Source organism: Schistocerca gregaria, chromosome 1 (genome assembly GCF_023897955.1).
Source record: "Schistocerca gregaria isolate iqSchGreg1 chromosome 1, iqSchGreg1.2, whole genome shotgun sequence".
In the NCBI taxonomy this organism is placed as follows: Eukaryota; Metazoa; Arthropoda; class Insecta; order Orthoptera; family Acrididae; genus Schistocerca; species Schistocerca gregaria.
Window position 1 is genome coordinate 743,861,915 of NC_064920.1, and position 288,358 is coordinate 744,150,272.

A 288,358-nucleotide genomic window follows, 5' to 3' on the forward strand; every position below is an offset into this window, starting at 1 on the left:
CTCCCATATTACAGTGGAACCTGAATGGTTTCAGGACGCATGTGGCCGAATTACAACTCCTTATACGAGAGTGCCCCTTGTGCTTATGTCTCCAAGAGACACATTTTCGGGCCACTGATTCTCCTTCTTTACGCGGCTATACCGTATATCGAAAAGATGATCTGACGGGGCAAAGTGCAAAGGGTGGTGTTGCGGTTTTTGTCCGTGACGTGCACCCCTCATCTGAGCTCCCTCTCGTCACCGACTTGCAAGCAGTTGCAGTTGACATTCTTGTGGGTCGGAGGCTCTTAGTCTGTTCTGTTTATTTACCACCTCCGGATGCGATAGACTCTGAGGCTCTCACGGACCTTATTAGCCAACTCCCTCGCCCATTTCTTCTTCTGGGGGACTTCAACGCTCATAATGTCTTATGGGGCTCTCCGACTACTTGCCCCAGGGGTCGCATTCTGGAAAGCGTCATGATGTCTGAAGAACTGTGCCTCCTCAACTCTGGTGCTCCCACTCATTTCTGTACTGCTTCCGGATCGTCATCGGCTATTGACCTTTCCTTTTGCTCTCCAGCACTCGCGGATTCTGCTCTGTGGGAGGCTGCAGCTGACCTCCATTCTAGTGACCACTTCCCCCTCTGGATTCGCCTCCTGGATGAGGCTGTGGCATTACCAGTGCCGCCCTGGTGGCACCTTTGCAGAGCTGACTGGACACTTTTCAGCCAACTGGCTGTTTTGGAACACTGTGCCAGCGTCCACGAATGGGTAGACCATGTTGCAGCCGTGATCTCACATGCTGCTGAATTGTCAATCCCACGGTCATCCGGTCATCCCAAGAGGCGTCCTGTCCCTTGGTGGACCACTGAGTGCCACTCAGCCATCCGCGCCCGCCGTGCAGCACTGCGCCGCTTCAAGTGCCGTCCCTCAGCTGACAATCTTGCGGCCTTTCGGGTGGCAAGGGCCAGAGCGCGGCGAGTGATTAAAGAGAGCAAACGACGGTCATGGCAATCGTTCTTGAATTCCATCTCTCGCTCCACTAGTTCTACGAAAGTATGGGAAGCCATCAGGAGGATTTCCGGGAAACTCAGACAGCTACCTGTCACGGCATTGCTGCATCAGGGATGTCTCCTCACGGCGCCGAGAGACGTTGCCCAGACACTGGCCATGCATTTTGCGGAATCTACCGCCACTATTAACTGTGATCCAGATTTCTGCCGCTACCGCACTGCCGTCGAAAGGGGTCACTTGGACTTCCGGTCTCTAAATTCTGAACCCTATAACTGCCCCTTCACAATGTGGGAACTGGATTCTGCGCTGTCTGTGGCTCATGATACTGCGCCTGGTCATGATCAAATCCGGTACAGCATGCTGCGGCACCTGTTGCTGCCATCCAAGGAAGTTCTCCTGAACTGTTTCAATATGATATGGTTATCTGGCACGTACCCTGACTCGTGGAGGGAGGCAATTTTGATTCCCCTCCTCAAACCAGGGAAGGACCGAACGCATCCCAGTAATTATCGGAGTATTGCCTTGACGAGCTGTGTTGGGAAGACGTTGGAACGCATGGTCAACCGCCGCCTGGTTTGGCTGCTCGAGACCAGGCAGCTCCTTAGCCCCTCTCAGTGTGGCTTTCGGAGATGTCGTTCCACTATAGACAACTTGACCCTGCTTGAGGCCGCCATCCAGCAGGCCTTTATACGTAACCAGCATTGTCTAGGGGTCTTCTTTGACATTAATAAGGCGTATGACACTACTTGGCGCCGCCTTATCCTCAATCAACTCCATGAGTGGGGCTTTCGTAGCCGTCTCCCCATCTTCATTCGGTCCTTTCTTTCTCACCGCCTCCTTCGGTATCGGGTTGGTAATGTGCTATCGGATTTGTACGTGCAGGAGAATGGTGTTCCTCAGGGCAGCGTTTTAAGTGTCACCCTCTTTGCCGTTGCTATTAACAGTATCACGTCCACTATCCGGAGTCCTGCCCAATGCTCCTTGTTTGTGGACGATTTTGCTGTTTTCTGTTCTTCCTCCAGTCTTGTCAGTGCTAGTCGGCAGTTACAGCTTACGATAAAGCGCTTAGAGGCATGGACTGCAAAGACGGGTTTTACCTTTTCTGCAGACAAATCTGTGTGTGTTCATTTTAATCGTTCTCGGCGTCTTTTTACCTCCCCTGAATTGCGTCTGAGGGACACCGTTCTTCCTTTTAGAGACACTGTGAGGTTCCTGGGCCTCACTTTTGATTCCAAGTTGTCGTGGTTGCCTCACCTTAAAGACCTCAAGGTGCGGGCCCTGAAGGCACTGAGTATTTTGAAGTGTCTGAGCCATCGGTCCTGGGGAGCAGATCGGGCGCGTCTGCTGCAGTTTTATAGGGCTTTCGTCCGATAGCGTCTTGACTATGCTTGCACCGTGTATGGGTCAGCAAGGCCTTCGTATCTAAAGATCCTTGACGCAGTACACCATGAGGGTATCATGCTGGCCACTGGTGCCTTCCGTACCAGTCCCATCCCCAGCCTGTGTGCTGAGGCAGGGGAACCGCCGCTCGCCATCCGGCGGAAACTCCTCATGGTGCGACGGGTGTGTCATTTCCTTGCCTGTCCTACCTCCCCTGCGTACCCTACCGTTGCCCGACCGCCTATGGAACGTCTCTTTTCCAGTCGTCCCAGGGCAACAAAACCATTTGGGATTCGTGCCAAGCTCCCTTGGTGTGGAGCGTGTGGCCCCCCAACGACAAGGTTTTACTCGCCTGCCTCCCTGGTTGCTCCAGAGGCCCAGCATCCTTCTAGACTTGTCGGAGAACCGGAGGAACTGCACTCCGGCGTTTGTTTTTACCTCCTTATTTTACGATATTTTAAACCAGCATCCGGACCATGTACCTGTATTCACAGATGGCTCTAAACAGGGGGACACTGTTGGTTGTGCTGTTGTTTTCCCTGATCGAGTCGTCAAGTTACGGCTTCCTGCGGCGTTTACCATCCTCGATGCCGAATTGTTTGCAATCTTGCGGGCATTGGAGCAGATGAGATGTGTTACCAGTCTTAAGTTCCTCGTCTTTTTTGACTCCCTGAGTGCCCTTCAGACCATGCAACACTTGTACCCAGTGGATACGGTCGTCCAGAACATCCATGATGCCCTACTCCACCTGCAACGGCAGGGGAAGGAGGTTTCTTTCTGCTGGGTGCCGGGGCACGTGGGTATTAGGGGAAACGAACTGGCGGATATGGCTGCCAAAGATGCATGTTCCCTCCCTCACGTTGTTGAATGTGCCGTCCCCCTCCATGCTGTAACCACCCTTTTGCGTTTTCGTGTTATGCATCAATGGGAAGAGGAGTGGTTGGCAGTTTCTGACAATAAGCTGCGTCTGGTAAAGGCCACTACGCGACCATGGCGTACGTCCTACCAGTCATACAGGCGGGATGAGGTTCTCCTCACTCGCCTCCGCATTGGACACAGTCCCTTCACGCATGGTTTTTTACTCCGGCGGGAGGACCCCCCAATCTGCAGTGCTTGTGACAGAATTTGGCACAATATTCCTTAGGAGGACGTCCGACAACTATATTAAGCACTGCCAAGGCGAATAATAGTTTGCATAAGGCCCAGAGGTGGACCAACGCACCATTGAGTTGCTCAATTTGTGAAGCTCTTTCTCTTCAAAACTCATCCATTTTTTTTTTAGAAATTCTTATCATTTTTTTGTCTCTCTGTGTGTATCACATCTACCGATCTCTGTTCCAATCGGATGATTTTACATCTACATCTACATTTATACTCCGCAAAACACACAACGGTGTGTGGCGGAGGGAACCTTACGTGCCACGTCTTTACCTCCCTAACCTGTTCCAGTCGCGTATGGTTCGCGGGAAGAACGACTGCCGGAAAGCCTCTGTGCGCGCTCGAATCTCTCTAATTTTACATTCGTGATCTCCTCTGGAGGTATAAGTAGGGGGAAGCAATATATTCCATACCTCATCCAGAAACGCACCCTCTCGAAACCTGGACAGCAAGCTACACCGCGATGCAGAGCGCCTCTCATGAAGAGTCTGCTATTTGAGTTTGCTAAACATCTCTGTAACGCTATCACGCTTACCAAATAACCCTGTGACGAAACGCGACGCTCTTCTTTGGATGTTCTCTATTTCCTCTGTCAACTCGACCTGGTACGGATCCCACACTGATGAGCAACACTCAAGTATACGTCGAACGAGTGTTTTGTAAGCCACCTCCTTTGTTGATGGACTACATTTTCTATGACTCTCCCAATGAATCTCAATCTGGTACCCGCCTTACCAACAATTAATTTTATATGATCATTCACTTCAAATCGTTCCGCACGCATACTCCCAGATATTTTACAGAAGTAACTGCTACCAGTGTTTGTTCCGCTATCATATAATCATTCAATAAAGGATCCTTCTTTCTATGTATTCGCAATAAATTACATTTGTCTATGTTAAGGGTCAGTTTTCACTCCCTGCACCAAGTGCCTATCCGCTGCAGATCTTCCTGCATTTCGCTACAATTTTCTAATGCTGCAACTTCTCTGTATACTACAGCATCATCTGCGAAAATCTGCATGGAACTTCCGACACCATCTACTAGGTCACTCCCCCGTGGCACGCCAGAGGTTACTTTAACGTCTGTAGACGTCTCTCCATTGAGAACAGCATGCTGTGTTCTGTTTGCAAAAAACTCTTCAATCCACAGCTGGTCCGATATTCCGTAGGCTCTTACTTTGTTTATCAGGCGACAGTGCGGAACTGTATCGAACGCCTTCCGGAAGTCAAGGAAAATAGCATCTACCTGGGAGCCTGTATCTAATATTTTCTGGGTCTCATGCACAAATAAAGCGAGTTGGGTCTCACACGACCACTGTTTCATACAGAGTAGGTTGGCTCTGAGCAGTATGGGACTCAACTGCTGTGGTCATCAGTCCCCTAGAACTTAGAACTACTTAAACCTACCTAACCTAAGGACATCACTCACATCCATGCCCGAGGCAGGATTCGAACCTGCGACCGTAGCAGTCGCACGGTTCCGGATTGCGCGCCTAGAACCGCGGCCGGCATACAGAGTAGATTCTTGGTTTCCAGAAATGACATGATACACGAGCAAAAAACATTTCTTCGTGATGTGTCTTTTTTTTCTTTGTTCTTTTTATCCCTTATTTTTTCTCACGCTGAGCGCAGTCTGTTCCGAAGGCAGGCAGTATATTCCAGACAGGAAGGAGAAGCGTGTAGTCAGCGTGAGGTGTTCCACATCGCCTTACATACGCGGCTAGCGCCTGTTGTGCTGAGGTGCTGGACCCGGCGGTGCAATGGCCGATGGCGGAAGACGGCGGTATCGCGGTGAGGACTAGGAGCGCTGAGGCCCGGAAAGGCGCCCCACCGCAATGCGCTGCCTAATCTCTGCGCTAGGGGGGCGTGCCGCGGGTTGCCGCCGCGCTCGCACAGGTCTTGACCGGAAGCTTCCTAGCGTCCAGAGATCTCGTAGATGACCTGTACAGCGGAAACAACATCTGTCTGCACTGGCCACGTACTTGGAAACATACTTATTTCTTCGGATTTCTCTGTCGTCCCTTAAGTGGACTCATTATTTCAGTACAATGATGAAGAATATCTTCTAAAGTTAAGAAGAAATTCACAACATACTTATTGTTTTGCTGTATACATTCAGCTCTTATTAACTTTTAAGTAAAAACTTCTTACGAAATAAAGAACAACAACACCAGATGATCGTTGACAGTTTCAACTGGAGTATTCCTTTGCGTATTTAAGATGAAAAAGGACAAAAATTATTTGTGCACAACCTCTCAGTAATCCATCTACGTAACTGAGTGACAAATGCGTTTCGTAACCACGCACGCGACCTATTTTCGATTTCTTGTATTTTTTTCCCTGAGTCTGAGATTTGAAACGGGTGGTAACGCTCACAAGGACACTATACATAAATGACCTTGTGGATGACATCGGAAGTTCACTGAGGCTTTTTGCGCGTGATGTTGCAGTATATCGAGAGGTTGCAACAATGGGAAATTGTACTGAAATGCAGGATGATCTGCAGCGAATTGACGCAAAGTGCAGGGAATGGCAACTGAATCTCAATGTAGACAAGTGTAATGTGCTGCGAATACATAGAAAGAAAGATCCCTTATCATTTACCTACAATATAGAGTTAATTCCATAAATTATTTGGGAGTACGCATTAGGAGTGATTTAAAATGGAATGATCATATAAAGTTGATCGTCGGTAAAGCAGATGCCAGACTGATATTCATTGGAAGAATCGTCAGGAAATGCAATCCGAAAACAAAGGAAGTAGGTTACAGTACGCTTGTTCGCCCACTGCTTGAATACTGCTCAGCAGTGTGGGATCCGTACCAGATAGGGTTGATAGAAGAGATTGAGAAGATCCAACGGAGGGCAGCGTACTTCGTTACAGGATCATTTACGAGTAATCGCGAAAGCGTTACGGAGATGGTATATAAACTCCAGTGGAAGACTCTTCAGGAGACACGCTCAGTAGCTCGTTACGGGCTTTTGTTAAAGTTTCGAGAACATACCTTCACCGAGGAGTCAAGCAGTATATTGCCCCCTCCTACGTATATCTCGCGAAGAGACCATGAGGATAAAATCAGAGAGATTAGAGCCCACACAGAGGTATAACGAGAATCCTTCTTTCCACGAACAATACGAGACTGGAATAGAAGGGAGAACCGATAGAGGTACTTAAAGTACCCTCCGCCACACATCGTCTGGTGGCTTGCTGAGTATGGATGTAGATGTAGATGTAGGTAAGAAACTACTTAAATGAGACATCGTTGTTGTGATTTGGAGAAACCGGCAGTAATGACCGGATCAGCGGGAGCTAATAACACGTCCTCCATACTGACATTAAAATGATGCTCTAGGCATAGAATGAAAGAACAGTCGGCCTGCATCGCATTTCTCCCTCAGTTTACTTTTAGTCTTTCAGTGGATGAATCACTAAGCGTTGCAGTAAAAACGGAATTCTCTCAACTTGCATAAAACTAAAAATGATTGTGTCGTTGAACACGAGCTCATGTGATTTTATCATAAACACTCAGAAAAAAATATAGTTTGATATAAACGCTACTTAAACGTTGTGTTAAAAAGCGATAATAACAACGACGAAGAGGATTTTTATTTTTCAACTTCTGTGGAGCTTGTCGGATAATACCTCTTGTGTTTCGCTAATGAGTTTATCATTTATGAAGTCAACGTTGCTGACAGGGGAACTGACACGTAGTTTCCGTTCAAAATTGCCATTGCAGGTTTAAAAGAGATTTTTAGCATTTCTTTCAAGTTCTCCTCATCAGCTGCAGAGCTTGTTGACATAGAAACTTTTACTACTGTGGTGAGTGTGGGCATCGTGTATATTTTAGCTACAACAATGCGTTCCCTATGCTGCTCGTTGCTGCTTATCCCCATTCATATGTTTTTATTCATTATTAAACTTGCTTCTTAATTACCCCTGTTTGATTTTGTATTTATAACCCTGTATTCATCCGACCAGAAGTCCTGTCTATCGAACTTCACTAATTCCCACTATATCAACTCTAACCTACCCATTTATATTTTTAAAATTTTCTAACCTACCTGCTCGATTAAGGGCTGTAGAATTCCACCCTCCAATCCGTAGTACCCCAGTTTCGTTTCTCCTGATAATGACGTCCTCCTGGGTAGTCGCGCCCAAGGATCCGAATGGGGATTATTTTACCTCAGGAAATTTTATCCAAGAGTATGCCATCATCATTTAACCACACAGTAAAGCTGCATGCCCTAGGGAAAAGTTACGGCTGTAGTTTCCCCTTGCTTTCAGCTGTTCGCAGTAGCAGCACAGCAAGGTCGTTTTGGTTATTGTTACAAGGCCAGATCAGTCAATCATCCTGACTGTTGCCCCTGCAACTACTGAAGAGGCTGCTGCCCCTCTTTAGGAACCACACGTTTGTCTGGCCTCTCCTTATACTCCCCTTGTGCTTGCACCTATGGTACGGGTATCTGTGTCGATGAGACACGCAAGCCTCCCCACCAACAGCAAGGTCCTTGATTCATTGGGGAGGCGTTTTTGCGCCAATAGTAAACTAAATATCGGAACTTTTTGGATCGACAGTGTAGTTGAGAAGTCTTGCTTCTATTATCCAACACGACGTCGGAAGTCATTCTACGGTGCAAGCCAAGAGATCTACAATTTTCTTTTCAATTTTTCTGTATATTCTTCTTGTCAGTTATTTTGATACATGAGCTGTTAAGTGGCTTGTGCAATCAATCATCCTCACAGTTATCTGGCCTTGCTGTCATCGGAATTGTGTGGATGATATTTTTCCGAAGCTCTGATGATGGCTCTCCAGTCTCAGTCACTGGACACACCAACCTGTATAGTCGTTTCATTGCCATTTCCTGAAGTGATTTTAGAAATTATGCTTTCAAAGCTCTGTCAATCTCTGTAATACTGAGTCCCCTTCGCCTTCCGCAATGACTCATTTCTTCTTCTGTCCGCCCCCCGGTAGCTGAGTGGTAGATCCTACCCCTACCACTCACGCTCGGACGTCGACTTCAATCAACACTAGGCTATTTTGTGATGATTGGATCGCCCCTCAAGGTGCGATACGAAACGCTCACACTCCCTACGGACAAGGGGGACTCGGACTTATGAATGTTCACTGCCGAGCGACGGCACTCCTTCTAGCAACGACGTACAAGCATTGGCGTAGCGGACGTGATTCCCTTACATCCCGCCTACTGGGTCTCCTGGTTCCAGCGTCCCTCTCACCTCCGATGGCGGTGGGCAACATTACGCCACATTTTGCGCATGTCTCAACATTTATCGTGGAACTTAGTTATGTCAGAGACGAGCTTCCGCGCACGAGACCGCCATGCGCGAAGGATTTTTATGTTTGGCTGCTACGACGGATAAGTCGTAATGTCATTGAACTCAAACACCCCAGATTGCATTGGCCGAAGATTTGGAGACATGTGCACCAAAAATTCCTTCCTCCCTTCGTTCGGGCACTGTGGTTCTCTGTCGCCTGTGGCAAGTTCAACACCAACCAATGGCTGCATGCAACTGGACTGGTGGACACTCCACTATGCCCGAAATGTCACCAAGTGGATGACGACCATCACCGTTTAACTTGTATCGCGGTGGAGGACGTCTGGCTCCTAGGAAGACAGATGGTGGCTTGCTGCCTCCGTGTAACCCGCAACATATTACCCCTGCTTCCTTCTTACATCCGGAGAGTGACTGCTTTCCGGCGACTAAATCACAGTCGATCATCTGGGTCAAAGGTTGGACGATCGCGTACCTCTAGGGGGATGCTGCCAAGTCGCGACTTGAGTTTTGGTATTTCTTGCAGCAAGCCCATAGTGAGGTTCATAGATGGTCACACTATCGGAAAACCTTTGCCAACTATCTTCAGGCAGTCTTCCTTGACCCTCCACGCAGTTGGGATGTGACGTGTGCAGTCGGTGTGCACATTTGACAGCTGATAATGAACCTCACGCTTCTCTCACCACTTAATATGTAATGCACATACTATACGTTGAAATGACCTACATGTTCCTTTTAACAGAGTGATCTTTATTGAAAATAAATAAATAAAAACAACATCCCTATTCCTTTAAATTTGTGATTTGTTTTAAAATGATTTTTTTTTGTGTGCAGAAAATGCATTTCATTTCGTATTTGTGAACTGCCTAATTTTGTATCCAAATAAAAAAAGGGGTCAGTGCATCAGAATGACAATCCTAATGGCCCGAGTTCGATTCCCGCCTCGGATGGAGATATCAAAAAAAAAGTGGTCAGCGCGACAGACTGTCAATCCAAAGGGCCCGGGTTCGATTCCCGGCTGGGTCGGAGATTTTCTCCACTCAGGGACTGGGTGTTGTGTTGTCCTAATCATCATCATTTCATCCCCATCGACGCGCAAGTCGCCGAAGTGGCGTCAAATCGAAAGACTTGCACCAGGCGAACGGTCTACCCGACGGGAGGCCCTCATCACACGACATTTCATTTTTTCATTTCTTCTTCTATCGAGTCATCAGACAGTTCCTTGCCCTCGTAGTGGCATTCAATGTATTCTTTCGACCTATCTCCTGTAGATTTAACAAGGGAATTCCTGTTTCACTCATAGTGTTGCACCCTTTCTTTAAAATTTCACCGAGAGTTGTTTTCAGTTTTCTGTTTGATGAATCTCTCCTTCCAACGACCATTTATTTTGTTTCTTCACATATTTCCTGTAAGCATTTGACCTTGACTATTTCATTCGTGTGTGACATATTTCTGTATTTGTGCCTGTTCCTGAGAGTTTTTGTGCTTCCTTCCTTTGTCAATAAGTTAAAGTATTTCAGTCACATTCCTTGTAACTATATTTGTCCCTCCAAGTTCCGTGCTTATTTTTTTGATACGAACATTCCTCTTCAACTGAAATGCGTACTGTGGAATTCATTATAGTAGTATGTACAGCCTCAGAGAACTTCAAACGCATATCAGCATTCCTCAGTACTTCAGTATCAGACATCTATCCACATCGATGATTCTCTTGAACTTCAGTCTACTCTTCATCACGATTAAACTGTGGTGTGAGTCTATTACTGCTCCTGGAGACCACCTACAATACAATATCTGATTTCGGAATCTCTGTCTCGCCGTAATACTATAATCCGGCTGGTATCTTCCCATGGCTCCAGGCCTTTCCGAAGTGTACTTCGTCCTGTTGCGATGTTTTAACCGTGTATTCATTATTACCAACTGAAATTAAGTGAAGAACTCTGTTAATCTTCCACTTTCTCATTCGTACTATCGACCCCTTACTCTTCCGTAACACAATCTAAACTTCTTTCCCCTACGAAAACGTTTCAATTGCCCATGATTCTTAAATGGTCATCTGCCTTTACATACAGAGTTATTCCTTCATTGTTCCCCCTGCTTGTGACGCCGACACGTGTAACTGAATCTGTTATCAAGATTCAAAACAGCCACCTTCGGACACAACACCACTGCGACGCTCAGTGACATCATCAGTCGTCAAGGAAGTGTATGAACGGCAAGAAACAAATAGAATCTGAAGCCGCGTGGAATGGCCTCAGACTGCACGGGAAAATTATCAAAAGTTAATACAGGAGTCGGCTATCGTAATAACAACTTTCTATACTTGAAACGTAAAAGTGAACACTGTACCCAAAGTGCTATAGATCGGTGCTCCGATCTTATGAGACATTTAGCTTGTAATAGAAGTAAAAAACGATCTACAAGACACATCATCTTTTACAAGGTTCAGTAATGTAGAATACGGATAACCATAAGCAGAGCCGCGATAGCTGTTTACACTAAAGCAAATGGCCATGTAGCACAAAAAACAGAAACATGACCTTGGCGAGGTATTGCAGCAATACGACACGTGTCTGACGGGAAATTAGTTGGAAGTAAACAGCCAAACCCTGGAGACGTACAGATGATGTAATAACAAACGGCATCGAAGTTCGACGGAACCCAGATATGCACAAATGCCCAGAGTAAGGAGACTGCTCAGTTATGTGCAAAAATAATGGAGTTTGAAATATCATGGCGGTAAAGCTACAGTTTCAGTATTAACGACGGGAAATAAAAGAAAGTGAGTTTCTAGAAAGTGGAATGTTTCGTAACACAAAGCATATGGAATCTTCTAACAGAACGTGGGTAACTAGATAGATAAATAATTCTTAACGCAAATTATTTGGAATCTTCATGTGTTTTTATTCTTTACATATACAGTGACGAGGCAAAAAATTATGATCATCTTTTTAATAGCGGCTTGGTACAACTTTGGAACGCAATAGATCAGTGAGTCTGCGTAGTATGGGTTCAACAAGTTGTTACGTTTCTGGAGATATACTACACCAGATGTCTATGCACAGCTCGCTGAAACTCCGGTGGAGCGGAGCTGTTACCCTACAGCGTAACAGATGTATTCTGATGGCTCCAGATCGGGCGAACTAGCTGGCCAAGACATCAACAACAGTTTACCATCAAGCTCCACATACCAGTAGTATGATCCGCTGGAATATGTAAATGCCATCGGCAAAGATATCAAGCATGAAGGGATCGAGGCGCTCCACAATAATACTCACATAGCCTACGACTGCCACTTACTACGATTACTGCCATACTTGCCAGAGGCCCTGGTGAATGACCCGCATAGCATAATGCTGGCCCCACTGGAGTGTGGCCGTGATGCGGTGCATGTTTCGAGCGATTGTTCGCTTGGATGATGGCTTATCTGGGCACGGCAGTTGGCTTTGTAAAACAGCAAACGTGATTCATCCGACCGGGCGACAAGTTTCGTTTGAACCACGGTTCACTTTCGATGATTCCACGTCCTCGATTCAACCGGCGAGCACATTGGGCCGTCTGCTGTGACGCCCCTTGTTCGACAATGGACGCTGAACGGAGTGCTCCGAAACATTTGTACCTGCGTCAGCATTGCACTCTGCCGTCAGATCTGCCACAGGTCGCCACCTATCCTGCTTTACAGAACACGCGAGCCTCTGATCTACGCGTTCTTTTATGAAGCGTAGCACTTGAGCAGCAGACCAGCTTTGCCGTTTCTCAGATGCTCATTCCAGGGTGCTGGGCCACAACAATCCGTCTTTTGTCGAATCGCTTTTGTCAGTGAATTTCCCGATTAATGGGAGGTACCGTCACTAGAATAAATCCCCATTCCTCTTTGCTCATCTTACATACTTTCCTTACACCGCGTAACGTGCGCGCAAAGCCACCAGAGGGCGTTCAGTCTTCCATTGCGCAATGGTCCTCATATTTTGTCTCATCACATTGTTTTTTTTCCATCCTAGTTACCTTTAAAATAGTTTTCTATCTGCAACGTACAGATATTTGTTCCCTGTAAGCGCAGGGCACATATGCTGGAAATCGCATCCTCAAGATGGCTGAACTTTTAAGTGCCAGTCTACTAATCTAAGGGTCTGGTGTTCAGTCCTCAGTTGGTCCCAGGAATCTTCCTGTCACATATTACCTCTTCCAATGATTTGTTAGTATGTAATATGCCAAGTTGCACCGAGGTTCAGAGTGCATATTCGAATGTAATTGGCTGAGTAAATCAGTTCAAATGTCAGTGGAGGGCAAGATCATATCCTTTCCAACAGCGTCATTCCTAGTAAAGAACTGCCATGTTGAACAGAACAGGACAGACGTAGTTTACGCAAAGTTGCAACAGTGATTTTTATATCGGCGATAGACATGTTACTAGTACTAATCTTGATTCAGGATAACAGACTTTTTAGCCGTCTAGCTCTTATTTTCCTTTACGAAACAGCAAAATCGAAATTCTTAAAAGTTCTTTAAGTAAGGTCGTAGGCAATAATACTATCTTTTAGTAAAATAATCCAACTTTGCATTGACCTATTGCTGTCATCAATACCTTATACACAAAAAAAAAAATCTTAACATCGTGTAAGTAGTGACGAATGAAAATCCTCGCGACTGAGTAATTCCAAGGAGATGAAGTTTTGAAAAGTAAGATTGCAAAATTGTCTGCAGCGATATTCACCTAACTGTCCGTGTTACTTCTAAGGACTCTACTGTCAGACAGTGTTAACTACTGAGACAAAACTGTGCGAATAAACAATCGCCACAATGAAGACACATTTTCGTCACAATAGCAAAATTTGGTGGCAAAGAGTAACGGTAATATTTATGTTAAGGCACCAATACCTACCTGTGAATAACGAACTATCTGCATTAAGACTGTCAGTAACTGAACTCAGATGATATCTTTCATTGTTGCCAATATTATAATATGTATGCGACATATCTAAATTGAAGGTTTCTGAATCGATTTCTCTGATTCAGCAGTATACTATTTTTCAATCTGGTCAAATGGAGCTGTGCGACCATCCCAGTGTCAGATAGTGACGTCTTCCTGTATGTGGTGATAGACATACACGACTTTTTATTTTTCTTAGAGTCTTTCAACGAGCAAGGTAGCGCAGTGGTTAGTACACTGGACTCGCATTCGGGAGAACGACATTTCAAACCCGTGTCCGGCCGTCCTGATTTAGGTTTTCCGTTATCTCCCTAAATCGCTTCAGGTAAATGCCGGGATGGTTCCTGTGAAAGGGCGCGGCCGACTTCCTTCCCCATCCTTCCATACCCCGACTGGACTGAGGACCTCGCTATTTGGTCCCCTCCCCCGAAATTAACAAACCAGTGTTAGAGTCTTGGTTTTATTACTTGTGTTGCTCAGCGTTTCCGGGTTTCGCCTACGCCATACAACAGCCAACTTATTCCTGTAAATCTTTGGCTTTTGCGATACGAAGGGGGAGGAGATGAGTCGAATCTGTTAGCCAATAGAACGAATGGTCGGTGGTGTGACAAAATTGTGATGCCTTGATACGCGAGTTTACATAATCCTTTAGACGAATTTCGAGATGGTTCCCCATTCCCGCTTCGGATACATAATGTGCAAACGGGAAATTTTTGAGAACATGCTGAACTGAGTTAACAAAATGGTTCAAATGGCTCTGAGCACTATGGAACTTAACTTCTGAGGTCATCAGTCCCCTAGAACGTAGAACTACTTAAACCTTACTAACCTAAGGACATCACACACATCCATGCCCGAGGCAGGATTCGAACCTGCGACCGTAGCGGTCACGAGGTTCCAGGCGGTAGCGCCTAGAACCGCACGGCTACCCCAGCCGGCCAACACAGACGGCGAACATAAATTTCTTACGAAGCTTCGAATAGGAGGCGTCGAGCTACGACGGATACTCGTTCACGAAAATAAGTGTCAAATGCAAGGAACATGGATCTGCTGGCCGCCGCGTTCATCTGAAACGGGAAATGAGATAAACGAATAAACAAAGCTGATGCAACAGTCTTGTACTTCAAGCAAAAATTAAGGCTACAACTACACATTGAAACCACCAACCATTTGCTACAAATTTTCCATCATTCATTTTGCCACACGATGCGCTGGGCTAAAAAAACAGAGGAATAGCTCTTTCGGCGCGAAAATGTGGTACATCAATAACCGATGTAATCAGCAGAATGTTGAATGCAAGCATACAAACGCGCATGCATTGTGTTGTACACAAGTGTCGGATGTCAGTTTGTGGGATGGAGTTCCACGTCTGTTGCACTCGGCCGGTCAATATAGGGACGGTTAATGCTGTTTGCGGATGACGGTGGAGTAGTCGTCCGATGATGTCCCATACGTACTCGCTAGGAGACAAATCTGGTGATCGAGCAGGCTGAGACTACATGTCGACACTCTGTAGAGCATGTTAGGTTACAATAGCGGTATGCGGCCGAGCGTAATCCTTTCGGAAAACACCCCCTGGAGTACTGTTCGTGAATGGCAGCACAACAGGTCGACCCAGCGGTTCTAGGCGCTTCAGTCCGGAACCGCGTTGCTGCTACGGTCGCAGGTTAGAATCCTGCCTCGGGCATGGATGTATGTGATGTCCTTAGGTCAGTTAGGTTTACATAGTTCTATGTTCTAGGGGACTGATGACCTCAGATGTTAAGTCCCATAGCGCTTAGAGCCATTTGAACCATTTGAACAACAGGTCGAACCAACAGACTGAGGTACAATTTTGCAGTCAGGGTATGTGGGATAACAACGAGAGTGTTCATGCTGTCACACGAAATCGTACCCCAGACCATAACTCCGGGTGTAGGTCGAGTGTGCCTGGCACGGAGACAGGTTTGTTGCAAGTCCTCAGCCGGTCTCCTTCTGACCAAGACACGGCCATCTCTGGCATCGGGGCAGAATCAGCTTTCATCAGAAAACACAGTATATCTCCACCCTGTCCTCCAGTGATGTCTCGCTTGACACCAGTGAAGTCTCATATGGCGGTTGTTTGAGGTCAGTGGAATTCACGCTACAGGGCGTCTGGCTGGGAACTTTCTTTGAAGTAACCGATTGATAATAGTTCCTTGTGCCGACTGCTGCTCGAATTACTGCTGCAGATGCAGTATGCTGAGCCAGAGCCATACGCCGAACACGATGGTCCGGCCTCTCGGTAGTGTCACGTGGTCGCCCGCAGCCCGGTCTTCTTGCGGCCGTACCTTGCCGTGACCACCGCTCCCAGGAATTGTCTACAGTGGCTACATTGCTACATTCCTATGGCGTCTTTCTGCAACATCGCAGTAGGAACATCCAGCTTCTCATATCCCTATTACACGATCTCGTTCGACTCAGTCAACTGTTGATAATGGCGTCTTTGTCACCTTAAAAGCATTTTTGGCTAACACCAACTCACTACGTCCAGTCTCAAAGGTAACTAACGCTCACCACAGTTAAAGCGTGTATTTGAAGCATACTAATAGTGGCTCTACTAACACCACTCTCACGCGACTGGCGCGAAATTTTAATAAACGTCATCTTTTATACGTAGAAACACGCCAGCAACTTTCGATTATATCGCACAACTTATTCTTAACCTGTTGCATTGTTTTTGTTTCCTCTTGTATATTTATCAACTGTGGTGTTTTCGTGGACGGTGTGATCCTGCTGCTATATATGGCAGGAGAGTATTTCATCCAGTTAAATATGGTCCTCCAGATCCTTAAGATATTTCACGTAAACTACGAGTAGAACCAATCATCGTCGGATTAGCTCTGTTGTGATCTGTTGTTTTCACCAGCTGCAGCAGCCTTTGCCAGATTAACTAGTTCGGTGTTGAATCAATGAAACGTTTTCCAACTTAGACTGTGTTATTTATTAAGACATCTTCTCGGAGCCGGCCACTGTAGCCGAGCGGTTATAGGTGCTTCAGTCCGGTTCAGATGGTGCAAATGGCTCTGAGCACTATGGGGTCATCAGTCCCCTAGAACTTAGAACTACGTAAACCTAAGTAACCTAAGAACATCACACACATCCATGCCCGAGGCAGGATTCGAACCTGTGACCGGAGTAGTCGCGCGGTTCCAGACTGAAGTGCCTAGAACCGCACGCCTACTGCGGCTGCCGTGGGGTCCATCAATAACTCCATGTGGAGCATATCAGAAATAATTTCTCCTATGTTGTTGTTGCTTCCATGTAGTACAGTCACAAACAATGACTGACTATGATTCATCTTGTGCGTACTGGGACACTTTTTTTTTAATAACACGATATACAATTAAACCAGTTTCTGGTTGCTTCCGCTGCTGTCACCCTTCAATTGAAATCAAACAAAAGAATATGTCGGATATGATGGCGTATAAGAAACGAAGACTTTATAAGTCTCCTCAAGTGGACTAACCTTATCAGAAGATAGGACACGGTAATGTGATGCCAGCTTGCACCCAAGAACATGCAGCGCGATGTTAGAAGGTATAGTAAAGGTGAAAAATTGTAGGGGTGCACAAATACTAGATTATCTACCCGAGTTTACTGAGGATCTTGTTTCTAGAAGATACCCTGTGAGATCAGAGAGTGCACAGAAAGCATCATGAGACTTCATCAAAAATAAAGTAAAGGCTTAATGCATTGGGATCAGAGATGTATCTACTGTCAGAATGTGAAAATAGATTTCGAACTCAGTAGAACTGTAGGGAATCAGGTATCTGTCAGGCACATTTCACAGTAAGTATCCATGCTCTGCGTTAATGAGGTTACTTTCAAATGGATACGTCAGGAAGCTATAAAATCCAGTACACTCATTCTGAAGTCTAAGAAGTCCATATGTGTGTATGTGTGTGAGAGTGCGTGTGTGTGTGTGTGTGTGAGACTGTGTGTGTGTGTGTGTGTGTGTGTGTGTGTGTGTTTGTCTGTGTGTTTTCCACACCTCCTTATAAACCACTGGACCGATTTCAGCCTTGGTACACATATTCAATACCTCATCATTAGTTACGTGGTCTACCATCTAATCTTCAGCTTCCTTCTGTAGCACCACATTTCGAAAGCTTCTACTCTCTTCTTGTCTAAAATATTTATCGCCCATGTTTCACTTCCACACAAATACTTTCAGAAACGACTTCCTCACATTTAAATCTATACTTGATGTTAAAAAATTTCTCTTCTTCTGAAATGCTTTCCTTGCCATCGCCAGTCTACATTTTATATCTTCTCTAGTTCGACCATCATCAGTTATTTTGCTCCCCGAACAGCAAAATTCATCTACTACTTTAAGTGTCTCATTTCCTAATCTAATTCCCTCAGCATCACTTGATTTAATTCGACTGCATTCAGTTATCCTTGTTTTGCTTTTGTTGATGTTCATCTTTTATCCTCCTTTCAAGACTATGTAAATTCCTTTCAACTGATCTTCTAAGTCCTGTGCTGTCTCTGACAGAATTACAATGTCAACGGCGAACCTCAAAGTTTTTATTTCTTCTCCATAGATTTTACTTCCTACTCCGAATTTTTCTTTTGTTTCCCTTAATGCTTGCTCAATATACAGATTGAATAACATAGGGGATAGGCTACAAGCCTGTCTCACTCCCTTCACAACCACTGCTTCCCTTTCATGCCCCTAGACTCTTATACCTGCCATCTGGTTTCTGTACAAATTGTAAATACCTTTTCGCTTCCTGTATTTTACCCATGCCACCTTCAGAATTTTAAAGAGAATATTCTAGTCAACGTTGTCAAAAGCTTTCTCTAAGTCTACAAATGCTAGAAGCGTAGGTTTGCCTTTCCTTAATCTATCTTCTAAGATAAGTCGTAGAGTCAGTATTGCCTCACGCTTTCCAACATTTCTACGGAATCCAAACTGATCTTTCCCGAGGTCGGCTTCTACCTTTTTTCTATTCATCTGTAAAGAATTCGTGTTAGTATTTTGCAGCCGTGATATATTAAACTTGTAGTTCGGTAATTTTTACATTTCTCAACACTTGCTTTCTTTGGGATTGGAATTATTACACTCCTGGAAATGGAAAAAAGAACACTTTGACACCGGTGTGTCAGACCCACCATACTTGCTCCGGACACTGCGAGAGGGCTGTACAAGCAATGATCACACGCACGGCACAGCGAACACACCAGGAACCGCGGTTTTGGCCGTCGAATGGCGCTAGCTGCGCAGCATTTGTGCACCGCCGCCGTCAGTGTCAGCCAGTTTGCCGTGGCATACGGAGCTCCATCGCAGTCTTTAACACTGGTAGCATGCCGCGACAGCGTGGACGTGAACCGTATGTGCAGTTGACGGACTTTGAGCGAGGGCGTATAGTGGGCATGCGGGAGGCCGGGTGAACGTACCGCCGAATTGCTCAACACGTGGGGCGTGAGGTCTCCACAGTACATCGAAGTTGTCGCCAGTGGTCGGCGGAAGGTGCACGTGCCCGTCGACCTGGGACCGGACCGCAGCGACGCACGGATGCACGCCAAGACCGTAGGATCCTACGCAGTGCCGTAGGGGACCGCACCGCCACTTCCCAGCAAATTAGGGACACTGTTGCTCCTGGGGTATCGGCGAGGACCATTCGCAACCGTCTCCATGAAGCTGGGCTACGGTCCCGCACACCGTTAGGCCGTCTTCCGCTCACGCCCCAACATCGTGCATCCCGCCTCCAGTGGTGTGGCGACAGGCGTGAATGGAGGGACGAATGGAGACGTGTCGTCTTCAGCGATGAGAGTCGCTTCTGCCTTGGTGCCAATGATGGTCGTATGCGTGTTTGGCGCCGTGCAGGTGAGCGCCACAATCAGGACTGCATACGACCGAGGCACACAGGGCCAACACCCGGCATCATGGTGTGGGGAGCGATCTCCTACACTGGCCGTACGTCTCTGGTGATCGTCGAGGGGACACTGAACAGTGCACGGTACACCCAAACCGTCATCGAACCCATCGTTCTACCGTTCCTAGACCGGCAAGGGAACTTGCTGTTCCAACAGGACAATGCACGTCCGCATGTATCCCGTGCCACCCAACGTGCTCTAGAAGGTGTAAGTCAACTACCCTGGCCAGCAAGATCTCCGGATCTGTCCCCCATTGAGCATGTTTGGGAATGGATGAAGCGTCGTCTCACGCGGTCTGTACGTCCAGTACGAACGCTGGTCCAACTGAGGCGCCAGGTGGAAATGGCATGGCAAGCCGTTCCACAGGACTACATCCAGCATCTCTACGATCGTCTCCATGGGAGAATAGCAGCCTGCATTGCTGCGAAAGGTGGATATACCCTGTACTAGTGCCGACATTGTGCATGCTCTGTTGCCTGTGTCTATGTGCCTGTGGTTCTGTCAGTGTGATCATGTGATGTATCTGACCCCAGGAATGTGTCAATAAAGTTTCCCCTTCCTGGGACCATGAATTCACGGTGTTCTTATTTCAATTTCCAGGAGCGTATATGCTTCCAGTAGGCATTTCGCCTGTCTCATATATCTTGCCCACCAGAATGTAGAGTTTTGTCAGGACTGGCTCTCCCAAGGCTATCAGTATTTCTAATGGAATGTTGTCTACTCCCGGGGCCTTGTTTCGACTTAGATCTTTCAGTGCTCTATCAAACTCTTCACACAGTATCATATCCCTCATATCATCTTCCTCTACTGCTCTTCCATTTCCATAATATTGTCCTTAAGTACATCGGCCATGTATAGACCCTCTATATTCTCCTTCCACCTTTCTGATTGCCCTTCTTTGCTTAGAACTGGGTTTCCATCTGAGCTCTTGATATTCATACAAGTGGTTCTGTTTTCTCCAAAGGTCTCTTTAATTTTTCTGTAAGCAGTATCTATCTTACGTCTAGTGATATATGCCTCTACATCCTTACATTTCTCCTGTAGCCATCCCTCCTTAACCATTTTGCACTTCCTGTCGATCTCATTTTTGAGACGTTTATATTCCCTTTCGCCTGCTTCTTTTACTGTATTTTTTAAATTTTCTCCTTTCATCAGTTAAATTAAGTATCTCCTGTGTTACCCAAGGATTGATACTAGCCCTCGTCTTTGAACCTAATTGATCCTCTGCTGATTTCACTATTTCGTCGCTCAAAGCTATCATTCTTCTTCTACTGTAATAAACTGTATGCTCTCCCTGAAACTCTCCATAACCTCTGGTTCTGTCAGTTTATCCAGGTCTCATCTCCTTAAATTCCTACCTTTTTGTCGTTTCTTCAGTTTTAATCTACAGTTCATAACCAATAGATTGTGGTCATAGTCCACATCTGCCCCTGGAAATGTGTTAAAATTTAAAACCTGGTTCCTAAATCTCTGTCTTAGCATTATATAATCTATCGGAAACCTTCCAGTATCTCCAGGCCTCTTCCATGTATACAGCCCTCTTTCATGATTCTTGAACCAAGTGTTAGCTATGATTAAGTTATTCTCGGTGCAAAATTCTACCATGTGGCTTCGTCTTTCATTCCTTACTCCCATTCCTTATTCACCTACTACGTTTCCTTCTCTTTCTTTTCCTACTATCGAGTTCCAGTCAGACTATTAAATTTACTTCCCCTTCACTATCTGAATAATTTCTTTTATCTCATCATACATTTCATCAATCTCTTCGTCATCTGCGGAGCTAGTTGGCATATAAACTTGTACAATTGTGGTAGGTGTGGGCTTCGTATCTATCTTAGCCAGAATAATGCGTTCACTGTGCTGTTTGTAGTAGCTTACCCGAATTCCTATTTTCCTATTCATTATTAACCCTACTCCTGCATTACCCCTATTTAATTTTGTATTTATAACTCCGTAGTCACCTGACTAGAAATTTTGTTCCTCCTGCCACCGAACTTCACTAATTCCCACTATATCTAACTTTAACCTATCCATTTCGCTTTTTAAATTTTCTAACCTGCCTGTCTGATTAAGGGATCTGACATATCCCATTCCGATCCGTAGAACGCCAGTTTTCTTTCTCCTGATAACGACGTCCTCCTGAACAGTCCCTACCCGGGATCCGATGGGGGACTGTTTTACCTCCGCAATATTTTACCCAAGAGGACGCCGTCATCATGGAACCATACAGTAAAGCTGCATGCCCTCGGGAAAAGTTACGGCCGTAGTTTCCCCTTGCTTTCAGCCGTTTGCAGTACTACAACAGCAACGCCGTTTTGGTTAGTGTTACAAGGCCAGATCAGTAAATCATCCAGATTGTTGCCCCTGCAACTACTGGGGTTACACCTACGGTACGGCCATCTGTATCGCTGAGCACGCAAGCCTCCCCACCAACGGCAAGGTCCAGTGGTCACGCGGAGGGGCGCAAACTGGGGGGGGGGGGGGGGGGGGGGCGCTCAGGAGATGCTTGAAAATCTGTCTCGTTGTGTGTAACGTTTAAATTTATTACTTATTTTCTGCTAAATCTACTCGGAATACGTTTCGCAGACATTCCCCACATACACCAGTGAATGTACATTCAAAATTATGAGTCATGAAACAATAGACATGACGTCATAAACACTGAAAAAATGTCTCATCATGCATGAGATTTTAATGCATTTATTCTTTACTAGACCTACAGTCGATTCATGATAAGGAAATCGCTGACATCCTTCAGCACTTTTGACAGCTTTCAACTGTTAACCGCAAATGCTGTAGGCGGAAACGGCAGCCGACTACAGAACTAAGGAGAGGCGTTGCCATGGAGTGTTTTACAAAATCGTGTTGTAGACACCCCAGCACACTGAAGCTGTCCGGATCATGTTTCTTAATTAGGTTGCCTCAATTATACATTTGTACATTTTGCATATTTCGTTGTACGAGTATTTTATAAGTTCAGAGTTGTTTTCAAGAATAAAAGGAAATGAAATTTTTTCATTACTTCACTGCAACCGCAGTTCATTTTTTGTTTTCGTTTTTAAGAAAATTGGCAGAATGAATACCTGGGCAATGCCGGTTTTGTCAGCTAGTTAACTGATAGAAATCATTAAAGTCTAAAGTGTAGATTTCGCACCAGTCATAAGACACCCTTGTCAATTATTGAAAACGACTCGGATGTGCAAGCGACAGAACGGTGCTTTGTAAGGCTATAGAGCCATCTTTACATGGCGCTGCAGTTTTCTCTTATAGCTCTGAAACAAGGACTTGATGCTTTTGAGATGTGGATATATAAGAGCTTGCTGAGAATATCATAGATGAACAATCGGACCAACAAACCTATTCTTCGAGAACTCAAGGTCGATAAGAGTTTGTCGAGTATTTGTTTCCAGCGAATCCTGCACTTCTTTGGCCACGTAATTCGAAGACAGGAGGACAAATTGGAAAAGATGACCATCTAAGGCAAAGTCGAAGGGAGAAGATTGAAGAGAAGATCACCGAGACGATGGATAGAGCACATAAAGTAGAAGACACGCCAGATATGGAGATGCAGGAGACCTGGAAAAATGGAGGCAGACTGTTAAAAGAATTGTTTGATGGGTCACCAACTTTCAACTATGTAAGAGAGAGTGTTGACGATGATAATAAAGTAAACTCTAAAACTAAGTACCGGACGACCGCCGGGTCATACTCTGCCAATGGCGCTACTGGAGGGTCGTGGAGTCGGGACACCGCTCTCTCGGCCATTGTCGGTGTTCCTGCCCTGAAGCCGCTTCTGCGTGGCTGTGTAGCTCCTCTACTGGCCTCACGAGGCTGAGTGCACCTCGTTCCAGTCCTGCCACCAGCCTGCTCAGCTCAATTCGTAAGAATTGAAGCCAATTTGCCTCACTGGCCTGCTTAAAGCTCCGGGATTAAACCTGTCCAGTTCGAGGGGTTTGTATCATGCCAGATTATTTGGGCGATAAACCTGGGAAGAAATATTGACCACGCTTCAGGAATGATGGAAACAATTGCCTTTTTCAGATTATCATAATACAGTAGAAACCTTAAACACAGAAATGGTAGCAAAGGTAGTTCCTAGACGGTGTTAGATAAATGGATGGCGTCTATGAGCGCACATCAGTGGGTTTACATAAAGCTTTGGACCACATACGCTATGCGGAGAAAAAACAATTAATTTCGAGGTCTTAGTCTTTCCAGTGGTATGATTCAACCCTCCACGATTTACGTTCTTGTACCAATCTCTTCATCTCAAAGTAGCTCCTTAATTAATTGTTCTATAGAGGATGATTCAGCTGCCCATACCGCCGTTGTTTCATGCAATGCGCAATGTTATCCTGGCCTTCATCAACAAACGAGGACCTTTTGTAGGAAATTTAATGAAGTTAAATTTTGATGCGTTTTCGATGAAGGCCACGGTTTTTGAGTTAGTCAAGAAAAACACACTAAAGTGACCTTCAAACGTACCTACTTTCCCCCTCCCCCCTCCCCTCTTTCTTCCCCACCCCCACCCCCCACCCCCACCCCCACGCACACTCATCGCTCACCAATCAGGTTTTCTAGTATATTGTTCGTGGCACTCCCTCTTCCAACTACACCAACTATTCCCGATATTTTACCTTTCGGTCTCTACTCATTGGGCTATTACACCACCAGCATAGTCGGTAACTTCGTTAACATTATTAATTTAAACATGCTCTTGAGAGCAATCGGCCTCGCGGGTTTAGCCGAGTGGTCTCGGGCGCTGCAGTCATGGGTTGTGCGGCTGGTCCCGGGGGAGGTTCGAGTCCTCCCTCGGGAATGAGTGTGTGTGTGTGTCTGTCCGTAGGGTAATTTAGGTTAAGTAGTGTCTAAGGTCAGCAGTTAAGTGCCATAAGATTTCACACACATTTGAACATTTTTGGAAGCAATCAACGGAAAATGATTTTGGTAAACGTTATGCTAAAACTAATGACGTTGACAATTCGGTCCAAACTTAAGCCTTACAAACGCAGTAAATTCGTAGTCAGAAGGCCTGACGAATGTAACTGTTTATTTTGTGCTGTTAAAATTAAAAAAAAATGTTACTCAAAATTTATACATCCGTCAGTTGTACAATTTGAAATGCTCGACTAAGCCGGTGGCGTACTAAAGCCGTTGAATGAAGACCAAAAATGGTCAAACGCAGGAAATAATTCGTGCAGTCGCAAATTTTTGTACGATATTACGATGGAGTACTATGAACAGCATACTAGAAATACTGACCGGTGAGGGCTGAGTGTGGGGATGGGGGTGCGTTTGAAGGTCACTTTTTCACATTTTTCTTGAATATCTAAAAAAATACCGCCTCCAGCGGAAACGTATCCCAGTACAAAATTTGACCACATTAAATTTCCTACAAAAAGACCCCGTCCATTTTTTATGTAGGACTAATGGCCCGCGAGTAGCCAGCGAGGGAGTATGGAAATCTCGCGTGTGTTTGCTAAAGGCCACTTATAACGTTACAGGTTGCATAAAACGACAACGGTAGGGGTAGCTAAATCACTTGTATATTCTAACCTGTGCTCACTTTTTTTTTTTTTTTATCCTTCCATTACTTGGAAGTTATTCACTGCTATCTTAACACGTATCATTCCACATCTTCTATTAGTTGAGTTTTTCCATACGTTTCCTTCCTCGTCGGTTGCAAGAGGACGTCCGTTTCCTAGACAGACTGGTGCGCGATATACGAGTACACGAAACTACCTGACGTCAAAATGCAACGGTTTCCACGTCATCCGAGAAGAGTAAGACGCGAATGTACTGAATTCCGTGGCTCGTTTCCTAATAGGGCGATTCGGAAAGTGATTGCACACCGGCGTGTCGGGAATGCCGACGGCAGCGTCTCCGTCGAAAAAAAAGTAGGGAGGAGTTCACTAGAAGCGACTGCAGCGAGACGATCAAGCCCGCCGGGGAGGGGGCAGTGGATGAAGCAAGCGCGGCGCGGAAGGAGAGGCACGCGGGACCTGCGGCGGAAGCGGCGCAGGTATTAAGGGGCGGCGGCGGCCGGCGGGGCTCTGTCTCCGCCATGTCGCCGTCCCGCGTGCCTCTGGCGCTGCTGCTGCTGGCGTCCCTGGCCGCCGGCGCCTACGAGAAGCCGGGCGCGTGCTCGCCCGCGCTGCCGCAACTGGTGTGCGAGCGCACCTGCGCCTACGATGGCCACTGCCCCGGCCAGCTCAAGTGCTGCGCCACCACGTGCGGCGGCGCCGTCTGCTCGCAGCCCGTCACGCGCTCCAGGGCGCCACTCATCAGTAAGTGTCCGCCTTCGCCCCTCACTCCTTCAGGAGTGGAATAACGCCAATCATAACTGTAACGCTTCCACCGGCTCGACGATAATTTATTGCGATCGCTTATAGAACAAAAATACACTACTGCCCACTGCTACACCAAGAAAAAATACAGATCATAAACGGGTATTCATTGGACAAATATATTATACTATAACTAACATGTGATTACATTTTCACGCAATTTGGGTGCTTAGATCCTGAGAAATCAGTACCCAGAACAACCACCTTTGCCCGTAATAACGGCGTTGATACGCCTCGGCATTGAGTGAAACAGAGCTTGGATTGCTTGTACAAAACTACCCATGCACCTCCAAATCGGTTGGAAACTTTGCTCATGTCAGCACGCTGTAGGTGCCGTCACCGGCGCCAACCTTGTGTGAATGCTCTGAAAAGCTAATCACGAGCCAGTTGCTCGGCCACCATTGACCAGGCGTTTTCAATTGGTGAGAGATCTGGAGAATGTGCTGGCCACGACAGCAGTCGAACATTTTCTGTATCTAGAAAGGCCCGCACATGATCTGCAACATGCAGTCGTGCATTATCCTGCTGAAATGTAGGGTTTCACAGGGATCGAATGAAGGGTAGAGCTACGGGTCGTAACATATCTGAAATGTAACTTCCACTGTTCAAAGTGCCGTCAAGCGAACAAGAGGTGACCGAGACGTGTAACCAATGGCACCCCGTACCATCAAGCTGGGTGATACGCCAATATGACGATGACGAATACACGCTTCCAATGTGCGTTCACCGAGATGTCGCCAAACACGGATGCGACCATCATGATGCTGTAAACAGAGCCTGGATTCATCCGAAAAATGACGTTTTGCCATTCGTGCACCCAGATTCGTCGCTGAGTACACCATCGCAGGCGCTCCTGTCTGTGATGCAGCGTCATGGGTAACCGCAGCCATGGTACTAGAGGGAGCAGTAGAGGGCAAAAACTGTAGAGGAAGACAGAGATTGGAATACGTCATGCAAATAATTGAGGACGTAGGTTGCAAGTGCTACTCTCAGATGAAGAGGTTAGCACAGGGGAGGAATTCGTGGCGGGCCGCATCAAACCAGTCAGTAGACTGATGACCCCCCCCCCACCCCCCCCCCAAAAAAAGAAACCTTGAAAGGGATCGTTCTGTGATATCCGGGTCGTCTTCAGTATCTGAGAAGATTGTCTTACAATTGATGCGTTCAGTATGCTTTTGACTTCAATGGTCTTTATCAAATATTTTCCTATACCTGAAAATGCGAAGATCGGATCTTTTGGTTTTCCAACATATCCAATTATCAATAACTTCAGTCCTGTGAAATCTCTCCTACAAATACAGAATTTTGAGGAAGTGCTGCCCCACAGCTCTTATAAATTTAAAAAATGGCATACTACCTCCTTGAGCTGCTGGTAACATACTTCATTTATACACCGGTTTCAGTCGCCTGACTGTCATCAGGTTCATAGAACTATTCATAGCATCAGTTAGCTGAAATATAAAATCGTTATCGTCAGGTGATAAAACCATGAATAATACACTTTCATCATATAGTAATATAAATTATGTCGTTAATTTAAAAAACTATGCTATGGAGTTTATGCATTGATTTTAAAACTGTACTCGGCTTTAAACGCTGCGAACAGATTCACACCAACCAGAGGCGACTGAGGAGCTGATCCCTGTTTGGTTCTACCATTACACAGTGGTCAGCTGTTCAGTTAGCTCTGTGTGGTAAGAATCTCTTCACAGCGTTAAAGCCGATTACAGTTTCAAAATGAACGAATACACTAACTAGCACAGTTTTTATAAATTAATGACATAATTTATATTACGATATGATAACAGTGTATTGCTCGTGGTTTTATCAACTAGCGAGAACGATTTTATACTTCCCCTAACATGATACTGTGAATATTGTTATGAACCTGACGATGGTCAGACGTTTGAAACTGGTTGTATAAATAATTTTACCAGCAACTCAAATCGGTAATACAATATTTTTCAAATACCCGATTCCTTACAATAACATGTAATTCAAAGTCTGTTGTTACATTGTGTCAGAAGAGTCGTCTGTGATCCTGATGCGCCCAGCCAGGCCTTCCTTTAATTTCCTCAGATGTAGAGACTCACGAAGCGTTCTGTGGATTCCTGATCATACGTACGACCAACTAGGAAAAAAAAATGCCCTCAGTAAGCTGATGTAAATATTCTACTATTTGAGTACCTTAACAATTTTTAGTTTTCCTGTACCTCTTATTTCGAGCTCACTATTACTGGGTGCCAGCGGATGTCGAAGTAACTTCTCCCACCTTCTGTTAAGGTCGGTGAGACTAGCATTAAGTTCTCTGTTTCTTACGTATTAATTTTCAAATACCTTCTTTAGCATCGTATTTCAGAATCTTACACTTATAATTTTATCGCAGTTCATGTTTTTCTTTGACACAGTCGCATGCTCCAAAAGTACTGAAAAAACCTAATTATTTCGGTGTGTTAGGAAAAGATTAAAATTTATCGTCCTATAAGTGAAAGAATTTGTTGAGACTGCGCAATTTTTTCGAAGCGGGCCCCTTTTTAATTCATTGCGCACTGTTAGCGAGTGTTTTACAGTTAGTGAGTTCGCGATTCTGAAACTTATATCTTCTTTAGCGATGTAACTCGAAACGTGAGCTGCTAAGCCTTTCACGCCGTAAAACGACTGCCGTTGTTGATAATTACCTGACACTGTCAATACCATTAAAGGCGACCTCGGAATCTAAACGCGGCCGTTGTACGTATTACAGAAGTTTATTTACCCAGTTTCTCACAAAAATACAGAGATTACTAGTTTCATTGAAATTAAACCGTTATGTTCAGGTCATTTGTATAGGAAAAATTTCGCAGGGCCAATCCATTTCGTCTACTGTTCACATTAACTGGACACCACTTATAGAGATGACATTCCATAGCACTATCTCTCATCATAGAATAAAAGAATAGCTGTGCGAACAGCGTATAATAATTACAAATAAAATACAGAAGACGTGTATAACATTCTTTCATGTTGTGTCCTTGTTGAGATCTGACAGAAAACTAGTAATCTTTGTGTATTTTTGTGCGACATGGGCTGATGAACTTCTATAACAAGAAGAACAACCGTGTTTTGAATTCTGTTTACTCCTGTTTTGTTTCTGTATCCAAACAGCTCTTTTTATTGTTTTCTATTTTAAGTGCACTCGATTTCGAATCCAAAAGGCTACCTCTTCAGGTACATAATATGTGATCACGTACAGTGAGTGCATTCGCAACTCTTCCAGGAGTGCTAGTTCTGCAATGTGTGCAGGAGAGTTTCTGAGAAGTTTGGAAGGTAGGAGACGAGGTACTGTGAATTAAAGCTGTGAGGACGGGCCGTGAGTCGTGCTTGCCCGCGAAAGGCAAAGGTCCCGAGTTCGAGTCTCGGTCCGGCACACAGTTTTAATCTGCCAGGAAGTTACATAATGTGAACACAAGGAAGCTCACAAATGAATAAATGAGCTGCCTAATGCTCAAGTGATACATTTGGGAGTGTACTCGACATCGATTCTCGCTTTATTTACCTGAAGAGGAACCTATGTGATTTATTTATTTAATTTTGTCTGCAGTATAACACATTCAATATACTGAAAGTTCTCTGATGTCGTTTATGCCGTCTTCAGTCCGAAGACTGGTCTTGCACAGCTATCCACGCTGGTCCATTCTGTGGAAGTCTTCATCTCTGCATCACTTTTGCAACGTACATGCATCTGAACCTTCTAGCTGCATTCAAACCTTGGTCTCTCTCTACGATTTTAACCAATTCTAACCCCCTCCCCCCCCCCCCCCCCCCGCCCACTTGCCTCCACTACCCAATTAACGATTTCTTGATGCTTCAAAATGTGTTATATCAAATGATCCCTTGTTTTAATCAAGTGGTGCCACAAATTTATTTTTCCCCCCGTTAGATTCAAAACCTCTTCATTAGTTAGTCGATCTACGCATCTAATCTTCAGCATTCTTCTGTAGCACCACATTTCGAAAGCTTACAGTCTCTTTCTGTATCACCTGTTTATCGTTCACGTTTCACCTTCAGACAAGGCCACACTCCAGACCAATAGCTTCACAAGAGGCCTGTTAACAATTAAATTTGTAATCGATGCTAAAAAATTCCTCTTTTTCATAAAACCTATCTTTGCTGTTGCCCTTCTTCATTATATATCTTCTCTACTTTGGTCATCGTCAGAAGTATTTTGCTGCTCAAACAGGAAAACTCCTTGACTGATTTTCGCGTGTCTTTTCTTAATCTAATTCCTTTAATATCGCCTGTCTTTGCAAGACACGATCCATTCAGCTAAACTGATCTTTCAAGTCATTCGCAAATCCCTAAGGCTTTTCTCTTCTCTTTTAATTTTAATCCAATTTCCAAATCTGTCCTTCGTTTACTTTTCAGTTGGCTCAATGTACGATCTAATAACCCAATAATTAAGACATTGATTTTTCCATATAAATTAACAACAGCTATATACAGAATCACAATTACAAAGAAAAACTCGAAAGTAACAATGAACAATTAAAAATGTATGTATTTAAGTTAGCATGTTAGTTTCTGTTGCTGCTCTTCAGGTTGCGGCTAACGCGGTATGTCTTCGGGCTTTGCCTGTACCGATTGCAATCCTTCTGATTTCGAAATCGATTGCAATTGTAGGGGGAAGCAATAAAAACAGCTTTTAGGAAATAGTAAGAAAAAGAAAATAAACCGTATTTATTTTACGTCGCGAAGAGCTTAAAATGTCTGTAGGATATCAATGCACAGTTGCTACCTCCTTTTCATTGGATTACAAATGTTTTACAAGCAAAACTTCCTTCAGATTTGTAAATAAGTGAAACTAAGAGGATTTAATATCTAGTAAATAGTTTGAATCATACTGCAAATCCCTTAGTTTTCACATCTTCAACACATCTTTGAGAGCAGTTCCATTGTCTTTTGTTTTCTTTTCTAATCTCTAATATTCGTTCATCATGTTGACCCTGAAGAAATGCGTAGCTGCTTTAATAATAGCTTCCTCCTTTCATCAGTAAGAAGAATTAATATTGCATTCTTGCAAACATCGGTCACTCCTTCTAAGTAGATAAAAATGGACCTCACATCTTTCAGTGTTACGTCACCGACTTCCACTTGTAGCTTTGGTTGCTATTGACCTAATGGTGTGTTGAGGTGGGCTCATATCTCACGTGCAGCAGCAAATCGACAGGAAAAATTAGCTTACCATACGTAATGTATGTTGCCTACATTTCATGATCCTCACTCAGACCTTATTGCTAATTTTTCTCGAATTATTTGTGACTGGCATTGTCAAAGCTTCACCCTCCACTGCTGATGGTGGATTGGAATCGAGCTCGCGGCCGCAGACTATATGTAGCTGGCACGCCAACGTCGAAGGGCTTTTCAGCAGCCATTTCCGGTGCGGTTCTCCCTTTGCTGCCTGCATCGGTCGTTCTCCACGGCACAGGAATCCAGGATTCGTTCACCTCGAGGCTTTCTTCTTTCTTGTTGAAGCTATTATTATGTCTGTGCGTTTCTAGAGCTTCTCTGAACAAGCGGCTGCGACAGCTCATCTCTACAGCGAGAACTTCAGTGCCGGCGAAATACCTATGCGCTCTGTCTCACACAGCGCGTGCTCTGCCACGGCCGATTTCTCCACCTGCCCCAACCTGCACTGCCGCTTATGTTTTGTGATCCTGGTGTTGACTGATCGTCCAGTCATTCCAACATACATTTTTCCGCAAGTACATGGTATGCGGTATATTCCCGACATTGCAAGTGGGTCCTTTATCTCCTTTGCCGATCAGAGACAGTCTTTGATCTTTTTATCGGTTTATAAATAGGCATTACGCCGTGTTTTATACAGGGTGTTACAAAAAGGTACGGCCAAACTTTCAGGAAACATTCTTCACACACAAAGAAAGAAAATATGTTATGTCGACATGTGTCCGGAAACGCTTACTTTCCATGTTAGAGCTCATTTTATTACTTCTCTTCAAATCACATTAATCATGGATTGGAAACACACAGCAACAGAACGTACCAGCGTTACTTCAAACAGTTTGATACAGGAAATGTTCAAAACGTCCACCGTTAGCGAGGATACATGCATCCACCCTCCGTCACATGGAATCCCTGATGCGCTGATGCAGCTCTGGAGAATGGCGTATTGTATCACAGCCGTCCACAATACGAGCACGAAGAGTCTCTACATTTGGTACCGGGTTTGCGTAGACAAGAGCTTTCAAAAGCCCCCATAAATGGAAGTCAAGAGAGCGTGGAGGCCATGGAATTGGTCCGCCTCTACCAATCCATCGGTCACCGAATCTGTTGTTGAGAAGCGTACGAACACTTCGACTGAAATGTGCAGGAGCTCCATCGTGCATGAACCACATGTTGTGTCGTACTTGTAAAAGCACATGTTCTAGCAGCACAGGTAGAGTATCCCGTATGAAATCATGATAACGTGCTCCATTGAGCGTAGGTGGAAGAACATGGGGCCCAATCAAGACATCACCAACAATTCCTGCCCAAACGTTCACAGAAAATCTGTGTTGATGACGTGACTGCACAATTGCGTGCGGTTTCTCGTCAGCCCTTCAATTGGGCCAACTGGCGATGTATCGAGGAAGTACAGTACATACTGACGAAACTAAAATGAGCAATATCATGGAAATTAAGCGTTTCCGGACACATGTCCACATATCATCTTTTCTTTATTTGTGTGTGAGGAATGTTTCCTGAAAGTTTGGCCGTACCTTTTTGTAACACCCTGTATACAGACATTTCTGCTTCGATTGGTCGTTCCTGTCATATCCCTGAATATTGACCATTCCTCCTGGGACAGCCTGTAGGTTCTCTGCGTGTACGCTACCAGAACCGGCGTTAAGTCATCCGACAACAGGTTTAGCAGCTATAAAGGGCCGCCAGCTGACGTCAGCGCCTCCTGGCCAGACAGCCAGTGTGTGGGACGCCCCCGCCGTCTGCTGTCTGCCGGCGTGTGTCACGGCTGCCTTCTAGGAAGGATGCGGCTGCCTACTCACTGTTTGCCGTCTTACTCTTGTGCCGGCCGACACACTCACGGATACACTGCGTGGATTATTTAGCTAGAAGGATACATCATAATTCGACTTTGGACAGCAGTGTAATTACACAGACGGGAAAAAATGCAACACCAAAAAATAATTAACACAGAGTAATGAAATTTCTGGAATACATTAGTGTAGGTAACATATTTAAGTGATTAACACAGCAAAGTCACAGGTTAACGTAAGAGCGAGATAATTCATTGCAAATGTGAAATGCTGGTAGATTAATAACCGGTGTAATGTTCTACATCTACATCTACATGACTACTCTGCAATTCACATTTAAGTGCTTGGCAGAGGGTTCATCGAACCACAATCATACTATCTCTCTACTATTCCACTCCCGAACAGCAAGCGGGAAAAACGAACACCTAAACCTTTCTGTTCGAGCTCTGATTTCTCTTATTTTATTTTGATGATCATTCCTACCTATGTAGGTTGGGCTCAACAAAATATTTTCGCATTCGGAAGAGAAAGTTGGTGACTGAAATTTCGTAAAAAGGTCTCGCCGCGACGAAAAACGTCTATGCTGTAATGACTTCCATCCCAACTCGTGTATCATATCTGCCACACTCTCTCCCCTATAACGTGATAATACAAAACGAGCTGCCCTTTTTTGCACCCTTTCGATGTCCTCCGTCAATCCCACCTGGTAAGGATCCCACACCGCGCAGCAATATTCTAACAGAGGACGAACGAGTGTAGTGTAAGCTGTCTCTTTAGTGGACTTGTTGCCTCTTCTAAGTGTCCTGCCAATGAAACGCAACCTTTGGCTCACCTTCCCGACAGTATTGTCTATGTGGTCCTTCCAACCTAAGTTGTTCGTAATTTTAACACCCAGGTACTTAGTTGAATTGACAGCCTTGAGGATTGTACTATTTATCGAGTAATCGAATTCCATGGATTTCTTTTGGAACTCATGTGGATCATCTCACACTTTTCGTTATTTAGCGTCAACTGCCACCTGTCACACCATACAGCAATCTTTTCTAAATCGCTTTGCAACTGATACTGGTCTTCGGATGACCTTACTAGACGGTAAATTAAAGCATCATCTGCGAACAGTCTAAGAGAACTGCTCAGATTGTCACCCAGGTCATTTATATAGATCAGGAACAGTAGAGGTCCCAGGACGCTTCTCTGGGGAACATCTGATATCACTTCGGTTTTACTCGATGATTTGCCGTCTATTACTACGAACTGCGACCTTCCTGACAGGAAATCACGAATCCAGTCGCACAACTGAGACGATACCCCATAGCTTCGCAGCTTGATTAGAAGTCGCTTGTGAGGAACGGTGTCAAAAGCTTTCCGGAAATCTAGAAATACGGAATCAACTTCAGATCCCCTGTCGATAGCGGCCATTACTTCGTGCGAATAAAGAGCTAGCTGCGTTGCACAAGAGCGATGTTTTCTGAAGCCATGCTGATTACGTGTCAATAGATCGTTCCCTTCGAGGTGATTCATAATGTTTGAATACAGTATATGCTCCAAAACCCTACTGCAAACCGACGTCAATGATATAGGTCTGTAGTTAAATGGATTACTCCTACTACCCTTCTTGAACATTGGTGCGACCTGCGCAATTTTCCAATCTGTAGGTACAGATCTATCGGTGAGCGAGCGGTTGTATATGAGTGCTAAGTAGGGAGCTATAGTATCAGCGTAATCTGAAAGGAACCTAATCGGTATACAATCTGGACCTGAAGACTTGCCCGTATCCAGCGATTTGAGTTGCTTCGCAACCCCTAAGGTATCTACTTCTAAGAAACTCATGCTAGCAGATGTTCGTGTTTCAAATTCTGGAATATTCCATTCGTCTTCCCTGGTGAAGGAATTTCGGAAAACTGCGTTCAATAACTCCGCTTTAGCGGCACAGTCGTCGATAACAGTACCATCGGCACTGCGCAGCGAAGGTATTGACTGCGTCTTGCCGCTTGTGTACTTTACATACGACCAGAATTTCTTCGGATTTTCTACCAAATTTCAAGACAATGTTTCGTTGTGGAACCTATTAAAGGCATCTCGCATCGAAGTACGTGCCAAATTTCGCGCGTCTGTAAATTTTAGCCCATCTTAGGGATTTCGCGTTCTTCTGAACTTCGCATGCTTTTTCCGTTGCCTCTGCAACAGCGTTCGGACCTTTTTTGTGTACCACGGGGGATCCGTTCCATCTCTTACCAATTTATGAGGTATGAATATCTCAATTGCTGTTGCTACTATATCTTTGAATTTGAGCCACATCTCGTCTACATTCGCATAGTCAGTTCGGAAGGAATGGAAATTGTCTTTTAGGAAGGCTTCTAGTGGCACTTTATCCGCTTTTTTAAATAAAATTATTTTGCGTTTGTTTCTGATGGATTTGGAAGAAATGGTATTGAGCCTAGCTACAATGACCTTGTGATCACTAATCCCTGTATCAGTCATGATGCTCTCTATCAGCACTGGATTGTTTGTGGCCAAGAGGTCAAGTGTGTTATCGCAACCATTTACAATTCGCGTGGGTTCGTGGACTAACTGCTCGAAATAATTTTCGGAGAATGCATTTAGGACAATCTCGGAATACGTTTTCTGCCTACCACCGGTTTTGAACAAGTATTTTTGCCAACATACCGAGGGTAGGTTGAAGTCCCCACCAACTATAACCGTATGAGTGGGGTATTTATTTGTTACGAGACTCAAACTTTCTCTGAACTGTTCCGCAACTGTATCATCGGAGTCTGGGGGTCGGTAGAAGGAGCCAATTATTAACTTAATTCGGCTGTTAAGTATAACCTCCACCCACACCAATTCGCACGGAGTATCTACTTCCTCCACCACCAATTCTGCCTAATCTATCTTTCCTGAACACCGTCTGAGACTTCGTAAAAATTTCTGCAGAACTTATTTCAGGCTTTAGTCAGCTTTCTGTACCTATAACGATATCAGCTTCTGTGCTTTCTATTAGCGCTTGAAGCTCAGGGACTTTTCCAGCGCAACTACAACAATTTACAACTATAATTCCGACTGTTCCTTGATCCAAGCACGTCCTGTAATGTTGAACACAAGCACACAGACGTGTATGCATTGCTATAGATAGGGATAGAATTCCATGCATCTTGCACTCGTTTGCTCAGTACAGGACGGTCAATGCTGTTTGTGGATGACGCTGGAGTTCTCAGCCGCTGAGGCAACATGTTGATACTCTGTAGAGCATGCTGGGGTTACAACATCGGTATTTCGGAAAGCACTCCCTGGAATGCAGTTCATGAGTGGTAGCACAACAGGTCGAGTCACCAGAGTGACGTGCAAATTAGCGGTCAGTGTGCTTGAGACAATCTCGTGAGTATTCCTGATGTCAGACGAAGTTGCACCCAGACCATAACTCCAGGTGTAGGTCGAGTGTGCCTAGAATGCAGACAGGTTGGTTGCAGGCCATCAACTACCCTCCTTCTGACCAGCACACAGCCATCACTGGCACACAGGAAGAACCAGCTTTCATCAGAAAACACAATAAAACTCCATCCTGTCCTGCAGTGATCTCTCGCTTGGCATTACTGAAGTCTCATATGGAAGCTGTTTGGGGTCCCTGGAATGCATGTTACAAAACGTCTGGTTCGGACTGTCCCTGAAGTAACCAATTTGTAGCAGTTAGATGTGTCAGTGTGCTGCCAGCTGCTGCTCAAACTGCTGCTGCGGATGCAGTGCGATGCGCCGGAGTCATACTCCAAACGCCATGGTCTCCCCTTTCGGTAGTGCCAAGTGGCCGTCCGGAGCCCAGTCTCCTTGTGACCGTACATTCTCCTGATTACCGCTGCCATGAGTCATGTACAGTGGCTACGTTCCTATCAAGTCTTTCTACAATATCGCAGAGGGAACACCCAGTTTCTCGTAGCCCTATTACTCGACCTCTTTCAAACTCGGGAATTTTTGCCTAACATCAACTCACCACATCCACTCTCAAAGGTAATTAACACTCACAACCGTTGCAACATGTATTTCAAGCAAATTTGATTTGCATCCTCATAGTGGTGATTTGTACATTTGTACGGAAACCAGATGGCAGTTATAAGAGTCGAGGGACATGAAAGGGAAGCAGTGGTTGTGAAGGGAGTGAGACAGGGTTGTAGTCTCTCCCGATGTTATTCAATCTGCATATTGAGCAAGCAGTGAAGGAAACAAAAGAAAAATTTGGAGTAAGTATTAAAATCCATGGAGAAGAAATAAAAACTTTGAGGTTCGCCGATGACATTTTAATTCTGTCAGAGACAGCAAAGGACTTGGAAGAGCAGTTGAATGGAATGGACAGTGTCTTGAAAGGAGGGTATAAGATGAACATCAACAAAAGCAAAACGAGGATAATGGAATGTAGTCGAATAAAGTCGGGTGCTGCTGAGGGAATTAAATTAGGAAATGAGACACTTAAAGTAGTAAAGGAGTTTTGCTATTTGGGGAGCAAAATAACTGATGATGGTCGAAGTAGTGAGGATATAAAATATAGACTGGCAATGGGAAGGAAAGCGTTTCTGAAGAAGAGAAATTTGTTAACATCGAGTATAGATTTAAGTGTCAGGAAGTCATTTCTGAAAGTATTTGTATGGAGTGTAGCCATTTATGGAAGTGAAACATGGACGATAAATAGTTTGGACAAGAAGAAAATAGAAGCTTTCGAAATGTGGTGCTACAGAAGAATGCTGAAGGTTAGATGGGTAGATCACATAACTAATGAGGAAGTATTGAATAGGATTGGGGAGAAGAGAAGTTTGTGGCACAACTTGAATAGAAGAAGGGATCAAGGGATCACCAATTTAGCATTGGAGGGCAGCGTGGAGGGTAAAAATCGGAGACCAAGAGATGAATACACTAAGCAGATTCAGAAGGATGTAGGTTGCAGTAGGTACTGGGAGATGAAGAAGCTTGCACAGGACAGAGTAGCATGGAGAGCTGCATCAAACCAGTCTCAGGGCTGAAGACCACAAAAACAACAGTGGTGATACTATCGCGACTCATATGCGACTGGAGGGAAATCTGAACAGATATCACCTTTCAGATATAGAAACACGACTACTAATTTTCGTTTAGGTCAAACAACACCTTCTCTAGAGCACACAAGATATTACGTCAGAGTCTGCAGATGCCTCTCCTTCGAGGATAACATGCTACGTCCTCGCCGTCAGGAAACTCGAGATTCAGTCAGGAAGCTGCTTAGATGGCCCGTAGGTAAATCTTTTCTTTTGATGGCGTTCGTTGACTCGATCTTAAGGCATAAAATGGTTTAAAAACACCGAATGAGTTTGGTTTCCTCTATCCTATCATTAGGTATATTTTGCGTGAAAGCGCGTGTTTCGTTTTGCATGATCGATCTCTTCGAATCTCCTTTCCAGCTGCCATGGAAAAAAGTATTTTGTAGCAGTTACTCATAGTATTCGATCTCAAAATGTGTACTACAATTCTGTTACAAACAGATGTGAGTAAAGTAAGTGACGCATCAGTTGTACTGCGTTTTCTGTTGATTAGAGTGACCTAAACCGTTGCCAATCTGTGTGAATATTTCTCTGTAGTAAAGCAGGATCAACAGTGGAGCTAATTCACTAGCAGTTCATTAGAACTGCAAAAGGGACCTCTTCGGGCCCTGAGGTCTTACCGAACTTTAGCGATGTTAGCTACTTTTAAACACCACTCGTACTAATCACTATCTCATTTTATCACCTCTGTAGCTATTTAGTGGCGGACTATTTGTAGATTTATGCTTTCTTACGACTCACAGTTTGTCGTTGGATGTTAGGTCCTGCACAGGCACTAGTGGGCAATGCAGGAGAATGTGCACTGACAGAAAAAATTGCAACACCAAGAAGAAGTTGTGCGACGTAGACGAAAGTTAGTAGTCGTGTTTCTACATCTGAAAGATGATGTATATTGAGATTTCACGCCTGTCGAATAAGAGTGGCGCTAGTTACGTCTATATGATGATGCAAATCAGGTTTGCTTTAAATACGCGGTGTACACGGTCGTGAGCGATGATCACCTTTGTGATTGGACCTGGTAAGTTGATGTTAGCCAAAGACGCCATTATCAACACCTCACTGATTGTGAACACAATCGGATGTTCGCATCTGCACGCATATCACGTCATGAAACGGTATGTACACTTCTTTAGAGCTTCGTGTCCCCACATTCTAGTTGCACCGATGCTACAGTACAACACAGTTTACCATGATATCTGTGACGATACTCAAATTAGCATTTTCCACTACAGATCTCAGTCATTCGGTTATCCAGCATACCCATATGGGAAGTAAATTGTGTATGGACACAGATATTTCTTTCTTAATGCTTATCAGTTTGAACATTTTTACCAACTGGTGCTTAGTGTTATTTAAGTTTTCCTCTACTGTACAGTATGTTACTTACTTGAATGTTTCATCTTACCTCTAAATCGAGCGAGGTGGCGCAGTGGTTAGCACACTGGACTCGCATTCGGGAGGACGACGGTTCAATCCCGCGTCGGGCCATCCTGATTTAAGTTTTCCGTGATTTCCCTAAATCGCTCCAGGTAAATGCCGGGATGGTTCCTCTGAAAGGGCACGGCCGGCTTCCTTCCTCATCCTTCCCTAATCCGATGAGGCCGATGACCTCGCTGTTTGGTCTCTTCCCCCAAACAACCCAACCCAACTTACCTCTAAATTTGTTGCTTCAGGTGTCTATTTTATTTGTTGCGGATAATTTTTTGTACAGTTTCATTACCTGGTAAATAATAATGTTTTGAGTTTTTTGTTTAATTAAGTTAAGCCTAGCTCTTGTTTCATGATATTGTCATAGTCTGTAAAATTATTCTACGACAACCATCATAAGGTTTACGTGACGACCAGAAAGGAAAGTTAAGTGGGTTCGGAAGCATACAGATGTTCACGTGTCCGGTGTTGCGCGGGAGGCAAAACCACGATAGCAGGATCCGATCGCCGCATACGTTGCTGTTCTAGAAATTAGTCAGGTGGCGTGCCGGTTTCAACCCAACTTTCACGAGATAGGAAGGTGTCCTAAAACCGTCACGCCATTTAGAACTTCAGTCTGGTGTCAGCTCACACAGCTGTGCACAAACTCAAACTGAAACAAAATAAAATAACGGGAGCGCATGTACTGACCAAGTAAAGCACTGTTGCTCAACGTCAGTACTGCAACGGTCTATTGCAGTCTTTGCGTGAACACACACACACACACACACACACACACACACACACACACACACACACACACGCGCGCGCGCGCGCGCGCGCCTGCGCACGTACACACACACATGCTGTGTCAATTAGTTAGAATAATTTTTAAGAGTTGTTTAGAAGAGTTGACACAGAACTACTTAATTTAATCTAATCTATGGTAAATTCATGTCATTACTTGAAAACAGTATTCTACATAAGTTAGTCATAAGGAACATTAAACAGTAATGTAAAAAAAAATACCATGGGACACAAGAGGGATTGAAGTGCCATGTTAAAGGGAAAGGGAAATGTATCTGTTGGCAAGAAGAAGTAAAGATCATCTGATAGTTGCTCATTACAAAAAATACACAGAATTACTAAGATAAGTTGTTATAACCAAGAAACATGTAAACTACGTCAGAAGTCAGTAATTCCGACAACAGACTGAGGCTTCATTGAGTGTAATGAAATTAAATATAGAACAACAGGCCAAAGAACAAGGTAACATCACCATTAAAGTAAGTGGAAGACCTACAAATGAAGCAAAGATAGCAGATATGTTTAATAATCATTTCTTAAATTTAGTAGAAAATATAGGGAGGAACAGTTCAAGAGAAAAATCACAGGACTGTCTTGAAAAATTAACACTCATAAAATTCAGTCTTGTGAATGATCAACTTATCCTACTAAAATTAAGGGAACTATATGTATATTCATCTGGATTTTATGGTGTTTCCAACAGAGTTATAAAGATTTGTTTTCCTATAATGAGTCCTGTATTATCTGAAATACGTAATGCATACTAACTGAAGCCATTTTTTCAGAAAAGAAAATTGATTGGAGACATGTCAGTAACTACCAACTTGTTTCACTACTGACATCATTTTTCAAAATTTTAGAGAAATTGATGTATTGTAGAAAAGTATTCCACCCGAGCAACAGTAAAATCCTGAGTAAATCACATTCTGGATTCCAAAAGAATCCCATTGGCACGTTCACTCACCCAATTTTATGAGCATTAAATAGCAAAATACCAGCGGTTGATATTTTCTGCGACTTATGTAAAGTATCTGACTGCGTGACTCACAAAATTCTACTAGATAAACCGAGGTTTATTGAATGGATGGTATGGCCAACGAAACGATAATATCAAATCTATCCAAATCGGTGCAGAAAGTTGCACTTAATAATTAACTCAATTTAATTAGGGGACAGTCTCCTAAGTGGCGATAAATCACTTGCAGTTCCTGTGAAATATTATGGGTGGAGGTTACACTCAACAACCGAGCTATGTTAATAATTGGCTCCTTTTACCAACCTCCCGACTCAGCAGCATTAGTGGCAGAACAACTGAGAGAAAATTTGGAATACATTTCACATAAATTTTCTCAGCATATTATAGTCTCAGGTGGAGATTTCAATTTACCAGATATAGACTGGGACAATCAGATGTTTAGGACAGGTGGTAGGGACAGAGCAACGAGTGACATAATACTGAGTGTACTATCCGAAAATTACCTCGAGCAATTAAACAGAGAATCGACTCGTGGAGATAACATCTTGGACCTACTGATAACAAACAGACCCGAACTTTTCGACTCTGTAAGTGCAGAACAGGGAATCAGTGATCATAAGGCCGTTGCAGCATCCCTGAATATGGAAGTTAATAGGAATATAAAAAAGGGAGGAAGGTTTATCTGTTTAGCAAGAGTAATAGAAGGCAGGTTTCAGACTACCTAACAGATCAAAACGAAAATTTCTGTTCCGACACTGACAATGTTGAGTGTTTATGGAAAAAGTTCAAGGCAATTGTAAAATGCGTTAACGCAGCCAAAACCTCTCAGACAAACAGAAGCTAAACGATGTCAAAGTTAGCATAAGGAGGGCTATGCGTGAAGCGTTCAGTTAATTCGAAAGTAAAATTCTATGTACCGACTTGACAGAAAATCATAGGAAGTTCTGGTCTTACGTTAAATCAGTAAGTGGCTCGAAACAGCATATCCAGACACTCCGGGATGATGATGACATTGAAACAGAGAATGACACGCGTAAAGCTGAAATACTAAACACCTTTTTCCAAAGCTGTTTCACAGAGGAAGACCGCACTGCAGTTCCTTCTCTAAATCCTCGCACAAACAAAAAAAAAAAAAAAATGGCTGACGTTGAAATAAGTGTCCAAGGAATAGAAAAGCAAATGGAATCACTCAACAGAGGAAAGTCCACTGGACCTGACGGAATACCAATTCGATTCTACACAGAGTACGCGAAAGAACTTGCCCCCCTTCTAACAGATGTTACCGCAAGTCTCTAGAGGAATGGAAGGTTCCAAATGATTGGAAAAGAGCACAGGTAGTCCCAGTCTTCAAGAAGGGTCGTAGAGCAGGTGCGCGAAACTATAGACCTATATCTCTGACTTCGATCTGTTGTAGAATTTTAGAACAAGTTTTTTACTCGAGTATCATGACGCTTTTGGAAACCCAGAATCTACTCTGTAGGAATCAACATGTGTTCCGGAAACAGCGATCGTGTGAGACCCAACTCGCTTTATTTGTTCATGAGACCCAGAAAATATTAGATACTGGCTCCCAGGTAGATGCTATTTTCCTTGACTTCCGGAAGGCGTTCGATACAGTTCCGCACTGTCGCCTGACAAACAAAGTAAGAGCCTACGGAATATCAGACCAGCTGTGTGACTGGATTGAAGAGTTTTTACACAGCATGTTGTTATCAATGGAGAGACGTCTACAGACGTTAAGGTAACCTCTGGCGCGCCACAGGGGAGTATTAGAGGACCATTGGTTTTCACAATACATATAAATGACCTAGTAGATAGCGTCGGAAGTTCTATGCGGCTTTTCGCGGATGATGCTGTAGTATACATAGAAGTTGCAGCATTAGAAAATTGTAGCGAAATGCAGGAAGATCTGCAGCGGATAGGCACTTGGTGCAGGGAGTGAAAACTGACCCTTAACATAGACAAATGTAATGTATTGCGAATACATAGAAAGAAAGATCCTTTATTGTATGATTATATGATAGCGGAACAAACAGTGGTTAGCAGTTACTTCTGTAAAATATCTGGGAGTATGCATGCAGAACGATTTGAAGTGGAATGATCATATAAACTTAATTGTTGGTAAGGCGGGTGCCAGGTTGAGATTCATTGGGAGAGTCCTTAGAAAATGTAGTCCATCAACAAAGGAGGTGGCTTACAAAACACTCGTTCGACCTATACTCGAGTATTGCTCTTCAGTGTGGGATCCGTATCAGATCGGATTGACGGAGGAGATAGAGAAGATCCAAAGAAGAGCGGCGCGTTTCGTCACAGGTTTATTTGGTAAGCGTGATAGCGTTACGGAGATGTCTAGCAAACTCAAGTGCAGACTCTGCAAGAGAGGCGCTCTGCATCGCGGTGTAGCTTGCTCGCCAGGTTTCAAGAGGGTGCGTTTCTGGATGAGGTATCGGATATATTGCTTCCCCCTACTTATACCTCCCGAGGAGATCACGAATGTAAAATTAGAGAGATTCGAGCGCGCACGGAGGCTTTCAGACAGTCGTTCTTCCCGCGAACCATACGCGACTGGAACAGAAAAGGGAGGTAATGACAGTGGCCTCCGCCACACACCGTTGGGTGGCTTGCGGAGTATAGAAGTAGATGTAGATGTGGTCCCCAGAGGCTCAATATTAGGTCGTTATTGTTCCTCACATATGTAAGCAATCTTCCGTTTAATATACGACAAGCGGAATTAGTTCTATTCGTGGTTGACACTAGTGTTGTAATCAATCCAATCATAAATATAGCGACAGAAGAAATATAAATAATATTCTTAAAAGGATCATTGAATAGTTTTCAGCGAATGCTATGACTCTCAATTTCAAAAACACTGAACATATTCAGTTTTGTCAATGAGGAGGTACTTTACCTATGAAAAGTGCAACACATGGTGAGGAAAAAATAAATAAATTAGAAACTTCAAAATTGTTAGACGTCCATATAGACGAGAATTTAAGCTGGGAAAGCCACATTTTAGAAATCCTATAACAGCTGGGTTCAGCCACATTTGCACTTACATTCACTGCAAACCTTGGGGTGGGTCAAATTTTTCATATGTTGACTGAATAATCTCGTACCGAATAATGTTCTACGAAACTCATCTTTAAGAAAGAAAGTTTTCATTGTTCAAAAACATGCTTAAGAATAGTACGTGATGCTCTCCCATGATCATCTCGTACAGATGTGTTTAAGGAGTCAGGCGTTTTCATGACTGCTTCACAAGATACTTACACACTTGTGAAGCTTGTTGTAAATAATCCACTACAATTCTACAGAACAATGATGTGCATAAATACAATACCAGAAGAAGAAAATGCCATTCATTACGCCACATTAAGGTTGTCTTTATCACAAAAAGTGGTGTACAATGCTGAAACCAAAAATTTTGATTTCTTATCCAGTGATGTAAAAAATCTGACAGAGAGCAACGTGTAATTTGAATACAAATTGAAGGAGTTTCTCCTTGAAACCTCCTTCTCTTCGGTAGAAGAATTTCTGTTATTGTAATGTATAATGGGGATGAGTATGAATTACGTACTCATATCTTTATATTGTTATTTGAATATAAAATAACTCATTTGACATTATTACGATTTGTCATAAAAATGATCCATGCATTCCGAGATTCACTAAAGAACTGCGCATCACTGTTGTAGCAGTGAATTCTGTACGGGCTGAAATGGTTCTCTATAGCAAACCCATTTCCTGGACACCCATCTCTCTGCGGCTTTCGAGTTCAGATGCCAGTTGATATTGTACCCTTTGACGTCCACGATGCGTGTTGGTAGTTCCAGAATGACTCTCTCACAACGAAATGTGCGTTGTTATGAAACTGCCTGGCAGGTTAAAACTGTAGAGCAGACAGGGACTCGTGGAAGAAACTTTGCGTTTCGCGCGAATTGCTGTACCGGCTGAGCTATTCGAGCACGAATGGCGATTCATTAGCATAGCTTTACTTCTGCCAGCCCCTCTCTCTACAGTTTGCACAGTCGGAGGGTGGCACTGATAGAAGTAAAGATAGCTCCGGAATCGTACTCAGATAGCTAGCTGAATTTTTAAGACCACGGCCCCCGAACGACAAGGTTTCGGGTTCGGCTCTCTGTCCAGCATACTGTTTTAATCTGCAAAGAAGTTTCAAACGGGCACCTTTCTATCACGTCTCAGCTTCATTTGATATCTCTGCACCGAATGAACTCGGTACAACACTAATATTTGCCCACACACTAGGTTCGAGTACACCATCTAACTATAATTCTAATACACAGACAGAAATGGGGTGTTGCACCATGAGGCGCCACGTAAATGGTATTAAATGATTAAGTTTTAATTCTAATCGAAGCTGATGTCCTTCATTAACATCAGTATGAGGTATGACCCTCACAGACAGTAATACAGTCTTCATTCATTGAGGCATGGAAGCAAAAGCCTGCGAAGATCACATTGAGGAACTTCTAGCTATGCCTGATACACAGCAGTTCATGAAGATGCTGGCCGGCGGCAGGTTCGAGTGCATACGTCTTTCCGATGCATCCTAGGCGTGTTCCATGGGTGACAAATCAGAGGTCGGAGCAGGTTCGTCGAGGATCCACACACTCCTCAAAACGTCTGTGGTGTGAAACGACAAATCAGTCTTGTTGTTATATCCAAACCGTGATTCCGGGCGTTGTATGGCTCTCGAGAATCACTCCTTCCTGTGGCCTTTCTCCATTTAGTCTACAGACACGTTAGCGACTATTTCCCACCACAGTAGAAGTGTCGGCGCGTACGTTAGGAGGAGAAGATCACAGCTGGTAGGAATATTACAATTTCCAAAATTACCGTCAGCTATTATTGGCAACCAGTTTCAACTGTACGAGCTAAAATGTCATCATCATCAGGCTCTCTAAACATAGTGGTCGAATTTTTCCGAAAGATATCAAGCAGAAAGACCCACGTGAAAGTAATCGTTATCCACATCAGGTCTTGAAGTAAGCAACCAGACGGTGAGATCGCAAACAGCAGCTATCTAGCGACGCCGAGAACTATGGATTCGATAGTAATATGGGTTTTTATCTAACATTTTTTTTTCATGACACAGCATCTCACTCCCACCCTTAGGAGTTGTAGATGTATATTACTATATTACTTGCACAGTTCCTTTTTTTGACAAATAACACAAGTAGTGAGCCACATTTATAACAAATTTGCCTGAGGTGGCTCCAAATGTTCCCGACTTATATTTCTATGGCGCCACAAATTCGCTCCTTTCCAAATAGTAAGTGATACGTGTAACTAGTTTGGCTGAAACCGATCGGGTGGTTGAGGAGGAGATGTGGGACATGCATACATCATTGTTATCATCATCATCTTGAACCGTTTCCAGTCTCAGGCTGGGCTGTTTGGAACATAAGCCTTGCCATCTAGTTCTGTTTTCCAGTTATCTTTCTGCTTTCTGTGTTTGCTCTGGTCCAGTCCTCGCCTCTTTTTTCAGCACACTCCTCCATATTTTTCAGCCATCAGTCCCGTGGTCTTCCTCTTGATGGTTTCCTTTGCATCTCCATTTCATGTATCTTCTTGGTAATCTTATTGTTTTTGATTCTCTTTAAGTTTCCATACCATCTTAGCCTTGATGTTTCTAACCTGCTCTGCGAGGGTTCCTCTTTCACTATTTTTCCTTACCCTTTCACTCCTTATTCTATCTCTCCTTGTTACTTCTACCCTATTTCTGAGGATCTTCATTAAGCATGCCTGCAATCTGCTTAGGGCGTCTACATCTCTTTTCTTCCTTACTCTTGTTCTAGATGCATTGATCGCTACTGGGATGTGGTAACTTCTATATATACTACTTCATTGCCTTTTTGTGGGATGCCTTATCTCAAACCAAGCTGCTAACACTTTGCAGGAATGCTTCTGCCTGTGTGCCTCAATTGTGACCTCTTTTTCAATTTCTCTGTTTTTCTCTAACATACTTCCCAAGTAGTTGACACTTTCCATCTTCTTCCTTTCAGAAGACCAGCCCCTCGCTCAAGTCATGGAAGGTGGGCAACTCAAAGTCGACTATAGCCTACAGAAACGATGTAGTGTGGGGACTTCGAGTGCCCTGGGACCAATATATAGGTGTGAAGACCCTGTTTAGGAACTCCGACAAAAGGTGGCTAATGGGGCTCTGGTGAAGTTGTGATAAGACTAGCTAGCCAACAGTTGATCAACAACCAGCATTCAACAAGGGAATAGCCCTCGTAAAGTATGGGGGAGATGCACGCATACATTTCTGTGACATGTGTAGATAGTTGCAGTGAGACAGGGCTCTAGCCTATCCTCGATGTTATGCAATCTGTGCACTGAGCAAGCAGTAAAGGAAACTAAAGAAAAAATTTGGAGTAGGAATTGAAGTTCAGGGAGAAATAATAAAAATTTTGAGATTTGCCGATGAGACTGTAATTCTGTCAGAGACAGAACTATGTGGAAAATCAGTTGAATGGAAAGAACAGTTTCTTGAAAGGAGGATGTAAGATAAACATAAACGAAAGCAAAACAAGGATAATGGAATATAGTCGAATTAAATCAGGCATTGCTCAGAAAATCAGATTTGGAAATGAGAAACTAAAAGCAGTAGATGACTTTTGTTATTTGGGCAGCAAATAACTGATTGTGTGTATTGTGTATTGAACTGGGGACCTATAAACGACAGAGAGGCTCCGTCCCGCCATGGCCCTCATTGGTTCACAACCCCCCTACATGCCACAGGAGTCCACCCACCCCACCACCACCCGCTCACCGAACCCAGGGTTATTGTGGGGTTCGGCCTCCAGTGCCCCCCCCCCCCCCCCCCCCCCTCAGCCTGAGAACGTCTCATACCAGACGAGTGTAGCCTCAGATGTTTGTGTGGTAGAGCAATTGTGGTGTATGCGTATGTAGAGACAGTGTTTGTGCAGCAATAGCTGACGTAGTGTAACTGAGGTGGAATAAGGGGAACCAGCCCGCATTCGCTGAAGTGGATGGAAAACCACTTTAAAAGCAATCCACTGGCTGGCTGATACACCAGACCTCGACACTAATCAGGCAGGCAGACTCGTGCCTTGGACCAGCACACGTGCCTGCTCGGGAAGCAGTGCGTTAGACAGCGCGGCTAGCTGGGCGGGCAAAAATGACTAATGGTGGCCAAAGTAGAGAAGAGATAAAAAGTAAATTGGCAATGGCAAGAAAAGCTTTCCTGACAAAGAGAAATTTGTTAACCCTGAAAATAGATTTAAGAGTTAGAAGTCTTTTCTGAAGGTATTTATCTGGAGTTTAGCCATGTTTGGAAGCGGAGCATGGACAATAAATAGTCTAGACAGGAAGATAACAGAGATTTTTGAAATTGTACAGAAGAATGTTTGAAACTAGATGAGCAGATCATGTAACTAAAGAAGAGGTACTGAACAGAACTGAGAGACAAGAAATATGTGCCACAACTTGACTAAAAGAAGTGATCGATTGGTAGGACACATTCCGAGATATGAAGGGATTACCAGTTTAGTACTGGAGGGAAATGTGTGTGTGGTGTGGGGAGGAGGGGAGTGGGAGTGACAGAGGGGTAAAAATCGTGGAGAGAGACCAAGAGATGCATACAGTAAGTAGATTCAGAAGGATGTAGGTTGCAGTAGTTATTGTGAGATGAAGAGGCTTGCAAAGGATACAGTGGGAAGGAAAGCTGCACCAAATCAGTGTTCGGAATGAAGACCGCAACAACAACAACAACAACAACAACAACAACATGTAGATAAACACTAAGAGAAAAAATTACACACCATGAAGGAATTATCTGAATGGGATGGAATGCGGTAGATGTGATGTACATGTACATACAAACAAATGATTACAATTTCAGAAAATATGGGCGATTTATTGGATCAGTCTCATTTGGATAATTGCTTCATGGTGTGTCATTTTAATTTTTTTATATTAAATGTACATAAGTTTGCATAAGTACAAAGGGTTGCCCAGAAAGTAATGCAATGAATTATTTTCTTCAACAATTCCTTATTGAACATAATGAGAATTACACACACAAAAGAATGGTGTTTCATCTACGCAGCCTATCTGTCCAAGTAATCTCCATCCTATTTTATGGCCATCTTCCAGTGCGAAACAAGGGTGTGTATTCCTTGTCGGTACCAATCCTTGTCCTGATGGTGAAGCCAGTGCTTCGCTGTGGGAATCCCCTCATCATTGTCCTCAAAATGTCTTCCACAAATGGCATCCTTTTAATGGTCCAAGCAAGTAGAAGTTGGGTTGTTTGGGGAAGGAGACCAGACAGCGAGGTCATCGGTCTCATCGGATTAGGGAAGGGCGGAGAAGGAAGTCGGCCGTGCCCTCTGAAAGGAACCATCTCAGCATTTGCCTGGAGCGATTTAGGGAAATCACAGAGAACCTAAATCAGGATGGCCAGACACGGGATTGAACCGTCATCCTCCCGAATGCAAATCCACTATCTAACTACTGCGCCACCTTGCTCGGTCTCAAGTAGAAGTGTGAGGGGGCGAGATCAAGGCTGTAGGGTGGACGGTATCCCCAACCACTGCAAATCGTGGAGCTCCGTCGAACAGAATTCTGATGACCTCACCCTCTGTGCCCAGCGACTAACTGTACTTCTGCGACAGAAGATGCTCCATAGACTTTGTGCAAGCGTTTGTGAATATTCCGCACAGTTTCTTTCTCTGCAGTGAGAAATTCAATGTCTGCACGTTGCTTATAACGTACATCACCTGCAGACGCCATTTTGAAACTGTCCTGGAGCTACGCTATCTGTCAGAAGTAATGTAAACTTGCCACGTTGACTCAGGAGACATCAAATAATACTACGTAATGTTTCGCGTTCGTAGCATTATTTTCTGTTGAGACAGAAAAATGCGATGCATTACTTTCTGGGCAACACTCATATGTAATTTTAATCGGTATATCGCACAGGTATAGAAATTACGCAGTTAGGTGGAGTTCCATCAAGATGTTCATGGTGTGACACTCTTCATTTCATTAAGCGTAATTTACACTGCTGTATACACGGCGCTTGTATTGATTCGAACAGTTGTTTGTTGGTGTTTCGACGAGCGCGCCCAGTTTGCGAGAGCAGCACGGTGACGCGTGCGCTTGTGTTGCAGTGAAGGCGGGCGTGTGCCCCGACCCGCCGCCGCGCAAGCCGTGGGTGTGCTCGAACCGCTGCTCGCTGGACGGCGACTGCCGCGGGCCGCTCAAGTGCTGCCGCTCTGCCTGCGGCGGCCTCGCCTGCCTGCCGCCCGCCTACCCAGAGGAGCCGCTGCTCTACTACTGACTGCCTCACCTCACCTCACCTCACGCTCAACAACTCAATTCGCGTCAATGTTTCCCTACATTTTTGGCTCTCTGAACTCATTCCCATTTTGCAAAGTGGGAAAGTTTAGGAAACATAGACAAAGTCCAACGTTCTTACCTCCGATGGTGCGTGAGCCTGCAGATGAAGTACTACAGATTCATTTTGTTTCGTCAATAGCACTCATTCAAACAGTTTTGTACAATTATTCCATTGTCTTTTGTTGAGAACAAGTAAATGTATCGATGTCTGTCTGATCTGAATATAGCTGCGTCTTTTCACGAGACATTTAAGACTGTGTCCTTAGGTAGCGAAACAATTGTAAATATTTTCCCTATCTCTGTCGGTTAGAATAGACACATCTCCCTTCATCTAGCTTATTTAATGTCCTCATTTTTATTTCGTGCAACTATGAGAGCACAAGTTTTATCGCTGTATTTCTTTACAAAGAGATTACACAAAAAATACCACTACAGTTTTGTAAATATGTTAGATGTAAGACAAATAATCTTTGTTACTTTCTTATTGCATCTTTACTTGTGAATATGTCATCGAGTATGTAAAATAAATTGCATCAATTTTTATTCTTTTTTTGTTACTGTAGCTGAAAAGACCCGCTTTGCTTGCACTTAATTTCCATTCCTCTTCCTGATAACATTCCATACTACTCGAGATGTCCCCAGTTCTTTCTGTGGACAAGTAATCGACGTATGTTTAAAGACAGACAAACTTTTCGTGACTTTGATCACAGACTGGTGGTGCAGTATCGTTGACGTGTCAGCGGGTAAGTGTCGAGGCTACAAACACAGATGTTCGAGGTTCGGCGCCCTTTCTGTCCTAAGATTACGTCTGGACTCTGGGAAAATCCCGTCTTGATATGTGATTACGTCTCCGCCCCAAAGATCCCTTATAAAGAAGAGGGTGAGAAAATTTAATGGTAAGTAGAGCACAACATAATATCCTCACGAACAGAGTCACACTTACTAAACCACTGATTCCCGAGTTGTTATTCATTTTCCTATTTTATTTATTCAGACAGTCTTTGGTAATTCTCAGAATGCAGCCACAGCAATTCCTCTGACATGACTTCCCTTTTCATCTCTGTTGTTTGCTATATTCAGGTAAATAATCAACCTTTGTATGACATGCGGCACACTTAAACGTGTGCCAGTGTGTATACGTTATAGAGTCGGTATAATTTTTCCCATTTGATTCCTAGGTCCTATCAGATAGTAGAATTAATGTCAGCATTGCAATTACCTTCTTTGAAAATCATAGACGAGCAGAGGCACAGACCTGAAAAAAAGCCAGAAAAAACTGTAGTCCTACCTTCGTATGACGACAAATAACGTACCACGTAGCACGATTGCGCATGCTGAACTCTGTTGGAATGAATTTCGTCACTCGTATGAATAGACCACCACAGTTACGGCATAGTTTTCGTTTCTAATATGTATTCGGAATATCCACGTTCCGAGAAATGTTGGTTTCAGAAGACTCAGTCTGATGTTCACTTCGATAGCCTTCTGGTAATGATATTTCACCTTACTTTACAAGTCACTGGATAGCACTCTACCTCCTGAAATTCTTTGTAGGTAGTTGTTGATGTATGGAATGTGAATATGCTATACTGCAGATGAAATAGTTTGAAGAAAAAAAATATCAACACGGAACTTCTTTTTCTTAAGAGGAATTTCCTTGTCAGTTATCTGAATTGTGTGTATGACTGTAAACACCATTTTAAAGAACCTCATGTATCATTAATTAATATATAAATCTTCACAAATAAATATTAAATTCTGGTGTATAACCATAGACGTACAAGAGCAAAATGGTCGATAACATCGTTCTACACTCGAAGACTCACGTGTTAGTCAACTGCCACAAAATGCTTTTTAATTTACAAAATGGTTCACCCGCACGACTAATTTTCTCTTTATAGATATTAAATATGGAAAAGAATGCATGCGTTTTTTGCCTTAAAAACAGTGGTATCTTTTCTGTCTTATTTCCACTTTTTCTTTTGCTTTCAGTGCTTGTAGTACCATTACCAAAATAGGGCTATACCACTAAAAAGAAGCTCAACTGAATCAGGATATTTAACCACAGAATTAACCATTTTGGAAAAGGTACTATGTAACTGAAAGTACTGACAAATACATATTGGGTCGTTAAGAGCAAGAAAAAGACACGGAAACATAAATTCAAGAGTGAGGATGTTGCTTACGTATAGTATTGGGTTGATGCGTAAGTTCGTAGCGTTTTTCCGTAAGATTAATAAACACAACAGATACACGTAACGGAGACTTTAGTCATCAATAATACATTCTCCTTCACTTCTTACACGACCGGGAGAGCGGTGTACTGACCCCACGCCCCTCCTACCCGCATCCTCCTCTGAGGATGACACAGCGGGTGGATGGTCCCGATGGGCCACTTGTGGCCTGTAGACGGAGTGGCTCTTTTTTTTCACTACTTACAACAGTCTATCACCGCTGGGGTAACTTTCTATTCTGCGACTGTAGAAGTCCTGTGGTCTTGAGGTAAAGATCTCCTCGAGCCATGTTCGGAGAGCATTTTCATCCGGAAATTAAGTTCCTTGAAGGTTTTTCGATATAGAGCAGAAAAGGTTAGGTGAGTAAGGTAGGTCGGAAAGACTTCTCAACCAAACTCTTTTGTAGTGTTTTTTGTCAGTCTAGTAGAAAGTGGGCGGGCGTTATCGCGGAGTAGCATCTCTTCAAGTTGTCATCCTGGTCGTTGTTCTTGGACTGCGTCTGCAAGACATCTCAGTTGTTGACAGTAAATGTCAGCAGTGATTGTTACACCTCGGGGAAGCAATACGTAGTACACCACATCGTCACTGTTCCCCAAGATGCATAACATTATCTTTTTTCGATGCGTGCAGGTTTTTGTACAACGAGTTGCTGCTTTGTATGGGGTCAACCATTCCTTTCTTTTCGGTATTTTAGCATTAAGACCCCATTTCTCGTCACCGGTAACAATACAGGACAGCAATGGTCGGTGTTGTTCAGAAGCCATTTCATGCACATACAGCCATCAGCTGATTTCTGTGATTTTGCCTTAAAGCATGCGATACTTATGCATCAGATTTTTGAACCTTCCTCATTCATCAAAATGTCGAACGATGGTGGAATGATGACAGTTAATCTCATCTGCCATTTCTCGAATACTCTGACGTGGATCATTGCGGATTATTACGTTTTAACGATCTTCTTCAAACCATAAGGCCTTCCCGCACATTCAGAATCGCTAATGTCAAAACAATCCTGCTTAAAACGAGAAATACGTTTTCTTGCTGTGCTCTGTCCAATGGCATTATCCCCATAGACGGTGAAAATGCTTCTAGTTGTCTCCGCTGCTGTCACCCCTCTGTTGAACTCAAATATCGGAAATGTTCCGATTTCTCCACCCAGCACTCCATTTTCTGGGGTGCACATCTCCATTCACTATCTCCAAATGAGAAAATGACAATATGTAAATCCAGATAGCAACAGTGAACTACAAGAAAAAATCGATAAATAAACTCAGTTCAACACGGGATACCAACATGAAAAACAAAAATGCTACGAACTTATGCACCAACCTAATGGTTCACTTACTGCAGGGTGTTTCTAAAATGAATTCAAAAAGTGAGAAGGTAGCACAATAGGCCATAACAAGCAACTTTCACACGGCAATCCATGTCCACATCCATTAGTGTTTGGTAATAGGCGTCATTTACCAGCGTCGCGCGCGCCAGGTAGGTAGGCAGACTGCTCGACGTCCGAGCCGACATGGTAGCAGGTATTCCGGGCGGGACAAAAACAGGGTGTTTCTGTCAGCATTTGTTGGGATACGAAAGCGTCGCGTTTGGCAATGTATATGCCAGTTTGATACGATGTCGCATAGAGGGCGGCACCTGTGCACGCTGCAGAGTCTATTTAGCCCTGCGTCAGTGTGTCTACAAACGAGGACACACTTGTGTTTGGTACTGTGTGGAGCGGACTGGAAATGGAGCGATTCTTGGGAGGAAAGGGTAGACATGCACTATGCTTACGGGGAGTGGATGGAAATGCTCTGGCTGCTCAACGCTTGTACGGTCAGTGATTTCCCAATGGTCGTGTGCCACATCCACGCACTTCCGTCACCATCCATCGTTCCCTATGAGATACAGGTGGGTTGTCCATTGAGAAGTTGTAGTAAGGGCGCAAGTGCATTTTAGGACTACATCGAAACCCAATGCGTTTATTTTACGATGCAGGTGCGAAAGCCAGACGGACGCGGTCGTCAACGCACAGTGCATACATCAGAGTTTGGAGAGGAGGCGTTAGCAATGCTGCACGCCCGTACAAGCTCGCGGAATGTAGCTCGAGAAGTGGGCGTATGCCATTCCACTTTCTGGAGTATGTGGAATGAAGATGATCTGCATCGTTATCCTTTTAAGAAAGTTCAAGCCTTTAACTCAGAACATTTTCCGCATCACATTGACATCTGCCAGTGGTTTTTGCAGAAGTGTGCCATTCAACCTTAATTCCCACACTGTACTTTTTACTGATGAGGCATTATTCACAAGGGAATGTGTGTTCAGCAGCCACAGTCAACATGGGTTGGCACCTGCAAATCCGCACGCCACTTAGGTTACTGGTCACCAAGAGAGCTTCGTCGTAAGTGTTTGGGCGGTTTGGTAGGCGATAATCTGACTGGTCCATACATGCTTCCCTAACGGCTGAACACAAACAGATACATAACCCTCTTAAAGGAAACACTACCAGAGTTATTGGAACACGTATCATCAACTTGTGGCAGCGTCTGTGGTGCCAACGTTCATATACGCACTTCACTCATGCGATGTGAAATCATTTGAATGAGACCTTCGGAGGGAACTGGATAGGATACGGTGGCCCAGCGGATGGCTTGCACGTTCCCCCGGCTTGATGCCCCTTGAGGTTTCGCCTGGAAACACATGAAACTTATCGATACGGATGAAAAGCTGATAGTGCGAATTACGGTAGCCTCTGATGCCATACCCTCTTTGCATGGGTTGTTTGAACGGGAGCGGCAATCACTCAGGCGTTGTTGCACAGTATGCATTCAAGCAATAGGGCGTAATTTCGAGCAGTGTTTCTAAGCGTTTGCAAATAAAGATCGCGAAACGTCAACACCACCTCTCTTTTACCTTGACGTCACACATCAATTGAAAACGTTGCCCCGAAGACCTGCTACTATGTCCACTTTGGTGGTGAGGTGTTTGCCTATTTTCCCGGTCGCACGCGACGCTATTAAATGGCGCCTAGCGCCGAATGCTATGGGAAGCGCACATGGGTTACTATGTAGAAGTTGCTTGTTATGACCCACTCTACAGGTCTCTCATTTTTTATATTCGTTTTAGAAACACCCTATACAGGATGAGTCACTAACTATTTCCAAAAGTATGATAAGAACTGAAAAGTTTGTGGGGCAGAAGTTGCGTGGGACAACGGGAGCCATAATATGACGTTGGTATGCGCGCTGTAGCCAACCTTTAAATCCTAAGAGAGTACTGCCAACTCTCAATATCTTTGAAGCGACTACACCTAGCAACAAAAAACCCACTTCATATTGTGGCCCTCTTTGTCCTATGCAACATTCGCGCCACAAACGTTTCAGTTACTATCGTACTTTCGGAGTTATTCTTGGTGGCAATAGTTAGTGACTCAACCTGTATATCACAGACAGGCGTTTGGCTTGTTTGTGAAAGGTGCTGAAATAGAAGATTTAAACTATTTCATTAGCAATGTGAGATCAAACTCTGATTAGTCTGTCTTTTTTTCTTTTATCGTAAGCATGACGTTTTATCAATACAATTGTTGTATAAAATGGTTACGGTGAACGTTTCACGTTATATCTTACCTATGTAAAAGACTTCCATAGTATACACAGCTCCCTGGAAAGGAGGTGACGAAATTCCACTGATTACCATTGCAGCGAGATATTAAAGTTATTGACACCCATTCTAACTTCCACTCATCATACAACTGTTCAGGAATTTATTTGTTAATTTGCAGCCCTTGGTTACAAATGTTGTCCTCAGACACTGGATTCAGTCAAGAACGACTATCGTCTGGGATGTTCGTAACTGGTTGACATAGATAGTGCTGAAAATAATGAAGAAATTTTTATAGGTTTTGTATCACTGCGTGAATTAGCGCCGCTATGTCGCAGATCCTCTCGTTTGTTAACTTTTGTCAAACAATTGATGATAGGTGTAGTCGATCTGTCTAAACGTGCTATCGTTACTATATTTACGCATGTCCCTGCAGAAGGTATTGTATCTATCGGGTGATCAATTCTCTCCAAAAATTATAACATTGTTTTGGAACGTGCTGTCCATTAATTACTTTTTATAAAATGGTAAATATTCATTCGCATAGGCTTCAACGGTTCAACCTTTTTTTTTATCGTTTTGAGTTTGGTACCCATTTAATCTGGCGTCATGACAGGTAGATGTTGCATAGTTTCATTGAACACATACCACCATAAAGTTTACAGTGGAAATGGAGAAAGGAAACGTGCTCTTCTCAAGACGTTTTGACTGACCGGAATCCATACGGTGCACTTGGCTACTGTGTGTATCGTAAACGAGCAACACAGACCGGTGTCAAAACGGGCACAGCATCCGTCATCCCATCCAAAATCCATTTACCTGAAAGCATATCAAATGAGAACCATATCGGTGACAAAAACCCATGTAATGTTTTTGTTCAGACAAAATTCATATCGACCACGGAACATCAAGTCAAAGCTGTCTGGAATGCGTAGCCACACGCCCGGTCGGTTAACACAATAACGTCAGGAAATTGTATTCCTTCCGTCTGTGAACTAAACCGTTTCTCAGCTTGCTAAGAAGATAAAAAAGATGTTGTTCCCTGTGAAGACTATTCAGAGCCACCGACTCCCAAATATTTGCTCTTGATAGTTTTTTATATCAAAGTGCAACGGCAGCGATCGCATTTAACACTATAATAGAGCAGTTGTCGACGGTGCTTCTTGGTCCGCACAGCAGCACCGAAAACCGGCCCCACAGTCATCAGGCAGATACTGCTCAGAAAATGGTTGAAAAGTCTGAAACCGGTTGCTAGAATAAATAAATAAATAATTATTGTGATCTGGATTGACTGTTTCTCGTACATTATGTATGCTTAACATTCCGTGTTAATGTCATAGCAGTTCCGTGCAACTGTCTATTCAAACTACTTTCCAGCGCTGGTCGCAGGGTAAACCATTACATCTTTCACTCCTGTGGAATGTATCACCGCTCTCGTGATGCAGATGGTAGTGGATATTACAGAAAACTTGAATTACATGTAGGTGAACGTGATTCTAAGGATACTTTATAAAACGTTTTTGTCCTTATTTACAAAAATTTTTCAGAAAACGAATGTTTGTACAGTAATGCCTAACTGCTACTCAATTTTTCGTGCTCGTATCTCTCTGTCAACAAAAGCCCTACAAAAATTATTTCATAATGCAACTTCGCGACCGACTAACTTCTACTTGAAGGTCTTTAAAAAAAAATAAAAAAAATCGCCTGGGCATGACCTACAACTGAGTGCATCTGAGCCTAAAAAGAACAAGTAATGAATTATGTACAAACAACATTAAATAAAGAGCTAACTTATTACAGGGAGGTGAGCGCCAATGAGAAATGTATGAGAATACGACTGGAGTATAGTCACGAAAGAATGTTAATGTCAGTAGCACACTATCTGTATGTGAGTATTTAGCCTTGGAAATTTAAGAAGGGGCTACATAGGTTGCATCTCCTGCAGCTTCATTAGATATCTCTGGAGAGAAGTTACTGCAACTGTATTGTGTCGATATATGGACTGATCTAAAGACCGGAAAAAAGTATCCCCCATGGTACACAAAACAGGTCCGAACGCTGTTGCAGAGGCAACGGAAAAAAGCATGCGAAGTTCAGAAGAACGCGAAATCCCGAAGATCGGCTAAAATTTACAAACGCGCGAAATTTGGCACGGACTTCAATGCGAGATTCCTTTATTAGGTTCCACAACGAAACATTGTCTCGAAATTTGGTAGAAAATCCAAAGAAATTCTGGTCGTATGTAAAGTACACAACCGGCAAGATGCAGTCAATACCTTCGCTGCGCAATGCCGATGGTACTGTTATCGACGACTGTGCCGCTAAAGCGGAGTTATTGAACTCAGTTTTCCGAAATTCCTTCACCAGGGATGACGAATGGAATATTCCAGAATTTGAAACACGAACAGCTGCTAGCATGAGTTTCTTAGAAGTAGACACCTTAGGGGTTGCGAAGCAACTCAAATCGCTTGATACAGGCAAGTCTTCAGGTCCAGATTGTATATCGATTAGGTTCCTTTCAGATTACGCTGATACAATAGCTCCCTACTTATCAATCATATACAACCGCTCGCTCACCGATAGATCTGTACCTACAGATTGGAAAATTGCGCAGGTCGCACCAGTGTTTAAGAAGGATAGTAGGAGTAATCCATCGAACTACAGACCTCTATGAAACTTCCTGACAGATTAAAACTGTGTGCCCGACCGAGGCTCGAACATGGGACCTTTGCCTTTCGCGGGCAAGTGCTCTACCATCTGAGCTACTGAAGCACGTCTCACGCCCGGTCCTCACAGCTTTACTTCTGCCAGTATCTCGTCTCCTACCTTTCAAACTTTACAGAAGCTCTCCTGCGAACTATGCAGAACTAGCACTCCTGAAAGAAAGGATACTGCGGAGACATTTCTTAGCCACAGCCTGAGGGATGTTTCCAGAATGAGATTTTCACTCTGCAGCGGAGTGTGCGCTGATATGAAACTTCCTGACAGATTAAAACTGTGTGCCCGACCGAGACTCGAACTCGGGACCTTTGCCTTTCGCGGGCAAGTGCTCTACCATCTTAGCTACCGAAGCACGACTCACGCCCGGTCCTCACAGTTTTACTTCTGCCAGTATCTCGTCTCCTACCTTCCAAACTTTACAGAAGCTCTCCCGCAGTATCCTTTCTTTCAGGAGTGCTAGTTCTGCTTGGTTCGCAGGAGAGCTGCTGTAAAGTTTGGAAGGTAGGAGACGAGATACTGGCAGAAGTAAAGCTGTGAGGACCGGGCGTGAGTCGTGCTACGGTAGCTAAGATGGTAGAGCACTTGCTCGCGAAAGGCAAAGGTCCCGAGTTCGACTCTCGGTCGGGCACACAGTTTTAATCTGTCAGGAAGTTTCATATCAGCGCACACTCCGCTGCAGAGTGAAAATCTCATTCTACAGACCTCTATCATTGACGTCGGTTTGCAGTAGGGTTTTGGAGCATATACTGTATTCAAACATGATGAATCACCTCGAAGGGAACGATCTACTGATACGTAATCAGCTTGGTTTCAGAAAACATCGTTCTTGTGCAACGCAGCTAGCTCTTTATTCGCACGAAGTAATGGCCGCCATTTACAGGGGATCTTAAGTTGATTCCGTATTTCTAGGTTTCCGGAAAGCTTTTGACACCGTTCCTCACAAGCGACTTCTAATCAATCTTAGGTTGTTAGCAGATGATGCTGTAATTTACCGTCTAGTAAGGTCATAAGAAGACCAGTATCAGTTGCAAAGCGATTTAGAAAAGATGGCTGTGTGGTGTGGCAGGTGGAAGTTGACGCTAAATAACGAAAAGTGTGAGGTGATCCACATGAGTTCCAAAGGAAATCCGTTGGATTTCGATTACTCGATAAATATTACAATTCTCAAGGCTGTCAGTTCAACTAAGTACCTGGATGTTAAAATTACGAACAGCTTCAGTTGGAAAGACCACATAGATAATATTGTGGGGAAGGCGAGTCAAAGGTTGCGTTTCTTTGGCAGGACACTTAGAAGAGGCAACAAGTCCACTAAAGAGACAGCTTACACTACACTCGTTCGTCCTCTGTAAGAATATTGCTGCGCGGTGTGGGATCCTTACCAGGTGGGATTGACGGAGGACATCGAAAGGGTGCAGGAAGGGCAGCTCGTTTTGTATCATCACGTAGTAGGGGAGAGAGTGTGGCAGATATGATACTCGAGTTTTGATGGAAGTCATTAAAGCAAAGACGTTTTTCGTCGCGGCGAGATCTATTTACGAAATTTCAGTCACCAACTTTCTCTTCCGAATGCGAAAATATTTTGTTGAGCCCAACCTACATAGGTAGGAATGATCATAAAAATAAAATAAGAGAAATCAGAGCTCGAAAAGAAAGGTTTAGGTGTTCGTTCTTCCCGCGCGCTGTTCGGGAGTGGAATGGTGGAGAGATAGTATGATTGTGGTTCGATGAACCCTCTGCCAAGCACTTAAATGTGAATTGCAGAGTAATCATGTAGATGTAGATGTATCTCTTTTTGTACAATAACAGCTCACTCAACTCCAGTGATATTTTATCTTTGGAACCAACCTCTGTTCGGCTGGCCTCTAGGCGTTCTCATTGTGTGTGCGACTTGTGCATAATACGGTCTAAATGGACACGGAGATTGAAGATTCTTCTAGAATTGTAAAACTAAAAATTACCTTGTAATCATTTTTCGTCAAATGGAACAGCAGGGCATACTAAAAAGCAACGAAAGTTGCCAGTAAATAGTTCGAGACGAAGACTTCGAGATGATGAATCAGTAGTAATAATACGCCCAGAGATAGAAGTTTGCTGAACGCGAAAGGGAAAGGAGACAGAAATCTAATGTGGAATACTTTGCTGCGAGACCTGATGGCAGACACATTAATGTCTGCTGAGAGGCAGGTCAACAGTCAGCATCACTGTTAGTAACGCCTGGAGCAGTCCAGAGACACAACAGTCATTTTTGACCATCTCTCGTGAAAGCCGCGAGTCAGTTATGGCAGTAATTGACCACTCTGTACCTGGCAATGACATACAGTAATGCATTCCTACGGACGTCAGCTAGTGCAAGTAATAATTCACACGCAGAAAAGTGGCCCAGAGGTCTTTATTTAATAGAATGGGCTTATTTCCGTACTGCTTCGGTCTGTGAAATAGATACATGTTGATTGTTTTCAGAATACGCCATTAAGTATGTGAAGGGCGACTATGATAAATTTAGCTGTGGCCAAGAATAGAAAACTATGTTGTAAATGAAAGCAATGATAATGTATTTTAATTACGTCACTTCAGTTGGTACACATAAGCCGTTTTATTGACTGTAGATGCCACACTTAAATGTGCTGTGTATATAAATTGTTTTCACAAACTGTATGCATAAAAATCGGTAAGAATGTAAGTCAACTTCCCAAAGAGGCTTAACAAAACTAGCACTACACACGTGGTTGATTGTGGTCTCTTTAGACAGCTCCGCGAGCCTGTACTATCTCAGATCAGTGTTGTCTTGCAGTGTAGTCATTGGGTGGCGAGCAATAGTAGGTATAACAATTATTTACTGTATATTTATAAAGAGAGTATTCCACTCTACAGCTGAGAGTGGTCTGTAATATAGCTTTCTGAGTGGAATGGGACTCAAATAGCAAAGCTGCTGCGATTGTCGTGGTTAAAGCAATGGACACTTTTTTGGCTAGAGAGAAATTCAAATCTCAGTTCGGCCAATCAGTTTTAAGTTTGCCGTGTTTCCTCCAATTCGATTGAAGGGAATCCTTGATAATTCCAGTGAAAAGAACTCGACCTGTTTCCATTCCCTTCATTGTTCATCCTAAGTCTCTTTTCCGGCAGTAATGACCTCGTCGTCGACGGTACGCCAAACTCCAATCTTTTTTACTTTTTTGTTACTGCCAGCCGTTCTAATTTAATTATGTTTTACATCCCAAAGCTTGAATACAGCAGCAGTATTTTCAAAACTCCGTAGTGAAAATTGTTTGCAAAATTATAGGTGCATCAATCCTTTCCGTCAGTCTGCACAAAATTAGTTTCTGGTTTCATACTCGGAAGGAAGGCATTCGAATTCAGTTTTTGGTCAGTTTGACTACATTGATTCAGGCGAATGTCGGAATCATTCCTAATATAAGACCACTTTTAGATATTATTCATTATGTATAAATTGATAAAGTGAAAATTTCACTCTGCAGAAGTGTATGCTCTGTGAGACTACTTTCTGAGAAGATAAAACTGTGATGTTCCGTTTTTAATGGTCTTGGCGTACACGAGATATTACCTCTGAGCTTCCTTAATTTCTTTTTTTGCAAGTATTAGGCTGTTAGTACCAAGCGAGGTTCTTTAACTCTACTACACATTCGAAATGGTCCCAAAGCAAATCATGTAGGTTTGCAGTAAAACATAAATTTGTTATTTTTAAATGACATCATATTCGCGGTTGATTGTAGAAATTATTTATTTCACAATTGCTGGCCTTTGGACCATTTTTAAGCAGACTTTAAAGTCATTCGACATGTATACATGTCACCGTCAGTAGTGAAAAGGCTTGTTTTTGACGATGTCATAAATACCTGTAGGAGGATTTTAAAGGCTGACGTGTGCTGAAGCAAAATCTTTTGCAGTACCATTTGAAAATGGACCAAAGGCCTCAATTGCCATTGTCAAATAAATAGTTTCTAGAGTTAACGGGGAATATGAGGTCCTTTAAAAAAAATCTACGTGACTGTTAATCCCGAACATGAGAAGTTAATCACAAATCCATTAAGAAGCTAATTCCGAAACAGTTAAGTGACAAAAGAAAATCGTAGACAAGGGTCATTTCTAAACAGTCTTCTTTATGTAGGACATGCTCAGAGTTTTTCGATAATTGGCTCTGAGCGCTATGGGACTCAACTGCTATGGTCATCAGTCCCCTAGAACTTAGAACTACTTAAACCTAACTAACCTAAGGACATCACACAACACCCAGTCATCACGAGGCAGAGAAAATCCCTGACCCAGTCGGGAACCGAACCCGGGAACCCGGGCGTGGGAAGCGAGAACGCTACCGCACGTCCACGAGCTGCGGACTTTTCGATAATTATTATAGAAATTAATGAAACGGCTTCTTTCGCATTTCTGATGAAGACAGCTGCAAAACAAGTGAACTTCAGCAGGAACAAGGTACAACCACTAGAAGAAAGTGCACTGTTGTTTTAGTCAAACATTCACTCTATTAATTTATTATGAATATGTGGAACCAACAGTACATTGCAACATACACAAATGAATATGTCGAGTGAAACATATTATCATGTATAAGCGAGAATGTGATGAAGAGTATGTGAGTGAGGAGGCCGTCAGGGGGAGCAGGAGGGGCGGCTGGTGGAGCGGTCTGCCTTGCACGTCTGCCCGGGGCGGCACTTGGTGTTGCCGCAGTAGACGCCGCTGCCGCTGCCGCCGGAACCTGCAACAACACCGCCACTCACATTATGTCACGACATTCACCACGCTCCCCAAACATCCAGTTGTGGAGAGCATTATTCATGTACACGAAGACACAACTAGCTGATCAAAAGTATCCGGACACCCTATGAAATGCGGCATTGGCCGCTAGATTTCACGAGAGGTGGATCTGACAGTATAAAAGGAGGTGGGGAGTGTTGTGTTGTCAGTAGACAAGTAGTGACAGCAGCCTGGGTGGTCAGGAGAGTGCAGTGACTTCGAACGTGGAGTAGTCATTGGATGGCACCAGATTAGCGGATCCATCAGGGAGGTTTCAACCCTTCTAAAGGTGCCCATATACACTCATGCTCATAAATGGAGGATAATTGCAGAATGTGGTGCCACACAACACGGCACTACACAAAAGTGGCGCTAATAGCATAGGCACACAGGGAACACACACGACGCAGATCTGTAAGTCCACGGTATTGGTGATAAGTTGAGAAAACCGTCCCGAAACACATGTGCTACAAAACACCACTGTTTCCTGCGCATGTACTCCGTCATTAATATGGGATATGATCGCCATGCACACGCACACAGGCCGCAAAACAGGTTGGCATAATCTGGATCAGGTGGTCGAGCAGCTGCTGGGGTACAGCTTCCCATTCTTGCACCAGTGCCCCTCGGAACTCCTGAAGTGTCGTAGGGGTTTGAAGACGTGCAGCGATACGTCGACCGAGAGCATCTCAGGCGTGCTCGATGGGGTTTAGGTCTGGAGAACAGGCAGCCCACTCCGTTCCCCTGATATCTTCTGTTTCAAGGTACTCATGGCAACTCGGTAGGGCTGTGCGTTATCATCCATGAAGAGGACGGTAGCACCCACTGCACCCCTGAAAAGGCGGACATACTGGTGCAAAATGACGTCCCGATACACCAGACTTGTTACAGTTCCTCTCTCAAAGACATGCAGGGGTGGACGTGCACCAATCATAATCCCACTCGACACCATCAATCCACCATCTCCATACAGGTTCCTTTCAAGGACATTAAGGGGTTGATTCCTGATTCACGCCAAATGAAAACCCGACGAGAATCACTGTTCAGACTATACCTGGACTCGTCCGTGAACATAACCTGGGACCACTGTTCCAATGAGTATGTACTGTGTTCTTGACACCAAACTTTACGAGCTCTCCTGTGACCAGGGGTCAGTGGAATGCACCTTGCAGGTCTCCGGGCGAATAACCTGGAGTAAGGTCCCGAGCAAGGCTAGCTGCAGTATTCCGTGGCCGTCTGCGGGCACTGATGGTGAGATATCGGTCTTCTTGTGTGTTGCACACTGTGGACGTCCCGTACGGTAGCGCCTGGACACGTTTCCTGTCTGCCGGAGTCGTTGCCATAATCTTGAGATCACACTTTGTCGCACACGGAGGGCCCGTGCTACGACCTGCTGTGTTTGACCAGCCTTCAGTCGCCCTAGCATTCTAAACCTCATATCGTCATCAATATGTGTTGTTTGAGCCATTTTCAACACGCAGTCACCATCAGCACGTCTTAAAATGTCTGCACATTTACTTGCTTCACCGTACTCTGACATGCACCAACATACCTGTGCGTATGTGGACTGCTGCCAGCGCCACCGTGCGACGACCGCTGGTCAAATGCACCGCATGGTCATACCCCGAGGTGATTTAAACCCGCAAACCACCCACCAGAGAGTTGTTTCACCATGTATCAGCATTATCCTTAATTTATGACCATGAGTGTAGACTTTGGTGATCTGATTGTGGAGTGGAATCGAGAAGGAACAACAGCAGCTAAAGCAAGATCACGCAAATCTCATGTGTTGACCTACACAGACCGTTGGCATTGCAGAGGGTGGTCGTAAAAAAAAAATCGCGTGAAATCGGCGGAAAGAATCATTCTTGAATTAAAAAGTGGCATCAGCAGTCCAGGTAGCATAATAACTGTGCATAGTAAATTAAAAAAATGAGGTACCACGGTCGAGCATATCCTCACAAGCCAAACATTTCTTTAGTCAATATTAAACGGTCTTGCGATGGTATAAAGAATGGAAAACTGGAAACTAGTCATTTGGTGTGATGGATTACGCTGTACCCTGTGGCAATCCAATGGAAGGGTTTGGATTTGGCGAATGCCTGTAGAACGTTACTTCCCATCAGGGTGTACTGCCTACAGTGAAGTAAGGAGGGGTGGTGGTGGTACTGTATGGGGGATTTTCGTGGTTCCAGAGTGGTTCCCTTACTGCTCCTAAGGAAACGCTAAATGTGCAAGGATATGAACACATTTTACAGAATTGTGTACTGGATACAGTAGAGGAACAGTTCGTAGATGATGATTCTGTCAGAATGACAATGCACGCCGTCATACAGCAGCGTAGTGAGGCAATGATTTGTGGACAGCAATACTCCAGAAATGAACTGGCCTCCCAGTCGCTACCTGAAACCAATTGGAGACATCTGGGCTCAGCTACAACGTCGACTTCGTTCCAGCCCGCTGTGTCCAACATAACTAACTTCTCTGGTTGCGAGTGTTGAGAAAGAATGGGCTGTCATTCCTTTACAGACATCCAGACACCTCAATGAAACGCCCCCATCAGGGTTCAAGCGTCGTAAAGGTGAAGTGTGGACAAGCCCCGTTTTAATGTCCACCATGAGTATCGGAATACGTTTGATCGAATGGCGTATTTAGCAACAATCCGGTCCAACATAAAGACTTTAATTAGAGGTACCAATTTTGGTTGATTTGTCGCAACGACTCAAAAGATGTTTCACTCTCTCTTCCTTGTGTTTTAGAAACAACTTCATAAAACAAATACACTGCCGGAAAAAAATGCGATACCCTCAAGGACAAGTTCATTTTATTGACAAGAGAGATGACATTGTATGTGTGTATGATAACAAATGAAACACGCATGTCACAGTAGAGAAGCATAATTACGCATTGTATCCCTCCGGCGGCAACGCAGGTATGTATTGTCTCATGCAACGATCATAACGGTACCAAATGGCGTCCTGCGACAGATTGTACCAAGCATCTTGCGCCTTTTGTTGCAATGGTTCTTTCAGACCCTGGAGTACCATACATGTCCAATTGGCGAGAGATCTGCTGATCTTGCTGGCCAGAGCAGTTGTTGTACACCACGAAGAGCACAATGCGTCGCAGCAGACGTATGTGGACGTGCATTATCCTGCTGAAAAAGCACATCACCTTCCTGTCGAAGAAATGGTAGTAGCACGGGGATAACAGCCTCTGAAATGTAATGGGCATTGGCCACTTTACCCTGCAGAAACATAAAATCTGACCTCGAGTTTTAACTGATAGTTAACTATGCACGCAACGTCTCATATTGACCTTCCAAGGCATGCTGGAAGACTGAAGAGCCTAGACAAACCATGTTGTCCTGGTCATGATTGGTGAAACGGTGCCCTCTAGTGAACTCTAATGAGAATACAGGTATTTTACCTCCATTACACAAGCGCTGTATGTAGGGATTTCCTGTGGACAAAGAAATACAAACTATCCAACGCATGAGGGGGATACAAAACTTTTTTGAGCAACATATGTACTTCTTATACATTTTGGCTCTGTCTACACCCCGATCACATAGTCAACAACAGTAGTGCATGCATTCTTGATTCAGATCATCAATTTCAATTCAGCTGCAGTTCCAAATTTATCTATACCTTTCACAATAGTAGTTGTCATACTTACATTGATCTACATCCAACTCTCATACCAGCAGCCTACATGTGTTCTCACAATATTTAGTTCTCTTCTTCTTCATCTCAGTGACATTATTATCAGTAGTGACCGTATTTGCTACTAACCGCACTAGCCGGTCAGCAAGTATCGGTGACTCCACCACCGCAACCTGATGCCTTCTAGACATCTATAAGTAGCACCATATTCACATTGTGTGAGCAATGAATCAGTAAACAATGTGTACATGAACATTGCCACTCCATAAAACCATAACTACACTAAAATCTCAAATTTAAAATTATTTTAATGTTCTTTTTTTTAATTTTCATTTCGCTTTAACCTTGATTGTGCAACGCTCATTCTGCAGCCCAGATTAGAAGCAAGGGCACAATGTTCCAGAGAGGCCATTCTCGACGTGTAGATAGAGTACCCATGCAGCACAATTGGTCAGCATGGCTCCAAATATAACAGTCGTATTTCTACTTCTGTTAATTTCTCTACCAAGCACAGTGCACCTACAAAGCTGATCTTTCAGTAGGAATGACTGATACAGCACAGAAATCCCTAAATACCTCAATGGCATCAAAAAGAAAACTGAAATGAGAAAAATATAAAATTACAAAGGGACAGCATTTGCAGCCACCACTTACACTTAGGAGACGGAATTGTAAGTAGTCAACAGACATGTACAAAAACTAAAAAAACTGTCCTATTTCCTGAACTCGTCATGCCTTTTAGTGGGAGGAAAAAGGAGATCAGGATCTTTCTCCCATTTATCCTCAGACAAGTTGGGTGCCTCAAATTTGGGATCTAAGTGAACCGTCCATCCTTTCTAACTTTCCTCAACCTATTCCTCTTCTTTCCCTGAAGAAGGAACTAACATCTCTTAAAGCTAGGATATTTTTTCCGCTGTTATGCGTGTTATTGGCAATAGTTAGATTTCACGTTCTGAAGGTAACTGATGGTCAACCATTCTCCTATGTAACTGAACGTTTAGCTGACCTGGTCAAACATGTCATGACACTCTATAGATTGACCTCTTCTACTGACAAAATGATGTTAGCTGCTGATTCCTTCAGATCACAGTCCATGCAACCACTTCCAATATAGCAGTTTTGTTGAGTTAACGATCAACAAGTTTAGCATGGACGCTGACAAAATTGTATGGAAATAGAAAATCACACTACAGAATTACTCATATAATTTTAATCAACAAGGTAATATAATGACAATGTCATTTGCAGATGATCAGTTTTTGGTTTCGAACTGTGGGGATGGAATGCAGGGAGCTGCCTAAGAGCTACACGACTTGTATCAGGTATATAACATGTCCGTATCAATACAAAAAAGTCATGGTGTTATGTGGGTAAAAAACAGTAAGGACAACAATGCTAACAGAAAACAATGTCATAGAGCAAGTACCAGGTGGTTATAATTAAGGTGCAGCTATGTGTGGTGGTCCAGTGTGGGCGGTAGTCGTCACATGGCAACAAAACTTGGCAGGAATGCTAATGCTTTAATGTGGAACCGAGTTCCAATTGTAGCCACCAGGTGCAAATTAGCACTCTACACTGTTTATATGATGATATGACATCTACACTGTTATTTGATAAGCCATAAGTGAGTAAAGAGTATGGCAATTGAGAAGAGAGACTGTGAGCTGTTAGTGAAACACTTTTATGTGAACAGCAACAATTACAGTGCTCCATTAAGGGAGTATTCCTGACTGTAAGGTCTGAGGAGAGGCCCAATGTCATTAATTGGTTTAAAGAAGATAATAAAGAAATTCAAAAACATGGGTGAACTTGGTGTGGCACCTGGAAGAGGAATGTATCCCTTCCCACTGCCAGTTGTTGACAAGATTGCTGTTGCTGTAACTGACCATGCAACATGGGCCCAGGTAGTGCTAGTCCTCTTCCAGTGTCACAAGAATTGTCCATCCCATGGTCAACAGTACATTAAGTTTTTCTGTCTGTTTTACACTGGTACCCGTTCAAGATCCAAATGGTGCAGCAACTGAAACCTTATGATCTGCATAATGTTCTGAATTTGCTCTTCAGTTTCTGGTATGGATGAAGGATGATGACAGGTGCTGGGTTATATTCTGTGGAGTGGCGAGGCACACATTACACTACAGGGTGCCGAATTTAAGGTAATGTGAAAATGCATGTTATGGTTGAGGAGCCATTGCATGTGACTGTGTGGTGTCTATTCCCCAAGCACCTTTATTCTTGGTCTGTACTTCTTTGAAGATAATACACCCACAGAGCTTGCCATGTGCACCATGATGTCTGCAAGTTATCCGCATCTCATTTTACAGCGTGCGATTCCTGCTTTGGAAGAGCACAACTGTGTGGAAACTACTTTTTCATTCAAGATAAGGGCAACACACCATGTCACTCACCCAGTGAAAGATCCGCTTAATGCAGCCTTCCACAAATGTGGCCTGCAAGATCATCTGATTTGAATCCATGTAACTTTTGGTCCTGGGGATATTTAAAAGGATGAGTAGCTGCGTTTTCATTTCATCACCCCATAGACTTTTAGTGATCATGGTGTCATATAGAGGAGACCAGTATAAAAAAGACAAAACAGGGAAGTTCTATTACATAAACATTACCATTAAAACATCTCTCCAAAATAAAGAACAGAAACTTATCTTAAATTTGTAAATTTATATCTGTACCGACATTGCTATATGGGAATGAATTTAGGGTAATGAAAAAAAGATAAAATAAGATTATAGCCCAATGAAAGAAAATTTCTCTGGAACATAGTAGGAAACACAAAGTTAGACTGTAAAAGTAGTATAGATATCAGGAAGAAATTGAAAATATTTGATGCAGATGAAATGTTTGAAGAAAATACGCAAAAATCCCGTAGGTTGTGAATTGAGGACTCAAGATAACCACTCAATTTTTGACAATATGTGCAGTAAATTTAAAGATGCTTGGAAGGCCAACAAAAAGATGGAGGGACCAAATGTTGCTGCAAGAAGTCTAACAAGACAAAAAAAAGAAATTTTGGACAGTATTATGCAATGTTGGGACAATTAATGCCACAATATCTGTGCAGATTAGAATTATAAATTTTCTCTAGTACATTGTACAATGAGTAGATACATACAGGATGATTCGGATAATTTATCCCAAACATTTGCAGAACTGTTTAAGATATCATAATTCTGATTACACCCTTACACATAATTAGAATGTCCTCACTAAGCGACATAGTCTCTATTCACAGCTGTATTCGTTGCAGAATTATTGTTATCGACGTTTCTTTAACAAAAATGGGACTGTAGTAATTTCTGCTGTTAATATCATAACTCAAAAAGAGACAAACTAAACGGGGTTTCGTTCTTCAAAATCCGTCTACTAGTTTCACAACAATTACAATGTTTATAACTTAGGATTTACATGTTTTGATCATGAAACGAATCGCTATCTTATACAGGAGTTCGCGGTTCCATACTCAAATCAGGGAATACAGCACGCTTGATGATCAGAAAACAGGTTGTTGCCTCACTGCGATACCAGTGTAAAAGTCGCACAGAGGAAATGTAGCTACATTTCCTGGAAAGACTTGCAGGATTTTCACCAACTAAAGGACTATCAGTCTTTTACCAGCACTCAGTAAAGTCTTCAAACAGCTTCACTTACGCCACCTTCCACAACATGTTGAGACAGACAGCTGCTGCCATGGGTACAGCTCAGCTTCCGACATCACCACAAGCTGACACATCAACTGTTTCGACTTGTGGAAGAGATAGTGGGTGCAACTGAATGCCGGGAGTGTTTTGGAATCATATTCCTTGATGTAACAAAAGCGTACGACTTCATTTGACATCAGGGCTTCCCTACAAGCTTTCGGATGTGGGAGCCCTCTTCCACAAGTACGCCTACTCTGATCCTTTCTAACTCGGTGGGTGGATTTCAAGTGTTCAGAATGATCCAGCGTTCCACAAGGGTTCGCCCTTGGACTGTTGCTGTACACAAAGTACACAGTGGACACACCTAGAAAGGTCCGAGTCCAGTATTCCCTATATGCCGAAATATGGCGCTCAGCAATTCTTGTATCAATCCATAGAGGACTTGGTTCAGTGGATCACTAAATGACATCTTAAGTTCAACAGTGAAAGACGTAAGCCATTTGGTTGCTCATCGACAAACACTTCAGCACTACCATTGTTCACTATCTGTAGAATATCTGTGTCGTGGGGCACCATAGACAAGTACTTGGGCATTACCAATGATTTCCATCTCGCTTGGAAGTAACGTATCAAGAACTTTTGCCAAACAGCCACGGGAAGACTGGTATAGTAGTTCCTCAACCCTCAGAACACGATTCCACATCAATTGGGTATTGCAGTCAACATGACGTTCATTCATTCACTCTTCGAATATGCGGTGGTTGCCTGGGACAATGCAGTGGAGATGCACATCAACATCTGCAGAGGCTACAGACTCATGCCTCTGCCTGACGCTACATCTGTCACAACGATTCCCGACTACTTTATGTGTATCAGTAATGTACTTCACCTTCATAAGAGGAGCTGCCAAACTGCACGCCTCTTTTACCAGAAGATTGCACAGTCAACTGACTAGCACATGTGTGCCCTAGGCACGCGAGATTAAATTCCATAATTTGGTCCATTCTGCTGAGGAACTACCAAGCTGGCAGAACGAGGTGACAAGAAGACAATATTGCAGAACATCACTAAAGACAACCCCCTTAAGTTTCTGAGTTTCTACTCATAACTCAAAGTTTGCACTCCACCACAGCCTGAAATGACAAGAAATCCTGCCATCTGCAGTGTGTGTGTGTGTGTGTTGTGTGTGTGTGTGTGTGTGTGTGTGTGTGTGTGTGTGTGTGTGTGTGTGTGAGTATAGCTTACATTCTGTTCTATAACAATGACATGTGTCTAGTGGTAGATAATTTGAAAAATAAATGTTTTTCACAAACCAGGAGTAACTAGATATGCAGCTTCTTTCCTTCTTTACAGAAGATGTATATAGAACGTGAAGAGAACAGTTTAGTTATAAGCAAAAGGTAACTCAGCAGATGCAAGAATGACAGTTCAGTGAATATGCAAACAGTTGTTATTGGAAGGGCCCTGGAATACTACGCAGAGGGTAACGAGTAATCCTGTAATCAGTGGAATGCACAAAATAGTTATCCTGGCAGCCTCCCGTTTAAGAAATAAAACACCACTGTTAGGACATTCCTGACACACTATTTAAAAAACCTTTGTGACAAGAAGAACTGTATGAAAGTGGGGAGGCGTCTATTGAAAACCCACTTGTAAAGCAACTACAAAATATTATCATGTACTGTAGGCTTTTTCCAAATCGAAGAATACACCGACAAGGTGTTGCTCACTTAGGGAAGCTTGTTGAACTGCTGGTCATAACTGGGTCATGATACATGAATTCCTCTGAACCTCCACTGGAAGCGACTTATTGGTAGTGACTTGATTTCGAGAACCCACATTAAGCGCCAATTGACCATACAATCCAGTGTCTTCCCTATGGAGCTAGCGATACTGACGCTAGATAACTACTGGTGCTGATACGAGCCTTCCATAGTTTTACAACTTACCACAAGGGACTACTTCTCCTGTCAGCCAATCTTCATTAAAAAGCAGTAGGACGACCCCTTTCGACAGCTCGTTCAACTAATTTAACATACTGTACCTTATCAAGTCGATAGCGGACACAACCACGAGCAAGTGACAATATAGAATTCAGCTTTTTAGAGAGGAATACTGTTCGTATTTCTCCATGCTGGTGTAGTGTAAATCCTAACCATCCCTCCCCCGTGTTGTGCGATAGCGGTAAAATGCTGGATACTGACTACAACTGGCGGTAATGTTCTAATAAAATTCATCCACTGTCCGGGCGACGCTATGTTGTAGGAGACATCTCTGCTCTCGTACAGCTGCTATTGGCGGTTGTGAAATTCTCATAACTGATTTCCTTACTTGTGCGGACGGATCTGCGATGGAGTTCAAGTACCGTTGTCAAAATCTCTTCTGCCTCACCTTTGCCTTCGCCACCCGACAGGTTAAAATATTCTCAGCCATTGGGCACTGGCTGAACCTTTGCATAGCCACCCTCATTGCAGAACTACTCTCATCACTACATCAAGGGACCGGCTGCCTCCTTGGTGTTCCTGATGCTTTAGGAAGGACGCATCAGCGTCTCAGTGGACCACGGCTGGAATGTGGTCCACCGAACACTGGGCGCATTCACTCTGCTCGAAAACAGCTGACTGTTTGTGATGTGCTCTTCGTCAGTCAGACGTGCCAGTATGACATCTAACGACACCCAGGGCGGTTCTGGACCCCAACGTCGGGTTCGTTTCCCTGCCCATTTTCCCATCGAGGTTGATGAAAAATAGTAATTTCAGAGGCATTTTCTTCTCTACATGGAGTGTTAAAGTTTTGCTTTTATCTTACGTCATGGCTCCTTCGAGTACTGTATCCTTCCCCTGTTTGCTTTTGTAGATACATACCCACGTATACGGCTTAGTTTCTCTGGACGTGGTTTTGCGTCGAAATATCTACCTTAGTGACATGTTTTTTCACCGAGAGAGCGTAGGAAGTGGCACACACTGGGGGTTTCGTCATCTTATATTCTTTCTTGGCTTCTGCATATTTCTCGGACTTTTCTTTCTTCGGTGAATATTGTGCAGTATCAGCTCCATAGTGGATGTCTCTCAGAGCAGTTGATGCATTTAGCTGAGGACTGGTCAGTGCCAAGTTTATCGGCTGCCTTTCCGCATTTCCCTCAAGTTTTTTCACCTTCGCAAATCAGTGTTATGTGGCCACATTGCTAGCATTCGTAGCACATCACAGAGGTGTGTAAAATCTAGCCCTAAGAAAAAAAAAGAAACCTGCCAGATGGTACTACGGTAGCGATGGAGAACTGACGTTCACAATAAAGGTGGTGGTGGTCTTCTGTATACCTCCACTATTTCTTCACATTATTTGCATAACATGCACCATTCCTTGTTTCAGTTCCGAGGTAGTTATGTCCATTATATCACGACATGGGACCACAGCATTGCTTGTGTTGACGAAGGTGTGCACCTCAACAAAATGTGATATTCACCTAATTTTTTAGATTTACTTAGTATTTTCACCTGTTTCTACCTGTCAGTTTCAATCAGGAAGGAATCTCTCAATAAGTATGTCAAACAGACTTACTTTTTTAGATTTCCCTAGTATTTTCTCCTGTTTCGGCCTTTCAGTTCCAACCAGAAAGGAATCTCTCAATAAGTATGTCAAATTCATCAAATTTTTTAGTTTCTTAGTATTTTCACCTGTTTTCACCTGTCAGATTCAACCGGCAAGGTATCATTTAACAATCTTTTAACAAATTTTAAGGTAGCAGCATGACCTTCTAAATCTCTTTTCTCGTGATCACTCGAAACACATCCTGATCCTGAGCTCATTTACCAATTTCGATCAGCTTATCAGCATGACTAGACTTCTTTAGTTCTTTTTGTGATTTTGTGAGTTTTAATGGCGCACCTAGAGGAAGTACTAACTGAAGTACGTAGATGTGTGTAGTACCAGCACAGTGGGTGGCCTGCTCATGACTCGCTTTTGACAAGGAAAGCGCTCACTCATCTTTCTCCTGATGGCTGGATAGGACATAAGCCGTTATCACTTGAACCGCCACTGTAGGATAGGACATAAGCCGTTATCACTTGAACCGCCACTGTAGCCACTGGACTTCTTTTCTCTGAAACAGACTCAAAGATGTGGTCCATGCACAAGTTCTAACGGCCCAAGAGGGTATAAAACTTCGCATTTTTCGGAATGTAAGATGATATCGAAGGAATGTCGTCTGTCCACAAGCCCTTGCACCAGCGACTGCTAACGTCTATAGTAGTATTCGGTAGGTAATTGGAACACTTGAACACTTGATGAGGTAAATGGACTTTTAAGGAAATGTTTGTGACCATATTTTTTAAGATTCCCATTTTGTGACTGTTACTTATGTAGTTTAGGAAATTACGTTTGTATGTTGACATTAAAATCCCGGCGTGAAGCTATTATTTAACAATTTTTTATACTTTACTTCCCTATTATACAAATCCTTTCAGTTTTCGAAGTGTGCCTTTTTTTGAAGACTCTGGCAGAAACAAGAGCAAAACTGTTACCGTAGTTAACTGGTGATGGAAACGCCGTGTGGCTAGGGACCCCCGTCGGGTAGGCCGTTCGCCTGGTGCAAGTCTTCAGAGCTGACGCCACTTCGGCGACTTGCGTGTCAATGAGGATGAAATGATGATGATAAGAACAACACAACACCCAGTCCCAGACCTGGGAAAATCTCCGACCCAGCCGGAATAGAACCCGGGCCGTTAGGTATGACATTCCGTCGCGCTGAACACTCAGCTACCAGGGGCGGGCAGTTAACTGGTGAATCATTCTTAGATGTCAAGTCCTTTGGCGTACAGTTGGTGTGCCGGTCCAACAAGATGTAACCAAATGTGAGTAATATCTGTTTGTAATTAAAATTTTCTCCGCTAACACGCTTTTTTAAGTAGACTGTAAGCTGCGTCAAGTTGGAGCGCCCCCCAGCCTGACACGACAGCTCTAAATATTATAATGTCTCCGAAATTACTGATCGAGTTTCGAAGGATGAAACACAGTCGAATTCTTCTCTTTTAGAAATACGATACTAGCAGCAAAAATTACTAAACTTCCACTTGAAAACGAGAAGTTAGTACTGATACGTCAAATTCGTTTTTCAAAAATATCTCTTTAATTAACGTTGTTATGAAAAGAGACTATATGTCAAGCTTCATTTGTGCGCTTTTCCTTATTCATTCTTGTAATAGAGAAAGAACATATCTTCGCCAATATCAAAGTCCGATTACATTAGTTTTTACTTTTTTTCCAGAGTAAGAATTTCATTAAACTTGAGAGTCACTGAACTATGACGGCCAGATAATCAAAATGAATTGGCCTGAGATATTATTTTTGTAATGGGGATAACTGTTACTGATGTTTTTTATCTTTTCAGACCACTAAACAATTCTTATCACAGGCATTAGGCCGTTGGGGCGCCCCTTCTTGACGCGACAAAATACGCACTCTGAACTTTTAAAGCACTTACATTTTGTAATGTCATTTAGCTGGACTATCATTTACCCTCCAGGGTAGCCGAGAGCGGTAACGCGCTGCTTTCTGGACTCGGGTAGGTGCGCCGGTCGCGGATCGAATCCGCCCGGCGGATTAACGACGAGGGCCAGTATGCCGGCCAGCCTGGATGTGGTTTTTAGGCGGTTTTCCACATCTCGCTAGGTTAATACAGGGCTGGTCCCCAAGTTCCGCCTCAATTACACGACTCACAGACATTGGAAATCGTTCGCACTCTTTCATGACTTACACTAGACGCAGACAGCTGAGGTACACTACTTTCGTCCCGGGGGGTTCGGGGTGGCTGCACGAAGGGCATCCGGCCACCCTCTGAAAGTAACACTGCCAAATCCGTCATAACAAAGCCGACCCCTCGTTGGAGTGGGACAAAGGCCCAAGAAAGAAAGAAAGAAATGTAGCTGGAACATCATTCCTTTGAGGAACTTTCTCTATGGAGAGGGTACGTTTGAGGACTGACCTGAGTACTTGTCCTGGACGCTGGTGGAGGAGGGCCTGGCGCAGGACTGCGAGCCGCAGAGGTTGGGGCAGCACTTGTCCGCCGAGGACAGGCACTGCCAGTCACTGGTGCAGCGCGGCGTGCACTGCTTCACCGTCGACGCCAGCGGGCAGTGGCCGGGCCGTGCTGTCAACCGCACAAAGCGACACTTTAGTGGCCAGCGCCAGAGTCGACGCACATGGTCTACGTCAAAGAAAAAAATCACTTCCTCGTATGTTAAAAAGGTAAAGCTGCAAGCAGTCGGAGGGTTAGATTGAACACCACGGGGCTTTTCTAGGCACTGTAAGCGGCATGTCTCTGTCTTCTTCCGACATTACAACTAACGCAGCGCGTATAGGGGACCTAAAGTTTTAAGTGGACCCAGAGCCACGTTTGCAGCTCGGTATTTTTCACATTAATAAATATTTCCACAGATGAAAGAAGTGATAAGTGAAATACAAGTATCCTAGAGTCACCGACTACTGTACCGCCGAGCTACTCTTGATACATTACTGAACAGTCATCTGACGGAATTTTGATGGACATGCATTCCGTCCAGAGGTTCCTCACTAGTCGATCCTTTATAGGCAAGCGGTCAGGCTCCGACACATGTGAAGCCTGTGCGAACTTTGTGCACTCACTCCAAAGAGTGCAAGGCTACTATGGGGACATCTCTTGTATCTGCTATAGTGCTATCACCTAGGCCTGTGGAAGTCTGCGTAGCTACACAGTACCTACTTCGTGAGTACACCACCAAACTTGCTTGCTGCATCACGTGCCCGCAGTGTGACCGCGAGGCATTCAGTATCGCTGCCGGTGATGGTCACAATATTTTGGTTCATCAGTATTTATGCCAACGGCCTTCCCGCAGTGGTAACACCAGTACGTCAGCTCATCGAAGTTTAGTGCTGTTGGGCTTGACTTGGATGGGTGACCGTCGGGGTTAGAGCGCTGTTGGCATTCAGGGTGCACCCAATCCTTGTGAGGTCAAATGAGGAGCTCCATGGTTGAGAAATAGCGGCTTCTATCACAAACGCTGACAACGGCCAGGAGAGCGGTGTGCTGACCACTTGCCGCTCCATATCCGCATCCAGGGACACCTTTCGGCTGAGGGTGACACGGCGTACGGTTGGTACCATTGGGCATTCCGAGGCCTTTTCGGTTGGAGCTTAGTTATAAGGCGATATCACTCTGTCCTCTCTGACATAAATCCTTTTAGCCACACCCATAACTTTTACGGTTGCATTTTCTTTGTGTAAAGTTCGTTCTTCTTCTCAATTCCATTTCCTTTATTCTTTTAGGATGATGTCTCCGTCGATACCACTACTGACACATGATATTTTCACAATTACTTGGTCATTATTATATTATTTACTACTATTACTTACTATAACCAGTACTATTATCAAACAAAACTTTGTTATCAGTTACATCATGTAATAATTTCTAAAAATCATGTAAACACGACATATTACAGATGCGTAAACAATAGATGATAAAGACAGAAATAAGTAAATATCCAGATATAACATCTTTAAATATTAAGCGTTCTCTCACAAACACATGAGTCAAATAAAATACGTGATTATGAGCGATTACCATTCTATTACCCGTTCTCTACCCTTACGCAACCCTTACTTTAATAAAAACAGCAGAATGGAGGTTTTCTTATAGTGACTTTCAAATACTTCAATCTACTAGGCATGATTATAGAAATAATCAACTCCAAAAGAGGCGAGGCTGGTAAAGAAACACATGTGGACAATTCCCTTCGCCATACTGGTGACATTAGACATATCACAACCAACTCGCAGGTTTCAGCTTGTCCTTTCGTAGAGCGTACTTGAATTATAAACAGTTTGCCTTAACAATGAAATCAATTAATCTTGAAATATCATGGCTGCTGTGTTTTTCCTCTAGTTATAATTTGTAGACCTGACACAAGTTGTTACCACCGACTTTATGAAATGGTTTGCCGTACGCACTTAGTGGACACAAAATTTAACATTGGCCAGTACGTTATACTCTATGAAATGACTGACATTTGAGCTGTTAGTTTTCTCACGTGATTACAAGAACTGGAGAAAACAGGAGCATCTCTATAAGCATAAGCAATGTTATTTCAAGTCATAGCAAACTACAGTATAATTCCATGGTATCGTGAACAATGAGATATCACAGATGTCTATCCAGCAGTGCTGAAATGATGCCTTACTATTAGAACAAACTAGTCGGGGATTCTAAATATTATTGGGTTGCATTAAAAGGAAGGTCAGCGTTGGTCGTTTTATTGATAGCAGAATCAATAAAACATCAATAGTACGACCAACTCTCACCTTCCTTTTAATATAACATATATGGCCGTGGTGCACACAGCACTCCATGGAGTCATCAATCAATTATTGGCTTGTATTACTCCCGCCTGCGAAACCGTTTGTGGGAGAGGGTATACAGTTGCCACTAATTGTTACGTTTTATCTGTCTAGTGTTCATTCTTCTTTTCATTTTCTTTACTTTTTATTAGACAGGACTTATAGACAAAGTCTCTCAGCCCTCTCGTTGTTACACCATCACCGGTTTCAGTGAAGCACCCCTTTCTCGCATGTGGCACTGAAGTTTTATTCTATAAAGCTGACAGAGGGGTTGCAAATGGTGCTTCAGGTACGACGCGTATGTTATTGCCTTTGTCAGTTTTCATGTTGTATCGTGACACACGATAATGGCGAGGCGAGTTTGGTTCAAGGTTTAAAATAATGGGACTTGATTGGACTCCACAATAAATTATTAGGTGGAGGTTTGAATAGTTTTAGAAATAACGATGGTTTCGATATGCGTGTGGATGGGTGTGTGACACTGTGGTCTTGGGGAATTGGTATGTTTTAAGTCATGGATTTTTTTTTAACGTGTCTGAAAGATCTTCGTAAGATGCTGACGATCCAAATGTCGTGTATCTAAAACATACACCGATGAGCCAAAACATTATGTCACCTGTTTAATAACCGTGTTGTTCCACTTTTCAAACACAGAACAACAGAGATTCTGCTTGGCATGGCTTCTACAAGTCTTTGACAGGATTCCAGGAGTGTGTCGCACCAGATGTCTGCGCACAGGTCAAGTAATTCCAGCAAATTACAGGATAGCGGGTTACAGACACGCAGCTGGCGTCCGATACGCTTGCTGGCCAAGACGCCAATGTGAGTTCACTATAATGCTTCTTGATTCTGACCTTGCAACACGGACAGTTAAGATGTCATCGCTGTAGGGGGAGGCTTCAACCATGAAGAGTTGCAGGTGGTCCACAATAACGTTCACGCAGTTCACTGCTATCACGATGCCTTCGATCGCCACCACAAGTCCCATAGAAGACCAACTAAAAGTAGGCCATGCTGAATTCTGTCCTCATGGCCTGCATCTGTGGCGCAGCGCATGTTTCTTGCAGCCATTAGCTTTCTGACGGCGTGTGAAGACCCAACCATCGTCCTGGTGTAACAAGAAATGCGATTTATTCGACAGGCGACACGTTTCTATCGATCCATGGTGAAAACTCGGTGATGTTGTGCCCACTTCAGTCATACCTGACCATGTCGTTTGGTGAACTCAGGAACATGTAGTCGGTTGAGCGATGTGGAGCTCGATGTTCAAGAATGGCCTTCGAACGGTGTGCTCAGAAACACTTCTGACTGCATAAGTGTTGTATCCTATCGTCAGATCTGCCACAGATAGCTCCCCATCCTCGGTTACCCAGTGGGGGAGCCTCCTACCTCTACGTTTTGTGATGAGCCGTGATAGTACAATACCATACGGTCTATTCGTTATTTTATCATCCTTCAACCACTTTCGAAAGGCACTCACGACAGCAGTATTCCAGCAGGCTACAAGCTTCGCCGTTTCAGAGATTCTCGTTTCCAACCGTTGTTTGTTGTTGTTATGGCCTTCAGTTCTGAGACTGGTTTGATGCAGCTATCCATGCAACTCTATCTTGTGCAAGCTTCTTCATCTCCCAGTACCTACTGCAACCTACATCCTTCTGAATCTGCCCTCTAATACTAAATTGGTGATCCCTTGATGCCTCAAAACATATCCTAACAACCGATCCCTTCTTCTGGTCAAGTTGTGCCACAAACTTCTCTTCTCCCCAATCCTATTCAATACCTCCTCATTAGTTATGTGATCTACCCATCTAATCTTCAGCATTCTTCTGTAGCACCACATTTCGAAAGCTTCTATTCTCTTCTTGTCCAAACTATTTATCGTCCATGTTTCACTTCCATACATGGCTACACCCCATACAAATACTTTCAGAAATGACTTCCTGACACTTAAATCTATACTCGATACTAACAAATTTCTCTTCTTCAGAAACGCTTTCCTTCTCATTGCCAGTCTACATTTTATATCCTCTCTACTTCGACCATCATCAGTTATTTTGCTCCCCAAATAGCAAAACTCCTTTACTACTTTAAGTGTCTCATTTCCTAATCTAATTCCCTCAGCATCACCCGATTTAATTCGACTACATTCCATTATCCTCGTTTTGCTTTTGTTGATGTTCATCTTATATCCTCCTTTCAAGACACTATCCATTCCATTCAACTGCTCTTCCAAGTCCTTTGCTGTCTCTGACAGAATTACAATGTCATCAGCGAACCTCAAAGTTTTATTTCCTCTCCATGGATTTTAACACCTACCCCGAATTTTTCTTTTGCTTCTTTTACTGCTTGCTCAATATACAGATTGAATAACATCGGGGAGAGGCTACAACACTGTCTTACTCCTTTCCCAACAACTGCTTCCCTTTCATGTCCCTCGACTCTTATAACTGCCATCTGGATTCTGTACAAATTGTAAGTAGCCTTTCGCTCCCTGTATTTTACCCCTGCCACCTTTAAAATTTGAAAGAGAGTATTCCAGTCAACATTGTCAAAAGCTTTCTCTAAGTCTACGAATGCTAGAAACGTAGGTTTGCCTTTCCTTAATCTTTCTTCTAAGATAAGTCGTAAGGTCAGTATTGCCTCACGTGTTCCAACATTTCTACGGAATCCAAACTGATCTTCCCCCAGGTCGGCTTCTACTAGTTTTTCCATTCGTCTGTAAAGAATTCGTGTTAGTGTTTTGCAGCTGTGGCCTATTAAACTGATTGTTCGGTAATTTTCACATCTGTCAACACCTGCTTTCTTTGGGATTGGAATTATTATATTCTTCTTGAAGTCTGCGGGTATTTCGCCTGTTTCATACATCTTGTTCACCAGATGGTAGAGTTTTGTCAGAACTGGCTCTCCCAAGGGCGTCAGTAGTTCCAATGGAATGTTGTCTACTCCGGGGGCCTTGTTTCGACTCAGGTCTTTCAGTGATCTGTCAAACTCTTCACGCAGTATCGTATCTCCCATTTCATCTTCATCCACATCCTCTTCCATTTCCATAATATTGTCCTCAAGTACATCGCCCTTGTATGGACCCTCTATATACTCCTTCCACCTTTCTGCTTTCCCTTCTTTCCTTAGAACTGGGTTTCCATCTGATCTCTTGATGTCCATACAAGTGGTTCTCTTATCTCCAAAGGCCTCTTTAATTTTCCTGTAGGCAGTATCTATCTTACCCCTAGTGATATAAGCCTCTACATGCTTACATTTGTCCTATAGCCATCCCTGTTTAGCCATTTTGCACTTCCTGTCGATCTCATTTTTGAGACGTTTGTATTCCTTTTTGCATGCTTCATATACTGCATTTTTATATTTTCTCCTTTCATCAATTAAATTCAATATTTCTTCTGTTACCCAAGGATTTCTACTAGCCCTCGTCTTTTTACCTACTTGATTATCTGCTGCCTTCACTACTTCATCCCTCAAAGCTACCCATTCTTCTTCTACTGTATTTGTTTCCCCCATTCCTGTCAATTGTTCCCTTACGCTCTCCCTGAAACTCTGTACAACCTCTGGTTCTTTCAGTTTATCCCGGTCATATCTCCTCAAGTTCCCTCCTTTTTGCAGTTTCTTCAGTTTTAATCTACAGGTCATAACCAATAGATTGTGGTCAGAGTCCACATCTGCCCCTGGAAATGTATTACAATTTAAAACCTGGTTCCTAAATCTCTGTCTTACCATTATATAATCTATCTGATACCTTTTAGTATCTCCAGGGTTCTTCCATGTATACAACCTTCTTTCATGATTCTTAAACCAAGTATTAGCTATGATTAAGTTATGCTCTGTGCAAAATTCTACCAGGCGGCTTTCTCTTTCATTTCTTAGCCCCAATCCATATTCACCTACTACGTTTCCTTCTCTCCCTTTTCCTACTGCTGAATTCCAGTCACCCATGACTATTAAATTTTCATCACCCTTTACTATCTGAATAATTTCTTTTATTTCATCATACATTTCTTCAATTTATTCATCATCTGCGGAGCTAGTTGGCATATAAACTTTTACTGCTGTAGTAGGTGTGGGCTTCGTATCTATCTTGGCCGCAATAATGCGTTCACTATGCTGTTTGTAGTAGCTTACCCTCATTCCTATTTTCCTATTCATGATTAAACCTACTCCTGCATTACCCCTATTTGATTTTGTGTTTATAACCCTGAAGTCACCTGACCAGAAGTCTTGTTCCTCCTGCCACCGAACTTTACTAATTCCCACTATCTCTAACTTTAACCTATCCATTTCCCTTTTTAAATTTTCTAACCTACCTGCCCGATTAAGGGATCTGACATTCCACGCTCCGATCCGTAGAACGCCAGTTTTCTTTCTCCTGATAACGACGTCCTCCTGAGTAGTCCCCGCCCGGAGATCCGAATGGGGGACTATTTTACCTCCGGAATATTTTACCCAAGAGGACGCCATCATCATTTAATCATACAGTAAAGCTGCATGTCCTCGGGAAAAATTACGGCCGTAGTTTCCCCTTGCTTTCAGCCGTTCGCAGTACCAGCACAGCAAGGCCATTTTGGTTATTGTTACAAGGCCAGATCAGTCAATCACCCAGACTGTTGCCCTTGAAACTACTGAAAAGGCTGCTGCCCCTCTTCAGGAACCACACGTTAGTCTGGCCTCTCCACAGATACCCCTCCGTTGTGGTTGCACCTACGGTACGGCTATCTGTATCGCTGAGGCACGCAAGCCTCCCCACCAACGGCAAGGTCCATGGTTCAGCCGTAGCTCCACAATAATGTGGCCTTTGTCAAATCTACTTATGTCAATGGATTTCCACATTTGAGACCTGTATCTTCGCTATAATGACTGTCCATTCGTTCCTCTTCCGCTTACATCCTTTCTCTTAGTGCGTCACGTACCCGCAATACCACCAGGAAGCATTTAACCTCGCGGTGGGCAGTAGTCAAAATGTTTTGCCACATCAGTTCTATCATGATTAGGGCGTTTGCTTCGTTGCACAGTTATGTTCGTCAATATATATGTACAACGTATATTGTGCAAAGCGTCATTTAATGCGATTAATGTTCTTTCTGCTTAAAAAAGATACAGTTCCGTTTCGGTCCATCGCCGTAATTACCTAACGCATTTACCGGTCCCCTTAATGTACGTATTTCAGGGTTGTCTTATCTTGCTATTACAATAAGACTAACGTCGAAAATGTTACTGCATGAGATTAACGTAACTACGGACTAATGTTTTTAGCAGGGATGTATTTAACTTTCGGTCAACTATTACTATTTGTTGTACAGTGAAGCGGTCTACTATTACTATTTGTTGTATAGTGAAAGGTTGACTCTGAGATGCTCGCTGCCCTATGCGAAAAGAGACACTTTTAGGTAAAATTGTTACGCTAAGAACGTTTCTAGAAGATAGTCCCGCCATATCAACTCAAAATACTTACATCCTTGAGCAGAAACTTCCGCCAGCGCTAGGAGCACACCAACTGTAATCACCGAGAGTAACATCTTGCGCGAAGATTCTGAAAATAAAATGTTGTACATAATAAAGAGGTTATCGTAATTAAAGCCAGAGAGAGTAATCCATAGGTAGTTTTAGAGAATTCACTGACACGAAATGAATGTCTGTGAGAAATAATTGTATATAAATGACAGAAGGTTCACACTCCAGTAGAACCATATTACTGCCATTAGAATCAATGTTTTGTAAAGTGACAGAGAAAATGCAAATGTCTACGATAGTGAGATCAGTCAAAGAAGAGTGAAGTTTTTGTGGATAAATCAGTCTGATAATGTATGAATATACGAAGATGGTATCTGATCTTTCGGACATGTCCCAAAGAACAGATACCATAGGTGATCTTTCAGCCCTCGAAAAATGAAATTACAATAAAATCCAGAGCATTAGCTGCTTACAGGCGTTGATAACAGATACCATCTTCATATAGATAAGGCTGACCGGTCAGTGATCTCCTTCAGTACGGATGCATTCATATTGCTCAAACTCTTACGGGAATCGGTAGATTGACTGCCGCGAGTAATGGATATTGTCGGCAGGGTACTTCAAATGTAGTGTGTGGACAGAAAGTGGTAAATGTGGGTCTCACGGGGAGCGTGCCAGACATAAGTCCCAGCAGTCGCCCTGTGCTAGACTAGAGCGATTCTAGAAACAGGACGAGGAATTGCTATGCATTTTCAAGATTTGCTTTTGATCAACGTCTATACCCCGACAGGATCTACTGGTAGATGGAGCAGAGGTGTTTTTATCGCGAGGAAATTGTGCCGTTATTCTCCGGTGGTTGTTAGAAAATTATAATCGAGGACGATTTTATTTGTGTTTTACGCAAGGAAGCCCAGTGTACGAATTTTAATTTTCGTCAGGAGTTACAAGATTTAGCTGATGGGCTGGACTGAAGAGATACCTGGTGTTATCTTCGCCCACGGGTGACCGGGTATACCTACGTTACCGCTTCATCTGCTTGTCGTCTGGATAGATTTTATGTATCTAAATACATTTTAGACGCTGTTGGGGACTGTGAAATATGGCCTGTTAATTTTAGTGACCACTGTGCGCCTCATATAACACTTAGAAATATCCCGCAGAAAACTTTTTTTTGGGTAGAGGCGTGTGGCAACGGAACATTGCACTTTTGGATGACGACGACGTCAGGAAGTATCTTGTTGTTATGTGGCAATGGTGCCTCCAGCGACAACCAAGATATAGGGAGCTCGTGAAACCGCAAATAAAGGAGTGTCTTTGTCAGTTTGCCACAGCCAAGGCGTACTGGCAGAAACAGACGTTAGTGTTTTAGTTTACTGGTCTCCGACAGTTACATAATAATTCAGTTGCATGACCCGACAAATGTCTGCGCATAAAGCGTATCAAAGCAAAAATCACCGCTTTGGTCCGTGAGTCACTGGCAGGAAAGCAAAGTACGCACACGCGCTTCCGATGACAGCGTCGTTGTACCACGTCATACAGGAATCTAAACGAGGCAGACAAAAAAATGACGACAGGCATGTCTATAATGAGCAAGGTGCGATCAAGATTTTTATTGAGAATTATTCCAGACAACTTTACTCGACGTCTGACATAGATGTAGAGGCGGAGGAGGGTTTTCTGTCTCACATTACGGGAGCGGTGGATGCGGAAGACCACGCACAACTCCTGGCAAGCATTACTAACTTGAAAGCGAAATCAATCATTACGTCTGCTGCGAAGAGGAAAGGTTCGGGGATAGACGGATTACCTGTTGAATTTTATATTCGGTACTGGGATGTCTTTGGCGACGAACTGACCATAATGTATAATGAATTGTTAACAAATGCTGAATTTCCACTGCAGTTCACCGAGGAACTGATTGTGTTATTATTCAAAAAGTCACAAGGAAAGGCACTTGGTAACTTGCGACTCACAACCCTACTCAATGCCGATTTCAAAATCTTTACTAGGATTATGAATTCTATACTTAAGCCAGTCCTTAGCAAAGTACTTGGCTCTTACCAAATGAGTGTGGTCAATGGCGGTTCAATGATAGACGCCCTGAGCGAATACGGAGATATTGCGTATTTGACCTGGATTTGCAAGACCATGTTGGCAATAGTATTTTTTTACTTCGACAAGGCATTTGATAGAACTAACCACAGATTTTTGTTCGGAAAACTGGAAAAAAATGGGTTCCAACAGCATTTCGTAAAGATAATAAGGAAATGTATTTGCAATACGTCTTCCCGACTGAAATTCAACGACCGTTTAGCAGCCTCCGTGCCAATTCGACAAGGTGTGCGACAAGCGTGCCTGCTTTCTACGACTCTTTTCGCCATTGCTATCGTGCCACTGCTGAACACGATTTGTGTCACTTTACCGGGACTTCAAACGCTGAACACGCAGACGGTCTGTCATGCCTATGCCGATGATACCAGCGTTAACTGTCAACCACAATGAAAAGTTAGACACAGTGCGTCGTCTTGTACACCAGTATGCCAGCTCCAGTGGAGCGCGACTCGATGAACGAAAGTCCAAAGTTCTGCACTTAGGTCCACAGCCTCACTTCGCGAACAGTGCTCGGTCAGAGGCAATCCACCAGGTCAAGCACCTTGGACTGATCATCAGTCCAAATCCACGGGACATGGTGAAAGTGAATTGGGAACAGAAGCTTAACGTCCTTCGAGCTTTGATTAGAGAGCACAACATGCGGTCTTTCGACAGGATTCAGAGGGCACTCTTCGTCAATTGTTATGTTCTCAGCAAGATTTACCATGTTGCCGCAGTTCTACCTATACCTAATGATTTTGAAAATAGAATTGTAGCACTTGTCGGCTGGTACATTTGGAGGGGTAATATTTTTAAAGTCGCTTTAAAGGCTACCGCTTCACCTCGGTATAGAGGTGGTCCCGCCATTACAGACGTTGAATTGCAGTGCTTGGCGATTTTTCTGACTCGAACATTAAGGATCCTACAAGACACGCAGACAGGTCTTACAGGTAGTCTATTCCAGCAGTTACGGCCACAAGATTTGGCGCCACCGATGAATGTTGGCCATATACATTCCGAGCTCGTTCACATACGCAGAAATTACGTTGAGTTGAGCTACGTTCACCAACACCTGCAATCATTCAATATGCAGCTATCTACAGTGCATTCGCAAAACGGCAGCAGAATAACCCTATTGAATTGAAGTATGCTGGCAAGAACTGGAGACAAATTTGGATGAATGTCAGCAGTCCTAATCTTCATTCTCGAGCTACTTCCGTACGGTATGATGTTGTGAATGAGGTGGTGCCTACAACGGAAAAATTTTGCAAAATCAACTTACGACCTACTCCGTATTGTGACACATGTGGCCGTGTGCAAACATTGCAACACCTACTTCACTGCAGAGATCAGACGCAATTGGACGAGAAAAAAAGTGGCACTTATCAACAGAACGACGCCCTCCGCAATGCGACTGCAACATCTATTCCACACGGACTGGCAATTATTTCCGAAATCTAAGAACAATAGCTATACCTGGTTAATCGAAGAGTACGTATATTATATGCTCGCAGCTCAAACGTCTACTCTTTCTGATTATCATTTGTAATTTCTTACCAAATATCGTGCGACTAGAAAGTATGAAAGTATCAGAATTTTCTAACCGTGGCTTTGTATCATGGAATGCTTTAAGAGTGCGACCCATTTGCAGTGTTCTTTTGTTTCATTTCTTCTTATCAGGGTATCAACTTTTATCAGTTTTTACGGACAGTATTGCTTCATAAAATGTATATTCTTTGCAACTAAGGAAAAAGAGAAGCAGGACGCATACAGTGTACAAGACTTGTTCAGGAAAATTCTATTTGTTATATCAGAAAATGAAAGTGGAAATTTTGTTATTGTTACGAAATTGAAGTAGATACTTCCTGTGAATTAGTATGGGCAGATGTCATTGTTGGCAACCGAAATAAAATAATAATTGAATCCTTTTACCGACCTCCCAATTCAGATGATACAGTTGCTGAAAGGTTCAAAGAAAACTTAAGTCTGATTCCAAACACGTGCTCGACTCATACGATAATAGTTGGTGGTGAGTTTAATTTACCCTCGATATGTTGGCGAAAATACATGTTTAATTCCGGAGGTAAGCATAAAATATCATCCGAAATTGTGCTAAACGCATTCTTTGAAAATTATTTCGAGCAGTTAGTTCATGAGCACACGCGAATAATAAACGGTTGTGAAAACACACTTGACCTCTTAGCAACAAATAATCCTGAGTTAATGACGAGCATCAGAACCGATTCAGGGATTAGTGAACACAGGGCTGTCGTAGCAACATTGAATACTGTAATCCCGAAATCCTCGAAAAATAAGCGAAAGATATTGCTATTCAAAAAAGCAGATAAAAATTCAATTGACGCCTTCCTGAGAGATAATCTCCACTCATTCCACATTAATAATATAAGTGTAGACCAGATGTGGCTTAAATTCAAAGAAATAGTATCAGCAGCAATTGAGAGATTTATACCAAATAAATTAACAAAACACGAGCTGATCATCCTTGGTACACAAAACGGGTTAGAACACGGTTGCAGAAACAACGAAACAAACATGCCAAATTTAAACAGAGGCAAAATCTCCAAAATTGGCGATCTTTTACAGAAGCTCGAAATTTAACGCGGATTTCAATGCGAGATGCCTACAACAGTTTCCACAACGAAACTTTGTCTCGAAACCTGGCAGAAAATCCAAAGAGATTCTATTCGTATGTGAAGTATGTTAGCGGCAAGAAACAATCAGTGCCTTCTCTGCACGACAGCAATGGAGATACCATCGAAGAGAGTGTTGTCAAAGCAGAGTTACTAAACACAGCCTTCCGAAATGCCTTCACAAAAGAAGACGAAGTAAACATTCCAGAATTCGAATCGAGAACAACTGCCACCATAGTAACGTAGAAGTAAATATCCTAGGAGTAGTGAAGCAACTTAAATCACTTAATAAAAGCAAGTCTTCTGGTCCAGACTGTATACCAGTTAGGTTCCTTTCGGAGTATGCTGATGCATTAGCTCCATACTTAACAATCATATACAACCGTTCGCTCGACGAAAGATCCGTACCCAAAAACTGGAAAGTTGCACAGGTCACACCAATATTCAAGAAAGGTTGTAGGAGTAATCCACTAAGTTACAGGCCCATATCGTTAACGTCGATATGCAGCAGGATTTTAGAACATATATTGTGTTCGAACATTATAAATTACCTTGAAGAAAACGTTCTATTGACACACAGTCAACAGAGGTTTAGAAAACATCGTTCTTGTGAAACACAACTAGGTCTTTATTCACCTGAAGTGCTGAATGCTATTGACCAGGGATTTCAGATCGATTCCGTATTTCTGGATTTCCGGAAGGCTTTTGACACTTTCCCACACAAGCGGCTCGTAGTGAAATTGCGTGCTTATGGAATATCGTCTCAGTTATGTGACTGGATCTGTGATTTCCTGTGAGAGCTGTCACAGTTCGTAGTAATTGACGGAAAGTCATCGAGTAAAAGAGAAGTGATTTCTGGCGTTCCCCAAGGTAGTGTTATAGGCCCTTTGCTCTTCCTTATCTATGAAAACGATTTGGGAGATAATCTGAGCTGCCGTCTTCTGTTGTTTGCAGATGACGCTGCCGTTTATCGACTAATAAAGTCATCAGAAGATCAAAACAAACTGCAAAACGATTCAGACGAAATATCGGAATGGTGCGAAAAGTGGAAGTTGACCTTAAATAACGAAAAGTGTGAAGTCATCCACATGAGTGCTAAAAGGAACTCGTTAAACTTCGGTTACACGATAAATCAGTCTAATCAAAAAGCCGTAAATTCAACCTAGGTATTGCAATTACGAACAACTTAAATTGGAAGGAACACAAAGAAAATGCTGTTGGGAAGGCTAACCAAAGACTGCGTTTTATTGGCAAGACACACAGAAAATGTAACAGATCTATTAACGAGACTGCCTACACTACGCTTGTCCGTCCTCTTTTAGAATACTGCTGCACGGTGTGGAATCCTTACCAGATAGGACTGACGGAGTACATCGAAAAAGAAAGGCAGCACGTTTTGTATTATCGCGAAATATGGGAGAAAGTGTCACAGAAATGATACAGGATTTGGGATGAACATCATTAAAAGAAAGACGTTTTTCGTTGTGACGGAATCTTCTCACGGAATTCTTATCACTAACTTTCTCCTCCGAATGCGAAAATATTTTGTTGACACCGACTTACATAGGGAGGAACGATCACCAAGATAAAATAAGGGAAATCAGAGCTCGTACGGAAAGATATAGGCGTTCATTCTTTCCGCGCGCTATACAAGATTGGAATAATGGAGAATTGTGAAGGTAGTTCGATGAACCCTCTGCAGGCACTTAAATGTGATTTTCAGAGTATCCATGTAGATATAGATGTTGTTTTTGACTCCACAACTTACAAGAAATACATAATATACCTTTCATTACATTATAGCGCAAGGAAACGGCTCAGCTGCAATCTTGGCGGACGTGCCCTCAAAGCTAAGAGTTGACAATTAAGGCTGATACCTTCGGAAAACTGAAATGCAGACCAATGTGGAACGACACGGAAGCACTTACGCCATTACTTCAGATGTCGTCGGGCTGAGATTTTTCGCTAACTGTGGGGGAAAAAGGCTCAGTCGGATAGCGCGTCTGCCATGTAAGCAGGAGGTCACGGGTACGAGTCCCGATCTGGGCACATATTTGCAACTGTTCCCGTTGATGCTTATCAACGCCTGTAAGCAGCCAATGGTCTGGATTTCATTGTAATTTCAGGCTGTGACGTGACAAATTTTCGTTGTATGATGGCATGTTACATGGCGAATGACACAAAGAAAAGGCATGTAGATTAAGTTTTTACGTCCCGTCAACGATGAGGTCGTTAGAGACGAAGGGCATGCTCTGCCTGCGGAAAGATAAGTGTCCTTTTCATAGGAACCATCCCGGCATCTGCTTTACGCATTTTAAGAAATCCCTGACAAACAGAAAGCTCGTTTGTCAAAGAGGGATACGACTAGTCATCATCTCGAATGCTACTCCATCTCTTATCACTACAACTCCTTGTTCGGTCGGGTGATCCGAAAGGAAAGAAGTTGCGGTTGTGGTCAGTCCCTCAAACGGCGCTGCTACTAATATGGCTGTGACATTGCCCACGCACCCAGGTTAATTGTACTTTGAACTGTACATATATTTACAGAAACGTTATTGCAGCTTAACTATTAAGTACTGCAAAGGATTTCTACACTTGAAAGCAACTCCTTTTCTTTGTACGTTCGTTTGGATTTCCTAACACAACATCCTGCAGTACCATACATCAAATATTTGCCTGTAAGTTTCTGTAATGTGGACTGACCACTCGTCGACAACCCGTCGGGAACGTAAACTACACCGAAAACACATCAGGGACTGCGAATATCGATGCAGCAGGCTTTTGTTTGTTAAGAAGCAGTAACTTTTTATGTTCTCTGGGCCCGCTGCCCCGTAGTTATCTTTTAAGGACATTGTATAGTTATAATTTATAGTTTTAAGTACACTGCTAAGTTTGGCTGGTCTTATTTTACAATACGCATATTTCGGCTGAATTGCCACCATCAGGTTATGGTTTTTGATATCCATATGATACTGTATCAGTGGTTCTGTCACTGTCTATTCTGTTACATTCCGTTAGTTATTATAGTAATAATGGTTGCTTACCATCTTACCTGACTTATTACTTTATGTAGTTGTCAGATTATATTCTTAATGTCGGCATTTTCGTGACAGTTTGTTTGACATCCATCCAGCGATATTGTTTGGTCACAGTATTGCCTGTAAATTATTACCTTGGAAATACTTTCTGACTTCGATAACGATATTGGCTAACGACATTGACTGTGTGAACCACGATATCCTAATGTTCAAATACCCCGTCAGATATCGATAACATTGGAAAATGATGCAAATATTGGCAACTTGCTTTAAAAGTTCATGAATATAACTGCACTTCAAAAATGCAAAACTTAGTATCCAGTGACTACGATTTCAGAGTACCACAATTGAAGTCAGTCGTCCCCAATAAATATCACAGTCTAAATATTTGTAGGTATATGAAATTGAATCATTACAAACGCTGAGTCATAGATGAAGCAGGTGGAAGACCGTTTCGTTGATAGTATACTGGAAAAATGTAGTCGATCTACTTATTCTAGAATAGAATACTGCTAGATTATGTGAGGCTCACACCAACTATGACTAACAAGGATGAACGTTTACAAAAGAAGGACAGCATTATTTGTCACATATTTGTTAGCCTCCCGGGATAGAGTCACAGAATACCTGACAAATCTGAAATGACACACGCTTCTGAAAGCCTGCATGCAAAAATTTCGAGAAGCAGTATTAAGTGAAGAATCTAGAAATATGCTGTACCATGTATGTATCGTAACTGTACAGACCGCGAAGAGATGCTGACGCTAATTATAGTGGGTGCAAGAACTTTAAGAAGGTATTGTTCCAACGCTCCACGTGCGAACAGAAACAGAAAAAAAACAGAATGTGTTGCAGTAAGAAATAGTGTCTGTCGTTGATTCCTCTGTGATTTGCAGAGTATGAATGTAAATTATATAAGAATAGCAATAAAAAATAGTAACAGAAGTGTCACAGAAATGCCGGTAATGAAATACACTGCAGGAAAAAAATGCGGCACCCTCATGGATTGCGTTCAGTAGCACCAGAGTATAACACACTCTAAGTCACTAGAAACGACACATCACGAAGGAATTATCCCAGTGGACAGAAATCGGTATATGTTATGTACAAGCACATACAAAAAAATATTTACAATTTCAGAAAAATTGAATGACTTATTCAAGAGAAAGAGCTTCACAAATTGGGCGAGTCAACACGTTGGTCCACCTCTGACCTTTATGCAAGCATTTATTCGGCTTAGCATTGACTGTGCAGTTGCTGATTACCCGCCTGAGGTACGTCGTGTCAAATTCTGTTTAATTGGAGCATTAGATCGTCAAAATCACGAGTTGGTTGGCGGGCGCAACCCATAATGCTCCAAACTTTCTAGATTAGGAAAAAATCCAGTGACAGTGCAGCCAAGGTAGGTTTGGCAAGCCGTGTGCGGACGAGCATTATCTTGCTAAAATGCAAGTTCCGGTTGGCTTGCCATGAAGGGCAACAGAACGGGGCGTGCTGTAAGTGTGCCGCATATGACAGCCAAAGAGGTCCTGTTAAGAAAAGAAATGGCACCACAGGTCGCCTTATGGCGGGTGGGTAGCAGTCACGTTGGTATCTCACCGTGCCTCCAGACATGTCGTCGGCCTGGAATCTCATTGAACTGAGTAGAACTGTCTTCAGTGATGAGTCCCGCTTCGAACTGAGCACCGATGACCTGTCTGTAGACGGCCCACACAGCGGTGACATTCCGACCTGACTGTCTCCTGCCGTAAAGCTCGACAGCCAGGAGTGGTGGTCTGCGATGACATTTCTTTTTGTGGCAGGTCCGCTTTAGTTGTCATACGCAGGCAGCATCCACACAGCTCAGCGGTACGTCGACGATATTCTGAGTCCCGTTTTGTTGCCCTTCATGGCAAGCCATCCTGGGCTTACCAGACGATGCCTTGGTCAGCAAGGCCGCCGGATCTCTCTACAACTGAGAAAACTTGCAGCACTGTGGGCAGGAACCTCCAACCAGCTCGAGTTTTTGAAGGCCTAACGCGTCAATTTGACAGAATTTGGCACAACAGCCCTCTGGCGGATATCAGACAATGGTATTAATCAATGCTAAGCAGAATAACTGCTTGCATGTAGGTCATAGGTGGCCCATCGTCTTACTGTCTTGCTCAGTCTGCGGAGCATTATCTCTTGATTAAATCGTCCGCTTTTTCTGAAATTGTAATCATCTGTTCGTCTGTATATGTACATCAAATCTATCGATCTTCGTCTAGTTTGCGTAATTACTTCGCAGTGGGTCTTTTATTTTTTTGTATTTTTCTTTTTTGTCTTACAGTGTATGTGCATACTGAGGGGTTGTAGTGTTAGTGATTCATTTGTCACAGTAATAGGCAGCCAGGTGACGCTCAGGAGGATGCCCCACCGACTAGCACATGCTCCTGTTGGACAGCTCCAGCCGTTTGAACGGGGTAGCATTGTGGGCGTAGGGGAAGCTGGAAGGGGTCGTAGATGGTCTGCTGAACTTGTTAGCGACAGTGTATCGGCGATGAATCGTTACTTTCAGTAGTGGTCTATAGTGGATTCCACATCAGTACGCCAGGTTCTGGGTGTCCACGTAGTCCAGACCCTTTAAGACTGAAGCACTGTGGGAGCGGCTGTGGCTTATCGAACATCAGCCAGGGACGAAATCTAGGCATATGTTGGACCTGCTGTCTCATCAGGAACCATCTGCCAGCAGCAAGTTCCGATCGCGCGTTACTCTGGCCACGCTACCACTGAGATGACGACACCGGCAAACATGGCTACTCTGGTCTAGTGAAACGGTTGACTAGAGAGTGAAACGGTGCTCTGTTGCCTTCATTCCCGAGAGTAGGTTTTATCTTTATGCGAGTAATGGACACACACGTGCACTAAAATTTCAGTAAAACAGTCTCGATCGCAATAGATATTTATTTTGGTTGGCAACTGGTTTAGGTCTAAAATTTAGACCATCTTTAGGCTGAAAGTATTGCAATACAATAGTAATACAAGTTCAGAGGGGTTTTCTATGCAAAGAGATGGTTACATCTAAAACCATTTAAAATAAAAGCTACAACAATAACAAAATAAGATGTATGTGGTGAAGACCTGGCGAGCTGCCTAGTCCAGAATACATTCACCTACGACACACAGCTCGCATCACAGGTTTTATTATGTGCGGGCCATCAGTCAAACTTGCGGTCTCGCTAAGTTTATCTGCAGGGTAACGGAATCACTGCCCTCTACGTTGCACAGGATCCCCATGTTACCCATTTTTTCAACAGGATGTGAAGCGGTTTTTCGTAGTGTACGGCATCTGCCATAGGGCGAGCAAGATCACTAGGTCTCCCGCCAACTGGAAACGTATGGGACATGATAAAGCAGGAGCTTGCTCTTTCCCTAAGATCTGCAAGAACCATTACAACAAAGAGAGCGAGTATGGGACAATCTGCCACAGGATGCCATTCGGCGCCTTTATGACCTTTATGATCGTCTGGATACGAGACTTCATGCCTGCGTTTGTGGCTGAAATGGCGGGGCCGGCCGGAGTGGCCGTGCGGTTCTAGGCGGTACAGTCTGGAACCGAGAGACCGCTACGGTCGCAGGTTCGAATCCTGCCTCGGGCATGGATGTATGTGATGTCCTTAGGTTAGTTAGGTTTAATTAGTTCTAAGTTCTAGGCGACTGATGACCTCAGAAGTTAAGTTGCATAGTGCTCAGAGCCATTTGAACCATTTTTGAAATGGCGGGGGAGGGGTGGGGATCGTAGTGCACACTGTGTATTAATGCGACTGTTCCTGGACCCTTTACTGTGACATGTGTGTTTCATTTGATCTGAATTTGTTATCATATACTCCTGCACTGAAGAGTCAAAGGAACTGGTGCACCTGCCTAATATCGTGAAGGGCCCCTGCGAGCAGACAAAAGTGCCGCAACACTCGTCCGACCAGACAACATGTTTCCAGTCATCAACGGCCCAATGTCGTTGCTGACGGGCCGAGGCGAGGCGTAAGGCTTTGTGTCTTGCTGTCATCAAGCGTACACGAGTGGGCTTTCGCCTCCGAACGACCATATCGATAATGTTTCGTTGAATGATTCGCACGTTGACACTTGTTAATGGACCAGCAGTGAAATCTGCAGCAATTTGCGGAAGGGTTGCATTTCTGTCACGTTGAACGATTTTCAGCCGTCGTTCGTCCCGTTCTTATAGGATCTTTTTCCGGCCGCAGCGATGTCGGAGATTTGATGTTTTACTGGATTCCTGATGTTCACGGTACATTCGTGAAATGGTCGAACGGAAAAATCCCCACTTGATAGCTACATCGGAGATGCTGTGGCCCATCGCTCGTGCGCCGACAGTAATACCACGTTCAAACTCATTTAAGTCGTGAAAACCTGCGATTGTAGCAGATAAACCGACGATGAACCGCCTGTCGTCTCACTTGTTAATATAATGCCCTGGTCCTTGAGGTTGTTGCATTTTTTCCAGAGGCGTATTTGAAAATATTAACAAATGGAACAAGGCACTTGGTGTACCATTACATTTTCGCAGGACTCAGGACTTCTCACAGTATTCCACAAGTTATAAAAATACTTTACTCAAATAATGAAAAGGAAGAAGTTGGAAGTGCTAAATTTCTGGACAGAAGTAACGAAACATGTAACTGCTGAAATAGCGAAAGTCAACGAAAATAACAAATTACCGCTACCGGATCTTGAATTAATATATACGAGAATTGTCAAATTTGTTCCACTTGATTTCGTCATTATTTATGATGAACTTCCGTCGAGTTAATTCTGTTTAGTCAGTATATTAAAGTTTTATCTGCCGTTATCGGCGCCTGATCTCACCGCGTGTACCGAGAATATTGAACGGACGGTCCCTCGGACCTGGATGCGCGTCACGCGCGATAGCTCCCCCAGCGGCAGGCTCCTCTGTTTGCCGACGATGCGTGTATCGCCACAGGGAGGTACGAGTAGCCCGACACGCCATATGCTCGGAGACATGAGCGGGGGCCGATGAGATTAATTTCAGCATCACGTCAGCAAACGCGCGCGAACACACACACACACACACACACACACACACACACACACACACACACTCACAGGTGGTTAATGTCGGTGACAGTACCCTGGGTCCGTAAGCCATCACCTCTAGCACTTTCAGTATTCCAGAGATATTTGAGTGCCCAGTCAGTATCGTGGGATTACCTGAGCAATTAACAAGAAGGCCGGTACAGCGACGCCCGAAGTTATGCGCTGGTTCGGGTGTGAAATGCCTCATCGCGACTGTCGACATCTCTTGTACACGTCAGAAAACCAGTCAGAACGAATCATAGACTGATGCCTGCAAATTTGGGAATGATCTTATGATGATGTTACTTTCATGTCGTCCTCAGAGCTTCCACGGAGTCATATTAGCGGCCGTGGTCAGAATCCACACACCTAGCGATGTGTGATGCATGAGACATAACACGTGACGTATTTTGCTCCACAGATTTTCTCGGAAACCTTTATAGCTGGACCTGTATCAATCCTCAGCGCTGCTACGCTACTAAATCAGTCTAAATAAAGATCGCCAGTATTGTATTTACCCGTTAGACAGAATTAAAACTCTCAGTACTTCCATACCACTAATAAATGCCCTGTAGGAATGCAACTACTTTCAGAATCCGGCCACTAGACAGAAAGTGTACAACACCTCTTCAGTAACCCCGCCAAAGGCGGATATCGATTGCAGCTCAGAGGCGCTGCATCTTGAGATCGACGTTCGCCGCGAGGAGTGTACGGGCATGTGACGCGGGCAGATTCGCTCTCGTGGGATCAAGGTCACGCAGTCAGCCGATAGTTAGGTCTTGTGCTTCTTTTTTAATCTTCTGACTGGTTTGAAGCGGACCGCCACGAATTCCTCGACTGCGTCAACCTTTTCATTTCAGAATAGCAATTGTAATCTACGTCTTCAACTGTTTGTTAGATCTATTTCAATCTCCGCCTTCCTCTACAGTTTTTACCCTCTACAGCACCCTCCAGTACCATGGGGTTATTCCCTGATGTCTTAAGAGATGTGCTATTAACTTGTCCCTTCTTATTGCCGGTGTTTTCCATGTATTTCTATCCGATTCTGCAGAGAACCTTCTCATATCTTATCAGCCTCTCTAGTTTTCAATATTTTTTTGGAGCACCACATCTCAGATGCTTCGATTGTCTTCTGTTCCGATTTTCCCACAGTCCTTGTTTCACTGACATACAGTGCTGTGCCCCAAACGTAGATTCTCAGAAAAGTCTTCCTCAAATTAAGACGTACGTTTGATACTAGTAGACTTCTCTTGGCCAGGATGCCCTTTGTGCCAGTGCTAGTCGGCTTTTAATGGCCGGCCGGGTTGGCCGAGCGGTTCTAGGCGCTACGGTCTGGAACTGCGCCACCGCTACGGTCGCAGGTCCGAATCCTGCCTCGGGCATGGATGTGTGTGTAGGTTTAAGTTGTTCTAAGTTCTAGGGGACTGATGACTTCAGATTTTAAGTCCCATAGTCCTCAGAGCCGTCTGAACCATTTTGCTTTTAATGTCTTCCTTGCTCCATCCATCATGGATTATTTTGCTTCCTATGTTTCAGAATTCCTTAACTTCATGTATTTCGTGATTCCCATTTCCGATATTAAGTTTTGCTTCTTCTCATTACTTTCATCTTTCTTCGATTTACTCTCATCCACATTCTGTAATCATTAGACTGTTCACTCCATTCAACGGATCCTGGAATTCTTCTTCACTTTCACTGAGGGTATTGAAGTCATCAGCGAATCTTATAGCTGATATCCTTTCATCCATCTCACTCTTTCACCTTTTTAATACAGTACACTGCATGAGTTACTACCGGTTACTCCTTGCTGCTATTCGGACAGCGACTCTGCTTTGGACACTGACTTTCTTCCTCCCACCATTGCTTTATTGCTTTCCATTCAGTGCCCAGTTCACGGCGACTTTGACTTTGGTTTCGGTTTACGCATTGGTATCGGGAGAGCACAGAACAATGGCAGCGATGATGGGATCACTTTTCTGCGTGCTCCTGATACGAACGCGTAATCCGTAACCAAAGCCAAAGTCGTCGTGAGTTGGACACTGAATGGGAAGTGACAGTGGGAACGAGAAAGTGAGTGTCCAAGGCAGGGTCGTCATCCAAACAGCAGCTACGTACTACTAGCAGTACCTCAGCCACCCCACTATAAGAGACTGGGCTAGCAGCTGCCTGCGTGGCTTCGTTCCCGCAAGAGCGGATCGGCCCACATGACTTGCCCTGAACGCCTCTGGTCAACTGCTGCTCGCGAAACTCCTGTGGAGATGCTGCCTCCTGCTAGGACTTTTCAGCTTTTGTTTGACTTTTCAGATTTTGTTGCCAAAAGAAGCTGGGAAACATGTGGTGTCATGGGGATGTGGCTAGCCTTTAAGTCATCGTGGCTTACCCATCGACCCCTTCACCCGGCTCTGGCGTACACTACAGCCAAACGGACGAGACCACGGGCTCGGCCGACAGTGATATACTACAGACTGCAGTGCGTCTATGGCAGCTTTTCCAAATTTTATTTTCCTGTTCGTTTTAAGGAGGCAGAGCTCTAAAATTACTGTCACAGACTGGTGTAGAAATACACTATCTGACAACAGTTTCTAGACACCCCTATGTAACGCACAATCGACCACTATTTGTCACAAGAGCTTAGGCAACCAGTATAAAAGGACTCGAACCTGGGGTCTCCTCCTGACTAGGCAATTTTGTTGACCACTGCGCCACCTGAACACAGTGTTTATCACAAATGCACGGAATGCCTTGGAACGTTCTCCAGCCGACGTCCACATCCACCTACGGCCACCTATCTGCAATCCCTGTTCTTGTCATCCTTGCTCGCTAATTATAGATACCTTCCGGAGGTCTAACATAAATATGCATCCCCACTGAAGGTCTAGCACTGGGGCGGGTTGTAACTTTAATATATTGCCATGTGGCAAGATTGCTACAGTTGACTGCCCTCGCATCTTATACAAAATTTATTTAATTGGTCATAACTCATAACTGTTCTTAAGTCATCTTCTCAGGATCAGAGGGATATAGACTAATCCTAGCTAAACAGGAACAGTTTCATGCTATCAAAATATTAACTACAAAAAATCAAGGAAATTGCAGAATAGTCGGTAAATCAGGTGCCAGACTGAGATTCATTGGAAGAATCTTAAGGAACTGCAGTCCGAAAACAAAGGAAGTAGGTTACAGTACACTTGTTCACTCACTGCTTGAATACTGCTCAGTGGTGTGGGATCCATACCAGGTAGGGTTGATAGAAGAGATGATCCAACGGAGAGCAGCGCACTTCGTTACAGGATCATTTAGTAATAGCGAAAACGTTATGGAGTTGATAGATAAACTCCAGTGGAGGACACTGCAAGAGAGACGCTCAGTAGCTCGATACGGGCTTTTGTTGAAGTTTCGAGAACATACCTTCACCGAGGAGTCAAACAGTATATTGCTCCCTCCTACGTATATCTCACGAAGAGACCACGAGGATAAAATCAGAGAGATTAGTCCATACAGAGGCATACCGACAATCTTTCCTTCCACCAACAATACGAGACAGGAATAGAAGGGAGAACCAGTAGTGCTACTCAAGATACCCTCCGCCACACACCGTCTGGTGGCTTGCGGATTATGGATGTAGATGTAGATGTATAAAAGGAGGCGGGGAGTATCGTGTTGTCAAAAGAGAAGCAATTACACAGAACGGGTCGATTAGGAGAGCTCAATGCGTTCAAACGTGGACTAGCCTTGGATGTCACCTGAGCAATAAATCCATTCTAGAGCTGCTAAAGTCGACTATTGGCGATGTGCCCGTGAAGTGGGAAAGCGAGAAACGACAGCTAAACCAAAAACAAGCAGACCTTATGCACTGACGGACAGGGACTGTCGAGCACTGGGAAGGGTTCTTGTAAAAAATGCTGTGAAATCAGCGGAAGGAATCACTCGTGAGTTCCAATCGACTACCACCAGTCCAGTCAGCACAATGACTATACTTAGGTCGTTAAAAAACTGGGGAATGATGGTCGTACAGCTCCTCGCAAATTACACATTTCTGTAGTCAATGCTAAAATGACTGGAAAAGAGTAGTTTGTAGTGATGAATCGAGCTGTACCCTTTGGCAATCTGATGGGTTTGGGTTTGACGGATGCGTGGAGAAAGTTACCTGCCGTCTTGTGTAAGACCAACAGTGAGGTATGGAGAAGTGATGTTACGGTAGAGAGTTGTTTTATCTTGGTTAGGGATTGGTCCCTATATACAGCTTAACAAAACGATAAATGCGGAAGGGTATTAACATATTTTACAGTTCGGAGAGGATGATGTTTGTATGAGCATGGCAGTGCACCCTGCGATAAAACAGCATCTGCCTGCCGCTTGTGGCCGAGCGGTTCTAGGCGCTTCAGTCCGGAACCGCGCGACTGCTACGGTCGCAGGTTCGAATGCTGCCTCGGGCATGGATGTGTGTGATGTCCTTAGGTTAGTTAGGTTTAAGTAGTTCTAGCGGACTGATGACCTCGGATGTTAAGTCCCATAGTGCTCAGAGCCATTTGAACCAAAACAGCATCTGTGAGGCGATGGTTTGTGGACAATAACATCTACATCTACATACATACTCCGTAATCCACCATACGGTGCGTGGCGGAAGGTACCTCGTACCACAACTAGCATCTTCTCTCCCTGTTCCACTCCCAAACAGAAATAACGTTCCTGAGTGGAATGGTTTGTCTATAGTCCTGACCTGATCTCGCTCCAGACCCCAGCATTCGATGTCACTATCTTCTCTGCTCTTGGCTCCAGAGGAAGAACTGCCTGTCACTCCTATACAAACGTTCAGACACCTCACTGAAAGTGTCCCCAGCGGCGTTCAAGTTCTCATAGAGGCGAAGGCTGCACACACGCAGCATTAATGTCCATCAATAATTGTTCCTATCTTTTGATCAGACTTTATGAATTCTGTCGTATTGTTTTTAGCGGCTCTCATTTCGTGGCTGTAAGATGGTATCAAATTTAACATACATGTGTGCGCATTTAAGGGAACAACCGTGGCAATAAATATATCCGCACAGAATTAAGGCACAGCAAAACTGGCCTTTAGGAGAGTGTAGCCCTCTTCAGCCAGTCGTTGTAATTTGTTCTGTTGTGACACAATTTATTTAGGGTAACTGGGTGCTTATTTAATTTAGTAAGATTTTTTTATTGCAGGTGAATGGATAGGTGGGAGGAAGATGTTATTTATGTTTTCTTTATTCGAAATCCCAGCATTCGCCTTACGGGTGAGGCGAAAACCTCCCATCGTAAAAACTTCAGCAAGGAATGGTTGCCCGTTGCTATGGCTTATTTATCTTATTACCTTAGTGGCCTTGATGCTTTAGCGTTCTGATTTTGAATTTTTTTTATTTATAAAGAGAAGTTTTTGTACCATTCTGTAGAAAGTTGAAATCCTGAAAATTTAGTAGATGTAGAGAATTTTCTTCTCTCCTTCTGTAGAAATTGATTGGAGTACTACTCCTTATTCAGCTGTTTTTGTATGTCGGGCTGCTATATCATCCCAAATCCTTGTAAGTGTTTTCGCTCTGTAGACGACCTTTTTGATTTCTTCGTTATCCAGGGCACTTTCTTGGAGTGAATTGCATACTTGTTCGAGATGACGTAGGGAGAGTATGCATATTTGATTTTCGGTAACTTAAACGTTACAGGATCGTGCTATAAGAGTGATTTTGCAAGTCCGTTGTGACATAGTCTGTTGAGTCCAAAATGGGTGATTCGAAGTACCGCCCGGTCAGCAGACAATTTTTTTTTTTTTTCGTTTGTTTAGGTGACATGATCCATACTTGAGATTCATATTCGAGACTGGGGCGGACAAAAATTTTGTACGTAAGAAGAATAACTGGTTGATCCATTCCACGTGTTCTGTTTTTCATTAGACTTATTAAGCTGGATCGTCTTTCAGCTTATTTAACTTTTCTGGATATGTTTTTCTGCCAATGTAGGTGTTCACATTGATAGTTCCAAGATATTTTGCGTTTATTTGTGGAATGATTTCTTGTGCCCTGAGTAGAATTTTGAATTTTCTGAGGGTCCTGTAGTCGGTGATTGGTAAAATTTCTGTGCCTGATTAGAATAAGTCAGCTTTTGATTGGATTTGGTCTGATCCTCCATTTACTGACTCAGGTTCCAAGTTTGCTGATGTAGCTGTTACCGCGTTCATTGATTTTACTGCAGGTCACTGCATGGCACCGAAAAAGGGGTGTCATCAGCGTATAGAGCTATTTCTTCATTCCGACATCTGGGTGGTATTAGGATATAAACTGTACATATCGTATGTAACGACGAGATAACAGCTCCTTGAGGGACCCCCGCTCTGGGTGTGAAGCAAGATGACACTTCATCACCAACTCGTCCCTGTACTTTTCTGTTTCCATTGAATTTTGCTGTCAATTGCACAATGTCGGGTGGAAAGTTGTACTTTAGCATTTTGTGAAGAAGTCCCGCGGCCCATATCTTACGAAAGGCGGGTCCTATACCCAATGAGGGCAGCAGTCGCACTTTTAAGTTGCAGGCTTTTGTTACTTTGCTAGTTAGTCTTAGTAATGGATCAACGGTGTTATGATTGTTTCTGAAACCACATTGCTCGAGTGGTATAATGTTGCTGTCTTCTGCATATTGTTGTAATCTGTTGTTGATTATTACTTGTAAGGGTTTGCCAATTATTGGAAGCAACGCTATAGGTCTACATCAGTTAGGATTGTTTTCCGCCGGCCGCGGTCGCTGAGCGGTTATAGGCGCTTCAGTCCGGAACCGCTCGACAGCTACGGTCGCAGGTTCGAATCCTGCTTCGGGCATGGATGTGTGTGATGTACTTAGGTTAGTTAGGTTTAAGTAGTTCTAAGTTCTAGGGGACTGATGACCTCCGATGTTAAGTCCTATAGTGCTCAGAGCTATTTGAACCATTTTTTAAATTGTTTTCCAGGTTTTCGAATAATTATAATGTTTGCATGTTTGCATTGAGATGACACAGTTTTTTTTTTATTAGGACTGCATTAAATAGGAGATTTAGCATATGAGCAAGTCCCTGCGTTAGGAGTAATATGATCTGAAATCGTCCATTGCAGTCATTTCCGCCGGCCGCTGGTGGCCGAGCAGTTCTAGGCGCTTCAGTCTGGAACCGCGCGACCGCTACAGTCGCAGGTTCGACTCCTGCCTCGGGCGAGGATGTGTGTGATGTCCTTAGGTTGGTTAGGTTTAAATAGTTCTAAGTTCTAGGCGACTGATGACCTGAGATGTTAAGTCTCATAGTGCTCAGAGCCATTTGAACCAGTCATTTCCAGGAGTTGTATTTTTCCCTCTTAGTATAGCAGAGGCTAACTCATATTCTGTTATTTCTTTCAACAGTGGATGATCGGTTGGTGTGGTGTTTCTATTTAGTAGAAAAGGAAGTTCTCGAGTAATTATTTCCTCGTGGTTATCGTCAAATTTGGAGTTTTGTGGATGATCGTGGACTTTTTCGAGTAAATCGCGGAATATTTCAGCCTCCTCTCCTTCGACTACCGTGATGTGGTCACCGATGTTTAGAAGCGTTTCTTCGGTGACAGTTTTGCCCTTGATTCGCTTGAACTTGTTCCAAAAGAGAGTGAGGTTACCTGGGTCAAGTCCTTGTGACTCACTTTCCCATGAGTTTGCTCTGAATTAGGAAATTCGGATCTGACTTGGTTATTAAGACGGTTTCATTCTGTTTTAGCGATTTCATTAGGTTCAAATGGCTCTGAGCACTATGGGACTTAACATCTAAGGTCATCAGTCCCCTAGAACTTAGAACTACTTAAACCTAACTAAACTAAGGACATCACACACATCCATGCCCGAGGCAGGATTAGAACCTGCGACCGTAGCGGTCGCGCGTTTCCAGACGATTTCATTAGGATTTCGTTTGATTTAGCTATATAATTTTCTTTTTTCCACGATAAGGTTGAGAATGTGTGTAGGAATTCTGTCTACAAAGATGTATTGTTAACTACAGCAGACACTACCGATTAGACAATTAGCTGGTTATAGTTGTTAAGGTCTTCCATAGTATCAACGGCTGCTGTTTTGGGTTTTTGTTTAAAAATTTTATTCTGAAGTTTTCTACCTTTAGCTTTTTGAAATCATTGAATTTTTTCCTTTTGTTATTGTCGTGTTTTACGTAAATGACGGGTGTTGTTCCTATAATGATAGGCAGATGATCGCTGGAAATGCTATCACCTATTCCCATCTCGCTGCAGTGACTAGCGATCTTGGGTGTGCAGATAATATGAACAGTTATGGCTGTTCCAGTGTGATTGATGAAATTAGGTGAATTATTGTCTGGATGGATCAGATTATCATTTAGAATTGCAACGACAAAATCGCAGTTTTTGTTGTTGGTTTTCTGGTCAAAAACAGTGGATCTAGCATTTACGTCTCCTCTTACATTTGCTGGGACATGTGAAGAGATGTATTCAAAAAGATCTGTTTGTAGATCCTCAGTGGGAGACACATATATAGCTGCGAAAAAGATTGGTTTCTTGTATTTTCCTATGATTTTTAGGACAATAGTTTGATGAGTGTTCAGTCTTTGTGGTAAATCGAATCCTATAGCGGCCAATTGTTTTGTGTGAAAGATTGCGACACCTCCTTCTGAACATCTTCCTCTTCCTTATTTGGGTTTGTCCAGTATGTGGCAGACATAATGTTTTGTTCCAGACTACTTTTTCTAAGAGCTCTTTTTTAACAACAGAAACCATTTGCGTTGGCAAAGCATTAAAGTTCAGTGTCACGTCTCGCGGTGAATGTGAAACAATTACCAAGTTTGTAGAATGTAGCAGTAGGTTGGACATGAGCTGACGAATCTGACGGCTAGCTGATATAGCTGCGCCTGTCGTTCCAGGCGTGCGTTGCTTCGGTGTCTCGCCGTAAGAACTACCTGGAAACAGTTTTTATAGTTTCAGTAATGAGTGATCTACGTTTCGGGAAAATGTTTAGAAGTGTAGTGGTGAACGCACGCAAAAAATTTTCGCTTTGTGAGCATTCCTGCGGCGGAGATGGGTTGCTTTGGCCTTTCTGAGCAATTCAAATCGGTAACGAGTTAAGTACCGTTGCAGTTGTTGCATTTAGGTGTTTCCTCTTTTGAGTGAGGTCCGCTACCTTTCCCAAATTTGGTTTCTTTGTGAAAGTTTTCGGAGAAGTGCTGAAAGCTGTTGCATTTTTTGTATTGCGTAGGTTGCGAAAGTAGGGCGTTGGATGGTTCAACTTTATATAGCACTGGTGTGCAAAAAACTTGTCTATAGTTTCCTTGTGATGAGAAATGACACGTATTTTCTTGATGGTTCGTTTTGTGGGACGCGACTAGATGCACACTGCTTTTTTAAATTGGTATCCCTGCATGTTTAGTTCTTCTTCGTTTTGCTCGTTGGTGACATCACGAGCGACATTAGTGTTGACGGCACTGAGGAAGGGTCCATGTGGTTTTCAATCGGACTGTTTTTTTCTGTGCAAGCTTATTGACTTGATAATTGCTTCCAGTCTGTAAGTAGTGCCAATTACCTTTTTGAGTCAGTTTTAAAATTAGTTTGCTAAGTGGTAATTTTGACTCTATGCCTCTTGAAATTCATGACAACCACAAATTGCACCAGGTTGATTTGCTTTCGTGTCACATGAAAAGATTTAGCAGTCTCCTAGTGGTCAAGATTTTTAATGATACATGCTGTTGGTTCGATACTAAAATCGACCTTTGCTGGTTTCTCATCGGATTCCGTGAACACATCGGAATTTCGTATGGAGTTACGCCTGGAGCGTACCGTTGGAAATTCATGATCATGTGTGTCAGGATATTGCGTTTCGTGAGGAAATTTGTTGGTTTGATAGTGAGTAGCTGGCAGTAGATCGGAGAGGGACTGTTGAAGTTGCTGAGACTGTTGGGGTTCGGTTAGCGATTGTTGATGTACAACCGGTGTGGTTGTGGCAGATTTGTGATTTCCCAGGGTTGTTTGGCGCGCAGGCCGTTAATACTGCACGGTGGAGATGGGCTGATGTAGTAGACTACAAATCCTATTCGCGTTTTCAAGTTCTGGCCCTAAGCTCTGTGATTTGACCTCAGAATATGCGGGCTAACTGTCCGCAAACAGCGCCCTGGCCTTCAATGATCCCTCGCTATCAGTTCCCAAGTCTGGCTGTCGCAGACTACTGAGACTGGTTCGAATTCACAACAAGTTTGTTTTTCTTAGAGAGGGATGACAGCGGAGAAGGGATGGCCTCCCTGCCAAGCTCAGCAAGCTACACTACTGGCTATTAAAATTGCTACACCACAAACATGACGTGCTACGAACGCGAAATTTAACCGTCAGGAAGAAGATGCTCTGATATGCAAATGATTAGCTTTTCATAGCATTCACACACGGTTGGCGACGGTGGCGACTCCTACAACGTGCTGACATGAGGAAAGTTTCCAACCGATTTCTCATACACAAACAGCAGTTGACCGGCGTTGCCTGGTGAAACGTTGTTGTGATGCCTCGTGTAAGGAGGAGAAATGCGTACCATCACGTTTCCAACTTTGATAAATGTCGGATTGTAGCCTATCGCGATTGCGGTTTATCGTATCGCGACATTGCTGCTCGCATTGGTCGAGATCCAATGACTGTTAGCAGAATATGGAATCGGTGGGTTCATGGGGGTGATAGAGAACGCCGTGCTGGATCCCAACGGCCTCGTATCACTAGCAGTCGAGATGACAGGCATCTTATCTGCATGGCTGTAACGGATCGTGCAGCCACGCCTCGATCCCTGAGTCAACAGATGTGGACGTTTGCAAGACAGCAACCATCTGCACGAACAGTTCGACGACGTATGCAGCAACATGGACTATCAGCTCGGTGACCATGGCTGCGGCTACCCTTGACGCTGCATCACAGACACGAGCGCCTGCGATGGTGTACTCAGCGACGAACCTGGGTGCGCGAATGACAAAACGTCATTTTTTCGGACGAATCCAGGTTCTGTTTACAGCATCTACATCTACATCTACATCCATACTCCGCAAGCCACCTGACGGTGTGTGGCGGAGGGTACCCTGAGTACCTCTATCGGTTCTCCCTTCTATTCCAGTCTCGTATTGTACGTGGAAAGAAGGATTGTCGGTATGCTTCTGTGTGGGCTCTAATCTCTCTGATTTTATCCTCATGGTCTCTTCGCGAGATATACGTAGGAGGGACCAATATACTGCTTGACTCTTCGGTGAAGGTATGTTCTCGAAACTTTAACAAAAGCCCGTGCCGAGCTACTGAGCGTCTCTCCTGTAGAGTCTTCCACTGGAATTTATCTATCATCTCCGTAACGCTTTCGCGATTACTAAATGATCCTGTAACGAAGCGTGCTGCTCTCCGTTGGATCTTCTCTATCTCTTCTATCAACCCTATCTGGTGCGAATCCCACACTGCTGAGCAGTATTCAAGCAGTGGTCGAACTAGCTTACTGTAACCTACTTCCTTTGTTGTCGGATTGCATTTCCTTAGGATTCTTCCAATGAATCTCAGTCTGGCATCTGCTTTACCGACGATCAACTTTATATGATCATTCCATTTTAAATCAGTCCTAATGCGTACTCCCAGATAATTTATGGAATTAACTGCTTCCAGTTGCTGACCTGCTATTTTGTAGCTAAATGATAAGGGACCTATCTTTCTATGTATTCGCATCACATTACACTTGTCTACATTGAGATTCAATTGCCATTCCGTGCACCATGCGTCAATTCGCTGCAGATCCTCCTGCATTTCAGTACAATTTTGCATTGAGCATCATGATGGTCGCATCCCTGTTTGGCGACATTGCGGTGAACGCTCATTGGAAGCGTGTATTCGTCAGCGCCATACTGGTGTATCACTCGACGTGATGGTATGGGGTGCCGTTGGTTACACGTCTCGGTCACCTCTTATTCGCATTGACGGCACTTTGGACAGTGGACGTTACATTTCAGACGTGTTACGACCCGTGGCTCTACCCTTCATTCGATCCCTGCGAAACCCTACATTTCAGCAGGATTATGCATACAGAAAATGTTCGACTGCTGCCCTGACCAGCACTTTCTCCAGAGCTCTCATCAATTGAAAACGTCTGGTCAATGGTCGCCGAGCAACTGTCTCGTCACTATACGCCAGTCACTACTCTTGATGAACTGTGGTATCGTGTTAAAGCTGCATGGGCATCTGTACCTGTAAACGCCATACAAGCTCTGTTTGACTCAATGCCAAGGCGTACCAAGGATTACGGCCAGAGGTGGTTGTTCTGGGTACTGATTTCTCAGGATCTATGCACCCAAATTGCGTGAAAATGTAATCACATGTCAGTTCTAGTATATATATTTGTCCAATGAATACCCGTTTATCATCTGCATTTCCTCTTGGTGTAGCAATTTTAATGGCCAGTGGTGTAGTTGCAAACAGGGAGGATCAAACATTTTATCAAGACTCAACGATCTAATGACGGGATTTCACAAGACACAGAAGAAAGTGTGATAAAAAGATGCAATCAATTAACGTCGGTAGGCAGTAGTATCCAATACCACCACTAAATTCGTATGAGACAGTTTCGTTATATAGAAAAGTTTAAAGCGACTACTTCTGCTGCTGCAGCAGTTCCTACGCCATCTTGTCATAAAGAGATGGACATTTAGTCAGTTCATCTTGTTAAATCAAGTGCTGGGTGGCATCATGCCCTTGCTAAATAAACACAAAACTCTGGTTAGTGCTCCTGTTTGAACTTAACGCGAAGAGTTACTATTCTTGTGCCTCAGACCAACATAAAATAAAAGGATTTCTATAAGTTTATTAAACTTCTGTATGTGTGAACATTAGAATGTGTTATACGCTACATTTCTGCTGTAAAAGCTACCATTATTTTTATTACAATGAAGCAGTGCTGAAATACTTTCGAAATGAAAGAAATAATTCATTAGTTATATTGAACAGTTTGAAATTAATTGATGTAATACGCATTATTAAAAGTTCATGCTGTATGTTTAACTCTAAGGGAAACAAATAAAAATATGATATTTACACAAAAAGCTATACACTGAAACTGAAACAAATTGGGAGAACTATAACGCTGCATACATCAAAGATGGTAAATCACTGCATGAAACACTTGCTCCCTGCGTACTGCGCATTAATTTGATTTCGAGCATCATTCAAACCGTGTCAAATGTTTCTCTCATCTATTTTATTTCTTACCTTTAGACAAATCATTTCAATAACATTTCATCTTTTTTTTATTTTCTAAACTTTTTTTTTTTACTTTTCAGAAGCACGTTACCTCTCAGGTCGTTTACACGCTAAACACAAATGAATTGTTAGGCGAAATTGAATAGGAACACTCATAAAAGCACAGAGTAATGAAAGCAATTTCTGACGGATTTTTGCGACTTCCAAGAATTCGCATTAATCTTCGAATAATTATTTCTCATGAATATAAGTTTCATATATCATTTCAGTTTATGTGTAACTCGTTTCAGATAGTTTAGTATAAAAACCAAGCAAAGGCTCAAATAATAATATAACATGTTTTTTGAGTTTGCATTCGCGTTTCGCAGATGCAAACATTGAGTAAACAGAAGCTCATGAGCAATAGCAGCATTAAAATCAAACGTAAACAAACAGTTGGTTACAGAAACTAAAAAGTCATAAACGCAAATCAGCCACTTACAAGAGGTAGCCCGTATTACATTGTTACAGACTTGAATGGAAGAAGTATGTTCACTGTTAATATTGAGTGTGCGTCTAACAGAAAAGGTTTGAAAGTTCAGAGATATAAAAGAGACAATTTTGGAAGTGGTGCATGGACTTCTTCTATGAAGGAGAAAAAACAACGAAACAAAATCACATATTTCAGTTTGTTCACTAGAAAGTGTATATACGTAATAAACGTAAAGCAAAGTATTGCGACATATTTCCAAAGCACCATACTTGCTTGCAAGTGACTCCAGAACACTGTATTGCAAATTTGTATAACCAGTATTATTAGAAATAAGTCTGCAGGTTGAGAGGTAATGACAAAATGCACCAAACCATAGAAAAAATTAGAAATAGTGGAAACAGGTCACCGATATTTCTTTGATAATTCCTGGGAATGGATGATGATAGGTTTAAAAATCTGAAAATAGCTATTGAAACAGAGGTTAACGGAATGCTGAATTCCTCAACTTGAAGAATATTTAGAAAAAAGAAAAACAACAGAAGAGAAGAAGAAATAATTGAGAGTAACGTTTTGAGAAACGAATTTTTAAAATAGAAATATTTTAAGCTAAAAAAGATTAGAACAGAGACGATCTTAATGTTAGAAAAAGGGCTCACTGTAAATAGATGAAACAGCAGGGTGTGTGGCACTTACAGGAAAATGACGAAAAGAAGAAGCAAAAAATTAACAAACATTAGGAAGATTAGATTTTAACATTGACTTTGAAATCCAAGGTTTTGGCAAAAATATTATCGGTGGGCCACGAAGTAGCGAGAGACGTTGAGTCCATTTGATGAAGTGGCCGCTACTCAACTGTTTCTCCCTGCGAGTGTGCCGCATATTAATTTAGCGGACAGTTCCCGCCATCTGTCCCTGTGCCTGATACGGCCGCAGTGCAAATAATCAGCGCATATTGGCCGCAAATACGCTAATCGTTGTGATGGAGCGGTCCCGGACCTCTCTGCGCCTATAAGAGCCGACCCCCAGCCAGCCGCATCCCTGTGGACCGACACACCGCCGCGCCGACAGGACGTGATAAACGTGAGTCGCCGCCAGTTGCCGCTTACTGCCTCGTCTGCGCTCATGCACTAGAACTACGCAGACCAGTAGAAGCCACTCTGTCGTTGGTTACTGTTAACATTGAAACTATCAACTTTTAGCATTTCGTTGTTTAATTTATATTAATGTAATTTACGTAGCACCAAAGGAAAGCGACGTCTCTTTTTCCGTTTTAAAGAGATTTTCTCCTCTGGAGGTCAAATTGTTATTTAAAGAACTGGGGCATGTGTCGATCAAGCACGAGTATCACACGAAGCCACCATTCGTCATTCTACCTTTAAATGTAGGCCTCCTGGGCCTCAGGGCATTTCCTTAGATGAGAGCAGAAGATGTATGTGAATATCAGGTTGATTACTTTGAAAAGACACATCCAATGCCTTCCTTCGTTGTCCAACTGGCCCTTCTGCCCCGAATCCCATAATATTAGGTCATTAAATATGTATTTAAAATACCATATAAAAATTCTGCAGATACATTGAGTATCTTTTCACTTCTTTTTCGCATTTCCACACGTCATCCTGGAAGCCACCTATCGAGGCACTTTTTCTCAACTTTCAAAATATATTACACTCAGCACTACACCCATGCTTGTTAACGAAAGCACGACCACGTAGGGCACCAAACGAAATATGTGACAAGATTGAGGATTAGTTGGTAGAGAAGATGCAGCTTGTCATTCTGCTTATTCCCTCTTTCACATATTACGCCTAACGACCTTCTGTGGTGGCCGCCTTTGGAACCATTGTCTCTTCCATTCGTGCCAGATATTCCTTCCATTTTTGTTTATGTTCTTCCTACTTGTCAATTACTGCAAAAATATTCAGTTCTTGTCTAATTTTTTCATTACGAATGCTGGTCAACTTACGCAACCTCTGACTACTAGTAAAAATTTCGTTTCAGCCGCCTGAAGATGGCTAGAATCTTTTCTCTTCATAGCCCAGAATACACTGTCATACAATAGAACGGGTACAGCTATCGCCTTTCAGAATTTCCTTTTTGTGTCCCTTCGTGGATATTTTCAATGTTCTGCTTCCACTGCCACATACGCTCTAATATCTCTTCTTTAAAAGTAATACAGCTCCCTAGGTAATTGAAGTACTGGACTTGTTCCAAAATCAGATCTTCAATTACTGTTTCGTTCCGTACGGAGTATTTCGCATGGAATGTCATTATCTTAGTTTCATTTACTGCTATCTTAACATTGCAATGCTTTCCATTTAAGTTTAAAAGAAGGATTGATTTTTCAAGACAGTCTTCAAAATTTTTAAGTAATACAATATCGTCAGCATGTAATAGTATGTTAATATATTTATTCTTGCTTATATGGGGTCCTTCTGGCGTTTTTTCTTGCCATTTTCGGGAGGCATGGTCTACATGAATATTCAAAAGATAGGAAAATCATTGACATGTGTAGAATAACCATAGGCGTGCAGCAGGAAAGTTTATTACGACTCTTGCTGTTCATGGTATATAAAAAAGCTGGCAGAAAATAGTACTGGTCACCTCACACTTTTGCGACCAACAGCCTTGCCGCAAGGGCTACATGGCTTCCAGGCAGAAAAATCAAATGGCTGTAAGCACTATGGGACTTAACATCTGAGGTCATCAGTCCCCTCGACGTAGAACTACTTAACTAACCTAAGGACATCATACACACCCATGCCCGAGGCAGGATTCGAACCTGCGACCGTAGCAGCGCCTAGAACCGCTCGGCCATAGCGGCCGGCTCTTCCCGGCAGATCACCGAAATTAAGGCTGTGTCTAGAACTTAACCGTCCAGGTCTGCCGTGGCAGTTGGCAAGCGAGGTGCACTCATCCCTTGTGAGGCCGGTTGAGGAGCTGCTCGACTGAGAAGGAGCGCTTCCCGGTCAGCAAAACTGACAACGGCCAGCAGAGCGAGTTTCTGACCCCACGGCTCTTCCCATCCGCATCCAATGACACCTTCGGGTTGAGGATGACACGGCGGTCGGCCGGTACCTTTAGGCCTTCTGAGGGCTTTTCGGGCGGATTTTAGTAGTTTCCACTCTTCCACAGAAGACAATGTTACTTACAACGAAGTGCTCTGATAGAAGGTGCGCAAATTTTCAGTTACATCTTGATAATATGATATTTGCTTTAACTGTTCAGAAATGTTAAATTGCGAATTTCAAAACGCAAAAACTTAGTCTCATGTGTCGACATAAAGACATGGATATAACAGTTTGGGGTGACATAGAATAATCCCATAGGCCCAGTCGCAGCTGAAGCAGGTGGCCGACTTAGGGTCATTGAATGGTTACTAGAAAAATGCTCTCAGTCTACGAATAAGACTCCTTACGAAGCAGTCGAATGTCCCACCCTCCAATATTTCTCAAGTGTGTGGGAGCCATGCTAAATGAGACTAACATCGAATACTGACCCGTATACAGAGTCAGCACGAATGTCACAGGTTTGTTGACTCTTTTTTTTAAAAAAACTTGAACTGGCAGACGCTTGAAACTAGACTTCAACCATCACGCGGCAGCCAATTACAAAGTTTCAAGAACAGTACTGAGGAGTCGGAGTAGATATGACACCCCATGGGGGTGCAAAGGCGGGGTCAGGGATTTTCTATGCCTCGTGATGACTGGGTGTTGTGTGATGTCCTTAGGTTAGTTAGGTTTAAGTACTTCTAAGTTCTAGGGGACTGATGACCATACATGTTAAGTCCCATAGTGCTCAGAGCCATTTTGTTGCAAAGGCAAGGTAACAGTAATTACAGCATGAAGGTAAAAATTTATCCCATTTTCTCGCCAAAAGAACGGGGAGAAACCCTCATACGTGATACACAGGGAAGTGTCCTCTTCGATGCTCTTCACGGTGCTTTGTATATTACGGACGTAGATGCGAAGATGTTCATTTTCGCCATTCCGACGTCGAGAGTAATCGCTATAGAACTCATGGATCAAATAGGTGGTATCGACAGGTGCAATATCTCAGCACTATCTGTTCCTGTCTTTCATTCTCTTCGCTGTGCTAACCGTACGTTCCTGAATTGCCAGGCTGTCAGCGGTTGTCGGCCTACTAGAATTGCCATGATTTACCTTTTTGCCTGTATCTTCGTAGTTCTACCATGGCCACACTAAAATACGGAATTCTGCGTTAAAACAGTCAAGTTCGTGGGACTGCGAAAGAGATTTTAAAAAGTCTTTCGTCATAAGCGAGGATTCCACGGGAACAACTTGTCGTTAGAAGTGCCTTTCTTTAATTTTCATACTTAACTTTAATTGTTGGGTATATCATTTTATGGGAGCGAAACTTGAAAGATAAACAGTACAGAGAAGAAAAAAACAGAAACTTTTGAAATATGACTCTAGATAAGAATACTGAAGATTAGATGGATAGATCAGATGGTTATCTGATCCATCTAATCTTCAATATTCTTCTGTAGCACCACATTTCAAGAGCTTCTATTCTCTCCTTGTCTAAACTGCTAATTTGTCCAAATTTCACTTTCGCATAAGCTACACTCTATACTAACGGATTCAGAAATCTTTTTCGCCTTTAAAATTCTCCAGGTTGAGTTCCTATTTTTCAGAGCTGCATTTCTTGCTATTGCCAGTCGTTATTTCATAGCATCTCTACTTCTGGCATCATCAGTTATTTTACTGTCCAAATAGCAAAACTCGCCTACTACTTTTAGTGCCTCATTTCCTAATCTAATTCCCTCACCATCGCCCAATTTAAATCAACTACATTCTGTTAGGCTTCTTTTACTTTTGTTGATATTTACCTGATAATCTCCTTTCAAGAAACTAACCATTCTGTTCAACGGCTCTTCTAAGTTTTTTGCCGTCTCTGACAGAATAACAATGTCATCGACAAATCCAAAAATTTCTATTTCGTTTGTTTGAACTTCAATACTCTTTTCAGATCTTTCATTTGTCTGTTTCACAGGTTGTTCAATGTAATGACTAAATAACATAGGGGATAGGATACCATAATGTCTCACTCCCTACTCAAGTACGGATTCCCTTTCGCGTCCTTAGACTGTTATAGTTGTATAAGTCTCGTTTTTGTACACGTTGTAAATAAACTTTCTCTCGCTGTTTTATATTTCAGCCACTTTCAGAATTTCAAAGAGCGCAGCTCAGTTAACATCGTGAAGTCTTCATTTAAATCTAGAAATGCTAAAAACGTAGGTCTTTCTTTCTCCAGCATGTCTTCTAAAATGAGACGTAGGGTCAGTATTGTTTCGCGTGTTCCTACATTTCTCCGGAACCTAACTAATTCTCCCCGAGATCGGCTTTTGCCAATTTTTCCATTCTTCTGTAAATAATTCGACTCAAGATTTTGCAACCATGACTTGTTAAACTGATAGTTCGGTAATATTCACCGCTGTCAGCACCTAATTTCTTTGCAATTGGAACTATCAAGTTCTTCCTAAAGTCTGAGGGTATTTAGCCTTTCTCACATATCCTGAACATCAGGTCGAATAGTTTTCTCATGGTTTGCTCTCTCACAGATCTCAGTAATTTCGAAGGAATGTTTTCTGATACAGAGGCTTTGTGCTCTGTCAAATTGTTTTGTAAATATCTTATCTTTTAGTTCACGTTTATTTACTACCTCTTCCCTTTCTATAATACTGTCTTCAAGTTAATTTACCTTGTATAGCCCTTTCATACATTCTTTCCAAGATTCAACTTTAACTTCTTTTCGTAAAGCTGGTTTTCCAGGTGGGCACAGGATATTTCGGTAGGACTCTATATTCTCTGAATGTCTCTTTGCTTTTCCTGCATGCTACGTTTATCGTCCTCCTCGTGATGCATGTTACTACGGCCTTGATGTTGTTCTCCAGCCATTCATACTTAGCAAATTTGCACATTCTGTCAATCTCATTTTTAGTCGCCTGTATTCCCTTTTGGATGCTTCATTTGCCGTGTTTCAATAGTTTGTTCTTTATTCGGTTACATTAATTACCTCGAGTATTATCCAAGGTTTTCTTCTGAAACTTGTTTCTGGTCCATTTCATCCTACGTGCCTTCACTGATACATGTCTCAAAGCTTCCCGTTCGTCTTCTGTTGTATTCCCTTCTCCTGTTTCAGTTAATAGTTATGTCCCCTTTGAAACTCTCAACAACCTCTGGTTCTTTCAGTTTACGCAGTACCCACCACCTAAATTTTCCACCTTTACGCAATTTCTTTCGTTTTAATCTGCAGTTCATAACTAATAAAGTATGTTCAGAGTCAACACTTTTGTCTGGAAATGTTTTACATCTTAATGTACGCTTTCTAAACCTTCCGATGTTTCACAGTCTTCTTTTATGATCGTTAAACTAAGAGTTAGCGGCGGTTAAATTATTTTCTACACAAAATTTTGCCACGCAGATTTCCCTTTTATATCTTTCCCCTAGTCCATTCTGTCCTATTATTTTTCTTTCCTTCCTTTTCCTACTGTCGAATTTCGGTCTCCCATAACAATTAAATTCCCGCCTCCCTTACATGGATAATTTTTTTTTTATATCATCTTACATGTCTTCGATCTCTTCATCATCTAAGTAGCTAGTAATAGTATAAGCTTGTAGTACTGAGGTGGTGGTCGTGGCTACGATAATGTATTTACAGTTTTGTCTGCAGTAGATTACTCGCGTTGCTATTTTCTTGTTACTTATTAGACCTAGTCCTGCTTCATTCTCACTTCATTTTGTGTTGACAACACAGTTAAACTGAAGTGAATCTGTGGATACCCTTAACAAAGTATGATCGGACAATTGTTATATTTCTAAAACATAGAGTATTAATCAGCCATTGACTTTGTCTCTCCCTTTACAGAGACTACGTGACGCCGAAGATGATGAAGGTGGTCGTGCTGTTGTGCCTTTTTGCCGTCGGCCTGGCCAATCCGACTGAACAGCTACAAGTTGCTGCTGCCAGGTATTGCTGACAAATTCGTGCACGAAACCGAAGTACGCGTTATTTCCACTGATGTGCCTCTCTCACCAACAAGCAGAAATCCAAAACCTCAGACGGAAATATTAACGTTGTAGATGTTTTAGAACTATAGAAAATCTTCTGAAAGGCATCCATGCCCTTAGCTAGAAAAACCTATTACGACGCACAGACAGTCAACTTGCGGAAGAACTGCGTTGACTAGAAGATGTCCTACAGATTCACTCCTACCAAAATCACATGGAAATTCTTTGAAAAAATACTCCTCCATAAACGAAAATTCCCTTTCTATGTGTATTTTTATCTCAATATCAGATTTTTATTTTTGGAAAGGAATCTCTTGCAATATGCATATTTATTTTATTTAGGAAAGTAACCAGAAGAAAGTCAGTAGAAATGCCTGATCTCGCTAATCAGTATATTGGGCATTTCTCGAAGGAAAACCTGCTGACAACCTTTGCTTTCTTCTGTCAAGTACATTAACACCTTGTTTTTGTTTGGTCAGTGCTCAGTTGTCAGTTGCTGTTTGCCACCTAGCCTCTCAAAATAGCAAAATCCTTCAAACCTACTTGTATGAATTTCACGCTGGAAGTTGTGTGCCCAACAGAACCGCTGCGAAAATTCAGCCGACATAGAACTTCTACTGTTCAGACTCAAATACTATAGTAAAGGAGCTCATTAGGCTAATATTTTTAGGTGTGATACAGCGGCATTTACAATAACAACCTCGCCAAAGTTTCAGCCCCATAGCACGATCCTGCTTCAGAATTATTCTTCATTTTGCGGTTTGGAGTGGATTGAATTGATTTGGTGGAAGAGACCAAACAGCAAGGTCATCGGTCTCGTCGGATTAAGAAAGGATGAGAAAGGAAGTCAGCCGTGCCCTTTGAAAGGAACCATCCCGGCATGGGCCAGAAATGATTTAGGGAAATCATGGAAAACCTAAATCAGGATGGCCGGACTCGGGATTGAACCGTCGTCCTCCCAAATGTGAGTCCAGTGTGCTAACCACTGTGCCACCTCCCTTAGTTTTACTGTTTCTAATAAGCACGGAAGGGAAGAAGATTTTGAGAAAATACTTCTAATTTCGCGGAAACGCTGCCAATATTATTTTTAAAAGTATTATATGCAGCTGCACGGCTACCGAAACGCCGTAACAGAATCGCGAAGGGTAATTACACTGACGAGCGAAAACATTTTGACCGCTGACTTTGGATGGAGCCTGACAGTTTTGCGGGAACGTGATGCGGTAACAAAAGTATGTAAGCGAAGCAGACACGGACAGGGGACTACCGTGCTGGGCTGCAAATGGGGAAATCCATTGAAATAAGCGACTTTGACAAAGGGTATTGTTACGCAAAGCCTGTGAACGGGTATCACGAAAGCGGCGAAGCTGGTCGAATGTTCGCGTGCTACCGTCGTGAGCATCTATGGTAAGAGGTAGAAGGACAGCGAAACTACCGCTAGACGCTAAATGACTGGACGTCCACGACTCTTCACAGAACGTGGGGTTCAGAGGTTTGTCTGTTCTGTAAAGTAGGATAGATATCTGTAGCATCTCTGCCAAAAGAGTACAATGCTGGTGCACGGACGATGTTTCGGAGCACACCGTTCATCGTAAATTGTTGAATATGGAATTCTGCAGCAGACCATCCCCATGTGTTCACATCTTGACCCAACGACATTGCCATTTTCGAATTCAGTGGGTACGGGACCATAGTGATTCGGCCGTCGATCAATGGGAACGTGTCAGCTTTTCAGGTGAATTTCATTTTTGCTACACTAGGTCAATAGTCGTCTCCACAGACGTCATCGAGGTGAACGGCGGCTCGAAACGTGCCGCACACCACGGACGCAGGCTGGTGGGAGCAGTATTATTCTATGGGAGACATTCTACTGCACTTGCGTGGGACCTGTGGTAGTAATCGAGGATACGCTGTCAGCTGCATCCCTTCATGCTTGATGTTTTCCTCGACGTCATTTTTCAGAAGTATAATTGTCCTTATCTCGGAGCCAGAGCCGTCTATAGTGATTTGAGGAGCATTATGGTGAATGCACGTTGATGTCTCATCCACCAAATTCGCCTGATGTAAATCCTATGGAACCTATCTGGATTGCTATCGGCGTTCCATCAGTTCTTGCGCAATTCACCAGCCCGTTATTTACGCGAATTGCATGACCTTTTCGTAGACAGCTAATGCTGCGTACCTCCACAAATCTACCGACAAACTGTCAGATCCTTGATACACAGAATCAGTTATGCAATTCGTTCAAAAGAAGGGCAAACAAGTTATTAAGCAGATGATTCTAAGGCATTTTTCCACTGATTTATTTATTTTTCAATGGATAACTTTTATTCACTTCTTCAAAGGGGTCCATCATCCACAACAGTCTAGAACTGTGTGAATCTGGAATTTGTGCCTTGAAAATGGCGGGGTGTGCTTCCGTCGAAATATCGGCCGCCGCTGTAAATATTACTTGGCTGAATTCCCGTAAGTTGTTTGAAAACTGTATACTCCAGGAGAAACTAGGGTTTATTTTTGACGATGACATGTATACATGTCGGAGGATTTAAAAGGCTGACATGTGCTGAAGGAAAATATTTTGCACTACCACTTGAAAAAGGCCCAAAGGCTGAAACTGCAATTGTGAAAGAAATAACTTCTACAGTCAACGGCGCAGATGGTGTCCTTTAAAAAATTATAGCATACGGATATTGCAGTTTACTTATTTATTTATTTATGTATCAGATTTCGTGGGACCAAGCTAGCCGAAACTACTTGCTCATGGAACGAATCAGTACATGTTTTACAGATTTGCTGTTTAGAAAAAATTTAAACAAAGAATTAGATAAAAATATGTGAAAGTATACGAATAAATGAGACATTACCGAAAAAAGTGTTAAACTACTGCGAGGAACTTCTGTACAGAAGAGGAGTATGCCACAAGGAAAACATTTCAATCTGGATTTGAATACTTCGTGTTTATCATTCAATTTCTTCAGTTGTGCAGCACGCCTGCTGAAAATAAAATCTGCTGAATGGCGTACACCTTTCCGTACAATGCTTAAGGAAGCGCTACCCAAGTCCATATAGATTTTATGTATAGTGTTCACGGAATGAACGCTACAGTTTCTTCAGATGAGACAATATTGTCAACAACAAATCTCATGATGGAATAAATGTACAGGGACGGAAAAGTTAAGATTTCGAGACACCTGAACAACGGGCTGCAGGAAGTTCGCGGACTGACAGTTTGTGTGCTATTTTATCGCCTAAGAATATTGTTAGCAAGTCCACAGAGATGTCGCAAGATGTGATACTGTATGAGATAATGGAATGAAAGTAAGCATGGTAAACAAACCTTCGTATTTCAGTATCGTGGACAGTGGAAAATCATTCGTATAGTGAGGATAGCATCATTCAGTTCTTTACAAGATCTTGATCGTGATCCTTCTAAGAATGTGTTCCATCTATCCTCACTCCTAAGAGTTTGAAATGGTCGATTTCACTTTTTGACCACCTTCAGACAGTAAAATTTCACTGTTCCAAGAGTTCTGTGTCAGAAATATTATGCACTGGGTTTTGTTAGGGTCAATAGTAGAGTTGAAAAAGAAACCATGAGTTAAGTAGACTGCCATAAGCAAGCATAGATTATGGTAGTTTTTCTAGGAGCTAAGGTCACTTAAGGTCGTACCACATTACCTGTATGTTAGGTGTATTGCATACCTATCGGGCGTTACCTCATAGCGATCACTTTCTTTACATATGCGATCAGTGTCTTAACTAGATTCCCCAAAAATCCGCAAGCAGTGAATCGCCGAGAATATATAACGGGACAGGTAACCTACGGAACATTTTTGTTCTGCATAGTATTTGTAGCAAAACGAAATTGTCAATTTTTATTCCATGTTTCATTCGAAAATTGTTGATTTGTTACCTAAAACAAAGGGATGTTGTATTCAACGTACAGGAAACAATACATATTTATCATACAGCCCTAGAAAACATAATTTGTTCAACAAAAAGATAAAATAAAAAGCGCAAAACAAAAAGATAACACAAATCGCTTCAATACCACGCTGTTAATAAACAGCTTCAGAAGTTACCACGGGGAATGCAGGCTGATGACGTCGACGTCGTCAACAGCCGCCGGTATTTCGATAGGTGCACACCCGTCCATTTTGAAGGCTGATTTGCCTTGAAAATGAGCGGTTGTGCTCCTTTCATCCGGCTGCATTCTCGTAAGTTATTTGTTTTTTTTTTTTTTTACTTTCAAAATGTAATTTATGTTCTGTAAAGATATAAAATACGCAATGAACTAACACTGAATGATGTGCTGTTCTAATTATGTTCAAAACAAGCAAGCAAACTAACAAAGAGAAGTCGTCGGCTCCCAGTTTCTCTGTTACACATCCATTTATATTTCTTTCCCTAAAAGTCTACCAGTACTACCGGTAATCCTAATATTTATTACGTAATTTATGCAGTGTACCAAAACTACCGAGCTGAAGTCTGGTACAGCGAAACTCGAGACAAGAGTTAATCTGCTCTGTGAAAAACACCTGCCACTATTACTGTTTGCCCTAATAGCATAATTAAATTATGTATATAAGGTCCATGTCGTTCACTGGAAAAAAAATTCTGTTAACTGTGGCGTTTTGTAGCTGATCATTGATATACAAGATGATTTAAAACTCATGTCCCATAGGACAAAGTCTACATTGGTGACTGAATAGTCTTGGCACATAGGATAAAGTTGTATTCAGGAATACGACCGAAACGATGATTCGAAACAAAACAATCTAGTAAACATGGGCTCTTAAGTGTATACCTTAAGACCTGTGAGCACTTATCCATCTTCGATACTCTGGAAATAATCTCATTTCCTGTAAGGTCTTTGCTTTCCCCATGTTTGGAGGATGTAGTAAGGAACAGAACAAAAATAATGACCAGTAAATATGGGCCCTGAAATGCATACTTTAACGGCAATGAGCACTTGTTCAGATGTATTTCAAAGTAGCGAAGATGAACAAGTGCTCATAGCTCTTAAGGTATGCGCTTTACAGTCCATGCTTACTGGACATCTTGTCTTGTTTTCGTCCATACTAAAACTTCTCAAGACATGGAAAGCAAAGAGTTGCAGCAGAAGTGATTTATTTCACAGTACTAAAGATGAAGAAGTGCTCATAGTTCTTAATGACTACATGTTCAGTAGACTTTTTGCTTCTAGTATCGTTCCTGTCATATCCTTACATGTTTGTCTCATGAGCCAAGACTACTGAATCACCAATGTAGACTTTGTTAAAGTTAAAGCTTTTAGTCATTTTGATGTTAATTTTATAGATGGAGAGAAGCAGGGTGGCGGTCTCTCTGTACTCCTGTCCAACTTTGTAATGCGATATTCTGAAACAAAAGAAAAGACAGAGAGGAACAAGAATGTCGAAAACTAGTCATATATGTGCACATGTAAATGATACTGCAACTTTGGCAAGATAGTTAAACACCCTTAAAGAAATGTGCGAAATAATGGAAGCAGAAGGAGCAAAAATTGGACTTAAAGTATATGAAAAGAAGACAAAATACATGGTAATATCCAATTTAAGGCAAAAAAATCACTACATGACTTGGAGGTCTCTAATAAAAGTTTCAAAGCTTCCATTTAGATGCCCTCGTCACCACCGATAATAATATGAGACACTGTATTAGTGAAAGAATACAAGCAGGAAAAAAGAGTCTATTATGTAAATTTACAAGTATTCGAGAATTCTCTAATTACAAGATCAATCAAGTTAAAGATTAAACTATTTCCTTGTGCGACCGATTTTACATGTGGGCCAGAAATGTGAACGATGACAGAAGCAGATATGAGAAGCCTAAGGGCATCTGAAAGCAAAATCCTGCGAAAAATTTATGGACCTGTGAGAGAGGTAGTGGGTTGGAGAATAGGATACATCCGTGAAATACAAGAGATTATACCATGGAAAGATAAAGCGAAATTTGTTAAATTTCAAAGGCTAATCTGGTTAGGACATACGGAGAGGATGACAAATGATAGGATGCGCAAACGCTTTATGAAAGGCGTATTGTACTCCACCAGAAGGTAAAGTCGACCAAGAGCTGGACAAAGCGTTGGGCGACCTTACCAAGACGGAGATCCGAGGATGGAAAGGAAAAAAAGATGATTGCAGGAAGATTGTTGAGGAGGTCAAGGCTCATCAAGGGCTGTAGTGTCAATGAAGAAGGTCATCAGTCCTACAGACCTCAGAACTACTTAAACCTAACTAACCTAAGGACGTCACACACATCCATGCCCAAGGCAGGATTCGAAACTGCGACAGTAGCGGTCACACGGTTCCAGACTGTAGCGCCTAGAACCGCACGGCCACTTGGCCGGCTATGAGACATGATTTTTGAATTACCTTGTATATCAAGAAACTCAACGGATACAGACCTGAACTCAACGTCATCACCGTCTTTATATTATAAGACTCAGATTCAAACATCTTCCGTGTTTGTTGACACTGGAGGACAGTCTTCTGTTTCCTGCTTCTCACAATGTTCCAACTTACAAAAAAGTATTGTAATGTCCTAGTTTACGATAAAATATTGACAGCGGGTGTTGCATTTTGACAGGGGGGCAGCAGAGGTGCACAGGGCGAAGCGGTGCGCGAACTTGTGGGACGACAGCTGCCTGAACGACGTGAGCGGCGCCTCAGACGACGGCGACTACTTCGGCTCGGGCAACAGCCCAGGCAAGCGCTGGGCGCCGCAGCAGGTGCGCCACCTGCTGGAGCAGATGGGCCGGCAGGCGGCCGCCAAGCGCTGCGCCAACCTTTGGGACGACAGCTGCGCCAACGGCGGCTTCATCGGAGCGTCAGAAGACGGGCAGTACTTCGGCTCCGGCAACAGCCCGGGCAAGAGGGCGCTGAGCGAGCAGCTGCGCCGCCTGCAGCTGCTGCGCGCCAGAGCAGGCTCCAAGCGCTGCGCCAACCTCTGGGACGACAGCTGCGCCAACGGCGGCGTCGGCGGAGCCTCCGACGACGGCCATTACTTCGACTCCGACCAGAGTCCCGGCAAGTGAGTCGCTCACCACACTCTACATTCCCCGGAAACTTACTGTTTGACACGTATCAGCAGCATGCCACGCACTGCTGACTTTGTGATCCTGTACACTGCCCACTGAACTAGTGAAATAAAGTTTACTGATACATTCATCTAATCTGTGAGTTTTATTTTAATGTTAATGCCATTGCTTCTCTCATTGCTCTGTCAGTTAACCGTATCACTGAAGGACATAAATAGTGCAAAAATAGATAAATTTTGGCACACCAAATGCATCCATATGTCGTGTATAAATGCAAAAGGTGAAGTGAAAGAGGAGCCATATGTACCGTAGCATAAGGTTTATTTGCATTATAAGCATTATACAGTGGACGCTCTACCGAGGGACGATTGCCACACACAGGAGTTTCGCACTCTCGGCGAATGTGTTCATGTACATCTGCAGTCACTCTCAAACCTCTCCGGTTGGAACAGCGAGCCTGACGACGAGAACTAATTCAGAGCCAACAAGACTCTCATACATGTCTTTCCTGAAGTATCTTCACTGGAATAATTCCAAATGTGAGACACAAGTACCCTCAAGTCTGTGAAGGCATTCCTCAAGCCATTCGAACAAAACTCGTTCACGTTGCTTGTGTTTAGGCTTGCCAAGCATCCGGCTTTAGCCAGACATATCCAGCATTTTAAGATCGTGTCCAGCCAAATATATATGGATTTTGTTAGACTTTTTAGCTAATAAGTACAGAATGCACAACGAAGGCCTGTTCCAAGCTAATGACGTAAGCGCCAGTAATAAAGTATAAGGAGGAATCACGAAATGTACTATAAGGATATAGAGATATACCATCAAGTGCTATTCCAGAAATAACATAAAGTTGAATGACTTAATTCTGTGATTAATGGCAAAACTTCACGAAATTCATGGAGATTCATGAAAAAAGACGAATTTTAAAAGCTTTTGGTTCATGAAAAGTGGAGAGCTTATTTCAGATCACATCATAATGAAGAATTTTATACGGAATTATTGAAGCTGGTAGAATATACTTTGATATTCCAGGCCACAATGTCAATGTCAAAAGGGTGTTCTCTTTCATAATTTTCCAACAGACAAAGGAATGCAATAATCTGCAACCCAATACAAGATGATATTGCTGTGTAATTTAAAATTACTCTGTCAACATTTCCATGAACTCATTTACAAGAAAAAAAATGTTCTTGATGATGTGGATCCAAATAAGAAATATTAGTACCTAACTAGACATAATTGTTATTTTTTATAAATTTTGGGGAAATTCCCATTGTTATTGAAGATCTTTTCGTTTTTCGTCGCAGAAGAATGATATTGGCTTCTTGGTTAATGAAGGCCCTTTTTGCTTTTAATATAAAATGATCTTAGAAATAAAACTGAGCAGCTATGAAAGCTGAACGCTTAGTTGCAGTCATAATTGTCAAAACATACGGCTGTTTAGTGATTCTTTTCACTTTAAGCACGTTTAAGACTGATCTTAGTTGAAAACGGGCTGTAATTGACTATTAAGAGACGATTGAAACTACCCAAATTACTATTTCTGTTTAAAGTAGGTAGCCCGCCTTTTGGGCAAAATGTCCAGGAAAATATTACACCGACACCGGCTTTTCTATTTTTGGACCTAGCAATACAACCTGTGGTCTGCTGCAAGAGAAAACACTAAACCATATGATCACACCGTAGGGGGATATTTCAGGGGCCTTTCACGAATTTCTCCATCGCTTTGATCATGTGAGTTTCCTGAAGTATTGGTGAGTGCCATCGATATGTACAAAATACATACCGCAGCTTATCAGTCCAGACGCCGTATTTCCAGCCTTTGGGGGTTCAATGGCATCCCTGGTAATCTCTGTATGCAGCGACGTGGCTTGAGCAGAGATACATGTATGAGGTGGTAGTGTCTGCTCGCCACAATGAGGAAGTTATTCTGAATGGTCCGGCTGATCACTGACTCACTGAATTAACGAGTGACTGCTTCACCTTGGTTCATCTTTTCCCTAGTGCCATCTGCGACTGTCGGTAGCAGTCCCAGACTCAACATGTTGCCCGTGGTAACCAACGGTTGGTGACCGTTTTTCCTGAATGAGGGTACTTACTCATCGTACATGGTTGACACGGAGCAGTGCGGAAAACTCATTCTATACATCACCTCGAATAAGAAGTTTATCACACGTTATGCATCCAATAGCCAGCCTTGGTAAAATCCGCTAGAAGAGCGCCTCTTGTCTATCCTCATATATATATATATATATATATATATATATATATATATATATATATATATATATATATATATATATATATATATATATATAAAAGTGATACATATCATGTAGTTCAGGGGTCGTGATTGTATATAGAGATGACAATAAAATCTCTTACACATACGCAACAGTTGTCTGGCCAACAAGGATAAATCGGTAGTAGCAGATGATTCACTGGGACCAGGGACCTATCACATTCATTTCTTTGATATTGCAGTTTTATCAAGATACAATTATTCGGCTACTATATAAGAATGTACTGAGAAGCCATAGAAATTTTAAATCACAATAAAAAAATAACTGAAAAGAAAAAGGATTGAAATTAGACAAATTGTGGGCTTAGTGCTAAACAAAGCAAATAGTGTCAACTTTTTCCCACTACTAGCTCCACAGTTTAGGACGGATTGTAGGGACAGAGATCAATCAGAGTGAAATTGTTCTAGGTGCTTCTAACAAAATTACCTTGAACTGTTAATCAGAGAAACGACTCTGCAGATGATTCTTAGACCTGACGATGGCAAACAGACCTGAACTTCTCGACTCAGCGTAGAACAGGGTATCAATGATTGAAGGCCGATACAGCATCTCTGAATACGCTGTAAATAGACTAGAGAGAAAGAGAGGAAGAACATTCTAATTAGCAAGAGTGATAAGAGGCAGATTTTAGATTCCTGATAGGCCAATTGTATAATACGCTTTAGACAGATATGTGCCAAGCAAAATTGTGAGGGTGGAAAATACCCACCATGCTTCGACAATCGACTTAGAAAGCTGCTACGAAATCAAAGAGAGGTTCACAGCAAATTTAAACGTATCCAAAGCCTCATAGACTTACAAAAACTAAACGAAGCCAAAATAAATGTAAGGGGGGAGGGGGGGGGATGCTATGCATGAAGCGTTCAACGAAAACGAAAGTAAAATTCTGTCTACCAATTTGGCAGGAAATCCTAAGACGTTTTGGTCTTACTTTAAATCAGTAAACCGATGGAAGCCATCTGTTTAGACATTCTGTAAGAGTAATGGCATTGAAACAAAGGGTGACTCAGGAAAGGGCGAAATACTAAACGTCTTTTGGCAAAACTGTTTCCCAGAGGAAATCGCACTGTAGTTACTGCTTTAAATCGTTGCACGAACGATCAAATGACTGATATGGAAATAAGTGACTAAGGAACAGAAAAGCAACTGAAACCGGTTAACAGAGGAAAGGTCACTGAGCGTGACGGGATATCAATTTGATTTTACACAGAGTATGAGAGTATGCGAAAGAATGGGCCCCTCTTCTAGCAGCATTATACCGTAGGTCTGTAGAGGAGCGATGCGTTTCTATTGATCGGAAAAAAAACCACACAAGTCATTCCCGTTTCAAAGTAGAGCCGTCGAACAGAATCTCTGTTGTAGAATTTTGGAACCCGTTTTATGCTCATAAATTATGACATTTCTAGAGATATAAAATCTCCTCTGCATGAATCAATATGGGTTCCGAAAACAACGATCGTGTGAAAACCAGCTCGCTCATAGATGTCGTGTTCCTCGACTTCCGGAAGACATTATGTGCAATTTCGCACTGCCGCCTAATGAACAAAATACAAGCGATCGCAATATCAGACCAACTGCGTGAATGGATTGAGTAAACAGAACACAGCATGTCGTTCTGAACGGAGAGAAGTCTTCAGAGGCGTGTGCAGCAAGGGAGAGTTACACGACCACTTTTATCTGAGTCTTCGTTCTTCTGACTGGTTTGATGCGGCCTGCCACGAATTCCTTTCCTGTCCCAACCTCTTCATATCAGAGTAGCACTTGCAACCTATATCCTCAATTATTTGCTGGATGTATTCCATTCTCTGCCGTCCTCTACAGTTCTTGCCCTCTACAACTTCCTCTAGTACCATGGATGTCATTCCCTGATGTCTTAACACAAGTCCTATCATCCTGTCCCTTCTCCTTGTCACATATTTCTTTCCTCGCCAATTCTGCGCAGAACTTCCCTATTCCTTACCTTATCAGTCCACCTAATCTTCAACATTCGTCTGCAGCACCACATCTCATGTGCCTCGATTCTCTTCTGTTCTGGTTTTCCCACAGTCCATGTTTCACTACCATACAATGCTGTGCATTCAAAGAAATTTCTTCCTCAAATTAAGGCCTGTGTTTGATACTAGTAAGACTTATCTTGGCCAGGAATGCCCATTTTCCCAGTGCTAGTCTGCTTTTGATGTCCTCCTTGTCCGTCCGTCATTGGTTATTTTGCTGCCTAGGTAGTAGAATTCTTTAACTTCATCTACTTCGTGACCATCAATCCAGATGTTAAGTTTCTCAATATTCTTATTGCTGCTACTTCTCATTCCTTTCGTCTTACTTTGATTTACTCTCTGTCCATACTCTCTACACATTAGACCGTTCATTCCATTCAGCAGATCATGTAATTGTTCTTCGCTTTCACTCAAGATAGCAATGTCATCAGGGAATCATACAATTGGTATCCTTTCACCTTGAATTTTAACCCCGCTCCTGAACCTTTCTTTTATTTCCGGCATTGTTTCTTCGATGTACAGATTAAACAGTAGGGGTCAAACACTACATCTCTGTCTTACACCCCTTTTAATCTGAGCACTTCTTTCTTGGTAATTTACTCTTATTGTTCCCTCTTGGTTCTTGTGCATGTTGTATATTATTCGTCCTTCCCTATAGCTTACTCCTATTTTTCTCAGAATTTCGAACATTTTGCACCAATTTACATTGTTGAACGCTTTTTCCAGTTTGACAAATACTATGAACGTGCCTTTAGTCTTGCTTGCATTCTCGACCGAAATGTTAGAATTGCCTCTCTGTCATCTAACACATCCTCAGTTTTCTTTTCCATTCTTCTGTATATTATTCTTGTCAGCAACTTGGATGCATGAGCTGTTAAGCTGATTATGCGATAATTCTCGCACTTGTCAGTTCTTTCAGTCTTCGGAATTGCGTCAATGATATTTTCCACAAAGTCCGATGGTATGTCGCCGCACTCATACATTCCACACACCAACTTGAATAGCCGTTTTGTTGCCACTTCGCCAATGATTTTAGAAATTCTGATGGAATATTATATACCGCTTCTGCTTTATTTGATCTTAAGTCCTCTAAAACTCACTTAAATTCTGATTCTAATACTGGATCTCCGATCTCTTCTAAATCGACTCCTGTTTCTTCTTCTATCACATGAGGCAATTCTTCCCCCTCATAGAGGCATTCAGCGTACTCTTCCCTCCTATCTGCCCTCTTCTCTGCATTTAAAAGTGGAATTCCCGCTGCATTTTTAATGTTTCCACGCTTGCTTTTAATTTCACCGAAGGCTGTTTGGACTTTCCTGTATGCTCAGTCAGGCCTTCCGACAATGATTTCTTTTTCGATTTTTCACATTTTTCATGAAGTCATTTCGTTTTAGCTTCATGCACTCTCTATTTATTTCACTCCCCAGCTACTTGTACTTCTATATTCCTGAATTTCCCTGAGCATTTTTGGACTTCCTTCTTTCATCGATCAACTTAAGTATTTCTTCTGTTACCCATGGTTTCTTCGAAGTTACCTTCTTTGTATCTATGTTTTTCTTTCCAGTTTCTATGATCGCCCTTTTTAGAGTCGTTCTTTTCTCTTCAACAGTATTGCCTACTGAGATATTCCTTATTGCTGTATCTACAGCCTTAGAGAACTTCAAATGTAACTCGTCATTCCTTAATACATCCGTATCCCACGTCTTTGCGTATTGATTCTTTCTGAGTACTCTCTTAAACTTCAGCCGCCTTTTCATCATTACCAAACTGTCTATATCTGCTCCTTGGTTCGCCTTAGAATACAGTGTCTGATTTTGAAATCTGTCTGACCATGATGAAATGTAACTAAAATCTTCCTGTATCACCCGTCCTTTTCCAAGTACAGCTCACAATCTTGTGATTCTCGAACAGAGTATTTTGTATTACTAGCTGAAATTTATCACTGAAATCAATTAGTGTTTCTCCTCTCTCATTCTCAAACCAATATTCTCCTGCAATCTTTTATTCTACTCCTTCCCCCGCCATTGCATTCCACTCCCCGAAGTCTATTAGATTTTGATCTCCCTTTACCTATTGTTTTACCCTTTCAATATCCTCATATACTTTCTCTATCTCTTCATCTTCAGCTTGCGATGTCGGCATGTATACCTGAACTATCGTTGTCGGTGTTGGTTTGCTGTGGATTCTGATAAGAACAACCTTATTACTGAACTGTTCACAGTAACACACTCTCTGCCCTACCTTACTATTCATCACAAGTCCTACTCCCGTTATGCCATTTTCTGCTGCTGTTGACATTACCCTATACTCATCTGACCAGAAATCCCTGTCTTCTTTTCATTTCACTTCACCGACCCCTACTATATCTAGACTGAGCACCTGCATTCCTCTTTTCAGATTTTCTGTCTTCCCTACCACGTTCAATCTTTTGATATTCCACTCCCAGATTCGTAGAACGTTAATTGTTCGATCTGTTTCTCATGGTCACCTCACCCTTGGCAGTTACTTCCATAAAATATCTAGGAGTACGCCCAAGGGGCGATTTAAAGTCAAATCACCCCGTAAAATTAATCACGGGTAAAGCAAAAGCTTGACTGATATACGCTGGAAGAATCCTCGGGAAATGTAGTCCATTAACAAAGGAAGAACGTAGCTTACAAAACACTCGTTCGGCCAATACTTGAATAGTGGTACGCAGTCTGGAATTCGTACCAGATAGTATTGATAGAGGAGATGGAGAAGATCCAATGAAAAACAGCACGTTGCTTTACATGTTCATTTAGCAAGCGGGAAAGCGTCAAGGAGTTGCGCACCCAACTCCAATGGCAGAGGTTACAATAGAGACCTTCTACATCACAGTGAGGTCTACTGTTAGTGTATAAAGTTCCGAGAGTGTTCGTCCATAGAAGAGTCGACAAATATGCTGCTTCCTCCAACGTATATCTCGCAAAATGGCCAAAAAGATAAAGTTAGAGAGATTAGAGCCCACAAGAAAGCTTACCGAGAATCGTTCTTCCCGCGAAGCATTCGCGACTGGGACAAGGAAAGTGAGAAGTGACAATGGTCCACAGAACACACTCCGTCACTCACCGTAAGGTAGCTTGCGGAGTATATATGCAGATTTAGATGTAGACAGTACACGTCGGCGTGGCTCTTCTACCTTAGACCGCGGTCTGGATACGTATAAACAGTTCGGATTTAAAAGCTTGCTTGAGACGGTTAGTGTTTTCTGAGTCCTTATAGGCTCTAGTGATGTCTCCAGGATTGAAAGGCGGAAGGTCAGGCAGATGAATATGCCTTGGAACACGGCCTAATGCCCGTGAAAAAAATGTGGGGAACGTTTCTCCTACTCTGGTATTGGTAGCTCGAAAATATAATTCTGTAAGTATCCTACAGGTTCTTGAAGATGAAAAATTCAGTCCACGCATGTTTTGTTCGATGTAATGGAACAACAAGAAATCGTCAAGCGATAAACAAAATGAATACTGGCAGAAAGACATTAATTCTATGTTCTTTTCGCGCAATTTATCAATTTCAGTAAAACCTTTATTTTTCCAAAATCGCAATGTAAAAAACAGTGGTTAGTAGTTCCAGTCGCTTAAACGGTTATCTTCCGATCGGGATCGAAACACTCAATTTCTAAATGAAGAGAACAAGTGAGACACTTAGTCATTACAGTGTCAACTTACAGCCGTATTTAGTGGGTTTGTTTACTACCTTGATCTGGTTAACTTTGACTGACACAGTGACCGGGTGTAATGACTTACGACATATTCAAATTAGTACCGCAATGCTCTATTAAATTTCAGGTGTGCAACAGCATAAATTCCTCTTCTTCTTATAATATTTCGGCTATGCATCGTTCAGCCATCTGAGTAAGCCTAAACACTGAAGTTTCAGCACTCGCTCGTCCTATTAAACTCGCGGACCGCGTGCTGCGCATGCGATCACAGATACACAGGCACCAGAGACGTTAATCGGCTGCAAAGGAGTACAATGTGCATGGATCTTGTCTGTGGCTGCGCATTCGGTCCACGCTGGGATCATACTGAGCTGCACGATCGTGACGTCTTTGTAAGTTTATTACAGAAAACACCGGATTCCATGATCTATCCAAGCGGAAGGCGCTATCTCTGTCAATTAAATTTGTCGCATAGCGAATTTCGGTTGCCTCTTTCACCAACAAGTCTCAGAAAGATCATGTAGACGCTAAAATTTTGACGTTTTCGTACATCACAGAGTGACCGGTATCAATAGAGCGTTTTGCAACAGCCGATTTATTTGATTATAAGAGCAGAGTGTATCAAACGATGTTCCGTACATCTTTAGTGGAATGTACGAACCATCTGTCCGATGTATGAGGGACCACATTCGCAGGAGATCTTATAAACACCGGCGTTCTGGAGCATCAAGTCATCTTTAACGGAACCCAAGATTGATGCTGTCTTCGGTGGAGGACGGAAAATCACTTTTAATTTGTGCTTAATGAGGATCTGTTCTGTTTTTGACGACAGGCTCCCCACATATTGCAGGAAAGTCAAGGATTTTAAATCTTTCGGTGTCTTCTTCTGCACTACTTATGACCACGTTTGGTTTCATTTGTAGCACTATACGTACCTGCGCCTTCACCACCAATAAACATAGTGTCGCAACACAAAGTTAGTACATTAATCTTTAATAAAACATTCCTCCAACCCTACCACACCATCCAAACATCTCCCTATATCCTCCATCGCACGGATAACCCTCTCCCCACAATAAGAACATTCCTGTTCGGCCACAACCCTTGTATAATACTCCCACCGAACACCTTATCCTTACCCTCTTTTTCCAAACCATAACCGTTACCTTTGCCACCATTCTTCCCATCCATACCACTATTCACCCCGTTCCCTATGACTTCCTCACCCACAAAGATCGTACCTTTTCTACCTATATTTTTGCCACACACATCAACATCCATAGTAGGTCCCGTGTAGAGCCCAGCGGTGACATCAGTTTACTGATTTACTGCAATGTGACATTATTCCCCTTTCACACCACTTCCATCCTGAAATCAGAGCCACTCCAAGTGTCAACCCACATCTTCCAACCTCATTGGACGCCTCACTGCAGAAGTCCTCGATCTGATTAGCGACCACCTACCTGCACTACTCCCCATCTCCTACACCCAACCTCATCCTCAAGCACTCCATCCCACTCTCCATGCAAGAGTTATCCAAGACTACTCCTGAACCAGGTGGAATGTTTGCCGGGACTACATAGACACCCAGGTTGGAAACCATCCCTTGTCCTTCCAGTAATATGACGATGTCTCTCAGGCCGCATCCTATCTGGAGCAGACCTTGTCAGAGGTGCTGGAAAGTACTGGAAAGCATTCGATGGACGCCCTAGCAAAAACTTTATATTTTATTACTTGCTTCTCTATGACAACCATCACGTACCTGACATCTTAAGAAAAGCTAACTATTTTGCATCCTATCTGTCTGACATCTTCTGCATTTACTTATCCCTATCATCCATGGAATACAAACACCGCTGATCCACGCTGGCTCCCAGCTTCCAGTAGTTGGACAACACAACACAAACAGAATTAAATACACCAATTTCAGCAAGCGACATAAGACTAACACTTCACAAAAATGCAATACTTCCCCCAGTCGTGACTACAGTACTTACTGATATCTCAAAGAATGCCCCCTGTCCTTTCTCATCACCTTTCCAACTCTTTACACAACTATCCTCTCCATAGGTTACTATCATCAGCAAGATCCTACTTCTCTTCCAGCCCCACGAAACTCCTGCTGATACCTCCTCCTACCACCCATCTGCCTCACCTAAATGTTTAGCAAGGTCTTCGAATCCATCCTCTCCCGATGCATCCATCCACACTAGTTCCAACACCATCTTCTTCCCACTAACAAGTGTGGCTTTTGTTTCTATTTCTCCTCTGATTACTGGCTCCTGCACCTCACCCATTTCCTGTCCCATCAAGTCAACTGCCGCAAATCTGCTATTTTTGTTCAAATGGTTCAAATGGCTCTGAGCACTATGGGACTCAACTGCTATGGTCGTCAGTCCCCTAGAACTTAGAACTATTTAAACCTAACTAACCTAAGCACATCACACACACCCATGCCCGAGGCAGGATTCGAACCTGCGACCGTAGCAGCAGCGCGGCTCCGGACTGGAGCGCCAACAACCGCACGGCCACCGCGGCCGCCGCAATTTTAGAAATGGCCTACACCTGTGTATGGCATCCCCATCTCCTTTTCAAACTCCAGTCACACACATATCTAGTTAACTATGTCCATCTTATAGCATCCTCTCTATCTAATCGCCCCTCTTTTGTCACTATTAACAATACCAATTCCCATACCTTCCCTCCCACTGCAGGAGTGCCCCAAAGCTCTGTCTTCTCTCCTCTCCTTTGTCTCCTCTACACTGCTGATATGCCCAAACCAACCCCACCAGTCCATCGCTGATGACACTGCTTTCCTACACCCCAGAAATCACAATGATCCCTCCAAATCCACCTCAATCAATTTACTTCCTGGTGTAACAAATGGCTCCTAAGATCAAGCTCTCCAAAATCCAGGCAATATGGCTCTGAGCACTATGCGACTTAACTTCTGTGGTCATCAGTCGCCTAGAACTACTTAAACCTAACTAACCTAGGGACATCACTCACATCCAAGCCAGAGGCAGGATTCGAACCTGCGACCGTAGCGTTCGCTCGGTTCCAGACTGTAGCGCCTAGAACCGCACGGCCTCTCCGGCCGGCTCCAGGCAATAACTACAGGATGAACCACCCATACCTTCTGCTTCCATGACTTCTACACTATCATTTACAACCATCCTATCCAACTAACTAACTAACACACTAAAATATCTTGGATTAACCCTCGACTGGCAACTAATGTGGAAACCCCACCTGCTAAACACGCAATAGAAAGCCCACAATAGACTAAAACTACTAACTGGCCAAACTTGGGGATGGCACCCCTCCGCTACTCTCCACACCTATAAAACCCTGATTTGGCCAATCCTCTGCTATGCAATTGTCGCATAGATCTCTACCACACCAAAGTTCTATAAGTACCTCCAAATCGTTGAACGCCATTCACTCTGTCTTGCTCTCCACATCTGTTTACCTTCCCTCACGTGAAGCTTCTAACATCTCATCAAATTCCCACCTCTCCTCACCTACATCGAACACCTCCACATCTCCTATACTGTCCACAAACTAGAACCCAGTTACCTCATTGTCTCCCTTCTGATCACCAACCCTGGTATGCTGCCGCACCTTCACAAACACATCCCTCCATCCGTACACCTCCACACACACCATATTCCATCGCAATTCAACTAACTCCCTCTCTCATACAATGAGATCCGTCCTGGTATTTATCCCTCCTACCAACTCTTCCCCTCCTATCCCGCTGCGCATCGGGTCTTCTCTCTCATTTTCCTCTCCATCCATCCCATCCCTTTCCTCTTGCAGCCACGGCCTTACCCAAACACTACACTACTCTTCACCCTGTCTTTCCCATCGACTGCTTTTTCCACTATACACGTCAGCTCCTACCTCAATTCTCCATAGTTTTTCATATTTAACAAACCCCTGTCTTACTATCCACATACCCCAACCCTACGGAACATACTCTTTCCTCCGCCAATACCTCTCATCCTACTGCAAGTTCTTCAGTTCTTAAGTGAAAGTGCAGTAAGTGCTTCGGTGTTTTTATTGGAATTACACCTTCCTGCTGTGTCTTTATAAATTTCGATATTTCTGTTATTCTTAACTGTCCATCTTGGATTTTTAATTTAAAATAGAAAAACCACAAGTTTTGTTTATGTTTTCTCTTGTATTTCATTTTTAATTCGCTTGGCTGAAGAACGGAGAACTGTACTGCTAACAGCCCACGTTCTGCCCATATGGGACTAGGAGCATCAAATAAGAATAAATGAAAAATAAAGCTGGACCGTCAGTGGCCTGTTGCTCGAATAGTGTCAACATGCAGCACAAGCACGAGACCAAGAAAAACAAGTGACCAATACAGAAGAAAAATCCTCAAGAGATTTAACAACAAACAAATCGAGGAAGAATAACGAAAAACAGTCATCGAGGTTATAAATTCTCGAAGAAGATGGTGAACGATATATAGCCGAAATTTGAGAAGGAGAAGCGGAACTTAAGCGGCTGCACACCCGAAATTTAATGGAACAGTCATTGCTCCGCGGGAACGTGAAGTACATTTTTGCACGAAGTATATTATGTATGTATATTGTAAGTTGTCATCTCCTTGAGGATGTTAACACTGTAATGACTAAGAGTCTTACTTATTCTCTTGATTTAGATATCACGTGTTGGATCCTGATGTGAAGATGAATGTTCAAGCGGCTGAAACTAATAATCACTGTTTCCCACTTTGCGATCTTAGCCAAATAATGTTTTAATAAAATCTACAACATTCAAGTTTACAAATCCGTAAAGCATCAATTGACTCTAAACAACGAAAAGTGTGAACTCATCCACATGAGTACTGAAATCAGTCCGCTAAATTACGGTTACACAGTAATCACACGAATGTAAAGGTTGTGAATTCAACTAAGTACTTGGGGATTACAATTACGAATAATTGAAACTGGAACGATCTCATAGATAGTGTAGTGGAAAAAGCAAACCAAAGATTGCAATTTATTGCCAGAACACTTAGAAAGTGCAATTGGTATTCAAAAGAGACTGCTTACACCGTGCTTGATTCTGTTTGGTGTGGGATACGAATGATATTGGACTGATGGAAGACATCGGAAAGTTCAAAGTAGACTAGCTCATTTTCTATTATCACGAAGTAGGGGAGATAGTGCCACGGGCATGATACTTGAATTCCGGTAGCAATCATTAAAACGAAGATGTTTTTCATTACGATAGGATCTACTCGTGAAATTTCAATCACCCACTTTCTCCTCCGATTGTGAAAATACGTTGTTGGTACCAAGCTACTTACGGAGAAGTGATCAGCATATTAAAATAACAGAAATCAGAGCTCACACAGAAAGATTGAAGTGCTCGTGTTTCCACAGCGCCGTTCGAGAGTGGAACAGTAGAGAAATAGCTTCAAGGCAATTGAAGGTGAATTGCAGAGTAATCATTCAGATGTAGATGTATTCTACATAGTCCTCCCCTTGCACCCTTGTCCCACCTCTACTCGAGTACAACGCACAGATCGTTCACTTAACAATGTGAAACTGTCACAAAAGTTCTTCTTCCCGTTTTGCAGTTCAATCAAGTCGCGGCCGGAGCCCACGTTCCGTTGTTTTTATTCGACAGTCAGGATACGCATGGCCAAATAGCAGAGTTTCTTCTTTTTGAAAACGTTGGAGAGTATGTCTACAACACTTAATTCAGAGATGTTGCTCTATTTTGACTAGCGACACAACAACGTTGACACATCACGTCTGCACGCCCGCTGCCTGCTCACAACTGACTAGTCGAATGCACATCTATTGCTTACAGTCGTTGGTTCAAGCTTCCGCCGTAGCTTCTGCGCTGGCGGCGCTTATGTATCAACGATGAAATCGGTATCGGAGCTTTCTGGATGGATGGCGTACATCCAAGCTGCATTTCCTGTGACAATGTTGTATATGAATTCGGTATTTCCACGGACGAAGTTTTGGGAATTCCTGTGACGATGTTGTTTATGAAGTCGGTACTTCGACGAACGAAGTTTTAAGCATTTCCTTGCAACAAATGATACGATCCTGGTTTTTAGTTCCTTTCAGACTGTGCGAAATCCGACGTGAACAAATATTTTTCACAGATCATGCAAATGAAACAAAAAAAAAATGCTCGTGCGACTCATCCAAGAATATTAGTAAAGAGTGTGAGACACAGATAGGACTATCAGTGGATATTTTTCATATACAAAGAAGGGCAGCACATATTGTCACAGCCTTGTTTGGCCCATGGGAGAGCGTAACAGGGATGTTCAGAAGCCTGAATCGCCCAAAACTTGATAGACGCCAACTATACCGCAAAACCTACATTAAACTTTCAAGAACAGACACTCAGAAGTATACTACAGTCCCTAAGTACCACTCCCGTAGGGACCACCACAGTAAGATTAGACGAAGGCATCTGATTAGTCATTCTTCCTGAAAGAAGCCCTAATAAGCGGTCCAATAGAATGAACGCTTTGTCACTCGTTTCAAAGTAGTTTGCAGAATTCTACGATAATTACTTGGGTACAAGTAGTAGTAGTAGTACTAGTAGTAGTGGCAGAAGCAGTAGTAGTAGCTTTATTCATCCGTAGATCTCTTTTTACAAGGTTATGGAGCATGTCAAAGTATTTACAAGTTTAGACCATATAAAATAAGCTAATTCGTATACACATACATTTACAGACTTCTAGTTAGAGATAATCATTAGATTTATTCCTGGTATACAATACATTTTTTACAAATAATTTATTAAATATGTAAAGCCACACTGTTCACTCATATCTCACTATCTGTCACTCCAAACACTATAAACAGATTGTTTCAATTAGTTCAAATGACTCTGAGCACTATGATACTTAACTTCTGAGGTCATCAGTCCCCTAGAACTTAGAACTACTTAAACCTAACCAACCTAAGGACATCACACACATCAATACCCGAGGCAGGATTCGAACCTGCGACCGTAGCGGTCGGTCGGTTCCAGACTGTACCGCCTAGAACCGCTCAGCCACTCCGGCCGGCCGAAGAACAGGAAGATGTAGATGTAGACGTAATGCAGTTTTCGATAGCAATGATGGCTCCTCTCACGGTAAGTCACATAACGTTCCTCTTCAATCATGTTAAGCACGGCATCAACATCTTTTTGGAAGAACAACTGATTTTTTTCGACGTTTACGAAATTCAACGCCACTGACGAAAGCACGACCACGACAGAATTCTGCAAATTCTAAACAGCTCTTTATGAAAGCTTTATCTTATCAAAACTTGATCTGTGCGATTCGAGGAACTAATTGTTAAGTTTCACCTTTACTAATGTCTTAAAAAATTATCCAACAAAAACTTATACGTGAAACTTCCATTTTTTACTGTATTTGTTTCTTTAAACGCCCACTGTAAACATCTCGATCAGTTTTTGAGTTGTCATTGTTGTAACAACAACCTTTAAAAGAATAGGAATGACACAACTCAAGGACGCCATGTAATAGTCGTTTTTATAAATGCAAAAAATTTCTTGACATGAAATGGACATTCACTAGAAAAAGAAGGTAGAATAGGGTTTAATGTCATATCGACGAGTAGACTTACAGACGAAAACGTTCTCGGTGAAACGAATGGTCTAGACAGGATTAGGGCGTGCCCCTTCATTAGAACTATTCCTGTATCCGCCTCGAACGATTTAGGAATGATGTTGTGGCGTTCAGTCCAGAGACTGGTTTGATGCAGCTCTCCATGCTAGTACATCCTGTGCAAGCCTCTTCATCTCCGCGTAACTGCTGCAAACTACATCGTTCTGAATCTGCTTAGTGTATTTATCTCTTTGTTTCCCTCTACGATTTTTACTTCCACGCTTCCCTCTAATACTAAATCGGTGATCCCTTGATGCCTCAGAACATGTGCTACCAAACGATCCCTTTTTTTAGTCAGGTTGTGCCACAAAGTCCTCTTCTCCCCAATTATGTTCAGTACCTCTTCATTAGTTATGTGATCTACCAATATAATATACAGCATTCCTCTGTAGCACCACATTTCCAAGGCTTCTATTCTCTTCCTGTCTAAACTATTTATCGTCCATGTTTCACTTCGTACATGGCTACACTTCTCACAAATACTTTCATAAAGGACTTCCTGACAAATCTATACTCGATGTTAACAAATCTCTCTTCTTCAGAAACGCTTTACTTGCCATTACAAGCCTACATTTTACATTCTCTCTACTTCGACCATCATCGGTTATTTTGTTCCCCAAATAGCAAAACTCATCTACTGCTTTAAGTATCTCATTTGCTAATCTAATTCCGTCAACATCACTTGATTTAATTCGGCTACATTCCATTATTCTAGTCTTGCTTTTGTTTATGTTCATTTTATATCGTCCTTTCAAGACACTGTCCATTCCGCTCAACTGCTCTTCCAGGTCCTTTGCTGTCTCTGACACAATTACAATGTCATCGGCAAACCTCAAAGTTTTTATTTCTTCTCCGTGGATTTTAATTTCTCCTCGAAATTTTTCTTTTGTTTCCTTTACTGCCTGCTCAATATACAGATTGAACAACATCGGGGAGAGGCTACAACCTCTCTTACTCCCTTCTCGACCACTGCTTCCCTTTCATGCCCCTCGACTCTTATAACTGCAGTCTGGTTTCTGAACAAATTGTAAATAGCCTTTCGCTCCCTCTATTTTATCCCCGCTACCTTCATAATTTGAATCAGAGTATTGGCGGCCGATGCGGCCGAGCGGTTCTAGCCGCTTCAGTCCGGTACCGCGCTGCTGCTGCAGTCGCAGGTTCGAATCTTACCTCGGACATGGATTTGTGTGATGTCCTTAGGTTAGTTAGGTTTACGTAGTTCTAAGTCTAGGGGACTGATGACCTCAGATGTTAAGTCCGATAGTGCTTAGAGCCATTTGAAAGAGAGTATTCCAGTCATCATTGTCAAAAGCTTTCTCTAAGTCTACAAATGCTAGAAACGTAGGTTTACCTTTCCTTAATCTATCTTCTAAGACAAGTCGTAGGGTCAGTATTTAGGAATACAATTCAAATTTTAAATCTGATTTGGACGACCGCCCTCCCTAAAATGGCTGCGCGGAGTGACCGCACAGTCTGAGGCCCCTTGTCACGGATTGTGTGGTCCCTCCATTAGGCATGGGTGTGGTGTGTTGTTCTTACACGGGAACCTCCCCATCGCACCCCCCTGAGATTTAGTTATGAGTTGGCACAGTGGACAGGCCTTAAAAAACTGAACACATATCAATCGAGAAAACAGGAAGCAGTTGTGTGGAACTATGAAAAAATAAGCAAAATATACAAACTGAGTAGTCCATGGGCAAGATAGGCAACAACAAGGAAAGAGGAAGCTCAGGAGTGCCGTGGTCCCGTGGTAAGCGTGAGCAGTGCCGGCACGGTAGCTCAGCGTGTTCGGTCAGAGGGCTGCGTGCTCTTTGTAATAAGTCAATCAACAAGTTCAATGAACTTGAACGTATGTCTTGTGACGTCGGCCCAGACCAAACGCAACGAACAATATCAAACAAAATGAATTAAAAAAAAAATAAAAGCAGCTGCAGAGGGAGAGGTCCTTGGTTCAAGCCTTCCCTCGGGTGAAAACTTTTTATTTTCAGCTTATGTGACAAACGCTTATGTTTTCATCATTTTTTGGGAGTGATTACCACATCCACAAGAAAACCTAAATCGGGCAACGTAGAAGAATTTTTTTACCCATTCGCCAAGTGTACAAGTTAGATGGGTTGACAACATATTCCTGTCATGTGACGCACATGCCGTCACCAGTGTCGTATAGAATATATATGAAACGTGTTTTCCTGTGGAGGAATCGGTTGTCCTATGACCTTGCGATCAAATTTTTTCGGTTCCTATTGGAGAGGCCCGTCCTTTCGTCTACTAATCGCACGGTTTTGCGGTGCGGTAGCAAAACACAGACACTAAACTTATTACAGTGAACAGAGACGTCAATGAACGAACGGACAGATCATAACTTTGCGAAAATAAAGAAAGTAAACTTTTCACCCGAGGGAAGATTTGAACCAAGGACCTCTCATGCCGGAGCTGCTCACGCTAACAACGGGACCACGGTACTCCTGAGCTCACACTGTCCTTGATATTGCTTATCTTTCACATGGACTACTCAGTTTGTATATTTTGCTTATTTTTTCATAGTCCCACACAACTTCTTCCTGTTTTCTGAATTGATCTGTGTTTAGTTTTTCAAACCTATCCACTGTGCCAACTTACAACTAAATCTGAGGAGGGTGCGATGGGGAGGTTCCCTTGTTAGCATAAGTTGGTTTAAGTAGTGTGTAAGTCTAGGATCGATGACCTCAGCAGTCTGGTCCCTTAGGAATTCACAGTTTGAACATTTTGTCCCGAAAATGGGTCCATTGCCTTGCAGCTGTGTCACATCGGTTTCCACTGTCGGCATGCGTAATCGGATCATGCGTCTGCAAACGCGTCGGTGAAGATAACCCGCTGTGCCTCGCCCGGCTGTTACGTCACGGTGGCAGAGCAGGAGCGCCTGGCCCAGTGGCCGCGGAGCTTCCTCTCCGCGCACAGCATGGCGGACGACAGCGCGACGAGCAGCGCCCAGCGGCAGGTATGTCAACCTCTCTGCCGCCTCGCACATGTATCTCAAGATATAAGTTCGTGTATAGCACACAGCTTCCTCACTCGTCTTGTGTGAAGCACCGGGCTTCCGCTCTGCTACGATCGCTTCCATCCGCGTAGAGTTTAGTCCATGCCGCGGTACTATGTGACATACGAGATTTCGTATTCATTACGTAAGCCTCGCACCACCGGAGGACAGGGACTCACTCGTGAGCCGATAACAGGCAGGAATATGTGACGTCAGAGCAGCTGGCTGGCTTTCGTTGCTGCACGATGTGATGAGCGCGGCATTAGTCAGTGAAATAAACTGACGATGAAATCGGTGCATTGTCCTTGAAGTAAGTGTCCTCAGATGGTCCTGACAACGAAATACGCCTGACGCTCTCGAAACACGTTGCTTTCTGTGCACAGAACGATGTAATTACCCAGTGCAAAATGTCTTTTCTGAAAAAATATGTCCAATGTTTTGTTAAATTAGTTCTTGATCGTTTCGAATGTCAGCTACATTTAAGCAGTATTTATGATAATAGGGTCAGTGTATTACGAATTTTGCTCGTGAAATAATGTCCCACGCCACCCCAGGATAATTCTCAGCTTTGCCAGCAATTTTAACGTGATGGGAGAGTGAACAGTATCCACATGATCGACAAGTATTATCTGCAACAGGACGAGGATTTAGAAGCTTTCGATCAGCAGACCAGTTTCTTGAATAATACTGTTTGTTCATACTGGTGAAACCTCCACGATTCATGAGATGTTTTCCGAGGAGGTGAAACGTGCTTGTTGGTTCAAATACCATTCTCTCCTGCATAATGATAAAATTTTTTCGCACCTCCAGTAATAGTTATAGTACTTGCGTCTTACGAGTATCTGTTGAATGTAAGTAACTGTAGCGGCTGTATGTACAATGTGGTGACATGTACGTGTTGAATGCTGATGAAGAAACGGAGAGAGCGAAACCGGTTTTGGCACACATGTACTGCTTTCGAACTGCTCCAAGCGTGCCGCCGATTTTAACGTTCGCAACAGATATCTGGATTACCACCAATAGTATAACACGCCCTCACTTCATAAAACACTGCAGAGGGTTCTGGAATTTAATTCTGCATTTTGGCGAAAAGTCTGGTCATGAGGAACTTTACGTCACTACCTCTTCTTCCATTTCCGCCCAGATACACGTAGTGAAAACCAGGGTACCAGGGTTCGAACCAGGCAGTTAAGATTCGAGCGCCACCGCAAAGATGTGCGACAGGTGGGTTTCAGTCACATATGGATGGGGAAAAATATGTTTCATCCGATCAACGGATTCATGCAATACCGCAGTACTATGTGCATTGTAGAATATACGATGAACTGTGATTATTTTTCATGTGTGTGTGTGTGTGTGTGTGTGTGTGTGTGTGTGTGTGTGTGTGTGTGTGTGTGCCTGAATTAATGACTCCCTCTAATCTATTTTTATGACCGAGGGTGTTTCGTAATCGTTATTGTTGTTATACTGGTGTGGTTGATGAGTAAAAGTGGTGTAATATGAGTCTCATGTGTGTCCTTCGATGTTAATCATTCCAGGAAACTTGAACTACTTGGTGTGAGGCCAAAATTTCAATGAAACTGTGACTAGTTGAGAACGCCTGCAATGTTGACTGCTCCAAGTAGACATGAAGTAATTAACGAAGTAGTTATGAACGCTAGATGCACAAGCTACTAATGGCATATTTAACTGCTTAAACTGTATCCAGCCACTAAACTACGTTCTTTGATTTGTCATGTATGGTTATTAACGAACAGTGACTTTGTGCCGGTAACGATACTACTGCCAGTGACCTCTTTTCACTAATAGACCAGTTTCTGATTTCACGTAGCTAATTAGGTCACCCTCTCCACAACCCTCTGGAAGGAAATTCAAATTTGTGCGGAGACAAGAAATCCATACATTCCAATTTGACTTTATGAAAATTGGACACTAGATCGCGTGTTTCCCTACCTCCCTTACCCCACACGGCGAGAAACGTAAATTTCGGAGGGAGTGGTAGAATTCGAGACTAACTCACTGTATCCTAAGTTAAAATGGCAGACAGTACCAACATACGGGGCTTTACGCTATGCAAGTCCTGGTCGAAGACTCAGTTCAGTGAGTGTATCTTCTCAGAAATTGATATTTTTGGTGTTTCGACACTTGGTAGACACCTTATTACCAAATCATGGGTTTGAGTATCATTGGTGTCACTTATTTGCAAGACGCTGCTAGTGTTGTTTTTGTTAGGACTTTTCATAATTTATTTGAATTTCGCAAGTATCGTTATTGCCTAGCGGCAATTCTTTTTTTTTTAATTCGATAGCTGCACTAATTCCAGCCCAAGAGATCAATGGTTTGATTCAAGACATTGTTATTTTCCCAGCCTCAGGCAATTATTTAATCTCAAGAGATCATGGTTTCAATCTCCAAATGTCATTTTTACGAAATTTTATACTTGCAGGTTTTACATCACGGAATTCTGGATTCAAATTATCAATGGCGTCATTTCACCATTTTAGATACTTTTTGGCACTATGTTAATAGTTCGACCAGTAGATAGTTCTGTCGAAACTAATCGTGAATAAATCCTCATATTTCAGATTCTTGGCGCTTATTTAAATTTGTCTAATTTTCACTTCTGAATAGCTCTGTACACACAAGATATCATATCAAAATATCTCGTAAATTTGCGCGTTGCTAGAATGAAACAGACAACCAATAGACAGTTTATGCTTCATTCCGATGTTTAAGGTTAGGCGTCTGTTGTAAAAATCTAGCTGCATTGTACTGAAAGAGAGAAACGTTCGTGTTTGTGGTGATTGTAAAGTCTACGAAGTGTGAGTGTAAGTGCGTAGACACCATGTGTTGGAAGCAGCAGCAGGTGTGTGCCGCTCTCATGGGAACCCTGTTGCAGGAGCTGGAGGAGCAGTACTCGCCTAGTCGATGGTCTCGGAGAGGCGATGCCGACTACGTCATCAGTGAACACGTCCGGTTCGCGAAAGAAGGTATGGGCTGAATCCAGCTGACTTGAATTTTATAGTATTCAACACACACAGCACTTCCTGTCATATTCCAAATTATTATGCTAACTTCTACTCACGTTGCCTCTCTTCTTGAGCTGTGAACCACGGAAATACGGTGCGAAAAAAATTGAAAAGCGAAGAAGCAATCACTGACAAAACAAGAAATTAAAGCAACAAATAACTAATGGCAACAGATCAATGCAATGCTAATTTCAGGCTAATACAATCAGATTACTGTTACAGAATATGCAAAGCTGACAAGACTAGAGACTTAAAATGGAAAAATATGCCTGTTTCTACTCAGTGTAAACCTAGCAACTCTTCAGTAACGTAAGGAGGAATGAAATATTCACGACACTGATAATATCTGGGCTGTACTACAAAGACAAACGAGTAATCTACACACATCAAATAAACTTTTGCATCACCTTGGTTGCCAGAGTTTCGGAACCTGTACAGAAAATTGGAACAGAGATAAACATAAACACCATTTCCGCCCTTTTTATTGCTCAATAAAACCACACGTTGCATGTTGTACTAACATACAGCGTGACCTTCAGAAGTGGTGGTCCAGATTTCTGTACACGCCGGTACCTCTAATACCCCGTAGCACGTCCTCTTACATTGATGCATGCCTGTATTCGTCGTGGCGTACTATCCACACGTTCATCAAGGCACTGTTGGTCCACATTGTCCCACTCGTTAACGGCGATTCGGCTTCGATCCCTCAGAGTGGTTGGTGGGTCACGTCGTTCATAAACAGCCATTTTTAATTTATCCCAGGCATGTTCGATAGGGTTCATGTCTGGAGAACATGCTGACCACTCTAGTCGAGCGATGTCGTTATCGTGAAGGAAGTCAGGGCGCGAACTGTCGCCTATGAAGACGAATTCCTCGCCAATATGCTGCCGATATGGTTGCACTATTGGTCGCAGGATAGTATTCACGTATCGTACAGCTGTTACAGCGCCTTCCATGACCACAAGCGGCGTACGTCGGCTCCACATAATGCCACCCCAAAACATCAGGCAACCTCCACCTTGCTGCACTCGCTGGAGAATGTATCTAAGGCGTTCAGCGTAACCGGGTTGCCTCGAAACACGTCTCCGACGATTGTCTGGTTGAAGGCATATGCGACACTTATCGGTGAAGAGAACGTGATGCCAACCCTGAGTGGTTCATTTGGCATGTTGTTGGGCCCATCTGTACCACGCTGCATGGTGTCATGGTTGCAAAGATTGACCTCGCCATGGACGTCGGGAGTGAAGTTGTGCATTGTGCAGTCTATTACGCATAGTTTGAGTCGTAAAATGATGTCCTGTGGCTGTACGAAAAGCGTTATTTCACATGGTGGCGTTGTTGTCAGGGTTCCTTCGAGCCATAATCCGTAGGTAGCGGTCATGCGCTGTAGTAGTAGCCCTTGGGCGGCCTGAGCACGGCATGTCATCTACAGTTTCTCTGTATCTCCTCTATGTCTGAACAACATCGCCTTGGTTCACTCCTGGACTCTTCCCTTGTTGAGAGCACTTCCTGGCAAAATGTAACAATGCGGACGTGATCGAACCGCGGTATTCACCCTCTAGGTATGGTTGAACTACAGACAACGCGAGCCGTGTATCTCCTTCCTGGAACTGATCGGCTGTAGGGCCTCCTCCGTCTAATAGGCGCTGCTCTTGCATGGTTGGAAATTTTTGGAAATTTGTGGTAAGGGACCAAACTGCTGTGATCATCGGTCCCTAGGTTTACGCGCTACTTAATCTAACTTAAGCAAACTTACGGTAAGAATAATACACACACGCATGCCTGAGGGAGGACTCGAACCTCCGACGGGGGGAACCGCGCGAACATTGACAAGACGCCTTGGACCGTACGGCCAGGCATGGTTGTTTACATCTTTGGGCGGGTTTGATGACATCTCTGAACAGCCAAAGGGACTGTGCCTGTGATACAGTATCCACAGTCAACGTTTAGCTTTAGGAGTTCTGGGAACCGGGGTGACGCAAAACTTTTTTGATGTGTGTCTAATAATTGTTCTTAAGCTTACCTAAACGCAATTGCATGCTGCGGCGTCTATCTTAAAAATGTATTTTCCGCCACTGGAATTCGACACTGTGTTGCTTGTGGCCTCTAGAAACGAATCCTGGTCGGCCGTGGTGCAGACAGATAACAAAGCTCGTTGTCTGCTGCAGGATACTGCTCCCCACGACCAAAGAAGTGAAGGGCACCCCGCAGTCTTGTCTCCTACGTGGTCAAGAACGTCGTGGAGTCTAAATCGTTGGTGGTCGTACCACTGGGCAAAATCCAGAATTCACTGCAGCAGTCTGTGAAGGTGTCCGTCAGTACAGTCTTACGTAGATCATACCAGGAAGTCACAAGGCGAATTAATTAAGTTAGTGATCATGTGAATTCAATCAGTAGATGACGATGAGTACAGACGACTCTGACAATGCCTCTAATAAGAGAACGAGACCATTTCTTTGGCGTGCATTCGTCCGAATATATCACCTCCCTCCTGTCGTAAGTGACATTGTCCTCGCGGCAAGCACTAATCGGTAGAGTAGATGATCGTCACAGAACCTCTCATTGATGTCAGGATGGCGTCCATTAGTACGTAAGCATAAAAAGAAAGGGAGAAGGGTACGGCTAAATCTCACCAAATCTCATTTAAGGTTCGAGGGGGGGGGGGGGGGAGAGGGGAAGCGACACGCAGCTTTTTAATTCAGACAATATACATGATTATAACGTATAACATATTGCTTTACATAATTAATCCTGAGCATAGAAAATGTTGAAGTGCTCATCATTCTTGATGGCCTCTCTGAACTGAACTGAATGGTTCATGCGTGTGCCTTGTCGGGTTTTCCCGCTTTGAAGTAAGTGCCTCTCAAGCCACTGTTAGGTTTCACTCGGGGAGCTCCCTGTCGTGCTGGTCGAAATCACTGCATCTCAGAGAGTCAGTCGTGACATTCTGCAACGCATACAAAACCGATGTAATTGTGTTCAACGCGAATTTGTATCAAAACTTCTACAGTGTGTCTGTTAAGCGGCATGCCGACAAGTCGAAACTGCGATGTCGTCCAGTTCCCTTACTGACATCTTTTTACAAAATGTTCGAAAATGTAATACACTCAATAACAGCCTTACATTTAAGCAGAAACAATTTACTTATCATATCACAGTTTCTATTCCAGAAGCGTTGCCCGAATGAGAATGCTATTTATACATTCACACACACCAATAGTAAAAGCCTTAAGGGAAAAAAAAATGTTGTCAGTGGGTATTACGTGGTTCTCAGAAAATGAACTCTCCCCATATTTTGAAGAAAATAAAAAAAACCTATATTCGGTTCTGCACAACAAATGGAGTCATACCAACAATAATACAGTGTAGCACATGGGCAGGAGTGAGTAAATAGGGTAAAACGCTCCAATTTTTTTGGCGTACATATTGATGAAACCACACTGGAAGAAGCATATTACTGAGCTTCTCAAACAATTAAGTTTAGCTATATTTGCTCTTCGTGTGATTGCTAATCTTAGAAACAAACAAATTAACCTGCTGACATATTCTGCATATGTCGTCTCAGTAACGCCTTATGGAATAAGTTTCTAGGATAACTTACCACTTAGAAAGAAAGTATTGATTGTGTGAAAGTGAATAAGAAGAATATACGGTGTTCACCCACGGACGTGATGTAGGTACCTCTTCAAAGAGCTTGGCAGTTTAACTGCGCTGTCACAATACGTGTATTTGCTACTGAAATTCGACATAAATAATCAATGTAAATTAAAAAGAGTGATGTACTTGTACGTATCTACAAGACTAGAGGGAAAAATGACCTTTATTGTCTACTGTTAAAGCTGTCAGTGGCTCAGAAAGGAGTTGAAAATCCGGTAAACTGAACCGTTCCATATCATGCCTATAAAAAAAATCATTCAAATGGTCTAGGGAACACGTAACTAATTAATCTGCACCTCCATGCAGTTGGCAACTGCCCTATATTTTAGGGTCACAAGCTCACTGAAGTGCGGCGCCTCGAAGGCCATAAGTCTGGTAGCGCGACCGCCACCAGCGTTATTTGCTCATGCCTCACCTCTCTGTCACCTTGCACCCGGACTGAGGACTGCGCGAGACGCCGCCGCTACGAACGCGCTGTGCTGTTGGCACAAGCCGCCTTGGAAACAGTCGCAGTTTTCCCTTTTCATGACTTACACCAGAAGGTTGTAATGTCATTCGAAAACAGAGGTCACCGTTTTTAAAAGGCGTGCGCAACTTCGTTGCACATCGTCCGAACATCGACAGTGCCGGCCATTGGCAAGAATTGAGCGCAGCAACCGCATTTGTCAACGTGATTGCAATCTCGTGGATTCAGTATCCCCTCCATAGCGTGAAAGAAACTGTTTACATAGGCTCTCCCAAGCCCGGAAACACTATAGGTTTGGTTTCAACAACTTTGTTTGCTCTTATGATACTACACTGAATAGCAAAAGAAACTGGTACACCTGCCTAATATCGTGTAGGGTCCCCGAGAGCACGTAGAAGTGCAGCAACACGAGCGTGGCATGGACTCGACTAATGTCTGAAGTAGTGCTGGAGGGAACTGATACCAGGATTGACCTCACATACGTCAGAGTACTACGAGGTGGAGATCTCTCCTGAACAACACGTTGCAATGCATCCCGTATATGCTCAATAATGTCCATATCTGGGGACTTTGGTGGTCAGCGGAAGTGTTTAAACTCAGAAGAGTGTTCATGAAGCCACTATGTAGCAATTCTGGACGTGTGGGGTGTCGCATTGTCCTGCTGGAATTACCCAAGTCCGTCGGAATGCACAATGGATGCAGGTGGTCAGACAGGATGCTTACGTACCTGTCACCTGTCAGAGTTGTATCTACACGTATCAGCGGTCCCATATCACTCCAACTGCATAGACCCCACACCTTTACAGAGCCTCCACCTGCTTGTACAGCCCTCTGCTGACATTCAGGGTCCATAGATACATGAGGTTGTCTCCATACCCGTACACGCCCATCCGCAGGATACAATTTCAAACGAGACTCGTCCGACCAGACAACATACTTCCAGTCTACAACAGTCTAATGTCGATGTTGATGGGCCCAGGCGAGGCGTAAAGCCTTCTGTCATGCAGTGAGGGTACACCCCGGAAGAGCATATCGATGATGTTTTATTGAATTTTTCGCACGCTGACACTTGTTGATGGCCCAGCACTGAAATCTGCTACAATTTTCGGAAGTGTGCACTTCTGTCACGTTCTACAGCTACATCTACATTCATACTCCGCAAGCCACCCAACGGTGTGTGGCGGAGGGCACTTTACGTGCCACTTTCATTACCTCCCTTTTCTGTTCCAGTCGCGTATGGTTCGCGGGAAGAACGACTGTCTGAAAGCCTCCGTGCGCGCTCGAATCTCTCTAATTTTACATTCGTGATTTCCACGGGAGGTATAAGTAGGGGGAAGCAGTATATTCGATACCTCATCCAGAAACGCACCCTCTCGAAACCTGGCAAGCAAGCTACACCGCGATGCAGAGCGCCTCTCTTGCAGAGTCTGCCACTTGAGTTAGCTAAACATCTCCGTAACGCTATCACGCTTACCAAATAACCCTGTGACGAAACGCGCCGCTCTTCTTTGGGTCTTCTCTATCTTCTCCGTCAATCCGATCTGGTACGGATCCCACACTGATGAGCAATACTCAAGTATAGGTCGAACGAGTGTTTTGTAAGCCACCTCCTTTGTTGATGGACTACATTTTCTAAGGACTCTCCCAATGAATCTTAACCTGGCACCCGCCTTACCAACAATTAATTTTATATGATCATTCCACTTCAAATCGTTCTGCATGCATACTCCCAGATATTTTACAGAAGTAACTGCTACCAGTGTTTGCTCCGCTATCATATAATCATACAATAACGGATCTTTCTTTCTATGCATTCGCAATACGTTACATTTGTCTATGTTAAGGGTCAGTTGTCACTCCCTGCACCAAGTGCCTATCCGCTGCAGATCTTCCTGCATTTCGCTACAATTTTCTAGTGCTCCAACTTCTTTGTATACTACAGCATCATCCGCGAAAAGTCGCATGGAACTTCCGACACTACCTACTAGGTCATGTATATGCATTGTGAAAACCAATGGTCCTCTAATACTCCCCTGTGGCACGCCAGAGGTTACCTTAACGTCTGTAGACGTTCTCCATTGATAACAACATGCTGTGTAAAAACTCTTCAATCCAGTCACACAGCTGGTCTGATATTCCGTAGGCTCTTACATTGTTTATCAGGCGACAGTGCGGAACTGTATCGAACGCCTTCCGGAAGTCTAGGAAAATAGCATCTACCTGGGAGCCTGTATCTAATAATTTCTGGGTCTCATGAACAAATAAAGCGAGTTGGGTCTCACACGATCGCTGTTTCCGGAATACATGTTGATTCCTACACAGTAGATTCTGGGTTTCCAAAAACATGATACTCGAGCAAAAAACATGTTCTAAAATTCTACAACAGATCGACGTCAGAGGTATAGGTCTATAGATTTGCGCATCTGCTCGACGACCCTTCTTGAGGACTGGGACTATCTGTGCTCTTTTCCAATCATTTGGAAATTTCCGTTCCTCTAGAGACTTGCGGTACACGGCTGTTAGAAGGGGGCAAGTTCTTTCGCGTGCTCTGTGTAGAATCGAATTGGTATTCCGTCAGGTCCAGTGGACTTTCCTCTGTTGAGTGATTTCAGTTGATTTTTTATTCGTTGGACACTTATTTCGATGTTAGCCATTTTTTCGTTTGTGCGAGGATTTAGAGAAGGAACTGCAGTGCGCTCTTCCTCTGCGAAACAGCTTTGGAAAAAGCTCTCTTTGCTTTCGCAGTAGTTTCCTAACTTTGTTGTTGAACCACGGTAGGTTTTTCCCGTCCCTCACAGTTTTACTCGGCACATACCTGTCTAAAACGCATTTTACAATTGCCTTAAACTTTTTCCATAAACACTCAACATTGTCAGAGTCGGAACAGAAATTTTCGTTTTGATCTGTTAGGTAGTCTGAAACCTGCCTTCTAATACTCTTGCTAAACAAATAAACCTTCCTCCCTTTTTTAAAAATTCCTATTAACTTCCATATCCAGGAGTGCTGCAACGGCCTTATGATCACTGATTCCCTGTTCTGCACTTACAGAGTCGAAAAGTTCGGGTCTGTTTGTTATCAGTAGGTCCTAGATGTTATCTCCACGAGTCGGTTCTCTGTTTAATTGCTCTAGGTAATTTTCGGATAGTACGCTCAGTATAATGTCACTCGATGCTCTGTCCCTACCACCCGTCCTAAACATCTGAGTGTCCCAGTCTATATCTGGTAAATTGAAATCTCCACCTAAGACTATAATATGCTGAGAAAATTTATGTGAAATGTATTCCAAATTTTCTCGCAGCTGTTCTGCCACTAATGCTGCTGAGTCGGGAGGTCAGTAAAAGGAGCCAATTATTAACCTAGTTCGGTTGTTGAGTGTAAACTCCACCCCTAATATTTCACAGGAACTATCCACTTCTACTTCACTACAGGATAATCTACTACTAACAGCGCCAAACACGCCACCACCGGTTGCATGCAATCTATCCTTTCTAAACACCGTCTGTGCCTTTGTAAAAGTTTCCGCTGAATTTATCTCTGGCTTCAGCCAGCTTTCTGTACCTATAACGATTTCAGCTTCAGTGCTTTCTATCAGCGCTTGAAGTTCCGGTACTTTACCAATGCACCTTCGACAGTTCCAATTACAATACCGATTGCTGCTTGGTCCCCGCATGTCCTGACTTTGCCCCGTATCCTTTGAAGCTGTTGCCCTTTCTGTCATTGCCCGAGGCCATCTAACCTAAAAAACCGCCCAGTCCACGTCACACAACCCCTGCTACCCGTGTAGCCGCCTGCTGCGTGTAGTGGACTCCTGACCTATCCAGCGGAACCCGAAACCCCACTACCCTATGGCGCAAGTCGAGGAATCTGCAGCCCACACGGTCGCAGAAACGTCTCAGCCTCTGATTCAGACCCTCCACTCGGCTCTGTACCAAAGGTCCGCAGTCAGTCCTGTCGACGATGCTGCAGATGGTGAGCTCTGCTTTCATCCCGCTAGCGAGACTGGCAGTCTTCAACAAATCAGATAGCCGCCGGAAGCCAGAGAGGATTTCCTCCGATCCATAGCGACACACATCATTGGTGCCGACATGAGCGACCACCTGCAGATGGGTGCACCCTGTACCCTTCATGGCAACCGGAAGGACCCTTTCCACATCTGGAATGACTCCCCCCGATATGCACACGGAGTGCACATTGGTTTTCTTCCTCTCTCTTGCTGCCATATCCCTAAGGGGCCCCATTACGCGGCTGATGTTGGAGCTCCCAACTACCAGTAAGCCCACCCTCTACGACTGGCCAGATCTTGCAGACTGAGGGGCAACCTCTGGAACCTTGAACGATTCTCTTCAGTCGTTGTTGGTCCCGTTATTGCAGGATCTTTTTCCTGCCGCAGCGATGTCGGAGATTTGATGTTTCTCCAGATTCCTGATATCCGTGCTACACTCGTGAAATGGTCGTACGAGAAAATCTTCCCTTCATCGCTGCCTGGGAGGTGCTGTGTCCCATCGCACGTTGGCCGACTATAACACCACTTTCAAACTCAGTTAAGTCTAGACAACCTGCCGTTATAACAGCAGTAACAGATCTAATAACTGTGCTGAATTCTACCTATTTACATATCTCTGTATTTGAATACGCATGCCTGTACCAGTTTCTTTGGCTTTCCAGTGTAATAATCTCTGTTGCAGGTCTCTATTGATGTACCGCGTGTTCTTTATTTGACGTAACGTCACTAAAAGATGCTTTAAGCTCGTGTTTTATAACACTCTGTTATTGTGTGTGTTATAATTTCAGTCCGAAGATTCGTGTGATGCAGCTCTCCAAGCTACTCTATAATGAGCAAGCCTCTTCATCTCTGAATAACTACTGTAATTCCTTCTGACTGTGTTTACCGTACTCATCTCTTGGTCTCTCTCTACGATTCCTCCACCCCCCACCCTCACCCCGCACTTCCCTCTGATACTAAACTGATGATCTCTTGATGTCTCAGAATGTGTCCTATCAACCGATCCATTCTTTTAGTCAAGCTGTGCCATAAATTTCTTGTCTCCCAATTCTGTTCAGTCCCTCGTCATGAATTACGTGATCTACCCATATAATCTTCAGCATTCTTCTGTAGCACAACATTTCAAAAGCTTCTATTCCCTTCTTGTCGAAACTGTTTTTCGTCACTTCGATACATGGCTACATTACAGTCAAATCGTTTCAGAAAAGACTTCCTAACACTTTAGTTTATATTTGACGTTAACAAATTTCCCTTCTTTAGAAACGCTTTCCGTACCACTGCCAGTCTACATTCTGTATCGTCTCTACTTCGGCCATTACCAATTATTTTGCTGTTCAGATAGGAAAACTCATGTACTACTTTCAGTATCTCAGTTCCTAACCTAATTCCCTTAGCATCACCTGATTTAATTCAGCTACATTCCATTATTCCTGGTTTTGCTTCTGTTGCAGTACACCTTATATCGTCCTTCCAAGACGCTCTCAGTTCCGTTCAGGTGTGCAAGTAAGTACGAAGGCGATGCTTTCCACTGTCGAGACTGAGCAGGAAGTTAATTTAAATCCCAGCAGCGTGTTTACCTCTCCTGCCCTGTAGATCGGGACAAGCTCTTTATAAACTGCCATCTAGAGGTGGACGCTAACAACGAGGGAGTGGTACAACATATCCAGTGCCTCAAGCACTGTGCAATATCTCTTGGTACTATCTGAATACTTTTCAATGTGCAGAATTATTTACTATTCCAAATCGTGAGAATATATACTTAACGGAAGTAGAGAAGGCTATATCAGAGATTAGATTAGATTAATAGTTGCTCCATAGGTCATGAACAGGACACTTCGTAATGATGTGGAACGTGTCAGTTTAACAAAACTTCCTTCATATCTCACAATTGAAGATTTTTTATTTTATTATTATTTTTCAATTATTGTGTGATTACTAGTTTAAACCTAAAATTCATTCTTTGACTAGAAGGAGTTGCCATTCAGATACTCTTTTAATTTATTTTTAAATTCTGGTTGTCTATTTGTAAGACTTTAGATGCTATTTAGTAAGTAACCAAAGACATATGTGGCAGCATAACTGATACCTTTCTGTGCTAAAATTAGATTTAACCGAAAATAGTGAAGATTAGCCTTTCTCCTAGTGGCGCAGCTGCGCCCGTGGCTGTTTCTTTTGATTTGGGATGGGTTATTAAGCGAATATGTATATTCATATTGTGAAGCTAATGTGAGTATCCCTAGTTTCCTCTCACAAACATATACAAGATGATTTTGAGTAGATTCGAGCTATTTTCTTATTATACGCTTCAGAGCAAAGAACTCTATGTTTGTTAATGGTATTATGCCCTCTACTGTACAGAACTGTATCTAATGTGTTTTATTAAACTTTAACGAGAGTCATTTTGTAGATAAGCACTTAATAATTTTCTAAAAGGCAATATTTACAATTTCCTCAGATAATTCTTGTTTGTTGGTTGTGATTAATGTACTTGCGTCATCAGCAAAAAGAACTGTCTTTGTTTCCTCGTGAATAGACAGTGGAAATTCATTAATATATGAAGTGTATCTGGATTATTAGTATGTTCGTACCGTAAGCGTTACAAAATTATTGAAACATCTACCTTGGCATTTTGTGGATAATGAACGTTGCTATCAGGACTTAAGAGGTAATTAAGAACACTAATGACTATGTGTAAGTGGAATGAAGATAACACAAAATTAGTGATTGACCTTCTTTCAACGGGCAATTTTTACTCTGAGCTAGTTATTTCTTATTCTAACAGGAAGAAAGTGTACTAGTGCTAATTTAATTGCAAACAGGTTTTTCTGGAAGCAGTGAGACTTTAGTTAAGGTACTGCAAGCAACACGACTGTAATTCCGTCCAGCCTTCCTGACAGGTTTTTCACTTCAGAATAATGATGGCGGCCGGGGTGGCCGAGCGGTTCTAGGCGCTACAGTCTGGAACTGCGCGACCGCTACGGTCGCAGTTTCGAATCCTACCTCGGGCACGGATGTATGTTATGTCCTTAGGTTTAAGCAGTTCTAAGTTCTAGGGGACTGATGACCTCAGAAGTTAAGTCCTATAGTGCTCAGAGCCATTTGAACAATTTTGAACCAGAACAATGATCCTTCTGGAACTGGACGACGAAGAAAGGTGTGAACTGTAAAAAAAAACTTCTCCCTTCCTTCCTCTGGTGGGCTGATCGCGAGAAGATGACGAGGTGCGCTGTTGCAGAGAGCGAGCGGGTGCGCGCGCAGCTCCCGCCGCTGGAGACGGCGCGCGTGGGGCCCGGGCCGAGACAGCTGGTCGACCTGTTCGTCGGGCCGCAGCTGCCCGCAGGTGAGCGCGCCGCTGCTGCACTGCGATACGCTCTTCACTAAAGCCCGATTAAAATTACTTGGTACTTGGCACTTCAAGCATTGTAGCTGCTTTCCTCCAGTCACGTCTGAACCGCACGCCGTTGTCATAGTGCCACAACGACTGGAGGGGTCACCTCCGGTTCCTTACTTTCTTGGTGTGTACGGATCCCGGATTGTCTCGCCTTTTTATTTCACGTTTCGTCACAATGATAACGACACCAAAAACAACACACACCGACAGACGCAAACGAAAGACACACTTTTCATACACAGCACTAACCAAACACTACTCTGTCCTTCCGGACAAGACACGATTCAGCGTCACACATATAGTTATAATCACAGAAATCGGCTTACATTAGATAAGCTTCACACATTGTATGAAGCCGAATTTTTGAAGATTTCAATTGGTCGTTTCGATTGGTTCAGTGGAAACATAAATACACTCCTGGAAATGGAAAAAAGAACACATTGACACCGGTGTGTCAGACTCACCATACTTGCTCCGGACACTGCGAGAGGGCTGTACAAGCAATGATCATACGCACGGCGCAGCGGACACACCAGGAACCGCGGTGTTGGCCGTCGAATGGCGCTAGCTGCGCAGCATTTGTGCACCGCCGCCGTCAGTGTCAGCCAGTTTGCCGTGGCATACGGAGCTCCATCGCAGTCTTTAACACTGGTAGCATGCCGCGACAGCGTGGACGTGAACCATATGTGCAGTTGACGGACTTTGAGCGAGGGCGTATAATGGGCATGCGGGAGGCCGGGTGAACGTACCGCCGAATTGCTCAACACGTGGGGCGTGAGGTCTCCACAGTACATCGATGTTGTCGCCAGTGGTCGGCGGAAGGTGCACGTGCTCGTCGACCTGGGACCGGACCGCAGCGACGCACGGATGCACGCCAAGACCATAGGATCCTACGCAGTGCCATAGGGGATCGCACCGCCACTTCCCAGCAAATTAGGGACACTGTTGCTCCTGGGGTATCGGCGAGGACCATTCGCAACCGTCTCCATGAAGCTGGGCTAAGGTCCCGCACACCGTTAGGCCGTCTTCCGCTCACGCCCCAACATCGTGCAGCCCGCCTCCAGTGGTGTCGCGACAGGCGTGAATGGAGGGACGAATGGAGACGTGTCGTCTTGAGCGATGAGAGTCGCTTCTGCCTTGGTGCCAATGATGGTCGTATGCGTGTTTGGCGCCGTGCAGGCGAGCGCCACAATCAGGACTGCATACGACCGAGGCACACAGGGCCAACACCCGGCATCATGGTGTGGGGAGCGATCTCCTACACTGGCCGTACACCTCTAGTGATCGTCGAGGGACACTGAATAGTGCACGGTACATCCAAACCGTCATCGAACCCATCGTTCTACCATTCCTAGACCGGCAAGGGAACTTGCTGTTCCAACAGGACAATGCATGTCCGCATGTATCCCGTGCCACCCAACGTGCTCTAGAAGGTGTAAGTCAACTACCCTGGCCAGCAAGATCTCCGGATCTGTCCCCCATTGAGCATGTTTGGGACTGGATGAAGCGTCGTCTCACGCGGTCTGCATGTCCAGCACGAACGCTGGTCCAACTGAGGCGCCAGGTGGAAATGGCATGGCAAGCCGTTGCACAGGACTACATCCAACATCTCTACGATCGTCTCCACGGGAGAATAGCAGCCTGCATTGCTGCGAAAGGTGGATATACACTGTACTAGTGCCGACATTGTGCATGCTCTGTTGCCTGTGTCTTATGTACCTGTGGTTCTGTCAGTGTGATCATGTGATGTATCTGACCCCAGGAATGTGTCAATAAAGTTTCCCCTTCCTGGGACAATGAATTCACCGTGTTCTTATTTCAATTTCCAGGAGTGTATTTTTCCGCAGTGTACAAATCTGAAGTGTAGAAGGTTGTAGCTTAGTATCCCATCAAATACAGCAAATTATTTTGTTTCTAAATCCAATCGAATGACCTTGATTATTATTTTTATTCAATTAACTGGCTTAAATGTAGTTTTTTTTACTTCTAATACTTTGCCAAATCATTTTCATGATCGTGATAACTTTTTAAGTGCTCTTATTTTTCTTCACACCAGGCTTTTTTCACTTTTGAACCTGCCTGTTTAAACAGGCTGTTTAGGTTTCTTTCCTGGTAACACCACATAGCGCTCCGTATGAAAATCACTGATTGTGCCGTGTGCAGTCTGTGGCAGGTTGGGATTGTTGGAATGTTCGTTTGTGTAGTGTTGGGCAGTTGGATGCGAACAGCGCGTAGCGTTGCGCAGTTGGAGGTGAGCTGCCAAGCCTGGCGAGTTGCCCAGTTCGCCGCTCAGCCGCGGCTACGCTGGCATCGCCTCGCTCGTACAATAAAGCTTCGTAATACTTCATAAGTTTACCAACAGATGGCCGAACTATGGAGTAACGTGCACGCAACGTGTTACACACATACAGCGTCTGAGTTAACTTAAACATAGCATGGTCGAAGGAGACAAAGGAAAGATAAACAGAGAAGCCTGTCACATATAAAGAAGGTATTACGTTTAATGAAGCTCGACATTTTCTCACGAAGCGCCCAAAAAAGTCTTTATCTGCCAAGTGAAATATTATTTGTTGTATTCATGGGCTGAAAAATACAAAATAGAATGAGTATGTTTACCACTGTCACAAAGTCTATATACCTATGTTAAGTAATTATTCAGAAGTTTTCATGTAGATTTTATTTTTGTTGAGAGTAATAACCCTCAAAATTCAAAACGTAATCTGTCTCCTGTAGTCATTTCAGGCAAAATCCCTCTTTATTTTATTCGGAAAGCAGTTTTTGTGTTTATTCAAGCTTATACAATGGCTAGCAACTCGCGATCGCGTAAAAGTTGTGAAATTTGGGGTTTCTTCGCCGATTTAGGTGATGGGAAAGCAAAGTGCAACTGTTGTTCTAAGAGTATTTCGCCTCGTGATTCGTCGACAGGCAGTAGAGGGAGGACTGAAGTGAAGGGAGAATGAGTGACGTAGCGCCGATGTAGTGGGAGAGGGAGAGGGGAAGAGACGCACTAGAAAAAAGTGTGGAGTGTGCTATCTGTGAAGAGTTTGAAGTACCAGTTCATTGAAATTGAATGGTTAGTTCACACTTCACTGGAGTGAAGCGTTCATTTGAACGACTCATTCACGAGCTCCCCATCACTAGCTGCCAGCAGTGGTGGATGTGGGGAGAGAGAGATGTCAGAGTTTTGAGCGGACGATCTGGACGTGTGCCCATCAGAAAAAGGAACATTCTTTTGTAGGGATTATTGAAAGTCAGACTGCGTTGGGCTAAAAAAACATTGTGTGTCAGTTTAGTGATGATCAGAATAAGTAAAAAGAGAAATGTCTGAGTACGTTCAGTTTTGCTCAGCTGTTTGAAAATCAAATAACGTAAGAGGTTTTCCAGCACTATCATTTTTAAATTTTTCTAAGTGGACGTTACAACTGTGTCGCTTATAATCTGGAACTAAGTGCCAACTAGGACTGCTCAACAGTTGGTAAGGCAGCAGCTCGTGAGGACAATTTCAGAAACCAATCGTCATCATCATCATTTGCTTGGGCCTTTGTCCCACTTCAAAGTTCGTCGGATAACAGCCGTTGTTTTATTATTGCGAGAAATGCGTGGTTGAACATAAGTGCAGATTCCAGCCAGGCGTGCAATTTGCGCTGTTGAAGAGTTCCTAGATAACAGAACGCAGCATGTCATTCTCAATGGAGAGAAGTCTTCCGAAGTAAGGGTGATTTCAGGTGTGCAGCAGGGGAGTGCCGTAGGACCGTTGCTATTCACAATATGCATAAATGACCTTGTGGATGACATCGGAAGTTCACTGAGGCTTTTTGCGGATGGTGCTGTGGTATATCGAGAGGTTGTAACAATGGAAAATTATACTGAAGTGCAGGAGGATCTGCAGTGAATAGACGCATGGTGCAGGGAATGTCAATTGAATCTCAATGTAGACAAGTGTAATGTGCTGCGAATGCATAGAAAGTAAGATCCGTTATCATTTAGCTACAATATAGCAGGCAGCAACTGGAAGCAGTTAATTCCATAAATTATCTGGGAGTACGCATTAGGAGTGATTTAAAATGGAATGATCATATAAAGTTGATCGTCGGTAAGATGCCAGACTGAGATTCATTGGAAGAATCCTAAGGAAATGCAATCCGAAAACAAAAGAAGTAGCTTACAAAAAAATGGCTCTGAGCACTATGGGACTTAACATCTGAGGTCATCAGTTCCCTAGAACTTAGAACTACTTAAACCTAACTAACCTAAGGAAATCACACACATCCATGCCCGAGGCAGGATTCGAACCTGCGACCGTAGCAGTCGCGCGGTTCCGGACTGAGCGCCTGAACCGCTAGACCAGCGCGGTCGGTGAAGTAGATTACAGTGTGCTTGTTTGCCCACTGCTTGAATACTGCTCAGCAGTGTGGGATCCGTACCAGATAGGGTTGATAGAAGAGATAGAGAAGATCCAACGGAGTGCAGCGCGCTTCGTTACAGGATCATTTAGTAATCGCGAAAGCTTTACAGAGATGGTAGATAAACTCCAGCGGAAGACTCTGCAGGAGAGACGCTCAGTAGCTCGGCACGGGCTTTTGTTGAAGCTTCGAGAACTTACCTTCACTGAGTAGTCAAGCAGTATATTGCTCCCTCCTACGTATTTCTCGCGAAGAGACCATGAAGATAAAATCAGAGAGATTAGAGACCGCACAGAGGTATACCGACAATCCTTCTTTCCACGAACAATACGAGATTGGAATAGAAGGGACAACCGATAGAGGTACTCAAGGTACCCTCCGCCACACACCGTCAGGTGGCTTACTGAGTATGGATGTAGATGTTGATGTTGTATGTGACCACGAACGGCACATGTGCAGTGTCCTCAACACGTCTGAAGTATCCGTCTAGGTGAGAACAGTGTTCTGTGTGGTTGTGAGTGCTTTATGTCGTATGTCGGAGCTACGTCAATTCGAGCGTAGGCCAAACTGCTGATGCTCGTATGGTTGAGCCGGCCGGAGTGGCTGTGCGGTTCTAGGCGCTACAGTCTGGAACCGAGCGACCGCTACGGTCGCAGATTCGAATCCTGCCTCGGGCATGGATGTGTGTGATGTCCTTGGGTTAGTTAGGTTTAATTAGTTTTAAGTTTCAGGCGACTGATGACCTCAGAAGCTAAGTCGCGTAGTGCTCAGAGCCATTTGAACCGTATAGTTGAGTACTTAAGCAACAAAGCCATCAGAAGTGTTTGGCGTTTCAAGAGGCACCATATCGAAGATTTGTAGCCGGCCGCGGTGGTCTCGCGGTTCTAGGCGCTCAGTCCGGAACCGCGCGACTGCTACGGTCGCAGGTTCGAATCCTGCCTCGGGCATGGATGTGTGTGATGTTCTTAGGTTAGTTAGGATTAATTAGTTCTAAGCTCCAGGCGACTGATGACCACAGATGTTAAGTCGCATAGTGCTCAGAGCCATTTGAACCATATCGAAGATTTATACCGCATACCTAATGCGGAAAAACATCATCCAGTAAGTCACAACGCGGAGATAGAATATGTTGAGTGATGACGACAGACGGCGATTGAAGAGGACTGTGGCGAAAAAACAAGAGAACGGCAGTTGCAGGAGTCAAAAGTCACTGCAAAACTGAATGTCGCACTCGCGATTTGCGAACCCTGTCAGCACCAAACTTAAACAAAGGGAGCTCAATAAGCTGTCAAGTGCAGGGCAAGATAGAATTACAAAAGCACTCATCAGTATTCCAAATGCACCTAACGGGAAAACATGGTACCGAAGTCATAAAACCTGGAATATGGAGCACTGGAAGGAAGTCGTTTGGTCGGATGAGTCTTGTTTCACACTGTATCCAACCTGTGGCCGACTTCACGTCCCAAGAGCGAAACATGGCGGGGCTCGGCGCTGATTTCGTCAGCGATATCCTGGTATTCCATGGGCCCCATGGCTACCCTGGAAGGTCGCATTACTGCCAACGATTATGTGATCATTTTAGCGGTTCCGGTCCTTCCGATGGTACAACGGTTGTTCACCGGTGGTGTGCTGAGTTCCAAGGTGACACGTACCCTGTTCACATAGCTCGCATCGTCCAGCGCGAGGACGAACTGCCGCTTCTTCCCTGCCCACGTCTCAATATTATTAAGCCCGTGTAGTTTACTTCAAAGAGAAGAGTTACTACGAATTTCTTACTTCTGAAGAGTTACTACGAATTTCTTACTTCTGCGTTTCAGTCAAGGAATAACACATTTAAGATTCATGATTTGTTCGGCACGTGAGCGTCCTTTCCTAATGCCTCATTCGTAATCACCCAGCTGAGTATCCAATTGATTTTTGCCGTAGTTTGAAGAGCTAATGAAAAAAAATCTTCTTGATTATTACGAGAAAAGAGATGTCACGACAATTGTTTACATCTATTCTGTCACTGTTCCTATAAAGTCGGTGCAGGGAACCAGCCACATGGCAGTTGCTTGGTTTAGCAAATGTTGTGGAATATCTCGGTTAGTTTTTCAGTAGCCTTGTTTCCGACACTCTTCCACTTTTCAGCAATTATCGAGTCTTTGCCTGCTGCGATTGCTGTTCTTCAGCGAATGTGTTATATGTTTAATTTCTTCTCTTGCTGGATATGATGAATTAGGACGGATGGGTGAGCTGTTTTAGAACTTGAAACTCGATTTTGGAGCCTTACAATTGAGGAAGAATTCGAAACAATTTCCAAGGATATGACAGTTATTCTTATTACTTGGGGATTGTACTTACTACTGTTTCGCTTGGATGTCTTAAAGAAATTTCTTATGTTGTTCTCCTTGAAGCCTTCCTCATTATGTAGGAAGTGATTCTCGGCAAAGCACGTTTACCCTCAGGCTAATTTCAGCAGCGTGTTTTCTCGCGCCCGTGAAATTCGTCCAGTTACCTCAAATCTGAGTTTCATTTCTCCCACGAAGCTTACCTTTATCTCAAAACCACATTACATTTGCAGTTGCACAATGGATGTTTCTTCAGGTCTGTTAAAAGGTTTTTGTTGTTAATTATATTCTCTAGTGTTCTTGCAGTTGCTCCTATTGGGACTTCAGCGTCTGGGTGAAATCTTTGATAGGTGTGACTTTGGGTCGAACCAGCCGATTTTTCTCCGTTGGCTCCTGCTTATGTTTCTTGGAAGAAGCTTAACTTTGTTTTTTGGAAATTTTCATCTGAGTTAAGTTTTTCACTGGATTTCCGGACCTCTAGTTGCGCTTTCTTTGCGATAGCCAGATGACCTCTTCTTAATATTTAATTTGTGTCATCAGTATTCTGGAAGACTTTAATCCATCACTACAACCCATCCGCTGTTGTATAAATGCCTTCAGTATTTTAGATGCATTGCTTTATTCAACAAAACATACCCATGCTTGTACAGTGCATTTTATAATGCAATTCGCCCTCCTTCCATTTTTTATTTATTTTTTTATTTCTCAGAATCTATGAAAGCACTTTGACCACTTACCAGCTACTCGCCAGGTTCCATCCCCTGCCTTTACTTTCATTAAAGTCATAAATATGTCCTCCACTCTATCTTGTTCCCTGGCCTATTTCTTTGTTTCTCCTGACTGTCTAATAATTTGAAATGCACCTGCCCATTGTTCACTGAACCCCCCACTTCTCAATGGTTTTTGCTGTAGAATATCTGGTAACACAGATTTATTTTAAACTTTCAACTCCAGATGTATTGGAAGCTCCGTTTTGAAAACTTAATTACGTCACTTAGAACACTTCATGTCGTTTAATGCTCTGAATTTTTCTGTTTGTCCAGTAATAGTAGGCCGGCCGTTGTGGTCGAGCGGTTCTAGGCGCTACAGTCTGGAACCGCGCGTCCTCTACAGTCGCAGGTTCGAATCCTGCCTCGGGCATGGATGTGTGTGATGTTCTTAGGTTAGTTAGGTTTAAGTAGTTCTAAGTTCTAGGGGACTGATGACCTCAGATGTTAAGTCTCATAGTGCTCAGAGCCATTTTTTAGCAATAGTGAATGTATTAATCTAACAATAGCTACTTTTCTGTTTTAGAAAATTAACCAACCATCTGAGGGAATACCAGGAGGATTTCTCCCTTCATCCTTCTCTTAGCGAGCAATTTCCCAATTGATAACGAACTGTTACAGACCAGCCTTTGTTCGTTCTCGCACAGAATGCTCACACACACACATTTGCAGTGTAAAAAGTGGGGCTGACGCTGCGCGGTCTGGCGCTGCTGCTGTAGCGGTCCTCGTTGTGGTACTGACTGCCTGGCCGCTGGTTGCAGACTGCCCGGTGCTGGTGTACGTGCACGGCGGCTACTGGCAGGAGTTGTCGCGGGAGCTGTCCGCCTACTGCGTGCGGCCGCTGCACGGCGCTGGCATCGCTGTCGCCGTCGTCGGCTACGATCTCGCTCCACAAGGTGACGTATAAAGCTGCCCATTCACTGGCCGACGTTTAGGCGAACCCTCACCACTGAGAGGGTCGTCGACCCGTGTAGCTGTGTGTCTGAATACTGCGACTGCACGGTGGACCCTACCTGCGCCAGTCGCGTGGAGGTTTTCACCGCGCCAAAACAGAAGGGAAAAGGACAAAGAGTCGGGTAGCAGGTAGAGGTTGGGGATAGCAGGTAGTGGGTGCGCTGTTGGAGCAGACGTACCCGGACTCTGGATCCGATTGCTATAAAATCCACACCACAAAGGCAAACGTGTTGGGGCACACTAGCTCGGCAAGTGGGGTTGCCCGATTGGTCAGCCTGTGATTGCGCAGCTTAAGACAGTTTTTGGAGAAACTCTTGTGCCATTTGGAATATTTGTTTAATAGGACTAACTGTACTCCAATCGGAAGCCATCTCCACTACCCTCCTAAACTAGGATGAGAGACCCTTCATTGCATCCTGTATTCGAGAAATATTCGAGAAACCTTTCCTGAACTCATGTACAGGCACAGTACCATGCATCCACTCTACTCCTGCCTTTCTATAGCTATTGATGTGCTTTACTTCCTCTGAGAAAATCCTGTCGATTGATTCAATTCTTCCTCTATACTAGGGCTGAAAATTAATTTAGCGAGATCTACTTCAGTTGTACTATTTGTCTATTCAAACTATGATCGGTTTCAGGGTTTTAAAAGTCCATCTTCAGGTGTATGAAATGGTAACACATAACATGTGGTTGGGTCAGTCAGTGTAAGAGCTCTAATCAATGCATGTTCGTGGTCACTGTCCACTGCTGGGCAGGCTTACGGTAGGAACGCCAACTACAACTACAACTGACTGGCCTGACTGCACGTTATGTGTTACCAGCTTTATAATCTTAAGATGAATTTCAAAACTCTGAAACCGATCGCGGTTTGAATAAATAATTATTACAACTGAAGCAGATCTCTCTAAATTAATTATTATGCCTCTGAGTTTCAGATGTCCTACATAGCAGATTTTCTGTGCTAGAGGGCAGAATGCTGTCTCACACCACTAACAACTAAACATTCGTACACTCTTACAGGAAGAAACAAAGCAAGAACAGCACCAAGACATGACAAATACGTACAAAACTCAACATTACACTACGTACAAGCTAATCAACTTTTGCAAAACCTCCCTAGTCGTTTGTTATCGCGTAATTATTTTCAGTCCCTCCCTTCACAAACGTCTAATCCGTTCCTCCAAGTTTCCAACGTACAGACAAAATAGGAAGACCTAAATACGCCCTTCACAATAAAAACCAGCCAATCTTTTTTAAATTTATTCTGCATGTATAACTAGTATGACTTCATTATAAATGCCCCGAAAATATTCCCCTCATACATCATGATTTTGACACACAAATTAATGTTCAATGCGATCTGAAATTTTTCTTTGAGAGATTCTAGCCGGTGTTGACCAAATATGTGTTTATTCCAATTTTCTATTAGCCCATCTCCTCCTCCCCCTTCTCTCTCTCCTCCTACACCTCTCTCAGTCCACCTCTTCCTCCCTCCTCTCTTGGTCCATCTGCCCCTTCCCCATGCGTTCATCTGTTCCTTCATTCTCTGTCCATCTCCTCCCCCCTCCTCTTATTCCATCTCCTCTACCCCTATGTGTGTTCATCTCCCCCATCAACTTCGCTGTCTGTCCACCTCATCCTCCACCCTTCTACTTACGCATTATCACACACACCCCAACAGGACTGGATCTTCCCCCACAGTATTTGTTTTCAGATAGTGACTAACATGTTTAGCAAAGTCCAGGGGTTTAGGATGAGATTTCTACCTGTGTCTTTGCCCAAGTAAGCATATGTCAAATATATTTCTTACATATTTAACATAGTTCACATTTATTTGTACACGTATTTCACCCATATCTCTAGCGAATTTCACCTTACAGTTTTATTTTCATGCAGCTCAATGTTTATGATGTCGTATCTCCTGAACAATGTTTTGTACAATGGTATAATTTAGCATGTATATCCATTGATATATGTGGCTAGCGCTTGCGAAATGTATTGTGAATAGAATTAGTAGTAAAGAAATAATAAGTCAAAACGTCAAACATGATGTGGCAGTTCTCACCTATCTCAGTATTTGATTTCATATCTCCTGATTTATGTGTCGTATAGTGCCGCATTTTTCTTGGTACATTCAGAGGCATTTGTGGAGTCTATCAGCGAAATGTGTTGCGAATAGAATTAGTAGTAAAGAAGTAATAAATTAAAACGTCGTAAATGATGCTACAGTTTGTCGCGCATCTCAGTATTTGAGGCTATATCTCCTGAACTATGTATCGCATAGTGGATATACTTTTCTAGGTACATTCAGCGACATGCGTGGATACCGTCTACGAAATACGTTGCGAATGGAATTAATAGTAAAGAACTAATAAATTAAAACGTCATACTTAACGCGGCGGTTTTACTTTACAAACAGCGAAAATGTACTAAGCAATGAGCTTTTTTTCCTTCTTTTTGTGTAGGTTTTCAGCGAGAAAAAGTTTCGTAAAGTCCTGAAAATATTTGCAAAGTTTGTTCCTAAGTGCTCTCCTTCTCAGATAGATGACTGAAGTATGGGAATTCGCGCCATGGTCTACACTACTTTTTCACGCCTTCTCTTTGATAGATACGTGTTCCAAGTTTGCTTGAAATCGGCCCAGTAGTTTAGGAGGAGATGTAGAACATACATACAAACATAACATCCAACTTTATGATATACAGGGAAAACGACATCAAATACTGACGAACCGCTTCCACGGACCGAACGTGAGGAGAGGGGCTAGTGTAATTGTTTAATACAAACCATTCAAAAATGCACGGAAGTATGTTTTTTAGCATAAACCTACAATTTTTTTAAATGGAACCACGTTAGTTTTGTTAGCACATCTGAACATATAAACAAATACGTAATCAGTGCCGTATGTTGCATTGTAAAATGTTAATTACATCCGGAGATATTGTAACCTAAAGTTGACGCCTGAAAACTCCGACGTTCAGTTGCGTGTTGGAACAAACACGGGCCACGGTTGGCGAGCAGCATCTACAGGGACATGTTTACGATGACGACCGTGTTTACGAGTGTGGCTGTAGTGCACTTTTGTGGTTTGGTCTAGCTGTCGCAGTGTCCGCATGTAGCGCTTGCTGCTATTGTTATTCTGCATTCGTCTCCGCACGCAGAGCAACTGTAGTACACAGTGTTACCAGACGTCTGTGATAGAGTAGTGTTGTAGGAACTGTTACCATGGTTTATTCGAACTCTGAAAAGGCGGAGATGATACTCATCTATGGCGAGTGTCCACGAAATGCAGCTGAAGCCTGCAGGGTGTATGCAGAACGGTACCCGGACAGAGAGCATCCAACGTGCCGCACATTGCAAAACATCTACCGCCAACTGTATGCAACAGGTATGGTCGTAGCACGCAAACGGGTCCATAACAGGTCCGTCACAGGAGAAGCGGGTGCAGTTGGTGTGTTAGCTGCTGTTGCCATGAACCCACACATGAGAACACGGGACACTGCGAGAGCCGGTGAACTGAGTCAAAGTAGTGTCATGTGCATACTGCATCGTCACCGCTTTCACCCGTTTCATGTGTCGCTACATCAGCAATTACATGGTGATGACTTTAATCATCGAGTGCAATTCTGTCAATGGGCATTAACAGAGAATGCGTTGCAGTTCTACCTGTTTACCGATGAAGCGGGTTTCACAAACCACGGGGCAGTGAATCTACGGAACATGCATTACTGGTCCGTGGACAATCCTCGCTGGCTCAGACAGGTAGAGCGATAGCGACCGTGGACTGTAAATGTATGGTGCGGAATCACTGGCGACCACCTCATTGGTCCTCACTTCATTGCAGGGGCCCAAACAGCTGCAACATATATCGCGTTTCTACAGAATGGTCTGCCAACGTTGCTCGAAAATGTCCCCCTGGAAACGCGTCGACGTATGTGGTATCAGCATGATGGTGCACCTGCACATTCCGCAGTTAACACTAGACTGACCCTTGACAGGATGTTCGACGGGCGTTTCATAGGACGTGGAGGACGCATAAATTGGCCAGCTCGTTCTCCCGATTTTACACCTCTGGACTTCTTTCTGTTGTGTACGTTAAAGGAAAATGTGTACCGTGATGTGCCTACAACCCCGGAGGATATGAAACAACGTAGTGTGGCATGGCAACCTGCGGCGACATTACACCAAATGTACTGCGGCGTGTACGACATTCATTACGCCAGAGATTGCAATTGTGTGCAGCAAATGATGGCCACCGCATTGAACATCTATTGGCCTGACATGTCGGGACACACTCTATTCCACTCCGTACTTGAAAACGGAGTTTACGTGTACCCCTCATGGTGATGTATATGTGCGTCAGTGAAAAAGACCAATAAAAAGGTATTAACATGTGGACGTAATGTGCTGTTCCAGTCTCTTCTGTACCTAAGGTCCATCACCGTTCTCTTTGGATCCCTACGTAATTCGGTGCTCTCTGATACACACGATCGAACAGCCGAGGAGTGGTACTCAAGCGTCAACTTTAGGTTACAATATCTCCAGATGTAATTAACATTTTACAATGCAACAAACGGCACTGATTAAATATTTGTTTATATGTTCAGATGTTATAACAAAACCAACGGGGTTCCACTTTTTTAAAAAAACGTAGGTTTGTGTTAAAAAACATACTTCCGTGCATTTTTTTATGGTTTGTATTAACCAATTACACTAGCCCCTCTCCTCACGTTCGGTCTGTGGAATCGATTCGTCAGTATTTGATGTGTTTTACGAAATATATCCAGCGGTAATGTTAGGTATATGAATTCGGAGGTAGGAAAGCCTTCATAGTGCAATCGTAAATAAAGGGACTCTTCAACATCTGTTTAAGCAATGCCCTTTACGTTCAATTTAATCAAAGCTTGCCTACCCCCTTATTGGGAGCACGTGTGCACTGGGGACATAGATTCCACGATTTACAAGAAGGATTAATCACAGTAGACATTCTAAACATATTCAGGATCATCAACTTTCACGAAATTCTCTGCAGCTGACGCCTAGCTTATTCTTGCTGCAATACAATCTACGGTTGGTAGCTTGAATAAACAGCAATTCCACTGAAGGCTGAGCGTATTCAGTTAGGTGTTCTCACGTTGGTTATATCTTCCGACAAAGAGTAAAGGAGCACATGGAAGATGACAAAGAAAGCTGAGTTATGAATGGTTTGGCATGAGACATAATAAATGAAAAATTGGAACAGTGGTTGATTATTGAAGAAAAACAACACTATAGTTCAGTAATGAAATTACATTTGCGCTCCGTGGGCCCATGTGGTATGCGACGAGCACAAATCGAAATCAGAGCAAAATTAACTCTGTATAACTCCGTAACTAAATAACTGTGGTAGTAATGCGAACCATGATCTATATTTACGGATGAGCCAAAGATACACAGATTCTGATCCTTGAAAATGGAACAAACTCTCTCGCTCTGAATAAGGAATTAGATTTGGCCACGAAGAAAGCACAACTATAAAGCTGAAGACAAAGGAGAACATTACGCCAAAGCGTGCGAAATGGTCAACACAAATCCTAGTCGATTGCAGCGCAGAAATGGCCATCGAAATGAAACGCTTCACAAAGTCCTCAAATTTGAACCAACAAAACCATGAAATTTCAGGCAGCATCTACATGATGCGTCTAGCCATAGCGACCGCGGAAAACACAAATTTCTCTGTCTCATCGTCCACTTGGACATGTTAGCTCAAATCGCCACTGCCCTGTCGGAAATGATGAGTCAGTTGCCGTCTAGCTATCGTATAGGGTACAGAAGTGCTTTGCGCTATGCAGCTAAGAACTGTGGCATTCCTAGCAGACGAAACACATGCATAGAATGTCTTTACGCCTCGCCAGCGATTTGTAATTCACGTAAAGATAAATGATATGGTAGACGTTTTCTGGTGAACGGGTTTTAACAACTCGACTCATTGAAACGTTACTCGCGCGGATCTACAGTAGAGCCACAGAGCAAGAATCCATCGCCTACTACTACCTGAAAGAACACCTTCCGTTCATCTTGCAAACGCTTGCCACGTTAGCACCACGATTTATGCTGATTTATGCCCTGAAAAGCTGTAGTCGTCTTGCTCCTAATGCAAACTTCTCCCTACACCACATACCCGCCTTTAGCGTGACTGTCCTTCCCAACCAAATCCACAGGCGACAAGAATGACACCAATTACTTCCCAACACACAGTAGCGCTCCTGTCTCGCATATTTCACAGACTATAAGATCTTCAATTTCACTCACTTACTGTCGACTGACAAAAAAAGGTCCGCCATTTTCTTGCACCTTAGAAACAACTTTCAGTCGGAGATCGCATTCCGATACCCTTTTTAAACCCCAAACCTACAACCTTTCAATTTATTATATCCGCTTAGCTGCCTCATTTGTGCCTTAGACTTCTTCTTATGTTACAGCCAATCACAAACATTCCAAGAAACCGGGATTATCTCAAGGATACGTAGGCGATATACAAGATTCCAGCTTGTATATAGCTGGTACCAGTGTAATACAGTTGATAATGGGCCAGTTACAAACACAGGTCGAATACTTAATAACCTGTACGCAGCTTAAAGATGGGTTAAAACAAGTCATTTATCAAGTATATGGAAACACGGAGTGCCATTCACAAGAAATTTTTTCTGCTACTCTTAATTTTTTTTCTTAATATTCTGCTGTGTGCACTGCATTGAATTTTAGATTGTTTTGTTTATTGAAACTCTCTCTACCTTCCTTTGCTTTGTATTACAACTAATGTGATCTACATAGTTATAAGTAGAGCCACTTTTATTATCAATACATATTTCCTTAGTGTAATTTCCCTTAACATTTCCAATTTTTAATTATTAAAGTGAACACCAATTGTTATTTAGGTTGTTGCTGCCGTTGTTGTTGTTGTTGCTGTTGTCTCCTTCAGTCCATAGACTGGTTTGATGCAGCTATCCATTCCAGTATATCCTGTTCAAGCCTCTTAATGTCTCCGTAACTACAACAACCTGCATCCATTTGAATCTGTTTACTAAAGTCTTCGCCTCCCCCTATAATGTTTACCCCCACACTTCCTTCCGTTACCAAATTCACAATTCCTTGATGCCTCAGGATGTGTGCGCTATCAACGTATTCCATCTTTTAGTCAAGCTGTGCCACAAATTTACTTATTCTCCAGTTCGATCCAGTAGCTCCTCATTTTTTATTCGATATACCCACCTAATCTTCAGCATTCTTCTACAACATCACATTTCAGAAGACTCTATTCTCTTCTTGTCTGAACTGCTTGTGGAGGTTTCTCTTTCATACAAGGCTACACTACAGACAGACGAATACCGTCATAAAAGGCTTACTAGCGCTTAAACTTATATTAGATAATAGATTCCTCGTTTTCTCGCTATTGTAAGTCTTCATTTTATACCCTCTCCACTTCTGACATCATAAGTTATTTTGCTGCCCAAATTGTAAAACTCATCAACAACTTTTCGTGTCTCATTTCCTAATCTAATTTCCTCAGCATCGCTTGATTGAATTTCACGACACTCATTTACTCTAATTTTACTGTGATTAACGTCCACTTTAACCTCTTTTCACGATGCTGCCTGATCCATTCAACTGATGACCCAAGTCATTTGCCGTCTTTAACAAAATCTTTCCTTGCTGAGTACTGGCTTCCCAGCTGGCTCCTGATATTCATACAGCTACTTCTCTTTGCTGCAAAGATATCTTTAATTTACCGACGGCGGCATTTATCTTTCCTATAGTTAAGCATGCTTCTACAGCTTTTTTTTTTTTTTTTACCTCCAGCCATCCCCGGTTAGCCGTTTTACACTCTCTGTCAGTGTCAATTTCTAGACGTCGGTATTCCTTTGCGCCTGTTTCATTTGATGCACTTTTGTGTTTTCTCCTTTCGTCAATTAAATTCAATATCTTCTGTGTTATCCAGGAATGTCTACTACGCCTTGTCTTCTTACATATGTGATACTCTGCTGTCTTCCCTATTTCATCTCTCAAAGCTATCCATTCCTTCTATCATATTCCTTCGTATTCCTTTCCCCCGTTTCAGTCCAACGTTGCCTCATGCTCCCTCTGTTATTCTCAATAACCTCTGGTTTCTTCTGTTTACCCAGGTTCCATCTCCTTAATTTCCTATCAGTTTTCAATTTCTTCAGTGCTAATCTGTAGTTCGTAATCAACAAATTGCTAATTATTTTATCACAATTTGGAGCCCCACTCAAGTAATACTTCCGTCATTTGACCGTATACATCGTTTGTTGTATTGTACAATCATAATTTCGGCCTTTGTCCATTTGAAGTACCATATTGCTGAGCGTGATCAGACTTCTATAAACGAAGTTATCGTCGAAATATACCAAGTTTTATTATATTTCCACTGTGAATTCATTTATAGAAGTCTGATCATTCCCAACATTGAGGTACCTGAAAATGGCCAAAGGCCGAAATCATGATTGTACAGAACAATAAACAATCTATACAGTCAAGTGGAGGACCTTTTATAAAAAACAATAACAACAAATTCTGGTCATCAGATTCAACATTTGGCTCTCTGTCTTACCATCATACAATCAGTCTGAAACATTCCAGTACACGTACGTAACCTGCTTTCATGATTCTTGAACCAAGTGTCAACTCCTTCCGTGTTTTCCTTTTTTTGGGGGGACTGACAGTCATCTGAAAGATACTCAGTTTTGTTTTCCATTCTTCTGTCATCCTGGTCAGCAACTTAGATTCCTGAGCTGCAAGTTCATTGTGCGATAGTTCTCTTTTGTTTGTTTACGCTGTCTTCGGAATTGTGTGGATGGTGTTCCTCCGAAAGTTTGATGGCAAGTACCTTATTTCACAAAGATTATACACACTAACTTGAATAACTGTTTGATTAACATTATCCCCCCCTTCCCCCCGCCCTCTGTTCCAGTTATTTCATAAATTCTATAAAAATGTTGTTTGTGCTTTCTGCCTTGTTTAATCGCAAATCTTCCGAACTGTTTCGAACTAGGATTCTAATACTTGGTCCCCTAGGTCTTCCAGGTCGACACACATTTTTCTTCTATCACGTCAGCAGGCAGTTCGTCTCCCTTGTAGATGCCTTCAGTATAGACTGATGAGCCGAAACATTATAACCACCTGCTTAATAGCTTGTTTGTCTGTCTTTGGAACGAAGTACGTAATTGATTCTGCGTGTCAGGGATCTGACAGTTTCTTAGTAGGTTTGTCGAGATACATTCCTGGAAATGGAAAAAAGAACACATTGACACCGATGTGTCAGACCCACCATACTTGCTCCGGACACTGCGAGAGGGCTGTACAAGCAATGATCACACGCACGGCACAGCGGACACACCAAGAACCGCGGTGTTGGCCGTCGAATGGCGCTAGCTGCGCAGCATTTGTGCACCGCCGCCGTCAGTGTCAGCCAGTTTGCCGTGGCATACGGAGCTCCATCGCAGTCTTTAACACTGGTAGCATGCCGCGACAGCGTGGACGTGAACCGTATGTGCAGTTGACGGACTTTGAGCGAGGGCGTATAGTGGGCATGCGGGAGGCCGGGTGGACGTACTGCCGAATTGCTCAACACGTGGGGCGTGAGGTCTCTACAGTACATCGATGTTGTCGCCAGTGGTCGGCGGAAGGTGCACGTGCCCGTCGACCTGGGACCGAACCGCAGCGACGCACGGATGCACGCCAAGACCATAGGATCCTACGCAGTGCCGTAGGGGACCGCACCGCCACTTCCCAGCAAATTAGGGACACTGTTGCTCCTGGGGTATCGGCGAGGACCATTCGCAACCGTCTCCATGAAGCTGGGCTACGGTCCCGCACACCGTTAGGCCGTCTTCCGCTCACGCCCCAACATCGTGCAGCCCGCATCCAGTGGTGTCGCGACAGGCGTGAATGGAGGGACGAATGGAGACGTGTCGTCTTGAGCGATGAGAGTCGCTTCTGCCTTGGTGCCAATGATGGTCGTATGCGTGTTTGGCGCCGTGCAGGTGAGCGCCACTGCATACGACCGATGCACACAGGGCCAACACCCGGCATCATGGTGTGGGGAGCGATCTCCTCCACTGGCCGTACACCTCTGGTGATCGTCGAGGGGACACTGAATAGTGCACGGTACATCCAAACCGTCATCGAACCCATCGTTCTACCATTCCTAGACCGGCAAGGGAACTTGCTGTTCCAACAGGACAATGCACGTCCGCATGTATCCCGTGCCACCCAACGTGCTCTAGAAGGTGTAAGTCAACTACCCTGGCCAGCAACATCTCCGGATCTGTCCCCCATTGAGCATGTTTGGGACTGGATGAAGCGTCGTCTCACGCGGTCTGCATGTCCAGCACGAACGCTGGTCCAACTGAGGCGCCAGGTGGAAATGGCATGGCAAGCCGTTCCACAGGACTACATCCAGCATCTCTACGATCGTCTCCATGGGAGAATAGCAGCCTGCATTGCTGCGAAAGGTGGATATACACTGTACTAGTGCCGACATTGTGCATGCTCTGTTGCCTGTGTCTATGTGCCTGTGGTTCTGTCAGTGTGATCATGTGATGTATCTGACCCCAGGAATGTGTCAATAAAGTTTCCCCTTCCTGGGACAATGAATTCACCGTGTTCTTATTTCAATTTCCAGGAGTGTATATGACATTAGATGTCTACTCACAGGTCATGTCATTCGCGTACGTAACATGTTGCTGATTTGCGTACAAGGTTATAGCGTCCGATAGCGATAAATATGGGCTCCTTTCAGTTTACACCAGGCGAATCTGGGCGTCGAGAAATAAACATGAATTCAGAACAATCCTCCTGAAACCACTGTAGCACTGTTCTGACTCCGAGACACGGACAATTATACTTATGAAACATGACGTCGGGAAAGAAATTAAGCATGAAGGAATGCAAGTGGTTCGCAGCTGTCAGCGTGCCTTGGATTACTACCACAGGTCCCGTGCAAGCGCAGGAGAATGTCTCACATAACATAACGCTGCTCCCACCAACCTGTGTCCGTGGCGCGCTGCACGCTTCGAGCCGCCGTTCACCTCAATGACGGCGTTTGTGGAGACGACCATCGACCTAGTGTAGCAAAAATGTGATTCCTCCGAAGAACCGACACGTGTCCTTTGATCGACGGTCGAATCCAGTTGGTCTCGTGGCCACTAGAATCGTAAGGAGACTATGTCGTTGGGTCAACATGTGAACTCATAGTGGTGGTCTCCTGTAGAGCTCCATGTTCAACAATGTACGATGAGCAGTGTGTTGCGAAACACTTGCACGTGCACCAGCATCGTGCTCTTTTGGCAGAAATGAATCCTATCACTATTTATCCTACTTTTCATGGCAGACAAGCCTCCCAACCCCATGTACTGTAAAGAGTCGTGGGCGTCCAACCATTTAACGCGTAGTGGTAGTTTCACTGTCCTTCTACCTTTTTCCGTGGATGATCACGGCAGTAGCACGTGAACATTCGACCAGCTTCGCCGTTTTCGAGACACTCGTTCACGGGCTCTGCTGAATAACAATCTGCCCTTTGTGAAAGTCGCTTATCTCAGTTTATCTCCCTATTTGCACCCTTCGCTAGAATGATCCCCCGTCCGTGTCTGCTCCGCCTACATACTTTTGTTACAGTGTCACGTGCCAGCAGCGCCATCAGGTGTCATCCAGAGTCGCGTTGGACAGTGGTCATAATGTTTTGGCTTATCAGTGTAGCCGCTTCTCATCTACATTTAACAATTAAACTGTTTCCTTTGCTTCCTATTTCTCCGAAGCTAATTTGACCTTTTCTATTTGCTGATTCTGTCCATAAAGCGACCATTTCCTTTTCGATTTTTTCGTATTGTTCCTAAAGCAATTTAGTTTTTGCTCTCTTGCATTTCCTATTGATTTTAGTCATAAGTAACGTCTACTGCTGTATTCCATTGCTTTCCCAAACAGGTTTTTGGTTGCTTATTTCATCGATCTATTGAAATGTTTGTTCCGTTACCGAAAGTTTCCTCCTTACACCTTTACTAGGCTGTCCAGATCCTGTGATTATGCTATAATATCATATGCAACAACTTTTGAGAAATAGATTCTAGTGTTTGGAAACTAGTATTGACCACCAGATATTCCACATTTGACAATTTCATAGGCTACCGAAGTACAGAATGAATTTACTGAAGCAATATATTTTTGAGGCAACATCCTGTTTCAAGTCTCGCATTGCAAATCCAGTGTTGTGGCAACAACATCTTATTCGTAAATTAGGTGCTTTTAATGGTTTTACTCTCATGATTATGATTACGTGCGCATTCGTTTTTAATTCAAATTACCGTCTTATTTTATTTTGCTTTTCTTCTACTTTTCTTTTGCAGTGAATGTATCTGACATCGTGGAACAAGTACAGGCTGCTGTCGAATTCGTGCTGAATTTCGCCAAAAAACGTGGTTCGAGGTATGTAACATTTTCGGAGTGACGATAGCTGTTTTTTGCTGTCAGGTGCTCGCCTAAAATCGCCAGTAGCTAAACCACTCTCAACTGATAATAATTTTCAGTAGCCATGGATGAATCTTGCCTCAGATTGCGTCAACGTCTGTGAGGAGCTATCATTTGTGTTATGCTTGTATGAGGACTCCTGTCTTATTTCTTAACCATTTCAGAAGAAAATATGTACGAGTAGGGTCGTACACAGAAATTTATCCAAAGGGAGACAAGATTCGAAACTTGTCATATGGATATTATTGATCCGGTGGTAATTTGAAAATGTGTCGTCCACAGGAATTAAATGTGACAAGAATGCACATAATTTATTCTATCTCAAAAGATTAAGAGCCGTCTACTTTACATCATTTTAGGGCAGATTACTTAGGTAACTAAACAGTAAGCAAATTTCAGTAATATATGTAATGTACATCTTTTTATTTTGTTAATATGCATTTGGATGCCATCTTTTTCATTCTTCAATCTGAAACTTCATTCTCATGTGATTAAACCTATGGGATACAACGGGTTACGACACAAAGTTGGAAAATACCAACAAAAATAATTTACTCACGCTCCCAAGCCATAAACAGAGCTCTGCGTTGTACGTAAAGAATGTCTGCCACGGAGCCACCATGGTTGGTTGGTTGATTTGGAGGAGGGGACCAAACAGGAGGGTCATGGGTCCCATCGGATTAGGGAAGAATGGGAAAGGATATCGGCCGTGTCCTTTCAAAGGAACCATCCCCGCTAACCACTGCGCCACCTCGCTCGGTAAAGCCGCCATTGAAGCTTGCCGTACGTACACACTGCAACAATGTTAAAGGGCACTTCTTTGAAACGCCGTCCTTTTCTCTCACTGCGACAAAGAAGTTCGAAATTTGACTCGAATTTGCCCAAAACCTTTGAAATGGCGCAAAAGCGTGCCCAAAAACTTTGAAATGGTGCAAAAGCGTGGCGCTCTGCGACGTCACCCTCGGATTCGACGATTAGTCACACAGCAAGAAAGGAAAGAAGAAAAAAAAAAAACACGTGTGAGGAGTTCGTGTGAAGTGAAGGCGAGTTAATGAAGTCACATTCACATTCATACAGTTCTGCCAAACGCTACTGTGCACGCGTCACACCTGTCTTTGCCCTTATCTTACATTTTCACATTTTCTCTTAATGCCTCTGCGACACGTACCAGAACCACGATATCCACCGTTGGAATCAAATAGTTTTGCTGTGGGAGGCCTAGGAAAACATTTCGGACACGACGCTGCTCATCATCGACAAGAAAAAACCTCGCGATGTGTCGCAAAGGGGGTGAATGAAGCCACTCCTTACACTTTGCGGTGGTGTCCGCCTGCTTCCCTGGGCGGTAACGTGCTCGCCTCCCATGCAAGCAGACCCGGGTTCGATTCCCGGCAGGGTGGGAAATTTTCCACCACCGGCGCGCAAGTCGCCCAATGTGGCGTCAACTAAAATAAGACTTGATCATGGCGGCCAAACTTCCCCATACGCTTTTTTTATTTTTTTATTTATTTTTTTTCCGGTGGAAAGTGGCAGTTCGCAGTGCGATCTAGAACAGGACGACATTCTTGACAAATTCCGACTTTTCTGACACCCCAGACGATTCAACCCCTCTCTAAGGACATCGCACCCCATTCAATGTCTTCTCACTCCTTTGGTGTGTAGCATGACCGCAACTTTTGCTCTGGTACACAGGGTGGAGATCATTCAAAACATTCGACGAAATATGTACGTGGCCGAAGCAGAAAAGGTAGTTCATTCGTATTCATACCTCCGTTTCGCGCCCTGCAAGTGCAAAAGGGGAGCGCGACAGTGATACATCCGTGAATAAAATGGCAAAGGGTCCCTCTAAGACCCCCTGATCGGCAACTCTCTTGATACCACCTACACAGCTCTGTTGAGCACTTTAAAAATATCTCTAAACAAAGACACTAATTCACCGAACCGTACAGCGCCCGACGGTACCTGGTGTTGAGAGGGTTGCCCGTCCCATTGGTGAATGGGACGGGCAACCCTCTCAACACCAGGTACTGTCGGGCGCATGCAGAATCTGAGGGGTATTGAAAGGACTGCCTATCGCGGCAGCGGAGGTGCACCGAGGATGCTGCCGAAAACTGGGGGGGGGGTTATAAAGGGACCTTCGCCATTTTATTCACATTTGTGTCAATGTCACACCCCCACCCCCCTCAACCCCTTCCCCCTGTGCACAAGCTCTGGAGCGTGTGAAAAAGTTGGGACGAAAAACACACTTTCCTGCTTCGCATCGTTGCTCGATTGTGTCTAATGATTTTTATCAGTCACTATTGGTTCCGTCCTGTATAGCAGGCCAAAACTGCGGTCAGGCTACATTCCGAAAGGATGAGATGATGTTCAGTGACGCTGCACCTTCGTGATGTCCGTAGAGAAGGACTGAATTGCCAAGAGAGTCAGCATTTACTAAGTCTGTCAAGAACGTCGTCCTGTTGGGCATTTCAACGATAACTACCGTTTCCGACCGTGAAGTGTGTGAAAATAAATTGCCCAAGAGAAGGGGTGACTTCGTTCACGCCCTTTATGATACATCCTGAGACTTTTGTGCGTCGATTCTGATCATCAGTGTGTCAGCAATGTTTTTCTCGGCTACCCGCAATAAATGTGCGTAATTTCAATGCCGGGTGTCGTGGTACCGGCCCCTGCAGCAGAGGCGTCAACAGAAGGGCTCAAATGGCTCTGAGCATTATGCGACTTAACGTCTGAGGTTATCAGTCGCCTAGAACTTAGAACTAATTAAACCTAACTAACCTAAGGACATCACACACATCCATGCCAGAGGCAGGATTCGAACCTGCGACCTAGCGGTCGCTCGGCTCCAGACTGTAGAGCCTAGAACTGCACGGCCACTCCGACCGGCCCGTCGTCAGAAGGGGTGAGATATGGATAAGGGCGGGTGTGTTGACCTTTCCATTTTGTGACGCGTCCATAGTAGCGCTGAACGGAATTGTAGTCAAATGTGGCGTCGATGTCACACCATTGACCCACCTTACACTTCACATTAACTACTGAACTTTGATCTTTTCTTTGTTGTTCTGGCTGTTTGAAGGTCGCCGTGCCTGAGGGTGGCGGCGCAGTTATGTTCATCTTTGGTGATGTTTTATTGTACCATAGGTCTTATTTCTATTGTTCAAGTATACTCAGTGCAACGAGTTAATTGTTTTATGGACATTGTTTTTATAATTTCTACGAGACAGATGCAACTGACATAGGAGTCTGGATGATTTTCTTTTTTACATAGGAGTCTGGATGATTTTTTTTTATAAATTGTTTGATTTGACCCTGTTGTTAGCACATGAATATAGTCAATTGTTTTTCTTCCAAAAGTAGGTTTATCTAATAACTCTATTGGTTAAACATAATCTGAAACATAACAAGAAAAAATGAGAAAAAAAGTCCAAATGTGTCCTTCCATAGCAAGGATCCATTTAGTCAATTTTTTCGCTATGAGGAGGAGGTGATGACAGGGAACAGTTTGTTCCATCTCATTACAATTAGTTTTTTGCATTATATTGAATATACTTTCAACGTTTTTTTAGTTTAAATAATGTGATATATCGAGTGAAGAAGTGGACTATCTGTTTATTCAATTCAGTTCATAATTACATAAATGATCTTCCTTTCCCTAATCCCACTACGTTGCCTTGGGTTGATTAAGTTTGGGTTTTTTTATTAAGAGTTCGTTTACCAGTAGTGTCAAGGCAGAGATGTGTTCACCCTATAGGTCGGTTAGTGCCAACCTAAGCCTGGAGTAAAGACAGAGAAGATGCACCTGTTTGCCAGGGTGTAGTCCGTGGTTGGTAACAGGTTCCCCTCCCCTCCATGTAAGGGAACGGCCATTGCGAGCCGCCATGATGGTCACTCTTGGAGTAGCGGCTGGACTGAGCGGACGGAATCGAGGGCGACCTCCGTCTTTGCCGCCAATTTCACAGTGGGACGAGATATTATGTTTTACACTGTTATTAATCCGCTCTTTTCAGGATTGAAATAGCTAGCGTGTCGTTACGGCCATTCATTCATTTTTTGAGAAATTTTGCCTTTACAATTAAAGTTTTCAGTTAGGGTTTCTTTTTCAGAGGCGGACATGCACTTGCACCTTTACAGAGGACAGTTTTACGCCTAAATGGGAGAAAATGGTGTGGTTCGAAAAAGTGGCGCTCTTATTTTGGCACACAATGTAGTTGCGTAGAACAGCGGCTTTAGCGGCAGTTATTGAGACTGAGATTCTGAATTTGACGACGGTAAGTTTTGCTGCTGTTTGGCTATGAATTAGGGAATGGATAGCTTCATCTGTCCATTATTGCTTTCCGAAGCAGCTTGCAAAATTTTTACCACACCAATTCACTTTCGAACGGGGTACTCAAGATCGAGCTTTTAGACTTTAGCTTATGGACATTCCACGTTACCGAGAGTCCCCTATGAGTCTAGGTAGTAGCATTTTCAGATGCAGTAGGACCTCCACTGTAGTGGGAGTAGTTATGTCTTTAATTACCGTTTCGCTATGGATTAAAAACAAAACGTAAATTGGACTAACATGCAAGGGAGCGGTTCGAAAGCTCCACGTCTACGTGGAGGAATTTGCCAGACATCGATCTAGTGTCAATAATAAATTAACGCGCCCGCACAGATAAGGCTGGATGCTGCAATACACTACTTATTTTGCAACTTAAAAGTCAGCGAAGCTACAGATCACCGCTGCAAAATAGCTGTTGTGAGGTAACAGGCGAGTTGTGGCGCCCTGAAAATATTCTAAGTTCGGAATTGGCGTGCCCGCGCGGGCCGCTTGGAGGGCCGTCCGCGTGGTGCCTGACAAGAGGGGTAAGCCCTAGCACGTGGTCCAGCCACCGTGTGGCTGGGAATTCCGTGGTGACACTGTGTCGACGGAGACACGCCGGGAGTGCCGAAGATGGCGGACTTTGTGAAACCTTAATGGCAGGCATTTCACAGTTCCTGTGGAAAGTAATAGTAGCCAGATGAATCATTATAGCTCAAAAAATGTACATCACCATTAATTGCACGACGATTCTGATGGTGTAATCAGATTTTCAATATCTTTATTAGTTAAAGTTTATTATCTGACGATAAATTATACAAGTAACACCCAACAACGAATTTCCAAAATCTAAACGGTTCATCCGATTTTGTCGATCGACGTGACTTTAGAAAGCTATTAGTGTAAACCTATATTGGCATAAATATACAGGCATGTAACTTGAATAGTACATGAGTTATTGGAGGTCAAAGTGGCCAGTTACTATCGATCGCATCTGGCCGTAAGTACTCCACAGTTACACGAAAGAACGGTAGCAGCATGCTTATAAATATATTTGTTCGTCTATATCTTTGGTTATATCCGATATATATTATTCATGTAGGAATTGGTCAATTATTTACTGTGGTTTAGGAAGCACAGAGACATTTGGGTACTGACTTACTTCTGTTCTATTCCTTTGATGTATGTTTATTTAATTTGTTTATGTATTTAATAATGTGTATTAGAGCGTGTTTATGGTCGAGCCATAGGAATATTTATATAATTTCAAGTTAGTTAAATGTAAATCCAGTGTTTCGTATGTGTTTCAGTATGTTTGTGAGTGTGCGTTGGCTTGAAGACAAGGCAGGAGCGCTCTAGCCAATCACAGCGCTCGTTACTACAGCAGGCGACTACTGAGGAGGCGGGAGGCGGAGGAGCATCGTTTTCGAGAGAGGACACGTGGTAGTTCTAAACAGTATGACGCGACGGAGCGACTGTCGCGGGAGATACAAATATTTCGCAGTGCCGACTTGTGCACTTGTGAGATTTTCGTGGCTTCTGCAATGAAGACGTAGTATGCGTTTAGATGTGAATATCTCGCGAGCTATGTTGTTGTTCATAACTAATTACGTGAAGTAGGAATCTATTATTTCCCCGTTATTCAACTTCTATTTTATTGAAATGCTGGACCATCGACAGCAATAAGTGTTATACAGTAATAAAGAGCATTCTTAAAGGTACTTCTGCTATCATACGCATGATTTAAAGTCGTTAAATAGTACCTGCAGAATTTATTTAATTGCAATCTTTTATTTATAGATGTCTATATAACATTCAAAATTCGCAGTTGCCCAGTGATAGGAACCTTTGACCGTTCGATTCATGTGTAGACTCAGCAGTATTTGGCTTATAATGCGGAAACTACGTATCCTAGACCCTAGACAACGAAACCAGCCGAAACTTGTAATATTCCACTTTGAGTCAGAGGGTACATAGTTGGGGGCCACACCACGTCATATCATTTCATTATTATTTGAAAGCCCGCATGCACGGTACAGACTTACTGAAAGCCCGCACGCACTGTACAGACTTACTTCGTTGTGGAGGCCATTACTTCCACAGTTTTTGATGGCTCATGGGAATACTACAGTCCTACATTACATTCACAAATTCTACAGGACTGAAAAGCTTCATTCATGTGTGTTTCTACAATTTCTTAAATTTATACCCGTCGAGTGCCTATCGGGCAGGCACATTCGTAACTCTACACAGATAATTCAACTGGCCAGAAACTACTACAGAGTATGTACCAGATAGCACCCCATTCCCATCTTCCAAAACAGACGAAATAAGCATTGGCTTTATGGTGGAGCAGCGTCGTGTAAACTGCTAGGAGACTAGCTCATAAGAATACCAGGTGACTCTGTGTGTGCCGGCAGCGCCGTGTGGGTGTGCGGGCACTCTGCCGGGGCGCACCTGTCGGCGTGTCTGCTGTCGCCGTGGCTGGACCGGCTGGACGCCGCCGCCCGCCGCCTGCTGCGCGGGCTCGTCCTCGCCTCGGGCGTCTACCGGCTGGCGCCGCTCGTCCCCACCTACGTCAACCACGCGCTGCGCCTCACCAGGTGCGTACCGTCTGTCCATCTGCATTCCTTCCCCTGTGGCTCAGCCGCGGCGCATCCTCCACTGGGTCTGCTCTCACGGTTCGCAGGGAGGCGGCTGATTCGGTGAGCCCCGCGCTAGCGGCCTTCGATCTCTCTCCCGACTCCAAGGACTCTATCAAGAATATGAGAATTCTGGTCGCTATTGGGCAGCACGATTCTCCGGCGTTCCACGAGCAATCTCGAGAATACTCGAAGGTAAATATCTTGTTGTGGTAGTCAGTCCTCAGACTGGTTTGATGCAGCTCTCCATGCTACTCTATTCTGTACAAGCTTCTTCATCTCCCAGTACCTACTGCAACCTACATCCTTCTGAATCTGCTTAGTGTAGTCATCTCTTGGTCTCCCTCTACGATTTTTACCCTCCACACTGCCCTCCAATACTAAATTGGTGATCCCTTGATGCCTTAGAACATGTGCTACCAACCGATCCCTTCTTCTAATGCGTTCACTGTGCTGTTTGCAGTAGCTTACCCGCAGTCCTATTTTTGTATTCATTATTGAACCTACTCCTGCAATAGCCCTATCTGATTTTGTGTTTATAACCCTTTATTCACCCGACCAAAAGTCTTGTTCCTCCTGCCACCGAATTTCACTAATTCCCACTATAACTTTAACCGATCCATTTCCCTTTTAAAATATTCTAACCTACCTGCCCGATTAAGGGATCTGACATTCCACGCTCCGATCCGTAGAACGCCAGTTTTCTTTCTCCTGATAACTACGTCCTCTTGAGTAGTTCCCGCCCGGAGATCAGAATGGGGGCTATTTTACCTCCGGAATATTTTACCCAAGACGACGCCATCATCATGTAACCATACAGTAAAGCTGCAAACTCTCGGGAAAAATTACGTCTATAGTTCCCCCTTGCTTTCAGCCGTTCGCAGTCCCAGCACAGCAAGGCCGTTTTGGTTAGTGTTACAAGGCCAGATCAGTCAATCATCCAGACTGTTGCCCCTACAAGTACTGAAAAGGCTGCTGCCCTTCTTCAGGAACCACATGTTTGTCTGGCCTCTCAACAGATACCCCTCCGTTGTGGTTGACCCTACGGTACCGCTATCTGTGTCGCTGAGGCACGCAGCCTCCCCACCAACGGCAAGGACCATGGTTCATGGGGGGGGGGGGGGGGGGGGGGGGGGGGGGGGGGGGGGGGTGATAGCCAAGAAAACTTTTCAGGGCATTTGAACGTGCTGCCATGGCGGTAAAAAAAATCGCAACGCCAGGTAGGAGTTATTCAACGTACATGAAAGTTGGTAGGCGTGTTTCTACATCTCAAATATGACTTCTATTCAAATTTCGCGTCAGTCGCATAAGAGCGGCTTTACTAACACCACTGTGAGGTTTGATTTTAATAGACGCTATAAGGCTATGAGCACTAGTTACTATTGACGATGGACGTGGTGAGTTGATGTTAGTCAAGAATGACTTCAAAGCGACAAAGACGCCTTTATCAGTACCTCACTGAGTTTGAACAAGGTCGTGTAATAGGGCTACGAGTAGCTCGACGTTCCTTCTGCAATATTGCTGAGAGACTTGGCAGGAGTGTAGTCACTGCACATGATTGCTGGCAGCGATGATCACGAGAATATAAGGTCGCAAGAAGACGGACGGCCTCGTGGCACTACCGAGAGAGAAAGCCATCGCGTTCGGCGTATGGCTCTGGAGCATCGCATTGCATCTGCAGCAGCAATCTGAGCAGCAGTTGGCAACACTCTGACATAACAGACAGCTCCGAGCCAGACGACCTGCAGCGTGTAATCCATTGACCCCCAACCACCGCCATTTGCGACTTCAGTGGTGTCAAACGAGAGTTGAGTGGAGGAGAGGGTAGACGCCTGTTTCAGATTTTCAGATAAAAGCTGGTTCTGCCTCGGCTGGTTCGATGGAGGCCTTCAGCCTGTAATCAACCTTTCTGCGTGCTAGACACATTCGACCTACATATGGAGTTATATTCTGGGTGCGGTTTCGTATGACATCAGGAGCATTCTCGTAGTTATCCCCCGCATCCTGATTACAAAGTTGTACGTCAGTCTGGTGATTCAGTCTGCGATGCTGTCATCCATAAACAGCATTCTAGGGGGTGTTATCAGCATACATACCGTGTTGTAACCCGATATGCTCTACAGAGTGGCCTGCGCGATCGAAAGCTCTATCTCCAATCAAGCACGTATGGGACATCATCGGGCGAAAACTCGAGCGTCATACGCAAACAGCATTAACCGTCGCTGTATTGACCGAACAAATGCATCAGGAACGGAACTCCATGCCCCAAACTGTATAACGCAACGCATGCACGTTTGGACGCTAGCATTCAACATTCCGGCCGTTACACCGATTGTTGATGTACTAGCATTTCACATTTGCAGTAGGTTATATCGCGCTTACATTAATCCGCGATCTTAAGATGTTAATCGCTTACATATGTCAGCCACGCGGGAATAGCCGAGCGGTCTTAGGCGCTGCAGTCATGGACTGTGCGACTGGTCCCGTCGGAGGTTCGTGTCCTCCCTCGGGCATGGGTGTGTATGTTTGTCCTTGGGATAATTTAGGTTAAGTAGTGTGTAAGCTTAGGAACTGATGAACTTAGCGTTTAAGTCCCATAAGATTTCACACATATTTGAACATTTTTTTACATATCTCACTTACACAATTTTGCTTTCACCGAAATGAATGTGAAGAAGTCCTCGCTGAACGATGTATAGTCTCTTTCATAGCTATATTAATTACAGAGATATTGTCATCCACTTCGCTTTTTCAAATGTAACTGTTGATCACTCCTGAGAACAAACAACGAACTGCTACCGACGACGTCAACCACTGTTGCAGTGACGTCACAGCAGAAAGATCAGGGCTAAACCTCACAAGAACGCTACAGCCTAACTTTTATGGCCGTCTCCGCCATCATCGTCTGGAGTAAAAAACCACCGACTGCCGAGGACTAGTTCTTTTTCCCAATATGTGCGGGAAATGTTCTGACAGCGGTACAATATTCCGCTCTTCAGCCAAGCGAATTAATAATAAGATTGAGAAGCAAACATTAGGGCTGTTTTTCTATTTTAAAATAAAATCTAAGACGGACAGCTAAAAAACGAAAATATATACATATTAAAAATACATTGCAGAACGGTGAAAATATTCAGCGGAGAAACCCTGACAAACACACTAGCAATGTGGCGATACTGTTCTATGAAAGAGCACTGGAGAACTGCAGTTACACATAAAATCTGAAGGCCCTGCACTGGGTGAGCAGTACTGCGGGAGGAGAGAATATGTTCCATTGGGTTGAAGGGTGTGGGTAAGAAGATAGGGGCCTGTTAGGTAAGAACAGTATGGAGATGATAGGTAGCAGATTAGATGGATAGTGGTAATACAGACGGCGGAAAAGAAAGAGGGTGAGGAGCAGTGCGGCGTGTGGGTAGGATATTAGGAAACGGATAGTGATGAATGGAGAGGAAAAGGGAGAGAGGAGCCCTGATGTGGACTGGGATAGGTGGAGAAGAGTTAAAATTGGTGGGAGGTAAAAATATCGGGGCGAGTGTGGGAGTGAGAGTTGGTTGAGGTTTCTTTGAGAGATTATATGGAATGCCAAGTGTAGGGACGGAGGGACGTGTTTGTGAAGGCGCGGCACCATACAACGGTTGGTGATCAGAGGGGAGAGGATGGGGCTGTTGGATTCTAGTTTGCGGATAGTGTAGGAGACGCGGAGGTGCGAGGAGGGGTGGGAATCCGGTGATATGGTAGACAATCCGCGTGTAGGACGGTAAACGGATGCGGAAAGCAAGGTGGAGTGCGTGGCATTTGAGGATGTGGAGGAACGTACAGAACTGTTTTTTTTTGGGGGGGGGGGCAGAGGTTTGGTCTGATTTGGTGGCTAGCACGGTTTTTAGCTTATATGGGCATAACTGCAGCATCTGGAACCAATCAGAGAGGGCCGAAGTGACGCACGCGCGGAGGAGTTGCGCAGCTCACAGTATCCCCGGTCCGCCTCGAGACCAACGTCAGGTGATGCGAAGGACCGGTGCCATGTTTGAAATCGCCGGTGCCGCCTCCCTACTGTGCCAAGTCTTTGCTTTCTTTCGATATCCAAAGCCCGCCCCCACTCCTTACCAAGTGTGTACTCCTGGTCTCTATTAAAGTTGTGGCTATTTATTCTAATTTCGGCCGCCTCCTTTACAACGAAATCCCAATACGACGACGGAGGAGCCAAGACTCTCATTTTTTTTTGTAATTGTATTATGTGTAAGTTTTCCAGACAGTTCTCAGCTAAGCCCGGCTTCCCAAGCTCTGTTCAGCAAGTCGCTTGTTCTCAGTACAATGGTTGGCAATAGTGTTAACTGTTTGACCTGTACAGAAGCTGCTACATTCGTAAGCGACACCCTCCACACTCGAAGGGGTATGTCGTCTTTAACAGGGTGTAACATATCGCTTTCCTTGGAGGCAAATCGGAACGCTGGTCTCAGCTCATGTCTCACTGGTCGTTGCCGCACAGTATGGCAGAAATACAGCCGGCTTGATTTTGTTTAGGCACGCCGCCGCGCAAGGCTACGAGGACTGAAATATTTGTATTGTGGAAAGCTTGTAGAATAAGACAGAAGTGCAGCGTTTCAGGAAATACTCATTACCATGGAGAGCGGTTCATCTGAAGTGCAGACAACAGTCAGGAAGAAACGCAGATTGGAACTTATAGTTCCGTCGAAATTATCATAGACAGAGCAGTGGGTCAGTTTATAGGGATGGGGACCAGCTGTGGTCAAAAGCGATTTACGGAAAAACTAAAGTGTGATGAAGGGATGGGAACATAAAAAACACTTTCCTCAACCATTGCACCATCGTGTCCGAGGAAGTTTTTAGAATCACAGGGAACTCGGAATAATAGTTGGCAATATGCGTCCGTCTGGAAGAAAGAAGCTGAACTTCGATGGCGTTAGATGCTGTGAAATCTTAGACGAGCGCACATATAGTTCTTGAAGCCTGGGCATGTGACTATGGTCCAAGAAAAAAAGAAGCCACCAATAATGCCGTAATTTCGAAACGAGCCTCCAATGCTACGAGTGCAATGAGAGCAGATCATAGGAACAATCCATTTCGTATCTTGCTTTCTAAAGGCAACATCACTAGCACGCCAGTAGGGCTTTAGCCTGCACGTTATCTCCCGTTGTCCGCTAAGCATGTACCTTAGCATATTAAGTCCACCATTTAAGTGGCAAGAGCATTTATCGCTAGAACATGATCTTAAATAGGAGCCCATCCCTCTTTTTCCAGACTTGAACATGACATTTTATAATACTTTGGAAACTGTTCATGCCACCTAAATAAACTCAAAGTTGTGTAGTTTTACTCTGAACATCACTCAATATTTCAGATTCTTCGTGGCATCTGCGACCACGTGGAGTACCTCGAAGTCGCAGATATGGACCACTTCAGCGTAGTGGAAAACTTGCACGAAGAAGATTACATCCTGACGAAGAAAATTATTGAAATGATTAAGAGCAGCAACAACTGAGAAGAAAGCTATGTGCATTTTTCTTCTCTGTTTTGTTTTTTAAAAGCACATCACGCTATGCTTCAGCCGAATCTTTCAATAAAAACATCAACGATAAATTTAGTACTTCTGGAAAATAATCTCTGTTTCCTCACATGGTTGTGACTTACACTGGATGATTATTTATTTATATATTAATATTAGCTGCAGTTTTCGTCCTAACCAGGGGAAAGACATTTCAGAAGCAAGTGTAAACAAAAAAAACTAAGGAAAAAAATACAATACACGCATTTCTCAATAAGATATTTCCACACACCTCAACGATTGCAAAAAAAGTACTCTTACCTCGTAACTTCATTCCTCGATGCATACTTTACAGAATCTAATAGATTAGTTATTAATATGGTAGAATGCTTTTCTCCTTACTGAAGCTATCTTTATGACAGCAAATTCTTGCTTCGTCCTGATACCACCAAACGTCTGGAACACATTGACGACTATTTGTATTATTCTAAGTTATTTGAAAATGCCTGTAATGTATAAACTTAAATCAATAGCATAACACGTTATTTTCTGTATCATGTTTGTCACAAACTGAATTCTGTTAAATACACTTCAATAACGGTGGGATGACAGCGGTACTCCAAGGCATGAAACCCTGATATATTAAGCAAACGCTAGTTCAGCTGCTGCTCGACTTTTCAGGATCTTAACAGCTCAGTTTTTCTGGCGGTTGTGGCAATTATTGAAAAAGAAAAACAAATAATAAACGATTAAGTTCCGTTAAAATTGACAGAAATTAACGAATAGTTAATAAAGTATAATTTCTTGCGTTCAGAACATGGACATCAATATTCGAGCAAAAAAGCAAATTTCGTCACACGACTATGCTTTGGATATTGCTTTTGTAAAGGTCTTTCACCCAAGATTTCACCTCTTGTTTCCTCAAAAACTTGTGTAGGGACTCTGTATCTCCATAAATTACAAGGTCGTCTATCGTTGGTTGCTGGAAGATCCAGAGAGGAAGGTTCAAGATTTAGCTATGGTAGTGTGAGGTGTTGTACACTTGTAAATTTTGTACATCTTGTGAACTGATGTGTGTATTTTACTATAGGGCATGATGATATCCATAAAACAACACGTGGATTCATAAGGAATACGAGAAGCACAAGCTAAAATATAGTGGTACAAAAATAATCATTTTTATTAAATAATTTTTACTGCTTTCATCACTTTTTACTTATATTTATTAGTACAATGTGTATCGGCAGCGTGCTGGCATAATCAAGTGTATTATAGTTACATTAATCTGAAGTGTGAAGAGGATTATTTGCGGGGTGTGTCGGTGAGACCATGTGCCGAAATTCGACCATGTAAAGAAATATTCGTTTGCTTCAGCGTAAATCTTAAGTGGTCTGTATGTTTAAATAATTTCAGTGACTTCTTTACTTACATTTCTGCCGAAAGTTTACATGTCTGGAACACAGGGCGTAGTAATAAGCACAATACCATCACTTAGCACTTTCACATACAACTCATTCAAGGTCTATACTAAATTAATGAATCTTTCTGTACAGGGTTAACTTTCGGAAAGTAACCTTGCTGGCACACCCAGGAAATAAACATCATGGCACCTCAGATTAATGTACACGTAAGTAATGCACCTGACGATGGCAGCATGCTGCCGAAATGTTCATTGCTAACAGATTTTAGTAAAATGTGATTACAATTCGCATAAATTGAAGAAACAACAATCATTCGTCAAATAAATGCTTCACACATTAAACAGGAATAGCATAACAAAATACAGCTACACACGGTTATTTAAAACAGTAAAACAAATAATCTTCTACAATAAACGAATCACATATGTGGTTAACAATAATGAAGTGCAGAATCCGGTACCCACACCCAAAACCAAATCGCACATTGCCTATTACCTTATCAAAACAAAATTGTGTGTAAAAAATACATCGTGTTGAAGCAACGAGGGCTTCAGGTTGGACTGTCAACGCAATACATCTGACCACGTGACACAAGCACCGACAAATTCCACAAATTCGCGATTTGTCGAACAGTCAACTCTTCTCAGTCGGTGTATGTAGATCTGACATGCAGTAATTCTAAGTGGAAGTGTTCCGAACACGTACGAGCGGCGGCCACGGTGGCCGAGCGGTTCTAGGCGCTTCAGTCCGGAACCGCACGACTGCTACGGTCGCAGGCTCGAATCCTGCCTCGGGCATGGATGTGTGTGATGTCCTTAGCTTAGATGACCTCAGATGTTAAGTCCCATAGCGCTCAGAGCCATTTGAACCCATATACGAATATGATGCCTGGAAAACAACAGTTCACGCGCCAAATTGACTGAGCACTTAATTAAGGCAGCCATTAGCAAACAATTTCTCTGAAGTCGTCAGTTCCATAATGGTTTGAATCCGTCCACCAATAAAAATAGAGACATTTTAATAATTTCTTTTACTTCTGAAGAAGCTAACAACTGTAAAAAGTTTGTACCAACAGAGGGGAGCAGAGGGGAAATTTGTTTGCAATGAATACACAGCACTGTGCAATGTCTAACAAGTAGAAGATTGTACAAGAAAGCTTGTGCAGTGATGAACGTAACGTTACTTATTTGGAGTGATATGGGTAATACGACAAGAGGAGTGTTTTTGTTGCAACATTTTCACGGGAAGAACATATTTTCACAGCAAAATAAATCATCGATATATATATATTCACACAGAATCACAGGGAAAGTTGATTTTTAAAATGTACTGCCTTATTAAATAACAACGTTATTTTATATGACAGGCTACCCGGGCAAAACTAATGAATATTGTGTAAGCAAAATCAAATGGCAAAGTCAAAACACAATAGTAATAGTAAAGAAATCTTGACTAAATCTTTAATGACGTCTTTGTATTATAATTCAAAATGTATTTTTAAGGCTTCAGACTGTAAACGAAACTGGTGATACCCATGAGTACAGATCACACGAGTGGATAAAGGAATCAAAAATAGGAGTGTTTTTTGCAGAAACAGGTGGATCCCGGCAGATCAGAGCTATATCTGACAAATACTCACAATCAGTCATACACATTCCTCGCTATTTCATTCATATGTTCATCCTAGATTTTGTTCTGGGTAAAGAGTTTAGATCTTAAAAGTCCAGATCACCTAATTACGGAATGAATAAAAAGACAAATAAAAAAACAGTGACATGCAGCAGAACATAATTATGAGGTATACTACAGGGACACAAATTTAGATGGACAGATTTCGGGAGAAAACATTTTTCACTGGGATGGTACTTTCTTAAGGAAAGCATAAAACAAAACGTGTTCCTGATATAGAAAGTTAATAGGGTTGCGACATGTCTCTGTTTTCCGGGACGGTTCTAGTTTCAGATTAAAGAAACCGGTGTTCCGAAAAATATGTTCAGGACGGCATTTTGTCCTGGATTTCGGATTTCTGAGAAATATTCTCATACTATTTATTTTTTCTGTAAATTCTTGCGTGGATCCATATTTCAGCTCCAGCTTTGAAGCCAAATAACCAAAGTTTTTATTTTCGCATCTGATGAGTGCACTGAGGGGAGTTATTGCGCAGTAACGTAGCTGAGTTTCCCTTATTGCCTCATATCTCAGTTCAGTTTAAGCCTTGCACAAACACGGTTCTCTGTTTATCTTCCAGAATAGCTCTGCCTGAGTAGTATCGAAGTTAATTTGTTATCTAAGTGTTTGATTGTTTCCAGTGATCTCAAGATGCCGAAGAGGAAGTATTCTAAGGAATATATTCAGAACAATGGTTCTTCGTTAAACGAGGAAGGATGACTATGAAGCAGAATGTGCAATTCGTGTTTTGTTTCTGTTTCACATGGGGGAAGAGCAGAGATGAAGGACCATGTAGCTAGCTTAAAGTATAAATACAACGTGTAATCTGAAAGCACTTTAAAAAATGCAGAGATATTTTGCTTCAAATTCATTCATACGGCGTAAATTAGTTACAGTAGCGGAATGAGCGTTATGTGGTCATACCATTAAACAATGCATGCCGTTGAAATCAGTGGACTGTACTACTAGGCGAATCTCCAAAGCTACTGGGGCCTACCAAATTTTTAATCGGTGGACCGTTAATGTGAGTACTACCGAGCGCAGTTGACTGGCAAAACATAAATATGCAAATGTACCTTCGCATTAATTCTTTTATTCAGTTGCAGCTTCTACAGTCTTGTGGCAGTAATGTGATGACTCCACAACTTTCTTCTCCTCGTCTTCTTTCTTCTATCAAAATGGCCATAGCTGTAATAGCGGCTACTTCTCCCCTCTCGAAAACAGCGTGACTCCCTGAATGAAGAGCAGCTCTCACTTGAGGAGGCTGGGCTGAGGACCTGCCTGCGTGAGCCACTTCTCCAGCAGTGAGCGACTCGCTGCAGCATTTCGCAATCTCCCGACTAAAAGGGTCAATTTCCTCGCATCCTTCTTGTTTCTTTAAGCTTAAGAAAAATGTCACGGTTTGTCTCGGGTTCTGATTCCCAAATTACGTCATAACAGTTCACATAGCTTGTCCCATTTACTCGTGGTGGCTAAGTGTGGGTTCTTTGTCCGCTAATGCTGGTCCAGCATTGCACCACTGCCGCGAGCAGCCCACCACTAATAAAAACAGATTACCACGCAACTGGTCCGTAGCTGCGCAACATCAGATGGACCAATTTGCGAGTTATCCATGTACTCTGCTTCGTTTGACACAGAGAAGACGTGAAAGGACGACAAAGTGAACCACGCACCTATGACGGCGACACTCTTCGGCGATGCATTTGCTCATGTCACTTTTTTGGTGGAGAGCATCAGCGAGCACTTTACGTTTAACGACAAAATTTATTTCAGTCAAATTCTTCAGTGGCTAAACCGGTTCTCTGTAGTTAGTCATTATCAATAGCCCATAAATATTTCTTGGCATGTGGCTGCGTCAGGTAATACTATGAGTCAACATTTCCCTCCGACTCCCATTAAGTTCCTTACGTTTTCAGAGATAGCTCCTGATACAATATTGGGCACAAGCCAGCAAAGTTGCTGGCGGGCGGAGCTGACATCTGTTGATAAGCGTCCACTAGTACTTTTATATCGCTGGACGACGACAGAATGTTACGTGTTGAAAATGGCAGAAAACGAATAAGGATTAATGTGGGAGTAGATGCTATGTATACAGCAATAAATAATCACGTAATGCAGGGGATGTAATGAGAGATGAAGAAAGTAAAAAGTAAACAGTAATCAACAGTAGGAAACCACCGTTAAATGTTGACTCTTAGCATGTTCAGATGCAGCCATTGGCCAATGCAGGGATGGAAAGCAGGACGAGTCTCGTGAGTGAAGGAGTCATGCGGTGAGCTCAGGAGGTCAAAGTTCTGCAAGAAGCTACAGGCAAGTACACTTCAATGGGAGACCTTACGCAAGTACATACCTAGGTGTGAAACAAGCGTCAAGTAACAGCCGTCACTACCTGACACACTTCGTACCTCAGAGAAAACTAAATCAGTTGTGAAAAGCAGCCTATGACGCTATTCAAGCTACATGGAAACTTCCACTTTGTCATTTATACTGTACCGAAGCCGATAAGAATCTACACGACCTTATTGACTAAGGAATTCGGCATCCAATCTAGTGCAATATATGCACGTAAGCACTTTAAGTCACGAACAGATGGACAGCTGTCAAACATGACACTGTTTAATTTATAACAGCTCGTTTGTCAGTGAGAATAATGAACATAGGCTTTATTAAAAATAAGCTTACACCTGGTAGTAATGCTTGGGACACAGATACGCCAACTTACAGCACACGGCTTGGGACTCAGGATTTATATCGCAGTCGAATGCATCTCTCTGTTCCATGTTACAGGATGTCTCAGCGCCGTAGTACAACATGTCAAATTCAGTACTCATCGCTAATCTTTGGGGACTTCAGTACGCAACGGTAGAGTGCGAGGGTTGACGCGATCGCTACTCACTGATCCATTCTTAATATTGCAAGGTTCTAATGGTGACTCGAACAGCAGATGATACTCATCAGAGAGATTAGCATTCCAGCTCGTATGCTTGTTCAATAAATATTAGAATCGATAGAAAACACGTATTAGGCCTATCATTTTGAATTAGTCCACACCTAGAGGTAAAAAGCCTGTTATCATGAGCTACGAATTGTTCAGAGACGAGCGCCACACGACTGTTTGACTTTTCTAGAAGATTTACTCCATCAACAGGTACCTGTCTGTCTGCTACAGTACAAGGACGATACACATTCGAGCAGACGTAGTCGCATAAACAGGAGCTCGTTTGAAGTTAACCGTTACTGTGCTAAGCGATAAGTTAGGCTCTTTTTCAACTAATTTTTTAAGAACATATCACTACCTATTTTGCACCATAACCGTGCTTTTCCGTTTTTTGGCACTTCAGGCATTACGATTTACGTTGCCTTGAGCTTCAAACATTAGAAAAGCCGTTCGCTGTCCCCTACCATACAAAGGCCTCCTGCAGACTTTTCCATGTATTACGTTCTTCAAGGAACAAGCATCCATTATGTTTCTGCATGTTTTCCATTGTTCTCTACCTGCCTTGCATTAAGTTCCCATGTCACACTTTTCTTCATCTACGTCTATACTCTGGTTTGCGAGGGAGGTACTTCTGGGTACCCTTAGCCGATGCCCCCTTCCCTGTTCCAGTCGCTAACGACGCGTGGGAACAATGACTTCCGGTAACCCTCCTTATTAGCTCTAATTCCTCGAATTTTCTCGTTGTGATTATTTTGCGGGAGTATGTGGCAAGAAGTAATTCGTTCACCGACACTTCCGGACCGTACTCATTTGGAATTTCAACTGCAAACCTCTCCGTGATGCTCAACGTCTGCCTTGTCGCATCTGTCAATCGAGCCCTTTTTGAGTCTCGGTAACGCACTCGCGCCTACTAAACGACCCCTGACGAGATTTGCCGTTCTTCGATGAGTGTCTGTCTCTACTATTAATCCAACCAGGTAAGGGTCCTAGACTAACGAGCGGTACTAAAGAATCTTGCAATCCAGCAAACAATTTTCTTGATCGACGTGCGATCCTTGTTACATTTGCTACCCCTATTTAATTTTTATTGTAGTCATAATTCAGTCTTCCACTCCAGTCTGTTTACTGATTTGTGCGTTTGTTTTCCTGTTTTCCGTAGTAATTCTCAGCGTGTACCTTTCCAACGCCCTGTGAGTACCCCTCACTTTTTGAATGGTTTTCGCATTAAAAGCCAATGTCTCAGTGCCATAAGGCAAAACCGATTATACATCCTCATAAATTTTCTGTTTCAGACATGTCGGAAGCTTGGTTTTGAAACTTCTATATAATTTAACTATAGCACTCTAGCTCACTTTCACTCTTCTGTTTCCTTCTTTTACAGTCGATGTAGTGGTTAGCTACAAATACCCCAAATGCAAACTCGTCAACAATTCCATTGTCAATGTATACAACTTTTTTCGGTGTGTTCGTTATTCATTATATTAGTCGTATTACAATTTGTTTTCAGAGCCTATTTCTATTGATCGAAAGAGAGATCAAAGTTGGATTAGGTGTTAACTTCAGTTCTATTAGGGACGGGGTACAAGCAAGTGCCGAATAGACAAGAAACGATAAGGGACCTTCCCGGTATTTGCCTTACGCGGTTTGAGGAAGCCGTGAAAGACATAAATCGAGATTGCCGTACGTTCGTTTGAACCCCGTTTCCCTTGAACGCCAGTCCAACGTTTATCACAAGAATCAGTTCTATTCTTCTCCGGATAATCCGATTTCTGTAGGTGACAAACAGGGCAAACTTCCCGTAAATCTTCAACATTCAAGGAGTATTTAAAGAGGTTCTACTTCAAATAAGTAATGATAAAAGGCGACCGGTAAACAGTATCCTACGAATGCGCTCTTGTGCCAACAACTAACATGCTGCGGACTTACACATATACCTAATAAATCCAATTACGTGTCCAAAGAAGTACGTGTCATTACCCAACCATTGTTGAAAAATAAACATGCGTCTGGGGAGTTAATGGTGTAAGCACCCCATTGTATTGTATTGTACTGTATGTTAACCGGGGACCTAGAAACGACGGAGAGGCTCCGTCCCCGCCGCAGCCGCAGTGGTCCACAAACCCTTGACCACTACCGCAATCCACCTCACCCCTCCAGCGCCCCACACCGAACCCAAGGTTATTGTGCGGTTCGGCCCCCGGTGGACTCAAGAGATGCAATCTCATAAAACAGGATCCAGTGTAACTGAGTGCAGGCGATTTGTATGCACAACGGAAGTACGAGCCTACAGCGTAGATGTACGTGCAGATATAATTCCATACTTCTGATTCTATGATGTATAGGTGTCTTCTCATTCTGTGATATATACGTTGTGTGACAAGTAAAGTGAAGCACTCACAAGGAGTGGTCAGGTGTCAATGTAAATACGCACACGTATACATCAAGGGGCGATATGGAAATGATTAGACCCGGCCGCTGTGGCCGAGCGATTCTAGGCACTTCAGTCTGGAACCGCGCTGCTACTACGGTCGCAGGTTCGAATCCTGCCTCGAGCATGGATGTGTGTGATGTCCTTAGGTTAGTTAGGTTTAAGTAGTTCTAAGTCTAGGCGACTTATGGAATCAGATGTTAAGTCCCATAGTGCTTAGAGCCATTTGAACCATTTTTTGAAATGATTAGAATTGTAATTCCCTGTGACAGGTACAATGGTGACTCAGATGTTAAGTCCCATAGTGCTTAGAGCCATTTGAACCATTTTTTGAAATGGTTAGAATTGCAATTCCCTGTGACAGGTACAATGGTGACGAGGGTGCATTGGTGTTGTTCGTGTTTAGGCCTGGTGGCGTATATAATGGGCGTGAACAGCGCCACTGTAAAGGAAAGCGAGCTGCTGCATAACCGTGTGGGGCAGAGTTATCAGCATCTGTTGGACTGCATACTCGTCATCAACGGTCGACCACGTCCAACTACGACATGGGAAGATCGCCGTACTGTGTGCCAGGCACGTTGTAATCCCTTCACAATTGCGCCTGCCAGCCGGGAACAAGTAACGCAATCTCTGCTGCAACATTCTTTCGTTGCAGCCTAGCACCAGGGAAAGCAGGGAATTACTACCCCACGGATATGCTGCTGCTGGCACCGCAGCACAAGCGGCTGCGTTTGGAGTGGTGCCGTGACTGGGAAGCACAGATTGATGAATAGTGTCGCATTGTGTTCAGCGACGAATCGCGGTTCGGCACTACCTCATCGTCGGCGAATGCGATGACGACCTGGCGAGAGCTCGCATTCTCCCGATGTTTTGATGAGGCACAGCGGTGTTACTCCAGGCGTCACAAGAGGGGAAGCCATCGGGTATACTTCAGGACAGGGTTTGTAATGATTGAGGGCATCCTGCGTCTGCATTTTTTACCTGTTACACGACAGTATGTTTGTGCCATTTATCAACAGGCCATTGCTTGTCCACTCAAGGTAAGTGTCGCTATGAACTGTGTGCGTATTGTTGAGGTACTCCCGTGACCAACAGGATTCCCATATCCATGCCCAATAGAATACGTGCAGGACCGTATGGGACTACAACCCCGTCGCAGTGCCAGTATCCGAGATACTAAGGACCGGCTAGAACACTGGCGGGTCAGCTTTCTTCAGGAGAGGACACAACGACTTTACGACATCCTTTCCAACAGATCAGTGCATGCATCCTGGCCGGAGAGGTTGCAATGTTTCGCTTATAAGCGGGCTCATACTGCCAAGTTCTTTGTAAGTTTCGCTCGATTTTGTAATCACTGACGTAACATCATATACCATCCCAATCCGTGAAGTTTCATTTTGTTTCCTAGTTCCCTTCTGTGTGACTGAGTCTTTTTTCAGGCAGTTTAAATATAAAATTTAAGAACTCACTGATATGGCGGTGATGGAGCCTTGCTGCTGAAAAACGTTATTGGTAACAGATGCCCTACTTCAAGAAAGTCGGAATATTATAATGTGTCAGACTACCTCTACCATAAACGATTATTTCATGGAAGATGAACGATTCGATAATCCTGTGTTTATTGTACCAGACCAAACATTCGACTACAAACCATCACCCCATCACCCCCTCACTTATGACCGGCATTTTTTCAAACGTCAGAGTCTAATTTTAGCTCGATTGGCTGATGATGCAACGCCGTTGCATACGAGAGTAAAATGCTTTTGAAGGAATCACCGGACAAACATTTCAGTGACATGTAATTTTAATACAGGGTGTTTACGTGGACAAGAAAAAAAATTCCCGGATTTCTCCCGGATTTACGGGTTAAAAATACACTTTCTCCCAGGTGTAAACATACTTTTTCCCTGTTAACTGACAGGATATTTTCTTTCGGAACTGTATAACTTGTTGTTGTTGTTGTGGTCTTCAGTCCTGAAACTGGTTTGATGCATCTCTGCATGCTACTCTATCCTGTGCAAGCTTATTCATCTCCCAGTACTTGCTGCAACCTACATCCTTCTGAATCTGCTTAGTGTATTCATCTCTTGGTCTCCCTCTACGATTTTTACCATCCACGGTGCCCTCCAATGCTAAATTTGTGATCCCTTGATGCCTCAAAACATGTCCTACCAACCGGTCCCTTCTTTTTGTAAAGTTGTACCACAAACTCCTCTTCTCCCTAATTCTATTCAATACCTCCTCATTAGTTATGTGATCTACCCATCTAATCTTCAGCATTCTTCTGTAGCACCACATTTCGAAAGCTTCTATTCTCTTCTTGTCCAAACTAGTTATTGTCCATGTTTCACTTCCATACATGGCTACACTCCATACAAATACTTTCAGAAACGACTTCCTGATCATTAAATCTATACTCGATGTTAACAAATTTCTCTTCTTCAGAAACGCTTTCCTTGCCATTGCCACAAACTCCTCTTCTCCCTAATTCTATTCAATGCCTCCTCATTAGTTATGTTATCTACCCATCTAATCTTCAGCATTCTTCTGTAGCACCGCATTTCGAAAGCTTCTGTTCTCTTCTTGTCCAAACTAGTTATTGTCCATGTTTTACTTCCATACATGGCTACACTCCATACAAATACTTTCAGAAACGACTTCCTGACCATTAAATCTATACTCGATGTTAACAAATTTCTCTGCTTCAGAAACGCTTTCCTTGCCATTGCCAGTCTACATTTTATATCCTCTCTACTTCGACCATCATCAGTTATTTTACTCCCTAAATAGCAAAACTCCTTTACTACTTTAAGTGTCTCATTTCCCAATCTAATTCCCTCAGCATCACCCGATTTAATTTGACTACATTCCATTATCCTCGTTTTGCTTTTGTTGATGTTCATCTTATATCCTCCTTTTAAGACACTGTCCATTCCGTTCAACTGCTCTTCCAAGTCCTTTGCCGTCTCTGACAGAATTACAATGTCATCGGCGAACCTCAAAGTTTTTATTTCTTCTCCATATATTTTAATACATACTCCGAATTTTTCTTTTCTTTCCTTTACTGCTTGCTCAAAATACAGATTGAATAACATCGGGGAGAGGCTACAACCCTGTCTCACTCCCTTCCCAACCACTGCTTCCATTTCATGTCCCTCGACTCTTATAACTGCCATCTGGTTTCTGTACAAATTGTAAATAGCCTTACGCTCCCTGTATTTTACCCCTGCCACCTTTAGAATTTGAAAGAGAGTATTCCAGTCAACATTGTCAAAAGCTTTCTCTAAGTCTACAAATGCTAGAAACGGCCTTTTCTTAATCTTTCTTCTAAGATAAGTCGTAAGGTTAGTATTGCCTCACGTGTTCCAACATTTCTGCAGAATTCAAACTGATCTTCCGCAAGGTCCGCTTCTACCAGTTTTTCCATTCGTCTGTAAAGAACTCGTGTTAGTATTTTGCAGCTGTGACTTATTAAACTGATAGTTCGGTAATGTTCACAACTGTCAACACCTGCTTTCTTTGGGATTGGAATTATTATATTCTTCTTGAAGTCTGAGGGTATTTCGCCTGTCTCATAAATCTTGCTCACCAGATGGTACAGTTTTGTCATGACTGTCTCTCCCAAGGCCGTCAGTAGTTCTAATGGAATGTTGTCTACTCCCGGGCCTTGTTTCGACTCAGGTCTTTCAGTGCTCTGTCAAACTCTTCCCGCAGTATTGTATAACTTATCAGTCCTTTAAATGATTATGGTTTTATACAGAGGCGTAGAATTTCCCGGCTCTTTCGAAAACTAAACACAGGGGGAAAACGCGTTTTGGAAAGATCTTTGATGTGCAGCAACATGTACGCTGCATATTTCGTATTACGGAAGTATTAATTCGAATTCCACCAAACACCACATGTTACTTTCCGAAAAATTGAAATGGAGATTGCGATGCGCTTTTGTAAGCCAGTCATAGCTCATGTCACGTGATCTCGCCAGCTGATGACAGCGGGTACTCAGAGCTTAGGACACGTGATGTAGTCAGCCAATAGCAACATCACTGTTAAGTAGCGCGAACGAACAAACAGAAAAAGATAAGGGTTTAAATTAATATACATTGTGTTGCTACACGAAACGCAAAGCTTTCACATACAATATTGGTCTATAAGATTAATACGCTGCAAGAGAAGCTAAGCTATCGCATATAATGTTGGTGTTTTATGCGCGTATTAAACTGTAAGATATATCACACAAATGTGCCAGTAAAATTTTTAATAACGACATGTCTGATCATCTGGGCTCGAAATTCATATAAATGGCTCGTTATCGAAGAGTCGATTTTTAAATTAGATTCAAACGCTCTGTCATTTAAGAAATTCATAATACATTCTCGCACGAGATACAGTAATATCTTAGTAAGCACGGAGACAAGAAGAACTGCACCACAAAATGAAAATAATGATTAGTAATATCCTTTGTTGAGTATCGGTTCTTACCAGTCAAAATTACAAAAATTTAACTGATAACAAAACAATGGAAAATTCCCGGAATTCTAAAAAATTCCCGGGTTTTTCCAGGATCGTATACACCCTGTAATAGAGCTTGAAGTCTCCATAAAAATCTTCGAACATAGCGGATTCCCGTAAGGAAATATAGGCAAACGATTCTTCATATTGCTTCAGTATTTCTGCTGCAAGTTACGATTTGTGTACAGCCACAGATAAGTTACATATTTAATCGAAAGCAATTGTTTTGTTGCACACGTCAAAACGGCTACTAGTGATTCTAGTTACTGAGGAACTTCACTATAGTAGCTCTAATTTACATTAGGATTTTATTCATTCCTGCACTCTTCTCCGAGTCAGTAGCACTGTATTGAGATCATGAACCTGTTCCACAAGTTGAAATGTGTAGCCAATAGGTTGGCTTCTAAGCAAAGAGCTAGACTTGTGAAAGGTAATTCTTTCACTGGAAGATTTTAGCTCTGGCTGACACAGGTTCTGTTCGGAGGATTCTGCCACACGCTGGCGAGATTATTATATTCAACACTCGTCTGTGCTCGAGACCGTATGAACTGGCCGTGCAAATGTATCGTTGCCAAGGTGGTCCCGTTAATAAAGCGGGTAAATGACAGAGATAAGAGTTTTATACTTTACATCAATGACAATAACGAAGAGAGAATAGTTCTGCAGAGAAAGTGCTTTGTTTATATCAATTTAACGGAAGCTGCGTTCGTTTACGGGAAGGCTTCAATTTCCATTTACATCTCTGACTGACCTTACTTGACAAAACATAGCAATCCCGTAATCTCCACACTTGGACAAACTGTATTGAGTTCTTGAACCTGTTCCACAAGTTGAAATGTGTAGCCAATAGGTTGGCTTCTAAGGAAAGAGCTAGACTTGTGAAAGGTAATTCTTTCGCTGGAAGATTTTAGCTCTGGCTGACACAGGTTCTGTTCGGAAGATTCTGCCACAGGCCGGCGAGATTATTATATTCAACACTCGTCTGTGCTCGAGACCGTATGAACTGGCCTTGCAAATGTATCATTGCCAAGGTGGTCCCGTTAATAAAGCGGGTAAATGACAGAGATAAGGGTTTTATACTTTACATCAATGACGATAACGAAGAGACACTAGTTCTGCAGCGAAAGTGCTTTGTTTATATCAATTTAACGGAAGCTGCGTTCGTTTACGGGAAGGCTTCAATTTCCATTTGCATCTCTGACTGACCTTACTTGACAAAACATAGCAATCCCGTAATCTCCACACTTGGACAAACTGCTCCTAATGTCCTTTCAAGACGTATGGTAGGTTGTTCTAATAATCTCAGTCATTCCTAGATCTCTTCTCGTCTCCTGTTGACACCAAGATTACAAAGAGACAACCTGTTCCTGTTTGACCAGCTCGTCTGAAGTATGTCATTCCTAAACGGTTGTCATGTCGTTTCGGAAGCCAAGTCTCCGACATTCGCAAAACATATTCTGTGCATTTAATTCTGTTCTGTATCGTTATTGTTACATATCGGTCTTTTTTTTTACTGTTATTTCTACTTTCATCTACTCTGCTGCAATATTTTACTTTTCAGAAGTACTTTGTTTTAGACACTTACATTTTCTCATGGTTACGTTTTCTATTGACCCCGCATGCCAGCAGTACAAAGACGTGGGGTTTCCCATTCCCTAGCAGAATTTAAGTTGGCCGTTCATTGGCAAAACAATAGTCTACAGTGTATGGTGGATGATGAGCCATTGCTCATTTGCGACATCGAACACCAATCATTATCGTCAACAGTGCATCACTAGTCAATTTTTTCTATGACATCATAATGAAAGCCGTTAGAACTTCGACCAAATTTCTTACCTATGTTGAGGTCCCAGAAAGATAAGTTTTAGAGCTTACACTTTCTCATATTAATTTAAATTATTTACGTACAGATAAATGATCCAGAATAAACCACAAGGTACGTATTACAACATAAAACATGAAGTTTACATTTATCAGTCCATAAAAAGCAATTCCCCGACAAAACACGAGAAAGAAGTGTGATGTGCAAGTAGATAAAGTTGCATCTACAAAAACGTTCGTGTAAATGAAACTAATTTGTAAACATTTGTATTGAACATGCTGTTCTTGACAGCGTAACATTCGCAAGCGGGAAGAACCAATTCTTCAATTCTTACATCCAAAAAAAATTCGTAACAACACTATGTCCAATTCTTTATAGGTACATTTGTTTGCCTCAGCCAAGCCAGGCCTAACGCGTCGGTGGATACACTGCTGCATACATTAATAAGTTGTTGTCTGGATTTCCAGTTTAAACTATGTTTGAATCAAATGTTCTCCGTGTGTCAGCGTTCCTAGAGCAAGTTACCTGATACAATGCTTGCTTTAGTGGTTCATCATATGATATCTGCTATCACTGACAGCGTTAACAACCACGCATAGCGTTACGACATAACAACAGAGAACTATGCTACGAACACAATCACGAATGATGTATAAGGCAATGTCGCCCTGCGATTTCACATTCATTAATCCGGATAAAACTTCCACCCAGCTAAAGACGAGTATAGAAACACAACTTAGTTAGCTGTAACACCAAAGTAAATTTTGTGTTCAAAAATTTTTGTTTTTAGTTTGCATCGCTCAACAATGTGATCATGAGCGTCTTATATCAAATTTTATGAGATGTGTAATCTGCTAACATATAACATGATCGTGCCTTCCTTACCTACGAGTGACTTAGCGGATATAACGATATGAAAATAATGTTCGAGTGTCTATCGAAGCTCGTGTGAAAAACAATCAAATCTCGGCGTAATCGGGTGTGGCGTTGCGCGTTGGGAACAAGCGGACTTGTGACGCAGCGACTCATATCCCAAACGTACGTGTCTCGAAGCAGACGCATGTAACGGACGCCACGAGGGAAACGTGAAAGTCGCTGGTCGCAGTCTGGACCTCCAAAGCTCACGTCCTCGTTTCTCCACTCTCTGTTAGTGCGCAAATATTCCCTAAACGTTGGTCAGTTCGAGCAGGCGAACTGATTCTATACTGAGGAGAACTTCCTGCTGTTTAATTTATTTGTTCTGGATAAACACCAACTCTGTGAATCTGATATACAGTTTCTAATGTGAGTGTAATAAACACCATCAGTTAATTCTGACTTTCGTCGTTCTTTATTTGAAAATCATATTCAGTTGCAAATGGATAACAACTCATCTTCAACCTGCTGAAACAAGCGTAATACGGAAGTTTTGTTCAGCAACTCGTACTAACGCCACAAAACAAAGTGTAATTAATGGTTTGGACGAATGCTGTAAGAAAAATCTCCGTGGAAAGAAAAAAAAGCATTTGTGCAATATGATTTTTTAACATCTGCACAGAAAGACGATCTCGAAGTGAAAATACCGCCTTGAGAGAGAAACGTTTTCCCCACAATGAAGTGTGTGGATACTCATAGAAGCGGCAATCTGTTACTCTGTTACCTTCTGTCTTTGCTCTTTTGACATACGTAAACACGCTCAAATAGTATACTTATGACCGTAGACTCACTGCGACATTACGAATGGCAGAAGAACAAAGACCCAATGCTCATTGAGTCTGTATGACATTTGAGCGTGTTTACGTACAACAGAAGAGCAAAGTCAATTGGTAAGATATAACTTAACACGTATGCGGTAAAAATGTTACGAGACATATAGTGTTTTTCATCAAGTAAGGTCAGTCAGAGGCATGAATGGCAGTCTGAACCTTCCCGTGCACAATCGTATCTTCCGTTAAAGCTGTTGGCGTTACCAAATCACTTTCATTGCAGAACTACTATTCCTCTCCTATTGTCACTAATGTATCGTTCAAAATTATACCTCTGCCTTTTACCCTCTTCATTAACGGGACAACTTTTAAGTGCAAGAACATCCTAACTTCCATTCATGTATCTGATTGGCTTTCTAGGCACAATGCATTTTTGCAGAGACTCGTCACAAAAGCATTTTTCTTTGCTCTTGAGTCAGTTGTAAGGCTTATGCTGACTGCATACAGTATATTTCTACTCGTGTTCACTTGGTATATTGTGGGGAAAACATTTTTTTGTAATTCTGTTAAGTGTTTCCTGATGACTGATGATAATAATTTTATATTACCGTCACCTGTCTGCATATTTATGACACATAATTATATTTACGGGTACTATGTATATTTGGTTATTTTTTCATCAGCTATTTCCTTAAAACACTCGTTCGAATTACTAGTGAAACTCTATTTTTACGCTATGGGACGATTATTAGACGAACTCCCGAACAAAACGTGTGTAACGCACGGTTCAGTAGTGTGAAGATGAATGTTATCCACTATAAACCAGATGCTGTTTCTAAATAATTAAATAACGAAACTACCTGGTTTCTGTTATAATAAGGAAACCTAAATTTTCAACAAAAATATGTACACATCTCCAAATTAAGTACTGGAAAGTGTTCGCATGAATGTTGCACGTTAACAGAGCATTAAGAGCAAACCTTGGGCGTCCGCAGAAATTCAAAACTTTCCTGTATTTAAATGTAAGGATGTAGAAGCTTATCTCACTAGGGGTAAGATAGATACTGCCTACAGGAAAATTAAAGAGACCTTTGGAGAGAAGAGAACCACGTGTATGAATATCAAGAGCTCAGATGGCAACCCAGTTCTAAGCAAAGAAGGGAAGGCAGAAAGGTGGAAGGAGTATATAGAAGGTTTATACAAGGGCGATGTATCTGAGGACAATATTATGGAAATGGAAGAGGATGTAGATGAAGACGAAATGGGAGATAAGATACTGCGTGAAGAGTTTGACAGAGCACTGAAAGACCTGAGTCGAAACAAGGCCCACGGAGTAGACAACATTCCATTAGAACTACTGACGGCATTGGGAGAGCCATTCATTACAAAACTCTACCAGCTGATGAGCAAGTTGTATGAGACAGGCGAAATACTCTCAGACTTCAAGAAGAATATAATAATTCCAATCCCAAAGAAAGCAGGTTCTGACAGATGTGAAAATTACCGAACTATCAGTTTAATAAGTCACAGCTGCAAAATACTAACGCGAATTCTTTACAGACGAATGGAAAAACTGGTAAATGCGGAACTTGGGAAGGATCAGTTTGGATTCCGTAGAAATGTTGGAACACCCGAGGCAATACTGACCTTACGACTTATCTTAGAAGAAAGATTAAGAAAAGGCAAACCTACGTTTCTAGCATTTGTAGACTTAGAGAAAGCTTTTGACAATGTTGACTGGAATACTCTCTTTCAAATTTTGAAGGTGGCAAGGGTAAAATACAGGGAGCGAAAGGCTATATACAATTTGTACAGAAACCAGATGGCAGTCATAAGAGTCGAGGGGCATGAAAGGGAAGCAGTGGTTGGGAAAGGAGTGAGACAGGGTTGTAGCCTCTCCCCGATGTTATTCAATCTGTATATTGAGCAAGCAGTAAAGGAAACAAAAGAAAAATTCGGAGTAGGTATTAAAATTCACGGAGAAGAAGTAAAAACTTTGAGGTTCGCCGATGACATTTTAATTCTGTCAGAGACGGCAAAGGACTTGGAAGAGCAGTTGAACGGAATGGACAGTGTCTTGAAAGGAGGATATAAGATGGACATCAACAAAAGCAAAACGAGGATAATGGAATGTAGTCAGATTAAATCGGGTGATGCTGAGGGAATTAGATTAGGTAATGAGACACTTAAAGTAGTAAAGGAGTTTTGCGATTTAGGAAGTAAAATAACTGATGATGCTCGAAGTAGAGAGGATATAAAATGTAGACTGGCAATGGCAAGGAAAGCGTTTCTGAAGAAGAGAAATTTGTTAACATCGAATATAGATTTATGTATCAGGAAGTCGTGTCTGAAAGTATTTGTTTGGAGTGTAGCCATGTATGGAAGAGAAACATGGACGATAACTAGTTTGGACAAGAAGAGAATAAAAGCTTTCGAAATGTGGTGCTACAGAAGAATGCTGAAGATAAGGTGGATAGGTCGCGTAACTAATGAGGAGGTGTTGAATAGGATTGGGGAGAAGTGAAGTTTGTGGCACAACTTGACTAGGAGAAGGGCTCGGTTGGTAGGACATGTTTTGAGGCATCAAGGGATCACAAATGTAGCATTGGACGGCAGCGTGGAGGGTAAAAATCGTAGAGGGAGACCAAGAGATGAATACACTAAGCAGATTCAGAAGGATGTAGGTTGCAGTAGGTACTGGGAGATGAAGAAGCTTGCACAGGATAGAGTAGCATGGAGAGCTGCATCAAACCAGTCTCAGGACTGAAGACAACAACAACAACAACAACAACACATAACAGATTAGATGAGTTTGAAAATATGTCGGCCCCAACAACTAAATTTGACAAGAAGTACACAAAACTAATTATTTGTCAAAAGATTGATAATTATCTTCTCAGAATTTTTAAAGTAGAGTACTTTGGTACCTAAACAATGAGCATGTTTCGATAGTACAGTAAAGTAGATCTTTTTACTATTAATTTGAACGTGGATGCATCTTCTTTTTGTTAATTGTTGTGAAATTACGTCATGATATGATCATATTGATCATATCTAACGAATTGCGGAATAAAGCTAGAAAATATTCACAAAAAATAATGTTTTCATACTCCCAAAATGTTAGGTACAAGCTGAAGATTAAAAATTTGAAAAAGGAAATGAAAGATTAGAATGAGTGAGAAAATCCTGATGGATATCAACAAAAATGCCAATACTCCTCCAAATGGAGAAACAGTAAACAAACTTTTAAAAAGGCGTATTCAACTGTGATGCCATCTATTAACATCTGTTTTCTTATCAAACTTCACATGTGCTCACATTAATAGGTTTCTTGCATTAGTTCCAAGATTTAATTTTTTTAGTGTCGACAGGCATAACTAAAGTTCAACAAAATGTGTTCTGAAAGCTAATTTTATAAGGTTGGTTAGGTAAAGCATAGTCCATGCCCAGTACATAGCTAGAGGAATGAATGTAGGACACCGCCCTAAAGCGTCCTGAAATTGATCAGTAGAACCATTGTGTTAACAGCCTGTGACTGCTCCAAGGTAATCCTCGTCTCTCCAGTTTGTCACTCCGTTGTTCAGCGTACCATCTGCAATGTAGAATTCGAGCTGTGTTGCACCCACACACTTTGAGAAAGTTACAGTCCTGGAGAGCATTTTGTTGAACCTCGAAATTTCACATCGCTTTCCCTCTCTTATAGCGTAGAAAATGGTATTTTCATCTTTCCGAATGATGTGTTTTGGGATTAAGTATAGATGTAGTCATCCTCAACAGAGCATGTCTGTGCTCATCCGAGTGTACTACGATAACCTCCGTCGTGTACAACCGAAGGCAGAATCAGCAAGCCATTACGGTTTTTTTTGTGAACTGGGGACAAATGATTGGCACATATACGGCTGCAATATATTTTATTGTTTTGAGAATCTACGATGGAGTCCGTGCTCCAGGGTGAGAGGCCGACGAACAAGGAAGCGACAGAAAAAGACTAAAGACTTATCTTCGCCACGGTTATGTGCCCAACTTGACAGCAGATCAGCACCGAAATCGCAACCAGGGAAGGAAATGGCAGAGTTTCACCAGAGTGATGGTTCAAATGGCTCTGAGCACTATGGGACTTAAAATCTGAGGTCATCAGTTCTCTAGATCTTGGAACTACTTAAACCTAACTAACCTAAGGACATCACATACATCCATGCCTGAGGCATGTTTCGACCTGCGAGTGTAGCGGTCTCGCGGTTCCGGACTGAAGCACCTATAACCGCTCGGCCACACCGGCCGGCTCACCAGAATGACAACTAAGAAAACTCAAAATATATGTAGTGATTGCCAAAGCTGCAGTATTCCTCGTCGCGGTCGACTATCTTACATCTGCACTTGAGTGGAGTATTTGCGGAACCTATGATGATCACAACGCTGAACAGAGCAAGCGTTACTAATTAACGAGCAACAAAACTTCACACGGCAGAAACACACATATTTTGTTCATTACCCATAGCTCGAAGTTTCCAAGACTAATCTGTCCCTTAATGCGAAGTAATTAAAGATGGGTTTGGCGGACGTGGAGGAAACTGCAACAACTGTCACCTGTATACACAGAAACTGATCGATTACTGGTTAGAGAATTACTTCGCATATGGGTGGTCTTCTAGGCGACCTTGAGCTCATTCACTTGAAAAATTCTTTGTAGGCAGGTAGTAACAGTCCTCCCGTTCTTCCTTTTTACATTTATCTAGTATAGCTCAAACAGAATTGATCCGTAGTGTGAGGTGTTGTTTACTGTTCAAAACAAGTAAACATCATAAATAACCCATCTAATTTTGGGTGTTAATTATGCCTCTCAATAAACACTAATCACGTCCCTCTTTGATTCTTCCTTCTTAATAGTCGTCTTTTATGCTAGTATTTATTTTTATCTCCATCTACCTTAAAAGCATACGTCGGACACATTTGCAAACCAAGTTTGACCGTAAACCATCGTGCACTGCAAGAGGTGAGACGTTACTGTGGTTGACAACGTAGGCGAACATGTCATCGAACAGCAGAATTCTCTCCTCTTTTGTGGTTGACGGATCATAAAAATGTCGACAGATAGTTTCGATCATTATCTTTTAGATGGCCGCACCGTCGAAGAAGAATTCCCCTTCACGAGGAACAAATAGACTGTGTGACACATGCAGTTTATGGGCAATATGTAACACTGACGTGGACTGACATCGTCTCATTAGGTCTTTCAATAGGGTTTACTTTGATACACTGTATGCTTCACGAAGAAAAACTTTATAGATGTACTACTAAAGTTTCTGTTAATTTTTTATGTCTGATGGACAGCTGTTGAGTGTGGTAAAATCTTTACTGGATTATTGTAGTGAATATAAGGGTCTTCTGTTTAGGGATGACAAAAATAAAGTCTTAGGGAAACAGACTATGCAGTTACAATATTGTTAGTATATATGTATAAAAAGTTGTGTTACTTTGTCTTGTAAGACCAAGTATTATTCCTTGTACACGTTTTGTACAATTTTGTATGTATTATTCTTTGTACTACTAAATGTAAAATTTTGTATGTTCCTTTTCCGAAAATTGTTTCCCATAAATTTACATGTACTTTTGGACAACATCCATACAATATTTATTGTCTACGGATGGATAAATAAATAAATAAAAATAAATGCGATTGACATTACTGTTACCGACTATGCCGATTAAAATATGCACTTTATACCTAGATTTCATTAATGATTATGATGACTCTATAAAAATGAAATTACTCAAACGTTCGGCCTATTACCGCCGATTAGCCGGCCGGTGTGGCAGAGCGGTTCTAGGCGCTTCAGTCTGTGACCGCTACGGTCGCAGGTTCGAATCCTGCCTCGGGCATGGATGTGTGTGATGTCCTTAGGTTAGTTAGGTTTAAGTAGTACGAAGTTCTAGGGGACGGATGACCTCCGATGTTAAGTCCCATAGTGCTCAGAGCCATTTGAACCGTTACCGCGGGTTATCTTTACCATAGCGGTGACACTCGTCTCTGACAAGCGTCATTTAGCAAGGATGCATCAAGTTAAGACATTGCAGCTGGAGAACACTGAATTCATTCGTCCAAAATGACAGCGACATGTGCTGTCGTTGTCCAAATGAGCCAGTGCTTTGTTTCAGAAACCTCTGTGTCAACGACACTTTAAATTCTGACCTCATTTACGTTTTCTGATGACGAGTGTATCTGTAAACTACTGGGTCTCGATCTTTCCATTTAACGCTTAACAGGAGCGTTGTGGAACCCCTCTATGACCGCAGTAGGCTGTGCAAGAGCAATTAACATAGTTCTCAGTTGCTTGCAGGCTGAGTCACACGTGAGAGGACTTCAGAAAGTACATTACACTTCATTATAGCAGGCCAAGTTTCTTTGTCTGAACACTGCACTACACTTCAAAGCGAAACAGATACGTGTCAGTATTATTCAACATAGTCACCAAGTCTTTGTGAACAATGGTCCTTGACTACAGAAATCCGCTTCTTGGTCGCAAGGCCGTCCGATAACCGCTGTGTGAACGTCCTCGTCGTTGGAAAATCTCTTTAACTAAGACGTTCTTTCACCTTGCCGAAAAGATGGAAATCGCATGATCGAAGATACGAACTCCCCAAACAGCACAACCCACGCCAGTGCAGTCTTGGTCAAATTGTTGGCACTATTTCTCTACAGCTGGATGCCACATTGCAGGCAGGCATTGTAGGGGAAATGCTGAGCGCAGGAGGGGAAGCGCCATTCTAAACTGAAGCCTATGCTCACATTTTCTGTAAATGTTAATTGGGGCCCTCCATGCCCGCACTTGCTTGGTGACCTACAAAAAGATCTACTGTCACCACCCTCTGCTTTGGTTAGTGTATAAAAAGAATTCCGCCGAAAATGCAGCGATTTGTTTTCGCTGGCTTGTTAATCATCTGTAACTTTCAGAGAAGCGTCATGAATGGCGAATTTTGAGTAAAACCTATACATTTCTCTGGCTGTCATGTTAAAATTTGCTTCTTTTGCCAATGCACAGCGTAGCTTACGCAGTCTCACCTCACTAACATGTTGCACGGACATAGTTGCGAAAGAATCCGGAAACAGTAGTTTAATAAGTTTATGAAGTGAGGTACTGAGGGAAAGAAAGGTCAGTAGCTTATGAAAAAGCACATCCTCGGGACAAAAAAATGCAATTTCTTCACTTACGTTTTTCCAAAACCAAAGCATTTCTCGTTTCACCAGCTATCTATGGCCTTGAAAATTACATTCTTTCATCGGAAAAGTCTGTAGTTAGGGGAATAACACGGTAGATAATGAAGTTTTACACAATAACGATGTTGCAAAATACTCTCCTCTTCGTGTGCTCTCATTTGCCAAAATCTCATTTCGATATCTCAAACCATTTATGATATATGAGGAATTTTGTGGAAATTTCACTCTGGCTTTATCGCTTGCTCAGTGCGACCGCAAATGACTCTGCTACGTCAGATCAGTTTTCTCGAGATTGGTGATAGATAGATACATCGACCAAAGCCTAAAGATAAATTCAATATGTTAGCTAAATTTCATGTTCAACAGCATATTATGTAATATGCGACAAACGCAAAATCTTAGCGACCTCTGTTTTTCTTTACACACTTACCCGAATTTCGCGCAGTAACCATTAACGAAATGATGAGGACGTACCATGAACCTGACATATAAAGCTATATGTAAAAAATGAAATTTTTTACCGAATAGTTTCTGTAAAATCGCTTACGAATGATCTCACCCAGCGTTTTGGCCTAAACCGGTCACTGCTCATCGGCCACCATATAATGCGCGGACTCTAACTCACCTTTCTGAGTCCCTACGTACTACGCACTTCCTTCGGTTGAGTGAATTTTCTTCCCTTCTCTTTTGGTACAGCAAATGCCTACAACTGCAAAGGTTGACAGTGTAGCGACAGATAATGACAGGATTGGTCGGCATTCACATACAGAAATAAAGCGCTAAAGGAAACACGCTCACCGCCGTTTCCTGCTTCTTGGTAGTTAAAAGGAAGTTTCGCATAAGCTGAGCTGACCAGAGTCTCCTGATCCAGACAGTAAGAAAAAAAAAAAAAGATCGGTTTCTTTTTTCGACAAAGGCAATCTCGTTTTCCATGGTGCAGATTACACATAATTTTCTCAAAACTAGACATGATTGTCTTAATGGGATTTCCGCGATCGCTCATTAAATAAAAATATGACATTTCAGTCTCTGATCGCTATTTTTTATTTTCAGTGACCGGTTTCAGGCTAGCTGCCCATCTTCAGATCACATAACTCGACAGCGAACCGATAGTTCTGTACTGACAAGTTACTCTGTAACTGCAATATATGATCTGAAGATGGACAGCTACCATGAAACCAGTCATTGCAAATGAAAAATAGTGATCAGAGACTGAAATACCATATTTTTACATAATTTTCTGTAATAACCTTTATTCACCTAATCCAAATTTTACAATGATTACTTCGGACTTCTATATTTATAATTTCAACAATTACAGCACGGGTCCGGTTGTAGGAAAGATTATATCGGCAAGCAGTTATAGTACTGTCAGATAGTGGCACGAGAAAAGTTGGTCGGTCACTTTTCATATAAGCGGCATCTTTTTACGACGATTTTTTATCTGTAAATATGGTTGTTTCTCTTCCTAAGCTTAGAAACTGAGATTGAAAAAGCTATGTAATCTTTAAGCCAAACCGAAGCAGGGAGCACCATTACGGCACTGTAAATCAATAAAAACCACACTTATTTTACCTTCGTATCGCAGAAATCAATAGTAATCTGTCCACAATTTGTCCAGCCACTTACTTTGAACAGTAAGTGCGAAGTATGTACGAAGTGAAGTCTTGCGAAGCATTTCTTCATGTGCCACAAATTGTTTCAGTATGAGTTCGCGATGTGCGTGGCCTTTTAGAAGTGTATTTGTGCACACATACTTCGGGAGTTTAAATATTTTACAACTATTTCACGGATGATTTAGTTCCAATTGATCGCTAACCGATTGGTAAGAATCACCACATAAGTTCATTTTATGAAGCTTTCTATTGCGTCGTTTAAAGCATTTACCAACGATGGGCCTTATGTCTGATGCAAAAATCAGCATACTGTAAGGGGAAATTCCGTTAATTTAGATCCGATTGTTAATTAAACATGAGGATTCACAATTAATGCGGGACTGACAATTAGATGTCACGAAACAGTAATAGCAAAATGTGTCGGTCAGGACTGCTTAGTGACTTAAGCTGTGGACTAATCACTGGATGTCACTTGAGTAAAAAATCTAACATGGCCATTTAAAACCTTCCAAACCTGCCCGAGTCGATTCTTGAGCCACGCGGGGTAGCCGCGCGGTTTAGGGCGCCTCGTCCCGGTTCGTCCTGCTTCCCCCGTCGGAGGTTAGAGTCATCCCTCGGCCAGGAATCTCTCTTGAGTTCCTACTGGTACCAGTAGTCCACCTAGCATAAAGATTGTGCGTAGGGAGACAATAAGAATGGATCCAATGGCCAGCAGCTCCTCATAAGCCACATATTTCTGTACTCAGTGCTAAGCGACGCTTAAGCTGGTGTAAAGAGAGGCAACATTGGACAGTGGACAACAGGAAATGGGTGAGTTGGAGTGATAAATCACGTTATACCCCGTGGCAATCTGATACGAGGGTTTGGGTGTAGCGAATGGCTGGAAAAAGTTACCTGCCAACATGCAGTGTGCCAACAGTGAAATACTGACGAGGCGGTGTTAAGGTACGGCGGTGTTCCTCGTGGTTAGGATGTGGTGCCCTTATTGCACTTAAGAAAACACTATATGCAGAAGGATATGAACACATTGTATATTGTTGTGTTCTACGTACAGTAGACGAATAGTTAAGAGAAGTAGTGTGTGTGTGTGTGTGTGTGTGTGTGTGTGTGTGTGTGTGTGTGTGTGTGTATCCTTCACCACAAGAATTTATTTTTTTATGTACCCAAGTCTGAAAAGCAGATTGAGAACGTAAAACACAACAAATACACCTAAACTAAACCTTTAATATCAAATGTACGACCATCTAAACGACCTAATCATTTGGAGAAAACAAAACTTCCAATATGATATTTTTTTCTGCCAGTTGCTGCAGACCAAGAGGTGTTTGGAATCCTACATTTTACTGCATCAAACAATTCGTCTTCATTCCAAACTGAGTGTGATAACCATCTTTGGAGAGTTTGTAGCTTCCCACAATCTTCCAGATTTCAGTAATTGCACAATTTGATACGGCAGGCATCACATAAAAGCGAAGCTCGAATTTTTGTTCTGACCATCGCTCAAGGCTGAGGGCGCGGAAGAGTTTCCTTCAGTTAAGAACAGCAGTGGAACGACTGGAATCTCAGCGGCCGAATATGAAGTTGGTTCCATCAACAGGACATTTGTAGGATTCTCAGGGATAATGAGCAAAAGCGCCTATACAGACCTTTATCACTTTTGAAATTCAGATCTCAGATTTAGAGAACAGTATTTCATAAATATACACATAAAATTATGTTTTGCATCACCTCGGTTTCCAGAACTCCTAGACATAAACGTTGACTGTGGATATTGTAACACAGACACAGTCCCTTTGACTGTTCAGAGATATCACTAAAACCGCCCAAAGATGTAAACAACAACGCATGAGCAGCGCCTATTAGACGGAATGGTTCAGATAGCCGATCAGTTCCAGTCATTCCACCAGGAAGGAGGTACACGGCTGTGTTTTCTGTAGTTCAACCGTGCCTAGACGGTCAATCCCGTCGCTCGATCGCGTCCGCATTGTTACTTTTTGCCAGGAAAGGCTCTCAAGAAGAGAAGTGTCCAGGCGTCTCGGAGTGAAACAAAGAGCTGTTATGCAGACGTGGAGGAGATACAGAGAGACAGGAATTGTCGATGACATGCCTCGCTCAGATCGCTTAAGGGTTACTACTGCACTGGACGACCGCTACCTATGGATTATGGCTCGGAGGAGCTCTGACAGCAAAGCCATCGTGTTGAATAACGCTTTTCGTGCAGCCATAGGACGCCTTGTTACTACTCTAAACTGTGCGCAATAGGCTGCACGATGCGCAACTTCACTCCCGACGTCCATGGCAAGGTCCATCTTTGCAACCACGGCACCATGCAGCGCCGTACAGATGGGCCCAACAGTATGCCGAATGGACCGCTCAGGACTGGCATCTCGTTCTCTTCAACGATATGTGTCGCATATGCCTTCAACCAGATGATCGTCTTTGCAACCATGACACCATGCAGCGTGGTACAGATGGACCCAACAACATGCCAAATGGACCACTCAGGATTGGCATCACGTTCTCTTCACCGATAAGTGTCGCATATGTCTTCAGCGAGACAATCGTCGGGGACGTGTTTGGAGGCAACCCGGTCAGGCTGAACGCCTTAGACGTTCTGTCCAGCGAGTGCAGCAAGGTAGAGGTTCCTTGCTGTTTTCGGGTGGCATTATGTGAGGCCGACGCACCTCGCTGGAAGTCATGGAAGGCACCGTAACCACTGTACGATACGTGAACGCCATCCTCCGACCAGTAGTGCAACCATATCGGCAGCATATTGGCGAGGCATTCGTCTTCATGGACGAAAATTCGCACCCCCAACGAGCACGTCTTATGAATGACTTCCTTCAGGATAACGACATCGCTCGACAAGAATGGCCAGCATGTTCTCCAGACATGAACCCTATCGAACATGCCTGGGATAAATTAAAAATGGCTTTTTATGGACGACGTGACCCACGAACCACTCAGGGATCTATGCCATATCGCCGTTGAGGAGTGCGACAATCTGGACCAACAGTGCCATGATGAACTTGTGGATAGGATGCCACGATGAATACAGGCATGCATCAACGAAAGAGGACGTGTTACTGGGAATTAGAGGTACCGGTGTATACAGCAATCTGGACCACCACCTCTGAAGGTCTCGCTGTATGTTGGTACAACGTGCTATGTGAGGTTTTCACGGGCAATAAAAAGGGCGGAAATGTCGTTTATATTGATCTCTATTCCAGTTTTCTGTAGAGGTTTCGGAACTCTAGGAACCGAGGTGATGCAAAACGGTTTAAATGTTTTATTTATGACAAACCTTTATGTAATGTTCTACATTTTATCTACGTGACAACTTGGCGTTAGGTCGAACTTAAATTGAACACATTTTATGACAAAAATTTTTGAAGACGTGAAGATGACAGCAAACCCTGTCGAAACCGGTTGTTTGTATATAAAGAAATATTTATGCGATCTTGGCTTTAAAAAGTTTTTACCAAGTACAAAAGATCGCTCCTTCTGTTTTCTCAATATGAGACAATTCAACCCAGAGGATATTTTACAGCCTTTTCGGAATCACGTTCCAGGAACGCAGTTCACTCGCTGAAGAAACGCTGGACAGAGTGCAGTGATGTAAAAAGGAAATACGTCACAATTAAATACCAGTTCGACATTGATTCAGTTTTCCTTCGTAGAGTGTCCGCACCCTCGTCCCAGTGGCGCCGACGTGCAGAGATAAAAGGCTTGCGGAAAGTTTATAAACGGGATCGCGAAAGGTGAGCGGTGCTTCTAGCAGAGCAGACGTCGAATGAGTTGCAGCAGCTGTGGCCTTGGCCGGCAGGCACAACACCGTGCTTAATGGCCGCCTGGACTGACGCAGGCGCAGCCTTGCCCCAATGAGCTGGCGCCTCCGGGGCCCACGCGTACAGCTGCGCGCAGCGACCCAGTGGTGCGGGCGGTACAGGCTGAAGAACTGGGCTCCTAGTCGAGAGAGGCAGCCACTTTGATACGCACTGCAGGAGGTGGACAAAAATATGGGAACACTAGAAACATATTACCATGCCTAACACGGCGTTGAAAACCGTTGGCATTCAAAACAGCTCTCAGCCGTCTCGTAAGGATAAACACAGGTCCTCCATGGTTGTCACAGAAACTTTATGCCGTTCTTCATGCATAACAATGGCATGTTCAGGTAACGATGGGGGCAGGGGAATGACGATTTTGTACTCTTCTCTCTAAAGTAGAATGCAAAGGCTCAACAATATTGAGATCTGGTGACTGGTGGCCAGGGAAAACACGATAGTTCACTCTGGTGCTCACAAAACCAGAGCTCGACGACACAGGCTGTGTGAACGGGAGACCTGTCGTCTTGGAAGACAGCACCACCATTGGGGAACAGTTATTGCACAGTGGGATGGACGTCATTAGCCAAAATGGTCACATAGTCTTTGGCAGTAAAGCGACCTTAGAGAGCAACCAGAGGGCCAATGTAATACCACGACATGGCTTCCCAACCAGTGTGTAACAAGACTCATCCGGCGAAATGACGTTCTTCCATTGCTCCATTTTTATGGCCTCGGCACGAAGTTTTCCTTTTATGGGCATTCGTATCGCTGATAAGCGGTTCTGCAATTCGAGCTCGGCTAGAAATTCCCTGCTTATGGGGCTCCCTTCGTGCTGTTTTGGTGGTGACAGGGTTTGCGAGTGCGATGTGCAGCTCTGCAGTGACTTTTGCAGCTGTCGTCCTCTTATTTTTCGTCCCAGTCCTCTTTAATGACCGCATGTCACTATCATTCAGCACACAGTTTCTTCGAAATTGAGATTTTCTAGACGATGTTTTCGTTTTTTACGTGTATACGGTATAAATCTTCAGTATGGTGCCTTTTGAAACACCAGACACTTCGGCTACCTTGGTTACGGAAGCACGCACCATACGAGCACCGACAATCTGCCCACGTTAGAATGCACTGAGGTGCGAAGTCGTGCGCTCACAACACTGTGCTGGCGACGACTGCCACTTGCAACGTATGAGGACACTGCAGATGTGTGGCTCGCGGCCAAATACAGATGCTATTCAGACCTCCATAGCATCTGTATTTACGTTCAAGTATGTGTTTCCCACGGTTTTACACATTTTAGTCCAACCCCCGTATGTCACACGCTGCTCACATGCTGCTCTCTATCTACAGACTTTACGTTGACGATCTGCCGCGAAGAAAATTAACAGTTCGTGGTTTCCTTTCACGCGCGTACACGACATGGAAGTATTTCGTTCTCGCACTAGACTGCTGTGGTTTCAAACAAACAAACAAAATACACTTAAGTCTCAGATTTAAATTAAAAGTAATTCACATCGGCCTGTTATGACTATTCAGGAGATTTCCGTTGCTTATAAGTCAAATGCCGTAACTGGAGGCCCGCTCTCCAATATTCCAAAGTGGACTCCTTCTGTCCCATTACCAGTTTTCCTAGTATTTAGCGGAAATTGCTCTGACTCTACGAGCGCTGTTTACGCCAACAGCCCACTCTGCCTAGAGCCTATAAGAAAATAAAGCCCACATAGTTCCCTTAAAGTCAATGTGCTTTGAAGCTTAGTGGCAGGAACACCGTTCTGAAGAAACCTTTCTCTTTTTCTTTTGCAGTCTACCGTTCTAGTGTCACATTTGCTTCAACCAGCTGCTCCCCAAGACTTGCACAACATTCACCAGTTATTCTACGGATCTATGTTAGCTTATCAACAAGGATAAATCCTTTCGTACCTCGGAAGCCATCGACCACAGCCTTTTCAGCAATTCGCCTTTTTTTTCGCGCAAGGTCGTCGGCTCCCGCTCATCGATTTGGTCGCTGTTTTGCTTTTAGTGAGAAACCCGTCCCCGTAGCCAAGGTCGCTAACGCACGCACGTGCTGCGGCACTCTACCCGGCGCAGCCGTTTCGAATACTGGCGATGACGCGAAGTTCACGATCACCAGAAAATGTGCTGGATTCAATTCTAAACCTGTTCCCAGTCCCTCATGAGGTGAAGGCACGTAGCACCATTGATGCTGACCCTTCCGTGGGTATTTACGAAGTCATACTTTCTGATTATAATCTGGCAGGAATATTCATCATCTGAGTATAATTTTGCAGATATATTCAGTGTTACATGCCGATACTGGCCGAAAAATGTGTTGCAAATGAGTTAGTAGTAAAGAAGAAATAAATTAAAACGTCATGATTGATTCTGAAGTTTTACTATATGAACAGCCAATATGTAGTAAATGATTAACGTTTTCTCTTCGACTATTTTGTGGGAGGGGGGGATGCCAACGAGATAAAGTTTCGAAAATTATGCATTAAGTTTACTGGACATCGCTAATTCCTCTCATTCTCAAATGCTGGCTGAACCTGTTCTGGATGACTTGTGAGCCACAAATTCCGATACCTCAAGACAAGTACACAGCTTCTAATTCTAATCTTGACTTGTTGCGTTCAAAATTTAACGTAAGCGTACGCTTCTTAATGAGTAGAATAAATCATCACTTACTTTGTGGAATTCTGTCAATAGTATTACGAAATAAAGAAAATGAAATTTTTCCAGCTACTTGTACCATTTTAGCCGGTTAGCAATATAGAGAGCGCCGCTCAACATACATTCCGGGTATGAACGAAGAATAATGTCAAAACCGCAACAATACGGTATACAGTTTGAGGAAGACACGTTCAATACGGTTATAGTGTTGACACTACTAGACTCAAAGTAAGGCGCAATGTTACCTCAAGTGAAGTCGTCCATCAGGTGCCGCTGACTGGGAAAACTGAAGGTAGAAACAAAAAACAATGGAGATAATCCGGCAACATCCAGAAACAAACATGCTGTCCGCTAAGTTTACGTTGGAAGAACTGAAAGCTGCTATTAAAAATGATAAACCCGGCAGGGCACCAGGACTTTGCGATTTATTGGTGGATCAGATAACAGCAATTTTGGCCTGCTATTGTGTGATAGCCACTACAATTCTATAATAACTGCGTAACACGACAGCAGATTCCTGAAGCCTGGAGAAGGACGAGGATCATCGCTGCATTGAAACCCTGCTAGCCAGCTTGCGATGCTAAGAATTTTCGCCCTACATCTCTTTTGTGTCATCTTTATAAAATCCTGGAAAGAATGTTGGCCGCGCGTGATTAGCCGAGAGGTCTTAGGCGCTGCAGTCATGCACTGTACGGCTGGTGCCGGCGGAGGTTCGAGTCCTCCCTCGGGCATGGGTGTGTGCGTTTGTCCTTAGGATAATTTAGGTTAAATACTGTGTAAGCTTACGGACTGATGACCTTAGCAGTTAAGCCCCATAAGATTTCACACACAAAGAATGTTGCTTAGTCGTCTCAGCCCCGTCAGCGAGCCACAACTGATCCCAAAACAAACTGCATTTACACCCACAAAAACTGTACAGTACTGATCCTCAATTTGACAATGAACATCGAGGATAGTTTTGAGCGGGGTTGGGTAACAGGAGCAGTGTTTGTGGACCTCTCCGCAACTTACGATACTGTGCAACACAATATCATCTTACACAAATTACATCAAATAACGAGAGATTACAACTTTACTAGCTTCATAGGACCTCTCCTTCAGAACCGTAGATTCTATGTCGAGCTAGACAGCAAGGAAAATAGATGGAGAATACAAAAAAAAAAAACTGTCCACCCCAAGGTAGCGTCCTAGCAGCTACCTTGTTTAATATCTATAGTAACGATAAGCCATAACCTCTTAACACAAAAAGCTTAATCTATGATGACGAACTGGCGCTAATATCTCAAATCAAAAATTTCGAAACAGTAGAGAGGCGTCTAACAAATGGACTTCACACTCTCGCGGTATACCAGCAAAATAAGTACCTCAAACCGAATCCGGCAAAAACTCAAGTACGCGCTTTACATTTTTGAAACGAAGACGCTAACTGAAAATTAAAAGTCGTATGGAATGGCATGGAGCTGGAGCGCTGTCCTAATCTAAACATCCGTGAGTCACGCTGGACTGTGCTCCGAATGCCTACACACAATACAAAAAGTATCCGCCCACAGCAACATCAGCAGAAAGTTCACAAGTAGTAGGTGCGCTGCCCAACCGACAGTACTCAGAATACTTAATAGACTTGCATTACGTTACGCTGCCGCTGTATACGCCTACCCTATTTGGTACAATTCTGTTCATGTCAGGCATGTCGATGTTGTCCTCAACAAGACGTGTAGAATTAACATTAGGATGCCTGAGAGCAACGCCTGCCTACAGACTTTACAGCCTGGCGGGTATAGCGCCTCCAGATATAAGACGAAAAGCTGCTGCGAACGCAGAGAGACGCGAAGTGGAACTAAACGCTGCTTACCCGTTGCATGGACTCGAAGGTCCCCAAAGCAGGCTGAAATCTAGGAAGAGCTTTACAAAACCTGTGGACAGCCAGAAACGCAGATATCGCATCATGGATCCAACTTTCGGAGACCCTGCCCCAGGTGAGATGGAAAATGTGGAAGTCCCTCTACAGACCTAGAACTGGGTAGGTAGAACAAAGAATAATACGGCCAAATGGATATATCTAGGGGACCCGTCAAGTTTATACGAATGTGGAGCCGTGAACATCACCAAGCACCTGTACAGCTGTCCTCAGTGCCCAGCTTGCAGGACGCTGGAGGACCTGGATAATGCTGCTGAGGTCGCTAATTTTTGGTCTGATTATATTTAGTGTTTGTAATCTGTTTATATACGACTATTATTATATGGCTGATCGCATCACATTGTATCTATATTTCCTCTGTATGCATTAATTTTATATATTTAGTATTTTTTTCTCTTTTTGTCTGTTTTGTATGCAACACTTTTGGCACAAATAAATAAATAAGCGAACACTTTATTAAAGACTGTTACAGCTGTGCTATTACCATACGTAAGAATTCGAATGCTAAGTTGCATGACTACAAAGCAAACACAATACCATAGATGGAAATAACTAACTTCACGTTTAACAACAGAAAGTTTGAAATCAAATGCAGAGTAAGTCCAAAATTGCATAGATCTCGGTGAACTTTCAAATTCTGCGTCTGGAGTAAACATCAGTAATCATGTATCCTGTCATGTTGGTCGAGCGATGTTCGAGCATTGGTTGACCGGGAGTTTTCTAAGCTACCTCCTTTGTTAAGGGACCACGTTTCCCCAGGATTCTTTCAATGAATTTCTGTCTGGCATTTAACACATTCCAGTAACTATTTTCTTCTGTAACCACTACCTGTGGGTCACCTTGGTAAGAAATACAAGCACAACTGCCAAAAGAGTGTTCAGTGAATGGAAACATTGCACAGACGACGAATTGCCAGTTGAAACTACTCTGTTGATCTATTGTGCTTCTCTTCCTTAAAGTCACAATGGGAAGTCACGGAAAAGATAATGTTTAGCTTTTTAGACAGTATGTTATTACATCTACTGTATATCCATACTTTACAAGCCACCTTAGCGGTGTGTGGCGGAGAATACTTAATGACCACTGTCACTTCCCCTTTTTCTTGTTCCAGTCGAGAAAAGTGTTCAGGGATGATGACTGCTGGTAAGCTTCCGCGTGGACTCGACTCTCTCTAATTTTATCTTCACGGCCTATTCGCGAGGTATATGTTGGAGAAAATTACACATTGGTTGATTCTTCTGGAATCGAACGTCCTCGGAAATTAAACAGTAAACCACAGCATGATTCAGAAAGCCTCTCTTTCAACGTCTGCCACAGAAGTTGACTGAGAATCTCCGTGTTGCTTTCGCGCTTCTCAAATGAGCCTGTAACGAAACGCGCTGCTCTTATTTGGATCTTCTCTATTTCCTCTATCAGTCCTATCTAGCACTTACCGATCCCAGACTGGCGAGTGATGTTGAAGCATTGGTTGACCGAGGGTTTCGTAAGCTACCTCCTTCGTTGAGAGACCCAAGGATTCTTTCAATGAATTTTGTGTGGTCGTTCCACTTTAAATAGCTCCATACGCATACTCTGGGAAATTTCATGGAAGTAACTGCTTCCAGTGAACGTCCTGCAATCGTGTAATCATTCAATGGTGGACATTTCGGCCCATGAACTCACAGTGCATTTCATTTGTTTACATTTAGGGTAACTGTCACTTCCTGCACAAAGCGTCGATCCTACGCAGCTCTTCCCATATTTCGTCATAGTTTAGTAGCGTTGCGACTTACCTATATACAACAGCATAATACGCGAAAAGCCTAATGGAACATTTTGTACTATCGGTAGGCCGCTACGTTATTTATATACATTGTGGAAAGTAATGGTACTATAACACTTCCTAGGAATACGCCCGAAGTTACTTTTATATCTGAAGGCTTCTCTCCGTTCAGAATGACTTGCTGCTTTCTTTCTGCTTGCTAGAAACTCTTCAGTCCAATCACACAGACGATCTGATATTCCGCACGCTCGTTTTTTGTTCATTTGGCGGCAGTGCAGCAATGTATCGAACGCCTTCGGCACATCAAGGAACCATCGACTACACTTCAGAGGAGAAAAATCTCCTGGCAATCTCGTCTAAATGTCTGTGAAGTTTTCCATCCTCTAGCGTCGGAAATACAGCGAATTCCACAGTTAATGGCTATCAGTGTTCGACGACAATAGTTAACTTTTCAAATATATACAGAATTCTGATGATGGGTGGGGAAATGATTATCACCCTAAACTTCAAAAGATAGGGATTTCTGCAAAGATTGACATTTTACTAATGTTCAGCATGGCGACACAATTCTTCGGATTTTTAAAAAAAAACACGAGCAGCCGTACCGGAAACAACAGAAGAGTTCGACTGTTGCTACTTTTGCTGGCATTGTTTTGGACTGCATTGCACGTGCGTCAAGATATGCTCAAACTTAAGCGTTAACTTCAGCCGTCGTGTCTGAAAAGCGTTTACGGGTTTGTACGTGTCCAGAAGTATGTCATCAACAATACTACCAACCGTGCTGCAATTTAACAGCGAGAAAACCTAATTTTCCAGACATAATAGCAAGACGTTTCTTCAAATAACTGCTGGGAATGGATATTAATTCTATATTAACAAACCTCGTAAAATTTACGGTACTAATTCGCAATTCCCGCCAATCTGGCATTGTCCTTATAGGGTGTAAAAAGGGGCGTTTTTTACTTATTTTGTGTACCATTGGACAATTTATAACTGTAATTAACTAGTGAAAAAACTATACATTATGACAAAACTGACTTTTCCGTCGATGTTGGGCAGAACATGTTAACCATATTAAAAAGGAACACATATTAACAGAGCTTTTGCCTAAATCCAAACTAAATCCTGTAGAATTATATGACATAATCGATGCTACTCATACATATTAACAGATCTTTTGCACAAATCCAAAGTAAATTTTGAAGAATTGCATGACATAATCGATGCTACACAAATATATGTAAAACAGTATTACTTCTAGTTTCAAAACAAATACTATAGTCACTCTGATGGCCTAGACATGTGTTCACCTCTTAATCTCACACTACACTTTCATGAACAATTTGCACAAATTTTCTTAGAGACAGAACCATTGAATTGTAAAAGAATTGGTTCAGATATGTAGATGATGTGTGTGTGTGTGTGTGTGTGTGTGTGTGTGTGTGTGTGTGTGTGTGTGTGTGTTGTGTGTTGGACCCGTACCATTAGACAATTAATGCATTACAACAGCATTTAAATTCACAACGTAAGACAACTGAGTTTACAATGGATATGGAAAGCTATTCTATAAATTTCTTGGTCCTCAGTACAGATATTAGTACAAGAAAACACGTGTTAATCATTTACAGAAAAAACGTAGCCACTGATACGGTGATCCCAGCAAGCTCCCAGCATCCACACAAACACAAACAAGTAGCTTTCCGTTCAATGGTGCATCGCAACATATTTGATCCATTATCCAAATCAGCCTTTCATACAGAACTACAAACCATCAAACAAGTCGATTCCAGCAATGGCTACAGCTCTGCCTACACTTGTAATATTCTAGGTATAAAGAAAATGAATGAAATTTCACCAGTTTTGTATGCTGGCCAGAAGCAATCACTCAGGAGTTTCGAAGTCTGGAGCTAAATTCCATACACTGGCAACATTTCAGACAATCTTGTAAAGAAATTCAAGTCTCGCAACTAAAGACCTGTATTTTATAATATCAATAACATATCAAAATTCTTATTCAATAGTAAAGACAAGCAACAGTTAGCACATAATGGTAGCATAAAATCACTAGCAAGCAGTGTGAAAAAGCATATATTGGTCAGGCACTCAGAGCTGTAACAATATGGCTACGTTAAGATAACAGAAACTGACGAAAGATTCGACCTTTGCTGATCATATTTTATTACATAAAATATTTTAAAGTAACCACTGACTTTACAATAGAAACTAGATAAAATTATTCAAAACAATTTGCATCATCTTTTAGCAAAAAGCCGTTCATATGGTGTAGAATGTGAAGTGTAAATTCTGTCAAGAAAAGCAGAAAGATGACCCTTCCGGAAATACTGGAAATCAACGAACATATGACACAAAATGAGAGTCTAGTATTAAATGATCAGAATCAGTTTCCATTTTCCCCTTTGTCAAATTAAATTTGCGTCATAAATACTGGATTCAGACTGTAAGTTCATCTTATTTCTTATTATTTGTTAAATGTATCTTCAAGCAAAAAATTTGTTTAGCACTTTTTTAGTTCATGTAATTATTTTAATGTTTTCCTATGTTAACACTTTGTCATTTTGTATCTTCTGTACAAATAATATCTGTGTAAGGCACACATCATGTTTATCGGCGTTTGTGGCATTCAGTTGTCACCCGAGGTCTGAGAAGCCGAAAGAAGGTTCGTGACGAAATAAATATAATTTTGCAGAGCATTAGGAAGCATTTTCTTTTTTAATATTATAAATTATGACTTTCTTTGCATAAAATATGAAGTAGTAAAATTTAGGATGGTTTAATAACAACGTAACATCGCCTCCCTCTTTCGTGTTCTAGGGCTAAAATAAAATAATGTATCGTTATTGTTTCCTATTAAAATCATCGTGTCCAGTAAAGAAATAGTGATGATTTGCAGAAACAGATCAAACGGGTGCGCAAATTTAGAAAATACTGATTGCTCCAAATATTTCATAAAATGTACCAGGAATTTAGGGGTGGCTTAATGGAATACGTACCATTTTCAGCACATTATTTTATTTCCATAGAACGTCGAATAATCACTACCTCCTGAGTCAGTGCACACTCTGATATTGTCCTACGGACCAGCGTGCTATTACTCTTATTTTCACTAAGTGCGAAGGGTGATGTTAGCATGTTCCAAGTATTGCCATCACACGAATTACCGGCGTGTATAACTGACAGTTTAGTGCCAGTGCAGATACTGAGTTGTACAGACTGTCTGAGACTGATTGTACATTGTAACAGCTCTCGTTAATGAGTAAAATGTGACGAATTAAAAATTTCCCGAGTGCAGACATCTGGTTGGAACAATATTCACGATACACTTGTTGGGAAAGCCAGATCAAACGGGTGCGCAAATTTAGAAAATACTGATTGCTCCAAATATTTCATAAAATGTACCAGGAATTTAGGGGTGGCTTAATGGAATACGTACCATTTTCAGCACATTATTTTATTTCCATAGAACGTCGAATAATCACTACCTCCTGAGTCAGTGCACACTCTGATATTGTCCTACGGACCAGCGTGCTATTACTCTTATTTTCACTAAGTGCGAAGGGTGATGTTAGCATGTTCCAAGTATTGCCATCACACGAATTACCGGCGTGTATAACTGACAGTTTAGTGCCAGTGCAGATACTGAGTTGTACAGACTGTCTGAGACTGATTGTACATTGTAACAGCTCTCGTTAATGAGTAAAATGTGACGAATTAAAAATTTCCCGAGTGCAGACATCTGGTTGGAACAATATTCACGATACACTTGTTGGGAAAGCCACGGTGTGCTTAGCTGTGGAAGCTGGAAACCTAAACTCCACGTAAGAGGCGAGAATGGGCACTCTGGAGTATATGAATTGTTTAAACACTAAATCACGAAAGCAAATGTTACAAAAAGCGTTGTAACTATGTAGAAAAAACATACCTTGAGGGTACGTAATGGCTGAACCTAAAATTAGTAAAAGGAATTAAAAGAGGATTGAGAAGTAGCTCTAAATGAGTTAGACTATTACTGACTTAATACAAACGAACCATAATTTCGGAGTTTTCTGGTTGCCCGATAGTTTAGTGTAGCAGACTCCGTCGTTTGACGTGGCGGTACAGGTATATAAGCACACGACTTTTAGGTGAGCGTTGTCAACAATGTAAAGCAAATGTTCCTGTGGCGCAAGTTGGAAATAATACACAACAGATAGATAAATAAAACCCTTGTGCCAATTTGTAAAACGTAAAATGCTGTTTAATGATACAGAGTTGGATCGAATGCATTCTTTAATTGTTCAAAAACACATCCAATTTTTATGACAATGATCTATCATTTCCATTGCTTTACAGTTTGGCAGAGTGACGTGCACAAAATTACAAGAACTGTAATTATTTTCAGTTCAAAACTGAGGACGTTCAAGCTTCGCGGCGGATATCGGGCAATTATGCTCGAATTCGTCACGAAGAAGGACCTCCACACCATAAACTCCAACCCGATCTTAACGCCGCGGGACTGGGGCTTCATCATGCCTGCATGCTGGCTGGCAACCAGGATTTACGACCAGGCAACACCCAAGGACCATCCGGAACGAGAGGGAACACCAATCCAACAAATGAGGACCTTGGAGGAATAGCTGTACCAAGCTTAGACTGCATACCTCGGGCCAAGGATCAGGCCCGTATGTTTAGCGTCAGCGCCAGCGTCAGCTCAAAACTGCCAATAGTTAATTATCTCTCCCATGACATAGTGCAGTGCTGGGCCCACGACTACGTGGGTGTGTAGCTTGTTCTGTTACGGATAACCCTTCTCTGGCGGAGTTCTTGAAACAGCGAGTAAGGCAAACTGGACGCACGGGCGAGCGCGCAGCGGTTGCATATTTACCAGTGGCCGGCAGCTGCTTGTAGGACAGAGCGGGGCTCCGGTATCCGTGGCGGGCGGGCGGAGCGCCGCAGTTTATACCGCGCTGTGACACCGCGGGCCGGAGGGAGGGGGAGAGGAAGCAGCCGCCGGCGCTGCTCGGGAAAACACCGCCTCCTCCTCGCCCGTTGGCTCCGCGCTGGCCCGTTATTAACGAGGAACGAGTCCGCGCTCTACAACGTCGGTACACACACGCGGCGATGAGCCCCTTCAGCGAAATAAGCGGTGTTCGTGGTCTGTGGTAAGGCAAGAGGATACGTGAGCGGATACAAAAAGAAATGTGACGGAACGTATATACCGACTGTCTCTCCAGAGAGCCGCCAGGCACATTTGTTTCGGTGTTTCAGCAATCATTCGCAATTTTGTTTTCTCGTTGTGTAACTGGAAGTGAGTCCAAACAAACAGTGATAAGACGTGAATCTTCCTGGCAGATTAAAACTGTGTGCCGGTCCGAGACTCGAACTCGGGACTGGTGGAAGTAAAGCTGTGAGGACGGGGCGTGAGCCGTGCTTGGGTAGCTCAGTTGGTAGGGTACTTGCCCGCGAAAGGCAAAGTTCCCGAGTTCGAGTCTCGGTCCGGCACACAGTTTTAATCTGCCAGGAAGTTTCATATCAGCGCACACTCCGCTGCAGAGTGAAAATCTCATTCCACTGATAAGACGTCTTAATTGTGACGCTCGGTGATGACAGAGAGCATCGGTTTTTTCCCTTTGGAAACAAGATAACTTTTAAAGCGGAATTTTATGGTTCAAATGGCTCTGAGCACTATGGGACTTAATTTCTGAGGTCATCGGTCCCCTAGAAGGTAGAACCACTGAAACCTAACTAACCTAAGGACATCACACACATCCATGCCCGAGGCAGGATTCGAACCTGCGACCGTAGCGGTCGCGCGGTTCCAGACTGTAGCGCACCGGCCGGCGGAATTTTATGTCCCCATTCTTTAGAATGGCCCAGTTTAGTGTAGTGCGATATTTGTTTTGTCGATATGTATTGATAGTGAGACACGAAGAACACACTGAGGTGACTAAAGTCATGGATAGCGATATGCACACAAACAGGTAGTGGCAGTATCGCGTACACTGGGTATAATAAACGGCAGTGCAGTGGCGGAGCTCTCATTTATACTCAGGTAATTCAGGTGAAAAACTTTCCGACCTGATTATGGCCCCACGAAGGGTATTAATAGACTTTGGACGCTGAAGGTAGTTGGAGCTAGACGCTTAGGACACTCCATTTCGGAAATCGTTAGGAAATTCAACTCACAGTATCAACAGTACGCCGAGAAAATCAAATTTCAGGCATCACCTCTCGCCGTGGACAACGCAGTGGCCGATTGCCTTCGTTTAACGACCGAGATCAGCAGCGTCTGCGTACCCGCCAGGTTAGCCGAGAGCGCTAATGCGCTGCTTCCTGGAACCGGCGGATTAACGACGACGGCCATTGTGCCGGCCAGCTTGGATGTGGTTTTTAGGCGGTTTTCCACACACATCCTACCAGGTGAATATCGGGCTGGTCCCCACGTCCCGACTCAGTTACACGACTCGCAGACATCTGAAACACATTCACACTATTTCACGATTTGCACTGGGCTCAGACAGCTGGGGTACACTCATTCCGTCCCGGAGGGGGGTGGGGGTGGGGGGGTGGGGGGGGTGGGGGTGGTGGGGGGGGTGGGGGGGGGGGGTTGGCGTCAGGAAGGGCATCCGGCCACCCCTTAAAATTAACCATGCCAAATTCGTACTTAACCCTGGCGACCCTGCACACCATGTCGGAAAGGCAGTAGCGAAAGAAAGAAAGAAAGAAATCAGCGGCATCTGCATAGCGTTGTCGGCGCTAACAAACAAGCAGCACTGCGTGAAATAGCCGCAGAACTGAACGTGGAACGTACGACGAACGTATCTGTTAGGGTAGTGCCGCAAAATTTGGCGCTAGTGACCTATGGCGGCAAACAACCGACGTGAGTGCCTTTGCCAACAGCACCACATCGCCTGCAGCGCCTCTCCTGAGCTTGAAGCGATATTGGTTGGACACTACACGACTTGAAAACCGTGTCCTGATCAAATGAGTCCCGATTTCAGTTGTTAAGAGCTTATGGTAGGGTTCGAGTGTAACGCAGACCGCAAGAAGCCAAGAACCCAAGTTGTCAACAAGGCACTGTGCTAGCTTTCCGTGGCTCCATAATGGTGTAGTCTGTGTTTACTTGGAATGGACTGAGTCCTCTAGTCCAACTGAACCGATCATTGACTGGAAATGTTTATATTCAGCTACTTGTAGATAATTTGCAGCTATTCATGGACATCATGTCACAAAACAACGATGGAATTTTTATGGATGACCATGCATTATGGCATTGTTGTTCACAATTGTTCATCATTGGTTTTGTAGAGTATCGAACGTATTTGATCAAAAAGCATGCCAGAGCGGAAATGATATGTAAAAGAGCCAGCCACAGCGAGGCAAGATTGTTAAGCATTGCCGAGCAAAACTCGGCCAACATGTGTTGCAAAGCAGAGCGAGCTGGGCGCGGTGCAGCAACAGCTGACGGTGCAGTATGCTAGTGGAAGGACAGAAACCTTTCCTCTCTTGCCACCATGGACGTGTTTAAAGTATGTACCTTAAGTCCTAAATGAACCTACTCTGACACATGTAAGTACTCCGCCGTTCGTGTACTAAAATACTCTCTTCTCAGTATCATTGCAGACACCCAGACACCCAGACACCAAGAACAACATCCCAGAATGCGGTATGGGGTCTGCTGTTCGACCATGGGACAGGGCAGCCTGACCTGAGTCACGAGAGCCGCTGTCACTTGAACAGAGAGCCTCCGACTCGTTGGAGGGAGGTCCGACCGCCTCTGCAGCATCGTCAGCTGCGCTGCCATGCTGTCATCGCAGCCGAGCCTGCCTCGTAGGGTAGCCACGTGGTCTCAGGCGCCTTGTCATGGTTCGGGCGGCTCCCTCCGTCGGAGGTTCGAGTCCTCCCCTGAGCATGAGTGTGTGTGTTGTCCTTGGCGTAAGTTAGTTTAAGTTAGATTAAGTAGTGTGTAAGCCTAGTGACAGATGACTTCAGCAATGTGGTCCCACAAGAACTTACCACAAATTTCAAAACAAAAAATAAATAAATCCAAAACAGTCGAGCCAGAGACGTCGCTGACAATGACATTCAAGTGATGCCATTTTTGGCCCCGTTCTCTGCACTGTCAGAAATGCTGGACACCTATTTTTCGCATGAGAGGTAGCTGGACGCCTTCACGAAGCTGTTCCTGATGTACTATGCCCAAGGGCCAGACAAAGAAGCTAATTAAACAAATCTACTGTTGTCCTGACGTCTCATTTCATTCTCCATGGGTGACAATCTATGGGTCACCTAACATTGGTGTCAGATCACTGACGTCGCTTTCTTAGAGGAATGTCTGAACCTTCAGCCTACGTTATAGTGGGCTCAAAAATTTTTTGATTGTATTTTAGTCATGGAGAAAAGGTTTGATGGTCAGGCATTTTGTAAGGTAGATTTTATTGTGAGCAGACAACCAGTGGATTTCTCTAGTTTTAGAGGTTATGAAAGTCACATTTGGTCGGTGCCTGTTAGATGTGCACAGTATGACGTCGAGGGCCACTCAGCGCCATGTATGGAATCAGTTCCAATGAAACATTGTACATATAATTGTTAGGGGCATATAGGTAAGCAATTCCAGGAGTCGAGATGGCTCATGATAAGAAGTAAGAATGAAGGTAATGTATTTTGTTTTCTTACCTTGCGAAAGTTAATCCTCAAAATGAGTGTTGTAAAGACAAAGCTTCGAGAGAACCAGAGACGCAATGTGTGTCAGAGCAGGAAGCAGTATTCAAATTGCTAGAAAAGGTAGTACAATCAACAGCGAAAATGGCTCTGAGCACTATGGGACTTAACATCTCAGGTCACCAGTCCCCTAGAACATAGAACTACTTAAACCTAACTAACCTAAGGACATCACACACATCCATGCCCGTGGCAGGATTCCAACCTGCGACCGTTGCGGTCGCGCGGTTCCAGACTGAAGCGCATAGAACCGCTCGGCCACCAGCGGCCGGCTAACAGCGAATAATACAGAACTGTATGGATTGGTAAAATCGCAATCATCACAACGGGGTGTAGATTCGTCAGCCGCAAGTTTAAACACTCCTTTTTCTAGTAAGGCAACCGAAGATGTGCAGGCTTTTGTGGGAGACCTTGAAATAGAGAACCGGGGAGGAATAAGGTGTTAAACGCCAGAGGGAACCCCAGGCCAACATAAATCATTCCCAGTAAGATTGTATGCTACGAAATCGTATGCAGAAGTGGGCTGTGCATAAGAGGAATACTAGGAACAAAGGATTGTAGGATATTATTGGATACGTGGGTCCACATGTTTGTCGCCAGTAGTGATCTGGTGAAACGTAAGCAATGAGACCTACGATGGTACAAATTGTTTGGAGTGGGGTAAAGACGTCACACCATCAGGATTGGTAGACATAGAATTTTGCCAGGATACGGTTCAATCTAAACAATGTAAAGAGGCTGTGCCGCTTGTGAGTGAGGGCTACGACATGATTCTAGGATTATATTTCTTATATCAGCATTGTGTGGTAATCTATCTTCGGATACCTTGGGCGGAACTTGACAGAAAAATGTTTCAGTTACATGAAGCCATTGCCAGTAAAGTAATGTGGTGAGGGGACTCTGTGGCGAAAGACGAACCGAATAAACTGTGAATGATCACACTAAGACTTGATTTGCACGATTGTGTAACTAAGAGCACTGGAAATCACTTTGGATCAGTGTTGAGTCCAGCTTGTGAATCCGTCACAAGAGATAGAGAGGAAAAAAAGGATGAAAAGAAGGTATCTGTTTTTATAACTAATTTTAGTGCAGGGGACATAGGATTAACAAATATGTTGTTAATCACTAAAGGTGGATATCCTGGAAGAAGAAGAGGAATGGCACAGATAGGTTGTCAGCCATGGACAATAAATTAAATCCTACTTGATTTTATTACGGGAAATTGAGAAAGTATATCTTTAAAATTTACTAGGAAATCAAGAATATATATATATATATATATATATATATATATATATATATATATATATAATGACAGATTCAGAAGGATGTAGGTGGCAGTAAGTACTGGGAGATAAAGAAGTTGCACAGGATAGAGTAGCATGCAGAGCTGCATCAAACCAGTCTCAGGACTGAAGACCACAACAACAACAACAACAACAACATATATAATAAATTCTCTTCATGCATTTAATAATGGAAATTGCACTTCAAATATATCTTGATATCGTGATGTCGGGAATTATTATTCATAAATCATAGATGTATTTTACTGCAACGAAAAATTATCTCTGGTATGGTATTAAATATTTTTCTTGCTCTCTCAAAATAAATTGAAAATACTTTTAATTCGGAAATCTTACTTCATCAGGCTCAAGCCACAATTAATGCAAGTTTTTGCTAGTGTGGTTTTATGTAAAGGTAAATTTTCATCGATCACAGATAACCGTGCTGTGCCGCGCGGGATAGCCGAGCGGTCTCAGGGGCCTTGCCACTGTTCACGCGGCGCCCTCCTCGGATGTTCGAGTCCTCCTTCGGGCATGGGTGTGTGTGTCGTCCTTAGCGTAAATTACTTTAAGTTAGATTAAGTAGTATGTAGATGTAAGTCTAGGAGCCGATGACCTCAGCAGTTTGGTCCCATAGAACCTTACCACAAATTCCCAAATAACCGTGCTGTGTTAACTGGAAATCGGACTTCGTAAATAACTTAAAAATGCAACTTGTTAAGAACGTAGAATACAAGAAATGACAGAAAACTAGTTTTGAGCTACTGTTGAGAATTAAATTAAAATACCACAAGAACTTCCACCCATACAAAGCACTGACCACATTTACGTAAATGGTAAGGAGAGGAAAAGGTTTCCGTTCCACAGCAAGAACAAATTTTTAAAATTGAACACTGACAATTATTAGTTAATGGTAATTCAACTTACGTGAGTGGGTAACAAGCCTCTACGCACTGAATGACATATAGAGCCACTAGCGCAAGACAAGACAAGAGCTAAGCAAATATATCAAAAAGAAAAGCGATAAGAAGAAGATAACATGGAGTTTTACCTTTATATAGTAGTTCATGGAATCTTTATATGACGCCGAGAAAACTAAATTTTCAGTACACTATTTGTGATAAATATTATTTGTTAAGCATACATCACTGTAATTACTTTTACGACTAATTAGAGGCATCACAACATTCGCCGAATACCACTGAAAATGCATTACTAGGAAAATGGAAGCAATATGGAATGGATAGAAAAATTGCTTTTGGAATTCAAAGATTTATTTTTTCCAGACGTCTTCAGTCTCCTATAACTTAGAACTACCTAAACCTAACTAACATAAGAACATCACATACATCCATGAGCGAGGTCTCGCGGTTTCAGACTGTAGCGCCTAAAACCGCTCGGCCATCCTGGCCGGCGAATAATTACAGAAAGTAACATTGCATGGGGGGCAAGAATAGTCATCGTGCCAAAAAAATCAATGGATGGAACTTGAAAATATACGTTTTGTTGTGATTAGAGACATCTAACTGCAAAAACCTGCCATTTTCCCAACATCACAGAAAATTTGGACCATTTAGGACAATGTAAATATTTTTCAGCAATGGATTTGAAGAGTGATCATTACCAGATTGAGGCTGCATGACAGCGTCTTCACCACTATGGTGACGCTACCAATTCAGAAGAATGAAATTCGGATTAAACAATGCATCTGCAACGTTTCGGAGATTTTTGGATGGAGTACTCAAAAGCTTACAACCACGGCAGTGCTTAGTGTATGCTGATGACATAATAGTCAATGGGAGGGATATGGAACAGCGTATGTAGCGATTAAAGGAAGTATTCCTAAGTTAAAAGCAGCGAAATTAATACTGTGTTCAGAAAAGTGCAAGTTAGTGATAGAAGAGGTAGCGTACCTAGGTTATATCATAAGTAAAGATGGTGTTAAGACAGATCAAAGATAAATTAGAGATATACATCAGTTTCCTATAGCAGAATCTCTAAAGGAGCTGCAATCGTTCTTAGGAGTCGCGAACTATTACCGACAGTTCATAAAAGGATTTGCGGATATTGCCAGACTGTTGATATACATGTTACAAAAGGGTACTACATTTGTGTAGTCAGGAGAGTGCCAGCTTGCTTTTCAGGAGTTAAAAGAAACTTTAACATCGAGTCAGATATTGGTATTTCTGGATTTTAATAGAGAACTTGTTTTATCACGTTATGCATCAAACCATGCACCTGGCTGTGTGTTGTCACAAGAGGAACAAGGCGTAGAGCATCCAGTATCCTACGCATCAAGACGACTAAATTCTGCAGAAAGAAATTATTTCACAACGGAGAAATAAATGTTAAACCTTATTTATGAAATCATATATTTAAAACATTATCTGTAAGGAAAAAAAAGTTTAGAGTAATAACAGATCGTGTGGCATCAAAATGGTTCTAGCATGTCGACGCTGTCGGTAGTAAGACTAAGTGAATTTGACTTCGAAGTCTTGCATGAACCTGGGAAGAATCACAGAAATGCGGGTGAGTTAAGCAGAAAAGCAGTGGTACTACATGTTAGGGGTAATGAGCATAAAGAATGGCAAACTGTAGAGACAGTGGATGACAAACATTTGCAGTTCATAAATAGTCATAGCTCTCTACGCAGGATGGGTTGCTACGCACAGAAACCAGGATGAGACTGTGGGTGGTGGTAGCAGCGAAGCTAAGGAATAGAGCGCTATAAGAAGCTCATGATCACATGTTAGCGGGTCATGGAGGTTGCAGATCTACCAAAAGAATAGTAGCAGAAAGAGATTGGTGGAGGAACAGGCAGACGGATGTAAACCAGTACGTGCGGAATTGTATATAGTGTGCACAAAGAGCGGATTTGTGTTGAGCAAGAGTACCATTGCAGAGGTTACCTGAAGCATTAGCAACATTCAAATTTCTGGAGATTGATGTTTTAGGTCCATTCAATAAAACATCTGCAGGGAATAAGTACACACTCACAATCAAAGATCATGTATGAGGACAGGTGGGAATGGTCGCGATGCCAAACGAGCAGGCAGCAACAGTGGCACAAGCATTTGTAAATAATTCTATACTTAAATTTGGGTTGCCTGAAACAATAGTAATAGACCAGGGAATGAACTTCATGTCAGACCTGTTCGAAGGATTATGTAAGTTACTGCATGTGAAGATGTTAAGGACGAGTCCTCTACATCCACAAGCCAATGGAAGAACTGAATGAGTGCTTAACACAATCGGGAAGATGCTTGGACAGTATGTCGATTTACATCTCACCAACTGGGATATCTATTTGAAGTATGTCGTCTCCGCTTATAACTCAAATCAGCATACGAATAAAGGATTATCGCCTTGTGAAATAGTATATGGTCGTAAAATCCCGTCACCATTTGAAATATCTAAAACGAAGAAAGGGAAGACTGGAGAGTCTGTTAAAGAATCTGCCAGGGCCATGAAGGAAATCTGGAACAGAGTATGGAGGGCAAACACACAAGTACTAGGGGAACAGGAAGAAGCAGTGGGCCGTACGGCAAGAATGCCACAGTATAACGTTGGTCAGTATGTGGTACTATTTTTGAAGGGAATCCAGTAGTTATTCCAGGGATGGGATATGTGAGCCGGAAAAGGAGAGTAAGGAGAAGGGTATCAGAAGATAAACACGAGGTTGTGAATAAAGTGGTAAGGAGGAACCTGTACGGGCTAAGGCCTACAAGATACGTCATTTAATATTTTTCAGGTTAGATATAGATTTAGTGTGTAATTAGTATAAGCAGCTGCGAAATAGCAAGGAATTTAAGGAGAAGAAAAGTAATAGGTATTCCTGCTCGTAGGTGAGGCGGCAGAGAAGGCGATGTGATGCGGTTTGTAGCGCGACTACAGGTCACCGTTGGGGTGGAAGCGTTACTGAACCAGCTCTTGGAAGGGGGAGTGCTGTTCGCCAAGCGGGAAAACTTAGTGGTCACCAGTCATTGCTGCGTGATCAGGTGGCATTCGACGCATGGGAGATGCCTAACGGGGTGTGAAGATTGGAAGAAGCATTTGATAAATTCCGTCAGGGAACAGAAAGGCACGGGACACTCAAAGGAATTGCCGGGGTATGTGAAAGAGTACACGGAGCGTACGACATGATCCAGGTACTGGCGTTTATTCCACATAAGCGAAGCGTGAGGGGTAGGCTTATGAAAACAATATTTGGCACCACTGCTAGTAAGGAAGACATTCGAAGGGTGAACAACACCGTAGAAGATCTTAAGCAGTGGCAAAAGGGAACAAAGCCTTGAGTGATTGGCACACTTTGCAGATTGCAAGTTTAGAAAAGAACGTATTGAATAACGCACGACAACTACAACAACTGACTGGAGAACTAATGTGGCATGTCAGAGCTACAGAGAGGCAGTTAACTAGAATATCAGTCTTAGGTAGGGAAGCAGTAATGACAAAATGGTTGCAGTCCTTAGAAGACAGTGCTCGGGAGAGTAACAGAACTACAGGAGGCTTCCAGTAGGCTGTAAGAAGTCAGCTAAGGGTAAACTTGTGTCGCCAGAGCAGTACTTACAGGGTCTAAGAAAAGTGCAGAAGAAACTACCACAAGATTGTGCTTGGTTTTAGAACCCAAGCAAAAACATACCTTCTTACTTCAAGGTAGCCACAGTATTGGTAGCAGTGAAACAAGTGCGTTACGAATGCTACATAGTTCGTGCATAACCTGTAAAGTGGGCGAAACTGAAGAAATTTGTAAGAATAAAAAGCGACTATTATTAATTGCAAATGACAAGGGGAGATATGTAGAAATGGACGAAACAAAGAAAAATGCTACCGAGGGTAAATTATAGTCTCTTCTAACACGATAATAAGAGAGGGGCAGGATTCATGCGCAGTGAAATTGCTAGTGGGACAAAAGGAGGTAAGACAATGCAGTAAAGAAGTGATGGGACCGAAATTGTACTTTCAGCAGGTCCAGACACAGTGGTAGTGCCCTGCCTCTGGCAACGTGGTAGTAGTGGTAAATTGTTTCCAGCAGGGGTAGCTTACGTCAGCGAAGAGGAGAGAATTAAACGAGAGTGGTTTGTTATTAGATGGAACAGTATGCGAGGTAATAGGGGACTACTTTCCATCTGACCACCGCGATTTCGGGGATAGCTCACCTGAATATTTCGCAGCCTCATTTGTAGTGGCAGAGGTGCACACGGAAGTGTCACTTGCCGCTTATCCAGCCATCTTCAGTGAAACTCTAGGGCCGGAATTAATGAAGTCTGAAACCGCAGGAGGGACAAGCCTCTCTAGAAACCTTAGAGCACCATACGATTTTATATTGGTAAAGTCAGTACTGGAAAGAGGCAACACTGACTATTGTCATACCAACCACTGCAGCAATACTTGTTTTGCTGAGTGTAGTCCTTGTTTTGGTATGTAGAAGATGAAGCACAAAACTGAGTTCAGACCCAGCTGTCGTTCAGATTCCAGTGGGTCGAATACCCCGAACATTAAAATCAGCAGAAGGAAGAAGAATGAACAAGGGAGTAGTATTACGGATAACTGATTCACTTTTGGTTGTAAGTTTGGAATAGACAGTTAGACGTTACCGTGGACGAAGATTAATAATGAAATAAGTTCCATTGTGCTTGAGTTGAGGAGTAGTGCAAGGGACCTTGTAGAAATATGTAAGATTAAGTGATTAGGTGACTGGGATAAGGAAACCGATCGTTAGAATAATTCTTAAAAGGCGAAATAGGGTCAGAAGGGTCGGTCACCAGAAACTCTAGTGTAAAGTATAAAATAAGTTGGTCGACTCTTAATGAAAAGGAGGGCAATTGAGCTTATCGACCGTAATCAGTCAAAAAGCGCACCAGAACGGAAGTGAATTGTAAAAGACCCAGCTGCAGGTGGGTGACAGTGTTACGCATTGTGAAGCAAAACGCAGCCGACAGGCGTTATGTAGCAGGGCCAGCCGGGCGCAGTATAACAACAGCTGATGGTGCAGTATGCTAGCGAAAGGATGGAAGCCTTTCCTCACTTGCCATCACGGAAGTGTTTAGGGTATGTACCTTAAGTCCTAAACGTACGTAATCTAAAGCATATAACTACATCGGCCGGAGTGGCCGAGCGATTCTAGGCGCTGCAGTCTGGAACCGCGCGACCACTACGGTCGCAGGTTCGAATCCTGCCTCGGGTAGGGATGTGTGGTGTCTTTAGGTCAGTTAGGTTTAAGTAGTTCTAAGTTCTAGGGGACTGATGGCCTCAGAAGTAAGTCCCATAGTACTCAGAGCCATTTGAACCATTTAAGTACTCCGCCATTCGTGTAGTAAAATATTCTCGTCTCAGTATCGTGGCAGACACCAGGACCCTTTGACATCTGGAGTGAAATCCGGAGTGCGGTATGGGTCCACCGTTCGACCACAGGGCGAATCAGCCTGCCCCGAGTCACGGGAGCAGTCACTGCAGGGCAAGGACCTCCCACTCGCTGGAGGGAGATCGCAGCTGCCTCCACGGTACGTCAGCTGCGCTGCTAAGCTGTCATCACAGTCGCAGCTAGAGACGTCACTGACAGCGGCATCCAAGTGACGCCACTCTTTCTGCTGTCAGCAATGGCGGACGTTTAATGTTTTGCGTGAGAGGCAACTGGATGCCTCCACCAAGCTGTTGCTGATGTACTAGGTCTCAGTCTGGAACAAATAAGTTAATGAAACAAATCTACTGTCGTCCTGATGTCTCATTTGACTCTCCACAGGAGACAATCCATGGGTCATCTTAACAGTTTGAGGAACATTCGAGCTAATGAGTTGGTGAAATAGAACCCTCGAGATGAATCCCACGAATGAATTATGAGACATGTTTGAGAGGTTAGTTTGTGCACTGAATCGTGCGTCGTTAACACTTTCGCAATTAGGGACTACTGTAGAGGCACCATGCCTCAATATTTCTGCAGGGGACTTCGAGAGACTTGTTGAGTCCACGTCACGTCGAGTTGCTGCACTACGCCAGGCAAAGGAAGGTCCGACAGGATATTAGGAGGAATCCCACGACTTTTGTTAACAGCAAACCAGCAGTGCTGCCTGCTTGGCAGTAGCAGTCAGTGCAGGCCAGGGAAATACTGTCACAGCAGGAATATTGGTTATTTTTTAAGTATTGCTGTCTCCATTAACACATATCGATAAAACGAATATCAAATTAAACTAATTTGGGACAGCTCTACCGAACGGTCGTTTAAAATTTCACTTTAAAAATCATTTCATTTGTAACGGGAAACAAACTCACCCTTTCGTGGATATGGTGCATTGCATGAAAAACATGATGAGAGCTATTTGTTTGGACTGACTCTAGCTATACAAATTAAACACGAAGTTGAAAATATCTGCTGAAACATCAAAGAAAATGCGCCTGACAGTTCTTAGGAGAGACACCCTATGTATTTCTTTCAGGAATTAACAGGGAAAACATTGTTTTCCAGCTATTCGTTATCAACAGCTTGATTGAGGTAGACTCTAGAATTGCAAATGGTTCAAATGGCTCTGAGCACTATGTGACTTATCTTCTGAGGTCACCAGTCGCCTAGAACTTCAAACTACTTAAACCTAACTAACCTAAGGACATCACACACATCCACCCCCGAGGCAGGATTCGAACCTGCGACCGTAGCGGTCGCGCGGTTCCAGTCTGTAGCGCCTAGAACCGCACGGTTAGAATTGCATTGACTCGTTTCTTCCTTACCTTTTCGTTTCTCTAGTAAACTTTTCAAATATTTCTTGAGTTGGCCACCGTGTATAAATTTCCTTCGTGGATAGCAGAATTCCTTTATTTCTGATTCAAATTTTGATCTTAATTTTCTCCTTCCGCAATTTTATTTCATTTTCATCCACATCACTACTCTGCATTTCACATTCAAGTGCATGGCAGTGGGTTGGAAGAACCACTTTCAACCTATTCACGGACCGTTCCACTCTCGAACAGCACGTGGAAACACTCAACACCTAAATCTTTTCATGCAAGTTCAGATTTCTCTTATTGCTTTTGTTGTGGTCTTCAGTCCGTTGACTGGTTTCATGCAGCTATTCACGCTACTCTATCCTGTACATGTCTCACCATCTAGGAAAAACTAATGTCACATACATTATTTTGAACCTGCTTACTGTATTCATCTCTTAGGCTCCCAATATAATTCCCCCATCCCCCACCCCCATTTCCCTGCAATATAAAATTGGTGATCTTTTTATGTCTCAGAATGTGTTCTATCAACAGGTCTCTTCTTTTAGTCAAGCTATACGGGAAATTTCATTTCTCCACAGTGTTCAGTACTTCATTATATCTACCCAAGTATCAGTATGTAGCACCCCATTTTAAAATCTTCTGTTCTCTTCTTGCTCAACGGTTTATCTCCACGTTTCACTTCCACGCAAGGCTACACTCCAGACAAATACTATCATAAAAGACTTCCTGACACTAGATCTACACTCGATGTTAACAAATATCTCTTCTGCCAAAACGCTTTCCTTGCCATTGGCAGTCCGCCTTTTATATCCTCTCTACTTTTCCCATCATAGTATTCTGCTTCGCAGGTAGCAAAACTGATCCCCTACTTTAAGTGTCCCGTTTCCTAATCTACTTCCCTCAGCACCATCTGATTTAATTCGACTACAGTCCATTATCCTTGTTTTGATTTTGTTGATATTCATCTTATATACTGCTCTCAAGACGCTGTCCATTCCGTTTAACTGCTCTTCTAAGTCGTTTGCTGTCTCTGACAGAATTACAATGTCTGCGGCAAAACCTCAAAATTTTTATTTCTTCTGCCTGGACTATAGTTTCTATTCCAAATTTTCCTTTTTTTCCTTTACTGTTTGCTCAATATTCAGACTGAGAAACATCAGGGATAGGCAACAACCCAGTCTCACTCCCTTCTCAACCACTGCTTCCCTTTCATGCCCCTCGACTCGTAATTGCCGTCTAGTGTCTGTGCAAATTGTAAATAACCCTTCGCTCCCTGTATTTTACCTGTGCTACTTCCAGAATATTAAACAGTGCTTCCAGTTGACATTGTCAAAAGCATTCTCCATATCTTGCACCAGTGACAACAGCAGCAACCACAACCTGAAGATGTCCAACAGCTGCAATGACAAAATATTTTGGGATTAGCATAGTATGATCCGATGGCAAACCCGAGAAGAGCAATTGCAACAGATCCGTCGGAAAAGCGCGGAAAGTCACGTCAGATCTGCCTTTCCTCAACCTGTCTTCTGTGATAACTCGTACAGTCAGTATTGTCTCGTGTGTTACTACATTTGTCCGTAATCCAAACTGATCTTCCCCGAAATCGGCTACCAGCATTTCCATTCTTCTGTAAATAATTCGTGTTAGTATTCTGAAACCACGACTTATTAAGCTGATAGTTCAGTAGTATATAAACCCGTCGGCATCTGCATTTTTGGTATTGGAATAATAACATTCTTCTTGAAGTCGGACGATATTTCGCCTGTCTTGTAAGTCTTGCATACCAGGTGGAATACGAGTAGTTCTGTTATGGCTGACTCTCCCAAGGGAGAGCAGATCTGGGTACTGTCGTCTACTCTGGTGGTCCTGCTTCAACTTGGGTCTTTCAGTGCTCTGTGAAGCAGTACCACATCTGCTATTTCATCTTCATGTATGTCCTTCTCTCTTTCTATAATATTGCCTTCAAGTCCGTTTCCCTTCTATATACTCCTTCCATCTTTCCGTTCCCCCTTGTTTGCTTAGTACTGGTTTTCCATCTCAGATCTTAATATTCATACAGCTTCTTTTCTTTTCTCCAAAAGTGTTCTTAATTTTCTTATATGCGGCATCTATATTTTCCCTAGTTATATATTTCTCTAGCCAATACTGTTAAGCCATTTTATATTTTCTGTCAATCTCATTTTTAGATGTCTGTGTTCCCTTTTGCCCGTTTCGCTAGCTGTTTTTTTTCATCAATTAAATTCAAATCTCTTGTGTTATCCAATAATTTCAACTATACCTTGTCTTTTTATCTACTTGATTCTCAGCTGCCTTCACTATTTCATCTCTCAAAACTACCCATTTGTCTTCCACTGTTATCCTTATTCCTGTTTCAGTCAATCGTTGCCTAAAGCTCCCTCTGAAACTCTATACAATCTCTGGTTCTTTCACCTTATTCTGATCCCATCTCCTGAATTTCCTACTTTTTTGCAACTTCTTCAGTTTTAATTTAGAATTTATAACCAATAAATTGTGGTCAGAGTTCATATCTGCCCCTAAAAATGTCTTACAGTATAGAACTGGTTCAGAAATCTATGTCTTACCATTATATATTCAATCTGAGCTGCTCCGGTGTCTCCAGGTCTCTTCCACATCTACAACCTTCTTTCGCCAGTCTTAAACCAAATGTTAGCTTTGCTTAATTTATGCCCTGTGCAAAATTCTGCCACGCACTTTCCTCATTCATTCCTTTCCCCAAGTACATGTTCACCTAATATTTTTCCTTCTCTTCCTTTTCCCACTATTGAATTCAAGTTCCTATCACAGTTAAGATTTCCTCTCCCTTAACTACCTGAATTATTTGTTTTATCTCATCATACTTTTTTTCACTTTCTTCAGCTTCAGCGGAGCTAGTTGGCATATAAACTTGTGCTACTGTGGTGGATGTTGGATTCGTTTCTATCTTGGCTACAATAATACATTCACTATGCACTCACCTGCAGTCCTATTTTCTTATACATTATTAAATCTGCTCCTACATTAACCCTATACGATTTTGTTTTCATAACACTGTAATCACCTGACCAGAACTGTTCATCGTGCTGTCAAACTTCACTAATCTCTATTGTGTCTAGCTTCAACGCGTTCATTTCCCTTTTTAAAATTTTCTAATCTACCTGCCCGATTAAGAGGTCTAACATTCCATGCTCCAAACCGTAGACAGCCAGTTTTGTTTTTCTGATGACGACATCCTCCTGAGTAGTTCCCGCTCGCAGATCCTTTTCGGGGACTATTTTATCTACGGAATATTTTACCCAAGAGGATACATCATGTAACCATACAGTAGAGATGCATACCCCTGGAAAAAAATAATAGCTCTAGTTTTTCCTTGCTTTCAGCCGTTTACACTAACAGCACAACACTGCCATGATGGCTGATTTACAAGGTAAGATCAGTCAATCATCCACACTGTTGCCCTTGCAGCTACTGGAAGGGTTGCTACCCCCGGTTGCACCTAATGCTCTGCCACCTGTATCGCCGAGGCAAGCAAGCCACCCCACCACAGCAAGGTCCATGGAGAGCCTATTGCACTATGATGGTCAGTTCTTCCTATGTAGCTAGAAGTCAATACAACACTTTTGTATCTGGAGGAAAAAGTTGAAATTTTTTGGAAAGATTTCATTGCAATGTAAAACTACTTTGCTTTAATGATTGACACAGCATCTTCAATATCATATCTGTGACATTCTCTCTCCTGTTTCGCGATAACACTAAACAAGCTGCCTTCTTTGAACTTTTTCGATGTCCTTCGTCAGTCCCATCTGGTAATGTAAGGATCCCATACTGCATAGTGGTACCCTAGAAAAGAATGGACAAGTACAGCGTAGGGGCCTGTCTAGCAGACTTGCTGCATCTTCAAAGAAATCTGCCAATAAAACGCAGTGTTAATTGTTCTTAATTATAATCACTATATATTTAGTAGAAATAGTAACTTTTAAATTTGTATTATTAAGTGTGTAACCGAAATTTGACGGATCTCACACTGTTTATTGCTCAAGGTTAACTGCCACTTTTCGCACCACACGATTAAGATACCTGTCTCATTTTCTGTCTCGTCTTCTGATGGCATTATTAGATGGCAAACGAGAGCATCATCCGCAAACAATCTGAGACGGCTGTTCACATTGTCTCCCAAATTGTTTATATATATCTGAAACAGTAGAGGGCCTGAACACTTCCTTGTAAACGCCAGATATCGTATCAGTTTCACTCGATGACTTCCTGCCGATAACTACGAACTGCATCATTCCTAACAGGAAATCAATAACCCAGTCACACAACTGAGACAATACCCTATAGGCACGCAAACTGAATAGATATTTCTTGTGATTAATAGTGTCAGAAGATTTTTGAAACCTAGAAACATGGAATCAAATTGAGATCCCCTGTCGACAGCAATCATTATTTCGTGTCAATGAAGGTTCAGTTGTGTTTCACAAAAACAATATTTTCTGAATCCGTGCTATGTACCAATAGATAATTCTTTTTAGGTACTTCACAATGTTCAAACACATTACATGTTCTAAATTCTTACTTCCAATTAATGTCAGTGATATGAGTCTACAATTCAGCGGATTACCATGCTTCCTTCCTTGTGAAATGGTGTGAACTGTGCTACTTCCAAGCCTCAGATGTGGAACTTTCACCAAGTGAGTAGTTGTGGATGGTTGTTAAATATACAGCTGTAACATCGGAACACTCCAAAAGAAACCTAATTTGTATACAGCTTGTACCAGAAGACTTGTCTTTATTAAGTGACTGAGTTCCCTCGCTACAACGATGGTATATACTTCTAAATTATTCATGTTGGCAGCTGCTCTCGATTTTAATTCTGGAGTATTTACTGCATCTACTTTGATGAAGGAATTTAGGGAACCGACGTTTAGTAACCCCGCTTTAGTGGAAATGTCATTGGTAATATTAACATTGCTATCGCACATTTAAGGTATTAATTGTATTTTGCCCCTGCGTTACATGGCAGTTTATCCCCAAACTTTCACGTGACCTATCTGATTATATAATACGCACATCCCAATAGTCAGTATAGTCGATTCTTTTAAGGTGCTTGAAAACTGCAGACAGTAGTTCATTGCTGCCAATGATTGCACAGCTGATTACTTCTTCTTCTCCTTTCCTCTCATTATGGTGATGGTGACCTGTTATTTTCCGCAGTCTTAGAAGCTTTAGCTGGTTCATGACAAGGAAATTGATTTAACAGGATCAGAATATCATAAACTTGTTCGGCGTTGAAAGCAGCCCCGAGCACCTATAGGATAGAGAACTCACTGTGTCCTGTATCGGCACAGGAGGAATATAGGAAGTTGGCCTTCATGCCACAAAAACCGCATTGTGCAAAACGCGAGAAGGAATCCTTTTGGCGGGGTACGTTCTGAAAGCCAGGCGAAGCACCCCATGAGGTCAGCCATTGTCTGCAGCCACAGCAAGAAGAAATGTTAGTTTAAATCCAAGTAAGAGGGCCTGTTACTGGCTCACAAAAATTGTTAGACGGCACATTTTACCCTCATGTGTCTACATGCAAGCCTTTTGGTTGGCCGGGATTGGAAACCTGTCATGTAGTGGTAGACTTTTCTGCCTTCCTCCCCATGCCACACAATTACTGATTAAACTTGACAAAATCCATAAGAGTAGCAATTTGTTAAACTTGTTTTTAAAACTATTATTTGTTAGAGCTCACAAGGTCTGCTGCAATTGGTTAGTGAAAGTCCTACACAGGCAGATCCAGCCAAGTTTCAGATCGTAAAACCAGAAACCACTTGCTCCAGGGAGGCTGGAGAGAAAACACTTGCTGCCAGGAGATCGATGAGTCATTGTAGACAACCGCAGAGCAGAATACAGATGTGTAGATGAACTGACAACTCCCACCCGTTATAGGTGCTGTCTTCCATGCTCGCACCATTTAAGGGTGGTAAGCATGAGCTGGTGATACAGTCAGTGGTTTGAATGGGGCGCGAAGATAATTTACATCTGGGTTTAACTGTGCAATTTTAATTATACACTCAACTAGTTGCTACCATCATACACTTTGGCGAATCTATTGGTGTCGTACTTACCTTTCTGGGGTTTTCTCTTCAAATCACTAACCATTTATGCAGTCACTGGCTTTAACTGCGGTACAGTACCATATTATGCTTTCATATACCCAACTACTTGTGCCAAGGCTACAGTTCATAATTACAACTCTTTGACCACACATTAATTGTTTATATGTTTAATTCAATTGATAAATCATTTGTTTGAGATGTTATGGTAATAAACTAAATTGCTGTAGTGACCATTAGTTTTCTTTTGTAGTTTTATGAGCCCTTTCTTTCATATGCTTGTGTGACGTGTGGTACATATACCTTCATGATTAAGTGGGCCACCTCTAATAATTTTCATTCAGTAAATCGTTTTATGTCGCACAACGTAGTTGCTCTTAGATCTGAATGATTTTGTAGGGAACTTCCCTTTCGTGCACGTCACCGAGGTTTCGACTTCTAACACCTCACGTACGACTAGAGTCCTTTTGGATTTACTTCCAAATTTCAAGACAGAGTTTCACTGTGAAAGCTATTAAAAGCATCTCGTATTGAAGTCCATGCTAAATTTTGAGCTTTTGTGAAACATCACGACCCTAGAGATTTTGCATTCTTTTAAATCTAGCATGCTTTCTTCGTTGCTTCTACAACAGTGTCAAAAATGGTTCAAATGGCTCTGAGCACTGTGGGACTTAAAATCTGAGGTCGTCAGTCCCCTACACTTAGAACTAAACCTTATTAATCTAAGGACGTCACACACATCCATGCCCGAGGCAGGATTCGAACCTGCGACCGTAGCAGCAGCGCAGTTCCGGACTGAAGCGTTTGGAACCGCTCGGCCACAACGACCGGCCTACAACAGTGTCCTGCCCGTATCGTTTACCTGGTATGAAACTCTCAATTTGTGTCAACATTGCTTCTCTGAATTGAAACCACATCTGGTACAGGCTTCATTATCTCGGAAGGAATGGGGTCTATCTACTAGGAAACTTTCAAGCCACAATGGAAAAATTATATATGCGCTTTGCAATTTCTAGATATTTTATCATCCTTACATAAGCCAAGGTTTTTGCCTGTCAACCGATCCATTGAACATTGGTGTGGGTGTGTGTCTTTTTCAAATGTATTCTATCAATGGTAAGCCAACCATCTCTAATAATGATTCTGCAAACAGGATTATCACCTGTTGAGAGGGATCCTGTTCCACTAAGGAACTAGAAGTATTGGCTGTAGTTTGGCTCCTAAAAAGATTTCACTATTACTTGTGTGGCCACCTCACTTACACTGTGGTGGTCAAGCACTCAGATTTCTACTGGCATGTAAATCGTTACATTACAGATTGGCGAGACGGTCGCTGGCCTGCAGGAATATATCTTTAAAATCATACATATCAGGGGCCAATATAATGTTGTGGCTGATACGCTGTTTAGGCTACCTGTACGATTGGATGATGTAAAAATTTTTCATCATCAAGTCTGTGGCATTCATGTACACCTAATGAAGTGAAAGGGCAACGATCTTTCCGCAATGAATACACCGGTTCCCATCAAATCACAGAAGTTAAGCGGTGTCGGGCGTGGCCGGTACTTGGACAGGTGACTATCCGGGCCGACATACGCTGTTGCCATTTTTCGGGGTGCACGCAGCCTCGTGATGCCAACTGAGGAACTACTCGACCGAATAGTAGCGGCTCCGGTCGAAGACAACCATCCTAACGACCGGGAGAGCGGTGTGCTGACCACACGCCCCTCCGCATCCTCAACTGAGGATGACACGGCAGTCAGATGCCCGATGGGCCACTTGTGGCCTGAAGACGGAGTGCCTTAACTAAATGAGATCAACTGACGGTATTTCCTGAATCTGTGCAGAAATATGGTACAGATCCAGGATACCGATCGCAACTGCTCAAGAGTCAATCAAAAATTTGGCCACAGAACCTACCTGCAAAGCTCAGCTCTCTGAGGTGCCCAGTGGCGTGGTCTACTAGGTGTACATCTGCTGAGGCAGGAGATAGACTTAATTGGTACATCCACCACACACGGGATTATTTTGGAGTGATTAATTCTATATTAAGAAAATTAGCGAAGATTACTATTTTAATAACTTGAGGAAAAAGGTGCAGCAAGTACTAAAAACTTGTGTGCCTTGCCAAAAGGCGAAACCTCTGAATGTTTGTGGGCATTTGATTTTACCTACACAACCTTTGCAGGTAATGGCCCACAATGCCTGTGGAACATTGTCCAGGACTAGGGTCTGGAGTAAGCTATATGTTCCTAATGTATGGTATCTTTTCAAAGTTTGTGCAGCTATATACGACATGTAGCTTGACAAGTAAAGCAGTCATCAAAAAAAGTACAAAATGATTACATACCTAGGATTGGCGATCGTGGAGCAGTTTTGGCAGAGACGGGCAGTAATTTCGCCAGCAACAGGTGAAAGGATTTCTTCAACAGTGTGACATTAGCCCCAACCTGATCTCTAAAAACCATCCTGAAGCAAACACACTCAGTAAAGTGTTTAGAGAATTCAACCTGTCCATTCGAATCTACTGCCACCAAAAGCTACTGTTACCAGAATTTATGAAAATTTGAAGAGATACTAAATGATGTATCTCAGTTGTCAACAAACTGCATTCCAAGGAAATTAATGCTTGACAAACCAGAGAACAACTAGTGGAACTTGCCTATTTCTAAAACTACATGGGACAAAAAATTAAACAAACTGTCATTACACTTACCAACAAAGCTAGGTTTGTAAGTAATATTTTGATAGTAGTATAGACTGGGTCACAAAGTTCTAATAAGGTGTCATCACGAGCAAGCTCTAGTGACAAAAAAGATCAAAAAGTGGTAATTATTGTATGCTGGGCCGTATGTGGTAGCCACAATACCACATCCTGGCAGTTATCTGCTAGTTTATCCAGAGTCAATAAGTGGGCGATGTTCTTATCAAGATCTAAAGCAATTCAACGAATGAGGGGTGAGCAATCAGTGCTGTATGTAACATACAGCAGCGTGTATATTTAATGAAATTGATTGTTATGTACAGTATTTGATGAATACATATAAGGTGGCTGTAAATTCAATACCTATTTTTAATTTTGATTCTACTAGAAAGCTCTTGCTGGCACATAATAACGTTAACTAATTCGGGGTTTCAAAGGTTAATAGAATGAAAAGATAAAAAATGGCTGGTGCACTCAATGTGGTAGACAGAGCTAAGACTGCTTCCAGGTATGAAGTTTGGTTGTCAGTTCAGAGATGGAGAAAGCAAGAGAAAGGCAGGAATACAACGATTAAACCTAATCCAGTAGAAAACTATCATAAGAAATTAAAGACAGCTGGTAGTTTGAAAGATTCAAGCCGATCTGGAAGACCCTCGACATCCAAATCAGAAGACAATGTGAATGTTATTCAGCACGTAATGGAACAGAGCCCTTCAAAGTCAACAAGACAAGGTGCTAGGAAAGTGGGATCGTCACGTCACATGCTAATGGTCATTTTAAAAAATGAGCTATTTTTTGTACCTTGGAAGCCACATTACGTGCAACAACTGTTCGATGAGGATTGTCACAGCAGAATGGAATTTTGCGAGACTAAGCTTGGTTGGGGAGATGATTATTGTGACTTTATGACAATATACTGCGACCTGATGACGTAGTACTCCACTATGGATGCTTTGTCGACCATCACAATTGTCACTATTGGTCCAATACGGATCCAAAAGTAATGGTTGAAAAAGTGAAATCAAGGTAACAATCTGGCGTGAGATCACGTCAAGCAGTTCATTGGTCCATACGTATCATATAACATCATGAATGGTGCATGATACTTGGAGAAGCTGTGAACATACGTACGGTCTCTCATTCAAGAATAGAAAAAAATGAAAGGTAATTGCTGTTCATGCAAGACGGAGTTCCACCCCACAAAGCAATCCCATTGAGCCCATGACTTGATGGCTATTACCCTGGAGGATGGAGTGGCCATGGGGGACCGAAATAATGGCCTACAAGCAGCCCTGATCTGACCCCTTGCGTCTTCTTCCTTTGTGGTTGGGCTATGAAACAAGTCAACAAGTTTATTAAAAAGTAAGGATATTAACAGTCTTGAACAAAATATCCATCAAGTGTTTGCAAATGTTCCAGATGAGATTCTAAGAAAAGCCGTGGGTTCTGTTCCTAAGAGATTCAAGAGTTGTGGGAAAATTTGGTATATATGAGAACAGTGCAGTCGCAATCAACTGTGTGTACATGTTAAGCATTCCACCACCGTTCACCATTCATTCATACAATAGATTCCCCTTGGTGGCTAACAAATCCACAACCTTCAGTACAGCTGCACAATATTGTCTCACCGCCAGTGGGAATTTAAAATTAGTGAGCATGGAGAACATGGACAGAGATTGTGGGTAGATGTCTTTAGGTAGGGATGTGGGCTGGCGATGCATTTGTGATCACTCATCTCTGTCAATCCCACATAAAGTCCCATTGCAGCTGATTCATCAGTTTCTCTCTTTCCCTTCCTTTCTCCCCCCCCCCCCCCCCTCCCCTTGCCCTCAGTTTAATAATCTGCATTGTGATGTATTTCATTTCATTGCTAAAACTGGTAGGATGAGTTAATATGTATGTCAAAATTTTGGGAATTCTATTTATATTACTTAAAGGTGGTCAGCTGATTCAATGAAATACACATATATGAACACTCTCCTGTCCTAAATGCTACGAATTTTTCCTCAGCCACGACGACATGTTACCGCTCTGCCAGATGACATACACTCCGTGCAGACATTCAAGATTTTGATGATGGAAAACATTGTGTCTTTTTGCTGTGATTCAGTTCACATACAATACATGTACATAAATCTGTCAGCTAAGGTCGAGCAAGAGCAACTTTCATGCAGTTATTAATATCTACACACACAGGACTGCATATATTTGGTTTAAATGATTGACTGTACTTTGTAATGTTTCATGTTTACTCATGTAACCTTAAAGGCATCGGTAACAATCATTTGCGGTAATCACTTAAACCTTGTTAGTTCATGGTAAACAGTTTGTGAACAGTCAGCTTGTGAAGTGATTTTAGGGACGCTTGACTCCCTACTCAGGATACTACGACTCATTGTATGATGGAGTGCGAACAGTGTGAAAGAGTGCCTACACTACTCCACAAATGCATGAGGCGCTAACTCTATACTGCACAGCGAAAAACATCTGATAATACTAAACCAAACTCGAACCCTGCATATTTCGAAGAGAACTGAGAGCAGTGTTGTCCAGGTCGGTGCGGTTGGTTGAATGTGAACACTTTCCAACATTCTGTGTGATAGCCACTCAAGCAGATATTGATTAATGCAGGCCATATGGACAACAAACTAAAGTGAGTATTAAGATTGCCAGTCATTATCAGATGTTCGAATTCAGTGTGACAGCAACATCAGAGCCGTGTTGCTGAGTGGAAAATATGCACACTAGTATTGGATGTGTAGATGCTAAGTGATTCTGCGACGCAATGCCAGCGTCATAGCATTGACGTGGCTAGAATACAAACTATCTATTGTTTATCACAGACAACTGATAGTGCTAAACTCACATGCGGCTCACTTCGCAAATGCTATACATACAAAAAGTCAAGAGCAATAATCTTCACTGTGACTGTGGGAATGTTGATCTGTGCCTTAGTGCAACGCAATTTAAAGACAAAACTTGAAGAAAATGCAACAAGCAAATGCCATATTCATTTCGAACAGAAAACTATGACGATTTATTGCGTTCATTGAAACAAGCATTTATCAGCAGCTGAAATGCATTGTCTATGTTTCCTTTGCACGCTCAGAGTAACAATAACGTAAACTACGAAGAGCTTTCTTTCAGGTTCAAATGGCTCTGAACACTATGGGACTTAACAACTGTGGTCATCAGCCCCTAGAACTTAGAACTACTTAAACCTAACCTAAGGACATCACACACATCCATGCCCGAGGCAGTATTCGAACCTGCGACCGTAGCGGTCACGTGGTTCCAGGCTGAAGCGCCTAGAATGGCACGGCCACACTGGCCGGCCACTTTCTTTCAGTTCCATTATTTAAAATTTAAGTATTGTACGAGATATAAGGTTTGTAGCAGTGAAACCAAGTATGCCATAATTTCTCTAGTTATCATTTAGATGGTAAAAACTTATATATATAATTTAAAACATTTACCATTGTGTTGGATATGATGTTTGTTTACTTGTAGGGATTGTGCATTCCTACCCATTATGCGAGCCCCTAATACAGGCGCATCCCGGGTCAACTGCATTTTTCACATTTTGACTTTGTTTCATTTCCGAAAAATATGAGGTGGCAGAGATGTGTCTGACCAAAATTTCTGCTACATCACTGAACGATGTGTTTGTATGCCACAGTTCATTTCAAATTATTATATTGTACACATATACAGGGTGGTCCATTGATAGTGACTTTCCAAATATCTCACGAAATAAGCATCAAACGAAAAAACTACATGGCGCTGCCATAGGTCAAACGGATATCAACTGCGTTTTTTAAATAGGAACCTCATTTTTATTACAGATTCGTGTAGTACATGAAGAAAAATGAATGTTTTAGTTGAACCACTTCTTTCGCTTTGTGATAGATGGCGCTGTAATAGTCACAAACGTGTAAGTACGTGGTATCACGTAACATTCCGCCAGTGCGGACGGTATTTGCTTTCGTGATACATTACCCGTGTCGTTTTAAAATGGACCGTTTACCAATTGCGGAAAAGGTCGATATCGTGTTGATGTATGGCTATTGTGAGCAAAATCCCTTACGGGCGTGTGCTATGTATGCTGCTGGGTATCCTGGACGACATCATCCAAGTGTCCGGACCGTTCGCCGGATAGTTACGTTATTTAAGGAAACAGGAAGTGTTCAGACACATGTGAAACGTCAACCATGACCTGCAACAAATGATGATGCTCAAGTAGGTGTTTTAGCTGCTGTCGCGGCTAATCCGCACATCAGTAGCAGACAAATTGCTCGAGAAACGGGAATCTGAAACACGTCGGTGTTGAGAACGCTACATCAACATCGATTGCACCCGTACCATATTTCTATGCACCAGGAATTGCATGGCGACAACTTTGAACGTCGTGTAGAGTTCTGCCACTGCGCACAAGAGAAATTACGGGACAATTACAGATTTTTTGCAGGCGTTCTATTTAGCGACGAAGCGTCATTCACCAACAGCGGTAACGTAAACCGGCATAATAAGCACTATTGGGTAACGGAAAATCCACGATGGCTGCGACAAGTAGAACATCAGCAACCTTGGCGGGTTAATGTATGGTGCGGTATTATGGGAGGAAGGATAATTGGCCCCCATTTTATCGATGGCAATCTAAATGGTGCAATGTATGCTGATTTCCCACGTAATGTTCTACCGATGTTGCTATAAGATGTTTCACTGCATGACAGAATGGCGATGTACTTCCAACATGATGGATGTCCAGCACATAGCTCGCGTGCGGTTGAAGCGGTGTTAAATAGCATATTTCATGACAGGTGGATTGGTCGTCGAAGCACCATACCGTGGCCCACAAGTTCACGGGATCTGACGTCCCCGGATTTCTTTCTGTGGGGAAAGTTGAAGGATATTTGCTATCGTGATCCACAAGCAATGCCTGACAACATGCGTCAGCGCATTGTCAATGCATGTGCGAACATAATGGAAGGCGAACTACTCGCTGTTGAGAGGAATGTCGCTACACGTATTGCCAAATGCATTGAGGTTGACTGACATCATTTTGAGCATTTATTGCATTAATGTGGTATTTACAGGTAATTACGCTGTAACAGCATTCGTTCTCAGAAATGATAAGTTCACAAAGGTACATGTATCACATTGGAACAACCGAAATAAAATGTTCAAATGTATTTTTTTATATTTGTTTCTTTATTGTATTTCAATTCCCCATTGGGGAGGGCTGGCAGTAGCATATGCCGAAAGACATAGAACAAACAATAGAAGACATTTAAAAATAACAAAGGAGAGAATATGGTGAACATAGATAGAAAAAAAAGGAGGAACATAATGGAAGGCAATAGACAAAAAACGGGGTGACTGTAAAATGGAGATAAAAAACTGTTTAAAAGTAGCACTTCAAACGTACCTACGTTCTGTATTTTAATTTAAAAAACCTACCTGTTATCAACTGTTCGTCTAAAATTGTGAGCCATATGTTTGTGACTATTACAGCGCCATCCATCACAAAGCGAAAAAAGTCGTCCAACTATAACATTCATTTTTCTTTACGTACTAGACGAATATGTAATAAAAATGGGGGTTCCTATTTAAAAAACGCAGTTGATATCCGTTTGACCTATGGCAGCGCCATCTAGTGGGCCAAGCATAGCGCCATCTGGTTTTCCCCTTCAAGCTAGACAAGTTTCGTTCTTTGTAGTGTTTTCGTTTGACGCTCATTTCGTGAGATATTTGGCGCGGCCACTATCAATGGACCACCCTGTATATGTAGGTTATTGTTATCCAAGAAATGCTGTGTATATGTATACATCTGCGTCTAGGTATTTTACTCTTGTGTGTAGAAATTAAGATAGGAACTCTGTAACTACACACACTTGCTACAGAGATTTATATTTAGGTAACGTTGTCAATTTGCCTGTGGGATCTTTCCTCTCCATCCTGGCTAGGCTGTACAGTGTAGTCCTGTCCACCGGTTACTACCCCGATCTGTGGAAAACCTCCCGTATCCTGATGTTCCTTAATCCTGGTAAACCGCCGTCCGCCGTCTCCTCCTACCATCCCATCACCCTTACCTCGGTCTTCAGCAAGGTCCTGGAATCTATCCTCACCCGCCGCATCCACCAGCATCTCCGCCAGCACCGCCTCCTTCCCATTACCCAGTGTAGCTTTGGGCCATCCTTCTCTTCTGATGACCTTCTCCTTCACCTCACTCATCCCCTTTCCGAACAGCTTAATTCCCGTCGCTCCGCAATCTTCCTCTCCCTGGACCTCGAACGTGCTTATGACCGCGTATGGCATTCCGGTCTCCTCTTCAAGCTCCAAACCATCGCCCTTCCCATTAATTACGTCCGTCTGATCAGCTCCTTTCTCTCCCACCGTCCTTCCTACGTCACCATTCATAACACGAATTCCTACACCTTTTATCCCTTTGCAGGTGTGCCCCCAAGGCTCCGTCCTCTCTCCGCTTCTGTACCTTTCATATACGGCGGACATGCCGTCGCCGTCACCCCCCGTCAACCTTCTCCAGTACGTCGATGACACCGCCTTCTTTGCCCTTGTCCCCACCCTGCAGAGCTCCCAACACCTTCTCCAATCCCATCTTGACTGGTTCACCACTTGGTGCAACCAGTGGTTGCTCAAGGTCAATCCCTCCAAAGCCCAGGCGATCATTGTAGGCAAAACCACCCCTTCCTTCCGCCTCCTTGATTTCTATCTCACCATCTATGGCCGTCCTATCGCCCTCACCCCCACCCTTAAGTACCTTGGCGTCACCCTCGACTGTCGACTCTCTTGGACCCCCATTCTACGGACAATACAAGCCAAGGCACGCTCCCGACTCCATCCCCTCAAGCTCCTTTCCGGCAGTACGTGGGGTCTGGACCCCTCCACCATTCTCCACACCTATAAATCCCTCATCCGCCCTATCCTTTGTTGCGCCCATCCGGCCTGGATCTCCGTCCCCCCCCCCCCCCACACCTTTTATAAATCCCTCCAAATCCTTGAACGCCATGCTCTCCGCCTTGCCTATCACATCCGTCTCCCCACCCCCATGCGGATCTTGTACGATCTCATTCCATTCCCCCACCTCCTCCTTTTCCTTGAGAGGATACGGATCCTGTACACCTCCCGCAAACTCGATCCTCCTCACGTGCTTGTCTCGCCCATCCTCTCCCTCCTCCGCCCGCTGCCGCGCCTGTATTCCCACGTCTCACCCGGTCTCCATCTCTCCACCCTCCTTACCCTCTCCCAAGGTGGCTTCCGCCAGCTCCCCCTCCCTGATGATGATCTCCTCCCATCCATATACCCCTCCTACAAACTTTGATCCTCCCTCCCTTTTCCTGTGTCTGTTCCTTTGGGCACCCTCCCTCCCTCCTCCCTTTATCCCCACTCCTCCCCCGGGCTTCCCCTCCCCTGTCCCTCTACCCCTCCTCAGCCATTGGCATCTTTGTTCTCCCCTCTCCGCCCTCCCCCCTCACCTTTCTTCCCCTCTTGGCAGGCAGGTCCCTGGACTCGCACACGCTACGTGGACTTTCGCGCGCCGGAGATCATCGCCATCTGTGTCTTGTGTGTGTGACGTCGTTTTGTGTTTTTTGTGTCCGCTGTCGCGCTTCTACGTTCACTTGTGCTGTCGGATTCATCAGTGTTCTGTGCGCCGTGTCCACATGTTTTCAGTGTCGTTATCGTCGAGTGTGAACGGCTCCGTGTTTTTTGTGTATCTGTGACCATTATTTTTTGCCCGTCACTATGTTCATTCTGATACTACATTCTGTGTTCTGTTATTGTCAGCACTATGGCTGAAGAGCAGCGTAGCATGCCGCTGACAGCCTACCTGATTGTTTAGGTATTAAAATAACAATAAAGGAAAAAAATTTGCCTGTGGGACAGGTTGATGTAAATTAACACTATGCTGGTGAAGTGTATGAGTAAGTATGCTTGTTGATCTATGCAGCCATTGACGTAGGCATACCATAAGTTCATATACTTGCTGCATTACTGTTTACCTAGGACATAAGTAACTTCATCGATTTGTCTGCAGGAGAAATGAATGTCAAGTCAAAACTATGATACAGTGTGAATGAGATTAAGCTTAAGGACACATAACAAAAACGAAATACCTTATTCACTGTCACCTACTGACATCTACCGCCTAGAACTTTTGAACATTTGTAACAATTATCTGATGGACACACCTTTCTCAGAAAAGTCCAGTTAATTGATCACTGACGTCTCCATCCATTACGTTACATATTAAATGTACGTCGACATCGGGGGCAGTGTAACATCCTAACACGATTTCTCTAGCTTGTTATACCTAATATGTTTTTTTTTTTTCATTCAGTGAGTAAATCTTTACAGTTCAGTAGCTGCCAGGACTTATAATGCCACATCGTTGAGTAATTTTCGGCCATATTTCGTTATCTTTGTTATCTGAGAGACGAGTCTTCAAAGAAGCAGAATGAGAGCCCGATTATTCTTACTTTGTTACGCAGATTACACACGCTAATTACCATAAACACTGAACACAAGTGTACAGCGCGTAGAGGTGTAGTAACAGACGTAACATTATGCTGTGAAACATTTCTTCATGTAGAATTAAACTTAATAATCGGAAACTTCTCCATTTATTATTGGTACCTAACATCCTGAACAATGTCATGACTAATACTATATATAATTTCTGTGTTAAAGAATATAATTTTTGGGTTGATCCGCACTGTTGAACTGCGAGAGGACTAACTAGTAAGAATATTTAACTTCGCATATTTCAAAGTTTGTTCTAACGTAAAAAGAGGACTTGCTCAGAGACATAGAATAGAGATATTTGACTTCATTCTGGATATTGTCTTAAATGATTTATTATGTCATTTTATGCTCGTAACATGCTCCCCCCTCCCCTTGAATTTCAGTATACTACTATAAAAACAGAAACGAAATACAAATAATTTCAAAGCCCTCTAAAACGCTCCATTCAAGTTCGTGAAGCCTGTGACGTCACTGATTAGTTCGTTGCTCCTACTGTCATAATGTTAATTCACAGTGATGTCTTGATTTGGAATTCACACTTCGGAAAATGGACTACAAATGATTTGTGGTACCATACTGCACAATTACATCGATAAAAGTTCCAGAAAAGCTGTTTTTGAGTTTTCCAGAAAATGAGAATATACGTAAATTGTCGTCGCAATGTACCGCCAAATTGCCACCAAGTCGACGCCCTATTATCGTCGCCACCCGTTAAGTGAGATTTAATCATTTTAATTGCAATTAATATGGAAGGCAATTTCGGGCTGTGAACTAGTTTTATATTAGAATGAAAAGCAATGGCGACAACGTTAAAAGAAATTGAGGCCCCTTACAATAAGTGGCTGACTTAATACAGAACTTTTACGAAAGTTAATGCAACTTCTTCTAAAAGTAGCAACGACAGACGGTTTTGGTGCTTGGACAGCAAATCTTTTGGTAAAATTTGTTACTGGCCATGAACTTAAATATGTTTCCGGAAATTAGTATTAAACTGATTATCGGACTTCATACTATTGAAATGATCGCAGGTCCTATCGTATTTCACAAACAAAAGATTACAGCGCATGAAATGGCGCTCGCAAACTATAGTACCCAAAAGAAATGCTTCCGTACTTAAGAAGACGCATAAAATTATGAATCTGTAAAGGAAGGACAGGTTTATAAATGAAATATGGTTAAACTTTAATAGCGTATTTTAAAGGAATAAAAGTCAAAGTACACTATTTCACACAACTAAATATTTGAAACAAAATATCCTCTACATGATACGCGCGAAATTCACGTGCATGTGCTTGATATTCTGATTTCTAATAACAGTTCCAGTTGCAAATAATTAAATAACAGTCCAAGAAAGATCTATGACATTTCATCGAATACGCAAAATTAACAGCGTGACATGAATCAGTCAAACCGAGAGAGACAAGCACAACGGCAAAAAGTAAACAGCAAAAGAACAGAGCAGAAAGATCTATGACATTTCATCGAATACGCAAAATTAACTGCGTGACATGAATCAGTCAAACCGAGAGAGACAAGCACAACGGCAAAAAGTAAAGAGCAAAAGAACAGAGCAGAATAAGACAAGAGAGTGGTGCTCTTGTTTCACGACCATTTATACTAATTATGACCTTTGTATGATTATCGATATATTATCCAGATGTGTCTGGCATAGTTACATTACTTAGGATAAAGTTTGTGTAGAAGTTGGGGACGAAATGAAATGCCCCATACATGACGAGGTCACACTGTTTTGACTCTTGAGCAACGTTTAACTAACTTCACTCCATTTGTTGTTTTCAAAGATCATGGGCATAAGTTCACAGTTTTACACGTTACTTGGATACCTTTTCTTTCATTTAAGAAAAAGGATGATTATTTGAGTGCATTTACATTTACATCTACACTTTACTGTTGCCCTTGTTATTTGTCTGAGGTATGTGTTCTAACATGTACCTCGACTGTAATTATTAGCCCATGTATTCAGGCGCCGTCCCAAGGAAAACGGGGTGAAAAACTAAGGTATGGACGTACTGTACTCATCCTGTGTCTTCATTGAAATTTATTTGAATATTTGGATAGTAAAGCACAATAATATTTTACATGTTACAAGACAGCACAAATATTGCAGAAATTCGTAGCCATTTGTCGCGTCATTTTGAAGACACGTTGAATTCTGACGTCCATAAAATGTTCATGATAACACAAGCCAAACAGGACTATTCGATAAAATGTTCAGTTTTTAAACAATTCTTTTGCGTAAGAGTCTGTTATCATTTTTTTCAGTTAAATGTCTCGTTATGTGAGTTCGTCATGCACGTTCTTTCCCACAAATCAAAATCGTATGTCTTCACAGATTTGAGTTAGATTAAGAATTTTTCAGTTTTAAAACATCGAATGCAATGATAGATCTTGCAACGGATTGCTGGTAAATGGTAGTTGGTACCATGGCCCTCAGGTGTGGATAGGAACTTGGGAAGACATGCCAGAATTTGCAGCTGTTCATCATAAGAATAAACCTGCTGTAAACATTATGCCATGTATTCTTCCGCGTTCGCTTGAATCTCATTGGATTTCGTTTCACGTTGTGCAGAAGCCACTACGGTCTAGTACGGTCATAAGGATACGTTTTATGGTGTGTTCACGTACATTGACTAAGCAATACTGCGGCACAACAGCTTTACTGGCGCATTAAACTTGGACAACACTGGCCAGCCAGTGGTTCAACTAACCTGCAATGATGTGAGCACATGCAGTTCAAACGTAAAAAGAGACGAACAAACAAACAATATAGCTTCGAATGTCATTTAATTTTTAAAGAGAATGTGTAAGTTAGCAACGGTCTTGCACCTTACATGAGTCCATTTAACGTGACTGTAATCACTTTACGAGCACTTTAGGTCAATAAAAACGACTGACAGCGGCGCAGTCGCTTTGTAGATAAGTAGTTGTTGTCTGCAGTACTCTAAATTACTGTGTGGAAATGCAACGGCACGCTGGCTACGTAATACAGCGAGAATTACGCGATTTTGTAATTATAAGATTTTACGGAGAGGCAGTATGCGAGACAGAGCTCGGCTACCTCCCCGGCTAGCCGCCTAAGGCCACAGCCTAACGGCATGAATGGTGGTGACCTGGGGAAGTTCTGTAATTCGTTTAGAGAGGCCACAGCAGCCGCCAGCCTCTGAGAGACGTGCGACTGTAGGTGTTCAAGTGTTTGCCAAAACAGAGCAGCTGATGGCTGGACGGGCTTTCCTGTGCGTGCTCTCGCCTTCGTCCCACTCATTTTACGCCTTCGAGTAACTCAAGTGGGGCAGGCCAGGAGTTCCGAATAACAAAAACGTCCAATGCAGGAGTCTGTGTTCGCTGCGCCGGGGAATCTTGCCGGGAAAATCTCGAGTGGTCTCTTAGGAGAAAAATCCAGTAAACGTGTTATTGCCCACAGCTGTGGTTCTCCCCAGCCGGCGTGGGCGGAGTTTACTTGTGAAATTTTGTAGAAACTGGGTATTTTGAGAACTTCTAGTGATGTGATTCGCTCGGTAAAAGTTGAGGTGGGAAAACAAGAGGTGAAAAGCGCTCTTGCTCGACTCTCTGTAGAGGTCTTCCGTTCTGGGCTCTCATACTGAGAGGACGTTAGCCAAGTCGTCTCCCGTCTTGGTCTTTCGTTCTGAGAGGACGTTAGCCGCCCCAGCTCTTTGCTGCCTGGAAGACTGTTGCAATTAGAGAAGTTTACGGACAGCGGTCTGTTGTCCGAGTATTGTAGGAGTGTACTTTCCGAGACGCCACATACCGACCGCACAGCCGCGCCGTCGGCGTCAGAGACCGACGCTGCAACAGGAATATTATGGTGAGATCGCTCCCGCTACAGCCTGTGTTAGGAGTAGCGTTAAATAGCCGGATCACGTGCATTTGCTGTTTCCACAGAGGTTTCACGGTATTTTGGGGTGTAGTAGTTCTTCGTATTTTACGTTTTGTGTCTATGTCAGTCCATCAGCCAAGTTATAAGTGATCGCGTATCGGACTGATGTTAGCACAGTTCACTGCCTGTGCCAGTTAGGAGTGTAGTTTGTAAATTGTTCATTGTGTTTTATTCAGCATTGATACGAAGGTTATAATAAAATTATTGTGATTCAGTAGAGCCTTTACTTTCAGTAGTTCATCCTGAATTCACCCTTGTGCTTATTTTTTATTTTTGTGTATGTGTTTGATGTCATTGAACACCCTAAGTGTTCTTGATCGTTCATGTTTGGAAGTAAAAATATGTGTGATTTATCGTCAAAAATATTTGAAAATACTTCCGTAATATGTGGAGTCGATGGTTCAAATGGCTCTGAGCACTATGGGACTCAACTGCTGTGGTCATTAGTCCCCTAGAACTTAGAACTACTTAAACCTAACTAACCTAAGGACATCATAGGCATCCATGCCCGAGGCAGGATTCGAACCTGCGACCGTAGCAGTCGCACGGTTCCGGACTGCGCGCCTAGAACCGCGAGACCACCGCATCCGGCATTTATCGTCAACACTACCACAGCAGATTAATTAGGGGTGTCAGGGCCACACTTAAATCTAGCGTTATTCATTTTTGCGTACAGTTCCAGTCCCAATTTCTCTGTAAGTTGTTTGTCAGGCGCGAACACTCGCAAAATACAGACAAGCAACGTGTGGGGTGTAACAAATGAAATAATATTCGGCAAAACTCCAGCACTACCGCACGCCTCTTAGCTGACCAGACGTAAAGCATAAAATGCTCTCGCGTTCACCTAACGTAGAATTCTAATTACAAACAGGAGTGGTGAAAATTCCTAACTTAGATAAAGGGTAATTTTTCTGAGTGAGTTATGTGTGAGGCAAAAGCATGCTGCAAGAATTTCACTGTATTGTTGCCATATCCCGTAACTTGGATCCAAATCCCTTCTGTTGCGTTCATATTGTAAGGGTACAGTGGCAAATGTAAAACTGCAGCATTTGTATGGTGTGCTCGATGCTGAGAAAATGATTGTTTTTCATGTTTCTGCGACACTTACGTACATCTGTGGTATAAAACTATGGACACAGTCCAAATAAAGAGGATTTGGTTTATAATTTTTGCCTTAAAAATTAAATTGTTATGTTTTCTTAATATAAACAACTTTTAAGAACAGTCTTTCAAAAACATCGATAATTAAGAATTTGTATTTAAAATGGAAACAGGAATTTCGCGTCCAATATGTAATTATAAGCAAGAAGACGTACATTATCCACTAAAAATGATGATGAGTTTTACTATTACGAATATAGATATTTCAAACTGAACGAGAAAAAAATGATATTGGGGAGATTTGAACCAACGCACTAATAAGTGCTTTTGATTTACGTACCTTTACACTACCGAATGCTCTATACGTTCGACTAGGAAACATTTTCAAGTGCATTATATACGAGACGTGTTTTTTAAGTAAGTACCGTTTTGAAATTGAAAAAAGATGTGCTAAGATATCTCAATAATTTTATTTTTACATGTAACTGTTGCTTTGATTCTGGTGTGACGTAGGCCACCCATGTTTCATCGCCCGTAACAATTTGGCTTAAGAAATCATCACCGTCGTTGTGGTACCGCTCATGGAAAGTCAATGCACTATCTAAACGTTTGGTTTTGTGCACATCCGTCAACATTTTCGGTACCCAACGTGAGCACAATTTTTGGTAGTTCAAGTGCTCGGTCACAATGCCATACAAAACCCTACGAGAAACATTAGGAAAGGCATCCCGCAAGGAGGAAATCTCAAAGCGTCTGTTTTCTGTCACCTTATTGTCCACTTCCTGCACCAAACTTTCATTAACGACCGAAGGATGACCACTCGGTTGTTCATCATGCACATTTATGCGGCCATCTTTAAATACTTTCACCCACTTTCTTATCATTCCATCACTCATAATGTATTCTGCGTAAACTGCACAGATCTCACGATGAATATCGATCGCTTTTAGGCCTTTAGCACTAAGAAATCTTATAGCAGCCCGTACTTCACAGTCGGCGGGAATCACAATTATCGGAGGCATCTTAAACACTCAGTATACAACGTAAACAAGGAAGAATCAGACTGTATTGGCGTCAGTGCGTAAATTAAGGTGCAGGGTTTCATACAAAAATAAAATTATTGAGATATCTCAGCACGTCTTTTTTAAATTTCGAAACGGCACTTACTTAAAAAGCACGCCTCGTATAACGCTGGGAAAACTTCACAGCCAATTATCTCCCTAAATTTATGAAAAACATTGGAAATGGAAATGAGCGTTTGGCGTCAGTGGCCGGGAGGCCCCTTACGGCGCAGGTCCGGTCGCCTTGGTGCAGGTCTTATTACATTCTGCGCCACATTGGGCGACCTGCACGCCGGTCAGTAAGGACAGTCTATTTCTTGGCACTTTTTAGCCGTTTTCCATGGAGGTGTTTCACTACGGAACAGAAAGCAGCCTCAGCTATTTTCATACTGTGCAATAACAGCGCGACAGAGCCCAACGCTGCAAAGGATGTGACTGTACACGCTTTTTGAAGTAAAAACAACGTAGCTGAAGCTTGATGAATAAAAACGTTAATAACTAATAATACGTTTGAATCTCTTAAAGTTTCATTTAACATAACTTAGCAATAAGATATCTAATACATAAGTAGGACCTACTTCCAACAGCGTTACATCAGCTTACGTGTGCTACGGCTTCTGACAAATCATCGCGTTTGTGTTTGTTTATATCAGGTTTATTCTTATGATGAACGGATCATACACTACCGATACCACGATACATCTATCGTGGATACAAAGGGTAACTGTATGTAATATAGTCCGTCGGAAAGCTTCAAAGCCGATTATTTCTGTAAATTTATGAAAAACATTAAGGGCAACCTATTTCTCGTGATTTTTAACCGTGTTCCACAAGCGTGTTTCTTTACGGAAGAGGAAACAGCCTCAGCCATTTTCATACTGCGTATCAACAGCGCGACAACTAGAGCACAACAGTGCAGATATACTGTGACTGTGCATGATATTTAAAATAGAAACTACATAGCTAAAGCCTGATTATGAAAAAAACTGATGACTTTTAATACATTAGAATAACTTAAAGTTCCGTTTAACGCAACTTACTAACACTATATCTAATAAATAATTAGGACCTACTGCCAAGAGGGTAACAACACAACATCAGTGTATGTGTGCTACAGCTTCTGACCAATCGTCGTGTTTGTGTTTGTGTTTGTTTGCATCGGATTTATTCTTATGATGAACGGAGTACAGATACAGGTGGCTATGTCTTTCTCCTCCACAGGACAGGCACCTCGAGTATGGGGTACATGTAATACAGTCGATTAAACTTTAATATAGAAGCATATAATTACACGGTTCGGCTGAAACAGTGTGTATTAGTACATATATTGTCCTATGGATGCATATAATGGTTGTATATTATGTTTGTGGTGATAGTTTACAGTTCGTTCTGTCCATTTATTTCTTTTGTTTGCGTTTTGTTGGCTGCAGTGAAGTTTTGCTGTCTGTACTCTCGTCCACATTATCATATCTTTCCGATTGCATCATGATTGTCATGTCTTTGCAATGAGCATTGCAATTTATTTATTGGCATATTACGCTATCACTATTTGCACTACAAGAGAGTTCATAGTTTAGCGGTGACAAGTCTCTCTATGTGTCTTGAAATCTGGAGTACTGGGCGATCACGTGCCTCATATTCCAGCCGACAATCCATAGCTTCGAGCGGAACATTGTCGGGGTGCGGTTTACGTTGCACGCAGTGTACACTCGGTTCGTAGCAGTGTGAGTCCTCTAGAACGTCTACTTTTGCTTCACCTAAGAGTTTCTACACAGGATGATGCACCTGCACACTTGATTGACACTTCACTGAAGGTAAGCGTCAACATTACTATGCACTTTGCAACACTAGTATGTTCACTGTTCTAACAGACTAGTTCCGTTGCACTGTTTTCTTTATTTGCACACAAAGTTTAGTTCACGTACTACAGCTTACTCTGGAAGTCTTTAATAACAACGGCTTTGGTATTCGTTTTGTTGCTCATTTCAATTATACATATTCCGTTGCGTGAAATAACGCTGATATTGGAGCTACGCGTTTCATCTAACTTCCAAATTATCTTGTTTCTTCACTATGTGGAGAATCGTTGGATATGACGTCACTTTAGACATTTTATTTAATATTTACATCGGATGTGCTCTGCCATTCCTATCGCATCCGTCTCCCCTCCCCCACGCGGATCCTGTATGACCTTATTCCGTTCCCGCACCTCCTCCTTTTCCTCGAATGGAGACGGATCCTCTACACCTACAGTAAACTTGATCCCCCTCACCCCCTTGCCTCTCCCAACCCCGTCCGCTGCCGCGCCTGTATTCCCATGTCCCACCTGCTCTCCATCTCTCCACTCTCCATACCCTCGCCCAAGGTGGCTTCCACCAAATCCCCCTCCCTGATGATGCCCTCATCCGCTCCATCTACCCATCCTACCAACTTTGATTCTCCCCTACCACACCATGTGTTTTTTCCATAAGGCACCCTCTCTCCCTTCTCTTCCTCCTCCCTCCCTCCTCCCCCGGGCTTCCACTCCCCCACCTACCTTCTTTCCTCCTCCTCCCATCTCCTCTGCGTCTGGCATCTCCACCCGCCCACCTCCCTCTTCCCCCACCCTTTCCCCTTTGGCAGGTCCCCAGACTCGTACACGTACAGTGAACATCTACATTTATACTCCTCAAGCCACCCAACGGTGTGTGTCGGAGGGCACTTTACATGCCACTATCATTACCTCCCTTTCCTGTTCCAGTCGCGTATGGTTCGCAGGAAGAACGACTGCCGGAATGCCTCCGTGCGCGCTCGAATCTCACTAATTTTACATTCGTGATCTCCTCGGGAGGTATAAGTAGTGGAAGCAATATATTCGATACCTCATCCAGAAACGCACCCTCTCGAAACCTGGCGAGCAAGCTATACCGCGATTCAGAGCGCCTCTCTTGCAGAGTCTGAAACTTGAGTTTCTTAAACATCTCTGTAACGCTATCACGCTTACCAAATAACCCTGTGACGAAACGCACCTCTCTTCTTTGGATCTTCTCTATCTCCTCTGTCAACCTGACCTGGTACAGATCCCACACTGATGAGCTTTACTCAAGTATAGGTCGAACGAGTATTTTGTAAGCCACCTCCTTTGTTGATGGACCACATTTTCTAAGGACTCTCCCAATGAATCTCAACCTGGCACCCGCCTTACCGCCGGCCGTGGTGGTCTAGCGGTTCTAGGCGCTCAGTCCGAAAACGTGGGACTGCTACGGTCGCAGGTTAGAATCCTGCCTCGGGCATGGATGTGTGTGATGTTCTTAGGTTAGTTAAGTTTAAGTAGTTCTAAGTTCTAGGGTACTGATGACCATAGATGTTAAGTCCCATAGTGCTCAGAGCCATTTGAACCATTTGAACCCGCCTTACCAACAATTAATTTTATATGATCATTCCACTTCAAATCGTTCCGTACGCATACTCCGAGATATTTTACAGAAGTAACTGCTACCAGTGTTTGTTCCGCTATCATATAATCATACAATAAAGGATCCTTCTTTCTATGTATTCGCAATACATTACATTCGTCTATGTTAAGGGTCAGCTGCCACTCCCTGCACCAAGTGCCTATCCGTTGCAGATCTTCCTGCATTTCGCTCTGTATACTACAGCATCATTCGCGAAAAGCCGCATGGAACTTCCGACACTATCTACTAGGTCATTTACATATATTGTAAAAAGTAATGGTCCCATAAAACTCCCCTGGTGGTACACCAGAGGTTGCTTTAACGTCTGTAGACGTCTCTCCATTGAGAACAACATGCTGTGTTCTGTTTGCTAAAAGCTCTTCAACCCAGCCACACAGCTAGTCTGATATTCCGTAGGCTCTTACTTATCAGGGGACAGTGCGGAACTGTACCGAACGCCTTCCGGAAGTCAAGGAAAATGGCATCTACCTGGAAGCCTGTATCTAGTATTTTCTGGGTTTCATGAACAAATAAAGCGAGTTGGGTCTCACACGATCGCTGTTTCCGGAATCCATGTTAATTCCTACAGAGTAGATCTGGGTTTCCAGAAATGACATGATACGCGAGCAGAAAAAATGTTCTTAAATTCTACAACAAATGAATGTCAGAGACATAGGCCTATAGTTTTGGCATCTGCTCGGCGACCCTTCTTGAAGACTGGGACTACCTGTGCTCTTTTCCAATCATTTGGAACCTTCCGTTACTCTAGAGACTTGCGGTACTCGGCTGTTAGAAGGGGTCAAGTTCTTTCGCGTACTCTGTGTAGAATCGAATTGGTATCCTGTCAGGTCCAGTGGACTCTCCTCTGTTGAGTGATTTCAGTTGCTTTTCTATTCGTTGGACACTTATTTCGATGTCGGCCATTTCTTTGTTCGTGCGAGGATTTAGAGGAGCTGCAGTGCGGTCTTCCTCTGTGAAACAGCTTTGGAAAAAAGGTGTTTAGTATTTCAGTTTTCCGCATCTCATTCTCTGTTTCAATGCCATCATCATCCCAGAGTGTCTGGATATGCTGTTTCGATCCACTTACTGATTTAACGACAGACCAGAAATTCCTAGGATTTTCTGTCAAGTCGGCACATAGAATTTTACTTTCGAATTCACTGAAGCTTCACGCATAGCCCTCCTTATGCTAACTTTGACTTCTTTTAGCTTCTGTTTGTCTGAGAGGTTTTGGCTGGTTTTAAATTTGCAATGAAGCTCTTTTTCCCGTCCCTTGCCGTCGCGCGCCGGAGATCATCGCCATCGGTTCTTTGTGTGTGCCGTCGTGTTAGTGCTTTAGTGTTTCACCGCCTACGCTCCATCGTTTACATGTGTCATTTCAGTCATCAGTGTTCGTGTACAAGTGCTGAACGTTTTTTATTTTACTACTCCTGTGAACGGCTCTGTGTTTTTTACTCATGTGTCTACTGTTCAAATGGTTCAAATGGCTCTGAGCACTATGGGACTCAACTGCTGTGGTCATCAGTCCCCTAGAACTTAGAACTACTTAAACCTAACTAACCTAAGGACATCACACACATCTATGCCCGAGGCAGGATTCGAACCTGCGACCGTAGCAGCCGCACGGTTCCGGACTGCGCGCCAAGAACCGCGAGACCACCGTGGCCGGCGTCAGATTAACTGAAGCAGTGAGACAGCAGCCTGCATTGTACGACATGAGCGTACTAAAATACTTGCCCTCTAGCACATTTGTAAAATGGATTTTTATAGATACCGGTACCCTGTTTAATATTTTACACTGAAATGAATAGCGACTTCGCTGCAACTTGAAGTACTGTGGATTGAATCAGACCGACTAGTAGATGGAATTTATTTGCATGTTGTCATACATTTTTAGCGTTGGCGGCTACTCCTAGAGGACTCCAGGTCGGCGGCCTACCGTTAATATCTGTGACTTGAAAGACTGCGTTATGCACGAATCGTGAGACAAAAATCGACTCATTTCATTTTTGTATACCACCAGCCCATGAACGCGAATGATTAATGATTTTAGAATTGGTAGACTACCAGCCCCAGTAAGCAAATGATCAATGTTTTTGGAGTGTGGAAGAGTGAGGTAATGCAAGTTGGATAGGGGCAGTATGTTGCGTACGGCTGCTTCGGAAGGCATCCGCGCGAAGCGGGCGAAGTAAGCGAGTAGTGCCGCGCCTCTGGAAGTAGATCTGTTGTTTCTTTGTGAAACAGACTGTTTGAAATTCTGGCCTAGTGACTAACTGATAGCCTACTTTGCTGTTGTAAATGAATAATGTAAATCGCGTGAACAGAATTTTAAGTACTGGTAGTCAATATTTTACTTTTGAGAGAAAGTTGGGACCGAAAAGGTTAGGACCTTCAAGACCTGACTCAAAACGCGTGCAAAAGCAAAAGTAGTTTTATCAGAAAATTTACTCCTTCTTTATATAAACGTGTGGACTGGCTGTGTGGACGTCAAATGAGATACTTCTGTTACACGTGTCTGGTGATGAACGTTTTACTGAATGAACTACACATAAACAATAACATCGAGTTTGCTATGCTCAGCAAAGTCGATATGAGATGTCAGTTGGATGCAGCTTATAGAATCAGGAGTAAGAAGTTTAATGGAGATGTTTTCTAATAATTGTTACATCGTCCGCCAGCTGATCGACTGTACTAAGTTCGGTGGGAAGTTTTAACTTGCATTAAGGGGACTTGACGAAATAGATACTCCAGAGAATCCTGGTATTTTCCGAGGTTAGGTCGGTCTAATGACAGAAATGAATTCCAAAATATATTGAAAAAAATCGATAATCGTGTGTTTTTGGGGCGTTCCAAAACAATTCAGAACGAGCTGCTGGATTCTATTTGCCATGAGTCGATGTGTAAAGAAATATCACAAAAGGATAACGTCGCAATTGACGTTGATGAGCCGGCCAGTGTGGCCGAGCTGCCGGCACGGTAGCTCAGCGTGTTTGGTCACGGAGCCGGTTGGCCTCTGTAATAAAAAAACTGAGTGGAAGGATCAACCATCGAAATTGAACAGGATGTCTTGCGACATCCGCAACGACCAAACACAACGATCAATAACGATCAGTCTGGAACCGCGCGATCACTATGGTCGCAGGTTCGAATCCTGCCTCGGGCATGGATGTGTGTGATGTACGTAGATTAGTTAGGTTTAAGTAGTTCTAAGTTCTAGGGGACTGATTACCTCAGATGTTAAGTCCCATAGTGCTCAGAGCCATTTGAACAATTTTATTTATTTTTTTATTTTTTAAGTTGATGAAACGACAGCTTGTGCAACCTTGATCTTATTTCAATTTGTTCTTCGACATGAATTTAAAGGGGAATTATATGTAAGGTTCATAAATTTCATAGCACGCAAAGATCATACGGCTGTGGGAACAAGTAATGAGGTCTCCAGAATAAGATTTTCACTCTGCAGCGGAGCGTCCGCTGATATGAAACTTCCTGGCAGATTAAAACTGTGTGCCCGACCGAGACTCAAACTCAGGACCTTTGCCTTTCGCGGGCAAGTGCTCTACCATATGAACTACCGAAGCACGACTCACGCCCGGTACTCACAGCCTTACTTCTGCCAGTATCTCGTCTCCTACCTTCCAAACTTTACAGAAGCTCTTCTGCGAACCTTGCAGAACTAGCACACCTGAAAGAAAGGATAAAGCGGAGACATGCCTTAGCCACAGTCTGGGGATGACTCCAGAATGAGATTTTCACTCTGCAGTGTGCGCTGATATGAAACTTCCTGGCAGATTAAAACTGTGTGCCCGACCGAGGCTTGAACTCAGGACCTTTGCCTTTCGCGGGCAAGTGCTCTACCATATGAGCTACCGAAGCACGACTCACGCCCGGTACTCACAGCCTTACTTCTGCCAGTATCTCGTCTCCTACCTTCCAAACTTTACAGAAGCTCTTCTGCGAACCTTGCAGAACTAGCAGCTCAGATGGTAGAGCACTTGCCCGCGAAAGGGAAAGGTCCTGATATCGAGTCACGGTCGGGCACACAGTTTTAATCTGCCAGGAAGTTTCAAGTAATGAGGTGTTCAACGAACTTAACAAGCAAGAGATTGTCGACTTTTCAGAAAAACTGATGGCACAGAGTTATGACGGAGCTTCAGTTATGAGCGGGAGGTACAATGGGGTGTAGACAAAAGTGAAAGCAGTGTGTGAAAGAGCAAATGTTATACAATATTGTGCCCACCAACTCAACCTCACTGTAGAGCACTGTGCAACGTAACATGAAAAACTTAGAATATTTTTTAGCTGTTTACAGGGATTCTCTAGTTTGTTTTCAGAGTCAGCGAAAAAAACTGCCATATAGGATAATGTTGGGAAGAAAAGTATTCCAAGAAATATTGACACAAGATGGAATTTTAAAACGCGATCTGTGAACTGATACTGGATAATGTTGTGAGGAAACGTATTCAAAGAAATGCTGACACAAGACGTAATTTTAATAATGCGATGTGTGAAGACCATATTTAAGTATAAGAAAGAAATGGCCGAGTGCCTGGGGATTGCTGAGGATGGTGGTAGCAATGATTTCTGAACAACCAGGAAAGCAGTTGGTCTTCGGAAACTTCTCAACAACGAACAAGTTTCTCTTTTGGCTTGAGTTTTCCGGTAAGGTCCTGCCTTACTGCTGTAATCAGCTGCAACGTAGAGATGTTGATAGTGTGAAAGTTATTAACAATGTCTCTGATTTCAAGTCAGCGATTCTACTGAGAGAAATTCTCTTCATCATCATTGTGGTAACTAATGGGAATGGAAAGGAAGAGATCGCCATCCCCAAACGTTTCCGTTTTGTAGACTCACGTAAAACTGTTGCAAAGGAAGTATGTGACCTTGACGATCGTTCCACATTGAGAAATCACTTGTTAGCAGCTATATTCCAGTCCACATCCTGTTATTCCCTGACAAAGAATTTCAGACAATAGTTAAATTATTTGGCCTGAATGAAAATGAACTGGGACAGGAATTGACGGCCATATACTGTAGGAATGATTCCCAAACTGCAAACGGAGCTTTAACACTTCTAAATTGTATCTACGAGAATAATTTAGAAGCTGTTTCACTGAAATTGGTGAAACTATTGCGAATTATTTGTACAATATGTAATATTAGTAATTTTCGACTCACAAACATTAATATACGTTCAATAGTAAACGCCTGATGGCCTAAAGTTAACGAACAATTGTAAAGTAAAAGAAATGAACCATCGCATAGCAGCGACAGAGTCTATTATTCTTTATCTTTGCCGTTCTTGCGCGGTGCCTGTAAATCTCTATGTACATTTAGCGGTTAATGGTATAAAAAAGAATTCTGTAGTTTCAAGACAAATGAGGCTTTTGGCGCCTAACCTTTTACTGTTTGTATTCTATGAAAGGCAGACGCGGACTTGCTGCGTTCCGCAACTGTATTTTATATTCTATGTGAAAATATTGAGTGAATATGCTAAATGTTATTTTTTTCAATCAGAAAACATGTAGTTTCTTGTAACTGATTACGAACAGACAGCATCAAGAGGGCATTTTGACTGTTATGTATAAAGTATTTAACCACAATTGTCATATATTGTAATTTAATATGAAAAGAAATTACGATCACGCTGATGGGCCGAACGCAGCATGAGGCAGAAGGAACATTATCGTTTTCCTATTAAGTCTGAACCAACTTTTTTGTGTAGTGTTGCATTTCTTTTAAAGTCTATAAATCTTCTGGTCCCTTAGTATAGTTCCAGATATGACTACATCGCGAATATAAAAATGCACCGAAATGATAATGTTTCTCTTATTCAGGTACTTAATGCTCAACGTATGTTACCACAATAGTGTAATCAATCCCTGATTCTGTTGCCAAGTGGCCCACCAAAAAATTGACATTTTTTTGACATTAATATATATATATATATATATATATATATATATATATATATATATATATTAATTAATTTCTTTTCGTCCCCCAAGAGCAACGCTACAATTGGCGCCCGAACAGGGACTTGAACAAAAATCATTTCATGTATGTGTTTAAAAAATTTTCAATGCTTGTTCAAATAATTATTTCATTTTTCATGTGGATGCAATTCAACCGAGAAAGAGAAGTGGGAAAACCTTTTAATTAATTCAGAAGAACGATTGATGAAATTACCAAAAAACGCGAGTATCCGTATCACCATCAAGACAGCCATAGTAAGTCAAATTTTAATACGCAGTAGCCAAGCTTTCGTAGTGACGTTGCATCTTTCGAGTTGATCAGAACGTAAACCTGTCTTTCCTTGCCTTGAAACAGCTTTATTTCAATTTGTCCATAGTCCATTCTTATGTAGTTAAATTCAGTGAAAGTGTACCATTGTTGTCAGTGCATAAAAAAATTACGATATGGCGGATAATTACGCTCAAAACTGGTAAAACGTGTGATATTTCATTTGTTTGTAATTAGTAGGAACCATCTTGTCTTCTTGGCGTACATGAACGTCAGTTGTTACTCAGAGTTAAAATTTCATCGTGAGTGTTCGACCATAGATACTAGTTCGAAGTCTTAGGTCCCAGTAAGCCATAGCACTACGACACAGACAAACGACTGACGGCAGTGACAAACAATATCTGTAGCATTTTGACGTTTGACAAATAATTCATGAACATGGCTGACGGTAAACAGAGGGCACAAACAAAAGCAGACGACAGGAGTGATGCGAATGGACCTCACTATCCATTACGATCACGCGGGATAGGTACACGAGCGGAGGCAGAAGCAGCCACGACCGAAGTTTTAAAGCTGGTCCTAGTGTGCAAACTATTCCCGCTTTTGAAAAAAATGACTTGGCTGCAATGATCGAAGCAATAATCGAACGTAAGTTCGAAAGCCAAAAACAGGAAAGATTAGATGAAAAGGCCCGCGAAGAAAAAGAGAAGGCCGCAAGACGGCATAATAAAAATCAGGTCCTTACAAATCTGTGCAATTCAGTAAAAGCAGACATAAATTCAGTAAAAATAGATCTGCAAACGGAGATAAATGACCTAAATACACGGTTAAATTCGGTAAAGGCTGAACTAAAGGCAGACATAACAGCTGATTTAAATACCCTGTTGGGTAATGTCCAAAGCCAAATCAGTAGTCACAACACGACCATGAGACTAAAAATTGACACACAAGTAGAGTCCAAAATAGAGGATATTTCCAAAAGGTTAGATGACAAAATCGAAGCGGCCAAGGGAGAGATAAATTCAAAAGTGATGGAATATCAAAAACAAGCTGCGACCTTAAAAGAAGATTATATTGCAATCTCTGATGAGGTCGAGGAAGTTAAAACCCCAGTAGACACGATCGAGAATGTTGTTGATGATCTTTCCAAACAGATTGAGACACTTAATGTAGAAGATCAAATAAAGAATACTGTTAAGGCACATGATGAAGCACTGTCCGACCACTACCAAGAGTGGATTAAAAACAAAGACGGATTCATAGAAAACAAGGTTAAGAACGAACTCAGGGAAACGGTCAAAAACATGACCTTTGAAATATTGGCAGCCCCTGGAAAAACAGGAGACACGGTCATGTCAGAATTAGGTCAGATAAGACGAACGTTAGCTCAAAATTTACCTGAATGGCGTCAACAGATAGTTGATGAAGTTCGTACACTAAAATGTCAAGTTGAAAATTCCCTGTTTCCCGTGTCAGGAGAGTGAAATAATTCACCACAATGTAATGAACAACAGCAGGTACATTACCGTTCACCATTTGATAACGCTCAAACTCATAGTTGTATAGAAGCACAATTTAACCAGAGTACCAGCCTACCCACATTTGTCAGTGTGATGCAGGAGGAAAGCGTGATCAAACATCGTGTTTTTTCGATCTTTCACCCACAGAAAAGAGAAATTCATCCTATAGTGTTCCTCAGAAATTTTTCAGGAATTTTCCCGAATAGCTGGAGTGATCGAAAGGGCGAATTCAATTCGTTACCTGATTTATCGTAGGGGAAGCGAAATGGTTGACTCTTGTAAATGTTACAAAGAGTTTGAACAGATGTTTTTAGCTAAATTCTGGAGTTCTGGTGTGCAGCAGCACCTGAGAAAAGAGGTTTACAACGCCGAAGTGTTTAACAGTAAGCGCGGTAGTTTGAGAATATATTTTGAAAAGTATTTAGCGAAAATCAAGTTCTGGGATTCGCCGATCACCGCCAAAGATGTTATTATGATTCTAAAAACTAAGCTACCGATTGCGAACTGAGAAAAGTTAGTAAACGTGTCCGAGGACGATACGGACACCTTCCTATCTGTGTTAGACTCATTAGATCTGATTTACGAGGACGCTAGAGTTGATGCCAACGCCCACTTCAGTGCAGGCGGCCAGCACAATACAGAATACGTAGTCAACAATAGTGGCCGAGCGAAAGCGCGTCACAGCGACGGCCAGTACCAACCCCTCGACGCTTTCAAAAATAAACACTCTACGTTCTCCAACAGTAAATACAAAAATAAGTACAATAACGGCCAGAGATACAATCCAATATACACTCCTGGAAATGGAAAAAAGAACACATTGACACCGGTGTGTCAGACCCACCATACTTGCTCCGGACACTGCGAAAGGGCTGTACAAGCAATGATCACACGCACGGCACAGTGGACACACCAGGAACCGCGGTGTTGGCCGTCGAATGGCGCTAGCTGCGCAGCATTTGTGCACCGCCGCCGTCAGTGTCAGCCAGTTTGCCGTGGCATACGGATCTCCATCGCAGTCTTTAACACTGCTAGCATGCCGCCACAGCGTGGACGTGAACCTTATGTGCAGTTGACGGACTTTGAGCGAGGGCGTATAGTGGGCATGCGGGAGGCCGGGTGGACGTACCGCCGAATTGCTCAACACGTGGGGCGTGAGGTCTCCACAGTACATCGATGTTGTCGCCAGTGGTCGGCGGAATGTGCACGTGCCCGTCGACCTGGGACCGGACCGCAGCGACGCACGGATGCACGCCAAGACTGTAGGATCCTACGCAGTGCCGTAGGGGACCGCACCGCCACTGCCCAGCAAATTAAGGACACTGTTGCTCCTGGGGTATCGGCGAGGACCATTCGCAACCGTCTCCATGAAGCTGGGTTACGGTCCCGCACACCGTTAGGCCGTCTTCCGCTCACGCCCCAACATCGTGCAGCCCGCCTCCAGTGGTGTCGCGACAGGCGTGAATGGAGGGACGTATGGAGACGTGTCGTCTTCAGCGATGAGAGTCGCTTCTGCCTTGGTGCCAATGATGGTCGTATGCGTGTTTGGCGCCGTGCAGGTGAGCGCCACAATCAGGACTGCATACGACCGAGGCACACAGGGCCAACACCCGGCATCATGGTGTGGGGAGCGATCTCCTACACTGGCCGTACACCTCTGGTGATCGTCGAGGGGACACTGAATAGTGCACGGTACATCCAAACCGTCATCGAACCCATCGTTCTACCATTCCTAGACCGGCAAGGGAACTTGCTGTTCCAACAGGACAATGCACGTCCGCATGTATCCCGTGCCACCCAACGTGCTCTAGAAGGTGTAAGTCAACTACCCTGGCCAGCAACATCTCCGGATCTGTCCCCCATTGAGCATGTTTGGGACTGGATGAAGCGTCGTCTCACGCGGTCTGCACGTCCAGCACTAACGCTGGTCCAACTGAGGCGCCAGGTGGAAATGGCATGGCAAGCCGTTCCACAGGACTACATCCAGCATCTCTACGATCGTCTCCATGGGAGAATAGCAGCCTGCATTGCTGCGAAAGGTGGATATACACTGTACTAGAGCCGACATTGTGCATGCTCTGTTGCCTGTGTCTATGTGCCTGTGGTTCTGTCAGTGTGATCATGTGATGTATCTGACCCCAGGAATGTGTCAATAATGTTTCCCCTTCCTGAGACAATGAATTCACGGTGTTCTTATTTCAATTTCCAGGAGTGTATAATTCGTCACCACCTCAGTACGGAAATGCACTTTATAATACACAGCCCCAGCAATATGGAAACACGCAACCGATCAACGGTAATTATCAAAACGATCAGTCTTGCGATTCAAATCGTCAGTGGAAAGGAAATAAATAGCATAATCACGGTGGAGACCAACGTACACCTTTCAGTAATGGTTACAATCAACACAAGCCACTGCAAAATACCTTTCAGCCACAAAATATGCACTTCACGCAACAAGCGAACGGACCTTCGGGAAGTCTGAAGCCTAAACGCCCGCATAATACTCAAATTCATTATGCGCAAGCGAATACTCCATGACAACAAGATCCGTTTCCAACCGAGTTCGTACCAAAAAACTTTAAGAAATATAAATCAGCAGGAAAGTAAGCGTCGAGCGGAAAATAAAAAGCAGCACGTTTGAGCCTCCTAGAGAATATGAAGAAATGTATGATCAAATAAAAGAAATTATTCAGATAGTGAAGGGTGACGAAAATTTAATAGTCATGGTTGACTGGAATTCGGTGGTAGGAAAAGGGAGAGCAGGAAACGTAGTAGGTGAATATGGACTGGGGCAAAGAAATGAAAGAGGAAGCCGCCTGGTAGAATTTTGCACAGAGCACAACTTAATCATAGCTAACACTTGGTTCAAGAATCATAAAAGAAGGCTGTATACATGGAAGAAGCCTGGAGATACTGACAGGTTTCAGATACTTTATATAATGGTAAGACAGAGATTTAGGAACCAGGTTTTAAATTGTTAGACATTTCCAGGGGCAGGTGTTGATTCTGACCACAATCTATTGGTTATGACCTGTAAATTAAAACTAAAGAAACTGCAAAATGGTGGGAATTTAAGGAGATGGGACCTGAATAAACTGACTAAACCAGAGGTTGCACCGAGTTTCAGGGAGAGCATAAGGGAGCAATTGACAGGAATGGGGGAAAGAAATACGGTGGAAGAAGAATGGGTAGCTTTGAGTGATGAAGTAGTGAAGGCAGCAGAGGATCAAGTAGGTAAAAAGACGAGGGCTAGTAGAAATCCTTGGGTAACAGAAGAAATATTGCATTTAATTGGTGAAAGGAGAAAATATAAAAATGCAGTAAATGAAGCAGGCAAAAAGGAATACAGACGTCTCAAAAATGAGATCGACAGGAAGTGCAAAATGACTAAGCAGGGGTGGCTAGAAGACAAATGTAAGGATGTAGAGCCTTATCTTACTAGGAGTAAGGTAGATACTGCCTACAGGAAAATTAAAGAGACCTTTGGAGATAAGAGAACCACTTGTATGAACATCAAGAGCTCAGATGGAAACCCAGTTCTAAGCAAAGAAGGGAAAGCAGAAAGGTGATAGGAGTATATAGAGGGTCTATACAAGGCCGATGTTCTTGAGGACAATATTATGGAAATGGAAGAGGATGTAGATGAAGATGAAATGGAAAATACGATACTGCGTGAATAGTTTGACAGAGCACTGAAAGACCTGAGTCGAAACAAGGCCCCCGGAGTAGACAACATTCCATTGGAACTACTGGCGGCCTTGGGAGAGCCAGTCCTGACAAAACTCTACCATCTGGTGAACAAGATGTATGAGACAGGCGAAATACCCTCAGACTTCAAGAAGAGTATAATAATTCCAATCCCAAAGAAAGCAGGTGTTGACATATGTGAAAAGTACCGAACTATCAGTTTAATAAGTCACAACTGCAAAATACTAACGCGAATTCTTTACAGACGAATGGAAAAACTAGTAGAAGCCGACCTCGGGGAAGATCAGTTTGGATTCCGTAGAAATGTTGGAACACGTGAGGCAATACTGACCCTACGACTTATCTTAGAAGCTAGATTAAGGAAGGGCAAACCTACGTTTCTAACATTTGTAGACTTAGAGAAAGCTTTTGACAATGTTGATTGGAATACTCTCTTTCAAATTCTGAAGGTAGCAGGGATAAAATGCAGGGAGCGAAAGGCTATTTACAATTTGTATAGAAACCAGTTGGCAGTTATAAGAGTCGAGGGACATGAAAGGGAAGCAGTGGTTGGGAAAGGAGTGAGACAGGGTTATAGTCTCTCCCCGACGTTATTCAATCTGTATATTGAGCAAGCAGTGAAGGAAACGAAAGAAAAATTCAGAGTAGGTATTAAAATCCATGGAGAAGAAATCAAAATGTTGATGTTCGCCGATGCCATTGTAATTCTGTCAGAGACAGCAAAGGACTTGGAAGAGCAGTTGAACGGAATGGATAGTGTCTTGAAAGAAGGATATAAGATGAACATCAACAAAAGAAAAACGAGGATAATGGAATGTAGTCGAATTAAGTCGGGTGGTGCTCAGGGAATTAGATTAGGAAATGAGACACTTAAAGTAGTAAAGGAGTTTTGCTATTTGGGGAGCAAAATAACTGATGATGGTCGAAGTAGAGAGGATATAAAATGCAGACTGGCATTGGCAAGGAAAGAGTTTCTGAAGAAGAGAATTTTGTTAACATCTAGTATAGATTTAAGTGTCAGGAAGTCTTTTCTGAAAGTATTTGTATGGAGTGTAGCCATGTATGGAAGTGAAACATGGACGATAAATAGGTTGGACAAGAATAGAATAGAAGCTTTCGAAATGTGGTGCTATAGAAGAATGCTGAAGATTAGATGGGTAGATCACATAACTAATGGGGAAGTATTGAACAGGATTGGGGAGAAGAGAAGTTTGTTGCACAACTTGACCAGAAGAAGGGATCGGTTGGTGGTTGGTAGGACATGTTCTGAGGCATCAAGGGATCACCAATTTAGTATTGGAGGGCAGCGTGGAGGGTAAAAATCGTAGAGGGAAACCAAGAGATGACTACACTAAGCAGATTCAGAAGGATGTAGGTTGCAGTAGGTACTGGGAGATGAATAAGCTTGCACAAGATAGAGTAGCATGGAGAGCTGCATCAAACCAGTCTCAGGACTGAAGACCACAACAACAACAGAGGATGCTGCAGGTTTGAATGGGGGCACCCTGTCCCTTAGTCCACACGAAATTAAAGCAATTAAGTATGACAAAGAGACAAACTTACGGGATGATCTAGTAGCAGACACTGAGACGAAAGACAATGATGACGTATGGGACGAACAAGTTCAAGCTTCCATAAGAGTATCAATTGCCAACATACCAGTAAAGCCATTGTAGATACAGGAGCTAATATAAATGTCTTATCTTTATGTTTATTTAAGCTAATATCCTCTGTATGCAAAGTTTTATCACTTCCAATTCAAGGTTGTACCGTTTCGGGAGCAATTGGTCCACTAACACAACGTGTAAATCTTCAGACTCAGCTTCAAATCCAGATGAGTCTGTTTTAGTAACGTGCATTTTCCTTATTGTTAAAAACCTATCAGTGCCATGATCCCTGAACATGGAATTCTTGAGGCAGACGAAAGCTAAAATTGACATCGAGTGTGGAATCTGTACTCTAGTAGCGAGCCAGCAACAAGTAACTGTAAATTTGTTAAGAAATAAGGTGAAGACAAACTTTGGGGTGCTTCAAATAGCAGTACGGCCATGGACCAAAAGACAACAGTACAGTCAGACAGAAAACATGACAGATCCTGAAAGTGTTAATGACGATGAGTATAAAGACCTAATTCCCGGTCAGAATGAATTATACGGTAAAGCTAGTGAGTCCACTGAATTACCCAAACAACAGAAGAATGAGCTTTACAATTTGTTAACAGATTACGTTCAAGTATTTTCTAAGAAACCTGGACTAATAAAAGGCTTTGAATATCGAATGGATGTCCTGCCCCATTCAACCTACTGTGGAACAATCTGTTCCATTCCATATGCGAGATGCGAAGCTGTCAAGTGCGAGATCAGGAAAATGTTACGCTGAAATGTGATAGAAGTATCTCATTCACCTTATTCGAGTCCTTTATTGTCTGTACTAAAATCTGATGGTAGCGTAAGGCTAGTCCTAGATGCAAGATTAATCAATTAAATTATAGTACCCATAAGAACGAGACCTGAGGCTCTTGAAGAGCATCTGCAGAAGTTTCTTGGAGTTATTTATTAGTCAGTACTCACTTTAAACTATCCTTGTTGTTAAAGAAGAATCGTAAGTAGCAATACATTTATGAAGGTCCCTTTGTGATGATGAGGAAGCTATTTGTTATCTGACCCTGCCACGAATAAAACCAAAGGATTGTTCGACCATCAATATTTAAGAAAATTTTATAACGCCAGGAATTAAGTTAATTTAAGCTGTAAGAAAATTCTAAGGTATTGGAGATCAGGATTAACCAATGAGTGACAAGAACTGAACTGAACTGACTACGGACGTTAACCGGTGCTAAAAGGAAACCTTGTGTATTAAAGCAACGCGTCTGGGAAATAAAATATAGAATAAGTTGTAGACAAGTATTTATATGAATAATCTTTATGTAAACAGGAGGACATGTCCTAGGGGCGATTTTCAATTTCAGTTGTAAGTTAGTATGTAAGAAAAATTATGTACTCGAGAGGTATTAATTAGCCCCGAGGTACTAAAATGAGGAAGGAGGAAGGAGCGAATGATGCACTTCTCTCGCTAAATAGTAATTTGAAAATGAGCAGGAAGGAGCGAATAATGCACTTCTCTCGGTAAATAGTAATATGAAAATGATGATTATATGTGCTTAGTATTAGAAAGTGAAATTTAATCGAGGACAAATTAATGACCTGTTTTGAAAGAAAATACTTAACGTCCAGATAAAAGAGGAAAGTAATGTGAAAAGATTCGATTCCATGAGGCCATTCCGTATTTTCAAATGCGACGTAAATAAGGCACCACCTGTTAGCGCAAAACCCTATAGAAATGTGTTGCAATGCTTTCCAGAATAGCACAGGCTGTACTGTTCGTAGCGATCCTACCGGGACATGCGAGATGTGTCTAGCTGTTCACGTTTTTACCTTCCTAGTGTGGCTGATGCATTGAGGCAAAATGTTTGCGTGGAGACTCACGATTGCAGGTGCAGCTAAAAGGTTCTCAATGTTATACTGATGTCACATGGCTATGTAACTAAGAGCCTAGTCTACCTCTCAGAAATAGTAAAATGCCACAGAAATAGTTAATGGTCACTTTCATAGGAGCTTTCGTGATGTCTCAGCTTGTCTGCATGGAAATTCTTGTCCTAACAGAACCTGTTTGCGAAGATAGCTCTGAATGACGCCGAATGCATTCCTCCTGATGGTCCTAACGTGGCACCCCCTCCATCACGTGTTATCCTTCCTGGAAATCGTTAAGTCCTGCTTTCAATGAGCATCTCCAAAACACCTCTTGTGAATGAACAGTGAATTCTGATCGGCTCTTACTGAATTTACCTGCCAAATTACTGATGATGGTGGTGTGGAAGCACTCCTGCCTTTTTATTTCTGCAGACGAGACTTTCAGCAGTAAAACTATTTTGTACAGATCGCCATATTACACTGACAGTTAAACCCTGCAAAAGTGGCCTACAGATCATAAAATATGGAAAGACTCTTGTTCAATTACACTGCTCTGAGACTGAGTATGGAAGGTTGAACTTTTCCGCATGAACCCGATCTCCACGTACCATATCAGTGTAGTAAACACGCAATTTGTATCTTGTGCCATACGAAATCGCCCCCTTTTGCATCATGCATATAGCTATCGACTGCCAGACGCACATACATATACTGTGACAACAGCATAAACACAGTCACCTTATATACTCCTAGCAACACTAGATATTTCCCTTGAGGTCGGACAGTCACCCACCGCAGCCTATGGTCCCAAGTCATCCTCTCCCGACGCTTGACCAGAGCGTCCTCAGCGGACCAAAGTCACTCTCCAAATTGTTGTACAAAGTCGAGCTAGTTTCCACTCTGCATAAAGGCGTTACTATTCCTGCCCCCAACCTGCTTGCTTGCTTGCTTTGTACATC

The 288,358-nt window shown here is 43.0% G+C and overlaps 4 protein-coding genes across 4 annotated transcripts; 3 read left to right on the plus strand and 1 right to left on the minus strand.

The window, feature by feature from the left end:
* The first annotated feature begins 25,677 nt into the window (after positions 1-25,677).
* LOC126267527 (WAP four-disulfide core domain protein 2-like) lies at positions 25,678-51,221 on the plus strand. Its single transcript, XM_049972831.1, has 2 exons — positions 25,678-25,949; positions 50,446-51,221. The coding sequence occupies exons 1-2, from the start codon at positions 25,727-25,729 to the stop codon at positions 50,613-50,615; spliced, it is 393 nt and encodes a 130-aa protein (XP_049828788.1). The 5' UTR covers positions 25,678-25,726; the 3' UTR covers positions 50,616-51,221.
* A 12,469-nt stretch (positions 51,222-63,690) lies between these two features.
* Positions 63,691-232,818, minus strand: LOC126267554 (waprin-Rha1). The gene is made up of 4 exons (XM_049972859.1): positions 232,757-232,818; positions 85,134-85,211; positions 77,286-77,450; positions 63,691-63,946 (listed from the first exon to the last, which is right to left on the minus strand). Exons 2-4 carry the CDS (start codon positions 85,195-85,197, stop codon positions 63,840-63,842), a joined length of 336 nt encoding a protein of 111 aa, XP_049828816.1. The 5' UTR covers positions 85,198-85,211; positions 232,757-232,818; the 3' UTR covers positions 63,691-63,839.
* On the plus strand, positions 112,673-125,900 carry LOC126267544 (uncharacterized). Its single transcript, XM_049972852.1, has 3 exons — positions 112,673-112,754; positions 118,563-118,664; positions 125,315-125,900. Exons 2-3 carry the CDS (start codon positions 118,582-118,584, stop codon positions 125,760-125,762), a joined length of 531 nt encoding a protein of 176 aa, XP_049828809.1. The 5' UTR covers positions 112,673-112,754; positions 118,563-118,581; the 3' UTR covers positions 125,763-125,900.
* LOC126267535 (kynurenine formamidase) lies at positions 144,321-192,496 on the plus strand. The gene is made up of 8 exons (XM_049972840.1): positions 144,321-144,393; positions 147,332-147,422; positions 158,823-158,927; positions 167,240-167,374; positions 179,832-179,910; positions 186,673-186,855; positions 186,942-187,089; positions 192,254-192,496. The coding sequence occupies exons 1-8, from the start codon at positions 144,355-144,357 to the stop codon at positions 192,392-192,394; spliced, it is 921 nt and encodes a 306-aa protein (XP_049828797.1). The 5' UTR covers positions 144,321-144,354; the 3' UTR covers positions 192,395-192,496.
* Positions 232,819-288,358: the final 55,540 nt, after the last annotated feature.

Coding starts and splice junctions, on each gene's coding strand:
- LOC126267527 (XM_049972831.1), top strand. CDS start 25,727: ATGTCGCCGTCCCGCGTGCCTCTGGCGCTGCTGCTGCTGGCGTCCCTG. Junction 25,950..50,445: donor CTCCAGGGCGCCACTCATCA/GTAAGTGTCCGC, acceptor CTTGTGTTGCAG/TGAAGGCGGGCGTGTGCCCC.
- LOC126267554 (XM_049972859.1), bottom strand. CDS start 85,197: ATGTTACTCTCGGTGATTACAGTTGGTGTGCTCCTAGCGCTGGCGGAA. Junction 77,451..85,133: donor GGAAGTTTCTGCTCAAGGAT/GTAAGTATTTTG, acceptor TGCGGTTGACAG/CACGGCCCGGCCACTGCCCG. Junction 63,947..77,285: donor CGTCCAGGACAAGTACTCAG/GTCAGTCCTCAA, acceptor GTGTTGTTGCAG/GTTCCGGCGGCAGCGGCAGC.
- LOC126267544 (XM_049972852.1), top strand. CDS start 118,582: ATGATGAAGGTGGTCGTGCTGTTGTGCCTTTTTGCCGTCGGCCTGGCC. Junction 118,665..125,314: donor CTACAAGTTGCTGCTGCCAG/GTATTGCTGACA, acceptor GCATTTTGACAG/GGGGGCAGCAGAGGTGCACA.
- LOC126267535 (XM_049972840.1), top strand. CDS start 144,355: ATGGCGGACGACAGCGCGACGAGCAGCGCCCAGCGGCAG. Junction 144,394..147,331: donor CGAGCAGCGCCCAGCGGCAG/GTATGTCAACCT, acceptor ACCCTGTTGCAG/GAGCTGGAGGAGCAGTACTC. Junction 186,856..186,941: donor CACGCGCTGCGCCTCACCAG/GTGCGTACCGTC, acceptor CACGGTTCGCAG/GGAGGCGGCTGATTCGGTGA.